We start from the raw sequence: 239,739 nt of genomic DNA, 5'->3' as shown, positions 1-239,739 counted from the left end.
GTCTTGCATAGACCTTTTAAAGAAAAACAAATGAAAATGTAAGAAATCAAGAAAATATGCAAGTGACAATATATATTACAACTGATAAAATACTATATTTATTTAGTGTACACAAATACAATTTAAAGATACTAAATCTTAGGCAAAGATAAAGACTAAGTAGTCTAAGAACATACTCTTAAAACAATAATTCTACAACTTAAACACAATTAGCCTACAGCTCCTAAACTGGTCCAAGCAACAACTCAAACAAAGTAGGATAACCATGTCGATAAACAACTAACGCTCCAACTCCGTCGACAATTGCTTTATCTTCATAGAACAAATTAACTCCATTCTTCAAAGCACTATCAGTGATAATATTATCCTCCTTTGTTAAATGCAGTTCAACATGCCATTGTTTCATTCTATGCCGAAGTAAAACTAAAGTGCAAGGTTCTATTTCATAAAGATGAGCCCTTGCAAAAAATAGAGGAATCACCTGTATAGAACATAAACTATTTCAATTTCTGACAGCAACAATTTATGATCATAATCAACTATAAACGAACAACTCACAATTTTTCCCTGGAAAATGGATCGACGATCAAACACATACTGAAATGACGGATCAGAGCATTGTTCTTGCATTTCAGTTAAATGCCTATCCATTTCCACAGCACTAAGAGGGAGCCTTCTTCGAACAGGGATAGTTTGATTAGTAGGAACATTTACATGTGTTTTTTCCTCCCCAAATGAATTATACATTTTGGTATGAATGATACCATTACCCATGAAATACAATATCAAAGTATCTCCTGCTTCTAGATCATTATCTGAGATAAATTCTTTCCAACCTGCATCAATATACATACCAGTAATAGACTTTCCAATGCAAGTCTTATAAACAACTATATCCCATGCAAGTCCATCTTCACCACGGTAAATTCGAAAAGCTCCACATTGATCTGCTAGAATGTGATAAAACATGGAAGGAATCTCCTAAACAATACCAACAATTACCCTAATCAAGGCCACATAAACTTATCAAGTTTAAAAATAAACTTTATTTTAAAAATAGCTAACTATACCACTGCTTGTAAATGCTCTTCATTCAATCTGTGAATCCACTTCATTGTGCAACTGCCATCGGCCTAAAATACCAAAAGGGGGAAAAAAAAAAAACAAAAACAAACATACATGAACATAGTTTATAATGCAGTAATATGTAATTATCATCAGTTTTTATGTTCAAATGTCTATACCATTATTACTAGGCTATGAATCCAACGCAAATGAAAAATTCTAATTCTCCAAATTATATAACTCTTTTATATACTCATTAACATTGCATAATTTTTTTTTAAAAAATGTATATTTAAGAAAAGAAATCAAAGGGAACTGTAGGCATGTGAACAACACTATAAATGAAATTGCTCAGTTCAGTTGATATATCAATGCAAAAAAGAAGGAAAAACAGAAGAAAACAAAAGGAAAAAAAACAAAAAAAAAAAGGTAAACATGTAAGGAAATCAGTCACTTTTATAGAAGGAGTACATCCATTACATATGTAAAGCTTCTCCATAAAGATTATTCAAATCTTTCCCATACAAATATTTGACATTATAGAAAGTATTACAGCTTAGAAAAAACTTGAATAAAAATCCATTACTCAATTATTATTAAATTTTAAGACAATATTAATCTTCAGAAGAACAAACTGCATCACTTGAACTAAATTTGTGTAAAGGTTCAATGAGACTGAATCTTTCCACCATAGACATTGAAAATATCCTCACATAAAAAGAGTTATTCCCGCCATAATATATCATAAGCACTTCGCCTTCACATATCTGGTTATCGTTTACGAACGCTTCCCAACCAATACCAAGAGTCATATACTCTCCGGTTTGGGCAGTGGCTTTCCCCAATTCAACATTCCAAATTCGGCTATTGATCCCGCGGAGGACTTCCACCGGGCTAGATACACAATATAACATAGATGTCCAACTTTCGGGTAGTTCCTGTAACAAATATTAATAACATAAAAAGCAGTTCTACAACATAGAAGAAAAACGTTAATTATAATTAGTAAAAATCTCTTCCATACCAGTTCTTTGCGACATTCATCTTTAAAAAGCACCACATGAGACGGCAAATTCTGATATAAGCTCATAGTTTTGAAATACCAACACATCTATTCAAAAAATATAAACAACTCCACTATTATAAAGAACCAAATAATTAATAGTCTATGCAAATAACTAAATAACTCCAACTCTAATAAAAGTTACATTTAGTATATATTGACCTACAATTGGCGGTTTCTATAAAATCAGTTTCAAATTTGACACCATAGCATAGAAGTCCAGCTTTTTGTCCTTAGTTTAATATGTACATACAGCAATGTAGGAAAATTAAGAAGTGAACTATCTCACAATTAAATCACTTATTAAGAGGTTACTATAAAGTCAATTTTCTTTAAGAATCAGTTTTCAGTTTTCTATGAAAATTAAAGACTAAACTATGTCAAAATTAAATAGATTTTCTATAAAATCAGTTTGATTACTTTGAACAATTTATTTAATTAAAGAATTCTGTGGAAATCAATGTACACAGTTACATATTAATTTAATTTTTGTGGAATTTATCTACAACCTTATTAATTTATTTAACATATAGTCTATTAATGTCATTTATAGTGCACTAAGCTTGTTTGGAGATTTCTATGTAAATCAGTTTCATTCGAATAATTCATTCATAATCGATTATTTATTGAATTCATAATATTACTAACCACACCTTATAATCACTTACTCATTCAAACAGAAGATGCCTCATACAAATGCTCAGCGGACTTCCTTCAGTAAATAAGTTCACCTGTAGTAGTAACCATAATCCATATGAATTAGATTAATTAGATTAGTGAACACTAAATAGACAACACAACAATAGAAAAAGAAGAACTGATTATATCATATCACACTGCATTCATAGAAACTGAATTAGTCACAGCTTTCAGTGAGTAGTAATTTTAGTGACAAATCAATAAGAGTTGTCATTCATACCCACTGAACAACAAAGCAATAAAGATAAGCATGCTGAGTAGAAATCTATTCATATCAATACAGCTATAATGAACAATGTCGACAGCAAGATAATTTTTCAGCTTATAATATCCAATAAAAGCAAATAGATAGAGATGAATTTCTGCACATATTGTCAGCCTTAACAATGCATCATACATTTATAGCCTGAAAAAAAAATAAAAACGAGAACATGGAAAAAAAAAAAAGGACAGTTCAGCATGTCTAGAATCAGTAATTATACAATTTATTTGTACATATAGACATAGGATTCCAATTTTACCAATAAGACAAAAAATAAAAAAATAAGCCTAGAAATATATTATAACACTACAAAAATATATACACCTTTTTTGTGGATATAAACTTCCTGAATATTTCATGGAACTACCTACGTGGAATGCATGCAATTGCAATTCACATTATTTTTTTTGAACAAAAAGAAAAAAAACAAAAAAAAAAAAAAAAAAAGATTGTGAGTATAAATATAGAGCTATTGCTTTGCAATTCACATAACAGAAACAAAAAAAACAGAAACAATCCTCTACAAAGTATAATACACCCATCTCACAAAATGCTTCAAAAAATAATGCAAAATCACACTAGCTTTCACCTTCCTCTCATTAGCCAAAAAAAAATACCGGCTTACCTCAAAATACCATTCTATATATCGAATTACTAAAAATCAACACCAAAGTTAATGGTAAATAAGGGAATCAACTCCAAAGTTAATGGTAATGTATTCCCTAATAATAAACTTTACTGCAGTTACGTTGTCTTCAGTTGAATTCACTGCGTAGGCTACGTAATTGTAATAGAGTTCATTAATAGCTATTTAGGTAATTTGTCAATAAAAAAACCTATGTAAATATTGGCAATTACATACCTAAATAGCACCCAAGTTTCGCGTTGAAGCCAATGATTTGGGTCTTACAAAGAAAAAAAAATACCGTGCATTCCGTTCGACTGAACAATTTCCTACAAATAACGTAAGAGAAGTGCGCCAATATGAAAGATTCACAAAGGCGAAAGATTATGGATGCCGGGCTAAAATAAAAAAAAAAACAATTCTACGATTTCAAGCATTAGTACTTTAGATGCTCTCACAAATTAGCCGACATTACTTTCTATGTATTCTAGGATTAGTGTAATTTAAATATTGTTACAATAAAGCAATAGAATTATTATTAACTTTGCAAATCCGTTTTTATCTTTAATGATGCAGTGCTATATTTCACTAACAGCTCATCTTTAAAATAACTCTAATTTCATAATAGTTGTGTTTATACATCCCAAAAAGAAAATTGTCACCTATTAATTCACGGCAAACAACGAACCAAATGCAAAATACCCGAAATATTCAGTTATTTTTAAAAACTGAATAAAAAACCCGAACCAAAATACCCGAACCAAATGCAATATACTACACTTAGTGTATTTTTCAAACTGAATAAAAAACCCGAAATATTCAGTTATTTTTTATATTAGTAGAATTTAATGCTTCTTTATTATTTTGAATTTTCTTTTCAAGTAAATTTTTTTTTTTTTTTTTTTTTTGCAATTTGTCGTATGCACATCTAATTAATTACAAATAGGAAGATTCGTAATATTATTGTGCACTTGTACTTGATAAAAACAAAAAAACAAAAAGGTTAGGCCCCATTCATCCATTTGGGAGCATCTTCATCCATTTCATTGCTTATACTGTTATTGTTTTACTCAACCAAATTTAACTCATCACATTTTTTTCATCTTTGCATTTGGGTACAACTACTGTAAACTAAAGATGCTATACTTAAAGATGGGCCCTTTTTTTTTTTCTCCATTTACTTTATCTCTTTTACATTTCTATAGTACTGTTTTTTTTTTCAGCTTATCAATTATTTGTCTCAACATGTCTCTTTCTTTCTCTACTATAGTGATGAGTCATAGATATTATTTGGCTATAAATATAGCACTTGAACTTCTCATTTACAACAACAATAACACAACAATATCATTCACCGTCTCTCATGTACAAAATGGCTGAAAAAACAACCCAAAAAAATACTACATCCCTCCCTCCTCTCATCAATCTAAAATCACTAACAGCTTTCCTAAGAATACCGCTACACGCAAAAGGTTAGACATGCTCGACCCCAAAGTTAATGGTAAAAAGGGAGTTATCGCCAGAGCTCGTGATAACGTATTCCCTTAAAATATTCTTTAGTACAATTATGTCGCCACCGGCTAAATCGACACCGTCGGCACCATACTTGTATTAAAGTTTATTAATAACGCCCAAGTTATGCGTTGAAGCAAATGGTATTGGTGTTTACAAGAAAGAAATGGAAAAATCTTTCACCGGATAAACCCAACACCTACTAACAAACTTGGGACAACGACGTCTACATGTAAAATCCTTTAATTTAGGGAAATTTGTATGTTAGGCGAAAATGAAATAGATTTCTTATGTAATATTTTTTAAAAAAACAAATGTACAATCACTATAAGTTTGTATGTCGCAATTAATGTAGTTTTCACATTACCAAAAAAAAAAAAAAAAAAAAAAAACAAATATTCTTCCTATCAATAATATTTAATAATTGTTTACTACTTTGCTGAAAAATTATATTTTATAGATTCATTAGCCAAATTAACTATAGGAAATGGTTAATTTGACTTGCCCATGCTTATACAAGTCCCTTGCCCATGAAACCATCTTTTGCCCGTTGATGAATGAAACCATCTTAATAAAACCATCTATCTATAGTTAATTAAGATTAATGAGCAAATGAAACCATCTTGGAATTAAATGATTAACGTTGATGAAGTCCTTTGCCATCTTGTATAATCATACACTTAATAATCTGATTTATTAAGCAATATTGGACTAATTAATATTTTATAAGTTGGACAAGTCAAACTAACCATCTTTGTTACCCTTAAAGATGGGCCCTTTTATTTTTTTTTCCCATTTACTTTATCTCTTTTACATTTCTATAGTACTGTTTTTTTTCAGCTTATCAATTATTTGTCTCAACATGTCTCTTTCTTTCTCTACTATAGTGATGAGTCATAGATATTATTTGGCTATAAATATAGCACATACACTTCTCATTTACAACAACAATAACACAACAATATCATTCACCGTCTCTCATTTTCAAAATGGCTGAAAAAACAACCCAAAAAAATAATACATCCCTCCCTCCTCTCATCAATCTAAAATCACTAATAGCTTTCCTAAGAATACCACTACACACAAATGTTTAAACATGCTCGACCCCAAAATTAATGGTAAAAAGGGAGTTATCGCCAGAGCTCGTGATAACGTATTCCCTTAAAATATTCTTTAATACAATTATGTTGCCACCGGCTAAATCGACACCGTCGGCACCATACTTGTATTAAAGTTTATTAATAGCGCCCAAGTTATGCGTTGAAGCAAATGGTAGCGGTGTTTACATCAAAGAGATGGAATTAACTTTCATCATAAAAACACAATGCCTACCAAAAAACTTGGGACAATGGCGCCTGTATTAAAACCCCGAAGCAACTTACTGTTGCACAAGTTTTGCTTAAAATTTTAACAACAAAAAATATTTATGCTATTTTATAATATATAAGCTTGTATGTTAGGCGAAAATGAAAAATGTTACTTTAATTTAAAAGAATTTGTATGTTAGGAGAAAATGAAAAAGGTTTCTTATGTAATTTTTTTTTTTTAGAAAAAAGGGACGGTCATTATAAATTTGTATTCTGCAATTACTGTACTTTTCAAATTACATGAAAAAAAAAAATATACATTCTTCCTATCAATAATATTTAATTATTTTTTATTATTTTGATTTTTTTTTCATTTTGCATTTTCTTGCCATTTTGCATTTGTGAATTAATTTTGGGTTACAATATTAAATCTCTTTCAATGGGATGCTAAAATGTCATGCTAAATTGCTGATGTGCATAGTTACCTACTAAACTAATTTCACTAACGCATTCGTGGGTTGATGAATGTGTTTTACAATCTGATAATGCTATAACTACACCATTAGCAATGAAACTATTACTATTCAAACATATTGTCATATTGGACTACATTAAATTGTTACATATTATCATAAAGTCCAGTATAGCCTTGGCTTTATCCAAATAGGCCCAATTGATAAGGCTCCATTATATTCAAGCACCAAAAGAGTCAAATGAAATCCTTCAACCATAAACCTAATATTAGAATATTAGTACATTTTCTTACTTATTACTAACGAAAACGAAAATTAGAATATATAATTGCACAATTATTATTAACTGTAGTTAAATTAATAAATAAACATAATTCTAAGTTATTAACGATACTTCCTAGCAATTCGACTTAACATAAATCGATCAAAATTAACACATACACATCAACTAATCACGCGCTAATTACAAATTAAAATAATGTTGGGGGACCGCGCGCATAGCGCGCGAGCCAACAACTAGTTTTAATAAGGGTTTATCTTAATTCAATTGATAACAAAATAAAAATGTAATAAGGTCTTATAAATTTTAACAAGCTTAAATTAGATTAGATAAGATAAGTTCAGATAATTATAAATCAGGCTGATATAACACACCACTAGTCTTGCTTAGTACTTTTGCATTTTGTCTTTAAAACTTATAAAACGATTTTCATTCTTGCAATAATCTTATATTCACTCTAACCCAAAATTATTTTATTTATAACACTCTTTTAAAAGATATTATCAAAAAATATATAATCTCATATCCTCCTCTCCTCGGAAATGGATGGTATAGACGTACAATTTTTTTTCTTTAAAAATAGATTTATGTTCCAACATAATTTATTTTTGTTCTGTAATTTAAAGTACAAAGTAGTTTAGTATGAGAATTAATAAATAGTACTCGTAGTGGTTATGTGTTATGTGACTTATGTCCTTTAATTGGATACTCCCATGAAGAGAATAATATGTATCTTCTAATACTCTAGCTCATAATGTCGCTAGATGGGAGACTAGAAGTTGTGATGAATTTGTATCTTTGGTCCTTTTCCTCAAAGTCTATTGACTTTGGCGGAAATTGATCTTCTTTAATATATTTTCCGATGCTTGCCCTCAAAAAAAAAAAAAAAAAAAAAAAAGAAAAAAAAAAGTAATATGTATCTTGTATTTATGTAAGACTATCTTTACTTTTTAAAAACATATCTTACGTCAATTAACATATTTAAATATCTACTAATGCTATTTAGAATCTCATGTAGACAACATGTACACTGAACTATTTACTATTGGCTCTTCTTTTATAAAGAAAACGACTACATCAAATCTTCATGAGTCATTATATCCTTCTAGAAAAGAAAAAAATGGCCCTAGGAATTATATTTCTAAACAAGCTAATACATCAACTTTATCTTAGTGCCACTACTCAATGCACTCATTACCTTTTATGAACCTTATTTTTAATGACAAAGCAGTTACGTTGTGTTATAAACCACCCGCATATGTTTAGAATAGCAGTAGAAAATCTTTTTTAAAGAAAGAGTAATATTTGAAAATTTATAAATCAATACTTTATCCATCTGCTTTTATTTGTTTAAGTTTTTTCTTTTGATGATTTGTCTATTTGAAATTGTCTCATATCATAAGTGATTGTACTGTAACTGTAAGGATTATTGCTTTTATACTCACGTCGGTCATTATATCTACTTTTGCCAATCTTCCATCTATTAACTCCACTTAACTAAAAAATAAAATAAAAAACTTCCTTCTCTCTTTATTAATGTTCACTTTCTCTATATTATATGAGTAATAAATGATAGAAAGTGGATATTAATAAAGAGACGAATTGAAAAGAGTAAATAACAAAGTCTTAATGCGTGGAGTGAATAAAACAAAACGGAAAAAGTATAAAATTTAGAGACGTAACACGCCCCATGTAATGTTTTCTCTTTTGAAATTTGACTAAGTAGTGTATTGCTGTCTGTGTAAATCAAATCATAATGACTAAAAATGTTCTAGAACACTTTTACCAGAAATTCCAATTTTAATGTAATATGTCAAGCAATGATAAGATTTTGTACCAACTACTGGTAGTCTCATCTGGTCTATAATATGGTCTGATTCATACTCCATAATTAGCATTTTTGTAAATAATTAACATCAAATAATCCTTCTTGAGTCCAAATTAGTACGTACTTCTCCTAAGCTACCATTGATTATTGGTCTCCCACTCTCCCGTCTCCTAGCTTGCTTGGCTCGCTCTTCCTTGTATGTAATCGGCTCATCATATGAAGTACCAACTACTTGTATAAAATGTACGTGAAACGTTCAATACCTATAAAATTGAACTAAACGAGTAATATTTTCAATGATTATAGAACCAATGTCATATAATTTTAACTATAAAGATATTTTTCTTTATAAATAAATACATCTAACCAAACAACCACTTAAATGATACCGATGATGTACATACATTTGACAATTAATCAAAATGTGAGTGATAAGAAGGAATCAATTAACAAAGGTATTATTGCTTGTCTCACGAACATACTTACAATCTTAGATGTTGAATTATCTAGCTTTTTAAAGGTTGAAAAAAAAATACTAAATAATTCTTTTCTTAATTCATTATTATTTATTACTAGCTACTCCATGAAACTAAAAACAATATTATACACATGAAACTAGTAAGCTGATTCCAAAATCTAGAGGATAACCCAATTTACTAGAAAATTCTTCAACAAATAATAACAAAGCAAAAACAATATTTCTCTTCTTAAATCTTTGTTGTTGATGAAGGTTAGGAATAACTTGATCCCTACAAACAGGGCACGTAGAATGAGACTTAAACCATGCATCTATGCACTCAACATGGTAGCAATGCTTACATTTAGGCAGTACCCGTATTCGATCGCCTCGGACCACCCCATCGAGGCACACCAAGCAAAATGGAGCATCCGTGCTCGGCTTGCCTCGATACGTGGTGGCGGGGAGGCGCCCCTCTTGCCAAAACAACCTCTTCAACAATGGGAAAATTACGACGATGGAGACGATGAAAATGACCGATTTGCCCATAAACTCAAGGAATGTATCCATGGGATGATGTTTAGCCGCCTTCAAGTTAAACTAGGCTTTAATTTGCTTTATTACAATTATTGGATGGGATGTGAGTAAACATATTTATATGGAGAAAGAGGGAGAAAAAAGATTGCGCATGTTTTGAAGGAAAGGTTATTGGTTATTTGATATGCCAAGTCAAAGATATAGGTAAACTGCTCCAATGTAAGACAGAAAATTAAAGTTTTGTAAATAGTACAACCAGAACAATTGTCTTCTTAGTGGAAAAACAATAATAATGTAGGCGCGATTTGATCTCAAGTTTTGACTATTATTACGAAGTAGCTAGCTTTTGGTATTTTAACCAACTAAGCTAGTTAATATAGACGTAAAAGTGGCTTTTGATATTTTAACCAACTAAGCTAGTTAATATAGACGTAAAAGTGGTTAAAAAGATGGATTTTTTAATGGGATTAGTTTTTATCACGCACAAGATTTTCTTGTAGTTCTGGCTGATAATTTTTTAAAATTGAGATGGCTTCTAGGTAAAACTAAATAAATAAAAATTAGAAGTAATGCATGTGTAGGTGAATGGATCGATATATAACGTGTATTAATAGGATCATGCAACTTTCAAAAATTAAATGAACACGTTAAGCTGATGGAAAGATAGAAGAAGAATATGGATGAGGTTTATTGCCATTTATATAATCTTGGTTGTTGTGATGTAGTTAATTATATACAAAAATACAAAATAATGCTAGTTGTTGATGATTTCGTAAATATGGTGTGAAGGATGAGCTTCAGGGAAAGTTATACATGGCTTACAAGTCTCTATCTAGAAACTTGTAATAGCTTTTACTTCAATTCTTGCATTGCTTATTCATTATGCATCATGAAAAAATAATAATCACCTATGAGGCAATGATGATATATAACATATGTATTTACACTTCATTCATTATGATGGTGATGGTTTTAAATTCATCTCATTTTCACACATTTTATATATAGCTGGCCACACTGTGTGGCCGAGATTATTCGAGTTACTCGCTCAGGGGTTACTCGAATTACTTGGTCGCGTTAGGGATTACTTGAAGGGTTCGGTCAGAGTTTACTCAGGGTCAAGGGTTACTTGAGGGGTTCGGTCAAGGATTACTTGAGGGGTTAGTTCGGTCTGGGTTACCTGAGAAGTTATTTGGTTAGGAGTAACGCAATTAACCCCAGACTGAGTAACCCCGACCACACAGAAAAATCCCCCTCTCATTTTTCCATATGGGAGATCGGATAATGGTCAATGATGTTGCGACAAAATACATTTTAAGGTCATGTAATATAAGAAATGTAAATTATTATGTTATCATGCATGCATGGAATTTTAACTTATTAGAGTAAGTATTGGTGTACAATGTACGTATTATTGTTTTGACTGGTTACCTAAAAAAGAGTTACATGATATTGACACAATACAATATAATGTTTCATGTGTTTTATATGGCCTTGACGAGTTATTGTTGCGACGTGTGAAAGTTTATGTCTACTGCTATCTTAGAAATCAAAAGAGATAGGACATAGGTATCTTCTAATTCACAATTGTTCATTTTCCTTTACTTGTGATGCTGTGCATTGTATATTTTTTTTACAAGTACTTTATATTTGAATATGAATGATTTATTGAACCTTTAAGTTGAGTTCAATTTATTAACTCTTGCATGTAATCATGACTTTAATTACCTTGACAAAGAAAATTGTCTCAATTAACAAAGAGATGGACGCGAGAATCAACATCATATTAACTTGAAATTCACCTACAATCCTAGCTATATACATTATTATATCTAACACAACCGATGCACATATATGTAACATAAAATTCAACTCTAAGGAAAATCAACAACTCTTCTTACATGGAAATCTCAAAGCTAAAAATTAAAACTTGATAAAAATTAGTTTAAGAAAAAAAATTTAAAGTCCAAACCTAAAACAAAAATTAAAGTAAACTCTACTTTGAATGACACATTTGACAACATTGACTTTTGACCGGCTAATAATCTTCTTTAATTATCACTAAGAATAAAGTACGAAGTATAAAAAAACAGGCATTATATAAATTGTACAAGTACCAACATACCTATTTACTACTCCCTCCGTCCCAAAAAGAACGACCTATTTGGCCAAAACTTTGTCCCAAAAAGAATGACCCATTTGCATTAAAACACCCACCAATTTGCTACAATATTTGTGCAAAATTAGCTTCCCATATAAAAAATTGATTTTCCATGTTATTTTACTCCCTCCGTCCCCAAATGATAGTCCCTTATGGGCAAAAATCACGGGAATTAAGAAACTTAAATAAAAGTAGTAAAATTACATTGAAAATATAAATTTACATTGGGTATGTAAAATAGTAGAGAGGGAAAGTAATAAAAGTACATTGAAAAACAAAATTTACATGGGAAAGTTAAATTTGCACAAATATTGTTGTAATTGGAGGAAATTTTGATAAAAAATTGATATTAATGGTACTTGAAAAAAGCAAATGGGACTATCAATTTGGGACTAAAAATAGGCCATAAGGGACTATCATTTGGGGACAGAGGGAGTATTACTTTCTCTCTCTATTTTGTTACAAACCCCATGTAAATTTATCTTTCCAATATACTTTACTTCTTTTTACTTAACTTCCTTAATACCCGCGTAATCAACCCAAATGGGTCGTTCTTTTTTAGACGGAGGGGGTACAATATAAGTAGTAGTTAATACTAAAACATCAATGTGGGATATTGTGTGTGTGTGAGACTGTGAGTAGTGCAAAAGTTAATGTGGGTAACTTGAAAAGAAACCGATGGAATATCATGACTCAAGTGGCTAAATGACTCAATCTCGAGTTTTCAAGTAGAGGTGTCAAAAACTGACTCGATTAATCCGATTCGAAATCATCCTAGAAAAAACCAAATTCAACTTTTGACTTATATGGACACAATAATTGTTAAACCAAGCACAAATTCATCAATAATATTTACTGTGTATTTTCTTAATCACCATGGCTTCAATACATGTATATATAATACTAGGATAATAATACCCTATATTCTATCATATCTTTTCAGAAGATATATTTTCCTAAAATATGCACAATAATATCATAACAATAATATCCTAGATATACTAGGATATCCCCAATACCCCCCCTCAAGTTGGAGCATACGGATCATAGATGCCCAACTTGCGGAGTAAGAAATCAAACTTGACTTTTCCTAAAGCCTTCGTGAAAATGTCAGCCAACTGAAGCGTCGTAGGCACATACGACGGCTTTATAAGACCTTCTTTAATTGCATCTCTGACAAAATGACAGTCAGCTTCAATATGTTTCGTTCGCTCATGAAACACCGGATTTTTCGCAATATACAATGCCGACTGACTATCACAATATAGGTGCATGCCACTATCATGTCGTACACCTAAATCTCTTAAAAGTCTCCTCAACCACTTCAATTCACGAGAGCAAGCAGACATAGACCTATACTCTGCTTCGGCAGAGCTCATAGCAACCGTAGGTTGTTTCTTGGTCTTCCATGACACAGGAGAGAGACCAAGAAACACGAACCAACCAGTCAACGAACGCCGAGACAACGGACAACTCGCCCAATCCGAATCACACCATCCTTCTAACTGTAGGGCACTATCAGACCTCAGGGCAGCATCCCAGTGCTCTACCCTCGGACGCTGCATAAACTGAGACAAAATATGCACAGAGTAGGCCAAGTCTGGCCTAGTGACAGCTAAATAGATTAAACGTCCTATAAGACGTCTATACTTCTCTACATCACCCAAAAAATCCCCATTTGCCAGAGCTAACCTGTGGTTCTGCTCCATGGGAAAATCTGCTGGTTTTGCGTCAAGCAACCCTGTCTCTGTAATAATGTCTAAGGCATATTTTCTCTGGCACATGAAAATACCCTGCTTGCTACGGGCTATCTCTATCCCCAAAAAATATTTCAAAACACCCAAGTCTTTCATCTTGAAGCAATTCCCTAAATATGTTTTGAATGATAACAAAGCAGATTTATCATTCCCTGCAACAATCAAATCGTCAACATAAATAAGTACGTTAAGTTGCATTTCCCCCATTGTCAGAGTAAAAAGGGAATAATCATAATATGACTGTTTAAAGCCATATTTCTTCAAAGCTGTTGTCAGTTTTGCAAACCAACACCGAGGAGCTTGCTTCAAGCCATACAACGACTTCTTCATTCTGAATACTTTCCCGGAATTATTTTTGTCAAAACCAGGTGGAATTCGCATGTACACCTCTTCCTCCAAGTCACCGTGTAAAAAGGCATTATGAACGTCCATTTGATGAACTTCCCAATTCTTCACTGCTGCAACCGCAAGAAATGTTCTAACAGTCACCATTTTTGCCACGGGAGCAAATGTCTCGTTGTAATCTAAACCTTCAACTTGATGATTGCCAAATATCACAAGTCTAGCCTTCAATCTTACAAGATTCCCATGCTCGTCGTACTTCTCTTTGTAGACCCATTTACTCCCAAGTGCCTTTTTACCACGAGGTAAATCTTCCAAAACCCAGGTGCCTTGCTCTTCAAGTGCTCGAATCTCATCGGCCATCGCCTTCCTCCAACCTTCATGCTTCATAGCTTCTTTAAAATTTTTCGGCTCATTGCCACCTGTAATTGCTGCAATGTATGTTCTATGTTTTACAGAAAACCGGTGAGAATCAACAAAATGTGTTATGGGATAAACAGTACCTGAGGAAGGTGTCGCAGGTGAGCGATGAGGTGGAGATGGACTTTTATTCCGAATGGTGTGTGTCACAAAATCACGGTATTTGCTCGACTTGAATTTTTGACGCTTGCCTTTACCCATATTTTCTGTATTTTCAGCATGGTCGAGAGTCTCAAGGTCACTCACACTCGTACCCTCCGGAGCTGCTGCCTGCTCACTGCCATGAGGATCACCCCCAGCTGCCGCTGGAATTCCAGCAGCCTGGGCAGTGCTGCTGTCCTCGCACCCAGCTGCCGCTGGAATTCCAGCAGCCTGTGCAGCCTCGGCAGGCCCTGCCACAGGCTGGCTGCGGTGCTGCTGCTGCTGCCGCAAGCCACCTGTGGCCTCCTCTGCCCGGGGCTGCTCATCAACCTCCTCACACACACTCCTCTCATCGCTCCCCCCTGCACCATCAATTCCCACAAACTCCGAAGCTCGCACATGGGTATAGCTAGGAGTATTGTGTAGAGCAAGGTTAGACCACGGAAATTCACCCTCAACAAATTGCACATCACGTGAGACAAAACTCTCCTTAGTTTCCAAATCATACACCTTCCAACCTTTCTTCCCAAACGGGTATCCCAAGAATACACATCTTCTACTCCTACTAGCGAACTTGTCACCCTTGCTTTGTTGATTGTGAGCATAACACAAACACCCAAATACTTTAATAGAATCATATAAAGGTTGTTTACCAAGCAAGATCTCAAACGGGGTTTTGTAATCAAGCAATCTAGAGGGAGTTCTATTTATCAAATAACATGCCGCTTGCACACATTCCCCCCAAAATTTTCGAGGTAAATTAGCTTGAAACCGCAAGGCACGAGCTACATTAAGAATATGTTGATGTTTCCGCTCAACACGCCCATTTTGTTGAGGTGTACCCACACAAGAAGTTTCAAATATGATCCCATTAGACAAAAAATAATTTTTCAAGGAATTAAACTCTGTTCCATTATCACTACGGACCACTTTAATTTCACAATCAAATTGACGCTTTACCAAAGCAACAAAATTGAGAAACATGTATTCAACCTCAGTTTTATTCCGTATTAGATACGTCCACACACCTCTTGAAAAATCATCAACTATAGTTAAAAAATAATGAGAGCCACAAGTCGATTGAGTCTTGTAAGGACCCCATAAATCAATATGAATAAGTTCAAAAACACGACTAGCTTTATTATTGCTAATGGGAAAACTACTCCTATGTTGTTTTGCTCTAGGGCATACATCACAGGATTTATTTTTAGAACTTCTAGTAGAACTACTCACAACCGGAAGATGTTGCAATACTTTTTCCGACGGATGTCCCATTCGTTGATGCCACAACTCTGTCGACTGAACACCATCTATCTTCAAAGCCTTCGCCTCGGGAACACCACGGAAATAATAAAGTCCATCCACGCGCTCACCCGCTCCAATCACCTTCCTCGTCATGAGGTCCTGTATAACACAAATTTTGTTAGTAAATTGCAAAGTGCAATTCAATTCATCACATAATTGAGTTGCAGAAATCAGATTGCAATTCAATTGGGGCACAAATAAAACATTATTAATTTTCAATCCCCCTTGTAAAATAACCGTGCCAATCTTAGATGCATTAGCACTCTTCCCATCCGGAAGCCCAACCGGACAATGGTGCACATTAACCACATTCGTCATCAAAGTCAAGTCACAAGTCACATGGTTGGATGCGCCGGTATCAACGATCCAACCTAATTCATCCTTACCCTGCAATTTTGGTTTCATACTGTTCAAATGGTCAATAAGTTGCTGAATTTGGGTAGAGGAAACACCCGCAATAGCAGCCCCATCGTGAGCCGTAGCATTTCCGCCTTGTGTGGAGTTGGAGGACGACTGCCCAACAGTCTTGTTGGCACGCACCTGCTGGCCAGCAGCAGCTCCTCGACCCCCTGCTCTGCCTCCACCTCTGCCAGAAACCGAGTCACCACGACCCCGACCCCTACCTCCACGAGGACGATCACCCCACCAAGGTGGGTAGCCATTGAGTTGATAGCAGTCCGTCTCATCGTGTCCTGCTCGACTGCAATGATTGCATAATTTATCGGAGCCACTCGTTGAGCGTTGCGGTTTAGTAGTAGTGTCATGTTGAAGTTTGAAAGCCACTGGACTCTCACGGACCTCACCTCCTCGTAAGCGCTCGGCTTGAATAACTTGTTGATACGCCTTATCAACCGACGGTAAAGGATCCTGAGCCAACAATTGACCCCTAATCGAGCCATAAGGATCATCTAACCCAATTAAAAACTGATGAAGGAAATCTTCCTGCCTCAATTTTTCAACTTGAGCCACAATATTACACTTACACGCACCACATGAGCAAGAAGGTACGGTAATATACGTGTGTAACTCATCCCAAAGCTTTGCAATTCTGCCGAAATAAGTAGCCACCGAATCAGTCTTGCCCTGCTTGCATTCACCCAGGGACATCTTCAATTGGCAAATTCGAGTGCCACTCACCACACAAAAACGACTTTTCAAGTTGTTCCACAATAGATGAGCATCATCATACTCCCCAATCGTTGCCCTTACCGAAGGGTCCAACGTATTTGTGATCCACGAGACCAACATCGAGTGAATAGCCTCCCAATCTTCCAGTTTATCACTGTCTTGAGGTTTCTTGATACTTCCATCAACAAAACCATATTTGCGCTTAGCCTTCAATGAGGTTCGAATAGCCCTCGCCCACTCATCATAATTCTCACCCCGGAGTTGAACCGGAGTAATAATGTTCCCGGGTCCATCACCTGAACCTAGGTGATAAGCCATGTCCATCTTAATTTTTCCACCACCATCACCACCAGAGCCGCCAGCACCGGAGTCACCCGACATCACTCACGACTCAATTAAAGTGGGAAGAAAAAAAAAAAAAAAATTGAACGAGAAGATATTCTCACAAACTCTCAAAAAACAATCGTGCGTTAATTATGAAAATTAAACGTACAGAAGAAAAAATTAGACCTTAACTAGGCTCTTGATACCATGTTAAACCAAGCACAAATTCATCAATAATATTTACTGTGTATTTTCTTAATCACCATGGCTTCAATACATGTATATATAATACTAGGATAATAATACCCTATATTCTATCATATCTTTTCAGAAGATATATTTTCCTAAAATATGCACAATAATATCATAACAATAATATCCTAGATATACTAGGATATCCCCAATAATAATAATCCAGTATGACTCATAAAATAGATCCGACCTTACTAAACCCAATCTAAGACACCCGAATTGATACCTCTACTCTCGACTCTAGTCATCCAGTAATTCGATGTTCCGATCACGTCTTTAACCGTTAACCTGATATAGCAGCTACGGTTGGCCGTTAGTTAATCACTCTCTCATTCCACTTTCATCCAACACATCTCAGATTCTCAGCTAATTTATTACACTTCTCTAATTCTCTTTAATACACACTTGTACGGTTGTACCATCTTACAAGTCAAACCTTGCAAGTCGGTCAACATCTCCTTCCCACAAAACCACCCAATCTCGCCGAAAACCGCCCGATTCAACTCACCATGACCCGATTCGCCGCCATAACCAGCACCTTCATCCACCTCTTCTTCCTCTTCACATCCACATTTTCCGGCGTAAATCCAACTTCCGTACTCCCTAACAACCGCCGTACACCTCTAGTGTTTCCTCTCACTCTCTCTCCTCAAATTCCCGACGCTAAAATCCGTCGAAATCTTCAATCTAAACGTGTTCCTCCTAATGCTCATATGAATCTCTTCGATGATCTTCTCTCTAATGGGTTTGTATTAATTGAACAATTGATTTTTTTTTTTTATTATTTTTCCCTAATTGTATGGTTTTTGATTGATTTTTGATTTTTGTGGAATTTTGATTTTGATTTTTTAGGTATTATACGACGAGGCTTTACATCGGAACTCCGCCGCAGGAGTTTGCGTTGATTGTTGACACAGGGAGTACTGTTACGTATGTGCCGTGTTCTAATTGCGATCATTGTGGCCATCATCAGGTATTTTTAGCTGTATTTTTTTTTTTAAAATTGAATGTTAATTATCTTGTTGCGATCGTATAATTTTGTTATTTTTTTGCGGTGAATTGTGATTGCTGATTATTGATCATAGTTGATTTATGAATGTGAGAGATTTAATTGGGTGAAACTCTGAAATGAATTAGGAATTCTGAATTCTGTGCACTCGTGGTTGAAATTTATTGTCATTTCAATCAAAGCCTTAATCCCATAAGTGGGGTCGGCTACATGAACCTAATTTGAAATTTCCTGTGATAGTGTAATTTAGACTAGTAATTCGACATGCTGACAAGTACGTTGTATATAAACAGCGAAGTAGGAAAGTGGCATGATCTTATGAATCTCTCACATGTGTAGTTAAATGTTTATGATGACTTTCTAAATGAATTGGTTTTTCTAATTGTACTTGCCAAAAGGTTGAAATTTGGATTGAAGTTAACCTAAAATTACTCCTTTCAATGATCATTTAGAAGTACGAAAAGCAGTAAGCTATGTCATAATATGGTTGCCAATTCGAATTTGAATGAATTTAAGGAAAAAGGATATTGGTGTATGCAATTACTTTGCTTAATGTTTTCAGAATGGGGACTTTGTTTAATGTTTTCAAGGTGGAGTCTTTTGTTCTGATTTTTGTAGGAAGTTAGGAGCACACTCGTATGTTTTTATTGTTTTCTTTCTTTTGTCCATTTGTTCATGTATGAAATACCTACGGGTTGTTACAATTCCCAAAGGTTTTTCCTTGTCATTCTTGTGCATGTTCTATTGCTTTCTGCATGATAACAAGATGATTTCTGGCTTTGAAAATAAAATATTATGGACGTGTTGGATACTGCGACTTCTTTTTCTGCTTACTTCAATTTCCTGAATACTATTGCTTCTTTTTCTTGCCGCATCCTAATTTTCAGGATCCGAAGTTCCAACCAGATCATTCAAACACTTATCATCCTTTAAAATGCAATCCTGATTGTACATGTGATGCTGAGAATGTTCTGTGTGCTTATGAGAGACGGTATGCTGAAATGAGTTCCAGCAGTGGCGTCCTTGGTGAAGATATTGTATCATTTGGCAATCAAAGCGAGCTTAAACCCCAGCGTGCTGTTTTTGGCTGTGAAACTTCAGAAACTGGTGACCTTTATAGTCAGCATGCTGATGGTATAATGGGTCTAGGTCGAGGTGAACTAAGCATTGTCGATCAACTTGTTGATAAAGGTGTAATCAGTGATTCCTTTTCACTTTGTTATGGCGGAATGGGTATAGGTGGTGGTGCTATGATTCTTGGTTCTATATCACCCCCCTCTGACATGGTCTTCAGCCATTCTGATCCCGACCGCAGGTATGAGTTGGAAGGATTATTTTTTCCATAACCTCTCCTTTTTTTTTTCCTTAACATCTGACACATTTACCCTAGTTCCTGGATGGCAACAGTCCTTATTACAATATTGAGCTGAAGGAATTACATGTTGCGGGGAAGAAGCTGCCTATCGATCCAAAGGTTTTTGATGGAAAACATGGAACCGTTCTGGATAGTGGTACAACATACGCCTATTTACCAGAAAAAGCATTTTTGGCTTTTATTCATGGTGTAAGACTTGGTTTCTAAAGGGCATCGCTGTTATTATCTTAGCATTTCTGATTCTAGATACTGCTAAATGGACATAAATGATGAGATTACAAAATACTGTTTTATTTTTTAAAGCACTATGGAGTCTGTTTGAACTATGAACAACTAATAAAAGAATGACATTAAGAGAGAAGTGTCCTTAATAGTTTTTTACTGTCGAAGTATCAATTGTGCAAAAAGTAGATTTAGAATTTCACTTGGAATTGAATACAGATGTTCTACATAGAAGTGATGCTTAACCCTTGGCATTAATTTGGCATCTCTATTCCAAAAAGAGTGATTATTCTTGTACCATATTATTCCTCTCCTTTCTGTTCCATGTCTAGCTCTAGTAATGTTATCTAGCCAAATTACATGTCAGATAACTATTATGCATTTTGTTGATGCAGTTAACCAATGAGCTCCATGGACTTAAGCAAATTCGTGGGCCTGACCCCAATTATAATGATGTCTGCTTTTCTGGTGCTGGAAGGTAGTGTTTACTATCAATGATGTAGACTGACTTCGCAGCTGTTATATACCCTACGTTTTAACTTTCTGGTGTATCTGTGTTCTCTCAGTGAGTCTTCAGAACTTTCAAAGTCGTTCCCTACAGTTGATATGGTCTTTGAAAATGGTCAAAAGTATTCAATGTCACCAGAAAACTATTTATTTAAGGTGATCTTTTCGCCTTTTTTTCTTCTTCGATTAAAGCTGATAATGAATTAACCTATTGCAATCAATTTCTTCAATACTAATCCATTGATTAGGTATGACATAGTTGGGACTTTGGACTACGTCTCTTTCTTACAATAACTTGATTCCTTTTTCAGCATTCAAAGGTGCGTGGTGCATATTGCCTTGGAGTTTTTCAGAATGGAAAAGATCCCACTACACTTTTAGGAGGTATAATGTGCTGTTGTAGACATTGTAGTAGCTTTTGTTTCTTTGTGTGTAAGCAATGTTGTCATTTATTTCCACTTAAATACAGGAATCATTGTCCGTAATACTCTTGTCACGTATGATCGCAATAGCTTTAAAGTTGGATTTTGGAAAACGAACTGTTCTGAATTATGGGAAAAACTTCGTGTAAATGACACTTCACTATCCCCTGCACCCACACCTTCAAGTGGAGAGGTTTCAGCTCCAGGAAGGTCTCCAGCATCAGCACCTGATGGAGTACCTAGTTATGTTATTCCAGGTACATTTGTTAAGTGTTACCTTCTTTTTTGTGGATTGTACTTAGTAATAGGAGAATTTTTATAGCATGAAAAATGCTTCTTCACATGTCAGTAGTTCATTTTCCTTTTGATTAAAGAAGCATGTTGGGGCAGTATGAAAAGTCATGCAAAGGTACATAAGGGATAAGGGTACTCCACATAATTAGTTTCTAGATGGTGTGTGCCTGGGTGGCTTTCCTTCACCAACCAGGTTTAAGCCCACCTGATGCAAATGGGGTTCCCTGGCTCCCTGCGTTTGCTCTAGGGTTCCAAGAATTTAGGGTTCACTAATCTGATAGAAATATATATACTACGTATATTTTTTTACACATATTATTGACTTTCATTGACTTTTTTAATTTCAGAAAATATAAAAGTGGGATTTATAACGTTTGCTATGTCGTTGAGCATCAAAGAGTCGGACTTGAAGCCTCATGTATCAGAGCTGTTTGGTTTCATTGCTCGAGATTTGGAAGTCAATATATCACAGGTAAGCTGAGTGTAAAGTTGATTTTATGATTACAATGCTTTTGAAGGAGCTAAGATATGTTCATATTTTTGACAATCACACTATCCCTCCTTACTCTAGAATGTATTAGACATTTTTTTGCATTATTGTGAATTCTTATTAGTACTCTAAAAAGATACTTCGTATTGTCTTGCTTTCCACCATGTAAGCACAGCTTTAATTCGTGCTCTCATAATGTGTGTACAAGAATACATTTTTAAAATTCAAATTACTTCTCCTTGATTTTTGTCAACTTTATCATTCAGTTAAATACAAGTAGCATCTTTGTTGGTTTCTTCAGGTTCATTTACTAAATTTGGCTTCTTCCACTAATGGTTCCCTGATAAAATGGGCCATCTATCCTGAAGGATCTGCCAAGTATATCTCAAACACAACTGCAATGGTAGGTTTTCCTTGATGAAATTGTTTAAAAGTGAAGGAAGCTGGAAATTAGATTTAATACTTAACGTGATTGTTATTTGTGCAGCATGTGATTGCTCATCTAGCGAAAAATGATGTCCAACTTCCAGAAACCTTTGGCAGTTATAACTTGGTTGATTGGAAGGTTGAGCCACCTATGAAACGGTAAAAATCGTTCTTTCAATTTCTAGAACGTCAATTGCTGGTTTATATATACTTATATAGCATGTCCAGCCCTCTATGTTCTTTGCTAATAAGTGGACCCAGTGGTATGCATTTCTGCTCAGACTATCCTGTTCTGAGTGACTTAACTGGTTCAAGTCGTCCTTCTGTGCATCTATTTGACAGTTTCTGGAGCCAGTGAACCTTTAAATATCTGCGCTTGAAAACAATTTTGTTTTTAACTTATTGTGGGTGATGATTATGATTGTCATGAAAATTCTCTGTTTTAAGTTTCTGTTGAATATTGAAGCATGCTCTTTCACCTTGTTGATTAGCTATTTAAGTGCAAATGCATCAGAAAATACTATCTTATCCTCTAGGCTTCAAATTGTTGGCTCCTGGGCTCTTTCAATCTCCAATTTGAGTAGTAATATAGTCAACGCATTTAGCTTTTGCAATTAGAGTAAAACTGTTGATGCATTTTTACCGGCTTCATTCTTTTTACTAAGTTGTATCTGAAAAAAATATTTCGGCTCGCCTTAATTTGATATTTCTGGAATGATGCAGGAATTGGTGGCAACAACATTACTTAATATTGGTTATGGCAGTTATTCTTACATTAATGTCGGGGTTATTTGTTTTTGGGATTTGGTTCATTTGGAAATGGAGGCAGCAAACAACAGCACAATATAAGTCTGTTGACAGTGATGCTACAATTCCTGAGCAAGAACTCCAGCCATTGAGATTGTGATCAACTAATGAGTTTCTCTTTTTTATACTTCCAAGATTTTGTTTGTATCATTTTTTTTTCATTTAGGAACAAGCTAAAAGAAATATACAAGTTCTCTTTTATGCCAATTTTCAAGAGAAATGCCCTTGATAAAGAAGTATAGCCTATAGAAGTATAGACTATGCTGATTTGTAGATAAAATTCTTAATTTCTGATTAATCAAATCTATAGATTGCAGAATTATTTTTCTGCCTCTTTTTGAATTTTTTTATTGCAATTTTTTGGTCTTCCAAGTAACTCCATGTCTGAATGTACCTGACTATCTTCCAAAAATGGTGAGCTGCATATTGGGTCAGCTTATTATTTTTATGTTGAAGTGCATTTGGTTTTAGTATTTGAAATTTGTTGGATTATACCATTTGAAGAGGGCTTAATTCTTATTATTTGGTACATATCTTTGTTACAATTAGACCAAATCGTAGCAAACTAGAAAATTTAAAATTATACTAAATATGACTTTATAAATTTATAGAGATTACTCTGTACAATTTAGGCTAGATGATTAATTTAAACCAAACCAAACCAAACTAGAAAGGTCTTGGCCAAATCAAGCCTGATAAAAGAAAGACTAAAAAACGTTAAGTCCTTACTAAGGTGAAGAAAATATAGCTTAAAGGTTACCATGATCCTTAATCTACAAAAGTAATAAAGTATCATATTTAGTTTGCATTTTGTCTAATCCTAATTTTTACCATTTACTTAACGAACTACAACCCTAAATATTGAACCTCACATTGATGCTACTCAAATTTATTCAACTTTTTTGAACCTTTAAAAATTATTTTTTTGAACTTGTCTAATGATGTAGACGAGATTTAATTTCATGTCATATATAGAGCATCAGAACTTTACAACCAAATAAGTTACAATAATTAGCATCTACACTGACAACTCTATATTGTGTAAGACTAACCATGAAGTCCGTAAACATGAGACATGTTTTTTGATGTTCAGGGTTAACTATAGAGTACATTAGCACCGAGACGTGTAACATGATTTTAATGTTTACGACATACTCTATAGTCTATCGGTAGGGACAAAATAGGTATTTTCTTACCCACGCTCTAGGTGGGTGCATCTCAGGGAGATCCAAAGGGTGAGGGATTAAACTCCATCTCCCCAAAATCCCAAATTCGAGTCAAGTAATTCCCAATTGAAACAAAACCCTTGTTCTTGTACATCTCAGTCCACCAGAGGAGAGAGAAAAAACCCAGAAAAATGGTGATGATTGGAGCTCTGAAAAACGCAATTCTAGGGCACATTCGAATCCCTGTTTCTCAAACTGCCATTTCTGTTGCTGGATCCAACAAATTGCAGAGCTTTCCTAACTTATTTAGCCGTGCATTTTCATCGCACGATGACCATCTCACCAAAGATGAAGTCACTCAAAGAGTTCTTGCCGTCATCAAGGACTTCCCCAAAGTCGATCCTTCTAAGGTCCCCTCTCTTTCACTTTCCTGGAATTAGGTCTTACTAATTTGGATTTGAACATTTTTTTTTTTTTGGTATTTGATTTATAATGTTATTGTTTTTCTTAATTTTGAATTTGGGATTGTTGGGTTTTCTGATATTTGGATGTTTAGATATGTATTTTGAAGATTTTTGTTGGCATTGGATTAATTTGTGATGAACAAACGAATGCTTGAGATGTTGGGGTTGTTAATTTTGATGTTTTAGCTTCTTTAGGGTTTGAAAGAATGAATCTTTTGGTGAATAACGGTGAAATGCCAAGTGAGGTGTAGTTGAATTAATTGTTTCTTGGCTTTTGGAGCTGTCTTGAAGAAAATCATGTTAAGTTAATGGGGGTAGTGTAAAGATTGCACATTCAGTCAAATAAGTTTTGGAGAGGTTAAATAAGATTGGAATAGATAAGCTAGGTCTAAAATGGTGTATGGAAACTTAGTTATTTTGTATGTGGTTGAGAATGGATATGTTGATAGACTAATAGTTGCTTTCTATGGAGTGAATTTAAATTTTGAATTAATTAATAGTGATGAATAGTCCTAGAGTATGGTTGTGAATCTTTGTTAAAGTTGAGTTATGATCGGTTTTTTCTTCTACAGTGTAGTTTATTTTTGATGTTGATAAACTCAATGGAGGCTATATAATTTTGAAAAGTATATTGGAAGGTTTATGTTGAATGTCATTCACTGGTCATGAGGCTTGTGTTTAACTGTTTAAAGGTTTCTGAGCATGATTGGGTTTATATTTTTTTTTTTTTTTTTTGAACGGGATTGGGTTTATACTTTGGGATAGTTCTTGTTAGGTTTCGTATGGGTTTGTGTAAATGATATCATAAGTTGATCCAAGTATCACAGCTTTATGATGGAATAGGAGGCAATACTAGTGTATGTTGTCTACACAAAAGGGCGTGTATACACTCTGTTATGTTTTGATCTCGAGAGGTAGAAAGATGCAACTCATCCATGTGGATGAGGAGCAAACAAGCAATTTAATGCTATATGATAAGATCAATTAGGATTCAGAGTAAGGACAACTACTGAGGTGAATATCTAACAGTTAACAAAAACCGCAACAGCACCACAGTAACATAGTATAAATCCTGTCTAAGCATCGGATGGTTCCTTATGACAATTAATGTTAGCCGACCCCAAATCATTTTGGGACTAAGGCTTCATTTCTGTTGTTGTTATATGGTGCTGAGTATGAAAGTGGTTATTTTACGAGATTGCTTGCCTCTATGGTGCTTTCCTTACCAGGAAACTAGTGAAGCAACTTTTGTTTAAGACTTTAAGTACCATCTACATCCCCACAACTGATGCTGATGGTCTTGATAGATTTCCCCACTATAAGATGCAATTATTCCCCCTGATGGACTAATAAAGCCTTCTCACCTTTCCAGAACATGTGATCCATGATGTTCCGAAATAAAAGTGTGCTGTTGGTCTTTATTTACTCATCCATTCTTCAAGTCCAGTGCATCTTCAGGCTTCACTTTGGCAACAGAACTTTTATTGGTCGTGTTAAAGTAAATGATGTTTTGTAGTCTTTTCAACCTTGATGAGCTCAACAGCCTCAACTATCAGTTTTCAACCTTGATGAGCTCAACAGCCTCAACTATCAGTTTTAACCAACCATGGGTTAGACCTCGTCTGAAAGGCTGCTGTAAATTTGTTCTTTGGTTAGAGTACTACTTGATTAAGAATTTCATTATTAGGCTATTCCTTTTGGTGAGAATATGAAAATGGAGCTCCGAAAAGAACTATGTTAAACTTAAGAAAGCAGCTGAAATGTTTTCCAGTAATAAATTGGAGTAGCAATTGAATAGTCCTTTATTATTTATCTTTTTATCTGCCAGCTGATTTTGATTGTCTTTGTTGCAATTGCTTTGCAGGTCACACCTGATGTACATTTCCAGAATGATTTAGGTTTAGATAGCTTGGACAATGTAGAGCTTGTGATGGCCCTAGAAGAGGAATTCAAGCTGGAGATTCCCGATTTGGAGGCGGATAAACTTGACTCAACTAAGCTTGCCATTGAATATATTCACAATCACCCGATGGCTAGCTGATCCAAGCAAGAAAATTTATCAATTTTGCTAAGTGGAAAACCATGCATTTGTCAAGGCTTTTGTTTTAATTTGTCAACTGATAATCACGAATTGATCCCCGTGGTTGGGCAATAAGTAAAAGATTGATAGGACTTAATTTTGACTTGCTCTTCCTGTTAAAACATTTCGATTACATGATGGGTGTATCCATGTTCAACATGGCATCCATGTCTATCACTCTTATCAGTCTTTGGATTAGGTGTTGCACAATGTTTACTTTCATATGCAATCTATAATACCAGATCAATTGTTTGATTTGGTTTATTACACTATTTTATCATTCACTGATGCACATGAGCTATTTTAGTGTTTGTATCGCATGCTAACAGCACAGCTATTCCTATAAAATTTGTGTAGATAATAGTACAGACTTCAGACTATAAAATTTGTGTATCACATGCTAACAGCACAGCTATTCCTATAAAATTTGTGTAAAAACTTTGTTACATAAAACACAATTTTACGTACTCGTGTACTAAAAATTATATACAAATACGTATTCAGGTAATTTACTGTATCTTGTGAAGAGGTAGACTCGTTACAATATGTTTTGACCTCAAACTGGTGGGAATGTGGGATGGACTCTATGGAAGAGTAATGGGTGTTAAGACTTTATGCCCACATGTATATTATTAACCTTTATATATAAATTAGTAATTGAAGGAAATTTGATTATGTCCCTTACTAGATGTTCTAACCTAATCTAAACCGAATCAAGCCCCGTCTGATTGCAAATTAATACATACTTCGTATTTCAATAAAGTCATACTCCTTAAAAACAGCTTGATCTCATAATAAGGATTTCACTTTGACCTAAAAACAAGTTGTTTTCAAAAGCCGCCTAAATTAGGCCGAGTTTGGCTTGCCAAAACGCCCTATGCTTCATAATTTATGAAAAAAAAAAAAAAAAAAAAAAAAAAAAAAAAAAAAAAACCCAAGTTTTTATGATAAACCCAAAACCACTCCCCTGAAAAGACTCAGCTTCAGGTAATGAGCTGAGTCATTGAAACGGCAAGAGCGCACACTCTGCACTCTGCTACTCACTCTCAAAACAGACAAAATTCACATAGATAAGGAAAACCCCATTGCTAGAGGAGAGAGAAAGTGAGAAAAACTCCATTAAAAATGGCGAATTTGAGAACAGCAATGGATGCATTGTTCTGGGACTTAGACATAGCTAGCACCCAGAACCTAGATGGGTGCGCCAAGGCTATTCCTGGTGACCCTTTTCCTCTTGACGGTACTCGAGCTGGTAAAGCCCTTCGTGTTCAGCAGCTTTCCTTTGTTGGCAATGGCTTCCCTCTTGGAATTATCCCTTCTATCTCTCCTACCCCTTTTCAGAAGGACCTTGGTTCTTTCTCTCTTCAATCCCTTCTTCTTCGTCCTTCTTTTGGTGACTGGTTCGTTTTTCTACCATTTTATTCTCATTTTAGTATTCTTGAAATTATGTGTTTAATTTGGGTGTAATTGATGTTTTATGAATTGGGTAGTTTAATTTTGGGTTTGTTTGTATGTTACAATCTTATTTTAATTTCGTGGTTTTGGGTTAGTTTGTAAATGGGTATTGAACTAATAGTGAGATTATTTGTGAATTGTTGATTCTGATGTAGGTTTCATTCATTTTAATGGAAATTCAATAAAATCTTGCCCTTTTCTTGGTAAATTTTGGTTCATTTTGATGGTTTTTGACAATTATATCAATTCATTAAGCTATGAGTTATTGATAAACCTGGACGAAATTGTTACTTTCAGAGAAATTTTTGCATGGAGTTTGTCAGTTTTGGTGGTTTTGATATTGTTAATTTCGTAGGCATGTGATGTTTCATAATTTAGCATATATAAATTCATGTTTTGGAGTTGTAGATATAGGTTTTTGTAACAGATTGATCAGAAATGTGGACATTTTTACATTAAATGTGTTGTTGCGCTCAGTAGAGCTTAGGAAGCCTAATTCTTGGAATCTTAGTTCTCTCTAGTCCATGTAGGGGAATCCTCTTGGGAAACTAATTTAGTTGATTGATGTCTTCTATAATTTGTTGTCACTCACAAATGCATAGAACATATTGTGCAACGGAGGCATGTCTGCATGTGTTACCTTGCCTATTGTCCTAGTCTTATCCTCATCATGCTCCCACTAGTGGTGAATTCCTGTGCATTTGAAGTTAATAACCTTGGTTTACTTTTCATGTCAGGAACAAGTATGTGAGTGAAAAATTTGAAGTATTAAAGATAATTTAATCATATCCGTGCGTTTTTGTGTTTTCTGAATAGTTACTACGCATTTTCTGATGCATAGATTTTGTGTAAAATTGGACATGACTGCTTGAATCTTGCATGCTGTGGCACAGAATGATAATTTCTTTTCATTATTGTACTCTGAACAATGCTCTAGGTGAAATGAGAAACAACCATAACGCAGAACTGACTTTTTCTTTGTGTCAAATTAAGCATCATCCTGTTTGCATTTAGGGATCATGATTTCATGCTAATTCCTCATTAAGAGTTCAAGAAGTGAACCAAATCAAATGTGTTGACGTCTCATGTTAGGCTTGCTAAACATCTATATCAAAGTTGTATAAGTGGGTGTACTTAGACTACCTTAGTGCTCAATTATGTAGCTCTGCTCGGTTCCTTCTTTCCTTTTGGAGCTGGGTTGTCCATTGGGATTAGTTTTTTCAACCTAAAATCTTTGCTGTCAATTTTTTCTATGACTATTAGCTGCGTTGATTGTTATAACCAACAAGGTACTATTTTCTGTTTATAGGTGGCTTGGATTAGCTGGCCAGATGCGTCCGAATAAGTTGTTGTCTAACATCAAAAGGGAGATCTTCAACGCATTCAGCGGTGATGAAGCAGAAATTCCATCCGTGAAGAATGTGACAAGACATGTCTTTGACATATCACTCTATGCCCTGGCTTTATGTACCCATATCCCCATCACATCCAATTCTTCCTTATATCTAAGTTCAGAAGGCCATGGTGAGAGGAAAGGACGCCGCAATAAACTCCTGCTATTTCACAAGGTAAGTCTTTGATTTACTTGTTTGCCTATCATAAGAATATGTATCCTGTCATGATTATGAACCTTGGAATACATTATGTATCTGTAGTTATTAGAATAATGACCTGACTACCTAAGTATATACCTTCAAGGCGTGTGGAAGGTGATCATAGTCATTATATTTTTTTTAGTATACAAAAACTTTTGTTCTCAGAACTATATATTATTGGTGTATATTATTAATCTAGAATACTACAGCCTTTCAAAGTTTCAATTCTATGCCCTATCTAAACACTTTCCCGGTTTCCCCACCTGTTGTTGCATTCTTTCTTACTTTCTCCGGTCAAATTCTATGATAGTACTTTATATATAAAAAAAATTTAAAAAAAAAATTATTATGTTCTTAGATATTCTTCTCTTCCAACGAGCATGATGGGCAGCAGTAGTGCAGTACTATTATTGTCACTCTGCAACTTTCCATCACTAGTCCCTTTATCTTTTGGGGAAACTCCTCAGATCACAAGGGAAACTTAAGTTCAAGATTCTCATCATCTGATTCTTAATCTACTCTTTCTTTAACAGTGCAGTGAGTGATCCTTAATCTACTCTTTCTTTGGCAATCATTCTGATTGAAAGATTATCATCATCTGTACTGGCTTACTCGGTAAAATAAGTAGCTTTTATGTCGAATATAATATCCCTCCAGGTTATCTCCAGTAAATTCTGCATTTGCTTCTTGTTAAATTATCATAAATCAAGATTCCTTATAATTGTGCCCCACGCTTTGTTAGAACTCTTCCTTTTTTCTTCCTTCATCGTGCGATACATCTCCATCACCTTTTGAGCTGCCTCCCTCAATCGCGACAATAAGGAGCAATGCTTGCTTGCAGCCTCAATTGATGGTTGGAGCTCTTCTTTCTGATGAGGTCTGATGACCTCTGTTTTGGTGTAACTTCACTCTTGCTATCCACTGTGACCTGTGAAGCACCATCTAAGGCCGTAAGCCTTCCTTTAGATTTTGTATCCCATAGTCAATGTATGGGCTATCCCAAGGTTTGTTGACAATGGATAATAGACTAGCTTTGTAGCAACAACAGGCAGTGTATTAAAGGACATGACAAGGCTCTTGGTGAGAGGTGCTTGACTGCTTGGTGAAACGTTTTCAAAGAGAGGCACAAATTTCTTTTATCTAAATTTTCTATATTATTAAGTGTGCCTCAATTCAATGAGACCCACCTAGGCATGCCTACGCACAGCAGGACCCTTATTGCCTTAGTAAGCCTTGAGCTTTTATATACATTGACCGCTGGGTTCATCAGCCGTGATTATGGTACACTCACGGGTGTGCTTCCTTCTGGCTACTTTTTGCTCCTTTGACGGTATTACATTTTTCAAAGATGACTTAGAGGACCATGATTTAAATGCATCAACCACATTACATTACAAATCAGATCTGTATTTCTTGAGTCAGAAAGCCACAGCACCCTTTGTTAATTTGTTTTCAGTTTACCCCGTTTTTCCTGTCAAAGTGATTTATTAGCTAGACTTATTTCGTACAAAACATTAAAACCAATATTTGTAATTTTGACTCTCTGTTTTCTTATAATTTAGCAATCTGATCCTGTAATTGTGTCCAGATGACACCTGGAGCTGTAGGCCTTGTAGCTGACTTTAAATTTATTGACTGTGTACAGCTTCCCTATCATGACATTACATTGAACGCAGCATGGCCAGAGCTGTTTATTGACAGTAAAGGGAGATATTGGAATGTTCCTGAGTCAATCTCTCTGGATTGTTCGTCTATCATATCTGACTCAGGATTACGCTATCGTTTTGGGGTACACAAGAATGGTGGCAAACCTCAAGCTGTTGTTAACTCAATAGATAGTGATGCACCTGCTGCTTTGCTGCCTGGGGTATGTGCAAAAGCTGCCTTTTCAGTTCAAAAGTGCAAGGATCTATGGAGGCAAGAGGAGACAGATAATGATCTTGTCATAAAAACCGAGAGGGGGAAATTCTGGAGGCCTGCATATGATGTGCGCCTCAAAGAACCTCATGCAACAATTTCAACTATTATAGGTAAAAGACCTTTCATCTGTTGTAATAATGGTTTTCATTGTCTTGGATTTGGCAAAGTAACTGGAAGCAAGCAAATTTGATGTGGCCATGTGGGTATGTCCTTCAGTGCAATTACTGGATTTGTTGGACATGATAACTTGCAGTCTTGCACTGCTTTGATTCAGATCACAAAAATCAAGCCAGACTTCACTTTCATTTAACCCTTAGATGTTGTGTTAATGTGTATCATTCACTTGTTACCTATCAGGTGGCACCTTTGGCGCTTGGCTTCATGGCGAAGACAAGATATCAAATCCTGCATCAGGAGATGGTGATAGCATCCATTCAAATTCCAAGAAAAGGAGTCCTGTCTTTGCGGATTTGTTTGGCTCATTGTGCTACACTTTCCAGCACGGAAAGTTCAGAAAGCCATATGGGGATATGACTAGGGTAGATGCTCGTTTGGATATCAGTTCAGCTTCTGCTTTTGCTAAAAACATCTCATGGGTATTTAGCCATAGCTCAATTGCTCACCAAGATAACTCGGCATCCCTTCCTAGACTCAGTCTGATCTTCCAGCAGCAGGTAAATTTCAGTGAACACAGTTTCTTCAATCGGAATTAAAGTTGAAACCTGTAGGATATGCTCCGTTTCCTGCTATCTTTGGTGATAAGCCTTGATTATCTTACTTCTGAGTTTTGAACTAAAGATAGTGTGAAATAAGGAACTGGTTAAAATTGAAAATATAAGTATCTGGCTGCTAGCTATATTCTTGACGAACCCACTCTTCTAAGTAGATCTGTTAAAGCAAATGAACTTAGTACATCATTAGATCAGTTAAAGGAAATGAACTTAGTACATCATTAGAATGATAAGAGATGATCAATCAAATACCTGGTTATTTATATTTTAATGTAGAACGTTCTTAATTTTAAGAATTGTGCAATTATGTGGCTACATTTAGATGTATTGGGACGGATATTGAGATATGCCCGGCCATGTGGTTTTGTTTTAATGTTCTAGGAAAGTGGGAATAGCCATTAAGGAAATACTGACCCGTTTAGCACTAAATCATTGTTAACTCTCTCATGGGCAACCTTTTTACATCCCTCATCTTTGTGCAGATTGCAGGACCAATTGTCTTCCGTGCTGATACAAAGTGTGTAGTCGACTCACCATGGAAAAATGGTTTGCAAATTGAGGATTTCATCTACAGCTTGAGCTATTCATTGCGGCTCTTGCGTTCAGGTAAAGTTGTGGCATGGTACTCGCCGAAGAGGAAAGAGGGAATGATTGAGCTGAGAGTGTATGAATTTTAATTCCACAAGGATCTTGTATTACCTTACCTTCAATTATCTGAGAGAATAGAGATTTCGGAATGTCCAAAAGCATTTTAGATGCTGTTAGGTTAGCCATGTACAAAATCTTGGTTGATCAAGTATTTTGTTAGTTTATGGCATTAATGCCAGGACGTTGTTGCTCTAAACTAGTTCTATTAGAGCCCCCTATTTTTGGTCTCACACTTTGCTAAACATTAAAGCTAATGTTGTTTTTCATATTGCTCATGAAAGAGGGAAAAAAAAGAGTAAATTTTGAACCAGAGAACCAGACACGAATTCATGGCTTATGCATTCAAATTACCAGAGGTTTATAGTAACAGAGTGGGTACTTATTATTGATGATCGGCTTGTATCCAATGTACTGGAGGTTTATAGCAACAGAGTAAGTCAATAATTACAGGTGCATGAAGAAGAAAAGGAAATGAAACATAGATCAGAAAGCAAGCTTCAAGAGCATAAAAGATCCGTCCTTCCATGGAAGTAGATCTTATTTAAGAATTTGTATCTTACATTGTATTTATTTATGTATTACTTTCCCCGTTCTATTAAAATCACAACATTGGTGAATAAACATAGTCAAGAATTTATAATATCTTTAATGTCAAATTATTAACATTAAAGATATTACTAAATAATAATCTAAAATATACATTGACAAGCGTAAAACTCCTAATGTTAAGAATCAATATGTATGAAGGAATTATTTTTATTTGGATAGTATCTCAAGATACATCTTAAAATTGCACGGAGTCGAGACCATGACAAGTAAGGCTGCTCTGAAATGGTAATTGATAAGTTCAAATGTGTTTATATCTGTCCATCTCTTGATCCCTTCATACTGTATATGATTTTGCATTGCAAATCGCAACCCATCAGCCAAATAATTGGATTTAAACATTGTGTACATGTCAAAGCACAATATAAAAAAGGGAGATCTTGATTAAAAGAGCATCATAATTCTCTTATATTGAAAATGAATACATCTGAAATTTCACCATTGATGAACAAAAGGATCTAAAACCTAAGGCCAAAATCAACAGAAGCCAGTCATACATATACTGCCGTCTGAACCATCTACTCAACTACAGCCAAGAGGTCTGTTTCTTTGCAAAAACAATGCCTGGAATCCGTTCCTAGATCCACCTCATAGGCACTTATATCTGAAAAAAGAACCTGCACGAGACAACAAATTAGAAATAACACAATCAAGGAACAGCCATGAAATAAAGTATTCTTTGCTAGAAAAGGATTCAAGAAATCTCAGTGATGTTCATCGTCTAGGTATTAGCCAAGACTATCTATTACGCAGCTAACAGGGGGTGAAATGTGGATGTAACCTTACTAACATGTAGATTGCTTATCAAGAATATTTTTAGACAGTTCGCCCCTATTAGCTGCCTAATTAGTAAGGCAAATTAACTATTTCTTTATTAACATACCTTCTTCCCAGCCTCTACTTCCCCAACATCAGAGCCAACGGAGAGAATCTGTAGGAGATAGAGTTTTGATCATAAATTATAATTTATACTCTGCATAAGTTAAGAAATGATGTCGAAAAAGTGAGAAAACTTCCATACCTCTCCCATAAGGTACCTCTCAAACTTCACAGCTGACTTGGGCAAAAGAACTCCACCGGCTGATTTCTAATGAGAACATTCCAAAAACAAATAGGTAAGCCATGATATCTCAAAAACATCAGACACTTCGGGTGAAATCAGATCTTTTAAAAGTCCACATGAGAATGCCTCACTATCATAGACCACGGAACCACAAGGACAAGAAGGAACCAGTATGCGAATTCCAAAGAATAACAGTTGATCCAACTTATAGTATTCTCTACTAAAAAAAAACAGCTGAGCCAACTTTAAAGACTCGCTCATTAAATATTTCCATACGTAGAGTGAAAATGCTTCTGGTCTAGCTTCCGTTCTTTTTAAAAATTGCAGAAAATACCAAGCTATAGACTGAAAAAGCTCAAAAACGAGTTGCAATATCAACCATGTCAAAAGGCCTACAGATTCAAATTCTTCACTTGTACAGTTCTAGAAGTAATACATATGACTATGCTACTTTGCTACATAGGGTGATCTTGATGCTTTAGCTAGGATCTACCGGGATGATGCGATGAGCTGAGCCCTTTGCTAGCTATTTCATTTACCGTGAAGTATACTTGAGCAATGTAGATGACTAATTAGTTTATCATCTTTGCATCATGACTAATTTCCAGAATAGAATTTGTAATGATTGATATGCTCCTAATTCCTAAATGGCACTTTCTACCTCTTTTGAGGGTAAATAAATGTTTAATCATGGTCTAGTTATGCTGGTATTAGGTTGAAACAGTTGCACTAATCTTGTATCTATTAATTAGCCCGAGTTCCTCAAAAGATGACACTGTGATACTCTAATTTGAGTAATGTAAGTCAGAAGAGCAATCGTTATTGAAAAATTGTTTATGTCATCATTTTGAGACTATCCATTATGTTTCTCGATTTAGTTATTGGTGCTTTGCGAGGCAAGATGAGTTTATATCTCTGCAATCCAACTAATCCGGACTCGAGTCATCCCTATTGGAGATAAAACTCTCCTAACAAATACAGCTATATTCCAAACAGCTCCCTTACAGCTAATACAAACACCTGTGAGGTAAATTAAAACAGTACTATCCTAATTTAACCTAAAAGTCGAATACTTTAGCCTGCAGATTTATCAAATTTTGATACAAGGAAACATTACATCATAAAATTTCAATTCTTTGAATTAATATAACCCATGTAATTATTCAGATTGAGAATTGTATCATCATATTCCTTTTTAATCAATTATCTTATCTAATCAGAAAAATTATCACATAACCAAAGCATCAAAATTTCCAAGTTTAAGGTTAAACAGAACAATACAATACAACACAACAAAAATAGCTAACATATACATTATACCTCAGGAAGCTCCTCAAGTCGAATCAAAACTCTATCAGCCTGTGGAACAACCTACCAAAAAAAAAAATGATTAATTTACACTAATAATTAAGAATTAATGCAATTAAATTCTATATTCAATCAATACCCAGGAAAAAGTATGAAAAAATACCTTAGTGGGTTCCCATTTTGTAGCAACTGCATTAATTTTAAGGGAATTTCTTCTTAACCCTGAAAAAAAAAAATCAGAAATACAGGTAAAAATTGCCTCAAAATATGAAAAAATTAGAGATTTAATCTGCAAAAAGAAATTAAAAAGAAAGGGTACCCAGTAATCTTTGGTTAGAGTTGCGAGAAAAATTGTTGGTGGGTAAAGATAAGGGCTTTGCCAATGTGACGAATGCAGCGGTAGAAGCCATGGATAAGCTAGGAAGAGAGAGAAAGATAGAGAGAGAAAGTGTGTGTGAGAGTTAAAAACAAAGAAAGTGAGTTAACGGCGTGTTGTGTTACTTGTGTACTTGTGTTTGATTATGCTTAATTTGAGTAACTGAGTGAGATGGGAAGCTTGATTTAGAGCCGTTGATGTTTTATGGATGTGATGTTTGATTGATTTGATGATCAATAATTGGCCGTTGATTTTGGGGACAGGTATTTCTTCTGGAAAGTTCCAGGATTGTGTCTTTGGTTTGGATTTCTAGAGAGTTGTTTGATGGTTTTTGGTTTGGTAACAAGCTTGTACTTGCACTACTCTGTATAAGCCACTGATCTCACTTTTTTAATGAAGTAAATCTTCGATCATGATTGGGGATTGTTTAAACCTATTAAGTGTTTAGATTTACGGAGTAGTTTACAAAGGAAGATAAGGAGTTGTTTTAGCTAAATTAAGATTTCGGCTTTAAAACTTGATAATATAACAACACTTGTTCGAAGACTTTTCCTCACAATTGAGGTGTGACTTGATTCAAATTCTAGTAAGTTTGAGTCTCTAAACTTTCAATTACCTAAATTTGCATGATGATGAAAGTTATCATGTAGGCATCTTAATATAGCACCCTTAAAACAATCCTAATGTAGATTGAGGCCACCACCAGCAAGTTACAAACTTTCGTTTTACCACTAGAATAAAACTCTACACGATTTATATTAAACTACGTTAACATTGTATCTCTTGTTTAAAAAGATGAACCATGTTACACATATGCACATGGATTTATTTGCAATAAAAGTGCTACTTTACAATATAAACCACTTTTTAGGCAAGATTTAAATATTGTAAATTAGCATTGAGCCAAACTTGCTTGATACATGGAAAAATCTAATATGAAAAAGCATGACATAATACGAACATAAGACAAGTCTAACAAGAAAAAGCATAATATGAAATGGGCATGAGACAGACAATACAAATATATTTTAGATGGAAAAGTTTAATGAGTCGACAAGGCACGGCACGACACAACACAACGTGTACATGAGTTCGGACCTTTTCTCGGTCGCTTGTACGAAAATTATAGCCCAAGTCCATCATTTAAATAAACCTACCGAAAGTTAATTAACACTCATAATATTCCTACTTTAGGGGAAGAACTTTGATTAGAGTACAGCCAGGCAAATTTTCTTGAATATCGCTCCATGATTTGTCTATGGTCTTGTTTGGTAAATGGTTTTTCATTAGCTTTTTGATTGGCTTTTGGCTTTTTTATTTGGTCAAACATCTAAAAATTGTATTTGGTAAATGGCTTTTTTAGCCAGTTGAAAAGCTAGCTTTTAAGCCAAAATGAAAAAGCTACTTGGAGTAGCTTTTGGCTTTTGGCTTTTAGCTTTTGGCTATCTAAGTTATAAATAACATCCAACAGACAATTTTACCAAACATGTTTTTAAATTAATAAAAAGTCAAACATCCAATAAAAAAGCCAATACAAACAGCCAGTCAAATCAGTCAATCAAACCAGCCGACAGCCGACAGCCGACAGCCGACAGCCAATTGCCAAACAAGGCCTATGTCTCTTCTCTTGCAATTGGCAATGGCAAAAAAACCACCAAAATATAAAAAAAGCAATGGAGAAACATGACAATAGGCTACATGGGGTCCACTTCAATCCCTCTTTTTCTCTCCTCAATCACCCAATGATGTCCTCCACTTGCACAGTTCAGAGTTCAAACAAAAATTTCCGCTAATTCTTCCAATTTCAGCTGCCAATATTTGTACCCTTTTCAATTTTAGGGTTCTTGTGAAATGAGGGAAAAGAACTGATTAGGGTTTTCATTTGAATTAACTTCCTTTTTTTGCAGAAAAATTGAAAACCCAGTTCAGCAAACTAGCACTATTAACTATGGCAAAAGGGTTTTTCCCTTTCCATTTAGCTTTGTTCTGTGGGTTACTGCTTGTTGCTGATGTTTGCTCCAAGAAAGCTCATGGTAAAAATTCTCATTTTTAGTTCTGAAATCTCTCAAATTTAGTCATTTTTGTATAATTATAGTTTATGGGTATTTTTTATTCTTGATTGTTGTTTAAATGCTGTTTTCATTCTAGTGTAATTAGATCAAAATATGATCTTGAGCTATTTTATTTGATGAATTCATTGTTTAGATATAGTGTTAAGCTATATTGGAGGTTTTGTGCATTATATTATAACTACCATAGTATATGCATAATCATAATCATATATTTATATTTCTAAGCTTTGTAATCTAGTATGTTGTTGCCTAAGTATTGACTATTTGCTAATAATGGTGATTTGACCATGTTCTACGTATTGTGAGAAATGTTGGATTACTAACTTACTACTTACTACTGTATATTCTAATATGAGAGGAGAAGAAGAATCTTTAGTATTCCCCATCTGTGTGAGTTTTAGTTAGTACATTGCATTTTTGCTGGCTTAACTTTGAGGATATCCTGTTAAGGTCAGTATCTGACTATCTATGCTCTACTATGATTGAGCTACGAGCAAGAACCCGAACTGCGGTCTTGCTAGTACAAGTGTACAAGTAGTTGGCTGCCTTACTTGTCTACAGTGGGAAAATGAGCTTAAGTTTGTTTTGACATAGATCTTGTTATTTGTTAAGGAAGCTCATGGAGCTAGAGCGGTTCATATTCCTTCACCCTGTTTGTTGCGGTCCTGCAGGATCCCCAAGATTTCTAATTTCTGTTGTGAGCTCTTGTGGAGCTGATCCCTACAATAGAATATGTAACCGAAGAGCCCTGTTAAGAACATTATTTGTAAATCTATTTTGAAGTTCCAATGTGGTTCCAAATTTGATGCATCGCAGTAACTTAAATGTCAACTTGAGAGTTGAGGCTTCACTTATGTTGTGATGTATGTTCTGCATAGGAACTTGAAACAGAGCAGAGAGATTAAAAAAGTCACCTTGGATAAGAAATGTGATGGAAAAGAATAGAGTCTAACTATTGATAAAAAAAAAAGTCACCTTTTGCAACGTGCCTTTTGTTCTAGACTAATGTAAATTTATCTCTACAAGGTACCATCAGTTATACACACTATCCAAGTATAAGATGCATTTATCTCAGCGCATGAATAAAATGCTGCATTTCTAGTCAATAGAGTAATATAAGAACTTCGTAGGATAACTCATTAGACTTATGGAAAAGAGTTGTGTAATTCTTTACATGTGATAATGTTACCCACAGGTAATTCAGCCAAAGAAATTGTTGACATCATCAACAAAAACCGTACTGCCATAAAACTGCCTCCGTTGTATGACAGTGCTGGGCTGGGGTGCATGGCCTTGCAATACGCAGAGGAGTGCAAGGGAAACTGTACGAGCAGCAATACTGTGAGCTGTCGACCCTTGGAAGATGATTTCACAGAAGTCTATGCTCCTGATTGTGGAGTGGAACTTCCTACTTTTGGTACCATATCCGGTAAACTTGTGGGGTGCTGGTCTAAGCACCTTGTGCCATCAGACGCCTTCTCACGGGTTCTTGTTCATGACAAAAAGTCTCTGTCTCTCCTTACAAACAAAACACACACTGAGGTAGGAGTTGGTGTGGCTTCAACCCATAAGGGCCATTTCTTCTGGTGTGTGCTGTTTAGTAGTGACCAGACTAATTCAAGTTTCATTCTCGAAGACCATGGTCAGGGTATCAAACAGAAGCAAGGGTGCTTTAGCGGAACCAATACAACTTGCAATGAAGGATCTAGTATACAAGGTGGCATATTTTTCCGCAGTTTGTCTGGTATTTTCACCTCAATTTTCTTGCTGTTGATCTGTAAAAATGTGGATATTTTGTTTTGTCTATGAAGAGTTTTGACCTTTCTATTAAATGAAGAGTTTCTTGGAGTTAGAAGTAACTTTCCGGTTATTATAAATTTATAAGTATAATTGAATCTGGTTTCGTTATCTCAGTTTCTTTTGGGTTAACTCTATGGCCAGAGAACCATTGACAGAGCTCCTCGTCTTTGTTCTTTGATCATGTAGTCTGAATATGTATAGAATGACATAGTAGATACATTAATATAGCAAAAATTAGAAAAATGTTAAGAAGATCCAAAGGATCTAGAGCAAGATGCATATGCTTTGTGTGTTCTTCTTGTTCTTACCCTTTTACTGAAGAGGATGGTAATGGTTGCATAAAGCTAAACAAGACATTGAAGAACACTAGGCTCCTTTATCTGGGTTTAACATAAGCAATAACATGCAATTAAATCATTCGTACGTAATGTACTTGATCTACCTTTCATAAGTAGAAGCAGGTCACCCTGCGTATGGCTGCTTTTGTGCTCTTCCCCCAACAATATGCAATCATATGTGTTATTGGTGGCATCCCTATTGTGGTACAGGATTGCAAAAGGAATGTATCCAAGGGCATGTATGGTTGCTTTTGTGTTCATTAATATGGCCTCCATAAATCATGTATGGTTCCTTTTTTCTTCTGGCAAAAATATGGTATCATCTGTACTGGTGACATTCCTTTTGTGGTACAAGATCTCAGAAGGAATGGCACCAAAAGCACATATGGTTGCATTTGTGCTCTTTGGCCTCCGTAAACCGGATTATCGAAACACACTCAATTGTATGTCAAGTTTGAGTTAGATTTATAGGACTGATTGATTAGTTAGATTATCCCTTCAAAACGCACATCCATTGAAATTCAAGATAATTGATCCAATGATCCATAATTGTATCTCCTCCACAATTCATTACTGAGTAATTTTATACCAAGTCAAGGTAATAATTTTCTGAAAAAAAAAAAAAAAAAAAAAAAAAAAAAAAAAAAAAAAAAAATTGAGGTAAGTCTATCCAGTTACAATGATGGGAGTCATAGGAGTGCCTACTACAGGCCTTGGGCCGGCCATGTAAGATGGGGGATCTTTAGCCCACTCTAATGATCACTTCAAAATCTCTTTGGATATAAACCATCACTTGCTTTGGGTGTTTGGAGTTGGGTTAGACAATAAGGGGGTTCTAAATTTATAAATTAATTTATTATTATTATTTTAAAGGTAAGAAGGATCTTGACCGTACCTCAATTCTCATGGTTTATTTAGTTCGGTATTTACGGGTCAGACACTTCGAGAGTGAGGGGGGGAGAGTAAAAGATCTATCACCCTCAAAGTATCTCTAGTGGGGATTGAAACCTTAATGTAGGAAGATGTTAGGACCTATTATGTGTATAGTGTATAGTTATCGGGCCTATCTCATGAGCCCTATTATATTTTGTATATATACCCTTGCTATACTATAATGAAAACTACGGAAAATCATTTCGTGACATGGTATCGGAGCCAATCAAACTCTAATCCCTAAATTTCTACATTCTAATCACTAAATTTCTGAAATTTTAATCTAAATTTCTGAAATTTTAATCTAAATTTCTGCTCTAAATTGCTACTCTAATTGCTGAATTTCTGTATTTTTCTGCCGGAATTTCAACTCTCAATTGCTGAATTTTTATTTTTAATTCTACTCTACAATTCGATCTATCAACGATGGTGAATGGTGGATTATCTTCTTCTTTCTTATCTGCTGAATTGAAGCGTCATGCTAAGTCACAACTATATTGTACCCACTGCCATCGATCGGGACATGATTTTGACGGTTGTTTTCTGGTTCACGGCCTCCCCGATTGGTGGCTAGATAAGTACGTACACAAGGGGCGTACCTCTCCGGCTGCCGCTAATGTTCCGGCGGGTGTTACTGTTCCGGCGGGTCCTGAACCATACTTTACTGCTGCCGTTCCATCTACCGCTTCTAATGTCGAAATCTTCACCAGGACGCGGGGATAGCCTGCGGTCCTGTCCCGCGGCTGCTGCCACAACCCAGCAGTTTCTGCCAGGCCGCGGGGGTATCCCGCGACTCTTCCCTGCGGCCGCTGCTGCCACTTCGACTCCTACTGCTATTTCTTCTTCTCATCAATCTGCCAGCACTACTCCTATTCTAAGTGGGGTATTTGACAAGTCTGTTGTCCCTACTTCTTCCTCTAATCAATTTGCCACCACTACCCCAATTGTGGGTGGGGTATTTGATGTTCCTACCGATCATACCAACGGTGATTCTTTTTCTCTATCTTGGATAATTGACACGGGTGCCTCACATCATGTAACGGGTGACGAGTCTTCATTATTTGATACTCAATCAATTTTACCTTGCCCCGTTGGTCTTCCCGATGGTGCTCAAGCCTTTGCAACAAAAGAGGGTCGTGTTTTCTTGGCGGATGGAATTACTCTTGAGCACGTTCTCTTTGTTCCTAAATTAACTTGCAATTTGATTTCGGTATCAAAGTTGATTGATGATTCTAATTGCTATGTCCGATTCCCTAATTCTCTTTGTGCTATACAGGATCAATCCTCGGGGAGCTTAATTGGAGGCGGTGAACGGATAGATGGACTATATTATTTCCGGCGTCTCCCAAAAGTATGTGCTCTCACGGGTCCGGACGTATCTCCATTTGAGTTGTGGCATCGTCGTTTGGGGCATCCGTCGGAGAAAATTGTCAAATTGCTTCCTGCTATTCGAGGTAGTTCTGTTCCTAAGTGTTTACATAAAGCATGTGAAATTTGTCCTCTAGCAAAACAAACCCGAGCCAGTTTTCCTGATAGTGATAGTCGTGCTAGTCGTATTCTTGAAATGATACATTGTGATTTGTGGGGACCATATAACACGGCTTCTACTTGTGGTGCTCATTATTTCTTGACGATTGTTGATGATTTTTCCCGTGGTGTTTGGGTTTATTTATTGAATGACAAAATCGAAGTTTATTCTTCTTTTTGCTCTTTCTTTGCTATGGTTAAGTGTCAATTTGATGTCAATGTTAAGTGTGTGCGGAGTGACAATGGCACAGAATTTAAACCCATGATCCCATATTTTACTGAAAATGGCATTCTTTTCCAAACCTCTTGTGTTGGCACACCTCAACAAAATGGTCGGGTAGAGCGTAAACACTAACATATATTGAATGTGAGTCGTGCTTTGATGTTTCAAGGTAATTTGCCGATTACTTTTTGGGGTGAGTGTGTCCTTGGGGCGGTTTATTTGATTAATCGTACTCCTTCTACTTTGCTAGCCAATAAAACCCCATATGAAATTCTCTTTAACAAAGAACCCGATTTTGATGTTTTGAGGGTGTTTGGTTGTCTTTGTTTTGCTCATAACCAAAAATCTAAGGGTGACAAATTTGCACCTAGGAGTAGGAAGTGTGTGTTTGTGGGTTATCCTCATGGCAAGAGGGGTTGGAAGTTGTATGATTTGGAAACTGGTGATATCTTTGTTTCTCGTGATGTTAAATTCCATGAAAATGAATTCCCGTTTGTGAAAGATGGTGATTCGGTTTCTTCTACTATGGGTGCCGAGAGTGTGCCTAATGACTATGTTGGTGTTGATCACGATTTTCTTGATGATTTGGAATATGTATTAGAGGTTGGTGAGAGTTCTCTTGTGCCTGAAAATTCTTCACAAACCCATGCTACTGCTTCTACCCCCCATGACCACGGCAGTCCTGTGGTGTCCCCTGCCCCCACTGCTGTCTCCTCGTCCACTTCTGCAGGTTCGGACAGCCTTGACATGGCTGCTCCGGACCCCTCTACTTCCTCTACACTTGTATTGGACCGTGCTCAACGTCCAAGGCAAGCCCCGGGGTGGCACCGGGATTATGTGGCACACACTATCTCTCTATCTAGTCCATCTATCTCTCATTGTTCATCGTCTACTCCATGCTCCTCAGGTACTCCCTATCCTTTAGCACATTTTGTGAATTGTGATAAATTTTCTGTGCAACACCGTGTGTTTATTGCAGCTGTTGATACGGTGGTTGAGCCTCGTAATTTCAAGGAGGCAATGCAACATGAGGGGTGGAAAGAGGCAATGCAAAAAGAAATTGATGCATTGGAAAATAATGGAACATGGGTAATGGAAAAATTACCTCCGGGCAAGAAAGCTCTTGGGTGCAGATGGGTTTACAAGGTCAAGCTTAATTCTGATGGCACAATCGAGAGATTCAAGGCAAGTCTTGTTATATTTGGTAATCATCAGGTTGAGGGTATTGATTACAACGAGACTTTTGCTCCCGTTGCTAAAATGGTCACTGTTCGGGCTTTTCTTGCTGTCGCTGCTGCAAAGAATTGGGAATTGCATCAGATGGATGTCCACAATGCATTTCTACATGGTGATCTTGATGAGGAAGTTTATATGAAGCTTCCCCCTCGGTTTTATGATTCTCAATCTGGTTTGGTGTGTCGTCTTCTGAAGTCGTTGTATGGTCTTCGAGAAGCACCTCGTTGTTGGTACTCTAAATTGGCCGCCTCTCTAAAAAGGTACAGATTTGTGCAATCGTACTCTGACTATTCTCTTTTTACTCTGCAATCTGGGTCTATTCAACTTAGTGTTCTAGTATATGTTGATGATTTGATAATTTCTGGTAATGATTCTTCTGCGATTTCAACATTCAAATCATACTTGAGTGATTGTTTTTATATGAAAGATTTGGGTGTTTTGAAGTATTTTCTTGGTGTTGAGGTTGCTCGTAGTCCGAAAGGCATATTCTTATGCCAACGGAAATATACGCTTGACATCATTGCAGAGTCTGGTTTGCTAGGTGCTCGTCCGACAGGTACTCCTATTGAGCAAAATCATACTCTGGCAAAATCAGAGTCCTCTTTCTTTTCTGATCCAGAGCAGTATCGACGGCTTGTGGGTCGTCTGATTTATTTGTCCTTTACTAGACCAGATTTGGCATACGCGGTGCATATTTTATCTCAATTTATGCAACACCCGCGGCAGGACCATTGGGAAGCGGCCCTTCGTACAGTGCGATACTTGAAGGGATGTCCGGGTCAGGGTATTCTTTTGCGTTCAGATTGTGATTTACATATTACCGGTTGGTGTGATTCAGATTGGGCAGGTTGTCCCTTGTCGCGTCGTTCTATCTCTGGTTGGTTGGTGTTTCTTGGTGCTTCTCCTATATCTTGGAAGACTAAGAAACAGGACATTGTGGCCAAGTCTTCTTCAGAGGCCGAAATCTGCTCAATGTCTAAGACTACTGATGAGTTGAAATGGTTGAAGGCCCTTCTTCTGAGTTTGGGTGTCTCGCATCCCCGTGCTATGAGTTTGTTTTGTGATAATCAATCTGCATTGTATATTGCGAAGAATCCGGTTTTCCATGAGCGTACAAAGCATATTGAGGTGGATTGCTATTATCTTCGTATGCGATTCAGGATGGTATAATTAGCCCGTCGTATGTGAAGACAACGGATCAATTAGCGGATATATTCACTAAGGCTTTGAGTAAAAGTCAATTCTTGTATTTACTTGGCAAGTTGGGCATTTGTGATTTGCATGCTCCAACTTGAGGGGGGGTGTTAGAACCTATTATGTGTATAGTGTATAGTTATCGGGCCTATCTCATGAGCCCTATTATATTTTGTATATATACCCTTGCTATACTCTAATGAAAATTACGGAAAATCATTTCGTGACAGAAGACTTCAGACTTTTTAATCATTTTTTGAGCTATCATCCTTGATTTGATGAATCTTGTTGACCTTATCAAGCCCAAGATTCTTTCATCACCCCAAGAATTTCATGTTGATCAAAGCTATTCTACTCTTATTTTCATAATGATGGTGAATTAATTAGGAGAGGAAATTTGTAGGGTGCAAAATTTGAGTGGATTGATAGAGAGTAGAGACTCCGCCCACCATAATGGGCCTCACTTATGGACTATAACACTCCTTTCAACTTCAGCATATATGACATGACTCTATAACAGCAAAATGATCTTGCTCCAATAATGTAGGAGGAGAATAAGACAAAATTATGGTAAATTGGTAAAAATCACTCTGTAACAGGTAATTTATCAGTGATAAACAAAAAAAAAAAAAAAAAGTACTCAGTAGCCATATGTAACAAAAATATGGTAAATTGGAAATTCTCAGTTTTAATTGATGAACATCAAGTTTAATTTTAGTAACCTATTATAAAAATGTTTTGATTTAATTGAATGTCAATGAATTAGTATGACCTGATTTAACTCAATCCAAGGTTGATCCTATCCAAATCAACTCCATAATCTAAAATTTAATACGGAATTTGATAAATATAATCTAAATCAACCTATAATCTAATCCAATCTAAACTAAATGACTCTTCACGACTTCACCTATATATAACTTGATCCGATAACATCCTCCGTACAGTTTTCTCATATCATACTCTAAAGTAAATTTATTCCTATATCGTGTTAAAAAAATAAAAATAAAAAACAGAAAGAAAGGATACAAATTGGCGAATGGCAGAGGGAAAAACATAGAAACAAAACACAAAGCAGACAAAGAGGATAGATAAAAATCCGTATCTTAGTGATACAAAAACAAAAAAACATCCACCACCTACATTGTAACGCTTCCCAAACAAATATACTTAATTAACTAACTAACAAACAAACTTTAAAGTACCCAACATTAACATAAACATTAATCCACTTACAAAGTTAGCACAACTACAGCCAGCTTCTGTGTCTCACATTACACTTGTTTTTTCAACTAACTTTTTTTGCCTTACTTTTAAAATTAATTAATTAATTAATTAATAAATATAATTATAAAATTAATCTAATGTACAAAAAATCACTAATCCCTATACTATCTCTTTCCAAAAGATAAAATCTCAGAAAGAAACTCAACTTCTGAAGAATAGAATGTTAGTTTCTTTTTTGATTGAGTGCTACTCAAGTCTCCTTTTTCTTACTCCGTACTATGTTTGTTTATTTTTTTTATTGATATTTTATTATTGTGGAGATTATTTTCTTGCTTTTTATCTGGGTATTTTTGGGGGTTGAAATAGGGAAAAGTGGAATAAAGTGAAAAAAGGGGCTATTTTTTCAGGTGATTAATGTGCTTTATTGTAATTTGTAAATGACGTGGTTCAATTCATCATATGATCTGATTTCCCTTTAATCCTGTGAGAAAGCATGAACATGTATTTTATCATTTTATGGTACTCATTGAACACAGTACTCCCTCCGTCCCTAAATTACATTCCTCCTTTCTATTTTTGGTATTCCAAAATTACATTCCTCTTTCCTATTTTTGGTAAGTTTTTTTTAGTAAATCAACTCTCTTTTTCTGTTTTATATTTAATGTTTTCTCACTCATCCTTATCTAATCTCAATCATAATTCTTGTGCCAAATTACAATGAATATGATTGGTTAAAAAATTTCAATTAGAAGCATGTGATTGGTTCTTTTTTTTTGCAAAGGATTGATGACATGTCATGAGTAATAACTAATCTATTTTTGTATTTCCCATTGCATTATCTAATTATTGTTATTTGTCTTATTCTTCCTTCCTTAATTCCCGTGTAAATTTCCAAAGAGGAATGTAATTTAGGGACGGAGGGAGTACCTTATTTACATTAATACGACTACTATACGAGTATATCAAAGATTCAAAGTAATGCTAACAATAATCAAGATATTTTCCTTTTAGTACTCCGTAATACAATCTGAATACGAAGTATAATGTTTTTCGGGTATTAACTAATTCCATATTACTCGTAATATAAAAAGTGCTACAATATATAACGGAAGTAGTATTTTATACACTTTACAATGCGTTCATGCTTGGTAAATGTAAGCGCCTTTTCCAAACATAGCATTATTCTATAATTGGTTATATGATCATGTTCTTCAAAACCATTACTTAAATGAAATATTGAAGTAATAATGATACTGCTCCAACTATTACAAATTGTTCTTAAAAGAGTTGAGACAAATAATATTGAAGGATGAATGTATGTAGGAAGTACTAGTTATAAACACAGGTAGGTAGCATTAATCTAACCCCATTGAGACATTGATCATAATAACTTCATAAGTTGCAAAACATGATCAATAATTCTGAAATGCAACATTTAGGGGCCGTTTGGTTTGCAGAGGGTAATCGGAATGGAATGAACAAAGGGAAAGAGAAGGAATGGAATGAAAATACCTAAAATTTGGGGTGTTGTTTGTTTTAAAAACAAAGGGAATGAGACCCACCAGTCCCACCACCACGCCACCACCACCAACCACCAGTAAAATCCATTCTCCATCGTTCCCACCACCGAACCACCACCAAACCAGTTGCCACACCTCCCTCACCCTTCGCCTCCCTTCTCCGGCCATCACAGCCCCGCAAAAAACCCGAATCGAAAAAACCCTAATCGAAAAAACCCTAGATCGACGAGGGGTTTAGGAAGTGGCGAAGGAATGCTTTTACGGGGAAGGGGACAGGCGGCGAGAGTCGGGGAAGGGTCGGCGAGGGTCGGAGAGGGTGGTGGGAGGGCTGGGCGGCGGTTTTACGGGGATAGGGACGGGTTTTGCGGGGGCTGAGGGATGTTTTGCTGGGGAGGGGAGGGCGGCGAGGGGCAGCGGTGGTCGGGGGAGGGGCGGCGGTGGTCGGGGTGGTGTCGGCGGTGGTAAGGTGGGCTGGTTTCCGGTGGTGTTCGTAGGTGTGAAGGTGGTGATGTGGTGGTGTGAAGGTGGGTAGGGAATGGAATGGAAATACCTAGGGGGGGTGGGGAATGAAGTTAGAGGGATTTAGGGGAATGAAGGGGGTAAAGGGAATGAAAGAAAGTGCTTAACAAACAACAACAAAGGGAATCGGGGTGATTGATTCACATTCCCTTTCCTGAATACCCCCAACCAAACGGCCCCTAAATACACAGACAGAACAACCATTTCATAATTCCTACCCAAAAATATAAACCACTAAACGAGCTAATTAACATAAATAAATAAATAAAATAATGTGGTGAAATCATAAAACGATTATTCATGGAAGGTTAAGTATTATTTGAGCAAGTAAAATCTTCTCCAAAAAAATCGACCAACCCAAATTCAACCCTCACAAAAAATTAAAAAAGGAAAAAATGACAATATTAGGAAGAAAATATTTCTACCTCTTATAAACTTCATTTCCGGAAGCAATTTTTTTGATTTTTTTTTTTTTTTTTTTTTTGTTTCCATATATCTATACACCAAAAAATTTGTAAAAATTACAGTAGCAAGACTACCGGATCTACAGAGCTGAAATTACGATTATACCCCTGACAACCATCTAAACAACTCACCGATTTCATCACCGAGTCGACTCGCTTCCAAGTCCAACTCATTAACTCGGTTGTCCACTACACCAAACTCAGTCGACGTAGTTGTCGTCTCTCTCCTACTACTCCCTGTGAAAAACCATCTCCCAGACCCACGAAACGACGAGGAGAGAGAATGTGAGAGGTAATCCTTCAACCATCCACCACCAATAATACTCCCGCCACGTGTCCCTACCTCGCCCGCTAACGCCGCGGACGGGTAGTGGTCATCGACTTTGAACTCTGTAGTTGATGAATTTCGTCGGAATGAGCCGGAGTGAATCTCCGAAACGACGTCGTCGTCGTTGACGATGTAGTCGAAGTTACCCCCGAGGGAGTAGGTTCTTCGGACGGGAGTTTCGGTGGAGTTTCGTTGACTGACGTTTCCGATTTCGACGCGGAAGCTTCGAGAGTTTTGTGAGGAGGAGGAGAGAGAGGGTGGATGATCATCGGAGTCTGGTAGGAAGACTGGTGACCGGCAGAGAGGGCATGATTGGTTGGAGTTTAGCCACGTGTCGATGCAATCAGCGTGGAACACGTGGCAGCAGATTGGGAGGAGACGGAGGAGGTCTTTCTCCTCGAATTTCGACAAACATACGGCGCAGTCTCCGGTTGATTTTAGATTGTCGGAAGTGAATAATGGGAGTGCGTCGAGGAGTGGGTTTGTCGGAGATACGCGGCGAGTAGAGACAGAATGAGGAAGGTTTATGTTTGTTGATGATGATCTTGTTGTGGTGGTGGAGTTACGATGACGGCGGAGGAAGCGGAGGAGGAGGTAGAGAGAAGCAGATAAAATGACGGCGATTGCGAGGATTAGTACTGTGATGAGGATGCTAGGGCTGACGTCACTTCCGCCGGAATGTGAACCTCCGCCGTCGCCGGTGTTGTAGTCTAGTAATTTCCGGCGTATCATTTTTGTTGTAGGAGAGAGGAGAGAGAAAGAGAGAGGGAGAAAGGGGTTTTGAGAGAAGGGGTTGGGGGAAGGTGAGGGATTTAAATGAGGGAGTTTAAAACTTAATTTGGAATTTTTGTTTTTGATTTTGATTTTGATTTAATTAATAATGAATATTTTATTTTGGGTAACAAGGGGTGGAGTGAGTGAGGAAGAAAGAGGAGGTATGTAATGGGGTGAGTGTATGAACGACTACTATCAAGTATCAGCTTACTTCATCCGTTTCTATTTAGTAGACGCGTTTGATTTAGGCACATATATTAAGGAGAGGAGAGAGAGTGATAGAAAATGAAAAAGTAAGTGGGGTTTTTGTAAATACAAGGTAAAAAATTTACCTAAAAAGAAACTTCCTAAAAAGGAATACGTGTCAACTAAAAAGAAACGGATGTAGTATTATGTTATGTTATTTTATGTTTTTGTAAGTTAATACTTCGTATAAGGTTAATTTTGTTTTTATGTTATTATATCATTCTTGTAAAGCTATAAAAGGTGGAATATTATGTATGATATTGATTTTATTCGGAATTGGGATGTTTTTTAATCATTATTATTTTTAGAAAATATGATTAGCTTCTATAATTAGATTTGGACAATAAAAAAAATTTCAATAAAATTAAGAAAAGCAAGTTTTGTTCAACAGCAATAGCCATTTTAAAGAATCAAATATACTTAAAGTGTTTACATGGCAATATTTGGAGTTCAGTATGCTATTTATGTGAATTAAAGTATGTAGTGGATAGTGGGGATTAGATCAAGTGGTTAGAGCTTCCTTCCCAGTCCCAAATGATCCTGAAATTGATTCTCACCCCCTGCCCGTATGGCTCTTAAAACACAAAAAAAGAAAAAAAAAAAAAAGTATGTAGCAGAGTAATTATTTGTCATGATGTAAAAAAGCCAAGCTAATAATAAAAATAATAAATTCTTATTACATGATGCATGGTGTATTAATTTTGTTGGATCAATTCAATTATGCATATTTGCATTTGCAAAACAAAGAAACACATAATTCATATTCTATGCTCAATTAATAATGATATTTCAATTAATAATGAAAATAAATTTCAATGTGTTAATATAAAAATAAAAAAAAATTAATAATGATATTTCAATGTGTTAATATAAACATAAATTTAGAATAACTACAATACATTTTTTGAAAAATATATTAATAAATTGAGATCTAGATTGTATAAGGAGCAATTGATATACTTGATGCCTATAAAATTTTAACTTAATAATTTTCCTAACTTTTTTTGTTGTTGTAGGAAGGAAAACTTATACTACTACGTATAATTTTTCTTTTAATTAAGTAGGGCATGTGTGCCAAAATTGTGTTCACGCATCAAATTTATAGAAAATAAGTCAATGTGAGTTACATCTGCCTATCAATGCTCCTCAGTTTAAGGGTAAGGAAATTGGACTAAGCTTAATTACTTTGTGAACACAATTTTTTGTTATAATCTTCTTCTTTACTAATCTGTTCGATTCTCAAATGATATGGCAATATTTATAAAATTATAAGTGGTATTGAGTATATGTGTGAATGTGTCGTATTTTAAATGTACAATGTTTTTTCTATGGTATGGAGAAGGTCATCTTAAGAGGGGATCCCTTATATACAATGAGTTTGATGAGATTCTATCCCTCACATCACGCCCCAAAAGTTGGAAAGATAGTTAATTGCTTTACCCTCCTATATATCTATTTTAAATATATATAATGTACTCTCTTCATCTCGGGATAATTGACATGTTAGATTTTTTTTTCACTATCTATATACTTAGCTTCGTACTAACTTGGAATATAGATATATTAATATAAGTACTATTATTTAATGATATTCTCTAATACATATTCAAGGTCAAAGTTGTACAATAACATGTGTGTTAAGTTCAATTATGTTAATTATTTTGAGACGAAGTAAATATCGCATATTTGAATAATTTACCCACTGGATAAATGTATGGAGGTAGGGTATGTACTATGTAGTAGTGGGGTGTGATTAATAAATGTAGAAAATTTGCTGTTTGTGCCTAGTGTATAATTTGTATGACTGCACAACAAATAGTGAGTCCCACTATCAATTTAATGACAATTCACTTACCTCTGAGCTTCATAGATATACTACATAAACTAATGTACATAATGTAGCTGGAAGATAGACTTTAAGTCCATTTAATTTGGCAATAAATGAGTAACTAACATAGTTACCTGAAGTTTATAATAACAATAACTAAAGTCACCACATTCCACATGAATTCATAATAATATAATTATTCAAATTATATACAAGTATAATCCTAATTAATCCCTAATAACGTGCACCTATAACCAGCTCCACAACTTTGCTACTAGCTAGTATAGTCGTATGAAAAGTATATACTATATGATTTTACTCTAATTATACATATAGCTAATTAGTTGTAATGTTGCATGCAAATATACATGGCATGCCCTAATTATCATTATAGAGTTGGTGGATAATTATTCTGAGACAGTATATATGTATATATGCTAGTAGGAGTATTATTTCAATTATACACAGCAATAATATGCTTAAATCGATTATTATATCATCAAGATAAGGCTATGCAACAACTACCGAACAAATTAGCATATTTTGATCCATTGGTTATATTAATAATGTATTTCATATGATTAATTACCATACAATTTTCACGTATATACATTACCGAGGTTTATTTATATATATAGGTGAAGGTTATTTGAGATTGATTATTATTTTGCACGATTGAGCCTTTGCTAGGGTATGTACACTTAGCTAACTTTGTATGAGAGTTAATGCTTGAACTGTCATTGTTCGATTAGGCGGGTACATTTGATTCAGATTAAATTGTGTAAATCTTAAGTTCGATCTTATCTTTTCAAGGAAAAAGCGTAAAAGTCAATTAATAAATCTTTTGGTTGGAAAATTATAGAGGGCTTGTTGTGTTCCATGTAAAGGCAGTTAATTTCTAGGTCTTTTTTAATTCTTTGATTTAGTAAGTACAACATACCCTTAGTCAAAACATCCATATCATCATGTCTCATACTCATCATAATTATAACCATATAAGTAAGCTAATCCATTATATATCATCACAAAAGTGTATAGATAAATCAGCTATCATTATCAATCAAATTAATTACCACCTTTAGAAAATTTAACAATTATTTAATCAGTCAATAAAGTCAAAAAGTTAATATCAACAACAATTGATCTTAATTTCATCAACAACAAAATCATCTTAATTATTAATTACAGAAATTCTGCTAAATTATATGGTTGATTAAAATCAAGAGAAGTTTATATTAAAAAGGCTTAAAGTTGTTGGATAACAAAAAGCCAATAGCTAAAGGTCAAAATCATTCAAGTTGTTAGCCGAATTTTTGTTGTTACTTCTCATAAATTTTGTAAGAAAATGAATGAGGATAAAAATTGTGTGGAATTCAAGGAATTTTGTAGTCAATTTTTTCTGGTTTTTGTTTTCCTCACAATTACATAACGTACCAAAATAGAAGGATTTATTTTGGACCACATTTTAAGTTATAGAGAAATATATTTAATCTTGGTCATAGGATTTAGAACGTTCATATTTCTAGGATTTATTATTTTATAAATATGTAGTACTTATATAGTTACATTAACTTTGACTTTTATTAATTAATACGATTTTTTCATTTTTTAGGGGATTTCTTTCAATTCTACATGTAGGTATTACTAGGTGGAAAACATGGTATAAGTATTTAGCTTATTTTGACGTAATGTATGTTTTATGTGCTTTTATATAAATTGGCTAATTTAATTGGTATATTTCATTTTACGGTTTCAAAAAATCTCAAAATTACCTGAGAGTATGTAATCTTTCTAATTCTCATCAACAAGGACAACAACTACTAGTATTAAGATACTTAAGTTTATCCAATATAATCAATGGTTGATAATTAAGTAAATTATATATGTAATAAATCATCTTTAACTTCCCCAGTTATTATCATGTAACAAATGTTCAATAAACCTAATTGCTTATTGAGGAAAACAAATAAAAATTAGTAACCTTTTTCCTATCTAATATGGACCCTAATATACATGTTCAACTTTCTCACTTCTTTCATTAAGAATAAGTTTAGTTAACACCGAATAAATTCAGTTAAGATAAGTATATCAAAATAAGCTAAGACTGGATTAATGACAACTTACCCAATTAAGTTCAGTTTAAACAAATTCAAATAAGGACTTTTATGTTTTGATAAATTCTATTATGCTCATTGTTCAAAATTCAATTTAAGTACGGATAAGTAAAATTCAAGTGATCGAATAGTAATTAAACAGTTGCTAAGTATATAAAACAATCTCGTTATCGCTTAATTAAGAACGAACGAATATGCATGCTGTGTAGCTAATCTAGAGAAGATATTTTTGTTATATATAAGTAAGGCAGACGACATGACAACAATGTAAAGACTAGATAGAGAGATCGAGGTAATAAGATCACATCGAGCTGTAGTCATTGAATGTTCACGCAGCTTTTCCATATGTTGCGGCGACGTATCAGTCTTATACCATGCATATGCATAACATCTCTATTTTATTCATGACTTCATTCCTTACTAGTCCTCTTGTATTTTACAGCGCACTTAAACTCCCCCAAATTAAACCAATTTCATCTTAATTAGATATAATATAGATAGGGTTAGCTTAACTGTATCATTATCCACTTTCATTATGCCATTACCATGTTGACTATTACTTTATTATATTATTTATATTATAATGTTTATATAATCATATTAAAATAAGAATATTATAGTTATAATATAATGTACCATATATTTCGCTTTCTTGACAATTATCTTGGCATGCACAATGAAGACTGAAAAGGAATATATTGTCCGTCCAACAAAGTAGCTACCATGCATTAACCATACTAATACTGTAATTAATTATACTAATAATACCGCTTCTGTTATTAATTTTTGAATTTGTGTCAAAGTTATGCGTAATTTCTTAATATTACATTGATTATTATATTGAACTAATTAAACAACCAACTAAATAGTAATGGAGATGGTACTATCGATTAAACTAATTAATGGTTACTTGGTTAGTTTAACTGTATCATTATCTCTCACAAGTCCCTTTCAACTAGCTTATGCACCATCACATGTACTTAATTACAATCATGCTCGAACTATCTCGGAATTAATTAAAATTGAGAAGTAATATAATTATATTATTTAAAATCACTATGCATATATTATCCTGCATATTAGGAGAATTAGTGAATTGTACAAATTAACAATGTCCACCAATAAAAACTTTATTAGAACACGACATGACATGATGATAAAATTAGATCAAAAAAGTTTGTCAAACTATGATATCTTTGATCATCTATTAAAAGTCAAATGTAACTAAGAAATCCGAACAAAAAATCAAATCAAATAAAACCTAATCTTAGCTAGGTTCTTATTCATGATCAACATACACATGTAACACGTGCCTTTCTAGATTACATACGTCCTTGTCATACACAATAAACTCTCGACCTTCATAATAGTTGAGTCATTCTTATAATCATATTTTCTTATATAAAGCAATGATGTGTCAAATAACCTACTAAATATGGAGTAATCATAAACCACTATGTACTATCGATCTATTTATGAATTGTACGACTACATATTCTAAAAGCCTCACCTAAAAAATTGCCCAACAAATATTACCACAACGTTAATTAGAACAACTGGCCTGGTCCAAGAGAAAGGAATCAGAAAGAATGTTGAGAAACTTTAATTTAATAGATTATAGAATATGGTTGGATATTAAAGAATATGAGTTGATGATTTATTTACAAGGTTGAAGACAAACACCCACGCATGCACATGTGTTCCAGTTAATGCTAACTTCTTAAAATACAACATAATCTTTTTCTTTTTTTTTTTTTTGAAAAATGAGTTATTGCATTTGTTGTATTTAGCACTTCAATAATTAAAAATAATTAAGGAAAAGGACACAACTGCATTGAAGAAAGAAATCTCACAATCTGACACGTAAGATTTTCTATGACAAGGGTCATTTATTAAAAAATTCTCAGGTGTGTAAATATAAAAATTAGCTCACCTAAAATAAATATAAATGTTATAATTGTTCATGGTTTATAACTTTTATAAGCTTAGTCATCAAAAACATACTCAAATTCTCTTTTACAATTGAAGAAGATTAAAATTTTAGGTTTGGCAAAAAAAAATGGGTAACAACTCAACTAATCAAAAATAATAATAACCCTATTTATTCTAAAAAGTAGGTCAATTTTATGTGAAAAGTTGGTGGATAATATCTTTTTAGACTTTTTAGTTAGGTGGATAAAACATGCAAATATAACAAGAAAAATGATGTAAGTGATTATGAAATGGAATTTAATAATTTATTACTTCTTCATTCATTCTAATTATAATTACCTTGGTAAGCAAGTTAGGAAATTATTGGACAGTTGTATAGTTTTATGATCTTATGAAAACCTTATATTATAAAATAAGGAATATATGTTTCAAGGTAGGGGTTGAGGAAATGACAACACATTTTCTTCTTGTGTATAGAATATGGCGTGGCTTAAACAAATTTCCATGAAATTACACGTTTTTTTTCCCTCTATTTCTTAGAAGATGCATGCTAACTGTTTTGGGGGTTTCTTGTATTATAGGGACTCTTATAGAAATGTGCCTTTTTTGTTATGTTTAGGGCCAGAGCAGGATTATAGTTGATAAGTTGTTATTAGATGAACTTAAATTGGACAAGTAGAGGGAAAAAAAACCCGAGATTTAGGTTACTTGCTAAAGTGTACATAAGTCATCCTAGTAGGAAATCGACACTGAGAACACTATCACTCGTACGAGTATATGTGAGCTATGTCCTTAATTAGGCAAATGCACGAAGTATAAACATACTTTTTTTTGGAAGGTAAGAAGGATAATCTTATTAGTTTGAAGCCTCTTATAATCTAACTAGGTCAGTTGATCCATGTTAGCTGATAGACACTTTTAGTGTTAAGAGTACCCCGTACCATAGAGGGGGAGAGTAAGAAAATACCAAATACCTGCTCTTCAAAGTGCTTCTAGAGAGGAAGTACTCCGTATATACATACACGTACACATACATTATTAATGTACATAAAGTGTCTACATCGATTTGTTTTGGGACATAGGAGCAATAATAAATAAGACCTTAGCTTCAATCTGACATGGTAGCAGCAACATTAAATTTGACTTTGAATACTTTTAGTAGAGGCAGATAATTGAATGAATGAATTATCAAGTTAAATAAATGCCCAAACTTTGGAGGGTTCAAAAGTGATGCCAATATATAACAAGTACTTTCCTAAAGTTTGAGTAAAAATGTGTTTACATTATATTTACTACCTTACGATTAAAGGGATGTTCCAAAACAATTATTTATTTACATTTTTTTTACAAAAAAAAAAAAAAAAAATAAATAAAATAAAATAAAATAAAAAAATAAAATAAAATGCTTTGCTTTGTTTATACTCCTACCATTGCGTGCTCATATATTATTATTATTTATAAGGACAATTGGAAGATTGAAGATAGTAAAAATATAAGGAAGGAAAAGGGATAAAAATCGGCATGTTTGACATTCTACACGATACAATGCTTGTAGCTCAAGTGTGGGGCTATCCCTTACCCCTCATGCTAAGGAAGTGTGATACCTTTACTATGTGTTTGATACTATAAGGTAATGCATCTATATAATGTCAATAATAAAGGTAGTGTATGTAGAAGTATGTAGAAGTATGTGACATGTGAATCACTATATCGGCTCAAATTAATTAAGATTGGTTCTTACATTGTCTCAATATCTCTTATGGCTATTTCAATTCATGGTTTTATGAAGATATTCTTAATTGATAATAGTTGTGTTAGAATTTGTAATTTCTCCATCACTTGATTTTGGTTATTATGATTTGATCATATTAATTATCTCTTAAAATTACATGATCAGTGATATATATCTAGCTATTAAAGTCTAATTACACCAAGAGATCAAATTGGAAAAAAATAAAATAAAAAATCAAACAATATCATATTATACCTTAAATTTAGATCAACTCGCCTTATATTAAGTGAAAAGAACATCCAGTCATTATATAATTTACACAATAAAAAGCTAATTTTTTTTAGAATATTTTGAAATAGTGGACATGTTTACTAATGGCGGAAGCTTGGAGTACTAAAATTGCAAGCATTTATTCTATCTAGTTCATTCAATTTCATTGACACTAGTGACCTTCATTCAATCCAACTTTATTGTATTGAATAGTAGTGAATGTTAGATATCGACTAATAATGCTCAAGAACGCTTAACCAAAAACATTTTACTGGACATTACAAAATTACAAGCTAAAAAACTACCTAGAAATACCAGAAACACTACAAATTTTAACCTTTAATTTAATTGCCACCAAAGCAAATGACCTCTTGCTAAACAATATTTTTGGGCTTATTATTGTAATGAAAGATGGTAGCTATAACATTACTAATTTCATATCCTTTTCTTCCCTTCTTTTTTTGGCCAAAATAAGCTTTGGTTAACAAAATTCACTTCACTTTTTTATCCATCTATACCCTTCCAATTATATATCCTTATTTGTTCAAAAAAAAAAAAAAAATTATATATCCTTATTCCTGAATTCATCTCTTCCAACAAAACTTATTTTACACATATAAGGGCAAATTCGTCTTTTCATATTATTTCTTATATTGGGCCTACAAAGCTACAATCTTGAAATTACACTACATTTTAGCCGAGAGAACCCTTTCTGGAAGATTCATTTGTGGCCAATAATCCAATACTACGTATAATGTAGTGAAAATCAATCTTTTTGGTTCAAGATATGTTTAACCAGCACCAAATTGGACTGCTTCTGTTTGTAATACATGCAAGTATAGAAGAGACAATGAGAAAAATTTCAAGCCGGAAAAACAAACTCGAGTTGCTCAACATATGACCTTGAAATTCAGACATGACTAGACTAGGAAACGAACTGAGAAGAAAGAATGAGACATCAAGAATAGAGAATTATCCATTTCAGCTGCCAAATCCAAGAGTACATGATCCCTAATGCACTATATACAGAAACTAACATTAAAGGTAGAAACGGAAGCTTGTTCCCAAGAATGTAAGGATGTAGAAATTGACCCCATATTTCAACCGCCACAAGACCTAGCAAGTAGCTCTTGTAGATCCATCCAATGCCAAGCCCTCCTTTCTCGGAAATGCCCTGGTTTTCCTCAGTTCTCAGTTCGTCATCCTTCTTCTGCAAATCTTTCTTTGAATTTGTAGGTGTTGCCTCAGAAAAAATGGAGAAACCAAACCACATAAGAATACAGTGCAGAAGCAGCAGTGTCACTTTTATCGGGTATTCTCTGGCTTCAAACAGAAGTGGGAAGAGAGAGTAGCACGAGACTGCATAGCAGATGTACCAAACTAATTAGTCATTCAATAAACCATAGTAAAGAAAGGAAGGCGTTTCCAAATTAATTTATTATTATGCAAGCGTAGTTTGTGCATGTGATTTAAGGTCACAATATGATTCGGCTCGGTTGAAATTCAAACAATAGTATGCATCCCAATTCCCAAACTCCCAAAGGCTATAAGTTACATGCAAAAGTAGTCAATTCTGACCAGTTTAGGACATATCCACCTTTACTTTAAAGTCTCTAAGGACTCAGATTTGAGAAGTTGTAGAGCATGTAAATGGCATTCCACACCAAAACAAGAAAATCTAAGCTGGTATGGTTCTATGCACAGCCCAAACAGATCATTGTGCAACCCCCACCACCCCCAACCCTGCAATACAACCAAGGTTCTAGTTATATAAACCAAAGAGCCCCGGTCTGACAGGAATTAGCAACCCAACAAAAAGCTACTTTTTAAGTGAGCAACTTCACTTTATGATAATTTAGATTTTCAAATGACTAACAAGAAAGCAATAACTGCAAGTAATTGTTGGCTTATATTTGTATTACGAAGTACATCAAGATTATATTCAACTTTTACATAGATTTCAATATTATAGATGCATCCTAAGACGAGATTGGTTTGGAATTTTGGATGGACTTAAAAAATTAGCACTGCAAGATACATAGCCTACCTCGTACTTCTGTCTCGGCTTTTAACTTCAGTTCCATGAATTTTTTTCTCTCCTTCTTAGGCATTTTATGAAGCTATCACTTACTAGAAATGTAGATTAAAATGTGCCACGCTATGTTGTGAGTTTTAATAGTAAAATGGAAAGGAGTTTTCTCAGTGACAACTTTTCCCAATGTTCTGTGTTTGTTGGCTTTAAAAACTTCGTAATATGTCTTATCATGGTATGATCAAAACTCAAGCTATCGTTCACAGACTAGCTCCATCGAAGAGACTATAGGAGAGAATACTCAAGAGGGAAACATTGTGACAGGTTGATTTTATGGAGATGGGCAAGCTAGCCATTAAGCTGACCACAATCGAAAACCAAGAACAGGGGGTAGTGCAAGAATTTTGAACCAAACTTTCAGAATTGAAGTTACCATACTACAAAACAAGTAATCACATAATGGAAGAATACAAATCATACTATGAATAACACATAGCTTATAGGTGAAATACAATGAGAAACAAACTAGCTCCACTAGCATTTAGCATGCATATAAGAAGGCAATCAACCCCTTTCAACAATTCTCATTATGTTGCCGAAAATCAACAAGAGTAGTGCATTACGTAGCTTAAAATGGCAGACACCAATTAATTTATTAAATAAACTTAGTCAATATCATGTAATGAATCAATGATCAAATATAGCCACTAGAAAGCAAAGTCATACCTATTGAGATAAAAAAGTAATGCCGTGCATCATTTATGCTGTCCACTGCATTAATTGCCAGAGGGATAAGAAAGTGAAGTGTTGCCTTCTCATGGACATGCCAACCAAATACAAAGCCACATGAGTAAGCATAAGCTATCCATCTAGCAATCTTCCTTGGCCGAGGATTCTTCCAGGCCTTGAAAAGACAAGGAGAGATGGCAAGCAAGACCATCATAAAGGTCATCAACGGAGTGACCTGTTGACAGAACAAAAAGGAATTATCACATCATTTTCTTAACAGATAATATGTACATATACAATAAGACTCATTTAATCAACTATTGCAGATATACAAAAGTAAAGCCCAGACAACATAATCATCACAAGGATTACTTAATAGTGAAAAGAAAAAAATTGACGAACATGTTCTAGGAAGAAGACAAGAGGGTTCAGTTCTAAAAATTGAATGCTAATTCATACTATGTTTCCAAGTCATTGAACTCCAATATTTTACTAACACATAGCTTCAGTACAAGCATTTTCTTGAAGAAGGTGCTACTATTTAACCATACAATAAGGACTTTCTTAGGACTCCTCCCACCCCCAACCCCCTTTCCCTCCCACCCTCCGAACATAAAGTTAAAAAAAGGATGGAAACATGCATCTTTGTCAACTAAGCCACTCAATTCATGGGTACTAAAATTACAGGTAAGTAGTATTAGAAAGCCGAACTTAGAGACAAGTTAGAGATAATAAGCCATCGTAAATTTACAAACTTGAAAATAAAAATGCAATGGAACTAAAATTCTACTATTCTACCTGAGGCAGTACTGCGAAAGGTGATGAGTCCCCCACTAGCCCAGAAGTGAAAGAACCTGTTGGTCTTTGGACATTAACCCACTCTTCTGAGAAAGAAAGCAAGTAGTTTATCTGCCATTATGTAGAACATCCAAAAGTTTGGAGCCCAAAATGCATGGCATAGACCCCTGCCAAAAGGAAACATTCGATGGATGACTTGAAGCATCTGCAAAGTAATAACTGAACAATTAAGTAACCCTGTAAGAAGAAACATGCAGTCAAAATGAGTTTTATGTAGTGTGCAGAATATAGCATAACAATCAGGGGAAGGCTCAATTAGCATCTCATATGCCTGGATGGCTGGATCAAATGAATTCCCAGACCTGAGTGCTTCATAAGAGCACTTTTTCATCATCTGATGAGTACCAATGAGCAACACATGCACACAAGTTACGACTTACACCAAACAATAAATAATACCATGCCACTCGATAGATCAATTGCTAGAACTTAAGAAGACAGGAACCTCTAAGCTTACACACTTCCACTGCTCAGACAGAATGTCATGCTTTTTATTTAAGCCCATATCATAAAGGATGTCATTTTACCTAGGATAGCAATGAATGGATTATTTTCCTTGACCTTTTCAAAACTTCCTATCATATGAAAATTTACACTCATAGAAACAAGTTCATTGTTTTTGGAAATTTTATGTACTTTAGTATTTTACTGTACTTTATCCCCTCAAATGGCTATTTGGGACCAATGTGTATAAATTAATGGGTTCCGACTCTCAAAAAGATTGGGGGGACACCAAAATCAGAATTTCAATTTCAATGGTAGCCTTTAAACGGACAATTTTCCCGTTTCCAATATCCGCCGATTTCATAAACTCAAGGCTACCACGGACATTTATGACAGTATATAATGATCATATATGGTTCCAAACGACATTATATGACCCCGAGATGTATCCCCTAGAATCTCAAGGTTTTTCGACACCGTGTCCCAAAACCTCCAAAATTGCCCAAAAAACGTGAATAGCCTTCAATTTTGGAACTTTTTGACTTTTTTTCACCGAAAATAAAAATTGCCGAGATGGTTACCGTGGACCCTAAAACCCTTCAAGAGTCCAATTGGGTAGGTGGAACCATCCAATTTGCCTTTAAGCATCCAATTTACCCGTTTTCTTACACGCCTCTTGTATTGGAAGCTTTCACAAGGCCTTTACGTAGCTGAGTAATAGTCGTATATTGGGTCGAAACAACATTATATAACCCTGGGATGCATCCCGTAGTATTCTATGAATTTTTGACACCAGGTCCTGACACCTCCTAAATTGCTCCGATTTCATGTATAGCCTTCAAATTTGGCTTCCGTACATTATTTTTTCACCGGGCAAAATTATGCATCCAATTACTTCCATGGGTTCCCGAAGGGCTTTAGGAGTCATAAATAGTACCCTGAACCACCTCATTTTTCCTTAATCATCATGTCTTAAGGCAAAGATGACATACCCTCCAATGACAGAAATATCTATTTATATGACTTTCAAAAAGATTGGGGGACACCACTAAAAACTCATGACTAGGGGTGCTAAACCTTCGAGCCGAGCCCGAACACTGGTAAGCTCGGCTCGAACTCGTTTGTCTCAAAAGAGGCTCGGCTCGAGCTCGAAGCTCGACGAGCTTTCGAAACCTAGGCTCGGCTCGAGCTCGAGAATCCTGATGCAAGTTCGAGCTCGGCTCGAAGCTCTGATTGAGCTTGTAATTTTGAGAACCTCGGAGTTAGCAATTCAGTGTAGAGCACTCTGTATTTAGTTGGAATTAGGGGTAAAACGATGCAATTACAGATTGAATAGTCAACATCTTCATAAATTGTAACAATTAACCATATTTTAATATATAAATAAATAAAAAAAATTTAACCTCTTGTCCTTGCCATTGATGAACTGTTGAAGGCTTGAAGTTTGTAAGGAGAAGACAAAATTCACCTTGATAGTAAGTAGCGTATTCTAATCGACACCGGTAAGCTAGTCGGCGACAATGATGGTGTTTCCGACGGCTAGTGGGGTGGTGGTGTATTGTTGTGAGGTGAAACTCATGAAAGACTGAAGTTGTTAGCTGATGAGAGTGACGGCTATGTTATGCGTGAGGAAACTGATAGTAGAACTAAAGCTAGGGTTAACAAAGACAATTGAAGGAGTAAATCCCAACAATCCAAAATTGGGTTTTTATTTTTTATTTTTTTAATAATAAAAATGAACATTTAACTTTTAGTTAAGTGGAATTTATTACTGTAATTCATAATTTCAATTTAAGAATAAAAATAAATTTTTTTTATATAAAATTTGTATTTTTTAAAAATATATATATAAATATATTTTAATCGAGCTGTTCACGAGCTTTTCGAGCCGAGCTTTGACTTGCTCAACTCGGCTCGTTAAGGTTTCGAGCCGAGTTCGAACTCGAGTCGAGCCTCATCGAACCGAGTTTTGACCGAGCTTTGACCGAATCGAGCTCGAACAGTTCACGAATAGCTCAGTCTCATTATCACCCCTACTCATGACATCCATTTTCTTTCTTTCTGAGTTCTTTGGCTTTTCCTCGGACTTTCATTTTAACAGTATGCAGCTATTCACTTTGCAAACACTGTGTATCTAAACAATACCTCACATCTACAAGCTTAGATCAGCTATGGTATGTAAAGCATGATTCTTTGGCTCTTTGCTAAGTAATTACCAACTTGGTTCTCACAGTGGCACATTTTTCTTGTATTCCTAACTCAGTAATTCCCCTATCTACTTCGTCCATGGCAAATCTTCACAACCTTTCAATAAAGTAGATCCACCCTCAAGGGGTATACAACCTAAAGCTGGCTTTCACAAATCAACAACAGTATTCATAACTCCACTATCTACTTCTTCATAAATAGAAAACCTTCACAAGCTTGCTTTGATTACCATGACGTAGCTCCCCTCTAAAGAAGTACTTCGTATAAGCTAATGACTTTCACAAGTTGACACCATTATCTATGAGTGCTACGTTGCACATCAGCATATGTCTGTCCTGTTAAAACAAGTTTTTTTTACCAATGCACAAGCATCGTGTATCAAAGAATCTAATTTACAGCTCCTCAATACTCCATTACCCACATTCAATAAAGATTTGCTAACATCACCAACTCATAGGTAAGATGTAACAGTGAATAAATTACAGTAGACATAAAAGAAATTTTTCTTCACCTATATATTTCTCTATCACCTGTAACACTTTAAAAACTCTACTTGAAGTGACTAACGAGTGTAACTAATCGTTCTTCCCTATGCATACTAACCACCCCTTACAACTTCCAGGTACACTAGCATTATTTCAGCTTCTCATTCAGTGAAAAGAGTAATCAAATATCTCCAAACCTCTAAAGTTTCGAACTTCTTTCATCCTTATCATAAATCTCCATTAATCATTCCTCAAGCATTTTCTAACTCTAAATTCCACTGTTCGATTCAGTACAACAAGGTCAAATCACTAAGATTATCATTTCAATTCAGCATTCACAATAGAATTAAAAATTGTTGCAAAAAGAAGCAAGGATTAATGCAATAATAACTAAACTCACACATTTTCAATAATAACTAAATTATTCTACCACCACAAAGAAGCAACATTTATACCTGATCATGGTACACAAACGGTCCAAAAGCCGCCGCGAAAACCACCACTACCGCCAACCCCATCATCAAAAGCCGCCCAAAACCCTTGATCAATCCACCTCTACAATAATGCCGCAACAAATACACAAAATAAACAGGAGCAGCAACAGCAAACAAATGCTTAAAACACAATAAAACAGCAAAAAAGAAACCCCCCATCAAATCTCTCCCCTCCATTAACGCTGAAATCGAAATCAAAAGCAATCCCAACAAAAACCCATTATACTGAAAATGCATATGATCAACAATCAACAATGCAGGCGACCAAATAACCAAAACCCAGATCAATCTCCGCTTTGTTGAATCCAATTTTCGAGTAATTCGATAAATTGCAAAGTGAAGAACAAAATCGGCAACAATCACAGTAATTCTCTGGAAATAAACGACGGAATCAGCCTTGTAATTGAGACCTTCATGAAGATCAACAATGGTGAGGTCAATTTTTGCGGCGAAAAGAGAGAGAAAGAGCTCGAAATAAGCGAAAAATGGAGGGTAATCGAGGGTCCATGGACTAGTGGTGTCGGAATACCAGTGAGAGAGAGGGAGAGAGTTGGTAATGGCGAGCCAATTGCGGTGAACTTCGAAATCTGTGCTGTGGTAAGATGGGAGTAAGAGAAGTTTGATTGAAGTGGAAATGAGGGAAAACCATATGAGTTCTTTGATGGGTTTTGGAGGTTGGTCTTCCATGGAGGAGAGAGAAATGGAGGTTGTGAAGAAGATTAACAATGGAGTTTAAGGGAAGTGGGGTTGAAAATTGAGGAATGTGAGAATAGTTTTTGGTAGTTGGATCCTGCATTAACCCATTCAATTTCATTCTATGTTAGTTTCATGTTTCTCATAGTTCTTGGTTATTTCATTTTGTGTGATTTGATTAAAGATTTGATTATGGAGGAAGTAAATTAAAATAAAATTCACTTGATCTGTTAAAAAGGATTGTACTTTATCTTGTGACGAGGTTGTGGGATTAATCGTCATTACTAGGGGAAACTTAGGGCGGGAATATCCTTACCTCTTTTCCTTACTCCTTAAAATCTTTACACTAAGGGTCTGTTCTGATTTAGGGCCTGTTCACATTTACTTAATTTCAGTTCAGTTCAGTTCAGCTCCAATCAGTTCAGTTCAGTTCAGTTCAGTTCCAATCAGTTCAGTTCAGTTCAGCTCTTAATTTCCCTCTCACATAAAATATTCATTTCAGCTCAATTCAGTTCAGTTCAGTTCAGTTCAGCTCCAATCAGTTCAGTTCAGTTCAGTTCAGCTCAATTTAGTAAATATGAACAGGCCCTTAGTGAACTAAACTGATTAGAGCTGATTGAACTGAGCTGAACAGAACTGAATAGAGCTGAATTGAATATTTTACGAGAGAAGGAAATTTGAACTGAACTCGGCTGAAATTAAGCTGAAGAGAACAGGCCCTAACTCGTTCCTAATTGATTTATGAGAACTTCCATTTCAATAGTGCTACTATAGCTACGTTAACCACAGGGCAGTGATTGGAGAACGAAGAGCAACGATAACGAAACGGAGACTGCGATGAGTTGATGATGACTTCAATTCTTCAAACGACTATAACAGTTTGAAAAGTGGAGTTTGATGTATCACAACTTCAACTAATTGCTAGGATATGTAAATCAACCCCCGCAACCAATAATATACAAGAGATCAAAGTTAGATAAAAATCTCAAAGTAAAAAGTCTAGAAAAATAATAGATTATAAATTGCACTATAAGAAATAAAGTATGAAAGTAGAGACAATAAGCAAATTTTAAAATTTATGGCTAATTGAAGTAACAACTAATTAACAAAGTCTTTGGAAAAAATTGTGATGGATTTGGACAAATTATAAGAGTCGTCACCCCAATTATTTAAAAAAATAAAAAAATAAAAAAAAATAATAAATAAAAAAAAAAATAAATAAAAAAAAAAAAAAAAAAAACCTTGAATGATCCAATAAATTGCCAATCACATTTAATTTCTTAAACAAAGAGTGGACATTAGCCATCACCTACAAAGATGACAATTGACAACTAAATAAATCATGCATAAGCTACATACTACCTAGATAATTAAGTTTGGCCAATTGCACTAGCAACTCCACTTCCCAACTCATAATGAGGAATTGAGGATTGTATCTTAGCTACAAAAAACTTTAGAACAAGGCTAAAATATGACAAGGCCAAAGGAAAATAAAAGAGTAGGAGAAAGTGGTAAAACACTTTAGGTATAAAAATCCAAAGATACCAACCTAGCTATGTTATAATTGGGCTTTCGAAGCTAAATGGAATATGACTCATGACTCAATCCACCCACTTTCACATTTTAACAACCCTATACTCATGACCACCTATACTAGTACTTTATATTTGCCTATACCAAAGAGGCAATCATGTTTGTGTGTGAGTGTGACCTTAAAGTACTTATATTCAAGTATTTTATCTCTAAAAGTTGATGATTTTGATTCCTATCTAAGAAAGATGCGCCACTACTTCCAATTTTGGAAGATCAATGGTATATACTTTGTACACAAAGTATTGTGTAGAACGGACTCACGTGAGTCCGGTCATACAAACACTCAGAAATTAGATACATAATGGTCAGATATTAATTTATAAATATCAGATTTTAGATTAAAAGTGTCAGAAATTAGATAATAATGGTCAGATATTAGATAATAATTATCAGTTTTTAAATTTTAAATGTCAGATATTAGGTTTTGATTGTCAGAAATTAAATTATAATAGTCAGATATTAGATTATAGTTATCAGATATTAGATTAAAAATGTCTAATATTGATCAGATTTTATACAATATTGATCAGATATTAGACAATCCCAACACTCAATCAGACATCCCCTGTTCTTCTTCGTGCTCCTCAAATAATCAGACCCCTCCCATCTCTTCTTCTTGCTCCATCCACCATCATCAACAATCATCGCCATCCTTGGTTCGTCATATCTCACCAACACACATAAAAATAAATAAATAAAAAAAAAAGAAGAAGAAGAGAGAGAAAATAAAAATCAGTAAAACTCAACTAAAGAACAACAAACATTAACAATGATTTCTGGGACGATTGAGCTTGAAATTGGCAGGATCATCGTCTTCTTGATGTTGTTAGGGGTTGGAGGGTCAACAAGGAATCTAAGCTTCGTGCGATTGCGATTCTTGATTTTGCATTTTTCATTCATGTGGGTGTTGTTGTCGTCTTGATGTTTGTGGTTTATGTTGTGGTTGTTTCTAGAAGATTTGGGGGGTCTTATAAGGTCTTACCTACTGCTCCGCTAGGGGAGGGTGGTCGCCGGCCACCAACATGTGGGTAGAAAGTGGCAGAGGCAGTGGCAGTGAGTGGCAGTGGGTGGGGGATGGGTGTGTATGACAAACCGGACTCACGTGAAACGGTCTCACGCAAAACCTTCTCTACTTTGTATCTATACTATATTTTTGAAACACTTGTTTATTTTTTGCAAGATTCCAATACTCACTCGTCAATTGCCATTAAATAAGGATATGGAGATAATGAGGCATATCACTCCTTACGTATCTACAAGCCTCAACTTCACTTTCTAAGAGGCAAGTGCAATTTTGTGCACAAGGGTGAACACACCTACCCTTTTCCTCCATAACCCATAACACCATATATGGAGTACAACTAACAATAATGACCTAAAATTTACATGTATAAGTTAGTGTCATTGGTGATCAACGTGGTAGTAATGGGGAAATGACACTAGCATGTATTGATAAGGTTATAAGGATTATTTTTTACAGTACATGATACTCCGAATAATTTATAACACATTTTAAATCAAATCTAAATACAACGTACAATATAAGCCTTAACATTATTGAATAGCTTTTTATCCTAAAATTTCTTCAAATTCAATGAAGTGAATCAAATAAATAAAGAAATTAAGAATTTATTAATTGAAATTGTATTGAATAAGAGCATGTTCTCATTTACTGAACTGAACTACTTATGAGAGAAGAAAATTAGGAAATGAGCTGAGCTGAATTAAACTGAACTGGATCGAACTGAACGGAACTAAAATGAAAATAAGATGAAGAAAACAGACACTAATTATAAACTTTGGTAATTATTCCGATAATTAAAATTGGGAAATAATTTCTCAAAGAACCCCACAATGTTTTTTTGGTCATTGGCTAGTCAAAATCACCTTCCACAACCCAACAAAAACCCATCTCCCTTCTCCCAAAACCAAACAAATTCCTCCAAAAAAATAAACATAAAACACAATCCCAATTGAAAGCTTCACTTCATACTTCATCACACTTCACTCCTCACTTCTCTCTCTACTTTCTCTCTCTTCTCTCCGACTTGCGAGCCGAGCGATTCATGCTAGCAAGAGCTTCACGACTCGCCGGCGCCGCCGCATCACGGTGGTTCTCCACCGTTCACACGGCGGCGCCGGCGGAAGCAGAGGAAATGTTCAATGAAGCATGGATGAAAATTGTGCCCAACTCTGACCCACCAAAAACTCCTCTTTCATTTATCCAACCTTCTCCTTCAATACCCACTTCAATTCCTTCAAAACTCACCCTTAATTTTCACCTTCCTTACTCTTCCCACCTTTCCAACAAACAGGTAACATTATAACATTAATTTTCTTTTGTTTATAGTATAAAAGGTTTAATCTTGGAATATGGATTGCTTAATTATGTTCTTCTATTTTTAATTTCTTGTATGAATTTATCAAAATGTTGAATTTTTGGGTTTAATGTTGGTAAATCAATTGTTTAATTGGGTTTACAAAAGGTTTAATCTTGGAATATGGATTGCTTAATTATGATCATCTGTTTAAGTGTCTTATATGAATTTATCAAAATGTTGAATTTATGGGTTTAATGTTGGTAAATCAATTGTTTAATTGGATTTGGTGTAGATTTTGATGGGTTTTACTGTATAACAAAAGAGTTTAAACTGGTTAATTATATTATTATTATTTTTAATTATTGGGAATGAAAGTTGTTGTTTTACTAGTAGTTTTTAAATTTTATTTAATAATGCTGTAAATAGTAATACATGGTAATTATAGAGGTGTAAATTTCTGTTGGTACATGATTTGACTATGTTTGAAATACTGCTTCATATTTGTTTGCTCAACTTTTATTTAATTTTGTGGTTGTATGCTTGTCTCATCTTTATTGTCAGATCTCTTGACTTTGTTCTGTTGTAAGCTGGTACATGGTTGGTGATGCCTAGCACAATATTTGGGTGTCACAATCAATATCAAATTTGACATAGAAATAAAAATTCTAATCCAAATACAGTATGAAAAAATTATGCAAATTCTTGTCAAAAAAAAAAAAAAAAAAAAAAAAATATGCAATTTGTGATTTAAGTGGAAAATAGAAATTAGAAACTTAAACAAATGTACCTTTATTTATATGGCTATTCGAGTCTTCTGGATCACGATATTGTTTTCGATTGTAATGTGGGGAGTTTAGGCTAGAAAATCATGTCTTTGTTACAATATTGAGGTTTAATTGAAGTGCTGAACTTTCTTTGTTCTTGCTCTAAACTCGTCCTACTTTCGCAAAACAACCTGTTTTGTGTTCATCATTGTATGGGACGTGAAAAGATCGAAAGACATTTTGTTCTTATAGGTAGGAGTGAAGCTCTAGGCTGGATCATGAGGTTGTTGCATGTGGTACTGAGCTAAAATAACCATACTGAGTTAAAGCTTGATTAGTTAATATTAGATGTGAAGGTTCAGTTCAACTCAGGAAGTAGTCATAAGTGATTTCAGTACCTGTTGAAATGTTGATAATTCAGAAATTTTACTAGTACTACATATATTTATCTGTTCTCCAGAACTACTGGATTGTCTTAAGTCTTAACCCCTAACACTAACTTATCGATTTTCTGTGGGATGCCATGGAACTTGGAGTATCTGTGTATGTCTTCTCGGTAGGCTCTTAGCTGATCATTGATGACTCCTTATGCCGTTTTGATTAGATATTTTGGTAGATGTGACGGATGTTTCAAGTTGGTTGCTTTTATGCAGTCTCTTTTCTAGGTATTTTACCGTATATTACTTGTATCACGGTATCACCTAAACATGTCAGCTCTAATTTAGACTTGAAAAGGCCGACAAAATTTAGATCTCCTGCTCTCCACATCCGGAAGTCTGAACCAAATTGAACTTTCTTATGAAGATGTGCAATGCATGATTAATCAACCATTCCATCATTTTTGCAGTTAATTGTAAACCATAGCTGGTCTTGCTGATATTAGTTTTGAGCATGAATTTGTATGGAGTAAAAAGTTGTATCAACAAAAATCTCATGTCCCAAAACCTAATATGCAGGTTGATATGGTCATAGTGCCAGCAATAACTGGGCAGATGGGTGTTCTTCCAGGACACTTAGCAACTATGACAGAGCTGAAGCACGGCATTCTCTCTCTTCAGGAAGGCAACGAAATAACAAAGTATTTTGTCTGTGGTGGCTTTGCCTTTATCCATCCAAATTCAGTTGCAGACATTATCACAGTTGAGGCTGTTCCTTTAGATAATATTGATCCAAACATGGTCCAAAAGGGGCTTGCCGAGTTCTCACAGAAGTTAAATTCAGCCACTACTGATTATGAGAAAATTGAAGCACAAATTGGAGTAGATGTCCACAACGCGCTACAGTCTGCTCTCTCGGGGTAAAACTGCAGCTATATTAGTAATTGAGTATGATATTTTCCTGGAAAGTTTGCCTGTTAGTCTTCCTCGACGTAGTGTAGTGGATATCCAACTCTTTCTCTCTTTGGCCAAAAGCTAGAATGATCGTGTAATTTTCTTGTAATTTTATCATGTACTATGTGGCAATGAAATGGTCAAAGAAGGTAGATTTTATTTGTACTTTCTCCTTGTCTACTTAACTCTCCTATCAATGTGTACTTGGTTATGCCTGTGGGGCTGTGACACTAGACCAGTAGAGCTCATTAAACGCGGGAAAAATGTGGTCTACGAAAAATTCAATTCCTGAAACTTGAACGGCTGCCATTGCCAAAGAAGCTTGCGAATAGGAAGATACTGGAGATTTATCCAATCTTGATCCCCTTCGCGGTAATATGTGAACAATACGAATAGGGTCCATTCTAGCACAAATTTGAACTGAAGGATTACCTTCTTGCTTAACAGTTGTTAATTTTTGGATTATTGTGGTTAGGTCGTTGTTATAGTAAGTTATTTGGAAGAATGACAAAATCAACTGAACCAGTTCAAAGCTTCAAATTAGGTATGAATTGCCCACAGCCTCACTTCTCAGGCTGAATTATTGATAACAATACACTGAAATGAAAACACTTCATCTTTAAAGTATTCAGAAACATGCAGTAACTATCTTGACAGCAGTGAATTTACGATAGCAGAGTTTCTATCCGAGTAGAGAAGCATGATAGCAAAGGTATTTACTAGTTCCAAATCAACCCAAAACAGCTACGAGTAGTTATGAGTAGTCATAATTCAAGAAATGGCTAAACCACAAGAGTTTGCATCTGAAAGACACTGGAATTAATAATATCCTACATACAAATGCAAATCAAAAAGAGAAAAAAAGGTGCAGCTCTACAACCAACTGCCAACGCTACTAACATGAACATCAAGCATGGCCTTAGTGGCACAGAACATATCAAATAAATTAAATTTAAAGGGTGCTTCGCCCCAATCAGTCAACCACAAGCTTTCTTCGCTTGTATCTAACCATCACCTTCCCCTTCACGCCCACCACCATGGCATTCCAGTCAATCTCTGGGAATGGAGAAATTAGCTCAAACTCAAAATTCCTCAGAAGATGGCTCCAAATTGCCTTAATTTGCAAATAAGCAAATGGCTCTCCAAGGCAACCATGCCTGCCCCCTCCAAAAGAGATGTACGAGAATGGCCCTGCTAACTTATCCTCATCCCTACCAGGGGCAAAACGATTAGGATCATAGCTGTCTGGATCTTTGTAGATATGTGGGAGACGGTTGGCGAATGCTGGTGAGGTAGCAACAATATGACCCTTAGGGACATCATATTCTTTACCATCTTGAGTAGTCACACTGAAATCACCATGTGATTGGCGCAACAACATGATCAGCGGAGGATGGAGTCTAAGTGCTTCCTTGATGCAGCGATGCAAGACATCCATCTCCGATAAAACATCATGGTCTACATTCTCCCCATGCTTCTTCATGACAGTTTTCTGTTCTTCAACCACAGCAGAAAAGAATTCTTTATAACGAAGAAGATACGCACCAGTCCATGTAGATGTAATGGAGCTGGTATGTTGACCAGCAAACAGTGCAGCAATCAGAAGACCTGTGACCTCTCCCTCCGTTGTTGGCCGACCATCTTTGTACTTGGAGTCGATAAAGCACTGCAACATGTCATTCTCACACTTGCCAGAGGATTTACGGGAACCTATAATCCTTGCAAAAATCTCTGCAAGCTTCTTACGAGCTCTATCACGGCGGCGATGACAAGGGATTGGAAGATACGGGAACATAACACTAATGGGTTGCATCCCATTATCAAGATCATGAAATAAGGCAGAAACATCATCAAAGAGCTGGTCACGGACTTCCTGACCCAGGAGACATCTACTGGCTGTCAAGATAATAAGATGCTCCAACTCGTATTTCAAATCAACCTCCCCAGACTCTCCCCATTTGGAGAAGTAATCCTACATACACAAAAAATAATAATAATTTGTTTTGGTATTAGCATCAGAGAAAAGACAGCAAAATAAAAAGACTATCATTTTCAGCTTCAAAATACACCAAGTGTATTGGATAATTGGTACTGCAAGTGTTCAGTATTGCAAATGAATTCACATCACAATATCAAACACTTTTGGTAGAGGAATATGACATTCATTGCTAAAGGATGACATCAAAATTCAAATAAACTATAAAGGCAGAGAATATACAACGAATGTTCACGTCATAGATTTTGGACATATCTCCGAATAAATATCATTCTGGTCATGGTGTTTTACACAACTTAACAAGAACCATTGAATTGTGCAAAGCTGTATCAAATCAGACAAATCACATTCCCCTAAAGATGATACAAGCTACACAAAGTGAAACTAAAGGGAAAGGAGAATGAAGTGAAGAGAAAGACCTGAGCTTCCACAACCATCTGATCAACATAACTCTTGAGTTTACTGGCACGCAGAGCCTCAGTGAAGAAGCGGAACTGCTCCTGGCGGACAGAGTAGTCTACGTCAAAGACTACACCAGGTCCAAAAGTAGGGACATTGAAGCGATAGACCTCTTGCTGACTTAGATCAGTCTCAGGTGCCTTGAAAAAATGAGCAGACACCTCAGGACCAATCAAGAAGGTAATATTCTTATTGACAAGATTCAAGGTGAATACACTTCCAAGCTTTGGGTATTCTTCCTTCAACATGATAATGGGGCCCTTGAGAAAGCGAAGAAGGCCACCAATGACAGGAGGAAAGGCCTTTATCACCGGAGGAAGCCGTTTTCCAGATTTTGGCATAATTAGTGCTGAAATCAATTTAGCAGCTATAAGGGTTGCTACAATGAGTAGCCCCACATTTAAGAACTTACTGTCCATGATCTCTATCTCCATGTCTGTACTAGCTCTATCCGCTACTAACTGAAGAATCAAGGAGAATAATCAACCAAGGAACAAATATTAAAGTATGTATTCTCAAAAGAAAGGTTTGCAGACAATTTTCTAGAATTTCATAGAATAAGAAATAAAAATGTCCACAAAGTTCTGAAACTCCTCAACTAAATATCTCAAACTTTCAGAAGCCATTCTCAAAACCATATGCCTTCTCCAAAATATAAACACAAGACAGAATTGTAGGTCTTGTATACAACAAGTGTATTGTATTTCTTAGTTACAAAAATTACATAAAACTATAAAAGCCACCCCTTTGCAAAGTTCAATTTTAGGTGAATGGTGCCATGGTGGTATACAAGTAACTCAAATTCTCAAAACACACCAATCCGATGATATTAATTGTCGGAAGTCATTCATACAACAAACGTGGATGTCAACTAACTTAGTTAAACTCTATGTTTGGCAATCGGATCGAATGTCGTCTACGACTTTACCCTTTATGGCTCAATCTATACCAAAATAAACATACACAAATATAACCAATACCACTCACCCTTCTCCAAACTAACAATTTCAAAAACTTAAGATAAGAAACCATTAAAATACAAGAAACAGAGAAAAGAAATTCGCAATTGAACCCGATTTAATCAAAGCAAAACAACAGCAATCAACAAATAATGCTCCACCAATCAAGCAGATTAGCAAATACAACAATATAATCATATTAATCTCTAGTTAATCAAACGTCAAACCAATGTATAAACTTATAAATCTAACAAAACCCAGAAAACTCAGATTAAAGAGTGGCATCACACGTATAAAAAAATTAACACTTTAGTCTAAGATTCTCATCAAAAGGGTATCATAAAATCTAAGAAAAAATCATAAATACATGCAAAATAATAAGATAGAAAAATTACCAGATCATGAAAAACGCAGGAAAATTGCAAAGATGTTGAGAAAGGAGAGAGAAAAGGAGAATGTAAAGAGGGGTTGAAACGTGAGATATTTGCACAGCACTAAGACATACTGTCACTATTTGACCCACTTGTTTGTTTTTGTTATTTTTTGATTTGGAAGAACAAGAACAGTGTGCGTGAAGCTGTGGTTCAGGCGGATAATCCCATGTATTATACGCTTAATTTTTGTTTTTATGCTTTATAATATTCTTGATTTTGTGAGATTTGAGTTTAACTTTTTTGTTGATTTTTATTAATTATATTAGATCAGTGGTTCAGATTTGATTTAGATTATTCTAATTTTTTAAAGATGGGATCTGGATGGATTGGAGAATGGAGTGGACTAGTCATGGGCCATGAGGGATGAAGTTGATATTAGAGAGATTAGAGTGTATTAGTTTGAAGCATAACACATCTGGTCCCGAGTTAGCGTGGCACAAAATGGTGTGCGTGTTAGGCCGTGGGTTGTCCTTGGGTCGCATTCTTTGTTACTCGTACAAAATAATGATAAAGATCGATAAAATGGATTGACAAAGAATGGTAAATGAACTTGATGGCTTAACCTAACATGACTCGCAAGTCTTTCATGGCTAAGAGCTTGAGAATGAATAGGAATAAGATTTCAATCTGATTATGAGGAATGATTGAGAATTAACTACTTCTTGAGTTTTGAGTCTCGGACTAAATTTATTTTATGCTCTTTTAAGTTTTAACTCATAGCCCGGTTTAGGATTCCCAAAATACTCCAATCCTAAACTAAAAGTTGAATTGTTACTTTCACGCTATTAAAGAGAAATTAATTTCGGAGTACTCAGCTACTCATTAACAATGTGGAGAATGCACTACAAATTTCCTTACGTGTTGTATATCACTCATTGAACAAGAAATGATCAATAAATGCAGAGTATACTAGTTTACAATAATCTCTTTCTAATTTAATACAATTACAAATTTTAGATTTAACAATTTCAACTATGTATTTAAGAACATTAAAGACATTTTAATCATAGATCATAATGATGATTATTATATTTTAGTATGTGTAAAGAACATTAAAAATCAATCTGCTCACAGCTATGTCAGCTTGCCTCTAATAACAAGCTACAATTAAGCAAAATACTGTATGGATTGCAAGTTAACTGAAATTGAAAAGTGGTAGACAGAAATGGTATTTGGTTCATCAAATTCGACCGAGCTCACAGCTTTCACCCTGCAGCTGCTGGGCTCTCGATGAGTAAAGAAGGTCTCTCTTTGGCTCTATCTTTAACATCACTGATCACTCGCCTTAACTTTAGACTTTGAGCGAGGCTTTAAAGATGATGCTTAGAAGAGCACAGGATTGCCTGAAGTACCTGAACCAAGTACTTGCTGCGAGGCCTGCAACATCATTGCTGATTTGCTGATGTTTCCAAACTCTTGAAATTGGATTGGTCTGTCACCCTTCTTTACACTGAGGGATACCAGTCTTGAGGAGGCTTACTGGTCAGGCCGTCAGACCACATTTTTGCTTGAAGATCTGCTTTCAACTAAATTAGGAATGACTCAATGTTGCTTTGTTGCTTTGTTCAGTTTGTTGCAGTGCTAAGATGTTTCTTTTGGATGCCCATGCTGGAGCCTGTTGTAGTTGTCCAACTCTTTTCTGATTTCATGTGCCTAATTTTTTTGCCCTGCTTTAAAGAAACATTGTTAGAATTCCACCTTCTCAGAGCATGAAAACCCATACTTTAAGGCTTTGGAGCCTTAAGGGAAGGTCTCCTAGATATTAACTTTGCAATATTTGTGAACCAAGCATTGCATATAGCCAATAAGGTAAAGAAGATTGAAAACCCATACTAACCCCAAAACACACCTTCAACCAAACCGGCTTTGAAGGAATCAAAAGTTTCAAAAGAAACTAACCACAAAATTCATCAAATTATAAACTGGAACTCTGGAAGCATATATAATGTACAGCCTTTTATAAAGGATATCATATCAAAATCAACATGTTGCCACATCGTATCCTGGATGAATTCTCTGAATGTGGATTTTAGTTATTTACGCAGTTTTCCAGACAATCAACAAGCATAATTAAATCCGCATCTATGCAACGGAGAAGGAAAGAACACTCACATTACTTCCTTGATCAATGGTTAGGGTCCTAACTGGGTTCAGCTGTGACGAGGTATCAATGTTTTACTTTTTTTTTTTCTTTTTGGCTGAGAGGAGTATCAATAATTGACATCTCTTTTTTTAAGTTGATGGGGTAAATTGAGCTGTGTTTATTTCAACCTATAAGCTCCAATGACTGACCTTTGTGCATTTCCAGAACGCTTGGATTTTGAATCCCATGTAAGCTGTTAAATGACAGAATTAGCTATTGATTTTGCACGTCATTGACATACATGAACCAGGACCTATGATAATGAAGCCATGTAAGACTAGCCTATGACGGAGTATCTATTAGAATTTTACATGAAGTGTTTGTTGGTTGCAGTTGGAGAGATCCTAGAGATGTCAACAACAGATATGCTATTGATTCAATTACACTAAGCCTATTACTCTATTAGCTCTTTTTTTTTAAAACATACTCTATTAGCTCTATTTGATGGTGTAATAGCTCTAATATGGTGCATGTCTTGCTGTGTGTTATCAGAGTTAAGGATTTCTTTGACGGGAATAATAAAAAATAAATTAATAAAAAGTCAGAAGAAATGAAACAGAAGTTAGATAGAGCTAATCTGGCAGGTGTTTTGCATCCATTACTGAAACAGAAGAAGAAATGAGGAGATAATAAGGATAATAAACAGAAAAAGGAAGGGGTGTAAGAAGAGAAGTCAGGCTACTGTACTTGCTATTTCTTTTACATGTTTAGTGTTTAAAGTGATTATAAGGTATCTTGTAATTTCGTTTGTTCATTGATGAACGACATGTAAAGCTTTGAGCAAACCCACATCAGTGTACATAACTTTTGGCCAGAACAATAAACTGAATAAGGTAACACAAAGAACTCAATACAATAAATGTTTCAGCTCATTTTATCATGTTACAACCATGAACCAGCAAAAGAAATTCAGACTAACATACGCCACATTCAATCTGTAACAAAAATAAGCTAGTTGAACATAGTTCTTCCCCTCGAACTTAATTATGAGCATGAACCACAGACAGCAGAACAACAACAATTAAACAGCATCAAGAGAGTAGAAACTAATAGATTAAACAATCAGGTAGAAAGGACATCAAAATCACTAGACTACTCTTTTTTTATTCTTTTTTGTCAGATACATGTATGAGCCTCCAATCTCAAGATATAGCCCGTCATTACAACCACCCAAGTCACCTTGAGGGCACGGGAGGGTATGGAGCTCCAACACCAAACTGTCCCTTGTGGGATTAACCTCAAGGTCATGAGATGCAACTCATGCAAGTTATCACTACACCGAGCTAAGCTTAGTAAAACTTGTTTATTCTCTAATTTCTCTATGTTTTTTTTTCTGAAATTAATCAGTTTGCATAAGATTGGCAGTTGAAAACTCTTAACACATGCTTTTTTTCCGAATATTTTGGACTAACTTCATTTGTCCTACATGGTGATCAATACTGGGCAATGAAGTTAGTCATCTAATAACATAATTCTAAATCACGGAAACTAGCATTCACAAGAATCACAACCTATATAGGAATTGAACCTGCACTCTCCGCGCAATTGCAGAGTGCCCTGCCTATAAAGCTCATAGGCTTTTTTAAAATACTCAATCTGTTCGGAATTAACAGTGACGTATATAGCGTAATTTAAATAGTAACATGACAACTAAATCCGAACGAATGTTAGTTAATTCAAAATAAGTAACAGCCCAACAACTCACAATGTAAGTTTAGCTTAGCTGCTTGGCTACTATCAAACATCCTCAAGAAAATATCATAACAATTGAAGCAATCCTAAAATTGAAATGTACATTTGATTTCTAACTAGGAACTAAGGAGCGAATTGATTTCAATTGGAAACCCTAGCTTCAAAATTGCTAACAAAAATGGGAAATCTAACAAAATGATTGGGAAAGATAGGGACTTACCTAATTGTAGAGGCAATTTTAAAATTGAATTGAAGAGACCAACATCCAATGCAACGAAGAAGGGATTGTTGCATGATAGGATTTTAATATTTCAAAATTGAAGAACATTCATCTTCGTCTGCAGTTTGCTCATGTCCTGCTGGTTGATTTCCGTAATTCCGTATCAACCTAACTTACGATTCATAAGTCGACCTGGTTAGTGGGTTATTGACCGGGTTGAGTTAGTATTCGGTGCGGGTTGATAACGGATTGGGTCAAATTTCTATTGGGCTAATAGGGGTCAGGTGCAGGACAAATAAATTATCGTTATCATTAGTCAAAATGGATTAGATAATTAATGTAAAAAGTCAAAACGTTACACTTAAAAAAACAAAAGTGTACTAAGTTTGAGTTTAAGTCAGATCATATTTGAAGGGATGTCAATGGGGCGAGGCGGGGCGGATGTTGGTCTTTCCATCCCCATCCCCACCTAACATTTTCATCCCCATCCCCGCGGCGGGTCTAATATTCATCTCCATCTCCGCCCCGGCGACTCGGCGAGTACAACTCCAAAACCATCTCACCCCACCCCCACTTGGATATCCTCCCTACCTAATCCCCACCAAATACCCGCCTAATCCCCACCCAAGACCCACCTAATCTTCGCCTCTCAAATATACAATCCTACATAATTAATACGGATTATAATATTAAAAATAAAAATAAAACATTCTTAGTATTACACACATTTTGTTTATAATATAAGTGTAGTACAAAGTATTATAATTAATATTTTATTTCACGTAATTATTTTATAAATAGTATAAAAGTATATAGATGTGGGTATGAGGTCTGAATGGGGCGGGGCGGGGATGGGGGGTACAACTTAAAATCCACCCCCGCCCCATCACCCATGGCGGGTATGGTTTTTACCCCCATCCCCGCCCCACCACCCGCCAAACCGAGACTCATCCCCACCCCAGTGGCGGGTCTCCTACTTGACCCGCCCCACTGACATCCCTACATATTTGGTAATGATTCGTCAAATTGGACTGGATTTTTTTTTATTTTTTTTTAACGGGTAATTATTGTGACATTTCGTTTATTGCTTAATACTCCATTCATTTCGAAATAATTGTCACAATAGGTATTGTTTTGTTAACATCTTAATTTATGGGAATTGGGAAGTACAAAACTACATATTTTATGGAGTAAAAGTTTGATTAGTTTTTTGTAATTTTTAACGTAGAAAGTGAAACGTCCATGTAAATTCTATCTTTCTATGGCCAACTTAACCAAACAACAACTGAGCAGAGGTAATTGATGGATCAAGTCGGATCAAATTTAAGCCTTTTGAGTCAAGTGGTCGAACTAGGTATTTTCGAGCTTTGGGGAAAATCCATGCTAGACTTTAGGCCATATGCCATTTTAAAAGAATTAGATATTTAGAGTCAGGTCAATCTAGAACACATATTAGGTCATGTTCTTTGGAGCTTTTGGGCAAGTAGAGCAAAATAGAGCAAAGCAAGGGTTAGCAAAGTACGGAGTAGAACATAACAAATTGAGTCAGCAAGACAGTACAGAACAAAATAGAGCAAAGCAAGTGTTAGCAAAGTACGGAGTAAAATATAACAAATTGAGTCAGCAAGACAGTACAGAACAAAGCAGAACAACTTAAAAAAACAGGGCCTTAATTTGACTTTAAAACCATTTTTTATTACTCATATCATCTCAACAGACACTACGAGTATACTAGAAGGTGAAATTACATGGGATATCAAATTCAATGGCAGTATAACTTCATACGTGCAACATTAATATTCTACTCCATAAATTTACCATTTGATCATTCAATTAAGAACGTATAACAAGTAAAAAATGAAAAAACATGGACTGACTGAATATTGGTTACGTTGGTAACCCAATTGGAAGCAAGATTTAGAGCATCTCTAATGGGAGTACTCTACTTCCATACTTTTTCCCTCTCTCTCCCATTCTCCTTTTGACACATCATCTACTTTTTCCTATACCCCACTTTCCACTATCATAATACTCTTCATCTTCCTCCTCCTCCATAATTTCCCACAACAAGAGGATCCTCTTGTCATACTCTTTTATTCTCTATCTCTTTAATATATATATATATATATATATATATATATATATTTGTCACTACATTATTGTACCTATTATTATATATATCACTACATTATTGTACCTATTATTATTTAGTATTAAATTAATTTTGTTTAAATTTTAATTATAGTAAAAATATTTGTTAGTAAAACGTAAACATATAGTTAACTTTCTAAGATAATAAAATAGTAAATATTTGTAAAATAGTATAATCAAATAGTACGCTTAATTTGCATTAATAATAACATTCATTAATAGCTGAAATAATAACAAACCAACATGAAACTAAAAACAACAATAACTAGAAAATAACGACATTAAATTAAAATTAACATAAAAATAAAAATAATGATAACAATACCAATCTCCTTTTCTTACACACATTGTTTAAGTTTAATTTGGTCCTTGAAACTTTCTCCAAACATGTTCAACCAAATCGTTTTTCAACGACACATGTATTTGTTTGTTGTGAAGCTCTTCCCTTTTGCCCATAAATCTGCTTAAATCTCGATCCATGTACTCGTATCTTCCGCGACTAACAAGGATGGGCCCGCGATTAGCGTTTTCACTTGATGAACTAGCTAGTGTCTCGGGTTGTTCTTCCGCAAAATCAATACACGGATCTTGATAATTTCGATACATATGACGTTCATCTTCTACAATCATGTTGTGCATTATAATACATGCCATCATAATTTTCCATAATAATTCAGGGTGCCATGCCAAAGCAGGATATCTTATTATTGCAAATCGAGCTTGAAGTACTCCAAATGCCCGCTCCACATCCTTTCTAGCACTTTCTTGTTTCATAGTAAAAAGTTTATGTTTAGCAGTCTGGGGAGCAGTTATGGCATCAATGAAACCAGCCCATTTCGGATAGATACCATCCGTTAGATAGTAACCCATATTCTACGTTTTTCCATTTACGTTGTATTGAACTTCTGGAGCTCGTCCAGTTAGTAAGTCATCAAATACCGGTGATCGCTGCAAGACATTGATATCATTATTTGACCCAGGTGTCCCGAAAAATGCATGCCAAATCCATGTATCCCAAGAAGCAACGGCTTCTAAGATTACAATTGCCTCTCGAGATCTTCCTTGATACATGCCTCTCCACCCTGCTGGACAATTTTTCCATTGCCAATGCATACAATCAATGCTCCCAAGCATGCCAGGAAAACCACGACTTTCTCCTTCACAAAGGAGACGATACACATCATCAGAATTTGGCTTCCTCAAGTAAACTGCAGAAAAGCTAGTAATAATTCCGTCAACAAAATGAGTAAGACACTCTCTTGCCGTACTTGCACCCAACTTGAGGTACTCATCAACATGATCAGCCGAGGTGCCATATGCTAACATTCTTATTGCCGCGGTGCACTTCTGCAAGTTTGAAGCACCAAGTTTCCCAGTGGCATCTGCATTTTGCTTAAAGAAATCGTCAACTTCGGTTAAAGTATTCACAATGCGCATAAAAACTGGCTTTCGCATGCGAAATCTTTGTCGAAATTTTACATCATTATAGAGTGGCGTGGTACTAAAGTAATCATCTACCAAACGTTTGTGAGCCCCTTCACGATCTCTTGGCACATAGTCCCTCGATCTTGGTCGTGAACTCTCAGTTGTGGGTTGTTGAACAGCAGAGGTAACCACTTCTCTTATTACATCCTCCACCTCTTGTATACGTTCACTCTCCTGAATGAAATCCATCAACATCCAATCATATATTTCATCACTAGAACTTGATGAACCTGAACCAAAGTCAAAGTTCATTTTTTTTTTGTGAAACTTTGAGTGTTTTTACAATTTGTGCAAAAAACAATGATATTTTCACAGAAGGAGAGTAAATATATATATGGAGTATAATGTGAAGTGAACTTATATTGTGAAGTAAACTTATAATTTATCAAGTGAACATAAAATCACGGATAAGATATTGTTGGATATAGAAGATAAGAAAGTAAAAGTTAATGGTTGAGAATTACTAGATATCTTCTGAAGATAAGAGTGAAGATATCTTATCCAAATATGTTGGATTTCAATTATATGAAACAATAAGACTAGTACAAGTAACGTTAGGTACATCATCATGATATGTCAGCAATTATATGATAGGACATGACATATTGTAATGGTAAAGCTTACAAGATTTTTTTTTATTTTGTTTTTAATTAATATAAAAATTAATATATTTCACATAAATGATTTAGAGCAATATATTACAAAGAATCTTAATTTGAACTAAACAACATTATATAAATTAACTAAATATATATTACAATAACAACAATGGAATATATTACAATACAATATCATTTAAACAATAAAATTGTAACAATTAGGATATAATTATTCAACTTTTTATAACTAACACTAAATAAATCTACCCCTAAACTCATTTTTCAACTTCCGATACAATTCTTCATCATCGCTATCACGATTAGGATTTGTCGCTAGTATGCTGAAAATTCTAATTTTTGCCTCCTCCTCCTTTTGTCGTTTTCTATCTTCACTTCGCTCTTTGATTAAAGAATACATCCTTTCTCCTTGTTCATGTCTCTTAAGGTTAGACTCATCAAGAGTAGAGGTCAAACTATCAATGTTGACAAAAGAAGAAGTAGCCTTCTCCTTACCTTTATTTTTCATCTTCTTAACCCCATAAGGTCGATTTTCTTCACTATCACCTATTAAATACTCGGACTCTGATCTTTTACTTCCTCGACTATCAGAAGGTAGTAGCATAGTTCCGGCACCCCATTTCTTTTTTTTCCTCATAATTTGCCAACAATGTGTCAACACAAAATGTTTACCATATTGTTTGTGAAAACTCTCGTGAGCATGCATTTCAATATCTTCCTCCGATTCTCCACTTTGTGGTGGGTTACGTCGGATTAATGAGTAACATCCAACCCATTTTCCAACCAATTCATTAATATGATTCCACCTAACTTGCAAAGCTTTCTTGGTCCTTTTACTAATTTTCCAATCGGGATTTTCTTCTCTTGATTTGTTGTAGAGAGCTTCAATGTTATCCCACAAATTAACTTTTGTTTGATAAGTACTCTCTCCGACATCTCCTCCGGCATTAATATACCCGGATACTAGCGCTTCATCGTCCTTTATGGACCACCCCTTTGATCATACAATAATATTCAAACTAATTAAAACAATACAATACATAAAGTAATAATAAAACTAGTTAGCCATAATAATATTAATTGATTATATGCACTATATAATGTAATAATATATCTCTTAAAATAAATCTTAGATCATCTAATCTTTACAAGAATGCTACACTACTGTAAGTTTTGCTAAAGATTCTTTTTATTATTATCATTTACAAAAATTCTTTTTATTATTATCATTTACAAAAATTTATGTGTACAAGTGAGAATAGTATATTGTTTGATGGGTTGTAATTAAATTATCTATAATAATGTTCGTTATTGCTAATAATAATTTTAAAAAAACAATCATACCTTAGGTTATTGCTAATAATAATTTTTAAAAAACAATCATACCTTAGGTTATTGCTAATAATAATTTTTAAAAAACAATCATACCTTAGGTTATTGCTAATAATAATTTTTAAAAAACTATCACACCTTAGGTTATTGCTAATAATATTTTTAAAAACTATCATACCTTAGGTTGTTGCAACTCATTCGTTTGTTGCGACACTTTTGCTTGTGACGTCTTCTTTGCTTGCTTTTGCGTTTTTTTATTGTTAACGATGACATTTGGTTCTTCGGGAAACAATTCGACGGCAACATCTTCAATTTCTTCAAGGTGGCGTGCCGTCCTAATTTCGGAAGTTGGAGTTGCATTGCTACTAGCATCTCCTCCCGGAGAACATTCCATTTGTTGAAAATGTTGAGACATTGGAAAAACAAAATTTGGATTTTGTGAAGTGTTATTTGGATTATTAAGGTTAGATTGAGTAGTAAATAATTGTACCATAGCTTGAAATTGAGGATTATTAAGAAGATTAGGATCAAATTGGAAATTATTTGGTGTATTTTGTGAGTTTGCACTATTATTATCCATATGGGATTTTCTTAGTTGAGAATAATTAAAGGAAAAAAGTTAATTAGTTGTGAGAAATATGGAATATGTAGGAATAGATGAATGAAAGTTAATTAGTTGTGACAAATATATAATGTAAAATTTTTTTACCGTTACAAACTTACAACATATAAAAATTACTACAAATTCTTCTTGTTTGAAATCCCCTAGAAACTAGCCGTTTCAAATTTTTTTTTTTTTTTTATTTTAAAATATATATATGTATATTTTGATAAAGTTCCGTTTGCATTGTTGACTGGGTAGAGTATTGCAATGTTGTTTATTTTTTTTAAAGTATTGCATTATTGTTGTTGTACTACAAATTAGAAAAAAAAAGAAGAAAAGAAGTGGGCCAACAATGTACAAGTGTCAAACATTAATAGGATAGTTGGGGGGTCCACTATACAAGAGTACCATGGGAGTACTACTCCATATTTGGAGTATGCTTCCAAATACTCCTATATGGAGTACTTTGGGTAAATTTACCACAATGGGAGTATCCTCCCAAATTGGAGAAATATGGGGGTAGAGTACTCCCATTGTAAGTGCTCTAACACCAAACTCTGGAGATTCCTCTGACCTCGTGACTTGCAAATTTTTATTACCCCATTTTTCCATTTCCAAACTACGCAATTATTTTCTCCTTCATTTAATTTCTTAATCAAAATTACGGAGTAATCAATTAATTAATTACCATTATTATTAAGCAATTCCCCCACGTATGGTTTGTCACGTTCTAAGTGGCTCTACTTGTTGGGTAACCAAGGTCGCACGTGTCACGGGCAAATAAAGTAACGCATCTGGACTCTGCCCGGGAATCATGGGCAGTTGAGAGTGGGTCCCACTTTTTGGGACTTTTTTTCTTTTTGGTTGGGGCAGGTGTTAAAAGAGTAATTAAGGGTGTCCTATTTATTAATCACAAATCATTGACTTGTAAGATACTCTCCCTATCAACCCTGACTTAGTCCTGACTCATCTATTTCCAATCAAACCCTAATATAAGATTTTTGGTCTTTTATTTCTTTTGATTCATATGAATTTTTAAATATAATTATTTAAATAGATATACATACAAAAGCTTAGTAATAACAAATAAAATTCACGGTTTTTTGACATATACTAGTATTAATTGATGTTAGGACTGACACAGTTATACAGACTACGTGAAAACATGGATGTCATAATATACATGAATAGCGTAAATATTGTAATAATTCATTATTCATGTGTTATAGAAAATTTTACTCCGTAGTCTTTCTTTCATGTGTTTTAATTTATTGACGTGGGACGGAAGTGTTTGAAACATGGAGTGATTATGCAAAGATATTATAGGTTGATTGAAAATACGGGAAGGGAATGCTACTTGCATGCCTACTTGGAATGGGTAGTATTCATATTTGGCGTGTGATTGTTTTTGTAGTGTTGGTGCATCAAGTTTTGACAAACAAGACTTGTATAAATGTTTGACATTGAGTGTAGTTTTATACTTGTATTATATTGTTAGGTCATATGTGTAGTAATTTAGGTATAATTAGTTATTTTTTTGTAATAATATCGCGATATAGAGTATATACGATACGATTTTACTTAATTATTCTATAGTCATTATTCTATAGTCATAAGTTGTCTTATAAGTGGTGAAAATAGAGACTTCATTAATTAATTCATATCAATTAAGAACGGTTTTGTTATTAGTTGCAGGTATTCAACCCCATCATTTCTATGTAGTATGTACTATGTAGCTTCAATTCCTACCCTCTCCTATATGGTTTGAGCCACTCTAAGCGACATCATTTGTAGCATTTATATTAACTAGTGCATTATCAAATGTATAAATATCTTTAGAAAAACTTAAACACTCAAGTATAGTATCAACAAACTATGTCTTAATAATATGATGGAACAAATAATTAACATTGAACATTATATTAGAACATAAGAAAATAATGGACAATATAAGGTCCAATAATTATTAAGCATATTAGACATAGTACATATTAGTTGGGAACAAACATGTTATAAAATTCCGACCTATTCCTCCTATAAGTTGACATTATCAGCTGTATTATGAAATAATCCTTAATTAATGTGGGGTTGATCAATGGACTTGGTTTTGCCCTTTGTGATAGTGATAGTTTCATAGTCCCACAGTTTTATACTTTTATATCTATGTTTTGCTTTTTTTTTTTTTTCTTCTTCTCCTTTTGTATCACTTTCAGATGGATCGATTAGATTTTTCAACAAAGATATGAGGAATCTAATCAATCTATCTAATTTTAAACAATTTATAATGTAATAATAACTTTTGTACAAAGCGTGTATGTTGAGCGTTTAACCGGATTAATTAGTATATGCACTCTTAATTACATTAAGGTGTTAAGGTAATAAGCTAGATGTGCATCACATACGATGCCAAATGGCAAGTATATACGAATTTCTCACTAGTTCGTATGATATAAAGACTAACCTTTGAAATTAAATAAATTTAACTATGATAACGAATACTCCCTAATTCAACATGCATTTAGACCAACAACTAAAATAATAAAGTCATTTGATTGAATTTTCCCATCTATTGAATCAAGCTAACAAGCACTTAGCACTCATCATCTTGCTTGTTTAATTGGATAATGGATTTAAGACATTGTTGGAAGTTCTTGATATAAAACAAGAGTGTTGGGAAAAATAAGAGAGAGAGAGAGAGAAAAATAAATGAAAGGGGAAAAGTCCCACATTGATTGGGGAGGAAGGTTTTTCCTTGTTTTTATAATGTAGTGCTTTAGCACTACTCAGTTGAGTGAGTTGGAGGTGTGTGTTACTCCACACACACACACACGCGCGCGCCGAGCCGAGCCGAGCCGAGCCGGGTCGGGTCGGGCTCGGGCCTCGGGACTTGGGGTCTTGGGGAATGCGATGCGCGGGCGTGGGTCTTTGTTATCTTTTTGGAGAAATTTTATTTCCTTTTTCTTGTTAACAGAATATTCCCAAGTATCCGTTTTTTGACTGTTGGGATTTTCTGACTGTTGTGGGAATTAATCAGCCATTAATCCCTTGATTTTAGCTGATTAATTCACTCCCTTGTTTCTTGCCTCGTTTGTTGACTGACTAGATTAATCTGGTCATTTTCTTGGCCAGATTCTTCCCACCTTTCATGCTTTCCGTTTTTCCTCTTCACCCTATAAATATTCGGTGGTTTTCTTAGCCAAAATACATAACACAATCAGTCTTCTCTCTTCTCTAAACTTATCTAAACACATGTTCTTTCTGTTCTGTTTTCTGGGCAAGTATTCTGAGTTCCAGTCGGGTTTGTGAGTGCACATAAACTCCGGCGCCGTGCTTATCCTGGAGGGCGACCGCAATTGTCTACTGCACCGGGAGGTAGCGCGGAATCGTCTTTTAGGTCAGTGGTTCTCCACGACGCGGCTATTGTCAGTTTGGTTCACGCATCAAGAGATAAGTTATTTCTGTTTTATTGCTTATTAGTGTAACAATCTAAAAGACGATTATGGCTTCCAAATTCCTTGTTCCTGATATGTCTAAACTAGAACCTCTTGATGGAAAGAATTATAAACGTTGGGCTGTTAGGATGCATTTTTATTTGGAGCAGATTGATGTTGCATATGTTCTTGATGATATTGTTCAACCTGTTGATAAAGATGATTTGTCTGAATCTGAGATTAAGTTTTCTAAGGATGATAGAACTTGTAAGGGCATGTTGTTGCATTATATGTCGAATAGTCTGTTGGATATTTATATGGGTTTTTATCATGCTAAGGATATTTGGGATGCTTTAGAGAAAAAATATGGAGCTGATGATGCTGGTACTAAACGTTATTGTGTTAGTAAGTGGTTAAGTTTTCAAGTTGTTGATGATAAGCCTATTATTGATCAGATTCATGCTTATGAGAGTATTTGTATTAATATGGCTGCTGAAGGTCTGTCTATTTGTGATACTACCCTTGCTATTGTTCTTATTGAGAAACTCCCTCCCTCTTGGAAGGATTTTCGTAACCAACTCATGCACAAAAAGAAAGACCTAACCTTAGAGGAACTTGCTGCCCACCTCAAAATTGAGGAGGAAAACCGTATCAAAGACAAAACCCCTTCTGTTTTTCCTTCCTCTTCTTCTGCCAAAGCCAACCTTGTTGAACCCAAATCAAACAACCAGTCCAAAGCCAAAAACAGTAACCTTAAGCCTAATGGGAAAATTCAGAAGTACAAGTTTAAGGGAATCTGTTATGAGTGTGGTTTGACTGGTCACAGGGCTAGAGATTGCAGGGTCAAGAAGAAGAATGGGCAAAGTCAAGCAAACCTTATTGAGGATTCTGACGTTATTGTTGCTGTTGTTTTAGAAGCTAACTTTACAGGTAATGCTGCTGAGTGGATTGTTGACACTGGAGCTACCAGGCACATCTGCGCCAACAAGGACATGTTCACTACCTATGACAAGGTTGAAGGTGAAAATGTCTTCATGGGCAACTCAGCTTCTGCTTCTATCCAAGGCAAAGGGAAGATCGTTCTCGCTCTCACTTCTGGAAAATTGCTTACTCTCACTAATGTTTTGCATGTTCCAGAAATGCGCAGGAATTTAATTTCTGGCAGTTTGCTCATGAAAGCTGGACTGAAGCTCTCCTTTGATTCTGATAGATTAGTTCTTACTCGCAATGGGGAATTTGTGGGGAAGGGCTTTTGTAATGGGGGGCTTTTTACTCTTGATGTTAAAATTGACACTATGAATAAGAATGCTAGTACTTCTTCTGCTTATATTGCTGAGTCTATTGATTTATGGCATGCTAGATTAGGTCACGTTAATTTTGATTCTGTTAAAAGGCTTAAACACTTAAATTTGATTCCAAGTTTTTCTAAAACTGATTTTTCGAAATGTCAAGTTTGTGTTGAAGCCAAATTTACTAAGAAGCCATTTAAATCAGTAGATAGACAGACTGAAGTACTAGAACTTGTTCATAGTGACTTAGGTGATTTTAATAATCACGAAAGTAGAGGGGGTAAAAAGTATTATATTACTTTTGTTGATGATTGTTCACGTTTTTGCATGGTTTATCTTCTCAGGTCTAAGGACGAAGCTGAGGAAATGTTCCTCAAATATAAAGCTGAGGTAGAAAACCAGTTAGACAAAAAGATCAAGAGGGTTAGGAGTGACAGGGGTGGTGAGTACAACCCTGACACTCTTAAGGCATTTTGTGAGCAACTTGGCATTGTTCATGAGACGACGGCTCCCTATTCACCCGAACAAAACGGTATAGCTGAAAGGAAAAATAGAACTTTAAAGAATATGATGAATTCTATGCTTATTAGTTCTGGGCTTCCTAATAACATGTGGGGGGAAGCTATTCTTTCTGCTTGTCATGTTTTGAACAGGGTTCCTCACAAGAAGCTTGACAAGACTCCATACGAAATATGGAAAGGTCGAGCGCCAAACCTAAAATACTTGAAAGTGTGGGGGTGCCTAGCAAAAGTAGGCATACCTAGCTTCAAGAGGGATAAGATTGGTCCCAAAACTGTTGATGCTATTTTTATTGGCTATGCTTATCAAAGTGCAGCTTATCGTTTCTTTGTTAAAGGTGCTAACAATTCTTATGCAGGTGGTCATATCATTGAAGCAAGAGATGCTGAGTTCTTTGAGAACATTTTCCCTTTGAAAATGTCTCCTTCTAATGATAGTGAATTGCATGCTAGTAGTTCTGTTAGTTTACCTATTGCTAATGCTCCTATTACTAACGATGATTCTGTTTTGGAGCCAAGGAGAAGCAAAAGGGCAAGAAAGGAAAATAGTTTTGGTCCTGATTTTATTACTTCTTATTTATCTGAATCTTCCTTAATTGATGATGATTTTGTGCATATTTTTGTTTTGGAAGATGATCCAAGAACCTATGATGAGGCAATGGGGTCAGTTGATGCTGTTTTTTGGAAAGAAGCAATTGATAGTGAATTACAATCAATTCTCAATAATAACACTTGGGAATTGGTTGAACTTCCTAGAGGTTGTAAGCCCATTACTTGTAAATGGATCTTTCGGAAAAAATTAAAGGCCGATGGATCCATAGACAAGTATAAGGCAAGGATAGTGGTAAGGGGTTTTACTCAAAAGTTTGGCATTGATTATTTTGATACTTACTCCCCCGTTACTAAAATTGCAACCATTAGGACTTTAATTGCTCTTGCTTGCATTTTTGGTCTTGTTGTTCATCAAATGGATGTCAAAACTGCTTTTTTGAATGGTGACTTGGATGAGGAGATTTACATGGTCCAACCTGAAGGGTTCGTTGTTCCAGGACAAGAGGAGAAGGTTTGTAAGTTAGTCAAGTCATTGTATGGGCTTAAACAAGCTCCAAAGCAATGGCATGACAAATTCGATAAGACTATGACTGGTAATGGTTTTCATGTTAATGAAGGTGACTCTTGTGTTTATTTTAAGCATGATAGTCATGGTTGTGTAATTATTTGTCTTTATGTGGATGATATGTTGATTTTTGGGACTAACTTGGATCGTGTAAATGAGACAAAACAGTTTTTGAGTTCGAATTTTGAAATGAAAGACATGGGTGAGGCAGATGTGATTTTGGGAGTAAAAATCAAGAGGACTCCAAATGGCATCTGTCTTAATCAGTCACACTATGTTGAAAAACTTCTTAAAAAGTTTGAATCATTTAATGTCGATCCAGTTAAGACTCCCTATGACCCAAGTTTCCACTTAAAGAAAAATAATGGTAATCCAGTTAATCAGTCTGAATATGCTAGAATTATTGGTAGTGTTATGTTTCTTATGAACTACACTAGACCTGACATTGCTTATTCTGTTAGTAGGTTGAGCAGGTACACTCATAATCCAAGCAGTGATCATTGGATTGCTCTAAGGAGGTTGCTTAGGTACCTTAAGGGTACTATGGATTGGGGTTTGCATTACTCCAAATTTCCTGGAGTTTTGGAGGGTTTTTGTGATGCCAACTGGGTATCCGATAATGATGAAGTTAACTCCACTAGTGGCTATGTCTTCACCCTTGGGGGTGGAGCCGTATCCTGGAAATCTTGTAAGCAATCTTGTACTGCTATGTCTACTATGGAATCTGAGTTTATTGCTCTTGAATTGGCAGGTCATGAGGCAGAATGGTTGAGGAACATGCTTGCAGATATTCCACTGTGGGGGAAGCCAGCTCCTTCAGTTGCACTTCATTGTGATTCGCAAGCTGCTATTGCTGTTGCACACAACCATGCCTATAATGGGAAGAAGAGACACATCCGTCTGAGGCATAAAGCCGTCAGAAATTTGTTGTCTGAAGGGGTGATATCACTGGACTATGTTAAGTCCGAAAAGAACATTGCGGATCCGTTAACTAAAGGCCTATGTAAAAAACTAGTTTTGGAAACATCGGAAGAGATGGGGCTAAAGCCCGTTGTATGAATTGTGAAATAATGAACTCCTACTCACTATGAGTTCAAAGGGGAACGTTATGTAATAATTCGGAAGCACATTTTTATTTTTGTCCATCTCTAGATGTTTGTTTTGTGCTTAGCTACATATGAGAAGGAGGTTGAGCATACGGCTCTTAATGAACCCATATCCATATTTTTGGAGGTGTGTTGTAGCTCACACTTGATGGAGTTCACCTACTTAGGTGTGGAAGTGTGGCCGCTTCCTATGAGTATTTCGTGGGCTTATACTCTAGAGCACCTATGAGCATCCAGGCTGGACGTATGGCCAGTATAATGCGTCACCTTTATTCGCGGAATTTCAGAATATTATACATGTTCAATTGTGTGGCTCAAAGTGACGGGTCCCTAACTCCCTATTGCGTTCAAGACGAAGGTCACTTGGTAGGTGAGGGATCATAGCTTGATGTCCACTATGTGTTAATTCAAGTCGCGAGACATTGACACTTATGCAATTGTTTTGTTTTGCCCAGAATTCATTTTTTCATTCTTTTTCATATCTTCGAACCTGTGGGGGATTGTTGGAAGTTCTTGATATAAAACAAGAGTGTTGGGAAAAATAAGAGAGAGAGAGAGAAAAATAAATGAAAGGGGAAAAGTCCCACATTGATTGGGGAGGAAGGTTTTTCCTTGTTTTTATAATGTAGTGCTTTAGCACTACTCAGTTGAGTGAGTTGGAGGTGTGTGTTACTCCACACACACACACACGCGCGCGCGCGCGCCGAGCCGAGCCGGGTCGGGTCGGGCTCGGGCCTCGGGACTTGGGACTTGGGGTCTTGGGGAATGCGATGCGCGGGCGTGGGTCTTTGTTATCTTTTTGGAGAAATTTTATTTCCTTTTTCTTGTTAACAGAATATTCCCAAGTATCCGTTTTTTGACTGTTGGGATTTTCTGACTGTTGTGGGAATTAATCAGCCATTAATCCCTTGATTTTAGCTGATTAATTCACTCCCTTGTTTCTTGCCTCGTTTGTTGACTGACTAGATTAATCTGGTCATTTTCTTGGCCAGATTCTTCCCACCTTTCATGCTTTCCGTTTTTCCTCTTCACCCTATAAATATTCGGTGGTTTTCTTAGCCAAAATACATAACACAATCAGTCTTCTCTCTTCTCTAAACTTATCTAAACACATGTTCTTTCTGTTCTGTTTTCTGGGCAAGTATTCTGAGTTCCAGTCGGGTTTGTGAGTGCACATAAACTCCGGCGCCGTGCTTATCCTGGAGGGCGACCGCAATTGTCTACTGCACCGGGAGGTAGCGCGGAATCGTCTTTTAGGTCAGTGGTTCTCCACGACGCGGCTATTGTCAGTTTGGTTCACGCATCAAGAGATAAGTTATTTCTGTTTTATTGCTTATTAGTGTAACAGACATATGGTATAATATTAATTTTACGATCAAGCTCCTACAAGCTCTTTTGAGATACCAGAATGATATACGACTTTCTCACTCGTATATGTGTGCAGTGATAGGAAAACTAAATATGAAATTGGATAGGTTCCCCCTCTCCCCCATCTCATACAATTAAACAAGTTTTGTTTGGTGGACCGTTGAATCATGAATGTAAAGCATATGATATGTATCATAAGTACAAATTTCATGTGTAAGTCGATTAAGCTATACAACTCTATTGTTTGATTATAAGTTTCTTGTAATTTAACGAATTGCCTTAGCTTGTATATATATATGATGTAGAACATGTATAGCCATTGTTATTTTTCTAAAGAGCAAATTGCATTACTTAAGTAATTCATATAGACGATATAGTAGTTTGTAACATTACTTTGGAAATTGACATGAATAATTCCTTAAGAATAGCACATGTAGATTTAAGTTCATATATTATGATTAACACAATTAATTACCGTTCACAAATCGGACAAAGCAAGAAAAAGACATGTGACACCCATACACAAACCACATAAACATCAAAGAGTTTATACTGCCAAATGACAAGTGAGCAAATATACTGCAAGAGAGGAGGCAAAAGATCACTGTACAGAAAAACTGTCTGGTAAAGCACAAGAAACCAGTATATATTCATCATTCATTTCATCATCAACTTCTTAAATAAATTAATATATAACTCCATCATATAATTATAATATGCTACTGTTGTAACTCTTTATGGTCCTACCAACCCCCACCAAAAATTATAAAACTACCCTATAAAAAAAACAAAAATTCTCGCTAACAAGCGCCTACGGACGTTGGATACGGAGCAGACTCTGTTCTTTTGAGCTGTTGTGGTCTGTTCTGCTGAAATCTAATATGCTTAGTATGGTATTAATAGTCAGCTCTATTGGCACCTACTCTGCGAGACTTGCTTTGTTATGTTCAGAAGCTCAAAAGAACAAGGATAGTTAATAACGGAATGCATTTAAAATCATGCATCGATTGGTAAAGATGTTTATTTGTAATATTTTAATACTCTGTTTTTTTTTTTTTACTTCTAGCTTTCTTATCTAACGTCTCTAGAGTGTTCGGGCCTGTTCTCTTTAACTTATTTTCAGTTCAGTTCAATTCAATTTAGCTCCAATAAGTTCAGTTCTTATCTTAATTTCCTTTTCTCATATAATATTTAAATCAGTTCAATTCAATTCAGTTCAGTTCAATTCAGTTCAGTTCAGTTCAATTCAATTCAGCTCCGATCAGTTCAGTTCAGCTCAATCAATAAGAACAACCCCTTTATTGGCTTTTGTCAAATAAAATAAAAATAAAATAGAATAAACTTAAAACTCCTAAATTTGAAGTGAAAACAAACAAACTAGATGCATGTACCAAACAGCAATAGCTAAAAAAAGCTGCTTTTCCCAATACCCATAGATTCCACCTCCCATTGATTTTAATAATTAACTCCATTCTTTTTATGTACCCAAATCATTCAATTCTCCAATTTTTTATTTTAATTTTATTTTAGTACACAACAACTAGTTTAACCAATTATTTTTTCCCAATTATTCACTTTTGGTCCCACCCCCTTTTTTAATTTTAATTTTATATTATTTGAGGTCAGTCCACCATATTATTATTTTCTTTATATATAACATAACATTAGTGCCCATTTTTTCTTACTTCTCTTTTTTCTCTTCTTAAATCACTTTCTTAAGCTACCTGCTTTAATTTTCATTGAAAAAAATGGCTTCTTTTGGTAAAGCAAGATCTTCAAATTCAAGAGTTGCATTTTATGCAGGAAGTGAAGATTTCTTCAATCATCAACAACCTCATTTCCTTGATTCTTGCTTTTTCTGCAACAAACAACTTAAACCCAATCATGACATCTTTATGTACAGGTAATAACCCATATTGTATCTTTTTAAAGTCGTGTCGTGTTTGTGTTTATGTTCTTGTTTGGTTGTTGATTGATTTCTGATGTGGGGATTTTGTGTTATACAGGGGAAATACACCATTTTGCAGTGATGAATGCAGACAAGAACAAATAGAGATAGATGAAGCAAAAGAAAGACCTTGGAATAGAAGAACCCTAAGAAAAGCAGATACACCTACAAAATCTGGGTCTAAAAAAGCTGTTAGAACTGGAGTTGCTGTGGCCTGAATCTAATCAGAATTATCAGATCATAGTATATACATAAAATCTCCTCAAATCTTGCTATCTTTTTTAATTTTTTTCCCTTGATTTTTTGCCCAATAATTTGGGAAAAATTTCATGCAGTGACTAAAAGTTTTAGGAAATTAGATTTTAGAAATAATTACCAAAAACAAAAAAATTCCCAGATTTTTGGTGTGATCTGCTAGAAATATGTGAAGGGAATTACATCACTACCCCCACAAAGTGGGGAAAAAAGTGTATGTATGACATAAGCTAGGGAAAATGATCGAAAAGCAAGTTATGATGGAGGACAATTTTGTCTTTTAATTTTTTTTTTCTTTTTGATTTTGGGTGTGGGAGTTGTGAATGATGTTTTTGATCACTTTGATGGAATTGCTCGACTATTATGATCTTCTTTTTTTTACTTTCCATCGTATATTTTTATCTTTTTAATTACGTATAGATACAAAATAATTATGCAAAATTATTGGATCTGTATACCCGTATTTGTATCCCCATAACGTGTGTTTTGTATAGAACACAGTTGATTGTCGAAAGTTAACAATTTTACGAAACAATAGTAAGATTGAACATGTTGTATACGAATACGACGAAATAATACACGAGTACATGAGCTATATACATACAAGAGCCAGAAGTCTACAATTATTATTATTTCATGTATTATGGCATAAGCCGCCAACAAAATGAGCATGGACAACTCACAACTCTCTTATTGAGGAAAGTGATTTGAGAGGAATAATAAAAGTTTGATGATGCAAGGACAAAAGTTGTTGTTACTTGATCCAAGAACTGAAATAAAGTGAAAAAATTAGGGCACAAAATAAAACATGAATAAGTTAAAGAGCAGGGTATATGTATTATGTAGTAGCGATTGTGGGATGTGACAATAGACAAATTTTGAGCCACACATATCAATGATCCACTAACTCATGTATCATACTCGTATCATAATTTGGGATTTGTTTCAAATTTATCACTAATTAAGGCAAATTAGTGTAACAATATATTCTAATATTCTCACAAGTTTAGATCTTTAGTTCACTTTAGTAAGGTTTAGCATCACTATATTGGCCTTTCATCATGTTCTTGGGTAATTAAGTGTTATTCAACCTTTTTATCTCTTTGTAATAATCACCTTGAAAATATGAACACCAGTAATGATGACGTTCATTAACATAGATTATGAAAGAAATTATTAAACAATTTAAAGGGATTAAAGGGTGTTCTAGATCATTATATTGGAAATGAACTTTTTTTCATTCAAGGGTTATTGAAAATGGACTAGATCGACGATAAACTAATTTATTAAATTAGTTTATATTAGGGAGGTTATATTAAATTGGGTATGTCTAATCAATGAAAAAAACATCCATACAAACATATTTAAGATTAGATTATCGATCTTCCGTATCTATAAAGTAATATAGTAGTTCATATATGGCGAATTTTGATAATAATATTACTAATAACATGAGAATTGATAGTTATTGATGTTTATGTATGTAATTATATTATTGAAGATAAGAAAATGAAATCTCTTGTTACTAATTTAACGATTCTATATATATGATCAATCTAGATTCTAGACAAATTATAAATGAGGTACACGTCAAATATCCATCTTCTTAAGGTCCCTTTGTCACACTTTTTTGTATTTCAACCATAAAATCATTTAAAGTTTGCTCTTTAGCATCGCATGAAGGGGAAAAGCGAACTCTTAGCACATTTAAGGAAAAAGTACTTTTATGTCCAACATGAAAAACTATACAAGTAACAAGTGTAGTGATTTTAAAAAAAAACTAAGGATAATATCATTTTGTTTGTAAAGATAAGTTCTTAAATTGAATTCATTAAATAGAAGAAAAAAAAAGTTCTCATAGACATATTCTGAAATTAAATAAACTTAGCAGTAGTTCAATCAATTCTCTAACATTTCATAATTGCAAGATCGACTTGCAAAATGTACTGTAAGTACTTAGATTGGTGGAACTATGAAATTAAAGCAACTAAAAGTACATTTTTAATTGATTGTGATTATTGGTTTGGTGATGACTATGGTTGCGTACCATCAAATGTCAACATAAAATCCATTAGTTGGGTTCTATAATTTGCGTAAAACCATAAACTTGGACACGAAGCCTAAACCAAACAATAAGATCAACTCAACAAACACACCACTTACTATACAATATTTAATTTAGCTACTCCATTAGTACCTTTCAACGTAGAATGATTTGGAAAAATCACCATCCTTTAATTTGAAGATTTTTCCCTATATATGAATTCTTTGCAGCGATTTACATTAGATGTTTTAGGTCCTAAGAATTTGTGTGCTTTGTGGCTCTAAAACACTAGTCAAAGATGGTTGTGGGTTGTGTCTCGTACTAAGCCCACATGCGTTGGAGTTAGCTATGCCTAATCTATAAGCTACATGCCATGACAAAAATTTCAAAAGATCAACCCATGCATAACCTAAGCCCAAGCTCACGTGCCACCATGCTGTGTGCCCAAGTCAAATTTTATTGCTTTTACCATACTTTGTCATGCCCTCTACACGTGCCGTGTTGTGTCGTGCTTTTCTTGTTTCGAGCCGATCTAGCTCGACACCTTTTGTAACGCTATGTGAACAAATCAACAGTACGATCCACGGAGTCCACTAGTCCATAGGCCCATATCTCAATCCTTCTCCACATTTCTAGAAAAAATAAATCAATTTCACCTTTGATTGACATTTCCCATCTTTCGATTTCTCAACCTTCAACAATCTCTCTCCTCCGCAAACTAGGGTTTTCAGATCATCGTCTTCAACAAAAATGGGGAAAATTCCGGTGAAGATGAGGGCAGTTCAATACGCTTTGTCGCCGTACCAGCAGAAGGTGATGCCCGGATTATGGAAAGATCTGCCCGGAAAATTGACCCACAAGGTGACGGAGAATTGGATTAGCACCACTCTTTTGCTCGGACCTCTCGTCGGAGTTTACTCCTATGTTAATTGGTATCTGGAGAAGGAGAAATTGGAGCATCGCTATTAGGTTTTGTTTCCAGATCCTTCTTATTTTCTGAGTTGAATGTTGATAAGCTCAGATCTTTGATTTTTGTTTTGGGGAAAATTTGTAGAAGTTTTTCTACTCTTGGATTTATGATGGTTTTGATGTGGATTTTGAGAAATTTTCACTGATATTGAACAAAGTTGCAATAAATTTGATGAATTTGTTATTATTATTGGATTAATTTAGCTTTGATTTGTTGGTTTATTTGTTATGTTATATTTTGGAATGGATGTATTTTATTGTTGAGTTTGTGTTTTGATTGTTGTTATTGGTACTTTGTTGAATTTTGAGATTTTGTGAGAAGAGTTGTTTGGTTGTCTGATAGTCTTATATTGTATGCTGTAAAGTGCTACATATGTGATTTCGTCCAAAGGTCTTTCATGTTTAGTGTAGCGGTGATCTTATGGAAACTCTAAAGCTGCGAAATTCCCTTGGTAAACTCTACTGGATTTGAGTAATTTGTGCTGGATTGGATGCTAATGTTAATGTTTCATCCATACTTAGATGTTTAAGGCTAATATAGCTGAGGGAATTGTCGAGGCGGAGTTAGTTAGTTTTTGCCACTGCAATGATACCAAAATCTGATGATTGTGAGGCAGAATTTGCCTATAGCTTAGATAAAGCATAGTTTCATAGATTTTGCTACTTTACTCCATTTTCAGGGATCCACCATTGATAATTCTTTAAGACTGTAACTTGGATTTGGAGAGTTGGTAAACAAAAGGTTTCCACACTTCCAGGTTCCAAGAAGTGGAGCTAGGAGAGAGTAATAATTTATTTACAGTGCAAAAATACAATTTGGCAGTATAATTTCTTCACAGTCACCAGGAGTTATAATGATTTTTGTATATTTAAATGGAAAAGCTTTCTATTTTTGCATTTTTGTGAGTTTCTTGAGAGCTTGGTATAATTCTGAAGGCAAGATCTTATTTTAGGTGTCCAGTGATACTGTTACAAATATAGAAAGCCAAGAAGATGGTGTTGATTAAAAGAAAATCTCTCCTTTCCTGCTATTATGTGCCAATTGCTTGTTAAATGAGTTGTTAGTGCCTTATCACAGATGTTGAAAATGGCTTGATGAAGGCATGAAGCATATGTACCAACATGTTATCCCAATTTATTCTTCTACAGTTCTACTTAGGAAATGTCAATCCTCCTTACATCTTATTGTTAGAAGCTTTTCTTCTACACAAATGACTTAGTGCTTCTTATGGTAGTCAGGTGGGTGATTGTCCTATGTCAAGGATAAACCAAAAAGAATCATTAGGAGCCTAGTCTAGAATTTGATTGAACATCAGAGTGGTTACAAATTTGGAGTAAATAGATAGATTTAGCCTATATACACAAGTTTACCACAAGTTGAATGGGAGTTCCATACTTTTATTGTTTGAAGACACCCAATCGTGAAATCACCAATATAGCGGAACACGTTACAGGCTAATGCTCACTCTTGTGTCAAAAGTCTACTTTTATGTATGCAGTAAAGGAGTTGTGTTATTTACTTATGTCTAGGAAATCAATATTCCTGATGGCTTCTATTTAAGTTAGATTTCTCTAAATTGTTTATAAACCATCAGTTGGAGCAATAAAATGTGTGGTGTAACATCAAATTTTAACTTGCTTCCCTTGATCCTTTCCCTCTTGATTGCTTTTCCCCTGTTTAAGTCTACAAATATTGTAGCATTTGAACTTAACTCTTCTGAATTTTGGATCTTTCACGTGATCTTATTATGAGATGATTAGTGAACTTAGATGCTGGAGTTTGAGAATTTCTTGTATTACTCTTTGTAATACTTCCTAGTCCATAATTTGTGTAGCCCTTTTATTGTTTTCTGGGTATGTCCAGGTCCTACTCTGCAAGTTATCCCAAGGTTACTAGTTCACTACCATAGTCGGCGTCACTGACTGTCTTCATGGTAATTATTATAGAGTTATATGATTGTTTGCTTGATTTTGTTGGTCTGCAATTTGGCCTTTTTTTTTTTGGGTGATGGGCGGGGGGGGGGGGGGGGGGGGGGGGGGGGTGGTGGTGTTGGTGGTAGGGTTGAAGTGGGTGTGAGGATTCATCTCCTCTTTTCTGCTTGGTCCTAGTTACAGGTTGTATTTAGTTCCCAATGGTCCAATCTATTTTTCGTCTCAACTCTCGTTTCAGAGACATTGGGTGTCCATACATTACTCATGCAGTCGTTTTTTGCTATATCTTTTTGGACTCGTATTGTGAACTCCTACATTAGCAGTGGATAGTGCACCCTTGACATCAAACGCCCTACTTTGCTCTTGTGACAGTAATACATTAATTATCAGGTTTATAGTGAAAACACATTTTGGATATTTTCTTCTGAATGACAATTCATTCATCCATGTAGAGAATTCGATTGCAGCAAGTGAGAGTTGGGCGAAGCGGAAAGCTCTCCACAATATGACTTGGAGGTTATATGTTTTCATCTATATCATTTGACTCAGTCCTCCATATAAATGGGTTCCTCTTTGACCTCGTATGGTTTAAGACTGACCATTAATTTGTATCCAAAGTCCTTGTATTAAATCAGATGGTGTTTTTCTTGCCCGCCCCTGAAGAAAGTCAGAACTAAAGTCTATTAATCATAACTGATACGAGTATTAGCTCTTTTTGTCAACCCATTCAATTGGGTCAAATAGTCCTAATTTGACAGAGCAACATGACATACAGGACCTTTGTCAACAAAGTCAATCTAGATGTATACGCTTCGTTTAACATCCACCTTACACGGCTTAGGAAGTCAGATGCTAAAGTTTATCTCCCTTGTTTCTAATCCAATTGAATGAAACAAATTTTGACATACGAAATCGTTTACTTGTATTATTTTGGTCATGGCTTCGCTTCCTTGATGTTATGGTCATTCGGCTATTTCAAAAGCAAGGTATCAGCTTGGTGAGGTTAAGCAAGATGACAATCAACTCCTGTAGTGTTAATATTACAATCTTCATCATCCAAGTTGGCTTCTGAAATTGCATGCTTAAATTAGCAGGCATAACAGCATTAAAAAATTATACTAATAACATTGCCGCAAGTTTTTGATTTCTATTATCAACCCTACTTGTCAACTGATAGCACTAATTCTATGATTAAGGTTGCTGATCTATTTCAAACATTTCAATATTGAATTTTCGTCAATAATTCTCTGTTTAAGGTTACTGATTTTATTTATAAATTTGAAATAAAAATCCCATGAGACGCTAAGTGGCACCCGCACCACGGTTCCTAGTATAATTTGTCCCACAACACTTCTATTTTAACAGGCCATTCTAATTTTGTCATACAACTATCTCACACAAGAATTACTCTACGCAAAAACAATTCAAAATTCAAGATTTTCATTTATGCTTATGTTATTCATCTTTCCATAATACAAAGCTTAAGAACCTTAAGCTTTAATCGATTTACGAGTCTTTCCTTTAACAGCAGGATTTACATAAATAGGTCTCAGGATAATGCTCCTCTAAATTTATAGCAGTTTCTGAAACTTTATGCTTCTCACATTAGCTCCTGGTCTCCTCTTGATTCCAATAGTTAGTTTCTTCCTAGGAGATGCATTGAATCATGAGACCTTAGCTCTCTGCATGATCATAAATCTTCTCTTACCAACACCTTCAACTTGCTCACCAAGCTTCGCGAGGTGAGCAAACCGTCTTCTAGCAGATTCCGAAACCCCTACTTGTTTCCCCTTCTCCGGCTCACCTGCTTCATTCTCAATAGGACTGCTACCCTTCTTGCCAGGGCTACCATCATCTGTTGCTGTCTTCATTATTTCCTTCAACTTCTCAACCACCACACTCATATCTGGCCTTTCCTTATAGCTCTTCACTAAACAACTTTCTGCTACTTTTGCAATTTTCCGAGCTGCACTTAAAGAATACTGGCCCTCCAAACGCGGGTCTATTATTGAGCTGAACTTTTTACCTTCAATAGGAAACTGTTTCACCCAGTTCAACAGTTGTTGCTCAGGCTTTGGAAGGCTTCTTTCTAATGATCGTCTTCCAGTTAGAATCTCATACAATACAATACCAAAACTCCATACATCGCTCTTTGATGAGAGATGCCCTGTTTCAATGTAGTCAGGAGCAGCATAGCCATGTGTGCCAACCACCTAAACATAATTAACAAATCAGCAAGGTAACCAGAAAGCAAAATAGCAGATCAATTGTTAAAACTGATTACTCCAACTTAGCTGCTGATTACTTTCGGCTTTGAACTTAAAGATTTATCAAGAAACTACTAAATGTCAAATGATTGATCCTTTGCTAAATAATCTACAGTGAATTTGACTTGAAGATATTAATATTATTCCAGAAAAAAATATTATACCATGGTACAAATAAAGATTCATGTTAAGATATGCAAAGTAGCCATTGAAGGTCATACAATTATAGTTCAGATTTTTTTAGGAAAGCAAGGAAATTAATACTGATATTTTTGGTATTCTGTTCCCATTGTGCAATTGGTTTGCCATCTTATTCTCTAGCTAGCAACCTTCTATATTAAATGTTCATAGCAATCTGATCTTCTAGACTAAGCTTGAGTTACTTAAACAATTGTGAAAGGGGGGTTTTGACCACAAATTAATTATTTTGAAGATAGCTGCATTTAGTCTTCCATACTTACAGCTGTTGAAACATGACTACTTCCTGGAGTTGGACCTTCTCTAGCTAGCCCAAAGTCAGACAACTTTGCCTGGAAATTCTCATCCAACAGTACATTTGAAGTCTTGAAATCACGGAATATCACCTTCATCACAAACATCAAAAGTCAAATGTAAATCATACAGTAAATATTTCAGGGGTCTAAATCTTTCACTTTACTAATCAGTAATACAGACATACAGTAGTATCGCGATTCAAATAGAATAATAGACAGGACATAAGCAAATTAATCAGACTTCATCCAAGATTAATGGGCTTACTATGTGGTGGTCCCACTTTAATATGTATTGTGAAATCTTTCTTGTTCCTTGATAATAGCAAGATTAACCTTATAATAAGTCTGTCAGCTCTCAAAAAGTAGAGCAGCATAACCTAGAAACTGATTCACCCCCCAGCTCTCAGACTTAACACAAAAAAAAGATCATGACCAAATTAAGTAGGCTAGATCAGTACACAGAGCACAAAATTTTAGAAATATGGTCATAGCAACTAACATCTTCTGGCCACGTCTAGGAATGAGCACTACTTATTTAGTTCCCTCTCCCGCCATAAAAACACATAAAAAAATATATCGCAGACTAAGTCTTGACTCTTGATATCCGCCTACAGATCCATTGAACATTCACAAATACAAAAAAAAAAAGGTACCCCCCCCCCCAAAAAAAAAAAAAAAAAAAAAAAAGGCCCAAAGTAAAACATAAGCTTTGAAGACAAATGCATTTCGTTTCTAGGACTTCTTAATGCATGATAACACAAAATTAATGGTATACTAGCATATTGGGAAAAACATGAATAATTCACAGGAGTTTAAGAAGTCAGATTATGAACTATTTATTCCAAATGCAACTAATGTCACACCTGTACTTCTAGTTCTTCATGTAAATAAGCCAATCCTTGAGCAGCCCCAATAATAATCTGCATTCTTTTTTCCCAAGGAAGATGGGGGTTTGTCTTCTTAAAAAGGTGATCTTCCAAACTTTTGTTAGGCATGTACTCATATACGAGCAATCTCTGTATCCCTCTCTCTCCATCCAGAGCGCAGTATCCTATGAGCTTGACAAGATTAGGGTGTTCCACAACACCAAGAAACTGAACCTCTGCCAGCCATTGTTTATGACCCTACAGAAAAAAAATGAGTTTGTATAACCCGTATAGAAAAAACATAAACAAGTACGAAATAACTTTCAACATTTGGAATATGTAGACAATTAGAAATGGCATGTGTTAACAAAGTTATGATCAAAATCAAATTTAGATATAGTTCTTATTTAAGTTCATTATATTAACCATCTCTTTATTCTCTTACCTAGATAGAAGACAAAGTAATTGCTCCTCAACAACATTGAATTATTGAATTGGAGAAGATAAATTTACCTTTTTTTTAAAAAACATACTCAATTAAAAGCAACTGCAGAGCTTACAATAAAGCAGCTCAGAGCTTCCAGCTTCCCAGGGATCATAGACTATGTTCTATTCACCTGAAAACACCTGAATACTCCTAAAAACTCCTGAACTTATTTGATCTGAAAATAATCACCCTTGTTTTTTTAATCCACTAATTGATCTTACTAGCCCCATCTGAAATTAATTATTGGCAGCTTAGGATTATAATTTTGCGGTAGAGGTCATCAAGCACGAATCATCAGAAAAAGACTGTCTTAGGCATTCTACCACGTTTCATAATTATCGACCTTCATTTATAACAGCTATAAGAATATCATCAACTAGCAATATATCAAAGAAAAGAGCAATAAAATAGGTAGACAAATGGACTGTCACTGAAGCAACACAGACTACACAGTTGCTGATCAAGTGATCACTAATTCGAATGCTTCCTATCACTCGCAGCAAACATAAGGCTCGAAGCATAACGATTCTATATTTGGTACAGTTCATAAAAACACAATAATAATGCACAAACATAAGACAAGTTCATAAATAACACAATAATAATGCACAAACATAAACAAGTACAGTTCTAAAATTTGGACCACTTCAATACTTAATAAAATTCATAAAATTTACACATATATACCTGAAAACCATCTGTATTAAGTCTCTTTACAGCAACCAATATAGGATCACCTTGCCCATTAACAGGCTTAATCTTCCCTTGATAAACACAACCAAACCCACCTTCACCAATTTTCAGCTTCCTGTTAAAATCATTAGTAGCAACTTTAAGCTCTGACAATGAAAAAACCCTTAAATTGGGAGATTTCTCTTCATACAAATCAGAAATCCCACGTCGAAAAATCTCCGACCCAGTTGATTTCATCACTCCACCACCAGAATCAGTGCCAGAATTATCGGATTTGCTACCTGGGTTTCGCAATTCAGGGGCTGATTTATGTCCCCTGGTACGAGCCTTCTCTTTAAAGTAATAAAAACACTTCATTTCTTCTCTGGGGAATTCCTTCAAACACCTTATATGCTTCTTAGCAAAACCAATTATTCTATTCACCTGCTTTTTTCCATTGAAGAACTTTCAAAACATACATTAACTTTTCACAAATGGGTTTAAAAGTAAAACTTCAAAATTAGTAATCACTAAACTGGGTTATAAAAAAGCCGACTTTTTTCGTCAAATTATTCTAGAATTTATCCATTTTTTTAAAAAAAATCAAATTAAAAAAACCCTGTTGAAGATTAATTGATTTTTGGGTATGACATAAATATACAACAGAAAATAATGACGTTATACATTGAAAAAAGAAAGATTTTAATAAGGAGTTGAGAAAAAGAGTGATAAAATCTGGGGAAAGATTAAGAAAGAGGTGATAATTGGGTGAAAGAAGTTGAATATTGCGGGAAAACGAGTGGGAGTTGACGAGAGAGAGAAGTTGGTAAGGTTGAATTAGCCGTTGGTGGCACGTAAATGAAATATAATGGACATGAATGAGATTTGTAGTAAAGAAGGTTGTCAATTTTAACGGTACTTTCTTTATTGTTGTAGTCAAAGGGTTATTAATTTATTTATTTACTCCTTCCGTCCCCAAATGATAGTCCCTTATGGGCAAAAATCACGGGAATTAAGAAACTTAAATAAAAGTAGTAAAATTACATTGAAAAGATAAATTTATATTGGGTATGTAAAATAGTAGAAAGAGAAAGTAATAAAAGTACATTGAAAAACAAAATTTACATGGGAAAGTTAAATTTGCACAAATATTGTTGTAATTGGAGGAAATTTTGATAAAAAATTGATATTAATGGTACTTGAAAAAAATAAATGGGACTATCAATTTGGGACTAAAAATAGGTCATAAGGGACTATCATTTGGGGACGGAGGGAGTATTGATTATCAAAGGCTTCATTTGACTTGTTAAGGTTGAACATGAATTATTAGGGTGGGTTTATGCCTAATAGGACATTAATTTTGGTATGTGGAGGCGTGAGCGTTAGCTTACTTGTAAAGTTAAAGTGTTGGGGTGGTATGTGAAATTGTTAGATGAGTGATTAGGACTAAAGGTGATAGTCGGATAGTTTGGATTTGAGTGTATTTTTGGTTGAGTTTTGGTTACTTTTCATTTAGGTCGTTTTAAGTGTACAAGTTGCCTAATTCAAGCAAAGTTATTTGGGCTGGTTTAGTTTTGTATTTGTAATTTATGATTAGGAGAGGATTATAGATGTAAACTTCTTATTTTAGTAATTTTATGAAGTTCAAATATAAATAACTTTTACTTTTTTAAAAAATATTATTTGATCTTTTTAATTTATAATTCTTCTAAAATCACTTAAAGACTTTTCTCAAGTACGTGCAAATTAATGTTGATAGTAAATAAGCTATTAAACAACTACATCATGAATGTGTAAAAATAAACATTATGGTTGTGATATGCACGTATTGACTCCCAACTTACTCTTTTTATCCTGATGTGTTTTCTCCATGATAATTTTGTGAGTCAAAATTCAAAAACTTTAACTACAAAGTATAACTATTCTATAATATTGTAGATAATATAGTTATGTTAGATCTTGTTAGATTCATTTCAATGTCTACTTTTAGAATATACCCGTTTTTGTAAACTTTTTGCATAAATGAAATTGAACATATTTACATTTTAAAACGTGTATTGAAAACCATGAAAAGTCAAATAGAATAAACAAATAGAGACATATCAAGTAGATACTTTTAGATCGGAAGAGATAATTAAGTAGGGACTCTCACCTTCAACTTAATACTAGCTCGTAGTTATTCATAAATGAATCACAAGCTCATAACTACTCCATAAGTATAGGATTTGCGGCTAGTATTTATTAATTATATCAATTAATTGATAGAATCTTCAATGGCCTATATTATAATGAAAGATTTGATTAAGCACCACTACTAGCTGGCAAACATTGATAAGAGAAGTAATTTTGTACATACTTGGCAAATACAAGTAGCAAATAGATCCCAAGAATATTGTACGTGTTGTGTCCACATGATGAAAACACATATTTCCTCGTACCATCTTGTATGTGTTAATGTGCAACCTCTTCATAGTATATGCCTTGGACTTGCACAAATATTTGGGTTGGCATATTATTATTCTGTTGTTCCTAAGTACTGTATTTGAAATCAAGTATTGATTTATTGTTTTATATTGCTCATAAATCACGTTATTAGCTTTCTTTGAATACAAATTATGCTTATTTTTGGACGATAATGAAACTAGTGTTTTCTTTGCGTTCTTTTCATCTTTGAAATCAAGCTATATATATATACTCCCTTAACCACATGTCTTCTCCAATTATTCACGCGCCAGCTAGTTCATTTTGATAATACTAGTATACTTCTTTACTTCTCGATCTTTTTATTTCAAATCATATACCCTATGAAAATATTACTCACTATTTGATACTCGTATATGCATTGATTCTTACTTGTGTTATTATTACTATCTAAAGTTGGCCGGATAACATATGATAATAATTTTAAAATAATTGATAAATATTATAGAGTGCATATATTTAAATTTTATTATAATTTTAAAGTGAGTTTCCAAAGAAGGTAAGACTTAAGGGTTAATCTTAATCTACAATTCTTTCTACTTTGACGAGTGAGAAAACTTGCCAAATTAGGAAAAATATTTGTAAAAAGCAGGGGTTAAATCAACGAGGAATTATCATTGGAGATTCATCCCATCTTTATATGCATATAGTACCTTCCAAAGTTTTGGGGCATGAAAAACTGCTGATTGGTGGGATGTTGATGGCTGGATACAAGTATGCATTGAGCACAAGAGATACACCCAGCTTTTCTTGTAAACTTTTAGGAAATAAATATCATTTATTTCAGTTTTTTTGCTACTATGTTAGCTGATTTTCCTTATAATCAATCAACTTTGATAAGAAGATTCAAGGATTTCATATATAGATTGCCAAGCTTAATGAAAGATTATTACTTGCTAGATATATATTCATCGTCTCAATACAATAACTCATAAAATTATTTTTGGTGTTAGGAGAAAGTTGTCTCATTCTTAAAATAACATCCTTTTTGTCCTATATCACTTATCGTTTATCAATTGTCCCTTTGCTCCCGCATTTGTTTTCTATTTTTCTTAATCTTCAAGGCAAAGTCATGTGCGCAAAAAAAGAGAATGATGAGACTAATAACTTGTGATCACTGTAATGAGAGTAATATAGTTTCATATCCTTAGCCTACGTTATTCAGGCTCTGCATGAAGTGTCAGACATGAATATGTGTCCAAGTGTCAAACATGGTTATTTTATAATGTTTATAACTAATTTAAACCCAAATTTAAGTGTTTATAATACCAAATACCAATGTCCAAAATATGAGTATTCAACACGTATACATATACTTGATGTGAAATGAATAGTCAAAGTAACATAGTCCTTAGCTGATTATCATACTACGTAATATTTTTAGCCCATAATAAGCATAAAGCGGCATGATTTAACATACATACCATGAAGGAAAGACTTTCAAACCTGAAATCCAACTAATCTAATATCTTAATCTTAAGATTCTTAACCACTACATCAGAATCTCACTGTCCTGATATAGTATCTAAACCAAAATTAAATACTAGTAATTAAAAATATGGAAGTCTTCTCATGCCACACAAAATTTCAGTAAATATTAATATGAACTGATCATTCGAAACACTAGGTACTATGTAGTTCAACTGAGATCTGGAAACTGAGAAATACTATGTAGTATAAACAAACTATAAGATTAATTAATATTAACTGCCAAATCTTTGCAGGAAATTAGGAAAAACATGAGAAACCTAACTAATTTAGCTCCTGCTGCATCAGATTCTCAGAGTTACAACTCACTAATTAAAGGGATTAATGATCTTGCAAGTTACTATAATTTCTATAAATAAATCTGTCTGAAAACCTGTCTATAATTAGTTAGCTGCAGAAAATAATCATTTCATTTCATTTCATTTGCTAGCTATTAATGTCAGAGAAATTTAAGCTTACAAAGTCACACTGAATGAATCATTAGTTTCATCATCAATTCATCATCCCTTATATAGTTACATAATAAACATATTTAGTTTCTTGGATTTGAGGGGATCAGGGGGTCGGAAATCCTCGAACTTAAGACCGGAGCTAGTTCGAATCTCATTTAATGTTGATTCTCCTTTTTCAGACTTTATCATATCTAGGATGCTCCCAAGGACATCCCCTGCCAAGCCATTTTCTAGAAGACGGCCTGGTTCTTCCCCACCTTGGTGTATCAATTTACCGACCTCATTTAAGGACAGGACATTCTCTAGGATGACTTTACCGAAAATCTGGCCAAGAAACTCTGGTGCTTTTGGTGCATCAGTGATAGTATCCTCCAAGTTTGTCAATACAAAATCGAAACTGGCAAACAGATCAACATTGGGATTAAAAGAAACACAAACAACCAAAAAGAGGCTAGCAGATAGTTTCAAGTTTCACACTAGACCTGTCATGTGGACCGAGCCAGACCTCATGACACCCCTCAGTTTTCTGTGCTTATTGAAGAGTAGAATGGCACAGAACAAGGCACGAGGGACTGCCTTGTAGACAGGTTCGGTCAATTAATAACAGAAAAATTGAAGAAAATGCTAAAGAAGGCGTGTAGGTAGGCACAACTGGCATGTGAGATGTGCCACCCAAAGCGAATTACTCCCATCCCAACCCCATCCCCCTCCCCCCAAAAACACAAGCAAATTAAATCACAAGGCAAATATATGATTCCACAAGTAACTCTTACCCTTCAATGAGCTGTTGTGGGCTAAACATGCTATCTCGAGGCTTTGTAAGACTAATAAGCAGTTTTGCCAACATATCCCTCTCCAAGGCTTTCCTCTCAAAAGCATCCGTAACCCAAAGAGATATAACAGTAGAGTAGAATTTTGGAGCATTCAAGTCTTTGATGCACAATGCAACTTCCTTCTCATCATTTGCACTGGAAATAAAAAACCATTGTTTATCATCATTGAGAATGTCAATAATCAAAAGTTATCTTCAAGGAATCAATATTACTAGATGATAATTGTCTCAAGTACATAAAACATAAAGGTGCTTCAATCCGATCCAGTGAATGCATAATGCAAGTCCACCAAATTGGACTACGTGTGTAGCAAACAAATTCCTTATTATCCTAGATTATAATCACACTTATAAAATCCAAGTTAAATAAATGAAAGCTAGTTCAGCAAAAGTTATAAACACAGATTATTTATGCAGTGTGCAGTTTGACAAAGAATATGTTGCCAATCAGTTAAAATATGTTTGGATTTTTCTATAGTTCAGTACACAGGTGATACCAGATTGTTCACTACAGACCAATGTTTTTTTTTTTTTTTTTTTTTTTTTTTTTTTTTTTTTTTTTTTTTTTTTTTTTTTTTTTTTTTTTGAAAAAGGACAGATAGAAAGGAGGAAAGGGGGTACAAAAGCAGAAGGAAATTATTAAGCAAAAGATGCAACACAATAAACTATAAAGGGAACAAGATGTAGATAGCACCATAACCCATATTCACCCCTTTTCTTCTGAGACATGAAAAAAATTGTAAAGTTATTTTCATGAACCAAATTAAGAAGACCTTTCAGTGCAGAGCAAGAACTATTATAACAACATAGAGCAATAGGTAAATATTTCAGTAATGTGTAAGTTAAAAGAGTGACACAAGGCAGTTCTTACCTATAATACTCCTTTATGGTAGCCATAGACATGTCTCTTAAGCGTTCAATGTTTTCAGCTGGAGCTGGAGCTGCAACTGCTTGTGTCACAAGTGATGAAGTCAGTATAGGCTTGTCCATAAATATATCAGGGTTTTTAACGTCTCTATTTGTGTAAGTTGAATTGTGCTCTAGACCACCAGAATGGTCATAAGAAACTGTTGCTCCAAAACTTTCGGAGGCCTGCCTTGAAAAGTGATCTTCCCTTGAGCTATAAGCTCCACGATCTGATGCATTAGTATAACCATTCAAACCACTCACTACTCTTCTAGAATCCCCATGAAATGTAGTATCAGTTGAAGGGGTGATGGAGGTAGATGGTTGTCCTCTACATGACATGCCCCTGGCAAGACCACCTTGAGGTCCAAGTGTAATAGGCTCATCACCAGAAGAGCGTTGGGGTAAAGGCACTGAAAGAGTCCTACTCTCAAAGGTATTCCTTTCATCCTTTCGTACATCATGCCCCTCATATCCACGTACTTGAGTACTATAACCTCTAAAGCCATACGCCTGGCCAACAGGAGAAGGTAACAGGGAGCCCCTTGGAGTATATTCAGATTGGCCCCTCCTCATTGAAGGGTTCATGCTGGGCCCACGACTTGGCCGACCAGCTTGTCCAAGCCTTTCTTGAGCAGCATCCCTGTGCACTTCCTCGATCTTTTTAGGACCTTCAACTTTCCTTCTTTGTTGCCATTTGTTCTTTCTAAGATCAATGGCATCCTTCAACATGAACCTCACTCTTGACGATAGGTTCATGTTGTTAGATAACTGCCACATAATGTCAAAATACGCATCCATATGATCCTTAGCTCTGGAATGATCAATCATTTCACCAATTGTGCTCATCAACTTGCACAATGCTTCAATATTTTCTTCATCAGCATTTTGATATTGACCCAACAACTTTTTAATACACTCATGCATTATTCTCTCAGTCAACATCCTCTTCTTGTACAACTCTCCAATCAATCTTATGTTACCCAGCATACGCCTTCGAGCTTTTAATCTTTTCCCTTCTCGCTCTGCCTCAGTTTGTTTGATCTCACCCTCACCATCATCCTTATTAGCTTCTTCTTCCTCTCGTTCTCCCCTCTCAAATTCTTCCTGGCACTTGTTAAGAAGGAGTCTCTTAAAGGTGATCTTCTCATCATCTACACTGAGGTCTGGCAATTCTGAAGCAAGATGAGAGCAGAAATTGGCATACATTTCACAGAATGTTGGTTCAGTTAGAGCCTTGTCAAAAATCTGAGATATGACACCAGTTAGAGTCACTGCATTGTCGATATTAACTTCTTTAACTTGATCAAACAATTTCTCAAAATTTTGTGGGGTAAGCTTATTTAAAATAGCCTTCAACCTCCTTTGTTTTGCCTGTTCTTCATCACTAACTTTACCCACTTCATACTTATTGTCAGCTCTGTGCATCACCTGTGAAGGATACTGAGAAGTCAGCATCATACCTTTGTCGAAACTTGTAGCTCGTTGCCAACGTTCTGCATCAGGGTTATATCGCTGAACTCCCTGAAAACTCATTGAGTGCATTGGTCCAGAAAGGATCCCACCAGCATGCTGAATGGGACCATGTCCACTTGGATTTCTGAGAACGCCATAATTAAGCCCTGGACCAGACTGATATCCCATCATATAGCCACCATAGGCAAGATCTAGCCCTGGATCCTGACCTGAAAATTGAGGAACTTGTTTATTCCACCTACCAGCATCCATCATGCCATTAACATGACGATTATTTCGGGAAGCTCCAGAAGCCCTATCAATATTTCTTCCTGAAGTTGCATGATGATGATCACTACGAGAAGAATTGGCACTGAAACACGATAATATATCAGCGATCTCAGGCGTGATTTGACAGTGCTTTGGAAGGTCAGTACACTGCTTTGATAATGTGAGGAGAAAATCCCTGGAATACTTTTTCACTAAAGCTCTTTCTTCATCATGACGTGATCCTCTACGTTCTCCTTTAACTGAGGCATCCAATTTCGGTGCAGACACATCAGCAGCATCTTCCCAATCTTCAAACTCCAATTTACCTTTCTCACCCTTATTCTTTCTTGCACTATTTTCACCGTTAGAAGGAATCTTCAAAGTACTAGAAACATCTTCTTCAGAAGCAACATTTTCTTTCTTCTCTTCAGCACCTTTGTAGGCCATGTACAAATCAGCATTCGTCCCAAGAGAATCTGCCTTCTGAAGCATTTCTTTCCACTTCTTCTTCCCCTTATTATTTTTTGTCTTACCTGAAGAAGAAGTTGGCCTTGATTTCTCTGTGATTTCTTTTTCATGCCTTAAATTTGCTTCAGAAAAATTTGTTGCAGCAGGAGAATCTGACGTAAGTTTGGACACATTTTTAGGAGAAAACATTTGCAAGGATGTCTTGGAACACACAGAAGGTATCTTGTACTTGAGTACTGGAGAATTTAAAATTAAATCAACAAAATGAACCCATTTGTCACAATTAAGGTTTCTTCCTTAAGTTGTCTACTTGGTTTAATAAATATTAGAAATTTAGACTTAAGTTTAATACTTAAACATATGGGGATGATCAACTTGTACCATGAAAAAAATTACTAGAAACCAAATATCATTAATATGATGAACAAATTCAAATCATCACGCTAAGTGTATTTAACTTTGAACCTAACCTTCATTGTTAAACTCTAAGGACTATTATTGTTTCTTAGTGGAAAATGACACAAATAGAGATATTGATATGATTTGTGTGATTAAACATACATATTCAATACCTTGATTGAAAACACTTACTTTAAACTTTAGATTTGGCATTACCTGCATGGTCTTCAATTCCAAGATCAACAGAAGGATCACCAGTTGATCCTGAATCCGTACTCACAAGTGGTTCCTTCAATGTAGAAACATCATTTCCATGCATAAACGAAGTATTAGACTTAACGTCTGGAGCAGCAATTTTCAATGAATCAACATGGTCCTGGCGTACACTTAAGTCAGCCTCCAAATACAAAGAACAATCATTGTCCATAGACTAACCCACCCTAAGTTACTTCCAAAATAAAATTAAAAAAAAAAAAAAAAAAAAAGTTGATAAAAAAAGAAAAGAAAATTGACCTGTGGTGATGAATGGACGTTTTCCTTCTTCTCTGGATGCTTTTGCACATCCCTTATAGAGTCCAACTTGATTACAGTTTCCTTCTTAATGACATCTGTATTTGTTGGAGAATATGCAACAGATTTTTTCAGCCACACTGAATCAGATTTTAGCTGCGAAGATGATTCATTTGCATTTTCTTCCATATCCTTTTTAACAGCGTTAGGTTCCATGGGAAGCCTATCTAGTTTTTGTGACTCAACCTTTTCAACGTCACTAGAACATGTACCCTTCTCTGCTCCAAAGTCAACAGATGCTTTAACATTTACTACAGGTGAAGTTGATTGTACAGAAGGAATGGGATAGTTGAATCTAGGACCCTGAGGTATAGCTTGTGTGTTTGGAAGAGGAAGACAATTTGGTGCTGGAAAAACGGGAGGACCTGGACTGTATGAATTAGGATAGTATCCACCAGAGCGCATTGCTGCATAAGAAGGCATAGGTCGAGATGGTGAAAGCCTCACATGATGAGATCTTGATCTAGGTGACCCACCATCCCTATTATCTAGTCTAAGTTCCTCATGTGTTTCAGGGTGAGTAATCCTCACTACTTTACGAGTGCTTCCAACATTTTCATGCTGATGCGGATGGAAAGGAGGTGACAAAGGCATTCCTAAACTTCCCGACTGATGAGCAGGTTGGGGTCCCAATTGAGGGTTGAACCCAATGCTCTGGCCTTGACTAACGATTCCTTGATTCTGCATAAGATTGCGTTGAAAACCAGGCACAAAGACTTGCTGCTGAGGCGGATTTCCTATATGAAATGGCATCTGCATTGGCATTGGATGTGAATTATTTAATGTGCCTCGAGTCTGAATTTGTGGGTTGGGGATACCAAACTGCATGCCAGCTGGAGGTTGGTGTTGCTGATAAGGCAAAGGCATTGAAATCCCTGCCATAGGACGAACAGTAGGCTTCTGAGGTTGCATTGGTTGAATTGGAGAAGGCACAGATGTCACTTCAACTCTTGTGACTTTTGAGACAGTATTAGTTTCTTGAGCAATTGGTTTTTCCTCAGATGAAACATGCTTTTCAGGCACCTGCTGCTTAGGAGCATATGATACTGGAATAGCAGGTGCAGTTCTTGCAGCAGCAGCATGCCGAGCCTGAATGGTAAAAATTACATAGAGTCATGAGAACGGATGAATAGATGAATGAAATCACAAAATTAGTGATCTTTCTAAGCTGTGAATTTTGTCTTTAGACTAGCATCAACATCACAATATATAAATTCAAGCCACCAAACCATACAACTTGGAAAAATATCTAATCTCTTTCCCGACAACACAGCCTATACTAAAGCCTCTTGAAAGGCATCATACCAAAGAAAGGAAGTCAATGTAGCAACCTTATCATTACAATTAAGAATCAACAAAAGATAGTTTCACATATCCCCTTCATTACTAGAAACTTGGTAGATCAATTTCACAAAAGATAGTTTCACATGCCTGATAAAGTCAAGTGTGACCCAAACTAGACATATAAGTTCAGCTATGTTTATGCATTATTCATTATGCAACTTTTGTCCCAATTTGGCTTTCTGAATTAAACCTTAATAGAAAATATTTTATTTTTTTAGATTGGTAGTATACTATGCCAACCAAGAAAAAAAAAAATCCAGAGCGAGATGCTAGATCAATTGTGAGCAAATATAAAGATAAAAAACCTGATTACGCTCTTGCTCATCCATATTTGGTGGAGCCGAGGTGGTTCGTGCTGGCACCTACAGGAAACATAGAGAGAGAGACTGACATTGGATGTATTGGTTTTAACTCTCTAAGTTCTGAAAGAAGCATAATCTATATAGATTCTGTTACAGTTCCGAATGAAAGAAGTAAAAAAAAAATGAATATTCACTGTGAATTCTTAAACATATTATTGGTGGTACTGTCAAAACAATGAGATACCTGCATGCCATTCATAACACCAGGACTTATGGATCCAAACTGAAGAGAAAATTCCTTACCTCCTTCTCCTGAAATAAGAGAGTATAAAAATTGAAACCTTTCTGCTAATAAGTTTAGGTTGTCTAATGTCTACCCTCTTGACATAATGAAACCATCATTGTCAATTGGCACAAATGGAAGAATAAGGAAATACCTTTCGAAGGAGTTGAAGGCAAGGTGGAATCTGAAGTCATGGAGGACGGTTGAGAAGATGGAGCTTTTGGAATGGGTCGAATGCTCTTCTGACTCGATGTATCTGATGGCTTGGGAACAGAATCTGCAGCTGGTGGAGAGGATACTCCTAAAACAAACAAGTGTAATTCCGATTTATTTAAAAGTTTGTCTTGTAACATATAATTGACTACAAAATACTAGTTGACAACAAATGAAAAAACAAAGAAAAGGAAACAAATATAAGGAAAAGACTACCATGTAATGTAGACTGGACATGGTTGCCATTCTCGACACAACGAACACCACCAGCAGTGGAATTAGAGCCTGAAGATGTTGTACTCACAGGTACAAAATTTCCCCTTGATTGCCCACCTTGTCCATCATTTGATTTCTTAAAACTAACCGATCAAAAAGCAACCCAAACAAAATAAAGAATCGATCAAAATGAAATCTTCCAAGCACTCAACTAATTGAAAGTATATACAAGGTAACAACCACCTTCTAGTGTGGATCCTACCACTAGCAGGAAGGATTCAAATGTACACAAATTACAACAAGCAACAAACCAGAGTAGAAAAAAACAATAAAATAGTAAAAAAAAAATCAACAGAAATGGATTCAAAACACTTTTCATTGGTTGAAATATAATCTCTTTATCCATATTAAATGTTGCATTGTTGCATATAATTCGAAATAAACTATCAACACGAATATTATTTCTAGATGAAGCAATTAATTATTTGGACTAAATCAACTAATTAAAATGACAAAAAAAAAAAAAAAAAAAAAAAAAAAAAAAAAATCCAAATAATCAACTAATTGCATATCCACCCTACCCCCACCCTTTAATTTACAATGTAGTCAAGTAATCAAAGAACAAACCCTATCATAAAAAATATAAAACCTTACAATAATTCAAATAATAATTAATTATCACTTATACAAACACCAAAATATAATCACTTGTCTTCCAAAAATAATATAATCACTTGTGTAGTTGTGGTCATGTTTGATTCGTCTCAATGAGTAGATATACGTAACTAAATATATAAATGATCAAAGTTATAACGCCGAAAGACAAGTGTAACCATTATTTTGAAACGGACCGAGTAATTAAAAAAAAAGTAATTAATGGTAAAGGGGTAAAACCTGTGATTGTTAGAAGATAAAGGAGGGGCGGAGGAGGCGCCTCTGCCGGTGCCGGTGGCGGAATAAAGGCGGTGATTTTGATCAGACAAGGTATTGCTTAATCTTCCACCACCCCCTGTTTTTCTATACTGCTTCTCCTTCTTTTCAACCCTTATTTGATTTTGGGACATATATATTTTCTGATTTTCTGACCCTCCTTTTGTTTTCCCAATTAAATTCACAACATCAAAAAATTCAATCAATAAAAAAAATACAAAACCCCAGATAAAAATTTAAGCTTTTTCTTCAATTACACCATAAAAATCAAAACTTTGACCTTCTAATTGATAAAATTTAACATTATGAGTGAATTTTAAATACAGTTTTGTTGTAATTGCTAAGTGAAAAACCGAAAAATACCTTAGAGAGTGAAGAAAGTGAGGAGAGAGAGAAAGTATTGTGAGCAAGAGCAGAGAGAATGGCGGGAAGAATAGAGAGAGATGGTTGGGTTTGTTAGTTTGTTGGGGAGTGATGTTGTGAAGGCTGTTTTTGTTGGAAAGAGAAAAAACAAGGAAAGAGAGGGTCAACTGCCAAATCTCAAGGAGATCTATAAGGAGAAGCAACACTTTCAGGACTTGGCTTTTGAGTTTTGGCCTTGCATTATTTGTCTTTCTTTTTTGGTTCCGAGAAAATGTCGGGTGTATTATATACAATCAGTTTAATCATTTAAGTTATATTGATTACTACTTTGTGATTGGAAAAACACGAATGTAAATGTGTTTGTCGTATGATTGGTTTTTTTATAACACAAGTTATACCACAAATTCATTTGTCATTTCGCAACTAAAGCGGAAAAAGGGTCATAACTAACGAAATAAACAATTAAGTTGAACAATTAGTTTACGCTATGAAATACTAGTATTATATTAGATTTTAACTGAACCCCTTCAATTTCGCTTATATCCTGTACTATTAAAAGACAAGAAGTTTTCATTACATTTTAATAAGGTATAATCAAGAAGTTTTCACAAGATTTCATTAATATAATCAAGTTCCTTTCTTGTCACATTTGTCACCTTCATTTCTTTTGATAATTTCAAATTACAAAAACTTCATTTCCTTAATGTCGAAGATTGTTATGCTTTATTCACCCCTCTACAGCTGCATCAACATCAGCAAATAAGCTACAGGGAGAGAGTCAAAAGTGCAGACTGTACTTTTAGCATTAGAAATCATGCATAACAATTGCTTAATCATGTCTCAATAAAACTGTATATACAACCGAGTTGCGTGGTAGGCAGATGTCATGTGTCGACACATGCACTCCACACGTCTTTTTTAGGTACACCCTGGTATATATATAGATTGTTAGTTTATTACGGAGTAGTAGTACTTCATATGTATTTCAATCCAATCAAGTCTACAAATTCCCGAATTGACAGGTCCATTTATAATAGAGTATTTACACTGCATTACTCCAAAAGGGAGCAAGTTTAAAAGGAATAATAATAGAAAAGCAAATACTAATCCGCCTGTAGTTTATTACTCTACACACCAAAACATCTCCAATTCTGCACCAATAATTAATCATTTACAGCAAAATCAGGAAGTGCTGGACACAAACTAGCTCATCAAACCCTGCATCTTTGAGAATGAGAAAGAGCAAGAGAGATGTAATTCCACCAAACATTCTGATGGATATAATCCATCTAGATTTAAAAATCATATCCAAAAGGGTTTCGTGTACACATCAAATGGCTCGCAAGCTGTAAGTTGTGGCTCCTGTGCAGCATACAGGGAGAAGAAAAGTTAATGTCTAAAAAATACGGAGTAAGATCTAGGATGAATGAGCAATTCCAGACATTACATACAAAAAATGAACTCCAAAAGCATTCAGTTAAATTATAAAAACGAAAATAAATTAGTAAAATTACTCAGTCTGACCAACTTGAAATGTCTGATGCGTTCTGCTTCATTTGTTCACTTTCCTTACAAAACAACCACTTATGCTACCCACAAGAATCTTTCTTGTGTATGATCACTCATACATTTCCAGATGAAATGCAGCGTACATCTATAATTTGAGTTCCCATTTTTGTTTGGTTCATCTAAAACTATAAATCTTGAAATATCATTAAATTGTGGATGAAATGAGTAAGGCTACTCGTATTAGATTGAAGTATTCTGTAATGCAAATTTGCACATGATTCTGGACCTAATAATTTATTTACTTATAATTGGTCAAGTTCAGTATTCCGTAAAAAGAAGGTATAAATCCACTTTTTAAGGACATCACTGAAAGTTGAGGATTATATGCTAAATTGCTAACCATCCATTACAATTTCAGGCTCCTTACGCTATTTAGCTAGCTATGATAACCAATTGATAAAAGATTCAATTTCCATAGAATAGTTTTTCACACTAGCTTGTTTGACTACTTGAAGATTCCCTATGATCCATCAGGTATTGTCGAAATTTACTTAAGGGTTACGGTTGTTTTAAGCCCACTCTGCCGCTTGCATTGACAGCTTACTTGTTTCTTGCTAAGTCTCTCATGAAACATCTACCCTCCAATTGATGCTATTTTGAGGAAGCAAATATCTTAGGACTGCATGCCACTGAACAAATGCCTTTATGGCGACAGAAAACTCCAGGAAAACATGATTTATCATCCATTGGAAGAAACAACAAACAAGATCATGACATAAATCCTAGCAAAGCTAAAAAAAATTGGATAATTGAGCATGCATCGTCAACAAAATTACAAGATACGGCATTAAGTTTCAACAAAAAGCAATAAAAACAATCAAGGATTATCAAGCTCTACAGCTAATTACTGAATTCTTCATTATTGCATTTAGTATACCACAAGAAATCTGAGAAAGAACAATACCAAGTTTCATGTTCATTATGTACTCCTTATATAGGTGGGAATAGACAGGGTATTTTTTAATAAAAAAAGAAGAGGAAAAATAACAATACATTACCAAAGAAAAAAAAAATCACCTGTGTCAGCCCCCCAGAGACACTTCCTCCAGAGACTAGCATGGTCAGAAGAGATGTAACAACACCACCTCCGAGAGCTCCTCCAGAGCCTCCCCCAGAGCTATTACCAACATTACGTATGGTTGACCGCATAGAATTTAACATGCTCCCATATGTGCTAGCTTGTCCATTCTCAATGGCTTTGATAAAACAGTAAGTCATAGCTCCAGTAGAAGTGACCTGTGATAAAGCCTGACCATATGCAGCCCTTTACAAAATCAATTCCTTGTTTGTCGACCAATCAATACAGCAATATACGACTGCAAAGAACAATGCAAAATGCAAGAGGCAGGAACTTACAGCTGTATCGGCTGAGGTTTGGTCATCATCGCAACCACTAATTGATATAACTTCTCCACCATTGGATCCTTTCCATACGCCTGATCGAGGACGATGATCCTCCCAAACATACTGCCCACTCCTACATCATATACTTAAAGATGTTATATTAGACATTTGCAGTATACGGGTGAGGGTGTGTAGAGAACAATGCACGAGAACAAAGTATACATAGTAGGACCTATCCTTGAACTAGTGGACATTAGTTTGGTAGCAAAAAAAAATAACTTTCACAAATATCTGCTAAAGTCGACCCAAAAAAATCTTGTCCCTAAAAAATAACTTTTTATCAACTAAACCCAACTATCTTCTTTTGTTTATTCATTTAATCAACCAAACTCTAGTGTCTTGCTTTCTATATTCACCTTCAATCAACCAAACCAACTTCAATTCATCTTTAATCAATCAAGCCCCATTATCTTCTTTTTTACTCACCTTCCTAAAAAGGTGTGCAAAAGGCAAACAAGACTTTTATTTGGGAACGGAAAGAGCCATAAACATGTTACAGAGTAAATAGTTAACCATGATTAAGTTTAATTGTTTTGCCCCTCCCTTCCTCCCTCCAATGTCCCCACCTGACATAGCCACCACCCTTCTAGCCACTTAGAACTACCAAAAAACACCTCCAATAGACACTCACAGACGCTGCAGCACCTCCAGACCGCTTCTTCACGCTTGCCATCCCCTCCTGCTCATCTCTTGATATTAATTTAATGAACTATTTAGATTTACAAGATCAGTGATACTCAGGAATTCAAGTTAATATAATATGTCTTCTGATTTTTGGCTTTTTTAGTTAATTGAAAGTGCTATCACTGACAAAACAGTGCTGTGAGTCTGTAAGAATGAAAAAACTTAATAATTCACCAATGCATAAATAAGTGGGGTGAGCAAAGGTCCTTCAATCTCTATAGTTGCTTCTAGTCAAGAATTTTCTTGTGTTTCCATCAGAGAGCTCCCTGGAATAAAAATAAGACTTGCAAAGCATAATTGCACGATTCCTTAAGAAATGGAACCTTTTATCCGCTTCTAGTAGAAGCAATATGAACAGAAAATGGCTTTGCTGATTTATTTTGGGATTGGTTGACAGAGAAGGGGGCTTGGACGCTTGGTGGAGATGGCTGCTTTGGGGAGGACAGAGAAAGGGTTGGTTGGACGATGGAGAGGGTGGCGGTTTTTAAAGCATGGTTAAATTATTTGGGTTAACTTTTAACCAGACATTTAAGAAATAAGTATAACAATTGCCATGCAACACGATAGCTAATAAAAGGCTATTTCATGATTTTGCACTTTTTTTGGCAAACTAAAATACAAAGACAAATGGTAATCAAAGAGGAGGAAGAAAACTAGCATACTGAAGAACATGCAAGTAGCATGACCAAGAATTAAAACTTCCAACAAACTAACCTGCTCATTCTACAAAGAAATGGTAAATCCAGTACAGTGCCACTATGACATGCATCTATAATTGCATGAAGCTTCACTCCACGAGGAAGAGGTCTGACGATAGCTGCATTTATTTCATCATCAACAATCATTCCCTGTGTTTCAAAGTCTAAGGGGCATAGAGTTTCATCATATCCATCTACTTCATCCCCATTATAATTCCTCTGTCGTGAACCGTGGCCAGAATAGTGAAAAACCAGAGAGTCCCCAGGCTGACAGCCGTTTACAAGCCAAAACAATGCCATCCTAATATTTTGTTTGGTAGGAGTTTTGTATGGATCAGTTTCTTCTTCTGCATTCCATTGTTCACAAAATAAAATCAATATTCACAAGGACAATCCAAGTAACAATTAAACTCATTAACAAATTAGAACTTACTGTCAACGAAACTTATCTTCACACATAACCGCCAATTTCTTTTTTAGTTTACTTAACTTCCACAATACTACTGTAAAAGACATTTTGCATTTAAGAGAGCATTGAAACTGACTCTCATTCGCACTGTTACTGAAAGCCATACAACCACAAGAAATAATATCGGAATCTGTAATCATGGAACAATATTTTGACTACAGTCACAGTTGTGGTAAATTGGTAATGGTTGCCAAGTTGCAGAAACATATCTCAGATGGTACATGAGAGATCTCATTTACACAGTCACATCCATATCAGCTTGAATATTATCTCAATCCAGCTAATTTTCCCACTTAACCAGGTGAATATATTCAGCTTAAATACTTTAAAATTAAGGGGATTCCAATTATTAATTGTCTTCAATATCTGGTATTAAGCAAGAAGCAAATTTCTAGAAATATGTGAAGCCAAGCTTGACGTGAGAATTTTTTTTATATTGGCACCCAAAACATGGTCATGTAATGTAACAAAGATACACGAGAAAAAAGTAACACATCATAAGGCGACAAACTAGGAGAAGGCAACCTCAGGACAGCTACTCCAAAAAAAATGCAGATATATATAAGATGCCTTTAATCTATTAGCATTCACTGAAATATTAATGATGAACAATCAGTCGCAGAATATAAGTTTAGGAGATCCTCATTGCTAGGTCTTTACTTTTGTACTTTCATATCATATACAGACACAAATATTGGTTACTAGTCTTACTACTTGACAGACAAAAAGGATGTAAAATAAAGAGGGAACCTTTCAAAAAGTAGGATGCGGAACGTCAATACAAACATAGAGTTAAGTATCACTGGCTTCAAAGAAACACCGAGATTCGTTGAACTCCCTAACAGACATCATGAGTCATAAATGGACCAGGTCTCAATCAGCATTTTATTCTATTTGGCCATTTTCGATCTTCTAAGTCATTTCAGGAGACCACACAAAGCATAATGGCAAATATATTGGGGAATCAATGATCAATGAACACAATCACACAAAGTAAACAACGTCTTAACACGACTTATACTAGAGTCTACAAACAAACCCATAATTCTACTACAATACTGAGTAAAAACCATTTCCAAGATCAGTCATTCTATAATTGACATGGCAAATTGTTTAGCTCTAATACGTACAATACCGCAAAATACGACCACTAGGTTGATTTTGTTGTGGTCACCTTGTTAGGGTTCCTCTTCCCTTTTCCAAACTCATAGTATATACCATGATAATCATTCCAACCTAGACTAATTAAGTCTAAATACAACCCTCACGTAGTTTGATCATTCACAAAATCCGAAATCCGAGCAAAAATCTCAACAACAAGCAAGATATAATCTTTCATCACTTAAACATTATATCATAAGAAACTATAAAAAAACACATGCAACCAAATTTGAACCATCTGTCCAAAAAATTGGTACCCTAGGTCATAATGCAGCAAAATTCCCTCTTTTGCATAATTTACAATCAATTTACCACCTTGAAAATCAAATTGATCAAACAAATCATCAAATCCCAAATAAATAATTAAAAATTGAATAAAAATCAAAAGGTGAGATTGAAAAATACCAGTAAGCATGATGATGGATTCAGAGGGAAACTGAAACTTATTAATGAGCAAATACCGCATACACTTAGCATCATTAATACACCCTTTAAGCTCATGCCTGGAGAATTTATAAGAAATCCCACAAATAACAGCCTTTTTCCGACCGTGCGGCGATGGAGGAGGGCCTGGAGGCGCGTGAGAGTACGGTGAGGGAGGAGGAGGCGCGTGAGAGTGTGGGGAAGGAGCAGGTGGCCCAGCGTGATGAGATGGAGGTGCGGCAACGGCGCGTGGATCAGCGATTTGGGTTATGGCTTGGCAAACGGCGCAGCGAATGGATCGGGCGCCGAGCGGTAGCTGTAGTGGAGTCCGGCAACCGGAGCAGTTGACTAGCATCATCATTGTGCGTAAAGGGGTAGTCTTGAAATTAAAGTTTTTTTAATTTTTGATGATTAAATTTACTTGTAATTTTGATTATTTTTGGGTTTTGTGAGATTTGGGTGTAATTATTCTGGGAGGAAAAGGTAGTTGACTGAATTTGGGAAAATTGATTATCTGGATGAAATTGAACTAACTTTTGATTTTTGATGCAATTTTGCCGCGTCTAATTAGAGTTTTCTTTTTTTACAAAAAAAAAAATTAAAATAAATATTGGTTTTAGTCATAGCTAAAATAGAACTAATCTAGCTTATCCATTTATTACGTTGATGAATAAGATGATGATTATAAAATTGCTAACATAAATCTTTACAGTATTTTGGTTTTGTTTGATAGAATGTAAAACCTTGTGTTTTAAGGTTTGAGACTAATCAATGTTCAAACAAAATTGTCCATTAAGACAAAAAGACCGTCTAGTTTTTCACAGGGGTTTGATTGATCAACCATACAACTAATTGGTGAAATGAAAATAAAAAAATTTGTTTAAGCAATAACACATATTCAACCAATCACAACAGATGACATCGCTCGGCTTAGCTAAATTTGTTTTAAAGGTTTGATACAGATTATATGTACTAATTAACTCTATATTCACACACAATTTTAGTACTAGTAATATTATTACTCACTAACAACTAGTTTTTATATTACGAGGCAAAATATTAACATTACATGACACGATAAAGGATAACTAGTGGCATGCTAGTATCACACTGTTAAATTCGAGGTTGTACACAAGTTAACTAACTTAATGGTTGTGTAATTTGTAGATTATATGCATGCAATACTTTTGTTCTTTTTTATGTTGTGTTTTGTAAGTTTATAGTTGGATGAGAGCTTTTAAAGCGTGATTCAAGAACATAAATCAAATTTAAATTGAAAACTTCAATAATCCTTATTCATTTAGTAGTTAGTGGCCATTTAACCAATTAAGGGTCTGTTCATATTTACTTAATTTCAGTTCAGTTCAGCTCCAATCAGTTCAGTTGAGTTCAGTTCAGCTCCTAGTTTCCCTCTCTCATAAAATATTCATTTCAGCTCAGTTCAGTTCAATTCAGCTCCAATCAGTTCAGTTCTAGTCAGTTCAGTTCAGTTCAGCTTAGTTCGGTAAATATGAACAGGCCCTAAACTTATTAAGTTTCTAAAATAGATTTTGAGAGAAGTAAAGCCACCGAGACTTTAATTAGATGATTATGACCACCTAATTTATAAAATAGATTTTGAGAGAAGCAAAGCCACCAAGACTTTAATTAGACGATTATGACCACCTAATAACCATTACAAGGTCCGTTGGAAATTAAGTATGTAGAGCACCTTGATATCTACTCGTGTCGAATCTAAAAATGTTATCCCATTGCTACATAAATTGAACAGGCAAGCAAATGCAATTGTCAATGTTTTTGCAACAGTCTAGGCTTTCATACACAACTTCGTACCATTTTTGACAATTTCAAGATTCAACACAAGGTCATATACATGTTGTTTCACTATTTGGTTTTGCCATGGCCTATACTCAACGACAAGAGGCCAGTTTGTAATACACTTAATGTCAAGAGTTGTAGTAATTAGTAAATAATTCCAACCATCTAAGTGATATCGCGGGGTTTATGGGAATCACCTTGATCTCAATTTTTTGAAGATCAAGAAAGTTGAAGATTACTTAAATTTGTAGGGTATATACACGTTTTCAGATCATTTTCAATGTTTTTTTTTCAACCTAGAGTGGATGTAGGAGGCCTCTGCCAATGTGATAAAAATTGGTGAAACTATACTAGGCATACCAGTAGGTCATTAAAGTTTTACAGAACAATCCGTTCAATACGACATTTTCGAAAATATTGAGGTTCCATTAAATATTTCAAAAAATCTTCCTTTGGTTTATCACACATTGTCCATTTTGGTTGTTTGTGTAGGTGTAAGTTGTAACACCTTTGTTCATATTGGTTGTTTATAGCGAAAGAAGCTAGAGCTGATAAAAAAAATTGGGTCGAGTCAGGTTTATGCATAAAATCTTGTGCCCAAATCTGTAAAATAGTGCCCATCCTCACACAATTTATAGGTTGGGTCGGATCAGAAGAGCGGGTCGGGTCGTTGATGTACAACATGAACTACAAAATTTCCTTCGTGATTGATAGGAATGACAATGGATCAGATGAGGCAAAATCCTCGAATTTGAATCTCCTTGATCCGAGGTCCAAGTCCAATACGACCTATATTTTCAACATACGAACTTGGTTCATTTATTTGGACATACGATAAAATATGTTGCATTTGTGAGATACACTAATAAATGCTTGTAATTTCTTTAATAAATTTCATTTTTTACATCATATTAATCGGATTCGATCCATAGTTGAACTTTACTCTTTGTCCGATCCGCTTCCTATTCGGATTCGGATCTATTTAGTTGAATTAGTAATTGGGCAACCAAATTAAGAAAACAAAATAATAAATAAAAAAAAAAAAAAAAACAATGGGCCGTTAATTAAGGCCATTACAATACAAAGAAAAAAGCCCAGGAAGTGGTGTAAACCCTAGAAGTCCAATTACACTGGTAAATAAAGAATCAGAAGTATAAAACCCTAACTCAACCCTATTCTTATTTTCTCGTCATTTCGGCTGTTGCTTCTTCATTTCCCCTCTCTTCCGCCGTCGACATTCATCGCAATGGTACTCCTCTCACTCTCTCTCTCTTTTCAATCATCGATCATAATCCTAGCTTTAATCTTTAATGTAATTTGTATGAATCCAATTTAATCGACATATATTTGGTTCAATTAGTTTGATTTTTTATTGCTTGAAATGATAAGTACTTGTTAGCAATTTTTAGTTTACTGTGAAATTTGCAATTTAATCACTCCAAATCAGTACTATTTTTTGTGCCTTTTGTAATTTTGATCTGATGAGAAGTTGATTTGTCCAATTTAATGCTGATTGTTTGCTTAATTTGTTGGCTTTTGAGGTTGTTTTCAATAGTTATCAGTGTTAATTTGTAAGGTGTGTTTGCTGCGTTGATTATTGTGAATGAGGAGAGAGAAAACTTACCAATTGAATATCTAGTTGTTGCTTTTGTGTTGATGTTGATTTATAGCATGTTAAAACAATTGAATTTGTTTTGAGGTTGTTTTCAAAATTCTATATATCGTGATTGTAATGTTGTTTGTCAATTGAATTTAATTAGTGATTTTTTTTTGTGAATTGTTGTTGAAGCTATTGTTTGAGTTTACGATTCCCTAACACATTCTACTGTTTGTTCGTTTGGCAGGCCCCGAAAAAAGGTGGTGCCGTAAAGACTCTTGGAAAGAAGAAGCCTGTAAGTTTGATCTTTATCTAACACTATATCGATTATGTGAACATTACAATATATCGGGTGATGCTTGTTTTATGTTCAGAATAGTGTTATTAAATAATTTGTTCAGAATGTTGTTATAGGCTATTGTCGCATAGATGTCTGAATTTGATCCTTTTTTCTCACCTTGGTCATATAAATATCCACATAAATGTGTAGTTTTGTTTTGGATTCAATGCCTCGATAACACATTGTTTGTTCAGCGTAAAGTAGTAGAGCATGTGTGCTTAATGGTCAAATCATGTAGTTTTGTTATTCATATTTATCTAGAGGAAATATTGATGACATAAATTAGAACCATAGAGCTAATGAGATAAATGTACAATCTTTTTGATAATCTAGTTTACTAAGTTGAATATGTATTGCAGGAGAAGACTACAAACCCTTTGTTTGAGAAGCGACCCAAGCAATTCGGAATTGGTGGTGCTCTTCCACCAAAGAAGGATCTCACCAGGTTTATCAAATGGCCCAAGGTTGTTCAACTCCAGAGAAAGCGAAGGATCTTGAAGCAACGTTTGAAGGTTCCCCCAGCTATCAACCAATTCACCAAGGCTCTTGACAAGAACCTTGGTAATCATTTTACTTTAGCTATTATCATTCAAGCTAAAGTTCTTTGCTAGCATTGTTATAGTGCTACAACATAAAATCTGACTGAGTCTTTGATGATAATATGTATGAAGTTTAAAAGATTTTATAGTAAAACTGGTGCTTGACTGATTATTCTCTCTCTTACAGCATCAAACCTTTTCAAGTTGCTCCTCAAGTACAGACCTGAGGACAGAGCCGCTAAGAAGGAAAGACTTTTGAAAGCTGCACAAGCAGAAGCTGAGGGAAAGAAGCCCGAGAGCAAGAAACCTGTTGTTGTGAAGTATGGTCTTAACCACATCACATACCTTATTGAGCAGGTGATGTATCTGGTTATTAATGCCATTGTTGTGATTGTTTCTGTAGTTGTTTCACTTATCAATGAAGGAAATGCTGTAGTGTGTCACTGACCTGTATTTCCAACTTCTAAAATGATGTTGCAGGGTAAGGCTCAGCTCGTTGTCATTGCCCATGACGTTGACCCTATTGAGCTCGTTGTATGGCTTCCTGCCTTGTGCCGTAAGATGGAGGTTCCATACTGCATTGTGAAGGGAAAGGCTCGTCTCGGAACGGTATCTATCTGTTATGCTGGCTTAATTTGCTTTTGTTGAATATAATTAACCTGGTGCTTATCCTTCTCCTGAACTTGTATCTTGTGCAGGTTGTTCACAAGAAGACCGCAGCTGCTCTTTGTCTGACTTCTGTGAAGAATGAGGACAAGATGGAGTTCAGCAGGATTGTTGAGGCTGTCAAGGTGATAATTTTGTTCTTTTTCTCTATCAAGTTTGGTCACACCATTATGACACACTGAATCATCCATATTATTAGCAACTGCTAAATGTGTTGAATGGATTGAGCTTGATTGCATCTCAATTCTTGTATATCTGTTCTTTTTAATTGATGAAAGAGCCTCACAATGTGAATTCTCTTGCCCTTGACAGGCCAATTTCAATGACAAGTACGAGGAGCACAGGAAGAAGTGGGGAGGTGGTATCATGGGTTCCAAATCTCAGGCCAAGATGAAGGCAAGGGAGAGAGTCCTTGCCAAGGAAGCTGCCCAGAGGTTGAATTAGATTCAAGAAGTATTTGTGTTGCAGAGGTCTTTTCCCTAGTGTTTTTTCTATTTTATATTTGGTTACATTTACGGCACTTCAGAAATTCAGCTTTAGTCTTTTCGGTTAAAGTACTTGTACTGAGTTTTGGTAGTAGTGGATTTTGAAATTGTCACCTTCAAATATGAACCATTTGTATGGAGTGTGCAATCTTTATTATTTTACCTTCTGAAGTAGATATGGACTTAATGTGACCCTAAGTAGTGTAGTGCCCATGCTTTGCAATTTCTTTTTTTTTGGAAGTCCACTAAAATAGTTCAGTTAACGAGAATTGTTATGAGTCGTCGGCCGTTATGCATGTAGTATCCTTAAGCCCCATGCCCAGGTTTTGCAAAGGACAATATACATTATACATGATCAGGCAATATAATCCCTTGTTATTGTGCTAGTCTTTTTTGCAATTTTGTTATGATTCGGCCTTAGAATCCTTTGTAATCATGCTAAGAGTATTTTTCAATTTGTTCTCAAAAGTAAATCTTGCTAAAGGCTTGATATAAATTACTCTGTATGTGTAAACTACTCCCAATTGAATTTCCAACTGCCCTACATAGGCAAAAAAAAGACCATCCAAATTTACAAAGGTTCGGATGATCAAGCGTATACAATGCACTATTAAATATTTTCACTACGCCAGAAAAACAATTTCAAACACAAGTGACATTAGCTAAAATTGTATCGTGTCAATGTGTAATGATGTATTTAGTGAACTCTATATTACACCATCACAATTCAGAGCACCTTTTAAAAAACTACAATGGATTAAATGGACCCACGTTCCATTAACTTGGTGTCAATGGTTGAATGTATTCAGAAGATAGTAGGTGAGTATCAGGAAAGTTATGAGCTTGGGGTGGGTTTTACCCACCTGTTCTGCTGTTTTAAAAGTCCGAGTGCTTTCGTGAACGTGATATGACCCTCGTACAAGCTTGAACACCTTTTCAACTCTATATATTACATACAATGTAGACATAGTATCGTATATAATACAAAAGTTTTAGCATTGTATGTCAAGAAACAGTAGAATATAAAGATAAACAAGTTTATTGCACTCGTCCAATAAGCTTTTGAATTAGTAAGAAGTTTGAATTTACATTTTTTGAAGGGAGCCGTCAGGGACAATGAATTAGATGGTTTTGATCACATAAGAGGCATTGGCTGGTCCATGGGAAGCATAGGAAAATGCCTTGATGTCAGCCAAGTCTGGAAATGGAAGGATATGATACGATTTTGGACTATTTTGGGACATTGTCAAAAGTCGACATGGAAAATACAAGTGTGGTGGGATGCACCTGAAGGTTATGTTGTTTGGAATCATATATGGCCATGACTAGGTTTTAGGACAATATTGAGTCATATACTAATTGATGAATAATAGGTAAAGTAAGTGGTTTCAACCATCTAAATGATCTCCTAGAATCTCTTAAGAAATTTGCCTCAACATTCAATATTTTCGTGTTCAAAAAAACGGATATTCTCTAAATTTGAAGGTTATAACACAAGATTTTAGATTAATTTTAAATTTTTTAAAACTTAGATTTAGTAATGGAATTACTTTGTTCGCTCTTTTTATATTGCTCAATTTGATTGTTTGTATTAGTGTAACACCTTTGTTTATTTTGGTTATTTAAAGTGAAACCTATGCAATACTTTAAGATGTGCATCCAAAACAGGTATCTATGAAAGGCTGTGTTTATTTGGTGGAATTTTTTCCAACTTCCACCATACTTATATATTTTCCTCATTTTTCCTCTATTACTGACATATGATGAATATGAATAATTTTCCTAATAAAAAATAGAAAATTTTGTCAGGAAAAACCTTATAGAATTTTTTTTGGACGGAGAAACCACATTATAAAATTTTTTTTGTTAAAGATAGCGAAGGGTCGCAATCCGGCACTGACCAAGTGTTTTCCGGCATTGACTGGACATGTGCATGTCACATGACCTATTATTTACTAATCCCACCCATTTTCTTCTAATTACCCGCACTAATTTCCCTCTTCTAATTACCCCCACTAATTTCCCTCTAACTCTCTTAATTTAATTTTCCCCCTTTTTCTTCTAAAAAAAATATTACTCGTATAATGAAACACAAGTTTACCAACACCCCTCACCAATTCACCATCATCACATAGTGCAACAGTTGCACATAATTGGGCTGCAAATACAAGAAACATGGTGAATAATAAAATGGGCCATTAATTAAGCCCAAATTACAAAATAAATAAAAAAGGCCCAAAGAATGAAGTGATGTAAACCCTAGAAGTCCAACACCCGTAAATAAAGAAGCAGAAGTATAAAACCCTAACTTAACCCTATTCTTATTTTCTCGTCACTTCGGCAGTTGCTCCTTCAGGATTTCATTTTCTCTTTCTTCCGCCGTCGACATTCATCGCAATGGTACTCCTCTCAATCTCTCTCTTTTCAATCATCGATAATCATCCTAATTTAAATCAATTTGCTGTTTATGAATCCGATTTAGTCGATAAGTTTTCGGTTTAATTGCTTGATTGTTTGTTTTAGTTTATTGTGAAATTTGCAGTTTAATCACTCCAAATCAGTAATAATTTTTGTGCTTTTTGTTTTTTTTGATCTGATGAGAAGTCGATTTTTCCATTTTAATGCTGATTATTAGCTTAATTTGCTGGTTTTTGAGGTTGTGAGCAATTGTTGTCTAGGGTTTATGAAACATCTGTTTGTAATCTGTAATTTTTGTTGGCTTTGAGGTTGAATTTATGAAATATCTGTTTGTAATCTGTAATCTTTGACTCTGATTTAATAAAATTGTACATTACATATTAATTTTTAGCATATTTAAACAATATTGTATGCATCATTATATTTATTAAAAAAGGTTGGGAATTTGCTTCATATACTGGTATTAACCATGAGTGAGTTGAATGCTTGAGATGGTGTATGATGTCAAAACTTGAGGGTGTGAAAGTTACATTTTTTGGTTTGTTTGTTTGTTTTAATTGTGGTATTTATATATTCGTGTAGAATGTGCGATGATTATGCTCAGCTTTTGCTTAGCAAATTTTTGACTTATGCTGGTGTATATGTAAACAGGCCAAGAGAACCAAGAAGGTTGGTATTGTCGGGAAATACGGTGAGTACATGTAATCTTATTGTATGTCAATTATGTTATATTGCATCAAGTAATACTCAAATTATGATCATAATAAGGGAATTTAGTGCTGATTGTGTAGTATTAGAAAGCATTTGTGATGATAGCATGTTGTAGTTTTCATTTACAACAGCTTCGTATTTGATTGAGATTGGTAATTTGAAGTTCAATACATGTGATTTAGTGGTTCTGTTGATTATTTGGTATCAGCCATTATAAGTTTTGTTTATTGTTCATCATTATGTCTTGATCTTTGTTCATTTTTGGGTTAGTAGATTGAAAGTATATGTATGTGGTGTATCTCAATTGATGCTTATTGTTGCATTATTCATTTTTCAGGTACCCGTTATGGTGCTAGTCTGCGTAAGCAGATTAAGAAGATGGAAGTAAGTCAGCACAGCAAGTACTTCTGCGAGTTCTGCGGAAAGGTAGAGCTACATTTTTATTTTTAATGCTTTCTTCTCTTTCAAACCAATGCCTATGGGTTGTGAATTGTCTTTGATGACTCATCTTAAAACGAAATTTGCAGTACGCCGTGAAGAGGAAGGCTGTTGGCATCTGGGGATGCAAGGACTGTGGCAAGGTCAAGGCTGGTGGTGCTTACACTTTGAAGTAAGGATCTGTTTTAAATTCTTTATACAATGATTTTGTTATCCATTACTTTATTTTTTTACTGATATATTTGTTTTCTTACTTGAACAGCACCGCCAGTGCAGTGACCGTGAGAAGTACAATCAGGAGGTTGAGGGAGCAGACCGAGAGTTAAATTATTTCTAGTGCCTATATTTGGAAGACTTAGAAATTTTGTATTCGACTGATCATAAGTTTATCTTGAATCACTGTTTTTGAATGTTTTGACAAAGTTTGCAATTAGTCCTAAACCATTTCTTGAGTTTCTTGTTAATTCCTTGTGCCTGTTTTACATTGTGTCGTTTTTATCTGCAAGCTAAACTTTATCATCACATTATCTTCTCTGTGGCTTAACACATTATCTTTTAATTTTAGCTTGTGGTGGCCTGGTGTGCTTCCAAAACAAGGATAATACTAGGCCATTGGTTTTTGGTAAGCTAATTAAATTGCAAATAAATTGCTGTTAAAGATTAAGTTTAAGATGTGTACTGATGAACATTATGACTAATGTTAAGCAAAAATAATATTTAGGGGTTAATTATTCAAATTAACAGACTGCAACAAGGGTTTAAGTAAGGTGAACTGGCTGCTACAAGGATAAAGACAGGTTAACCGGCTGTGGATTTCTAATTGATGTTAATCTAATAGAGTACATTTTCATTTCTGAATACTGTTCTCATTTTGCTGGTATAGCAGATAGAGAATGAAAAGAAAAGAGAAAAAAAAAAGGTTAACAAGGCATTCAGTATGAGAGCAAGAACAAGAAATCTTGGAGACTCGGAGATTGATGCTTGATATTTTTAGGTGGGATATACAGATACTGAGTCTGAGATGATTTGTTTTGGTGGATATACAAATACTGAGTCTGAGATACATGATTATTTCTTAAAGATGAATTTCACGTAGCTCGCTTAAGACAGTCTTAAGGGGAGATTAATGTGCTCATAATAGGGGAGAAAAATCCAACTACACCAGAATGCGTAAAAAATATAAGCACGGGCTTACATAATCCCGGATTGCAAAAAACTATGAATAACATTATTCACTTAATGATCTGAAATATTGACCAAGAACAAAACAAGAGGCAAGGTTGTTACATGAACTTTCTCTAGATTTTTCATTTCAAAGGGAAATTCACATTTGATACAACACTGGCCGGATTAAGGTTTCACCTAAGCACCAGCTCCTATTACACCTGACTACGCATATTTTTCTTTTATACAAATTGAAGCCAGAAAGGGCAAAACTTAACACCCATATCTTCCTCCTATAAACTGATGAAAAGAGGAAGCTATTGGGAAATAACATCAGAGAAATAAGACGACTTTTGTTTCAACTAGAATGTATTTCTATTTAAGCAATACTCGTTAAAACCCTCTTGAAGTTAAAAAAAACCCAACGATGCTAAAGCCGATCACAAAAGTGGAGGATATCGATAGGATAATCACTCACTTACTCAGCTGCTATATCTTCATAATAGATGAGTTGAAAATTGATGATAATTTGGCAAATCAATGGTCACACAATTGGAGCAGGGGCTCGGTGGTCATGCTTGGTATCATGATGCATTTGCTTCTGAACAGCTTTAACTGCTGCAACTCTGGCCGCATTGGCTGCCCGGTTAGCAGCAGCGACGGACCTATTTACCCTCTCATCAACCTTGGCAACGTCATATGCTTTCTCTGCTGCTCGTCTTGCTTCCTGAACACATAAAAGAGATGTTACCTTGACTGCAAAGGTTATGGAAAAGAACCAACAAGCGAAACTAAACACTTAAACCAATTGCTCACATAGGTGAAGAGATACATGCACATGAAAAGTTGGAGCTGTATCTAAACAAGCAGTCCAAAAGCAATATGATGATAAGGACTTAATTTATATTCTGTATATGGCAAGCTTGTGACATAAAATGTTCGGTTTGTTAAGCAGATCCTCTACACTTGTCAAAATCAGTGAAGTAGGGCTATGCGAACTCAGCTCGGTAGAGCATAAAATATATTGCCTATAAGAAACAATCCCCACCCCCCTCGAATTTTTCAAAAAGAGAGAATATACAAATGCAGAAATGCTATTTAAATTTCATTTGGGGGCCAAATTCAAGTCATAAAAAACACACACACACACAACCAGTGCAATTACAAAGTGATGTATAGCCATGAGTAAACTAACTACTAGTATTAAACAAGGACAATGTGAGCAAGATCAGAAAGTTGTTCAGACATCCACAAACATTTACCACACCATACCATCACTCCTCCAGTATATAGAACAAAAGCATTCACCTCAAGTCAAGCAAATATAAAATGTGATCACAAACAAAAATATAAAGGAAACTAACAAGTTCCATATATGAAGGCATGTAGTTTTACCTGAACGGCATTAAGTACTTTGGAATGGTTGACAGCAACGGGAGATACAGGATAGGTTGCATTTTGTGTGCTTGGGACATCAAGTATTCCATTATGCCAGTGGCCCGCTTGTGTTTCTCCATTTCTAAATGTATACATTCCAAGACCCTGCCTTCTACCTTCATGCCAGGCTCCTTCATACCGATGGCCATTCGCAAATTTATATACTCCAAATCCATGCATTTTGTCTGCGAAGTACTCTCCAGCATACGTGTCCCCATTCCTAAAAATAACCAGAGAATGGTCATATCAAAGTAGAATAAATAAGAAAGATACGTATTTATCTACTTACCACATCTTAATTCATCAATTATCACAAAAATAGTCACTTAGTCACTTAGTAAGTACATAATTACATCCAGACATAATAATAATAAAAAAAAAAAAAAACAAAAACAAAAAAGGGGAACAGAACAGAGTGATCTTTCATAATTCAAAAACCACAATAGGAAATAAAAGAAACTGGTAGAGAAATTGGGAGGGGGGGGGGGGGGGGGTTGAATCACTATTCAACTTCCTTTCATCTACAACCAAAAATGCACCTTTTCTTGTGAAGGGCTCTTGGCCAGATTTCCATACAAGTCGATAAATGCAACCACCACGAGAAAATTTGAGTTATACAACAATATCTTGTGCATCACTTGCAGATTCATCGTAATCAATCATGTTCAACTATATAGGGGTGAGGTGTGTGGGGCTGATAGGTTGCTGTAAAAAGTAGAGAAGAGAGACGATATCTTGCAGGTATCTATAGCATTTACAGTACACTCTAAGACCCAGTATCACCACAAAATTACAATACAGACACGATTAACAGGTTGCAGAATTATTGATCAGCAGAAAATGGATACATTGAACACTGAGCTCTCCTGTGCCTCCAAGCCCAAATGAAACATAAAGATAGCCAATTACAATGCAACATCATACTAGTGATAGTGTGATACTACACTACTACATAGATAATCATCTATCAATATAACAGTCTATCAGAGATTATGAGACAAAGAAAGAAGTGAGCCAGCAGATAATGTAACAACAAAAAAACAACACTTTCACATATAACCTCACTAAAGAGGGCTTGTTGTTGCTTTGACCATGTAGCTAACCACTAGAGAAGAATATAGTAAAAGTAAAATTTGATCAGAAAGCCTAATTATCTAAGAGGTTAGAAGTTCCATCAGATAGAATCTAATTGTTGTTTCTTTTCTTACATCATAATTCCCAAAATTGTGCACTCAAGTGATGTATAGAAATAGAACTTTCCTATTTTACTCGGCCAAAAGAGTAAAGCAGAGCCAACATAAGGAGGGGAAAAAAAAACCCGGGCCAATCATCAAGGAATAAACATTTCATTTTAATATACTTCTATTTTTATAGTTTCTAGAAACTACATCAGGGAACTAACTTCTCAGATTTTCCCACCTTCAAAGGCGGAAAAAGTGCTTCAATTTAATGTTGGACTTAATTTTTCCGAACACCTAAGATACTGTATCCTTCAAATCAAGTCTTAAGTATCCAAAAATTTTACAATACCAAGTATTGAGTAATACATCGTTAAGCCCTACCCTTGTTGGATCCATACTCGAGTAAGAGTTATAGTTAAATACAATTACAGAATGTAAATGGAAAGTTGAAGTAAACAGAAATGTATGAACAAAGCAACAAGCGACTCTGCAATAAAGTTTAACCCCTGCCAAGCATCAACAGTGATAGCTGCTTAAAAATACTACGGTGGTACCTATAAAATTCGTTGCACCCAGGGCTTAATCAGATAACAACATAGGATAATGCTGCACCAAATATAAAACAGCTAACAACAGAGCTACTGTCACTCATACTGGGCCCCATTAAACCCCCTCAAACCAACTCCATTATGTCACATAAATAAATCAGACAAAAAAGGCCGATTAGGTTTTGAGAAACTCTAAAGCTTTGGTCAGCAGCGGCCCCACCAAATCCTTACACCAACTCCATCATATGATATTAAGTTCTTAACCCCCAATACAATTATACGAACTACTTAAATTCCATCTAATGGCAACATTAGCGCTAACCTACGCTTTAATACTCATTCTTTGTTCTTCTCAAAGGTATTAGCGATTTATTGCAATATAAATGCTTAAAGAACCACGACAATTGTCAAGAACCTCAGTTTGGCAACACAACCCTCTATACACCTCTAACACTAAGCTACACCTTGATTCCTCAATTTTCATTCTTCTCAGAGGAATTGTCAAATTATTGCACTATGAATTCACTAACCACAACAATTGTCGAGAGCCTCAGTACTCAAAATATAAGTATAAACAACTACTTAGTTACAACAATGTACTAAAAAAAGGACAATCATCAATTAACATAGCTAATTCTCATGTGAAAAATTCTCCTATACTGCAAATGAATCACTTTAACGCAATCAAGCAGAAAGTTATACTCCACTTAAAAAAATCCTATTCTTATCTCATACTAGTATATCACAAGCATTACTGCTCAGTTTAACTATAAAGATATCTACTATCTAGTGAAAGGATCAGTGAGAATTGGCTAAGAACTCTATCACCATGCTTCTGGTGCAATAGGAGCAAAGTGGATAGAAAATGCACATTATATATCCAATGCAACTAAACTGGTAAATAGTTAAGTAAGCATTTAATTTCCAGACAAGCAAGATGAATACCTTCAAATTGTATCAATATAGCTTTAAGGAAATAATTATTGTGTTCTAAATGTATGCATGTCAAGATTGTCAACACAAAGCAAAGTTATCCACATCATTAAGGATCATCATAAATGTTGGAACATGCCAAAGAAGTATATTATCACCTAAAATTCCAAATATGGGATCATGAGCAACAAATGTCTTTATAATAATGTACCAAACAAGCATGAAATTACCTAATATGAAGCGACAACAAAATAGCAATCCCACAATAAATCATATAGCCAAAAAACCATTCATTAATTAGCAAAACTTCTACAAGGATGTCATGAAATTACCTAAAATGGTAGTGCCCGAGGCCATGCTTGACGCCCCACTTAAATTCACCAACATACCGGCTACCATCCTCGCAAGTATGTATCCCACAACCATGGCTCTGCCCATTAGACCACTCACCTGCATACACATCTCCTGTATAAAATCTATACACACCAAAACCATGTCTAAGACCCTGCCTATACTGTCCTCTATACCGACTCCCTCGAGCCCACGTTTCGACCCCATATCCATCATACTTCCCATCAATCCAATCCCCCTCATACCTCCCACTCATGTAGTAATAATACACCCCACTACCAGAACACTTCCCCTTATGGAATTCACCCTCATATACATCTCCATTGCTATAAACTTGAACCCAACATCCAGAATTAACCTTCTTCTCAGCTTTTGACCTAGACCCTATTGACCAAAACACCGGCAAAGGCCGGGAAGCCGCCGAGGCCGAGGCAGATGAAAGCTTAATAGGGAAAGGGAATGAACGATTAAGGAACACCCTAATTGAGGGGAGTCTAGGTAGGGCAAGATTAAGGGAGAACAAAAGAGCAGCAGAAAAAGCAAATGCAGAAAGAAAATCAAGAATAAAAGAGTGACTAGGATGTGATACCAAGAAGTAAAAAAATGGCAAAGCAAGCAAAAGTAGGAGACGTAGATGAACCCTAAGCCGGCGAAGGTGGCGAAAGCGGCGGATTAACCGAAAAGCAGCCGATTTTGCGGTCGAAACAACCAAAAACAAAGATGGGCACCTTGAATTTACAGAAAATGGTTTGAAATTGGAAGTGGGTGTTGCAGAAAAAGGGTAATTACTAAGAGAAGAAGGTAAAGTAGGGGATTTAACAAGGGAAGGAGTAGGGTTCATCAAAGGGCGTTTATGGGGAGTTGACAAAAGGGGGTTTTTAGGTGTTGTTGCTGAAGATGAAGGAGATGGAATTGACCCAAAATTGGGCTCATTCTTCACTAAAATTGGATCCAAAACACCAGAATTTGGAACAATTGAACAAGTTAAAGGTGGGTTTGATTGAAATTCGATGAATTGATGATTATAATTGCTGAAATTTGGGTGTTTTTGTGTGATTAAAGATGGGAAAAAAGATGGTGGACTTGGGTTGAAATCGGAAGAGATGCCACTGCTTTCTTTTCCGATCTGAACTTCAGATTTCTTCTGATGCATTTACATATGGAATCAAACCCAGAAATTTACACAACCCCAGAAAAAAAATTATTCAAAAAAAACCAAAAAAAAAAAAAAAAACCTTTCCAAAAATTCTTACTACTACTTACAAAATTCTCTCACTTTTCTTTCTTTTCTTGTAAAATTTACTGTATTATTTATGTTCTTTCTATTTTTTCTTTGATTTTTTTTCTTTTTTTTTGGGGATGAAATTTGAAGCTCAGTGATAAGGAGGGTAAAGGGATATGATGCCGTTTTTTTGGGAGAAGAAATACGAGTAATTTTTGCGTTTTCTTCGTTCAGTTCTTGCTAATTTTAGAGAGAGAAAATTAGTGCAATTTTTTTTGGTTTTGAAATCAGAGGTCATGCTCATGTTGGGAAATGATGAATATTTTCTAGTTTTGTCCTTGGTCTTTATATCTATTTACTATTTTGCCATCCATCTATTTGCTTGAATGACACGTGTCATCATCTTATAATTTTTTTAAAACAAAAAATTGTTGAAGTTGAATTTGTTGATCAAGTATGCCTGCATTGGTTATGTAGATTGATCATAGTGTTTAGTCAAAATATGCACAAGTTATTGCTACATTTTTCTATTGTATTTCTTGAATTATACTACGTATATAGAATAGGTCAATTTGAGGTAGAGTGAATATTCGATATGGTATATTAGGATTGAAAGACGAGTACTTAAAATAAATAAGTCTATATTCGCAAATTTTATACCGTGCACTCGAAAAACGTGGTGAGTAGATATTTGTGGTTTGTGAATACTCTGTCATCTGACTCGTATTAGAGTAAATTGCTATAAGTAACTTACAATAATAGTAAGGTGTTTTGAGATTTAAAAGGCTATATGAAAGGAGTGCATGAATTTTATTTTATTTTATTTATTATTTTTTTTTTCTCATTTATTTTGTAGTTAACATCATTAATAGGTTGCCTTGTTTTTTCAAAATATACATATACTAGAAGTAAGTTGATATTTATGGTTTTTGAAACCTCTGTCATCTAGCTCATGTATGAGCAAAAATAAAATGTTACAAATACCTAATAAAGTAATAATAGTTTAATACTTCTATATTGAGTTAAAAGTTTATATCTCTACTCTCTATTACTTGTATATAAGTGAATGAAGATTAAGGAAGATCTCTCGAATATTCCATATATTTTTCAAGATAATTGGTAAGATTCTAAAATCACTTTATAAACGAAAACAATAACAACTTTTCCGTATCATTTTAATGGTATGTTCAACAAAAAAAAATCCAAAAAAAAAAAAAAACACAACCATTAAAATGACCAAGACACATCATCACAACTTCACAAGTAAGAAAAGATAAAACTAGTATACTCGTATATACTTATTTAAAATCAAAAAGAGTTATTTCTACGAGTTCTACAAAGACATTAAAATAGTGATGCCAATTCATTCAAGTTGAGCTCACAAATATCTACCCTGATTAATATTACGGCTAAGCACAAAAAAAGTAGTGGTATTTGATAATAAATTTCAAATAAAATAGATTCAAAATAATTCTAAATGGTATGAAAAGTGTAACTGTTGGCCAATTAAGTGAACCCAAGACTAAAAGTTAGCAGCCAGGATATTTCTTCGAATGTACCACAATATTAAGGAGTATTAGAATAAATGATATTAATAAAATATTAAGTACTCCGTATAATTTCAATATTTATTTCCTTTCCTAATTGGCTAATTGCTTGAAAAAAACTTGGCTAATTGCGTGGGTAAGTGATAAACATTGAATGACCTGGAGAGCTAATCTTGTCTAATGTATAATTACTTTTTTTTGGAAGAGAATGTATAATTACTTTATTAGACAACTTTTACGGTATAATTTACGTACTTCATATGTTTATTTCAATTGCATTGTTGTTCTCGGATTATTATTAAATGAAGGAAGAAAAACTAGGTTATAAATAATGTTAAAAAAAAAATATCGTCAAACACTAGATATGAAGATTAAGGACGCTTATATGCATCTGTTAGAAGATCAACCAAAAGCATAATTGATGAAATCCACGAAGGCCACAAATAAGTTTAGATAAGTTAAAAAAATAGAGTGAATCTAGCGCACATTACAGCTTGATCACCAGAACAAGATATTAAGGATTTGGATATCTGATATAATATGACTTCCTCTCTTTCAACTTCATAACTGAAAAGACGTCTGAATTAGGATAATTAACATACATTGAAGGGACGGTAAGGTTAAGTGTTCTTCACATGTAAGTACTGAAGTCATGGCCTCCAAGTGAGACTTAACAAGCACTAATTATTATATCATTTGAACAAAAAAGAAAAAATTAGTCAGGAGCATTCAATTAAACTGTCTGTACGACTCGTTCTCGAGGATGATTATGATTTAAGAAACACTCTTTCTGAATTTATGACTTGATCATTGGGAACGATTGCTAAATTTTAGACCACAACTGTATAATAAAGAGATACCTAATGGTCAGAAATCAGGACTTGGCCAATGCAAGATGTGTAGATGACGCTGCGAGCATACGTTGTCTTGCTCTGCAAGGCTAAACACATTCCATAACAAGCATTCTTCCTTTGACCAACATTCATGGCACTGCAACTTTTTTAAGTTTCATTTTCGATTCTGAGGTGGTCATTCTTGCAATATGAACATATGCATCTGAAGCCCAGTGTAAGGTTCATATCAGTTGCATAATGCTGTCACTTGACCGCTGTTACCTCAGATATAAAGTAAACTTCTAGACTCCAAGAACACATTTGGAAACATGAATTAGAGCAACAAGACTGCTACTCCATTTTTATAGAAACAGATGAACAATTTTCCCTACCTCGGTAAATTTGGCAATTTACACTGTAGAAATCCATGGTCCCAGTTTCAAAATAAGAACGGATGATGTTAAAAAAGGGTAATAACAAGAAGACAGTTCAGAGACAACCAATGTGAAACTAAGTAATTATCAATAGAACTTAGGAATAAAATTACACGCATACTGTCACTAACAACTTTTGAGGTGGCTTTAGCCATTGTACATGGATCTTCTTCCCTAAAAGTTTGTTTGTGAATTTGTAAAAACCACTGCAGTTTTTACCTGGAAAATTTGAGGCATATGTACTCAAAAAAGAACAAAAGAGGAACACTGCTAAGCAATGGTTTTTTCGGCATTGTGAGAAGCAGCAGGAAATGCTGACATCAAGGTTTGTGCACTTTGAAACCGAAAATCCTTGGTACATAACTCTTAGTTGCTTGTGTTGGCTTGAGGTTACCGTACGTCATCAGAAAAAGGTGAGGGAATGTAGTCCCAAAGTAAGCACCATCTATATCTTCTTAATGTCAAGGAAAATAGCACATGGAGAAATGAAGATCAAACAAGACAAAATGCACATGAAATAATACCAGATTACAAGCCATGAAACCAAAATGGAGCAAATGAATGTCAATTATCTCCTTGCCAGTAACAAAAAACTTCTTTTTTCCACGCCAGTTTATATTGTACATTGACTTAATTACTAATAATGAAGGGCTAATAGATGTATAGACAAACAGAGGAAAATGATATTTTACTCAAGACAAGGCAAGAAAAAGCTCTAGCCATATTCTGGAGTTTGCCTTCACAATATCCAAATTCAAAAATATCAATGCAATTAACTTCAGCCATAAATTTGAAAACACAAACATGTACACATACACACATATAATTCAAATCAAAGTCTGTAACTGATAAATTGAAATTAACTTCCAGAAATAAGTTGCAATCCATAGAGAGCTAGTAAAGAATAGGATTCAAGTTGTTGATCAGTCTTCAGTCCAAATTACAATCCTGTCATGTCTGCCAATAAAATGTGAAACACTTATATTGAAGCATTGAAGCAAGGTACATTCAGATTAGCAGGCATATGATTGTCATATTCTCTGTAACAGAAATACGCTAATTAACAAAATAATATACAAATCCAAGTACACTCGACATGCGAACTATGAAGTATAATTTAAGGTTATGAATTTTGGAAAGAGGAAAAAGAAAGATGATTCACATATGTCTAAAAGACAATATTAATAGGTTATGCACTGCAGTCTGAGTTACAAAGCAATAATTGGACCCCCCCCCCCCCCCCCCTCTTCTCTCAAAAAAGGATATTGGCCATATTTCACAGAATTAGTCGGACAGAAAGGTCAAGGCAAGTATTGCACACTAACACATTTTCAAGTCAAATATGACACAGAGAAGACGTATCTAGATTGCACTCTATTAAGGATACTGCCTTGGTATTTGGATCGCGGATAATAGATGTCTGCACATTTTGGACAATAGATCTTCACAGTGCTTGATCGTGGAATGTCAGATTGGCCAACAGGAAGGCAAGGCTGTCCAGAGCAATAAACCCTAGGACAACGCCCAAAATCATAGTTTTTGTATTTCTCTAGCTGTATAAGATTGCACGATAATTCACATAAAAAGATTACAAAAATATAATGGTAGTTGAACAACCTAACAGAGAAGATACAACTTACCATAGCAGCCATTCCTTTAGTAGTCAAGATGTATCGGACATGAATAAGGCCATAAAGCATTTCTGCTGCAGATTCTATCAACTCATTCTGTTCCTCCGTAAACATATCACCTAGAAGATGTCATAGGGATACTGATCAAGATGATCAGGAGCAAATCACAGAGGAGCCAAATTGAGCTTAATATAGCATCCTTCAGACTAGACACATAAAGTCAAGGACAGAACCCATGTAGTATATTTGACTCTAAAAAGTGGCAGAGCTAAGACATAGAGTTGTCTCTAAATGATGGCTTGACACATTTTATATTGTGCTGCTTGACACATAGTGGTCACTAGACCCAGGTGAATATATTTTTAAAATAATGGGGGAGAGTAGCAATTTATAGAGACAAACCACTGAAATAAATCACCTCTTCAAAAAAAAAGAAGAGAACAAAAAAAGGGGTTTTGAAGAACATCAATGTGTCTTGGGTCACTGCTCGCACTTCAAACAAATGAAAGAAGAGAACAACGTGTCTTGTGCTTAATTTTGCTATTACTCAAATTCTCATGCTCACACAAATGGCTTTTATAGGCATGCATATAAGCCAAGATTTACATCAATAGAATTATAGAACAGTGTTCCTTATTTCTAAGGCAAGAGCTATTCTTTTAGTCAAGTGAGTAGAGACCAAGTTGTTTGGAGATATCATAAAAGATATGTAGCAAGCATTGAAATGGATTAATATCTAGAAAACACCCAAAATAAGAGGGGAAAAAAAAAGGGGGCGACACATACCATGAGAAGATTCAACATCCAAAATGAGGTCAAGAGCATAATCATAATAAGGAACTTGGCTGCTTAATCCACAAAGATTGAAGTCATCTTGGATGTAATCGTCATCAACCTCACAGAAAAATTCATTCCCTCGCAAATTGCAAAACCATGAAATCCATGATGTATCCTCACCATCAGAACCACTAACATCTGACTCTTCACTGTCAGTTTCAGACTCCTCTACAATGAAGAAAAATGTGAATTTTAATAAAACTTTATTCATGTGAAAAACAAGCTAGAGCTAGAATCGGAACATCAGGAAAATAAAGAAAGAAAAGGATCGCTTTAGAAATTCAAGGAAAACTAGACCAAGTAGTAAATATGATGATCTATAAACTCAAAATAACTCAAATTCAGGGCTTAATCGCTTATCAAGAAGCTAAAAGTTCAAGTTAGCTAATACACACATGTACAGTGTGCAGGGGACTGCAGATGGCTCACCGTATAATACCCTTGTGGGGTGGGGAGACACTTCCAACAAAAGTAGGAAATATAACTTGTATGGCAAACCAGTATTTTCCATAATCATATTGCTAAGAGATATAAAAAAATATATAAAATAAAATAATAAAATAAAATAAATTAATATTACAAATTTGGACAGCAGCCAGTAATAATCTGTGGGGTTTCAAAGCTCAATAGGTTTATTTGCACTTTGCTCATATGAGATGCAATCCTGTTATACATGGACTGCAGCAAGACCTGATGCACCGAGGTTTGCACTCAAGTAAACAGAGTAAAATTAATTGAAGAATCTTTAACCTTGTCCTGAAGCGTATTTAGAAGCAAAACAAAACACAGCTTCAGGGCCAGATTCTGAATAAGCAGTCTTACCTGCAGTTATCCCAAAGTTAACTGACTGTGCATTACTGCATTGTGTATACTGATTAATTTAAATAAATACCGAAGAGATTAAATAGATTGTCAATAGCATATTTAATCATCAACATGCTACGGATGTTGAGCATTTGACTATACAAGTAACTGACAGTAGTCAGGTTGAAAGGATCAACCTTCATTAAATGGCCGATTTGATTGGCATAGAGAATAAGAAATAGGTTGAAGGAATAATTCTTTTCTTTGAACTTAAATTCTATCAATTATAATGAGAGAACAGACGTCACATTGCTAAAGTACAGAACGTCCACCATGCACAGAGCCCTAGATGGTCTGTGCCCCAATTCTCCCAACTCTATTATGGTGTTCAATGAGGCTTATCTTAGCTCATTTGGAGCTATTCAAACCCAAAAGAGTCACACATTCCTCAAAACTGTTAAGGGAATACCTTCCTAATTCTCGACAATCAGATACAACTATTCACGACGTACAAAGCAGAAAAGGAAAGAAATCTCATCTCTTTAATTCGTAACATCCTTACATGATTACATAGTGGAACAATTCGGATTTTCCACTATTCCAATTACAAACTAATGTACACAACCTTTTTCCATCCAAAAAGAAAAAAACTTCTGGCACCAAAATACAAGCTACCAAAAACTTCGTACCTGATTACTCGTAATCATGAAAAACCTAATTGTAAGGTTTACATAACTTTAATGCATATACTCCACCACCTCATGTCAGCCCAATTAAGCAAATTACTAAACTTGCCTAATTCCCATTACTCAATCTTCATCATATATACTAACACCAATTATTATCAATCAAATTCGAAAACCTTACACACCAAATTGCAGCTCCAAATCAACTAAGCTCAAGTGCATAAAATGCTCAGTATGAGCTCAAATTCACAGAAATAAACAACAAAATTTAACCACAAGAACCCTAATTCCCAAAATGAGCCAAAATCCACAACCAAAAACACACATGCAACAAAACAAATTCACCCCAAATCCAATTTCTGAGCTAAAATTAGAAAGTGTTACCAACCATCAGAGCGATTCTTGGAATTATTCAACCCAGAGTAATCAGACGGCGTTTTTCCGGTAGAAGTTGAAGGCGCAGAAACCCTAAATTCTTTATCCTTAGGGTTAGTGCTCAATCCCCTCGAAGTTGAAGCTGAGCTTCGATCGAGATGCTTATCCAACACATCATTGATACGTTTCCGATCAATTGTTCCGATTTCCGACGACTTCGACGACCCACCTCCGACGTTACCTCTTTCTCTATGCATAATTTTAGCCCCCAAAATTCGAATTTGAAATTGGAGTTTAGGAGAGAGAAAGAGGGATTTGAGCTTAAGAATTGAAAATGGTGGACATGATTTTGATTTTTTTGGAGAGTTTTGGGAAATTAGGGCAATGTTGAAGAAATTGGGGGTGAAAAAAACTGGGAAAATTTGAAGGGTTGATGATTATTATTATGATGATGAAGAAGGTGACGATGATGATGAGAGAACAAGCCAAACTCCTCTTTTGTTGTCTTTGCTCTTTTACTCTCTTTCTTTAATTTTCCATTCTTTTCAAATCTAATGGACTAATCTCAATTTCTTTTCAATGCATTTACACAAATTTTTTATAAGTAGTATGTGTTGCATCACATCATTAATTGATGGTTCGACATAGGTTAATTTATGGAAAATGTCGTAATGCACATGGATGTTGATTACGGTTGTTGGTTGGTTAATAATTGAAATGGCACTTACAAATTTGAAATTGAATCTTGTCTATATTATTTGTGTTTGAGTTTGTGTTGCATCGCATATAAGGTCAATCATTCGTGTTAAGTGGAGAGTTGGATGTGAGTTATGTTCATGCGTGTAGGGTATAAATTGAGATAATTTTTGTAAGTAAAAAGTTTGCTAATATATTAGTTGCTAAAATCATGCAAAAAAATAAAAATATTATTGGAGTAATTGTGTATGTAATGTTGTTTTCCTTACATTTTCGTTAAAAGAAAGGTTATGTATGTGTGATAATTGTCATATACAAAGTACGAGATATTAATTTTAGTTTGAAGCATAGCTTGAGTTATATTTTTTGAAATGTTTAATGGAATGGAGATTATAAAAAGACATACATATACTACTTATTACTCCGTATGATATTATTGTACTGAAATCCATTAATACGAAATGGGTTTTAAAACACATAAAACGCACGACCTAAAAGATTTAACAATTAGCAGCAACCACACGATAAGTATCATCTGTATAGATTATTTTCTTACCATTTTTCATTACTCAAAATATTAGGTGAAACACCCAACCATTAGTGAGAAATCCAACCATTGGTAAAACGACCTTGATCTTTACATATTTCTTCATTCAACCAATCGCTTACCTCGAAAGTTGAAACACTCCCGCCGCACTTTCTTATCTCCACTCGAAATCTCCAATCCACTCCACCCAACACACGGATTAGTGTTCATTTAGGAGAGAGAAAATCAAGCTAAAAATGGTAGGACTATCGTACCGTATGACTACCTCGTTAATTACTAATATCATCATGAAATTGTCGATCAAATTCCTCACATTCAACATCAATTTGTTGATTGAGGCAACAAATTTGTGTTAAATTAATGTTTAAGTCAGGAATCCTAGGGTTTCGTTGGTAGCAAATCTAGTTATCTTATCTGAATTGAGGAAATAAACCCTACCGATTATCGAAGAAGATGACTTCGCTAAAGGCAATTTAACTCTATTTTCTTTTGTAATCCAGGATTTTTCGAGGGTTTTGTTTTTTCAAATGAAAAATGGTTATTTTATTAAGGTTTCTTATTTATTTGATTATTTTACCGGTATCATATTTAATTGTTTGAATGATATCAATAATTACTTGGACGGTATCTTTAACTATCTAGGATAGATGACAGGATCAATTGTTAAAATGACATTAAGTGTCTAGATAATATGCCATATGTTTATGCTTTAAAAAAATAAATAAATAAATGCCATATGTTTATTTATTTTTTGGTTAACAAATAAAATATGTAGTTGATTTGAATAAAATCTTGCTAGCTTCATAGTTAACAAATAAAATACTTGATAAACATGCATGTGCTTTTGTTGACACTCATTACAAGGTGCTAGATGAAGAGATAATTATTATTTTTTTTTTTTTTTTAAATCAAGAGATAATTAATTAATTAGTCCTTTAGTCATTAGAAGTGATTTCTATTCTTTTGATTTTTTTGTAAGCTGAATTTATATAAACTTATACGTAATATAAACTAATACGAAGTATGAACTTATTACGAGTAATAGAATTTATTTTAATCCAAGAAGACATTTTATGCAGCAATGATATACAAATGTAGGCTTTGGGCCATTGGATAGTTTCTATCAAGTGATAATGCATCATATTCTCTTTCATTCTATAAATTATTTTTTATAATTTCTAGGGTTCTTTTTTCCAATCCTATGCTCTAATTTAATTGGTTATACTTATTTATTTATTGAAATAAACAAATATTATTAGACTCATAACAGGTGTCCAACAGCTTCATAAAAGAAATATAAAAGATTACACTTTTACATCAACAATTAATTTTGAACAAAAGGATAGATGTCCAATTATTTCAATTATCAAATCGTATCAATGCTATGATAAAGTCTGGATAAAAAATGGTAATAAACCCTCCATGATTTGCACAGATTGATTTATTACCAAACATTTTTCATCATAAAGATAGCATTGAATGATTATTACTCTAAATACTGATTATTGCAAAGGTATTTAAAGATTATACATTTATACTGTATATAAGCTAAGGTGAGGCTGTGCTGTCCTCCTTATATAAGCTAAGATTATATAAATATAAATAACTCAGCAAATTAAACCCTTCGTATATTTGTGAAAAAATACCAACTTGAATAATTGACACAGTTAGACTTGGCACGCGGCATACTGCCAATGCACTATTCTGATCTTATTAAAAAAAAGTTGATATGACTATAGGAGTATTATACAACTTCATATTACTACGGAGTGACAACTAATAAAATATTTCATGATAAAATGTATTTTTAAAATAAACTACGTACTCCGTAAAAAAAATATCAAAATTATTATGGAATAGAAAAAGTATATTTAATCAATTTTAGAAAGAACATAAATCAAAATTAATGGAGCACATGTAAGGCTAAGATTCTCCCACACAACAACAAAAACCCTTGTAAAGAAAACTATATTTAAAACTGCATTTGGCTCTTATTATGTAATCAGTTTATAAAGAGAAAACCAAAGTAATAGACTAATAGCTAGTTTTAGTTTTCTGGGTAAAAAAAAAAAAATAAACACACACACAAAAAAAAAAAAAAAAAAAAATGGAAGCTTTTATGTCAGCAATAATTGGGTTAATTATAGAGTTAATTGGTTACATCTATGTTAAGCTAGTTTTGCAACCTAAGTTATTAAGGTTGAAGTTGCAAAATCATGGAATTAGAGGTCCACCACCTTCTTCTATTTTGTTGGGTAATATCCCAGAAATTATCCAAATTAAATCTCAAATTAATTTACCATCTTATGCTAATTCATGTGATAATGAAGTTAATCATGATTGGCCTTTGAAGTTATTTCCTCACCTTTATAAATGGCAATCATTATACGGTAATACCCTTATTTTCTATCTCTTTAATTTATTTGTATTTTATGTTTAATTTGCACTATTATATGATGTTATTAATTGGTGATTTTGGTTGGTTTTACTCTATAAATGTATACTAGTAACTAGTAATGTATGCATGAATTTGTTTTATTGTATTCAAAAACCCTGGAAAATAAAGTGTCAAAGTTGAACCATCTTGTTTTGGCCTAACCGAACCAAGAATCATCGTATTAATAGCAATAGAATGAGATTGTTAGGACTATTTTGGACAAAATACCTTTGAATGTTATGATTAATGGGTTTAACATTGATTTGGTTGGACTTTATGGTGGATTTACTACAAATAAATATGTTTTTGTTGTACGAGTACATACGTGATGTACAGGTACCTTTTTCGTTATTTTTAAGTTGACACGTTTTGATTTTAATATTATTCTCAAACTATATTTTGACTAAATAGTGTAATTTAGGGAGGAAAAAAATGGGAGTATAACACAATCACGTGGATCTTGTTAAAGCTGTCTAAATACATATTCTTTCTATGAATTTATTAATTGATAATAAGAGATACGTGAAAACTGAAAAGGAGTACAAATGAAGTACGGAGTACACATATTTGAGATACATTATTTTTTATTTTGTTTTAAACGGTAAAGAGAAAGACTCTGACCGAATCTCATTGGGCTGACCCTAACCCGAAATACCGTGTTCATAAATTTGTAATCCACATGATTGATTACTATATGTACAGAATACTACAGTATGTTAATTACAAATTTACAATGCAAACAACTGATAACTTTTGATTTGTGCCTATCGTTGGAACAATGAATTTGGTGGAGCAGGACCAGTGTTCACATATACAACTGGAAGGATGCAGATGGTGTGCGTAACAGACCCTAATGTTGTGAAGGATATAGTCCAATGCAGCTCTGTGGATTTAGGAAAGCCTTCGTATTTGTCAAAGGATCGCGGTCCTTTGCTTGGCCAAGGTGTTATCTCCTCTAGTGGCTCCTTTTGGTCTTATCAAAGGAAACTCATTTCTCCTGAGTTTTTCCCGGATAAAGTTAAGGTAAGCTAGAGGGTTTAGCAGTTTAGCTTATGTTCTTTGGCGCGACAAGGGCTCTAAACAATCAAGCAGTATCATAACTGCTTGAGTTGTGCTCATTACAAACTCGTTGTACATGATTGACATTGGTGTCATATGGCTTACCTTAACTGACATGAAATGTGTGCAGGGAATGTTTGGTTTGATGTTGGAAGCGACAACCTCGATGTTGAGTTCCTGGGAAGATAGAGTAAGCAAAAGTGGTGGAACAGCAGAGATTGCGATTGATGAGGACATGAAAAGTTTGTCAGCTGATATAATTTCAAAAACTGCATTTGGGAGCAGCTACTCTAAGGGGAAAGACATATTCTCAAAGCTCAGGGAGCTTCAAAAGCTAATGAGTAAAAATCTGTATGTTGGGATTCCCTGTTCAAGGTAAATTCTGATCTTATCACAGTAGAAGCTCGATAAGTAGATGAAACTTGATCGTTGTATTCTATATATGTATATGCAGGTATATGCCAACCAAGACCAATTGGGAGATAAAGAAATTAGAGAAAGAAATCGATTCAATGATATTAAGGGTTGTCAAAGAACGAATGGGAGCTGAACGTGAGACGGACTTCTTACAAAAGATACTTGAAGGTGCTAGAAAATGTGGTGAACAGGATGATGTTCCCTTTAAAATGGATGATAAGAGCCATGAGAAGCTCATCGTAGACAATTGCAAGAATATATATTTTGCTGGTCAGGAAACAACTGCTGCTACAGCAGCATGGAGCTTAATGTTACTGGCTGTGTACCCTGATTGGCAGGCTCGGGCTCGAGCTGAGGTACTTGAAGCTTGTGGAGATGGAATTATAACTGCAGACAGTCTGAGACACATGAAAGTGGTATGTATACATTTCTTTATCAATACTTAAGGAGTAAGCATAAGAAACATTGGCTATGATAAAGAAGTCCCAATTTTTAAATGATATTTGTAAAGTTATAGAACAACTATACAAGATTTTGTGAGCACTGCATGTAATTTTTTTTCTCTGTAATACTCTTTTCTGTAACCCTGTACTTTCTTTTGGCAGTTGACAATGATAATCCAAGAGACGCTTCGTCTCTACCCACCAGCAGTATTTTCTGTAAGAACAGCACTACAAGATGCCAGGCTGAAAGACATTCAAGTTCCAAAAGGACTAGACTTTCAAGTTCCAATAGCTATGTTGCAACAGGATCCAGATCTATGGGGGGCAGACGCGAAAGAATTTCACCCTGAAAGATTTGCAAATGGAATTGCAGCAGCATGCAAAGTCCCGCAAGCTTACATACCTTTTGGGTACGGAGGTCGTGTATGTCTTGGCCAAAATTTCGCCATGATGGAGCTCAAACTGATCTTATCTCTCATTTTGTCCAAGTTCAGCTTTTCGGTTTCACCAGGTTATCAGCACAGCCCTGCATTTAGGCTAGTAATAGATCCTGAGCATGGAATTAAGCTCCTCTTAAGCAGGGCTTGAATGGTTCAGGTTTTATAAACTCGGTATTTACTTAGCTTCTTTGATGCTAGATCTTAGCCATGGTGTAGGCGAAAGCCATAGTTTGCTAATTGCTATTAGCTACTAATTTTTCATAATAATTAGTGAGAAAAAAACCTTAGCAATTGACAAAGTCTACCCCGAACGTTCCTTAAAGCACAGAGTTCATATCATGAATTTGTGTACTATGACAATAGTCTAGCTTTGATACACCCTTTGTTGCAAAAAGATTGTTTTTTTTTTATTATTTTTTAAATTTTTTAAATTTTTTTATTTTTTTTATGTTGATGTGTTTCAATTTGGTTGTTTTGAGTTTCTGACTTCTTTTTTTTCCCCTCTCTATGAATAGATCGCACTAATCAACCAAAACTCAATTATTGGCCTGTTACAATTTTTTGATCTGTGAAAATTCAAATTTTTTTTTTTTTTGATGAAGACTCTGAATTAGTAGTATAGTAGGGGAAAAAAAATGAAATGAACAATCTTGTTTTCTCAACTCTGAATATAATGAATAAACGGTGTATTTGGAAAAAAAAAAAAAAAAGGTGATTCTACAGCACCATGTCCCCAAAGAAAGTTGAAGTTATACAAACAAAAATTGTTCATCTTTCCCAAATTCTTTGTCAAAAGTAATCAAATATCATATCATGGTAAGACTATGAAATGCATTGTGGATATGTGGTTTGAAATGAACATATAGTTCAGAGATTATGAATTTACTCTATGGTTACGTGTTGCTAAAAAAACTTAAAAAGAACAAGGATGATACTTGAGAGTTGAGATGGCTTTTTTACAAGAAAAGGCAATAAGATCAGAAGCAGCAATAAGGAAGACCTTGCCCTGAACTTCGATCAAGAAAACTTGTAGATGAGTACCATAGATTTTGCCCGGTCAATCGGTCATGAAACATCTGCTAACACAGCAGCATATACGCATAGTGCTTAATGTTTATGGCAGGCTTGAGCTTGAGATTGAGCTGAGGTGCTTGAAGTTTGGGGAGAGAGGACTTGAAATCCTGTTGATCATAAGAATGTAAAAGTGGTTTGTTTTACATCCTTTACTGACATTACCACTTAGAAAAATTTGAGTGATCTTGTCTCTCATTATGCTTTTCGCCAGAATATCCGCAAAGTACTGTAACTAAAGCATGTTCTTGAGCCTGAAGGAGTTAAACTCAACTCGAACGTGAAATTAAACTCCAGCAAAGAGGTTATGTTCGTAGAAACAGGGGAGCTATCTACTATGAGTATGTATATCACAATAAATAAGAGATGAAGACAGATAAATGAGTCATTTGATTAGGGAATCTGTATATTGCTATGAGGTTAGCCAAGTTCTTCCCAGTTAAAGTCACAGCAACAAGTTGTCCATGTTTCAGCAAACCATTGACCACCACATTGAGTGAAATATTCAAAATTTGCAATATATTGGTATATGTATTATGAAAGGAAGATTCTTCCTCAACACTACAAAAATCGCATCATAAAATCCATGTGGTCCTAATATTATCAAGGCTAATCAAAATAAAGAGCAAATGCCCAAGTTTAAGTAAGTAAGCTGTAAGAGTGCATACATATACAAGTAAACACAGCATATGACTAAGCTTTTCAGCTTTTCCAAGCTAATGAAATACTCGTATTATTTCGGAACCAAAGTGCACTTCAAAGCAACAAATCTACCTCAATTTTTCTTTATCAAAGCAGAACCTTTTTCAAAGCAGCCTGTCCTGGGGAACTATGAAAAGAGAGAGCGATGTCTGTTGCGTTCCAGTCGTGCTTCTCTCTGCAAAGGAAAAGGCAAATTATAAGCTTAGAAGCTTGAACAATGTGAGACCATTGAATACAATGCGATCACCCAATACAATACAGTGACTAAAGAAATCTATTTTGATACCTCTTATATTCATCAATTTCTCTATCCTCTTTGAAATAAACTTATTCTAAATTGATGCAGCTACTGGGATAAGTTTATTCAGTGAATTGGACACGGCCAAAGACAATGGCAAGTCGTGTTAGCTAGGATAATGCACCATTGATCTTATCTACTTTTTGGAGAACGGAATACAAACAAATTCCCCAATTCTACCAAAGAAACTTAAAACACATAAAAGGTTCACCAAAATTTATCCGTTTCTGCCACTACCGCCTTCTAAGTCACAATTTCGAAGGCAGATTCACCAAAATTCTCCAATTTAAGACAAGTGCAACAACATAATCTCAAGAAGAAAACAGATTTAGCAACAAATTAATGTGCATTACATGTAATATGCATTTTTCACCAATCTACTCTAAAAGGATTACTATCAGTTGTTTCAACTGATTACCTTTCTTTTTGTGTAAGTTAATAAAATATACATAATTAGTAAACATAAAAATAAATATGAAAGTATTAATATTGCTTACCTCCTTCTTCTTGCATTCCTTGTAATCATCAAAGAATTCTTGACATTTGCTCTTTTCTGAGTTATTTTGCTCTAAACCTATTCATTAAGAAGACAAATTTAACAACTTTATTCATCAAATCCAAAATCTTAAACTATAATCACAAGCCAAATCCCACAAATTTCGTCAATTTCATCATTAAAACTACATAAATGGAAAATAAAATCTATTCCCAATATCATGAACATTAATTTTCAAGGGTTTTTAATATAAAACAGGGAAATCATCAAATGATCAATTTTCTATCGAACTTGTACTCAATAAAACCCATAAGCTAAATACACATAAATCAATAATTTCATAATGTTAGTTAGAAAAAATTAATACCCAGAAAGTGGATAAAATACCCAATATTGCCATGAACTAGGGATTTAAAATTCTGACAAAAAAACGGAATTACAAAATAGAAATTAGGGGAAAAAAAAGGTAAAAGCTTACACTTAAGAGAAGCAGTGTATTGAGGGAAGCATGAAGAATCGGAGATTTTAGCAGCACTTGGATATGGCGGTGATTCTACTTTCGACGCCATTGCTTCGCCTTCCTTTTTCTCTCTCCTCCCTATGCAATTGTGCAAAGCGTCTCAATTTTTCTTCTGTTTAGTAATTTTTACCTTTTTACCCTTTATTATTATTATTTTTTTTATTTCACATGGTTCACCCCTAATCTAATACTCGTGTATATAATGGTTACATTAATTAAATACAAAATATTATTTTTTGAGATTAGAAATATTATCTAATATTTTAAAACAAATACGAAAAAAATGATATACTACGTACAACTAATAATAAGTATGAAATCTTTTCAAAAACCCTAAAATTTTCTCTGTTCTCTCTCTTCAAACCTAGCCACCATATTAAAACTTATGGCCTGCCATCGATTTTATCGATGGTAAGCCCCAAATTCTTCTTTAATTTAATGTTTTTTTGCTAATAAAGATCACCATCAATATGGTGATTATAGTCAGTTCCTCAATGTAGGGTTTTGTCAGTCCCTCCATGTAGGGTTTAGTATTATTTGTTTGTTTGGTTTTAGTGTGTGCAGGGATACAAATTTAGAAGATTCGTCTTGTAAATTTGTGGAATTGCGCGTCTGTTGGTATAGGGGTGCAAATTTAGAAGATTCGTCTGACAAATTTGCAGATCTTGATGATCAATCAAGTTATATATCTTTTGTGACTATACATCAATGGAGCTCCATCAAAAACGATGCAAAGACATCTAAAATTATCCAGGAGCATTTCAGAAGCGATGCCATTAATTTAGGGGTATTTAATTCTTGTATTGAGAATTTAGATCTCTTAAGGGATTATTGTAAGTACCGAATGACTATTATTATTTAATGAAATAACCCCTCCCTATTCCATTCAATAATAATAATAATAATAATAATAATAAGTATGAAAAATATTTTTTTTAAAAAAATACAAACGACCCGTGCATCGCACGGGCTTCATCTAGTTTTTTTCCATTTATGAATACACAATAAATTTTGAATGCACAACAATAAAACAAATTTGAAGAATGGTGTTTTTTTTATTGCTATTTTTTTTGTTTATAATATAACTAGTTGTATCTTGTCACTGTCATTTATATTCCGCGTTTGAAAAGTGGTTATCGTGTCAACTTAATAAAGGACAGAAAGGAACATTGTACTTCGTAATTATAATAAGTTGTCAATAAAACTTAACAAAAAAACTTTTCTTTTCTCCTCGAATCAATTGTAACAAAAGTTTTAGTTCCACAATTTTTTTTTTGATTCAAATCATTATAAATCGCAATATATTTCTAAGAAAAAAAATAGATAAAAATAAAGATACTTGTAAATGGTTTAATCATCAATTGCACAAAGGATCTAGATTTCAATTCCTATCGAGATACCCGTCAAAAAAAAAAAAAAAAAAAAAATTCCTATCGAGATTATAAAGGATGGAATCGTTGATGTTTATGGAAGATAGTGTTGTTTGACATTAAATTAGTTGATTAAAAAGTTTTGCAAATGTGTTTTCAGTCTTTTCACCATTACGAAGTAAATTAAAAAGCAATGACAATATGAAGTAAGAAAGGGTTCTTTAAGAAAGGAAGTGTAGTTGTAATTTATTTAAAATATTTCCTCTATATTTAACCTCATTATTCAAGAAGAGAAATAATTGTATTTTTATCTCTCTTTTCATAAGTTTCAAATTCTTATTTCCTTGTTAATTTCTCTTTTTTCATCTATTTTGTGTAGATATAAACTTGTGTTAGGCAATTATTGAGAAAATCAGCTTGTCGATGCAGAGTTATATCTTATGTGGTTAGTTGAAGTGCAATTAATTAAGTTAAATCACTATATTTTCTCTATATTTGGTTTGGAATTTATGTAATTGAGATTGTTTTTGAGGTGGGAGGGGGTGTTAATTGTCATTTAATTATTGGTTTTATGTAAGTGGTTGCTTAGCTTGTTCATCATAAAGTGAAGTTAAGGGGGAAGAATTAGATATAAGGGTCTGTTCACTTCAGCTTAATTTCAGTCCAATTTAGCTTCAATCAGTTCAGTTCAGGTTAGCTTCTAATTTCCTTCTCTCATAGAATATTCATTTCAGCTTTATTCAGTTCAGTTCAGCTCCAATCAGTTTAGTTCAGTTCCAATCAGTTCAATTGAGTAAATGTGAACAGGCCCTAACTCTTTGAATCATGAATAGCGTAAATACATTGGGATATTGAAATTTGACTATCATGTTTTTGGTTGGTTGTACATACCTTCTACAAAAGGTTGTCGTAAATAATTTTATTTCTAATTATTAAACTAGATTTCAAAGGTTTGACCTTTTTTTTTTAATCTTTTTTGGTGATTGGCACGTGATTTACTTTTCACACTCATTTTTCAATATATGATGTTTTGTACAGAGTATCATTTACTCCCTCCGTTTTTAAATACTTGCTCCATTTCTCCATGCGCGGAGTTTAAGGAGAAATTGGAGAAAGTATTAAAATATGGAGATAGTGGGGTTGGTGGAAGGTAAATTGAAGGAGAGAGAATCTAAAAGTAATAAAATTGGGTCCACTAGTTGAGAAAATTGAATTAAATATTATAAAAGCTTTCCAAATAAAGAAATGGAGCAAGTATTTAAAAACGGCCGCAAAAGCAAAGTGGAGCAAGTATTTAAAAACGGAGGGAGTATAAGCTTAAATATGGACATTAAAAACTCATAGATCCCCGATTTGAACCCATAAGATTATACCTTGATTATAAATTAAGATTTGGTAGACTATGTTTTCCTAAATTACAATTTTTTAATAAGTAAAAATAAGATTAACAAAACACAAAATTTGCTATATTGTTAATTCTACATAAATAAAAAGGTCAGGAATTACATGGGGGTTTGTACGTATTTGAGACGTCCTCTCCTTATGTTGATTGGTGGCCAAAGAATCTTGCAAATCCGCAATTCCACATGAAATAGTGGGAGCTTCTAGAAAGATTGAGTGCTAAAATGGAGGAAAAGAAGAGCACGAGGACTTCGAGGTGAACATCATGAAAAAAATCAATTGGAAAAAAGGAGGAGATGATGGATTGATGGTGAGGAAAATGGCCAAAAAAAACCAAAACAAAGTGTTGGTCACATGCAAATAATGCAAAAACAAAGTCACAAACTTCCGGAATGTGTTAAGCGGTACTCGCTTACACCAAAAGTAATGTCCTATTTAGTTTTCCATAACTTGTTTAGGGATGTTTCTTTAAAAAATAAAAAAAAAATAAAAAAAAAATTGTACTAATATTTCACTATTTAGGGTATGTTCATATTTACTAAACAAAGCTGATTGAAGTTGAACTGATCTAAAATGAATATTTTATAAGAGAAGGAAATTAGGAGCTAGACTGCCTGAGCTAAAGTGAACAGACCCTAAGTATCATATTCATTTTCACTAAAACAAAAAAATTAGCATTGGTGAAAATAACGGCTTGAGATATTAATTCTTTAGTCTCTAGAAGCTACATCACATTAAATTTGGTTATAGTCATTAGTTATATACTTTCTGCCAAGGGTTTTCAAAACTTCTCTAGCAAATGATTATTCCAATAGTTTTTAACTAGTTATACAAACTTTGCACCATAAAACTAGTTATACAAACTAATACAACCAGCTAATAGCTATTCACTAATTCCTTGTATTTTTATCATAAAAAAAAAAGAAATTAAATAAGTACTACGGAGTAAGGGCCTGTTCTTTTCAACTTAATTTCAGTTCAGTTCAGCTCTAATAAGTTCAGTTCCTAATTTCCTTCTTTCATAAACAATGCATTTCAGCTCTATTCAGTTCATTTCAGTTCACTTCAGCTCCAATTAGTTCATTTCAGTTCAGTAAATTAGAACAGGCACTAAGAGCTTATTACCCTTTTCTTAAATAGCATTGCAATGATTACTGCCTTCTATATATAAGATCTTAAGTTTATTAAGTTTATCATAAGATTGAAAGACCCACTCATATAATTGTATTTGTTTAATTTTGTAAGACAACTTATTAAGTAATTTTTGTGATTTATTACTCTTAAATGGTCATCTGAAACGTTGTGTGCCATTAATTATTTACGTCACTCTCAAATCTCAAATAAAAGAAATATTTTATGCATAGAAAAAAATTAGAATAAAAAAAAAATTAGCAATGTGTGCCGACCCTTTCTATTAAAAAGTCAAAAGTACGGACCCAAAATTTGGTTCCTAGTACTCCTAATTGGTAAACTTATACTCCGTAATCTTTTGACATTAATCTCAAGTTAGTCTAATATCGCTCTGTTCAAGTGTAAATTTGCCAAGTGGCCAAGATTATTTAAGCTTAATTAAATAATATTACCAACCTTTCATGACCATTTAAAAAATGTAGCAGTTCAAGAGATATATACTTCGTCGTACAATGTATTTCTCCATCCAAGAGTACTAAGAAATTTAATATTGTTGATTTGTTCTTGGGAAAATTGCAATTTGCTCTAACATAGAATTTCAAAAAGACCTTCTGTCAAAAATATTTTTTTAATTCAATTATTTGATAGGATCTCACATAAGGTAACTTGAAGAGGGAAATAGGGAAGAATATGATAATAAATAGAAATAATGTGAAATATGAGGTTCATATATCAAAATAATCAATGTTCATGTCTTTTTCAATTATTTGTGATTTCTTTCCATAATTGATTGCTATACAAACGACACCTTTTTGCCTTTATAATGACTTGTTTGATATTGTATTCGATTGCGAGTATTGTGAGTATTCAGTTTTCCAAAAACAAATTTCTAGGATCCACGCAAACAAAAAGCTCAACTTCTTTGTCGATTGTTCTCAAATTTAACACAAATCTTTCATATGATAACCTGTACCAGTAGTATATTAGAATCTCAAAACAAAATATAAAAAATAACATTAAAGCTAAACAAAGCCTTACATTCGGCCATAACTTTATGTATGTTTTTTTTTTTGACACCTAATTCATGTTTTTCAAACCTCCAAAATAGAACACAAATCTTTCATATGATAACCTGTACCAGTAGTATATTAGAATCTCAAAACAAAATATAAAAAATAACATTAAAGCTAAACAAAGCCTTACATTCGGCCATAACTTTATGTATGTTTTTTTTTTTGACACCTAATTCATGTTTTTCAAACCTCCAAAATAGAACACAACCATATTAATTTGTTATATACCACTCTTAAGAATCTCAAAACTGATGAAACATAAAAAAAATAACATCAATAAATGCAAATAAAAACCTTATATTCGGTCATGACTTTATGTATGATTTTCTACACGCCTAAAACCTTGTTCATGTTTTCCATCCTCATTTAATCCCCATTTCAAACTTAAGTTACGATTAATACATAACGCAGTCGTGCTGATCGGAAAAAAAAAAAAAAAAATAACCCCATCTTGTCCCACCCAAAAACAAAATCCCATGTCCAAATCAATCTCCTTAAGTCATTAACCCATTTCTTCCCCCAATTATAATAAAACTAATATAAAAACAAGAAAGATTAATTAGATGATTGAATATTACCATTTATGATCTCCAATAACGACTCATGTTTCCTGCATGACTTCTCCACCCGAACATCACTCCGTCCTTCTCTCTCCTCAGCTCCCTTCAATTCTTCTTTCATTTTTCTTAAACTCTAACTTCAATGGAAAAACCCTCTAATAATTTTTCAATTATCATGGATTCAAACAAAAACCCTTTTTTTTATTCAATTAAAAACATTTCCATTATTCTTCTTCTCATTTTAGGAGTTTTTTCCCTTTCTTTCCTCTCTTCTTTCTCCTCTAAATCCCTCCTCTCTTCCAAATTCCTCCAATGCCCTTCTCTCCCCCGTCCGAACGAGGTAATCTCCATCATTAATTTTAATTTTTCGTGTCGTGTCAAATTCGTGTTCTTTTAATTACTAACCGTGTTTTATTTTTTTTTAAAACAGACGGCAGCATTACAGCCTTTTCAGAAAGACGAGCTAGACGAGGCGCTAGAGAAGGCCTCGATGAAGGATAATAAAACAGTAATAATAGCAGTCGTAAATAAGGCGTACGTGGAAGGTGAAGTTGTGCCAAATATGCTTGATTTGTTCTTAGAAGGGTTTTGGGCAGGGGAAAATACAAGAGAGCTTGTGAACCATCTGATGATTGTGGCTGTTGATCAGACGGCTTACGATCGTTGTCGATATCGTAGGCTCCATTGTTATCGACTAGTAACGGACGGTGTAGATTTCATGGGGGAGAAAATTTTCATGTCTAAAGATTTCATCAACATGATGTGGAGTCGAACTCTGTTTCTCACTACTATCCTTAAAAAAGGGTACAACTTCATTTTTACGGTACGTGTGCGTTTTTTAATTTTTATTTCGAACGTTCTTAATGTTTTGACTGTCGACACTACTTTATATAGTTATATGAAATTTTGGAAATTTATAAAATTTAGGATTTAAAATGTTATTTTTGTTATTGATTTTGATGAAGAAGATTTTACTTTTGATTTTTATAAAGAATGATAATTAAGTTGTTTTCCGTAACTTTTGAAAAGATTAAAAATGTCAACGAAAACGAAAGTTACGAAACACAAGTTCAAGGGGAGGCTTAACAATCCCTTTGTCAATTAAAATTGCAAAGTTTTCAAATGTAATTACTTATTTACTTGCCATAAAAATGTTGGTGCAATGGTGCATAGTCTTTATATCGGAACTTACCTAAATGTATTACGGAGTAGAACTTTACATAGTTACGAAATATAATTTGAAAAGATTAAATGTCAACTAAAACGAAACACAAGTTCAACAGGGGGGATGAACTGGTTGTTTGTAAATTGATACTCCCTTTTGTCTATTACTTACCATAAAAATGTTGGTGCATAATCTTTTTACCAAAACTTACCTAAATGTATTACGGACGTAGTTTTAAACGAAAACAGTTTAATTACATCAAAACTTATTTTTTCTTTTCTTTTTTTTTTTTTTTAATATTAGAATCTCCAAAAAAAAAAAAAAAAAAAAACTTATTTTTTCTTGATCTTATTCAAGTAAAACTTATCTAAACTTAAGTCACATTCTAATATTCGGATATCAAACGTGTCGAGTAGTACGTGTTTGGTTGGTGTAACTTTAAACGGGTTTGGAAACTCACAATATCATGAGTTATAAACTTATAACTATGAGTCTTATAACTTACACCATAATAAATCAGTCATATAAATTATAAAGAAGTCAAAACATTGAAACCATAAAGGTGTAACGTAGGAATTAAGGACTTAAGGTTAAAGTATTTTTTTTTTTAATTAATCACATTTTGGGCCTGACAACAGAAATAGGTGAGGTACATGTAAACACAACATTTAATTATTAATTATGGTTACTTGTGAGATCCAAAGTGATTGCCATAGTATTCAAGAAGCATTAAATGTTAGTCTTAAACAAAAATCAAAGCTGTTACTCTAATTGGTGAATCTTTTAGCGTAATAAAAGTTGACGGTATTAGCAATTCCGTATAATTAGGCATTAATGCCTATGAAAAGATTGAAAACTATTTACATGTGGAAAAATTTCTGCTCAACAGAAAATTTCAATAATTCCTAAATTGGCTAGAAGTATGTATCATCTTATTTTTGGAATTAACCATTATTTTGTTAATTACTCCAACATTTGATTTCTAAAAGTAGTTTTATGTTTTGTTAATTGGTTTTGTTTGAGTTGGAATGGAAATTAATCATATCATCCTCGTTTGCCTCGCCTAAAAACCATTAAATCAATGAGGTTTTGGTCTAGAGTTTAGACTAGATCCTGCTTTCATTGGGTCGCAGGTTCAAATCTTCCACGCACTCTTGTCTGTAATTTGTATTGCCGTAATCCATCTCTATTCGACAAATTAAAAAACACTAAAATCACATTGTGTTAAATAGTTTTATTGAATAAAGTACAGTATAATTTAGAACAAAGTATTTGGGGATAACTCTTACAAGCATATTGAAACTTAAGCCTCATTAACTAGCTTAATTTTTATTTTTATTTTTTTATTTATTTTTGTGTGTGTGAATAAATCACAATGGCAACACAAATTACAAATGAGGGTGGATGATATGGAACTGCAACCTATGTCGTACAAAGATCTTCATGAGTATGAACATTGAACTAAGAAAAACAATAATCAATCTTTGTCTCCAAAAAAAAAAAAAAAAAAAGAAGAAGAAGAACAATAATCTTTGATCATCTAAATTATATAGTCAAATTATACTTGTTCTATACTCTGAACAAAAATCTAAGGGAAAAAAATGACTGAACCATATCAGTGATATCACAATAAAGTTAAAGCTTACTTAACGGAAGTGTAAATACCCTTTAAGAGTACATGTTATAGTACTTCACAATTACATTCTCGGTAGTATTTATTTCAATTGAGTAATTCAATTTACCCATATATGTTCTTAGCATTTTTTTTTGTTAGTTACAATTTGATCATTTTTACCATTAAATATGAATTAATCTTTTGTTAGTGAATCAAATTAGACCCTATATATAACTATGTTTGTTTTTATATAACAATAATGTAAAACAAAAGCAATCTAATCTTGTGACTAACTTTTCTTAAAATTGATAAAACTTATTCCCTTTAAATTACTAGTGGATGTAGCTAACATATTGTTACTATCGTGAAACAATTGACTATGTGTGTGTGATTGTTTGTTGTTTTTCATTTAATCTATTCACATTTATAACAACGAAACCCATTAAAGCATAAACATGCACTCTTGAAACCTAACATAATCCTACCATTTCTTGAAACCTAACATAATCTCTCCCTCCCAATGGTACAAAATTTGTACTCGAAATTACGTTTGATTTGATGACTATAGACTAATGAAATGAAGTGATGTCCAATATTTTGTTACAGGACACAGACGTGGTATGGCTAAGGAATCCCTTCAATGTCCTAACCACAAATAGGACTCGACATTTTGATATACAATTAAGCACAGACAATTTCAATGGTAACTCGTCTTCTACTTCCAACCCAATCAACACCGGATTTTATTTTGTACAATCCAACACCAAAACCATCTCTTTGTTTGAAAAATGGTACGGGTTGAAGGACAACTCAACCGGTTTTAAGGAGCAAGACGTCCTACAACATATGATATGGAAAGGTGAACTTAAAAAAATGGGTATTAGGGCGCGATTCCTTGATACCCGTTATTTTAGTGGTTTTTGTCAAGATAGTCGGGATTTCCGTTCCGTTGTGACGGTCCATTCGAATTGTTGCCGGTATATTAGTGCCAAAGTGGCTGACTTGAGGAGGGTCCTTTATGATTGGGGTCGGTTCAAAGTTGCTCCGGCTAATGTAACCAGGTCTCTTCGATGGTCCCCACATTTGGAATGCATAAAGTCATGGCGTAGGAACAATGTTGAAAATGGTACCAAGACTTGATTTGGAATTGAAGAATTTTAATTTGGGTTTACAATTCAAATTCATAAAATGCTTAATAGTTGATCATACATAATTGTGTTTTTTGTATACTTTTTTTACCCTTCAAATAGTGTATACAAAAATAAGATAAAAGTTAAGAGTCCAATGATCTATATATTACTTTTATGTTTAAGTAATTGTAATCAATTCGGTTGAAAAAATGAGATAACCTTTGAGAAAAGAGCGTTTGATTTAAAATGTAATGTGAGCCCATGGGCAGCCTTGGATAGCCTCTCTCTATGAAGATGTAATGAACCCTCGCATGGTGATATCGTAATGATTAGTCGCGGTTCAAGGCTTTAATGGGTTACATTAGCCTTGATGCTTGAAATTTGGTGGGCAATATCCTTGACCGTGACTGAGTCGCAACTCGCATGGGTGATGGGAGTGAGTAACCCCTAGATGGCTCCTTGTAGAAGGTTTTAGGAGATTCGTTCTTAATTTTAGAGCCTTCTACAAAACGTACTTTTGTAAATACTAAGGCTGTAAAATTATTTGGAGCATTTTGAAAATTTATGCAATAGCTTGTAAAGATTTTTGTGAAACTTGCTTGAACGTACAAGGTTCTAGATCAAAGCTAGGCCTATAAATAGGCATCAACTCATCAAGGCATATTTATACCTAGCACTAGCTTCCAAATACTTGAAGAGTATTATTTTTATTTTTTATTTTATTATTATTTTTTATTTTTTTTTTAAAGAACATCAAAAAAAAGTACCATGTTTTTCTTTTAATAAAAGAAAGTACAATGAAAAGCTTCCGAGTTATATACGCTCAGACTCTTCATTTAAGACATGGTTGAATTATATTTATGCATAATATCAAATTTTAATTTTGTTAAGATTAAATGATTTTTTTTAGAAGAATGTATGATAATTAATTTAGTCCATCAACAATTGAATTTTATCAAAATCAAAATTTCGTCTTTTATTCAATAAAAAATGAACATAAGATTGTGAATATTAAGATATAAATTTTCTATCTTATCTTTTATCTGATAAAACTAACTTCTAAAATAAATTCAACCTTTTCTTTTAAATTAAAAAAAAAATAGGAGCTTCGTCGGGATGATGACACAAATATATAGGAATACTTTTTGGAATATTTTTGTATAGTATATATAGATGTATTTTAAAATAGGAATCTTAAATTAAAATTCAATATTTTAATTTTAATAAAACAATTTGCTATTTTACTAAAATAATATAAAATGAAGTACTATTTACCAACTTATATAGAAAATTATCAATGTTTGCTGAATAATTGATCTGAAATTATGGGCTCGTACAAATTAGTATAAGTTTTTTTTTTATTTTTTATTTTAAGAAGAAGTAATGTGATCGTTTAATTGTCCCTCGTTAATATACTCGAATATTTTTGTAGCCATCACAAAATTGTCTCTCATTAATATAATTGAATTTCCAATTAAAAACTTTCCCAAATATTTATATTTTTGCTGATCTGAATCAATTTTCATCCTTGTGGTTCTCTAAATACCAAAAAAAAAAAAAAATATTTATCATTTTTTATGTTAATATTTAAGTAATACACGAAATAGGAGCAATTTAGGAGGTGTCGGGAGCTGGTGTTGGAATTTCACGGAACACTACAATGAATCCTGGGATCATATAATATTGTGTGGACCCATATGTGACCATTATCCGGCAACGTAAAAGCCTCGTGAGAGCTTATAGCCAATACAAGAGGCATGTACGAAAACGGGTAAAATGACTATTTAAAAGCAAATTGGATGGTTCCACCCACCCAATTAAACTCTCGGAGGGTATTAGGGAACATAATAGACATCTCGCCAATTTTTTATATCCGGACAAAAAAAGGTCAAAAAATTACAAAATTGAAGGCTATATAATCCACAGTTTTGAGAAAAATTTGAGGTTTCAAGGCCCGGTGGCTAGGGCTGGCAATCGGATCAGGTCGGGTCGGGTTCGTGTTCGGGTCAGGTAATTTCGGGTCAGATACCCCCTGACCTGAACCTGATCCATTTAACATTTCGGGTTGAAAACCTCAACCTGAACCTGATTTTTTCGGGTTCGGGTTAACCTGAAAATGACCTTATTTGACCTGATTTTTTGTTAAGATTTAAGTAAGGTTATTTTAACCTAAAATTAACCTGAATATGACCTGAAATTAACCTGAATGTGACCTGAAATTAACCTGAAACTGACCTAAACAACTAAGTTTCAAACCACAAAGGCACAAACATTCAATGCTTCAAACAATCAAATCTAACAAAAAGTCCAAATAAAACCAAAAGTAGTCTAAGTAAGGCACCTAATTATCAATTACAAACCAGAAATTACAATCCAAACAAGTTCAAATATCTAAGTTCTCAAATAACATTAGAGGATTCAAAAGGGCTTTCAAGTTTTTCAAAGTCGGGTGATGTAGGTTGCGTATCATTCTTGTTCTCTATGTCAAGCTTCATAATTGATCCACAAAGCATTTCCAATTGAGGATCCATAGAGTCTACAAAACACACAAAAAAAAAAAAACAAAACAAGTAAGTTACCATCAATAATACATGCCAACATAAGAAATAAAATCAGATTACATTATATATAAGTTACCTTGCCCAAAGGCCCAATCCCTTAAGCAAATTATAGCCTCCACTGTATCTGGCTTCAATGAACTTCTATAACAATCAAGTACCCGACTCCCGGTACTAAAGGCTGATTCAGAAGCCACAGTTGATACGGGGACAGCAAGAACATCTTTAGCCAATTGAGATAAAACAGGGTAACGAACTGAACAAGTTCTCCAATAAGCTAAAATATCAATGTTGCTGGATCGAGGCATAAGTGGCTCTTCATAATACATTTCCATCTCTGATTTCATAGCCACAGATGTTTGCTCAACAGAAAAATCATCAAAATCCTATAAAAACCAAATCATAAATATCAGATTATATTATTATATAATCAGATTAATATCAAATTATATAATCAGATTATAATCAGATTATAATCAGATTATATAATCAGATTATAATTAGATTATTTAAAATCAGATTATAATCTGATTATATAAATCAGATTATAATCAGATTATAATCAGATTATATAATCAGATTATAATTAGATTATTTAAAATCAGATTATAATCTGATTATATAAATCAGATAATAATCAGATTATAATCTGAATATATAAAATCAGGTTATAATCAGATTATACAAATCTGAAATCAGGTTATAAACTTATAATAAGATTATATAAATCAGATTATATAAATCAGATTTCATAATGCAACAAAACATTAAATCATATTTCATAATACAACAAAACATAAAATCAGATTTCATAATATGATAATACAACAAAACATTAGAAAAGTAAAGATTGGAAGTAGGATATTTGGTTCCGGAAAAGGCTAGTGTGACATCATGAAACACTTTCAAAAACTTGCATATTTTCTCCACTCTACCCCATTCTTCCGTGGAAGGACAATGAGCATAGTTGGCATCAACTTTTTGAAAGTGAATTAACGCTTTTTTGAAATACAAAGCACTATCAAGCATCATGTAAGTAGAGTTCCATCTAGTGGGAACATCTTGTTGTAAAGATCGAGTTGATTGAAGTTCAACATGTGCTACACAACTTATAAATCTTTGTTTTCTAGATTGAGAACTCTTACAATATTTAACACTCTCCCTAATCTTACACACAGCCCCATCAATCTCTTTTAAACCATCTTGAACAACTAGATTAAGAATGTGAGCACAACACCTTACATGAAAAAATTCCCCACCACAAATCAAATCAAGTTCCCCTTTAAGATTTTCAGCAAAAACATCATTTGAAGAAGCATTATCTAATGTAATTGAAAAAATGTTTTTTTGAATACCCCATTCCTTTAACAACCCATACACATGATCACATAAATGAATACCGGTATGAGGGGGAGCAATGTAAGAGAAGTTCAGAATCTTTTTTTGCAAACACCAATATTTATCAACATAATGAGCAGTTAATGAAATGTATCCATCAGTGGTTATGGAAGTCCAACAATCAGAGGTCAATGAAATTCTACCAGAAGAAGAGGCCAACACATTTTTCAATTGCTCCTTTTCTTTTTTTTGCATCTTAAGCACATCAGATTTTATGGTGTTTCTTGTGACAGGTTTGAAACTAGGATTCAGATAAGAAAATAACCTCCTAACACCCTTATATTCCACAAATTGAAAAGGCAGATCATGCTCAACAATAGCAAGACACAACAATTCACGAAAATAGGAAGCATCAAATTCAGGCAATCTATTCCCTAAACCAGAAGATGTTTTCTCTAAAATCATTTGACGAACATCCCTAAATGACCTTTGTTTACAATTTTTAAGATGACGATGAAGATTTCCTGTTCCATTCGTACTATTACCATTAAAACTTACACCACACTTTTTACATTTGCAAATCAAATTACCATTTGCATCAGGCTCATCCAGAAACTCAAAGTGCACCCAAACATCAGAAGTAAGGCGACGTTGGCGTTTCTTACCAGTAACAAGCACACGAGGTTTACCAGGGGAAGCTTTCTGGCTTTTGCTCTTCCTCTTAACATCCATTGTTGAATTAATTTCTTCCTCCTCTCCGGAAGAAAGTTCTTGAACATTGTTGGACATAATTACTTCCTGCCAAATTACATTAACTAGAATTACTTCCTTTATCGTCCAAAAAATTCATATAATCCATAACAAAATCAATAAATCAATTTGTATAATTAGCATAATGCTTATATCATTTTGTATAATTACATAAAATCAATAGATAGCATGAAAATAACAAAGTTAATTCGAATAATCAATAAATAACTTCGTATAATTACATAAACTAGAATAAATACGCATAAATCCAGAAATCAATTCATATAAGTACATAAACAAGCATAAATTTGCATAAATCAGTTCGTGTAATTATATAAACTCGCATGCATTCGCATAAATCCATAAATCAATTCATATAATTACATAAACAAGCATAAATTTGCATAAATTCGTATAAATCAGTCGTGTAAATGTGTAATTACATAATCTAGCATAAATTCGCATAAATCAATTCATATAGTTACATAAACTAGCATGAATTCGCATAAATCCGTAAATTAATTCGTATAATTACATAACCCAGCATAAATTCGCATAAATTAATTTGTATATACTTGTAAAATAACAAAATCGATTCGTATAAACTCACAAATTAAGAACAATAAGCAAGAAACGTACCTTATAAGAGTGAGAAGATAAGAATTGTAGTCGAATTCAACAATGGTGAAGTGATTTTAGGGTTTTTGAAATTTTGAGCGTGCCGTTTTTGAGGAGAGAGAAAATTAAAGAGAGAGAACAGAGAAGTGGGTAAGGAGTAAGGACGGCTGATCTAAAATGTGGTAGAAAATGAAAAATTAGGGTTTTCATTTTATATGTAGAAGTAGAACCCTCTTAAGAAATTGGGCTGGGCTGCCTAATTTACAATGTTTACGATTTTTTTTTTTTTTTACTTAAAATTGTTCGGGTTCTCAGGTCGGGTTCGGGTTGACCCGACCTGATTTTGACCTGAAATTTATTTCGGGTTAAGTGGGTCGTTTTCGGGTTGAGATTTTCAACCTTAACCTAACCCATTTAATTTCGGGTTCGGGTTCGTGTCAACCCATTTAAGTTTTCGGGTCGAAAATCTCAACCCTAACCCGCTTTTTTCGGGTCGGGTTCGGGTCGGGTTTTCGGGTCGGGTCAGTTTTTGCCAGCCCTACCGGTGGCGAAAAGTATTGAGACACTAAGGCTGTAATAAACTGACCCGACCTTAACCGATAATGATCTGAACGTAGCTTGTACTCGAACAATGGGGTGGATTATAGCCTTCAATTTTGCCGCTTTTCACGATCAGGCCCAAAAACCTCAAAATTTCCTAAAAAAACGTGGATTATATAGCCTTCAAATTTGTAATTTTTTGACCTTTTTTCGCTCGAAAATAAAAATTGTTGAAATGTTTACCATAGTCCCTATTACCCTCCAAGAGTCCAATTGGGTCGGTGGAACTATCCAATAAACCCTTAAACGATCATTTTACCCAATCACAACTTGAAGTGATTTAATAAAATCAAGCCTACCATGGACGTTTATGACAACATTTAATGATCATATGTGGTTTCAAACGGAAATATATGACCCCGAGATGTATCCCTTAGGGTCACAAGGCGTTTCACCACCGGGCCCCGAAACCTCAAAGTTTTCTCAAAAAGCGTGGATAGCCTTCAATTTTGTAATTTTTTGACCTTCTTTCGCTCGGAACTAAAAATTGCCAAGATATTTACCATGGTCCTTAATACCCTCCGGGAGTACAATTGGTGCGGTGGAACCATCCAATATGCCCTTAAACGGTTATTTTACCCGTTCACAACTTGCAGTGATTTCGTAAACTCAAGCCTACCACGGGCGTTTATGACATCATATAATGATCATATACGGTTTCAAACGGAATTATGTGACCACGAGATGTATCCCTTACGGTTTCAAGGCTTTTCGCCACCGTGCCCCAAAACCTCAAAAAGCGTGGATTGTAGCTTTCAATTTTGTAATTTTTTGACCTATTTTTACCTATAAATAATAAAAATGCCGAGATGTTAATCATGGTCCCTAATACCCTCCAAGAGTCTAATTGGGTCGGTGGAACCATCCAATATGCCCTTAAACGGTCATTTTACCCGTTCACAACTTGAAGTGATTTCGTAAACTCAAGCCTACCACGGACGTTTATGACAACATATAATGATCATATGTGGTTTCAAACGGAATTATATGAACCTGAGATGTATCCCTTAGGGTCTCAAGGCTTTTCGCCACCGGGCCTCGAAACCTCAAAATTTCTGAAAAAGCGTGGATTATAGCCTTCAATTTTGTAATATTTTGACCTTTTTTCGCCTGGAAATAAAAATTGCTGAGATGTTTACCACGGTCTCTAATATCCTCCGGGAGTCAAATTGGGTCGGTAGAACCGTCCAATATGCTCTTATGCGGTCATTTTACCCGATCACAACTTGAAGTAATTTCGTAAACTCAAGTGTATCACGTACGTTTATGACAACATATAATGATCATATATGGTTTCAAACGGCATTATATGACACCGAGATATATTCCCTAAGGATTCAACACTTTTCGCCACCGGACCCCAAAAACTCAAAATATCTTAAAAAAGCTTGGATTATAGCCTTCAATATTGTAATTTTTTGACCTTTTTTTGCCCGGAAATAAAAATTGCTGAGATGTTTACCATGGTCTTTAATACCCTCCAAGAGTCCAATTGGGTGGTGGAACCAAACAATATGCCCTTAAACGATCATTTTACGCATTCATAACTTGCACTGGTTTTGTAAACTCAAGCATACCACGGACGTTTATGACAACATATAATGATCATATATGGTTTCAAACGGCATGATATGACCCCGAGATTATCCCTTAGGGTCTCAAGGCTTTTCGTTGCAGGCCCCTAAACCTCAAAATTTCCTAAAAAAGCGCGAATTATAGCCTTTAATTTTATACTTTTTTAACCTTCTTTCGCCTGGTAATAAAAATTGTCAGGCCAAGATGTTTACCATTGTTCCCAATACCCTCCGGGAGTACAATTGGGTCAGTGGAACCATCCAATATAATATGCCCTTAAATGGCCATTTACCTATTCACAGCTTGAAGTGATTTCGTAAACTCTAGCCTACCTTGGAAGTTTATGACAACATATAATGATCATATGTGGTTTCAAACGGCATTATATGACCCCGAGATGTATCCCTTAGGGTTTTCAGGCTTTTCGCCACCAGGCCCCGAAACCTCAAAAAGCGTGGATTATAGCCTTCAATTGTTTTTTTTTTGACCTTTTTTCGCCTAGAAATAAATATTGCAGAGATGTTTACCATGGTACCTAATATCCTCAGGAAGTCAAATTTGGTCGGTGCGTGGAACCGTCCAATATGCCCTTAAACGATCATTTTACCCGCTCATAACTTGTAGTGATTTCGTAAACTCAAGCCTATCACGGACGTTTATGACAACATATGATGATCATATATGGTTTCAAACGACATTATATGACCCTGAAATGTACCCTTATGGGTCTCAAGGCTTTTCGCCACCGGGTCTCGAAACCTCATAATTTCATCAAAAAGCGTGGATTATTGCCTTCAATTTTGTAATTTCTTGACCTTTTTTCGCCCGGAAATAAAAATTTCCGAGATGTTTATTATGGTCCCTAATACCCACCGGGAGTCCAATTGGGTCGGTGGAACCATTCAATATGCCGTTAAACGGTCATTTTACCCTTTCACAACTTGTAGTGATTTCGTAAACTCAAGCCTAGCACGGACGTTTATGACAACATATAATGATCATGTATGGTTTCAAACGGCATTATATGACACCGAGATATATCCCCTAGGATGTCAACACTTTTCGCCACCAGGCTCTGAAACCTCAAAATTTCCTCAAAAAGCGTGGATTATAGCCTTCGATTTTGTAATTTTTTGACCTTTTTTCGCCCGAAAATAAAAATTGTTGAGATGTTTACCATGGTCCCTAATACCCTCCCGGAGTCCAATTGGGTTGTTGGAACCATTCAATATGTCCTGAAACGGTCATTTCCCCCGTTCACTACTTGCATCGATTTCGTAAACTCAAGCCTACCACGGACGTTTATGACAACATATAATGGCCATATATGGTTTCAAACGACATTATATGACCCCGAGATATATATCTTTTAGGGTCTCAAGGCTTTTCGCTACTGGGCCCCTAAACCTCAAAATATTATGGTTTGCGGTTTTAATGTATAAAATCGCTATCACCGATTCACCGTTAGCAATTTTTTAATTAAAGTGGAAAAAAAAAATTAAAGTGTGATTTTATTTTAGAATTAAAAGCGGTTCCTTTAATTAAACTAGATTAAAATTAAAGTGTGATATTATTTAATTAAAAGAACTGTTAACGGTGTTTGCGGTTTTAATGTATAGTTTTGATATCATTGTTAGCGTGCCTTTGCTAAACTTTTTTTTTTTTTTTTGACAAGAAAAATAATAAAAATTTAACAAACCTTCCACCGACCTTACGTGGATATATGGTGGACTAATTTTTAGTGAAATAATAAGTTAATATTTTAATTTTTAAAATAACCCTTTTTTCTTAAAATTAAAATAAAACTAGATGAAAGCCCTTGCGATGCACGGTTTTTCATATATAAATCTCAAGAAAAGATATTTTTGTATTTGATTGTTTTACTATATAATAATTTCATACAAAAAAAAACACAAAATAATTTAATTAAAGTGTTATTGCCTATTACAAAAGTATAATTTTTTTTGTACATGTAATTTATAATGCGACTTTATTTATTGTTGTTTTGTATTTTATTTGTGTTTGTTAGTTATATGTCAATTGAATTTAAAAATATGAATAAATTGTAAATATGATATCTTAAAAAAAAATGTAAATATGATATCTTAAAAAAAAATGTAAATATGATAATTTATTAGTTACATATTAGGATAAAATTTTTAATGTGAAAAGACATTTTTTTTTGTTTACATATTTTAATCCTAAATCATTATTGGTTGGTTTATAAAATAGAAATATTAAAAAGTAATAAAAATATGTATACAATTTATTTCTATTTCTTCATTCACTCATATCTTTTCCATCTAATAAAACTGGATAAATAAAACATATGTTAATAAAATAAAATTTATATAAAATTAAATTTATAGTCTTATAAAATAAATCAATATATTTATCATGAGTGATTTTTTTTTGTGAAATTGATCTAAAAATTGTAATTGTACAAAATCAAAGCTATGAATCGAAATTTTTTATTAGTTCTCAATCGCCGCTAAAAATTAAGTTAATTTGATGACTTGATTAAGCTACCTAAATCACAAAAAAATGTTTTAACCATAAAATTAATTAATAAAGACTAAAAAGGTATATAAAAAAAATTAACAAATGTAAACGATTTATACAGATATAATACTTCCTCGTACTTGAATTTTTCAATCATTTTTGCCCAAATTTAATTCTCTGATTAAATTAGATCTGCATGTAAAAACAAAATTCAGTAAATAAAACATAAACATATAATCATTAAGTATTCCAAATAAACACAATGTAAGCAATAATCAAAAATAAAAATAAGAATTAAACTAAGAATTACGCAGCCATAGATGACCTAAAACTGACACAAAACTCTCTTTGATTTGGTTTTGTATTGATATGAAATTTTATTGGTGTTGTAGGATGTGTCAATTTATAGTGGTCGGCATAAAAAAAATATTAATTTAATTATTATTAAGGAAGATTTTTTTTATTTCTTATCATAAACACTGCTGTCAAGGTTATCTTAGTTATATAAATTCTATATCTATAGATGATTTTTTTTTTTAAAAAAATAGATAATTTTTAATTTTTTAAATAAATTAAATCCTTATAAATCGCTCTTCGTAAAAAGATAATTTTAGTTTTTTTTTAAATAATTTTGTGGGAAAATTCTTTAATCTCATTCGTCAGTTTTACCTAGGTGGCAAGTGAATTTTTTAATTTTAAAATAAAATAGATATCTAAATTTTAATTGGTCAAAAATATACCTTTGCTTATGTGACACGCCGAATGCTCTCCAAAAATGCCTACTTTATTTATATATATTAGATTGTTTCCTAGTTTACCGCCAATCTCTCTTAACAAAAGCAACAAACATTAAGCTATTGGGGAAATAACAAAATCTCAAGGAAAAAAATGGGGACACCATTTGTACGAATTAAAGTGCTTGTTGATGTGAATAAACCGTTAAGAAGAGGCTTGTTCTTAGCTGTTGGTGAGTCTCGATCGAAGTGGATTGATATCAAATATGAGAGACTAGCAGATTTTTGCTTTTATTGTGGCTTTCTTGATCATACCGATAAGATGTGTGCAAAAAAGGAGAATGATGGTGAAGAGAACAATGAACTAGTCTACCAGTATGGCCCGTGGATGAGAGCATCACCCATGAAAAATTCGCAAACTGTGATTGATGCACGTGAGAAGGAGAAACAACTTCTATGTCGAATGAGCTCTGGCAAGGGTAGCCGTTCTATCTCGTACAATGACCCAGCAGCCATCAAACTAGGTCCTATTGGGGCAGCTAGAAAACTCCTGTTTAGTACTCCATCTTCATCCCCTATGAAGTCGAATCCGAAAGTGAGGGAAGCTAGTCTAATGATAGTGAATGATGAACACACAAATAAGCTTGTATTGAGGCCGAAGAGTATAAATAGTAGCATTAATTTAGATGATAAGGGGGGAATGGTGGGGGAGGATAATGTTGTTGGGATGGACGCTAATGATGATTGTGGAGATATTAGTGAAAGGGAGGGTGTTCAGAATGGTAATGGTAGCATTTTGGCTAGTGTGGGGGCAATAGGGATGTAACACCCCAATAATTCTCTCTTAAGAACCTGTGAGAAACCTGTAAATAACCTGAGCAAATCCAAGAGAATTACTGGAGTGCTACCGCCACGTGTTCAAACGTTAAGGCTATTACAGAAGTTAGCAGCGGAAAACCAAAACAGTTTGAATAAACCTCAAAGCAAAGTATTACAAGTTGGAACCTTTAAGGCCCTTATTCAAAACCCAAAAGCATAAGTAAGTAATTAAAATTCAGTGTTAAAACAAACTTAGACCAAGAGAAATAGTGTCAAATAAAATCGAGTTAAATAAAATCAAACTTGCAAGAAATGCGAAAACAAGCAACCAACTCTCTACTCAAGATCCCACAACCCTGATGAATGCTGCATGTGAGAGAACCTGTGGTTATTCTGCTCCCCAATATTACAAGTGTAAAAATTGGATCGTCACAGGGCCATTTGAAGGCGAAGGCCATGACCAAAGAAGGACACACACACAAAAGCACGCAATCAGCAAAGCTGAGTACATACAAGCTGCAAAATAAAATAAGGAAGTACTTAACATGCTACTAATAAACAATCATACGCATCATTAAATAACAAACTCAACACACGACTCGATTATTTAATTTATTAAGACTCCACCGGTTATTAGTAGCTAACTCATTTCAATTTATTCATTGGATTTAGCAATAGACAAGGTTGTCCAACCCATGTCCCATTTGGAACATCAATAAAGAAAAACCCCATGCCTCCTTTCGGAAACATCAATAAACATCCAACGACCACGGGCGCGACTCCGTGACCGTAGTTAGTATGAGATCTCACCTAACTCCTAGTTTTATAAAAAAAAGTATTTGAAATAAGAGACTCGTAGATCAGACGGCCTCGAGAAAAGTACACGGCTAATACCCCATGTACCCCAACCCCTGATTGTCATTACTCCAGAAGTGCACCAATCCAGAGTTTTATTGCTCATCCATCTTGCACTTTACGTGATTTACAGGTTTAGACTTGGTGATGACTCACATGCATAACAATTCAATCAATCCAATATCAATTCAATCAAGTAAAACAACTTTTCAATTTCAATTCTTGATTTATTAGTGGCAAGCAACATTTATTATTCATTCCTTTACTACCTCGGTGTATAAACACCTTGAGTGCATAAGGCACCCCAAACTCTTAACCTTGTCTTATAAGACATGAACCATTCCTTTACTCATCCTATTTCATTAAATCATGAATGAGTAATAATTGAATCATTTCACTAATCACATCCCTTTGCCTCTAAGCATACCTTGCATAATTAGTACATAACCAATAATTGCAATAATAAATAATGCACATCAAATGAAATTCACAATGTATAACCATACAATTTAACCCAGTCATCCCTAGACATGGTACTAAGTTCTCGATCCATCCTTGAACATGCATCTAAAAGCAAGGTTTTGTAACTTGTACGTACCTTGAGTAAACAATTCGATTGGCCACTTTAAAGACTAGAAATCGCCTTCTACAAAGTCCTCTCCTAAACCAATTAATAAGGAATAAATCAATACCAAAGCAATTAAAATTACAGCAATACCAAAGTATTTAAAAACCTCTCAAACCATTAAGATAAAGTCCTTAAATTAATCCAATTAGCCAAAACTAATAGTACAACATCCCAACTACAAGTTTAGGTGTTAAAATCATGAAAATATAGTGTTTAATAATAAATTACAGCAACTTTAAAGTGGTAAAATAAATCTGAAAATTTGGTTTAAGCATATAAAATAATCCCATAAGCATAATTATTTGAAATAGTCATTATATAGCAAATTAGTGTATTAAAAACCCAAGAATATATCAATTCAATGCAATTAGAGGCTTCAAAATAAAAAAAGTATGAAATCTGAAAATTTATACTTGAGGTTGTAATTTAAAGTTCAAAGCTTTTTAATCATAAAATACCCACAATAATTATTTTATAGAATTAGAAGCATTAAAACATGAAATTAACATACTTTGCTCACAAAATTAAAACTTTAATAATCTGAAAATTTATATATAAACAAAATAATGATACTTTGATGCAATTTAAACATAGAATAATTTGGTAACTTGATTAGTACGTTATCAAGCCCTAAAACATGAAAAAAAATAAGTTTTAAACCCTAAATTATACAACATATATAATCTGAAATTTTATATAATAAATTAGACATGCTAAAACTTATAAATTTATAATCTTTTATACTTCATATGTATAATCAAACCATAATAATAACAATTTAAGAACAAAGATTAAAACTTGAATTGAATTAACAAAAGGAGGAGGAAAAACCAAAAAGGAAAAAGAAGAGAGAAGGGGCGGCTGCAGGTGGCTCGGTGGTGGCAGCGGCGGCAGCGGCGGCTCGGTGGTGGCAGCGGCGGCAGGGAGGTGGTGCTGCTGGCGGCAGCACTGTAGCAGCAGGTTTGTTGTTGTTGTTTTTTTTTTTTTTTTTTTGATCGTGAAAGCAGTAGGAGGAGAGGAGGCTTTTCTTTTGTTTTTTTTTTTTTTTTATGTGAGAATTGAGGGAGGAGAAGGAGTATAAGGGTTTTTATTTGGGCTTTAGTTTCCTAATTAGATTAGGAGTAGTATTTGGGTTTTGGGTTATGTTAGAACTACTAGTAAATTAATAAAAATACACTAGTTTATTTAAATCCTTCCATAAAAATAATTTAATTTATGAAATTACCATAAATATAATTACAAGAATAACATATAATTAAATTATAATTAAATTAAAATGTGGGGGATTACAATCTACCCCTCTTAAAAGAAGTTTCGCCCTCGAAACTTAACCCAAAAACCATAATTTTTCAAAATCGTTCAAACTTTTTGTGTTTTGTATTGCTGTAAATTGCTTGCTTCTTAACAAACATACTTAACAAATCGGACTTTGTACTCAATGAACTCATATTTGGCTTAAGTGTACATACTTTTATTGTATGTAAACGCAATAATAATGCATAATGATAACCAAAAACATGCAAAAACGTGCAAAATCAAGCAATAAATGGTATAATTAAGGTAAAAGCGCGAAATTACATCGCATTCTTCCCCCCTCAAAAGAAAAGAGTTACGTCCTCGTAACTCACCTCGTCAAATAACTCGGGATACTTGTTCCTCATTTCTTCCTCGGCCTCCCAAGTGGCTTCTTCATATTCCTGATTAGACCAAAGGACCTTCACTATCTTCACATCTTTGTTTCTAGTACTGCGCACTTTGTGATCTAGTATCTTTACTGGTCTTTCTTCATAAGTTAGAGACTCATCTAATTGAATAGTCTCCGGTTGCAAAACATGGGTTTCACTAGGCACGTACTTCTTTAGCTGGGAAATGTGAAACACATCATGCATTTTCTCAAACTCCATTGGCAAAGCCAATCTGTAAGCCACCTTTCCCACACGTTGGAGGATTTCATATGGCCCTACATACTTAGCACTAAGTTTCCCTTTCTTGCCAAATCGCATCACACCTTTTGTTGGAGAAACTTTCAGAAAGACCTTGTCCCCAACATTAAACTCATCATCTCTCCTCTTCAAGTCAGCATAACTTTTTTGTCTATCTTGTGCTGCCTTGATACGCGACTGGATTAGTCTCACCTTGCCCACCATATCCTCAATGAAATCTGTACCCAAAGTAACCCGTTCACTGTAGTCATTCCAGCAAACTGGACTTCTGCACTTCCTTCCATACAATGCTGCAAAAGGTGCCATCTTGATGCTTGCATGGTAACTGTTATTGTAGGAGAATTCTATCAAAGGTAGGTGATCCTCCCAACTTCCTTGGAAATCTAAAGCACAAGCTCGCAACATATCCTCCATAGTTTGGTTTGTTCTCTCAGTCTGACCATCTGTTGCAGGGTGAAAAGCAGTACTCATCTTCAATGTTGTCCCAAGGTTCTCCTGCACTTTTTGCCAAAACTTTGATAGAAACCTCGAATCTCTATCTGACACTATGTCCTTAGGAACTCCATGCAACCGAACTACATTCTTCACATAGACACTTGCTAACTGCTTCTTTTTCCAGGTCTCTTTGATAGGAATGAACATCGCTGACTTAGTAAGTCTATCCACAATCACCCAAACCGTGTCATTCCCAGAACGAGTCTTGGGTAGGCCTGTCACAAAGTCCATGGATATAGAATCCCACTTCCATTCCGGTATCTCCAAGGGTTGTACTTTTCCCATGGGTCTCTTGTGATCTATCTTCACCTTCTGGCACGTCAGACACTTGGATACAAACTCAGCTACCTCTCTCTTCATATTCGGCCACCAATAGAACTCTTTCAAGTCCTTATACAACTTATCTCCCCCGGGGTGAACTGAATAAGGTGTATTATGGCACTCCTCCATGATTTTTCTTTTAATCTCCTCGCACTTCTGTGGTATACACCATCTCTCTTTATATCTCAGACTCCCATCCTCATGAATCTTGAATTCAGTCTCCGCACCACTAGTCACCCGATCCCTAATCTTCTGAAACGACTCATCCTCCAGTTGCTTTTCCCTAATCTCCTCAAATATGGTAGGTTGGATGGTTAAGGCACTCAGTAATCCCTCTAACTCTCCTTGATTGATAACCTCAAGGTTCAGTCTCCTCATATCTTCACACAACTCATTAGCCACAATTAAAGCATTGACATTATGACTCGACTTTCTGCTAAGGGCATCAGCAACTACATTTGCCTTTCCCTCATGATACTGAATGTGGACATGGTAGTCTGTGAGGTACTCTAGCCATCTACGTTGCCGCATATTCAAGTGATCTTGGGTGAAGATGTACTTTAGGCTCTTATGGTCTGTGAAGATCTTGCAAGAAACACCATAAAGGTAGTGCCTCCAAATCTTCAAGGCAAACACAACAGCTGCAAGCTCCAAGTCATGGGTAGGGTAATTGACCTCATGTGTCTTCAGTTGTCTCGATGCATATGCGATCACCTTTCCATTCTGCTGTAATACACATCCCAAACCATGCTTTGAAGCATCACTATACACTTCGAATCCTTCTCTCCCATCAGGTAATACTAGCACTGGTGCAGTAGTCAATCGCTCTTTGAGGGTTTGAAAAGCTGACTCACAACTCTCATTCCACTCAAACTTACTTTGCTTCTTCATAAGGGTAGTCATGGGTCTAGCTATCTTCGAAAAATCCTTAACAAACCTTCTATAATACCCAGCTAATCCCAAGAAACTACGAACATCAGTCACATTCTTAGGTGTTGGCCACTCACTTACTGCCTTAATCTTCGCAGGATCCACAGATACACCCTCTTTCGAAATGTAATGCCCCAAAAATGCAACCTTCTCCAACCAAAAATCACACTTAGAAAACTTAGCATACAACTTGTTCTTTCTAAGGGTTTCAAGGGTAGTTCTCAAGTGCTCAGCATGTTCTTCCTCATTCTTCGAATACACCAAAATGTCATCAATGAATACAACCACAAACTTATCCAAATACTCATGAAACACTCGGTTCATCAAGTCCATGAATATGGCTGGTGCATTGGTTAACCCAAAAGGCATGACAGTAAACTCATAATGCCCATATCGAGTTCTAAAGGCTGTTTTGGGAATGTCTTTATCTGCAACCTTCAATTGATGATACCCCGACCTCAAATCAATCTTCGAAAACACACTTGCCCCCTTTAGCTGGTCAAACAAGTCATCTATCCTAGGTAAAGGGTACTTATTCTTCACAGTCACATTATTCAGCTCTCTGTAATCAATACATAGCCTCAAGCTTCCATCCTTCTTTTTCACAAATAACACAGGTGCTCCCCAAGGTGATGCACTAGGCCTAATGAACCCCTTGTCTAACAACTCCTGTAATTGAGCCTTTAGCTCACTCATCTCAGCTGGTGCCATCCTATAAGGTGCTTTTGAGATAGGTGCAGCTCCTGGGACTAAATCAATGGTAAACTCAAGTTCCCTCTTAGGTGGCATTCCTGAAATCTCTTCTGGAAAAACATCTAAAAACTCATTCACAATGGATACATCCTCCATCCGCCTACTCTCACTCATACTCAAATCTTGGACACAGCAAAAGTACAATGGACATCCCTTACTCACTAGCTTCTTGACCTTCAAAGCAGAAATAATCCCAAAACCCTTAGGCTTCCCTAAACGTCTATATGACACCGTCTTACCCAAAGGATCTCTCAACTGCACCCTCTGCATCTCACAGTCTATCTTGGCCTTGTATGAACTCAGCCAATCCATCCCCAAAATTACATCCAAATCCCCTAGATTAAACTCAATAAGGTTCGAAGGGAAGATAACTTCTCCTATTTTCAAAGGCAAGCCTTTGAATATTCTATTACAATGGACAAGTTTGCCAGTAGGCAGACTAACCGACACATCAGCATGACTGGACTCAGTTAAGTTTAATTTGCGCACAACAGAAGTAGAAATGAAAGAGTAAGCTGCTCCAGAGTCAAACAAGGTGTTGACAGAGGCAGAATGAATAGAAAAAGTACCAGTAACTACATCTGAGGACCTCTCAGCTTCTCCCTTGCTCATCACAGTCAAGCGTCCGGGAGTGTTGTTTCTTGTCTGGTAACCATTGTTGTTGTTGCCTGAGTTGTTGCCGTTGTTACCAGATCTTTTGTTATTGTTGCTTCCATTGCCGAACTTCCCATTCTGACCATTTCCAAACTTCCCATTCTGACCGCTTCCCCTGTTACCCTGGTTGTTGAAGTTGTTAGGCCTCTGTTGAGTGTTCCCACCATTCCCACCATTTCCCTGTTGTTTCTGTTTGGTGTAACACTCATATTCCCTATGCCCCTTCTTGTTACAGAACCGACAAGTCACTAAATTCCCATCACAATCTCTCCCAGGGTGGTTTCTCCTACACCTCTTACAATGGTAGGTTCTCTCTCCATTGCTAACAGTAGAAGAGTTGCTAGCAGTTTGGTCACCTCTATCAAATGAGTTCCCATTCCTAGGCCTCTTATAGCTACTTAGGTGCTCTGGTCTCCCAAAATCCTTTCTCTTCTCCCCGGCCTTGGCAGTCTCTCCCACACTCTTAGAATTTAGGTGGTACATGTGGGCAGCTCTCTCATATACCTTATCAAGTGTTTTAAATACTTTTCCAGCTAGGTCTTTTTGTAGTTGGTCAGTTAACCCTTGCTCAAATCTCTGAGCCTTCAGTTCCTCAGTGGGTACTACCTCAGGGGCAAACCTAGCAAGTGCCATAAACTTATTGTAATACTCAGAGATTGTCATCTGCCCCATTTCCAGGTTTATGAACTCCTGGGCTTTTTGTTTCTTTAGGAAAGGAGGGTAAAATTTGTCTCTCAAAGCAGTTTTGAATACCTCCCACCCAAAGTTAGGTTTGGCTTTTACTAGCTCACAGTTATCTCTCCACCAAATGTCAGCTTCATCCTTAAGATACATGGCTGCTTGATCCACCTTCAAATTATCAGGGCAGTTCAGTGCCACAAACAATTTGTCAAACTCACGTATCCAGTTCTCTAAGAAGGTGGGGTCAGCACCTCCCTTGAACACTGGGGGTCTCACTTGTGCTAGCTTCTTGAACATTTCTGCCTGGGGGTCAAGTTGATCCCCTCGGTTTTGGTTCAGATTCTCTGCCAACATTCGGATGGCTTCAGCAAGGGCGGCGTTATTGGCCATTGTAGTTTTACGCCTGAAAATATAGGGACATCATACTCTAGTTCAAATACCATACGCATATACTCACAGAATCCTCATAATAAATATCACATATATTGGTTCAAAAGGGCACCTTGCTTTGCACCCCTTTGTCCCAAGTAGAATCATACAAATATAAACACAATTCACACCCAAATTCAAGTAAAGTTAAGAAAAATAATCCCCATACCACGTCACTCTTACTAGCTTGATAATAACCAAAGGAAATATCTTAAAATCTTTATTTCACTAACTTTAACTTTCTTTGGCTCACAAATATTAGTAAAATGAAACTTCTAATATAAAATAATGACTTTATTATAACTTAAATAAAAGTATGAATCCCAAAGAACAATAACTCTATAGCTTTAGCTACTTATTCAAATTAATCATCTAAAGCATACTATAATGAAGTTCTAATAACTATTATTGATGGCAAGTTGCCTTATTCATGCTAACTATACTCTTAAAAAAAATATCTCAAGGTATCACATTGTTGTTCCTATCTTTCTTTTCGTCATAGTTATTGACATCAAAATCGGGATCCTTTTCATCATCTGAATCTTCAATAGTTATATACTTGTGAAGCGGATTAGGATTCCTAGTAGCTCTCTTTCCCGCATTTGGATCTTCCAGTGGTGGTTGTAGCCATTCAAGGTCATCCTCATCTGGAAAGTCAATAAGGGTATAGTCCTTGAACATTCTGTTATAAGTGTTAATCTTATGCTTCTTATTCTTCGCAGTTTTAAACTCATGTATATATTGGTAGTCTTCCTCATCAGGATTATCTGGCGTCATAATCCTTTCGTACCTCTCTAAGGTATCTTCACTTCGCGCATCATTCTCATCCTCAGACACAACAATAGGGTTGTTCCTAGTAGCATTATTCGTGCTTCCAGACGTGCTTACTGAATCCCTCATCTCCTTTCTACGTCATCCCAACGCAACCAACATACAAAAGCATAACACAAGCACATCACAAAAACATCAATTAAGACATTAATTACTAAATGTTAGATAAATAAGAAAAATGACACTCCAAATGACAATAAAATGTAAAGATATGTATGGAATATGCATGCATTCCCTTCTTAAGTCTACCCAAAGCTCACCAAGTAGACAAAATAAACTTCAAAATCATTTTAGATAAAACATTTCAAACATACCAAGTTTCGAAAAATCACTTTAGCCTTTGAACTTAAATCCTCAATGTTAATTAGTTAGGCGCCTAAGACATGTTAAGCTAATTGGCTTTTAGTGGTAATTAAATCTAAACCTAAGCTCCCAGATACCACTTTGTAACACCCCAATAATTCTCTCTTAAGAACCTGTGAGAAACCTGTAAATAACCTGAGCAAATCCAAGAGAATTACTGGAGTGCTACCGCCACGTGTTCAAACGTTAAGGCTATTACAGAAGTTAGCAGCGGAAAACCAAAACAGTTTGAATAAACCTCAAAGCAAAGTATTACAAGTTGGAACCTTTAAGGCCCTTATTCAAAACCCAAAAGCATAAGTAAGTAATTAAAATTCAGTGTTAAAACAAACTTAGACCAAGAGAAATAGTGTCAAATAAAATCGAGTTAAATAAAATCAAACTTGCAAGAAATGCGAAAACAAGCAACCAACTCTCTACTCAAGATCCCACAACCCTGATGAATGCTGCATGTGAGAGAACCTGTGGTTATTCTGCTCCCCAATATTACAAGTGTAAAAATTGGATCGTCACAGGGCCATTTGAAGGCGAAGGCCATGACCAAAGAAGGACACACACACAAAAGCACGCAATCAGCAAAGCTGAGTACATACAAGCTGCAAAATAAAATAAGGAAGTACTTAACATGCTACTAATAAACAATCATACGCATCATTAAATAACAAACTCAACACACGACTCGATTATTTAATTTATTAAGACTCCACCGGTTATTAGTAGCTAACTCATTTCAATTTATTCATTGGATTTAGCAATAGACAAGGTTGTCCAACCCATGTCCCATTTGGAACATCAATAAAGAAAAACCCCATGCCTCCTTTCGGAAACATCAATAAACATCCAACGACCACGGGCGCGACTCCGTGACCGTAGTTAGTATGAGATCTCACCTAACTCCTAGTTTTATAAAAAAAAGTATTTGAAATAAGAGACTCGTAGATCAGACGGCCTCGAGAAAAGTACACGGCTAATACCCCATGTACCCCAACCCCTGATTGTCATTACTCCAGAAGTGCACCAATCCAGAGTTTTATTGCTCATCCATCTTGCACTTTACGTGATTTACAGGTTTAGACTTGGTGATGACTCACATGCATAACAATTCAATCAATCCAATATCAATTCAATCAAGTAAAACAACTTTTCAATTTCAATTCTTGATTTATTAGTGGCAAGCAACATTTATTATTCATTCCTTTACTACCTCGGTGTATAAACACCTTGAGTGCATAAGGCACCCCAAACTCTTAACCTTGTCTTATAAGACATGAACCATTCCTTTACTCATCCTATTTCATTAAATCATGAATGAGTAATAATTGAATCATTTCACTAATCACATCCCTTTGCCTCTAAGCATACCTTGCATAATTAGTACATAACCAATAATTGCAATAATAAATAATGCACATCAAATGAAATTCACAATGTATAACCATACAATTTAACCCAGTCATCCCTAGACATGGTACTAAGTTCTCGATCCATCCTTGAACATGCATCTAAAAGCAAGGTTTTGTAACTTGTACGTACCTTGAGTAAACAATTCGATTGGCCACTTTAAAGACTAGAAATCGCCTTCTACAAAGTCCTCTCCTAAACCAATTAATAAGGAATAAATCAATACCAAAGCAATTAAAATTACAGCAATACCAAAGTATTTAAAAACCTCTCAAACCATTAAGATAAAGTCCTTAAATTAATCCAATTAGCCAAAACTAATAGTACAACATCCCAACTACAAGTTTAGGTGTTAAAATCATGAAAATATAGTGTTTAATAATAAATTACAGCAACTTTAAAGTGGTAAAATAAATCTGAAAATTTGGTTTAAGCATATAAAATAATCCCATAAGCATAATTATTTGAAATAGTCATTATATAGCAAATTAGTGTATTAAAAACCCAAGAATATATCAATTCAATGCAATTAGAGGCTTCAAAATAAAAAAAGTATGAAATCTGAAAATTTATACTTGAGGTTGTAATTTAAAGTTCAAAGCTTTTTAATCATAAAATACCCACAATAATTATTTTATAGAATTAGAAGCATTAAAACATGAAATTAACATACTTTGCTCACAAAATTAAAACTTTAATAATCTGAAAATTTATATATAAACAAAATAATGATACTTTGATGCAATTTAAACATAGAATAATTTGGTAACTTGATTAGTACGTTATCAAGCCCTAAAACATGAAAAAAAATAAGTTTTAAACCCTAAATTATACAACATATATAATCTGAAATTTTATATAATAAATTAGACATGCTAAAACTTATAAATTTATAATCTTTTATACTTCATATGTATAATCAAACCATAATAATAACAATTTAAGAACAAAGATTAAAACTTGAATTGAATTAACAAAAGGAGGAGGAAAAACCAAAAAGGAAAAAGAAGAGAGAAGGGGCGGCTGCAGGTGGCTCGGTGGTGGCAGCGGCGGCAGCGGCGGCTCGGTGGTGGCAGCGGCGGCAGGGAGGTGGTGCTGCTGGCGGCAGCACTGTAGCAGCAGGTTTGTTGTTGTTGTTTTTTTTTTTTTTTTTTTGATCGTGAAAGCAGTAGGAGGAGAGGAGGCTTTTCTTTTGTTTTTTTTTTTTTTTATGTGAGAATTGAGGGAGGAGAAGGAGTATAAGGGTTTTTATTTGGGCTTTAGTTTCCTAATTAGATTAGGAGTAGTATTTGGGTTTTGGGTTATGTTAGAACTACTAGTAAATTAATAAAAATACACTAGTTTATTTAAATCCTTCCATAAAAATAATTTAATTTATGAAATTACCATAAATATAATTACAAGAATAACATATAATTAAATTATAATTAAATTAAAATGTGGGGGATTACAAGGGACCACAAGCAATAGTTACAACACCAATAATAAAAGTGGAAAGTGGAAAAGGAAAAGCAGGAAGGAGGGTGCTGATATTTCCTTTACTGACAATGAGGAAACCGTGCAACTGGACAATGGGAATGTGAAGAGAATTCTTTCGAAGATAGGGGATGAAACAGATAATGCTGATGATATGTCTTCTCTTAAAAAAAGGAAGGTTGTGATTAATAATGCCGGAGATGGAATAAATCAAGTAGAGGGGTGTGGTGTGATCCAACCCCTCGAAGAGCAATGAAAATCTTGAGTTGGAACTGTCGAGGGTTGGCCAATCCTCAATCAGTTAAAGCTCTCCGGGATTGGTGCTTGAGGGAGCGGCCAAATACTGTCTTTCTCATGGAGACAATGATTGATGAGGTTAGTTTGTCCAGAATTAAAAATAGATGTGGTTTTGTTGATGGTATTTGTGTTAGCAGTAGAGGTAACTCGGGTGGTATGGGTTTTTGGTGGAAGGATTTAAATGCTGTTGTTCGTACATATTCTATTCATCATTTTATTGTAGATGTTTGTGATCATAATAATGTTCCGAAATGGAGGGCGGTTGGTGTGTATGGATGGCCGGAACAAGAAAACAAACATTTAACTTGGGCTATGTTGAGAAGAATAAAAGCTAGTAGTGACTTACCATGTGTGTTCTTTGGTGATTTTAATGAAATTGTAAGCCATGAAGAGGAAGAGGGGGGAGTTCCGCGGAGTGAGAATTTTATGGATGCTTTTCGGGATGCTATTGATGATTGTGGGTTGAAAGATTTGGGTTATAGAGGAAGTACTTTTACATGGAAAAGGGGTACCTCACCATCAACTTTCAAGAGAGAGCGTCTTGATCGCTTTCTTGCGGATGGGGAATGGTGTAACATGTTCCCTTCGTTTGCTGTCCGTCACTTCCCTATATACCGATCGGATCATGCTCCAATATTGTTGTGTACTAGTAATTACTATGAAAGAGGAGGTCGCAAGAAGGTGTCCAAGTTTGAAGCGGGGTGGCTTTCTAGTGAGGAATGTAGCAAGGTAGTAGATGAGGCATGGACAAGTAGTGCGGATAAGGATGCTGCTAGTAAAATTGCTTTGTGTGGAGAAATGTTATCCTCATGGGCTGCAAAAAAATTCGGTGATATCAAGAAAAAAATCAAGGCAACCGAAGAGGCTCTTAAAGAGGTACAGGACAGATTGCCCGATGCTACTATGTTCGAACAATGTGTGGTGTTATCGAGTAAATTAGATGAGCTCCACCGAATTGAAGAGTCTTATTGGCATGCTCGTGCTAGGGCGAATGAGATCAAAGATGGAGACAAAAATACGGCCTATTTTCATCAAAAAGCGAGTGATAGGCGCCGTATTAATAGCATCATGGGTCTTTTTGATAGCAATGATGTGTGGAGATCGTCCAAAATAGAGCTTGAGGATACAGTTGCTAATTATTTTGAGGCTCTTTTTAGCACTTGCTCCCCAACTGACTTTGAACCTGCACTAGAAGGAGTTGAGACCGTGGTGACTTTGGATATGAATGGGCGGCTTTGTGAAGATCCAACACCGGAGGAGATTAAAGCTGCACTTTTCCAGATGCATCCTAACAAAGCTCCGGGGCCCGATGGTATGCATGCTCTTTTTTATCAGAAATTTTGGCATATTGTTGGTTGTGGCATTGTTGATCTTGTGTTAAGTTGGTGGAGAGGTGAGGTGACCCTTAATTCTGTTAATAAAACATGTGTCTGAAAACTTGATTCATGGTGCTAAGATTTGCAGGGGTGCCCCCAGAGTATCACATCTATTTTTTGCCGACGATAGCTTACTTTTTGCTAGAGCTACTGTTAGTGAATGCTCAGTTATAGCTGACATTATCAGCAAGTATGAGAGAGCATCCGGACAAAGTGTCAACCTCACAAAAACAGATGTTGTGTTTAGCAAAGGAGTGAGTGATGATCGAAGGAGTGTGATTGTTGATATTTTGGGGGTACGAGAAGTTGAAAAACATGAAAAATATTTGGGGCTACCGACTATCATCGGAAAATCAAAGAAGGCCATTTTTGCAAGCATTAAAGAGAGGATTTGGTGGAAAATCCAAGGTTGGAAGGAGAAGCTCTTATCTAGGCCCGGGAAAGAGATTTTGATTAAGGCGGTTGCTCAAGCGATTCCGACTTATATGATGAGTATTTTTAGAATCCCGGATGGCCTAATTGATGAAATTCATGCTCTTTTGGCTCGATTTTGGTGGGGTTCGACGGACACAACAAGGAAGATGCATTGGCATAGTTGGGACTCCTTATGCAAACCGAAATCCATGGGGGGCATGGGTTTTAGGGATTTACGAGTGTTTAATCAAGCTCTTCTTGCTAAACAAATGTGGAGATTATATAGCAATCCCAATCCTCTACTCCACGCTATATTGAAAGCTAGATACTTCAAGAATAAGTCTCTTTTGGAGGCTTATCGAGGGTATGATCCGAGCTACTCGTGGAGAAGTTTTTGGGGTTCGAAATCGCTGCTGCTTGAGGGTCTTCGATGGAGGATAGGTAATGGGGCTGATATCAAGGTTTGGTTGGACTCTTGGATTCCTGGGAATATAATTCCCGAGCATGATAGCTCCTTTGATCCCGAGTTGCGCGTCTCTGAGCTCATTGACCTACAATCTGGCGAGTGGGATGCTAATATATTGCACCAGTATTTCTCAGATGAGGTATGCTCACACATTCTCCAAATTCCTTTGTCAAATAATTTACCCAATGATAGACTATATTGGTGGCCATCTGCTGATGGTAATTTTTGTGTTAAATCGGCTTATTGGTTGGGTAAATTAGGGGCTGCAAATGTGAATAATGATAATGATAAAGATGTGTGGAAAATTGTGTGGGGTTTAGGTGGACCACCAAAGCTAAGACATTTTGTATGGAATGCTTGTAAGGGGAGTATGGCTGTTAAGAAAGAGCTTCATAGGCGCCACATTGCACCTAATGATCGTTGTGGGGGGTGTGGGATTGAGGCAGAATCTATTGGCCATGCTTTGTTCGATTGTAATGGTGTTCGACAGGTATGGAGTAGGCATGAATTGGATGACTTAATTGCGGATTCTCCGTGTCATAACCCCTTCTCTGAGTGGCTTGTTTGGATGAGCAATAGAGTGGATCGAAATGTTCTGCGAAGAACCTTGACAATTGCTTGGGCTGTTTGGTTTTGTCGTAACAAACGTGTATATGCTAATGAGCAGCTTGACTTGTGTTATGTGGCTGAGGGCTTCCTTCGTATGGTCCATGAACACAGCGTGTATGCTGGGAAGGTGTTCCACTCCCCTCCGCGTGCTAGCACTCCTATTGTGTCGAGTTGGATGCGCCCACAATCTGAGGTTGTTAAAATAAACGTTGATGCACATGTTGGTATAGGGTCTGCTGGTGGCTTGGGTGCTGTGGCTAGGGACAGTAATGGGATAATCTTGTGGGCTGCCACGAAAAGATTTGCGGTGGGCTGGAATGTCGAGGCTGCAGAGGCAGCAGCAGTGCGGTTTGGTTGCAGCGTTGCTAGGAGGATGGGCCATTTGAAGGTCTGGATTGAAGGCGATTCACAAGTTGTTACGAACAAAGTAAGCAAAGGTGCTCTTGGTTTTTCCCCACTATGGCTGATTTACGATGATATTAGAAGGCTAGCTAGTTCCTTTCATGTTTTTAATATTTCTCATGTACGTAGAGCAGGTAACACTGTTGTTCACCTTGTTGCAAGGTGGGACACTCGTAGCTCTTCGGAGCTTATTTGTATTGACTCTATTCCACAAGGCACTTTAGCCTTGGCGGAACTTGATTTGGAATAATAAGTCCTGCTAACGTTTTCCCTCAAAAAAAAAAAAATAGGGGCACCATTGCCAATGTCAAAAGAAACATTAGAAGAAAGGGTGAAATTTATGAAAGAATCTCTTTCAAAAAGCCAAACAATTACAGATAACATGGTTTCTATTTTGGGTTCTTTTGATCATCGCTTATCTTCCCTCGAAACTGCTATGCGCCCTACTCAGATTCGAACCCATTCCATTCGAAGGGCGCATGAAAATATTGACAAGACTTTGAATGCTACTGAATTAGTCGTCGCTCAATTTGATCTCGCTCGCAAGGTACCCTTCTTTCCTATCCGAATAGTTTATAAGTAATTCGTTGATGATCTGACACGGGTACTTGAGGTAAAATGAACGAAATTTGAGAACGAGTTTGAGAAACAATATATTTGATATCTACGAGATTGAATTGCATAGCCATTATAATTTAATATTATGATCAATTGTTGTGACTCTAGCCATAAGTTTAAGCTTTTGATTAATTTGTTCTCTGACATAATATCAAGAGCCATATATGAGTTGCGTGATAATATACAATAACATGTACAATAATTAAAGGTGTAAGTTGTGTAACAAAGAGGTTTAATGTTGTCTTTACATCTAGAAAGCTTATATAGAGATGTACTTGTAGCTCTTTATAATCACTTAATTTTTCCTGGAAAATGCAGGCTGAGGCGAAAATATTAAGAGGACCTCATGAAGATTTAGAAAGTTACCTTGAAGCAATTGATCAGTTGGAAACAGTCCTCATTTTTTTCAGTAGCAACAAAAGTTTCAAGAGTAATGATGATGCTCTTAATCGCGTTAACAACTTACTTTCCAAGGCCATTTCTAAACTTGAAGACGAGTTTAAGCAAATTCTAATGTCTAACAGGTTTGTCATCATCCAAAAATTTCGACGTTGATGCAAATTTTTGGTGTTTGGGGCCTTTTTTGAGAACTTGTAATTTTCGATTAGTGATCAATGGTTATGTTTACATGTTTCATGCAGCAAGCCTGTTGAACCAGATTGTCTTTTCGACTGCCTGCCAAACTCATTACGGCCCAACTCAACATCAGCTTCAGGTGAGCAGAGTAATAAAAGCACGGAAAATGCAGGTTATAAGTCTCTAGATCTTATTCCACCTCGAGTTTTACCATTACTCCATGAGTTGGCCAATCAAATGATTCAAGCAGGCTACCAACAACAAATTCTCAGCATTTATCGGTATTTACAATACATTCTACTTCAAAGCAGTTTGCTACATACTTAGAGCTATCCGTCCAACATGATGATTTAGTGTAATGAGACGACTGTAGAGTTACCTCAGCTCGATGTTTAGAGTTTCAAAGATGATACGTGTCATTATTTCTATTCTTTTTGCCTATACAATATGTCACTTAGGAAACTTGATAGATTAGCTTCTAATAATTTTAGGATACTGTAGGTTCTGTAAGATTTGTGGTCATAAGTACTAATTAATGTCTTTAAACTTATATGAATATCTAGGGAAACACGTTCATCTGTAATGGAAATAACATTTAGAAAACTCGGGGTGGAGAGACTTACCAAAGAAGATGTACAAAAGATGCAGTGGGAGGCTTTGGAGGCAAAGATTGGAAATTGGATACACTTTATGCGAATAGCTGTAAGAAATCAATCTTGTATATGAAGTAGTCTTAACACAATCCTAATGTTTTGTAATGGGATTTTTTATTGTCATTATGAATCAATAATGCAGGTTAAACTGCTCTTTTCTGGCGAGAAGAAAGTTTGTGATGAGATATTTAAAGCTATTGAATCTATCAGAATATTATGTTTTGCTGAAGTGACTTCAGGATGTGTGTCCTCGCTCCTTAGTTTTGGGGATGCAATTGCTAGAAGTAAGAGATCACCGGAAAAATTGTTTGTTTTGTTGGACATGTATGAGATAATGAGAGAACTTCAGCCTGAGGTAACAAGAATCAAACTAGATTTTGTAATCTTGATTTTGTTCACAAGAAGTTGTGTTATTTTTCTTATAAATTCACTTGATTTCCTCTGCTTTTGCCATTTGAATTATCTGTTATTGTTGGTTCTGTTGCTGTATGTACAGATAGAAACTATTTTTGAGGGTAAGCCTTGTATGGAAATGAGGGAATCCGCTACAAGCTTGACAAAGCGTCTGGCACAGACAGCCCATGAGACATTTGGTGATTTTGAAGATGCAGTCGAGAAGGATGCCACTAAAACAACTGTTATGGACGGAACAGTGCATCCATTGACTAGCTATGTGATTAACTATGTCAAGTTTTTGTTCGAGTAAGCCAAGTGCTGCTATGTGATTAATTTGAATATGATCTTGTAATTTCTCCTATGAATAGGTTACATATTCATGTTGTGATCATTTCCTGTCTCACAGTTATCGGTCCACTCTGAAGCAACTTTTCCAGGAAGTCAGTGGGGATAATATAGGAGCGCAGTTAGCTGCAATCACAACTCGTATTATGCAAGCACTGCAGACTAACCTGGATGGCAAATCCAAGCAGTATAAAGATACTGCTTTGACTCAACTATTTCTTATGAACAACATTCATTACATTGTTCGATCAGTTAGGAGGTTTGTTACACATCTTTATCCTAACAGCTTTTTCTTATCACTTGTACTCATTTCTTCTTTCCTTTTGCTGCAGGTCTGAAGCAAAAGACCTACTAGGAGATGATTGGGTTCAACGACATCGTAGGATTGTCCAACAACATGCTAATCAATACAAGAGGATTTCCTGGTCTAAAGTATTTGCTCAACTTACATACTATTGTTTTTGTTATGATCAAATACTCTTTTACAGAAATTACAGGGCGAAGTACAGTAGCCTTATACAGAAATTTACATTTTTCGTTGTTTTTGTAGATCCTTCAATTTCTATCAGTCCAACCAGCAGGTTCCACTAGTGGTGGTGGTAACACGCCTGATGCCACACCATCACTTTCAAGGTCAATGGTAAAGGAGAGATTCAAGAACTTCAACATTCAATTCGAGGAGCTTCACCAAAGACAATCTCAATGGACAGTTCCTGACAGTGAGTTGCGCGAGTCTCTGAGGTTGGCTATAGCAGAGGTCTTATTGCCTGCTTATCGAAATTTTTTCAAACGCTATGGGTTAGTGATCATAACAAACCCCTTCAATTCTATACATATAAGCTAGATTCTTATATTATCATATACTTGTATAAACTTAGTTATCTGAACATATATAAGAATTTTGTGGTTGTAGGCCTATGATAGAAAGTGGAAAAAACCCTCAAAAGTATATCAGATTCAGTGCAGAAGATCTTGATCGTATGCTAAACGAGTTTTTCGAGGGCAAGAACTGGGGTGAACAAAAGCGATAGGTGCTTATTACAACTGAAATGACTAGCTTTGTATATTGTATTCTCGAATAACATATATCGAAAATCATTGTGAGACTTTTTTTTTTTTTTTTTTTTTGGGTGTTTAGAGAGCCACAAGGGCAGGGGTGAGAATCATACCAAGATCTCTTGGAATTGGAGGGGAAGCTCTAACCATTTGAGCTATCTCTCACTCTCATTGTGAGACTTATTGCATGCACATATTTCTTGATTTAACATGATTGTTAAACTTTCTCATACAACTCTGGGAAACTATATATTGTCATGTGTAATTGAGACATATGAAGGTTGGCACATTTGGAAAAAGGTGTGATTGATGTCTGAATGTTGTGTTCATTTTAAACTTTGACTTTTGTTTATCCAAGAATGCCGATAAATTATCTATAAAATTCAAGAATTTATAATAATTAATTAATATAGACATCAAATTAAGAAAAATCATATCATATATTGAAATTAATGTTAAGGATCGATGTAACAATTAATGTTTCTTAACCATTAATTGTTACATTGATCCTTAACATTCAATTTCAATATGTTACATTAATTGTAACATCCATCCTTAACATTCAATCCTTATTGTAACAATATTTAATGTAACAATTCTCTCTTATTCCCCTCACCTCAATCTTTGTCTCCATTCCAAATTTCCATATTTTCTCTTCCTCTAACTACGTACTCTCAATGGTGAAAAACATTTTCCTTTCAAAAGAAGGGAAGTCACCTTTTTTCCTTCCACACACCATTCCCTTTTCTACTTTTCTCTCAACCATCCTCACATTTCGACTCTTATTTTCAATGTCTCTAGAAAATTTCTTAGCTTGTAATGAACCAAACAAAGGAAAACTAATTTGCAATTGTGGTTGACTATACGTTTTCAATGAAATATCATTTTTCGTTATAATTATTTTAGTCAAAACAAATGAAACCTGAACTTAAAAGTTTCTTAATAATTAACATTATTTCTATCGAGCTTGTGAGTTTGTGAACCCCAAATTCCCTACAGCCCACCAATATAACCTGTTGTAAAATAAAAATTGCCTATGAGATCATAAGTAGTTAAGCACATAGTGAGATCATATATTCTCATAGAGTCAAAGGATTCCACACACAAAAATTGCATAAATTAAAAAGAAAAAAAAAAGGGAAAGACTTGGTAAGAGTATTTATTAAGTACTTGTATACATGTCCACGTCATGCGGTGGAAAATCCTAATAAAAGTAAACGAACCCAAAATTAGGGTTCTTCTTTCCTAATTTTAAACCCCTCTTTTTCTCTCTCTATTTATCTCGATTTCTTGCTTTTTCTCTCTCTTAATTTTCATTCAATTTCCTGATTTTCCCCGAAAATCTGAAAAAATAAAGATAATCGAAGGTTGAAGAAGAAGATGCCCCCGAGAACGAAGAAAGCGGCGGTTACTCCGGGGAAGAAGACGACAAGAACTTCACGAACTCCGGTGAAGTCCGATGATGTTAAAAACGAGGTTGTTAGGGCTGAAATTAACGACAATAACGTTAAAGTTTCCGAACAAAATTATAGTCTTGATAGCTTAACGGATCTGAATGTTGAGCCTTTATCTGAGTCTAATGGATCCTTTCTTTTGACAAGTAAGTATCTTTTTTTTTAATTGTTATTTCTGTAATTGATTTGATGATTAATTACTTGTATTTTTTTAGCCTAATGTTGATTTTATTGGAAGAATTATCGATTTGGGTTAGATTTTTGTCAGGGAAGAGAAATTGGAATTGTGGGTGATTATTTGTTTGTGAATTAATTTCATATTAATGATGTATTAGTGCTATTAGGTGAAGTTAATTGCTGGTATGTTTGTGGGTTTTATGAGAAAAAGATAAAAGGAGATATCTTTGTTGATTGAATTTAATCTGAAGGGAAGAAAAGATTCATTATTTTTCTTTGCATGTTATGGTTTTTGATTTGTTGGGTATACAGTTTAGGCTAATTTGTCAATCAGATGCTTAATTAGCTTGGTTGGTTTAGTCATGGGGTGAAATTTGGGTATTAATGAATGAATTGTTGTAAGATTATGTAAGTCTCTCTATCCTTGAAGTTGGTCCATCCTTATCGAAGTTATGAGCAAGAAAGAATTAATTTCTTAGGTGACATTCATGTGACTCCACCTTATCCTCTACGGAGATAGGGAGGACTATAAATATTGGAATTTGGGTAATTTCGTAGCGAGTTTTCACATGAATTGTATAAGAAAGGCTTGTTAAAAGAGTGATTTTTGTACATTGTGTTCTTTCTCTCATAAACCTGGCATGAAAAAACTCTTGGTCAGAGGACAATCTATATTTCCGGTAATGAAAGATTTTAAACCATTGGAATTCTTGTATACGCATGACCAAGGGAAGTCTTGTGAGTGCTGTTTCAGCTGTTCTTCATGGTTCAAGCCCTTTTTCAGTGTTCAGAAATAGTCATTTATGTGGAGTGCCCATCTTAGACTTCTATATTGGATATAAGAACTTTTGAAGAGACAAGTGTTCTTCATAACATTATATATATCTTGCTATGTTTTATCTCCTGTTTGTTTATATGCACAAGTTTCAAACTCCACTCTATCTCTAAGCACTTTTATAGAGCATGCTTACACCAAGGTCTGTTATAAATTGTCAATGGTACGCGAAGGTTAACATTATTGAGAAATGGATTACGAATCTGTTTCCTTTGTATGAAGATTAATGCATTTGGTCCAATTAAGAATTGCCCAAAATCTATTATGAGGATACAATAAAGTAATGGAAGTGGCTTTATTTTTTTTCCGGATATGACAGACAATCTATGCTCCAATGCTCTTTTGGACATGCTATTTTTTAACCTGAGTTGACTTTATTGAATAATCATATCAATTTGTTTTTGATTTTGGAGGCTTAGTGGGTATTTTATCTGTGCATCCAACACTTTAGAACTCTTATTACTCCCAATGGTGAATTCACCATGTTAACTGGCTGGATTTCTGTCAACCTCTCTTTCTATGGCAGAAGAAGATGAGGTTAAAGAGGATGAATATGAAAAAGATGAACGGTTGGACCTTGAGGATAACGAACCAGAATATGAGCCAGAAGAGTATGGTGATGGATATGATGAGAAAGAAGTTGACGAGGAAGATTTCCAGGAGGAAGAGGATGAAGTTGTGGAGGAAGTTGAGGAAGGTGACCTAGTTGAAGAGGAGGGAGACATGGCTGAGGAGGACATGGAAGAAGTTCCAGAGGAACTGGAGGTTGAAGAAGATGATGAGCATACTGATGCTGGTGAGGGCCATGGCCATGGCCATGAGCTTGAGCATAAGCATGAGATTGACCATGGCCATGAGCATGCTGAACTGTTTGATGCTGCAGAAGAACGTGAACACCATGAACTTGTCAAAGAGAGGCGCAAACGTAAAGAATTCGAAGTGTTTGTTGGTGGTTTAGACAAAGATGCTACTGAGGAGGATTTGAAGGAAGTTTTTAGTGTTGTTGGCGAGGTTACTGAAGTCAGGCTCATGATGAACCCTCAGACCAAAAAGAACAAGGGCTTTGCATTCTTACGCTTTGCTACAGTTGAGCAAGCTAAGCGAGCTGTGTTGGAGCTCAAAAATCCTGTGGTACTTGTTTTGATCTTGTCATAGATTGAGTGACTGCAAAGCACAGATTATGTTGAGTTTATTCTAACACCAAAAATTCCAGGTGAATGGGAAGCAATGTGGTGTCACACCAAGTCAGGACAGCGATACCCTTTTTTTGGGTAACATATGCAAAACATGGACAAAGGAAAAAGTAAGTAGACTGTGGTGTTGCTGTCTTCATCAGGCTTCGCGTTTATTTTGTTATTGGTTATGTGGAGTTGCATTATTCTCTTCTGATTGGCCTATATTAATTTGTTCTTCCAGTTAAAAGAGAAATTGAAACTTTATGGAATAGAAAATATCGAGGACTTGACGTTAGTGGAAGATAGTAACAATGAAGGAAAAAATAGAGGTTTTGCCTTTTTGGAGTTCTCCTCCCGTTCAGAGGCCATGGATGCTTTTAAACGTCTTCAGAAAAGGGATGTTTTACTTGGAGTTGAGAGGCCTGCAAAAGTTTCTTTTGCAGATTCTTTCATTGATCCTGGAGATGAAATTATGGCCCAGGTAATTAGATCAAGCATCTTTCCCATTCCTTGGATGATAATGGAGTAATATTCATCTTGCAAGTTGTCAAACACCTATAAGGAAGGGTAGTTTGTGAGTACTCGGCCAATTATAGCAGAATACAATCTCTCTTTAATCCTTATTTTTTTTCTCTAATTTATTGAATTATTGGCTATGCTTATACCAGCCTCTATTTTAAAAATCAATTATTCTTTATTATATTTCATTGTGCTTTATTCATATTTATATCTGTAGATCTAATCTTCTAAACTGTTTTTTAAACTTAATTTATAACACGTGGTCTTTACGTACGGCTTTGGATATTATATCTGTTTCTTTGATTTCTTGTAATTATTTTATTTATTTATTTATTATTTATTTATGCTTATCCACACCTTTGTAAGAATGTGGCAATGGTTGGGGTTGCTGGCTGAGGTATATTTTTAATGTGGGATTATCTTTGAGGTTCCAGGCTTCACATCTGCATTGCTCAATTTCTTGGAATATAGGTTTCTTTTAACTGTGGATGATATTTGGTTGAAACTGTTTTAGGTCAAAACTGTGTTTATTGACGGTCTTCCTGCCTCATGGGATGAGGATCGGGTTCGTATCCTACTCAAGAGTTTTGGGGAAATTGAAAAGGTTGAACTTGCTCGTAATATGCCATCTGCGAGAAGAAAGGATTTTGGCTTTGTTTCGTTTGACTCTCATGATGCAGCAGTAACATGTGCTAAAAGCATTAATAATGTAGAATTGGGTGAAGGAGATCACAAGGTTATTATTGGTTTATAAGCTTAATTATGTGTTTTTTACCTAGGCATGTGAGATTATGCATATGGCTTTACCTGATTTTATTCTTCTACAGGCTAAAGTAAGAGCCAGATTGTCCAGGCCATTGCAGCGGGGTAAAGGTAAAAACCATCCCCGCTCTGATCATAAGGGTGGCCGTGTAGCTGGGCGGCGTCCCAGAGCTCCTTGGAACCGTCCATTACCACGTCCCCTTCCTCCTCGTGTAAGGGGACTTGCTAGCCGGGCTCCCATTGCTGTTGGTCGTGGCTTGAAGAAGCCTGTTGGAGTACGGGATAGGCGTCCCCCACCACCTATGCCAGCTAGAGCCAGGCCTTTGCCACCTCCACCTAGGCCATATGATAGAAGAGCTCCTGGTATTCATTCTGATCTTTGCTGGTCACTTTTGATGGCAGTAAACTGTATAAGTGTCATCTGACCCACTGTTGTGTGCAGCTCCTCCACCACCCAAGAGTAGCTTGAAGAGAGATTATATCCGGAGGGAAGAGCTGCCTCCAAGGAGCAGGGCTGTGGCAGAATATGGGTCTAGGTTGCCACCAGAAAGGCGTCCAACTTATAGGGACGAGTATGCTGCCCGTTCACCTGTCTATGCTGATGTGCATAGGAGCAGTGCATCACGCTCTGCAACTAGGAGACCTTATCCAGAGGATAGCTACGCCCCAAGATATGAAAGACCACCTCCAAGTTACCGTGAAGGGCGTCCTCGTGATTATGACTCTGTTTCTGGTTCTAAACGCCCTTATAGTGCTATGGTCAGTTGCTGAGGTTCCTTTGTTTCAATTTGTACGTAAAAATTTTAACATAATGGTTTTACTAAATTCTGATGTTGATTTCCTAGGATGATGTTCCTTCACGATACACTGATCCTGGTCATAGTATTCGCCATTCAAGGGCACGTGTGGACTATGACATTCCTTCAGGAAGCTCTCAGTATGCGGATACATATGGTGACAGGTCAGTGTTAATCTCAGGACTAAAATGTATTTGGCCATGTATTTTTTTTTTCTGCTACTAAAATTATCTCATGCTTCTAGAATGGGGAGATCCACTGCGGGATATAGTGGCAGCAGCAGAAGTTCAATCTCTGCTCAGGATTCTCATGGCATTTATAGTAGTCGCCAAGGCATGAGCTATAATGGTACACCCTTGGAACTAAAAATATCTAGTAACTTGAACGTTTTATGTCACTCTACATCTCTTTTTGATAGTTTCTTGTACTCTAGGTTCATATGGTGGCAATGATGGTGGTATGTATTCATCAAGCTATGGTAGTGAATATCCTTCTCGTGGATCCGATGTATGTATCTAAGTTCCTGCTTTGTTTAAAATTTAGTTCAGTTTCTTAAATTGGGTAGGCATTTACTCAATTTTGTTGATCTTTCAGGTTGGTGGCAGTTCTTACTCATCGCTGTATTCTGGCCGTGGTGTGAGTGGTAGTGGTTACATGGGAGGTGGAAGTTCTGGATCATATTACTGAGTTGATAGGTTTTAGTACTGTGGGGCAGCAAAGACATCTTGAAATTCTCATCTTTGCTGAAGCAACATGCAGTTTGCTTCAACAGTTACTTTAGCAATTTTCTTTTTTACCTCTATGTTCATATGAAGGGGCCAGTAAGTGATGTGGGGTTATGCTCTACTAGTGTATTTCATTTGCAATAGTTACACTTGTCCTATTTAAGGCTGAGTGAAGATAAGATCTTGTATTGTTAGTTTAGCATAGCACTTTAGGTAGGTTTAGAAGCAAGAAATTCTGTTTCAAAATTTTTCCTGCAAGGAAGCTTGTGTTTTGATGTAGTTACAAGGCAAGAAATGATTTATACATTGGCATTAATGTTATCGTCTTTCCTATACATTCTGTTGTAAAGAGTCGTTCTCAGGCTTATACCCAAACCCTTAGGGAGGAGATGGATGTAGCTACCAGCTGACATGGCAAGATCAATTTCAAATTTTTTTGATTGCAAAATGGTTGACAAGTAATTATGGGGAGACATTAAATGATCTAATCACCAATTTAAAAGGTTAGCCATAGTATTGTCAAAACCATACATGACCAGATCTTAAACCGACTCGAAAATTTCTGATTCAGATTTAGACTCATGTGTACACAATAATTTAACATGACTCAACTTTAAAAATTGACCCAACTCGACCACATCAGACTCAATTCGATCATCCGAATTGATACCTCTAGAAAGTTTTTGACTAATCTTCAAATGAGTGTTAAACTAAGTTTTTATAACAATAATAACTATGGCATGAATATCTTAAACATTGGATAAGGTTGATTAGAAGTTTTAACCTAGTCGCAATCCTATTGTATTTGGATAATTAGGCTGCCAAAAAGTCCTTCCTATGTCCCTTGTGTTGCAGTTATTTCTACAAGACAACGCTTGTCCAACCTGAACTCAACCATACAGATAAATGCAGATGGAAAGATAACTTGCACGACTCAAACTCAAAATCTGATTCAGTCTCAGTTTTATAGCCTGCCTTGTTTAACAGTTGATTAAATGTCTTGATTTTGGGCTGTTGGAACCATAGATTGAAGGACAACAACAATGTTCAGGGGAGGGGAATATCGTAAGACTTCATAGAAGAGAATGCTTTTAGATAAAAGTTCTGAATACATGTGTATACAATAAAATAAAGAACTAAACTATAGCTGGCACTCTCAAGTGAAAAATCGAATTCTACAAAATTGACTCTAAATGTCTACAACTTCTCAACTTTCTGAAAGGGGAATTCCTCAAATAAATATGTGCCCCAACAACATACGTCAATCAAGGAAATTTTCCTCCAGTGTACCGTGCTAGTCAGCTTTCACTTTGGCTAAGTTGGAAAGAGTCCTGTGGCCGACAAATAACAAGAAGACTCCCAAGAAGCTCAGGTACTTGAGTGTTGTAAACAGGTTCAACTGCAGGTATTGAACAAAAGGTTGAATACAGAAGAAGCACTTGCAGATGTGCAAACACAAGAAAATAAAATTAAAATAAAGATTTCCAAAGATGGAAAATGAATCAAGTCCAGACCAAGAGAAGAATTTGGGGGGGAAAAAAAAGATACAGTTCTGTACAATGGATTTAATTCACAAATTCATGTGGAAAGGGAGTTATATTATACACAAACCTTCAGCCAGAAAAGGACATAGAGGCAAAGTACAGCTGCAATGCCAACATGGAAGAGTGCAGCAAATGCAGCAGATACTGTTGCTGTAGGGAACTTCTTAAAGTTCACCCCAAGGCGAAGGAGCTGCAAGAAGGCATTGAAGATCAGAGTAAGAGAAAAAGTGACACCTCAAAGGCTAACAGTGAAGTAAATTGAACAGAAATTAAAAGTACAAAACTACAAACATTACAAAATTGAATGGTCAGTGGTTCACAAAGGCCAAAGCATGTGTGTTACGATAGTTAGAACAAACAAAAGGGCAACTTTTTGACAGCAAGGAATTCTACTTCAATGCATACAAATCATCAAAATGGCTGAACAATTTCAAATCTTGTACTGCAATTTGACATCTTAGAGCTTATTTCATATAATTATTTCTATCAACAAGGAAATAATTGTCTTTTGGCCAGTTGGGGCACAACGGAAGCAAAATGGCCTGAAAAGATTAACTTACCCCAATAAAAAATCCTACAAGTGGAACAAGGGTAAGGCCCAAGAAAGCAAGAGATAGTTCCTTAGGTGGACGCGTTTCTGGGGCTCTGAATATGTGAGCTATTTCTTCTTTGGGTCCAAACCTCGAAAGAGGGTCAATTGGCTGAAGAGGTGGCCGAGTTGCCTTCTCAGGTGCTTCAGGAAGATCTAAGTCGATATGACCCAGGTATCGAAAGAAAGAGTTCTCCTGAAAAGGTCAATTTAGAGAAACCATACCAATGCAAGTACTATAACATTGAAAATATACATAATCATAATTACCATGACAGCATCTCCAACGGTTAATTGCAGATCATACTTGCCAGAAAGGTAGTAGAGCTTGTCCACTAGTCCAAGGAAATCCTACAGAACAAAATCATGAGATGATGCTTGCAGATACGTAATTTCGGAAAGATGATAAAACTATAAACTGTACACAATATTTCATCCAGGCGTTATACGTGATGTACAGAGCAAAGAATTTAGGAGTTTCAAAGCCAAGCAACAATGCTATAATTAGATTGAAAGACCCCTCATGGAGGGCTGTACTACACAGCAATGTGAAACATCCCCAACGATTGTGGTTTTTCCCATTAGAATTTTTTTTTTTATAATCCAATTCAGTTTCTATTTGCTAGTTTTGATTTCTCTTGTAGATATCATATGCCTCTTCTGTTAACGAGTTAACTTTACTTTCAAAATTAAAAAAAGGAATTCATATAATTCCATGCAGATATAGAAAGATTCATTGGTGACATGAATATACCGAAAGCAGTAAAGGAAACTTACCAGTGTCAATTCAAACTTTTTTCCCGAACTCCCAACAACAAATACATGTTCAACATTTGTCTCGTGTCTCAGCTTCAACAATGCCTGCCGCCATCTTGATTAGCAAACTATTTAAAGATCTTGAAGCATTCTCTAAATATATAAAATAAAAACCTGATGGGGCTTGAATGCATTTCCTAGAGGTGAGGACAGCTGGAAGGAGAGACGCAGCTTCTGAAGATGGTTTGCTGACAGAGAAATGGCACTGTCTGTGGACAAATCTAACCTGCAATACCATCCTCTAACATTAAAAACTTGATTATTGCAAGACAACTCTCTAATAAAGAATTTTTCTTTTCATTTCTTGAACAAGCATGTCAAACCCAGATTCTAGAACAAGAAATGAGTGTGCCTAATTGACTTATGGTACACAAAGTGTTCAAAATAAACTATAACGTCTCCATTTTCTAATTTAGCTCAGATGAGACCATAAGTTCTCCAACAGCCAAATCATGGAATTTCTGGTTCATTTTGCACAAATGCGACTTTGGAATGTATGATTCAAAAAATTGTGCCGATATCTGACATATAATGCTTAGAATCAAAGATGGTGGATGAATAAATATTCAGAAACTTATTGAAAATATACTTACTTTTTCTGAGATTCCACATTGCCAAGATCATTATCAAGGACTGATATCTCTGCATTTTCAACTTTAACTTCTCCTGTGAAATAAATTTTAACCCAAGTTCGGCCTCCTGTAGCATATACATCACTCTGACTTGGATCATTGAGAGCAATCTAATCCATGATCCAAGAAAAGGGGAAAAAAAAGGTCAATTTCTGGCCTTTTTTCTGCATGAGATCACAACATTAGCAGTGAAAAGTGAGGAACAGAATATCACCTTGAAAACAAATTCATATTTCCCAACATCAATGTCCTTTGGCAAAGAATCCAAAACATGGAATCCACCATCTGCGGCATACTTAAGATCCTGATACAACAGATTTGGCTTTATTAGTTGGCAAGTCATTAAAAAGCTTGTAGGAAATCAGAATTGTAAATATAAGAAACAAATCAAGCAACATATGCAAAGTTTTTCAAAACCTGGTTCTCAATCACGGGAGCACTTTTTGAATTAACACTGGCAGCTTGCACGATTTTCACAGTCAGGGCAGGTGCCTCAGATCCAAGTACAGTGTTCACCTTAACCTGCTCACATATATTACAATTAAAACAAACTTAACACTAGAAAATACTCCATACTTGTCAATTTGTGATACTTAACAGCCTTAAAAAAAAGAGGTAAGCTATGCACTCCCTCCACCCCAAAAAAAAAAAAAATGGTATCCTATAAGCTGCCTCCAGTTCACAGATTAGACAGCAATGCCACCAGTCAGCCTGGATATATAGCCTACATAGTACACATGTGGACACTAATGATAGAATGATCTACTCTACATTTTCCTTCGCCCTCAAAACTACATCTATGGGAAGCGAGCCCTCGCACTGAAGTGATTAAGAAAGGCACATAAACAGCAACTTCTCACATATGAAAGATAAAAATGGTGGGTACCTTGAGCTGGTCATTTCTGGAATAGGATAGCACAGAAGATGGGAGTGACAAGATCAATGGAATCGACACCCTACACAAGGGAAAAAAAAAAACTGTTACATATTCATGAAGCTCAAGTCACCATACTCTGTTATTCATGCATATTAGAGGGAACAAAACAGCAAAATGAAAATCAACAGGGAAGTTAACTGTAATGAGAGAAATATAGATCACAGTTATTGAAATCATATATAATATTATATGTAAATAAAATGACGGGCAATTATTTGCAATTTTTATTATGCAGGGACATAAACTCAGTGCTTATGGGGTCAATCTTCAAATTTACTAAAACAAGCCATTTGAAACCAGATAAGTACATATTACATAAATAATTTAGAATTTTCGTTGCTCGTGTTAAAGAAATTGAATTTAATTCAAAACCCAACAACTTCGAGTTATTTGTTAGTTTGATCCAAAATTAACTAATCTGAACTACCAGACGTCCAGACCTGAAAACTCCTTTCATACACAAAAAGGTATTTTCCCCTTTCTTTGGGATTAATCACGATCGTTTCTCCAAGTTCCATGACAGAGATATCAATTATGCATACTTTTTTATTATATCGAATACTTCCCAAAATATTTTTGCTATTTGTAGTTTCTCAAAGTTCAATTCAATTCTTAGTGTTTCATATCGGCTAAAAGGTCTATAAATTGAACAATAAACCTGACCATTCCAATGCCTACATTACCAAGGAAGAATCGGGATAATTTAGTAAATCCAGAATGAAGAATTAAAAGAATAAGTTACCAATTGCAAAAAGAAGAGATGAAATATATGCATGCTATTCAACCATTACCTGTTGTTTTCCAACAAAGCTAATGCATCAATCTGTTCAAAGAAATCATGGGAATTTCCAGGCACTCCAATGCCAAGAAAATATTTTGCCAAACCCAAAATTTTGTCTCCAGAAACCTGCATATTGCATTTCCAATTAGGAAAATATCTTCACAATTTATCTACTTACAATCATTCACCCTCTTGCAGTAATCTTTACACATATATCTACTTACAGTAATCTTCCCAGAAGTTACATCAGCAAATGCCACAAGTCCTCGAACAACTGATGATGTAGTTGAAAGTGGACCTTGATATTCAAGAGCATCAACAACTTTCTCATCAAAGAACATGGCACCGTCATCTGCAGGCAGGTAATAAATTAAAAATAAAAAAATAAAAAAATAAAAAAGCTAAAAACAACAACAATAAGCTAGTCTCCTTGCTTAACACATAGACATGAATTTGATACTTCAGCAAATCTGAAAGGCAATTCCAACATTTTGAAGCATTACTAGAGTTTACAAACTATCTTTTCGTTCTCTTTTCTTGGCCATTTTTATCACGTCCCTTTTTTTGAAAAAAATGTTTGAGGGGATAGGGATAGGAAAATGAGTTTTTGTTCGACTTATAAATCATGAACCCATGATATGCAAGTATCACTTTTAACAGATAATTACAAGGAGCAAAAGCGATAAAAGACAACCTACGATGCTTATTAATGAAATAATTGGGGATGTAAGACGAAAACACATCCTTCTTAGGAAGATTTAGCAAAGACTAGCGATTGGAAGTTAGGTGCTTAATTTAATGAATAGAACAAACTATCATCTGTTTTGGAGTGAGAAAAGGGCTCATATGGCCACATCTCTCATTGTTTTTGAGGCGTGAACGTTTCCAACTATCATCGGTTTTGGAGTGAGAAAAGGGCTCATATGGTCACATCTCTCATTGTTACTGAGGCGTGAATGAGTTTCCAGGTCTATAAACTTGTTCCATTTCGTACTAAAACTAGATTCTAGATATTCAATGTTTGACACAAGATTTCTGACAAAATGCTATCCATGTTACAAATTCAAGAGCTATATCACAACATAAACACATTATTGACATACTTCAATTATCAACAGGATATCATGCAAGCTCACAAAAATATTCTGACAAAAAACCACACGATCCATTTTGAAATTCATTTGACATTTCTTTGTTGAACACTTTAGCAGTGAGGCAGTGATGGGAGTACACAAGGTGAGATCTCCACATACCGTATTTCTCAACGCTGTCAAACAGTTTCACTATATCATTCTTCAGAGTACCAATCTGTCCAATGTCCAATCAACAAAATTATTAGATATATCCCCAAAATTATTGCTACAGCAGAATCATGGCATTACAATAGCAAGACTATATGGCCAGCTACAGATCAATTTGCAGGTCAAGGGTGTGTTACAGCCATTACAAGAAGATAATGACCAAATGTTGGATGGAACACAGATGATCTAAACTGTGGGAAAAAATTCAAAGAGTGGAAGCAACATACTTCACTCTAAAATAGTTATAGCCTCCCTAATCTGAAGGGAAGGGGGAAAATGTATTAATCCTTCACTTATATGGATAAACTAAGATGATATCAATAAATACAGCTAATTTTCCAACTTAACAAAGGATAACTTGTGGCAATATAAATTTAAAACCATCCGAATATCCAAACAAAGATGCCTGGATATTAACATAGAGTCACACAGTCATTTTGATATTAACAGTTAAATTAATTACCAAAAACCAACATAGCTACAAGAAGAGAATCAATCTAATAAACAGCACACTCATCTGTATCACATGAATAAACCAGAATTGCCATGTTCAGAAGATGAGTGGGGATAGCACAATATGCAAATACCAGTGATTGATCGATGTCAGCTGAGGCTAATGATACAACACCAGCAAGAGTTTCAAGAGCTATTCCTGCAACAAACAGACAGTTAGCATTAGACAAATGGTCAACAGTTTATGGATAGAAATTTTTTATCAATAGGATTGAAAAGAAAAGTCATAACAGCAGCAAAACAGTCACCACACCTCTCAAAAGTATGCATTTTATACAACAATAACACATGCTAGAAACAGATGGACGTAAAACTAATACGAAAAATGGAGATCAAATTTATAAGGGGAGATACTACCAGCAGCACAAGTACTGGACTCAGGTTTGTTGGAACTATAACGCCACCGTCCATCACTTTGACCAAGAGCCTAACAAAAATGTATCAACATAAGCTATGGCATCCAATTGAATTAAAAAGCCAAAGGAGCAAAACCATAAAGCATACAACCTAGAGCCAACTATGGGAGAAGCAGATTAACAATGCAAAATCCAAAAAAACAAACCTTGACTGAGCGGAAGACTTGATCAGCATTTTCAAGCTGAATTTCGAGATCAGCAGCCTGATCCTGCACATATGTTTATGAAATGATTACCAAAAACAATATCAAGAATGCCAAGCAATAAATTAAATCTAAAAAATGATAGAAAACTAACATAATTCAGCTTTGATATTCAGCAACGTCAACGTATCATATGGTGCAAACTTTTAAAATAATTGATCTACACAACATAAATTTGACAAAAAGTGCTTTGATCCATCATTGCCAATGTAGATGAGTATTTACTTCCTTGGCTTTGAAATACGGAGTAGATTAAAACATAAATGACTTGTTTATTGTGTGTGCATAATTCTTATTTTGTAGTAGGCTGATAGCACGTGGTCATTTCCTTTCAATAATCAATAGGAAACAGTCACTTTGTTATTATTGAGGAGAGGTTGCAAATATCTGCCCCTTCTCTCCCCTCCCCTACCGTTGGAGGAAGCCTCTTCAAAGCCAATTGATCAATGTTGATGTTAAAAAAAATAAAAAATAAAAGTAAAAAAAAAAAAATGGCAAATTGCATAGAATTTTTACCTTAAGAAGTACCAAGCTTCCAACTGAATAGTAGAAGTCAAGCAATGAGTTTGCTTTAGTGATTGCCGCTTGCAGTTTCGAGCTGACAGCCTTAAGAGGATGGGAGAGAGAGAGGAAAAATAAATAAATAAAATAAAATAAAATAAAATAAAAAAAGGCTAAAAACTCCTCAGACCTATTAACTGATTCGTATTCGTGATCCTTATAAAGAATACTTAAATCCTTCTTAGATTAATTTGACAATTTTGGGACCTTTTGAAGAATGGTTACCTTAAAATTCTCTCCATCAATCTTGCACTTAAGGACTCGGTTCGATTTCAATGCAACACTGAGATCTTTCAAACTAGCAGATGAAGACTTAAGGGTCTCCGTAATCAATGCACATGTTGAAGTACTTATATCAAGATCTTTTCCAATTCCAAGGATCTCAAAAGTTCTTAAAGCCTCATAAGCGTCTTCAAGACTATCCAAAGACAAGTGGAAGTCAACAAATGTTCAACAAAGAACAGCCTCAAAGAACTATTTAATTGTGATAAGAAGAAAATAGGCACACAAGGCTTAAGACAGGAATAACACTGCTTTACATAATGCATGTAAGTATGTCACTTGCCTGATGAATAGAGCGCTAATGCAAAACGAAAATTATTTTTTACAGTCATCATCAAACAAGCACAAAGTTACACAGTAAACATAAACTGCTAGTTTTCCACGTATAATTCAAATTAGTGGCAGTACAATATTGCCACTTCTAGAAATAGCCGATCATCAAATTCCAGGGACATAAAAAAATAACCCCAAACGAACCATTTCCGTAATCCCAATTTCTGCAAACAAATTCCAGGGAATTTGTAGTAGTGAGCCCTCAATCATCATTCAGGAGATATAACCAACCATTACACATGCCATTTGATTTACGAATTTGGTTTGTGCTAACAATTTGGCCAGCTGAAATTCTTTATAACTCATCAAACAAGCTCCTGACAGTAGTCCCCTACTCCTAAAAAACAGCACCTAATGTATGCAATTCAAGTTCTAAAACTCATTTCTTCACCTACTTCCGAGAATATCAAATGGCAGGTTAAGCAACACCGAAATCGGCCACCGAGTTCTACCTTTTTCCAATTTGATTAACCTAAACATCCTCAAGGTATCTAGATTTCAAACTTTTAAATAAATTAACAGCACACTGAATCAAATTGAGCAATAACAACCTGTATAATATCGCCATTCTAATTCATTGTTGCACATTCAAACAAAATTACTAAGAAAATAGATAATCAAATCAAGGGTTTAAGTAGGGGTTTTGAAAACCTTTTAAAGGATCCATCGATTGGCTTGAAAATCTCAAGAGCCGCAGATCGGTGAGAATCCGAAATTGGGCGAAAGATCGCAGCTTCACAGATCGACGCAATTAGAAAAAGGGCCAAAAACCCTAGGTTTCGAGCCATTCCTGCAAAAATCACACAAATTTGGGGAAAAATCGAAATTTAGAGTGAGATTAAACAAATTTGCTGAGATTTAACAAACAATGGAAAAAATTGATTTGATTTGTTCGAAAAGTTTGATTGAATTTGAAGAATGAGAGATCTTACTGGGTTTCATTGTATCAAAATTACGACGAACTGTTACTTAGGAGAGAGAAAGTGAGAGTGGGAGAGGAAGAACAGAGTGAATGAATGAAACGATGGAAGAGAAAATACAAGAGTGAAGACTTGTGAGTTGACGATATGGTTCGGGTTAGTTGTTGGACCCCGGGTTTGGGTTTTGGTGGATCATACTTACTTCACGAGTGTGTTCGTGTTAACCCCGTTAGGAAACATGACATAATAAACATAACATTTATAATGTACGTTTTACATTTTAAGGCCCTGTTCTTTTAAGCTTCTGGGCAGAGCAGAGCAGATTAGGGCAGAGCAGAGCAGATTGAAGCAGCTATTTTTAAGTACTATTTTTAAGCAGAGCAGAGCAGATTGAAGCAAAGCAGAGCAGAGTAGAGCAGATTTTAGCAGAGCAGAGCAGATTTCAGCAGAGCAGAGCAGAGCAGAGCAAAGTAGCTCTAAAGAACGGGGCCTAAGTATCCTAAATGTACCGAGTATAAAAATTTGGCAAATGGGTCGGTTTGTGTTAGGTCTGGTGATATCTGATATATAGAGGTTGGATTCGCCTTATTTGAATTAATAAACGAACTAGATTTATTACCTAAACTTGGTTTGTGTACGACCTTGATATTTACGTGGGACGAATGAGTTATCTAATTTTATTTTGATGAACTTGTAAGCGCAATAGATTGTAAATGCGTGCGACACAGGTTATCTCTAGTCCAACATGGTCCGCTTACAAGGATGAAATCAATATTTTGTGGTTTTCTCCACTTATTCTAATCTTTCGTTCAATTTTTGACCTTTAATACTCGTAAGTAAATTCACCAACAAACTCTTCTTACTGTGTGGATACAATGATGGACAATGGGACAACAGTTTATGCTCATCTCCTATTAGCTTGGCTCCATGCCTCCATAAAGATTGCTAATTGGGTGTAGGGTAGGCTGTGCATCAATATTAAAGGGTTTAAAGATTATTTTGTTGAAAAATCTAATACTGAGATACTCCTAGTCTCCTACTAGGGTAAAAACTGGATAAAATTGATAAATTTATATATTAAAGAATGCAATTTTTTTTTATACCTGAAACAACTTATATTATCATAAAGTATAAAAATACTAGATGAAACCCGTGCGATGCACAGTTTATTTGAATTTTTTAAAACATTTTTTTTAATTTTTTTGCTAAAATTTGTTACATATTTAGATAAAATTTCTAATATCAAAAGATAATATTTTATATTTAATTAGTTTAAACTTAAAAATTTTATTCGCCAATTTTGCTTACATGGCATTTGTATTATTTAATTCTAAAATAAATTAATAATCTCTTATTTGATTGGCTACAACTAAAATTTATAATCCTACGTGGCGCGCTAAGAAAATTAAATCCCACGTGGCTCTCTAAAAACTCGGGAAAAAACTCCCCTTTATATATATATATTAGATTACAAACGCCTTACAATATGAAACAAAGGAAGCAAAAAGCAACCACTTGAGTCCATATATTGTCATAACTCAAGACTAGTTCTCAAATTCATATCATGTCAAAATTCAAGTTAGTTTAACATCATAATACTATCACCTTTCTTTGGATTTTACAGGGACACCTTTGTACATGTTAACACGCTCCCTCAGTGACTCAACTCGAGGGCGTGCCACCTTGTTGTTGGGATCAAAAAGCAACACTTCTTCAAATGCCTTTAGAGCAGTCTTGAGATCTTTTTTCTGTTCATATGCATCACCAAGGTTGTTCCAAGCAGTGACATACCCTGGTTGGAGCTTAACAGCTTTCTCAAACTGCGCGATACCCTTGTCAATCTTTCCATCACGCACATAGCTAACACCCAATGCATTATAAACCTGTAGGTGCAGATTTTTAAGTTTAGTTATACATACATAATACCTAAATAATCACATTAACCAAATATTAGACCTGTTATTTACAGTATAGTGCAGAAAGTCCTAGGATAGTTACTTGTGTAATGGAACATCATGATTCATGACTAGCTATGTTAGATGGACTCTTCATTTCAACATAACCCATATCAGAACTTCAACACTCTGGCGTCAATATGGATACTTTGACATTTCATTTTGGACCAAAAATATGAGTATTCATAATATAGCTGACTCTGACAAATACCCATCTCTGGCAAGATTACGGGTCCAAGTGACAGATCATGGATTAAGCCAGCATATGATCAAATTAAGCATAACAAACAACCCCATCCATTTGAGGTCTTGGGTTTTACAGAGTAGCTTTTACTAATTTCAATCAGTACAAGGATTTTTCAATACAGAGACTTTCATATAAGGCCATTTTTAAATATGTAGTGAAGGAGAAGGCGTGAATACTGAATGACATGCTGTGAATGGTTTCCTTTACACATGGACAAGAAACGATGAAAGATAAATATGACAACTGTGCAAAATTTAAGAAGCCTGTAAATTATCATTGCTTGTCAAACCTGGGCAAGGTCCTGGTCATCTCCATCCCATTTCTCAATTGCTTGAAGCAAGAATTTAGTCGCAGCGGGGTAAAACTTCCGTCTCAGCATCACTGCTCCAAGTTCAAAGAGTTCAGTTGCATTTGCGTCACCACTCCTTACTTGCTCCTATAATTGCACGAAGTTGATTTTTCAAGAACATCTCACAAAGACCACAGATCATATACAGCGTTTATGAAGGATATTTCTAGAATCACACAGATAATTTGGAATAAAAGGTTTTTTTTAGAGAAACTACTAATTTCTAGAGGGTTTGTTTTCCTCAAAGGAAATAAAGGGTTTTGCAAAGGACACCTATCTCTATCTCACATAGAAATGAAAATAGAGCAAGTTTAACATCCCTTCATATAAAGATCCTTGAATTTAGTAATACCTTTTCTATTTCTACCTGATCAAGAATCTTAAGCAAAAGACATGGTAAAAGTCTTAATTTTCTGCTATAGATGTTAGATATACATGCATCAAAATGGAAAAGCTGACCTGCAATTCTTTAGCAGAAAGATCAAGTTCACGACGAACAAGGACCTGACGGATAACAAAAAAAGTCCCAACTCCAAGCAAAGCCAGCAGCAAAAGCACATATGACAATTGAATTCCCAATTCAAATAACTCTCCAACTTCATAAACTGGATTTATTTTTATGTCAGTGCTGGAGTATGCCACTTGCGAGGAAGTCAGCCAGGCAGTTGTAGCAGATGAAAGGGCACTAGCACCTCTTAACAAGCCCTTCATGTTTTCTTCATCTTTCACGGAGCAAAGTTTCTTAGATAGATCTGCAACAGTTGAAATTAAGACCTTAGCATCAATTGTGTAAGCAAGAGTAGCCAAAGCAAAAATACACTATACCCAATTGAAGATGCATTAATATCTCAGTAACCCATAAAAAAATGGCTCCACGGGTTCTAATATACAAGGGGGTTATACCTTTTTAAAACAAGCAACGAAATCATATTGATAATGACTGTCATGGACAGTGTTAGCTAGTATATACTTCCACTACAAAGAACAATAGTTAGAATATATAATTCCTTTTGCCTTGATTAATATTTTCACTTTTGACCAGCAAGATTATTAAAAACCTTTTTTTTTTTTTTTTGGAATGAGGAAGAGATAGGATATTAAAACAAGTATACAGCCTAAAATAAGTTAAATGCAATAAAGTGGTTTGTGAGTTCCTTTGTTAAACATTTCATGGAAGTAAAAGAACAAATACTTTTCTCATAATCAAAGTGCTGTGGTAATGATGTATTCTAAAGAAGGTGAGCAGATGCCTTTCTTTAGCTGTTGGAATACACAGAATTGTGCTCCAGACTATTGTAAGAAACAAGTATTCAGAAAATCAAAATACTTGAAAATATTGATGTCTACAATATCATACTACAAAGTTAAAACTAAGATAAGAGGATTTACCACGCTGATCTATTGATAAGATTGGTCGCAATGTTAATGTCATTCCAAGTTTCTGCCTTCATACACGACAAAGGAGAAAAATTAAAGACTGTGTGCAGACCAGTAAAGCATAAAGATAATTATCACTAAGGAATCACAGACATTAAGAATTATTATAGGTCATTCACTGATTTGTGGAATCAAGTCAAATGAGAAAATCATAATAGCAGCCACATATCACAAACTTTAAGACATGTAGACACTTAGCCAATACAGTGTTGTTAAATGCCTTTAACCCATAGTCCTATGATCGCTATAAATAGGAGTACGTAATAGGTAAACATTCAACACACCATTATAATTTTCAACATATCACGTTACTGACTATTAACCTAGCACTAAACATGCTATAGAAAATTGCACAGTATTAGGCTGCACTGAGTGAAACTTTGAGTTTCTCTTACATGCAAACAAATATCATACATGCATCCTCCTACAAATAGAAAGAAAAAAGGAATATCTATGTAACACGTACATATAGGTAACAGCTTCACTGCAAGTAGAGCAGATAGATATCATTTTATTGACACGGCTGATCATAGGAATAAGTTACTCCAGTTAAAGCAATATTTGTTAAGCCTTTCAAAGTCACCCATAGGGAAGCTACACCAATGAGAGTAAAACAAGTTCTTGGGTACTTAATACAAAATTGCATCCTAAATGAAGTATGTGACATGAGCATTATTGAAAGATGCTACTCACTCATGGATCATAGTTACCAGAAACCTCATTAACAAGCAACATTCATTTCACGTGATTACACTCTTCCTTAACCGATGTTGAACTCGCTTTCCTTTATTCTGCATGTTCCTTGGGGAATTCTGGCTTGCTTTTGGTTTTCCCCAAAAATTCCTCAATGAGGTAAGTCCTTTCCACAGTAGCAGATACTTATGTTTATACAAAACTAGTGTTTGGGCATCACCATCTTAAAACTATTAATATCCTTTTTATCCACTTCATAATTTGGTCATCAGACTCATCACTTTACAAAAATCAAGTTTTGAACCAGAATCCAAGCATATAAAAGACACAAATCAACCTTTATTTTGCTCAAATAAAGGCATATAGCTTTAGAGCTCTCAAACCATAACTGTACAAGGGAAGGATTGAAGAAGTGCTAGCATGATAATGGTTCATACAAAACCTTAAAGGCATATAGCTCTAGAGCTTCCAGACAGAAACCTTACAAGGGATTGAAGAAGTGCAAGCATGATAATGTTTTGTACAAAAGCCTACATTAGAGGAGAGTATGACCACATACAATACTAGTAGGTTTTAATCCTTAAACCACTGGTGATAGGTGGAGTAGCCCACTAAACTTATAAGTTCGTCAAAGTTCCTATTCTTCTTCAATATGAAACAACTTGTCCCATCTCACAAGCGGGTTATTATCTTAACAAAGCCAAAGTCGACTAGTGAATATTCAACATACTGTTCATTAAATTTCTAGCTAGCTCAGTAGCTCATACATTCCTCGATGATGAGCAACGTGTCCATTCCTTGATGATGAGCAACGTGTCCGTGAGGGCATCTTATCTTCCTGATTAGTGGATTAACTCTAAAGGCCCTAATACTTCTATGCCTCAAAACTATGTGACCCATCACATGCTGGACAAAGTACAGAAACCTCAAGGCTCTGGCAAGAGTTGCAACAAAGCTATACTGACGCCCTCATAGGAGTTTTGGAGCATATCCTCAATATCTTGCCTCGTTAACAAAAAGCAAACACTTCTTATGATATGAACTACTAAATGAATTAAGTTTCACTTTAATTAATGAATAAGAATGTTAGTGATGAGTATTTTCCCTGCCTCTTGATCCATTCTCCCCCTATAAACTTCCAAACAAGCATTTAGCAAGAAATCCCCCCCCCCCCCGTTTTAGGACCTTACCGAGCTCGAATTCAAATTAGTCGGAGTCTAGTAGGCTATGGATAACTGGATAAGGTCCCATCAAACAGAGTTATCAGCCATATTATAAAGCAAGTCAAGCAAAGTACAGCAAACACTCTCACAAGTCAAAACAACAATAATATCCAAACAATACATCATAATAACCAAAGCTACATAATAAAGGACAAATTAAAGAAAATTAGCAAAGAACAAGAGCACTTACATGGCGTTGAAGCTTGATTAAACCATCACAAGAGCTCAAATTTCTGGGATCATTTGATGAACAAGACAATAACTTTAATTTGGAAGGAGATAATGAAGCTACCAATACAGAAGAAGAAAAGGAAGATTGAGATAAAAACATAGAAGAAGATTTGCCAGTAGAGGGAGAAAGATAGGGAGATTTCACCAAAATTGGAACGACATGGAAAATTTTATCAGAAATTGAGGTTGAAATCATGGTTTATTGTACTGGGTATTTGTTTAATTTTTGTGGGTGTTTGAAATTTTGCAGAAAAATTGGGGAAATTTGGGAGGTTCAAGGAAGAGATTGAGATGGTAGTGGTTAGAGTGGATAGTGTGTTAGTGTTATAATGAGGTTTGGTTTTCCATGGATAAAAATGTGGATAGCGGAGTAGTATCTTCCCTTTTCTTTTTTTTTTTTTTTTTTTTTTTTTTTTTTTTTTACAAATTCCCTTTTCTTTTTACCTTACACAAGAAAACGAACTTTTTGTTGTGACTTTGTTCGCTAATCCATAGCCTACTAGATTTCGAGTAGTAATTAGAATTAGAGTCGAGTTAACATAGGGCGGTCTATTAGCAACGATTAACTGAAAATGTGATGAAAAGCTCTCACAACAAATATTGATGTATTCTCAAAACTTCTAATTAAGCTGGAACAACTCCCTTATAAGCTGATCAAAACATTTGTTGAAACAATTATGATAGATTAGATCGACTTAAAGAGATTTGCTCTAACTTTATCATCAAATATATAGGGTTCAATTAATGACTTTTGTTACTAGAAAAGTTACCCAGCATCGCTTTCTTTACAATAGAGTTTCATCTTGAATTAAATGAATGTAATATGCTGAAAAAATTGTACATAATCATCTCAAACTTAAATTTTATAATGGAATTAAGATGATAAATAATCAACAAAGCGATACCTTAACATGTACAAATGCTCCAATGTTTTTCTCTAGACGTCCTCATACTCAAAGCATCTTAACTCCTATCTCACCATGAGTTTCAATGGAAACTAGTACTCATATTGAGTCATATTGATTCATATCCCTTATGTATAATGTATCGATTAATAGTTAAGATTAATAGTCATCACTAAAAGAAAGCATTTACGAAGAATTACATCAACGTTAAACCATACTATATCAACGCAGTTAAACTGAGCTAAACATAAAAGTTAACTTATGAAGTATGTTAAAATAGCTAGTGTAAAAATTAAAAAAGTCACAAGTTCATAACTTATCGTGTCTTAATGGGCCTTATCTCATACTGGTCTACTAGGACTCTAGTATTTACTTCAATATATGGACTACGGTCCATTGAGCTCTGGGCGTCAATGGGCTCGAAGCTACAGCAGTACCGCTTATAATTCAATCTACGGGATTACTACTACAGTCGTACACTCCTACCTATTAGATGTCAATTCGGATATTCAAATTGGACTCGTGAAATTAGATTAGATTGGATCTATTTGATTATAAGTCATGCTAAATTATTATGTTTAAATAATTCAAAATTTAAATTTGGTTTTCCTCAGATTGGATCGATTTTTAACACCTCTAATATTGGACATGTAAATATGACTTGCGGAATTAATCCTCTTCTCAAGGGGAATTTATAATGTAAGAGTGCGAAGTTATTATACATTATGTAGATATCTTCAAAATAAACAAGTTAATTATCATTATAGATGTGGTATGATTTATATATTATTAAACAATCTTATGTCTCGTAAAAAAAATGAAGTACTCACTACTCAATAAGGGCCTGTTCTTATAGTTGAAATTCAGTTCAGTTCAGCTCCTAATTTCCTTCTCTTATAAAATATTCATTTTAGTTCAGTTCAGTTTAATTTAGCTGAGTTCAGTCAATGAGAACAGGCCCTAAGTCTCGAGCATGAGAACATGCTATGCTCATCCCTATATGTAAAATTGAATGTCGTTTATAGAAGAGAATAGCCCCAAATGTTTGGTAGAGGACGAGGTCATTTCCTTATCTGTCACCTAGTTGGTTGATAAGTTGATATCCACTTAGCACGCAACCACACTAATTGGAAAACACTACACGATGTAATCTCATCTTCATATTAGTGTTTATCTTCATAAATATCCATTTTCATCCAACACCACCCTCGAATTATGGTAAAAGATGGTAGTGAACTAACAATCTAACATCGCCATGAGAATATTCTAACAAATTCATACACAAAAATCTTATTCTTATTACGACCTTTTATTATCATATAACTAAGGGCCGCCGTACAGAGATTGACCATATATGATCCCATAAACAAACATCAAAGTCTTGAGAAGCTTCCTTATGAGGAAAATTTGCAAAAAAAACAAATTGCACACAATTTGTTCACCATCTTGTGAAGAAATCCAATGCAACTTATCTCACCAAAAGTGTACGTCATTTTTACTTCATAAAAACATATCAATAACTATATACTAAAAGACACACCAGCAATGACACGTGTCATTTTCTGGTGTATCCTTTAGTTTTTTTTTTTTAAAAAAAAAATTAATACTGGTAATCTTTAGTAAACAAATCTTATACATAAATAAAAAGATAGCAAAATAATACATAAATAAAAGATTTGATAAATCTTATACATAAATAAAAAGATAGCAAAATAATACATAAATAAAAGATTTGATATGTTTTTCAATAACATATACGGACTACATTGGCAAATATATAAACTAAAATAAAAATTAAAAAATCAGATTCTTAACATAAATGTGCCATAATGTTATGTACAACTTATTACAACAATAATTTTATTTAGATTTATTTGACTATATGTTAAAAAGCTCCAAGAAAGTAATTTGAATTTCAAATATTAAAAATAGATAAAATAAAAAATTTGATGTATCCTTCTACAAATAAATATTAACAACTATAAATTTAAGAGAAAAAAAAATTCAGATTTTAACATAATTTGTGACATACATAGTGACTACCGAGTGTAATGTACAACGTTGTAAGAAATCTATTTGGTTAACAACGAGAAAATTGTACCAATTTTTTATGAAATTAAATATTTAATAATATACATATTGTCAAATGCGTTTTAAAAATAACTATCTGGCTAATAGGCTCATTAAAATTATTAAATATAGGGTCTTTTAAAATAAATTCATTACATCATATAATATTTTAGAAAAATTCATTGTTAATTTAATAATAGTTATCAAAAATTACCGTGCATAGCACGGGACCTAACCTAGTTACCAATTAATTCAGACACTTAATAACTAATCAAAAGCACACCATACCTTATCTTAACTTTTAACTTCATCATAAAGCCTTCATTAATAAATCTTGGTCCGAAAATTCAATTTCTAAACAAAGTACACCTACTTATAAGAGAATCTCATAGTGCAAGAAAAGGCCAATTATTGAAGTTTCAATTAATACGTTAAGTAATTAATTAACACCATGCAGCTACACAATCTACATCTATCAATGCTATTTTTAACAAGTTAATCGAAAAGACATACCATATTGCTTGTAAACTTGGTCAATCTTATGTTGATATGATATGATGATATCCAATTCATTTGTTAAGCTAATAAAAACCCGTTGATCTTTTCTATCAATGCATATAATTAACATGACAATTAACATGACGACACACCCCTAATAAATTACTATGGCAAACTATCGTGCCGTATGAACTATCCATTTATCCAAACATGTCACCTTTGTTATGCTATACAACTAACCGGCTATATATACAACCGTCTAACACGAGAAAATACTATATGTCACCTTCGTTATGCTATACAACCGGCTATACATGCAACTGTCTAACACGAGAAATTACATATATTATCGAGGAAGTTGTGAATCATTTATATGGGCCATGACATATAATAGTATACTATGGTTAGTTACAGTCATTATCGAAAACTACCTATTGTAGGTTTTGAAAGGCCATAAAAGCACATGCAAGAGCTGGTAGTCGATGTACAAGCACATGCAAAATGTCCCTTACTCCCTTGTCAATAATAAACCTTCACAACCTGTCCATTATCAAACCTACATTGTCTTCCCTTCCCTACCCCAAATTTACCTTTCAACCCCACTTATTATTATTCTTCTTCCTTGTATTATTCTTCCTTTTGTTTATATCCTTTACATCTTATAATCAAATGGATCACCCAAAGAGTTATATCTTATGATAATCGTGTTGGCTTATATATATATGGCGCTGTAAAGTCTCTCAAAATTAATGTATACACAGAGTAGCTCTGATATTCAGACTTTAACACTTGCTAGATGAAAAGAAAATTTGTCGAACTTTTATACGAGAAAGTAACTAGTGACGACTAATGACCAATTTCTATATCAATGTAACAAAATTGAAATATTCTAGCCAATACCGCACCCTTTGGTTTGAAACTAATTGTAACATTGATAGTGTGATCTATTGATCTGTGATGTGAGCCAGTAATACGACAACTAAAAAAGACGAGGAAATTATATGAACTTTAACATATATGTTGGTTGCTTGTGAAAAGTGATATATAGGTGAATACTTTGCTTAAGAGCTAGGTGCAAAGAGGAGCAAAGGTGGTGGGTACATATGGATAAGTTTCCCTTAAAACACAAGCAGCAAATAAAGTGTGGACCAAAATAAAAAGGTTTAGAATCTGAGCTTGGTTGAGAAATGAAGACAAAGTATCTTCATACAATTTGGTAAGAAAGTGAGACCACATTAAAACCTTTTAAGCTTTAATATCTGTAAAGAAAAAAAAAAAAAAATACTTATATACTAAATTTCTAAGGAAAGTAACCTAAAAATTGAGGGAAAGAATTAAACTTAGAGACAAATAGACTGTTGCAAAATTCTCATGTTGCTCATCATTTCCACCAATAACCATTTTAAGTCAAGATAAAAAAGAGACAGAGATTATCTCTACAAGCTAAGTACAATTTAAGTTCTAATTAGTAAAAACCCGGATTAATTAGCTAAACAGCTAATTGTCGTTGTGGTTGTTGTTGTTGTTGTTGATGAGATGTAGGCTCATCGTCGTTGAAACACGAGTGCATTATCATAGATGATTTACCCATGATTAACGACGAATTAGAATCGGATACAACAACATTAAGAGGGGGTTGTAGCAGCAACATTTCTCTTTGAAGGTAAGAACAGTAGGTATTAAATGTGTTGGGTGTCACATTTAAATGAAATCCCAAACCAAACAAGAAATCAACCTCTAGGAAGTTCATTTCTGTGATTGTTATACCACCAATTTTGGCATAATATGCATTGTTATAATACCTGTAAATTAAACATAAAATAAAGTTAGATTAAAGTCAACAAAGAATAATTAAATGGATTAATACTAATTCATTTCAAATCTATATCTATACTTTATATATTAAAAAGCGTTCCTAAAATCGTTTACGTGCCACGTCATTCCCCTCTCACAGCATTGTGCCACATCATCATTTAATGACACGTCATTACAAATCATTCCAACTATTATTAAAAAAGTTTTTAATGGGTTTCGAACACTAGACCTCAAGGAAACATACTTCCTTACCATCTTAGCCAATAACAATTGATGTCATCTATGCATATAAATATAACTATAAATGACATGTATCAATTGAAAAGGAAATACGAAATAAGCAATTTGAAAAAAAAATAAGAGGAATAAAATCAACATTTCATAAACAATAGTGTTAAAAATTATCTTTCTATACTCTTTATCAATTAGTAACATTATTTTTAACATTTATGCATAACATACATAATCGATGATAATATATTTCATTTTGTCAAAAAAGATGATATATATTTCATTAAAAAAAAACAATTTAATCAAAGTGGTAACCCGGTGCAACGCACGGGCCGCACACTAGTTTGATATTATTACAATCCAAAATTTATGCTTAATAGTGGGCCTCATTATTAAGTGACTCCCATGTGAAAGGATCATATAAAAGATTTTCTTCTAATTTAAAAAATTTAACTCATTTGAGAAAAAGACAGATTAATTTTAGCTGGAATTAGCTGGTCCAGCATTTCCCAATTTCTTACCAAAAAAAATTATGATTTTACTACTAATTTCTAATTATAATTTCACCAAAAATCAGGTAATATTCAAAAAATTACATGAAATGATAAATTTGGCGTGTTATAATTAATCTTAATTATTTATTCCTGAAAAATATTGAAAACTAAATTGCAAAATCCTGATTTAAAAAACAAATTCAATTTGAAAACAGAGAACCAATTCTCTATAAAAATTTGAAACCCACAAAACCATAATTCAATTTTGTATCAAAAACCCAGAAATTTGAGCACATAATCAACCATTTTAACATAGGTTTCTGAAAAATTAAGAAATCAAAAGAAAAAAAAAAACAGAGGAAAACAGAGTAAGCCAAATTTGAAATTTATACTAAGAAAGTAAGAAATTGAGAAACTTACATGTCATCCATGAATTTGGCAGAAATCATGACACTAGTGATCAACAAACGATGAACATTGTAAGAATTGATAGGCAACAATGGCTGTCGTTGCGTAAATCGATCGAGGTAAACATAAGCAACAACAAAGCAAGAAGGGCTACAATTTGCATACTTAAAAATCCTCTCTAAGTAACTTTGAATAGAGATTGTAGGGCGAGTAAGGCCATGGAAAACAGACACCTTCTGAGGCTCTAATTGTCGGGTGATATCGTTCGATTCGGCGACTCGTTGAAGGAGAGAAGAGAGGAAGGTGATCATGTTTGGTACTGAGTTTATGTTCTCTAACTCAGACATGGTGAAATGTGGTGTTGGTGTTTTTTGAGTTCTCTGTTTTTGTTTACTCTGTTTGAAATATTAAGCAAAGACCCTTCTTCTTAGGGTTTTATATATGTCCACATAATATTTAATAATAAAAAGTAACTAACCGGTAAGTTGGTTAAAAAGAGGAGTGTTCATTTCTTTTAAATTTTATTTTTTTAATAAAGGGTTTAGGGCCTGTTCATATTTACTTAATTTCAGTTCAGTTCAGTTCAGTTCAGCTCCAAACAGTTCAGTTCAGTTCACTTCAGTTCCAATCAGTTCAGTTCAGTTCAGCTCTTAATTTCCCTCTCACATAAAATATTCATTTCAGCTCAATTCAGTTCAGTTCAGTTCCAATCAGTTCAGTTCAGTTCAGCTCCAATCAGTTCAGTTCAGTTCAGTAAATATGAACAAGCCCTTAGGTGATTTTTGTTTCATTTTTTTAAAAAAAAAATAGTCTAATAGGAAGGAGTGTCTCATACTCTAACAATAGATTATGCTTTTAATTTTCTTTCCAAAAAAAGTACTTTCATTATTTAAATGACATACTCTCTCCGCCCCCAAATATAATTTTCTCACAAAGTTTAAGAAGAATTATATTATGCGGAGTATCATTATATGTAGCGTTTTTTTTCTTTTGAATTTAATTTAGGATGTATGATGTGAAAAAGAGAATATATTTGAAAATAGTAAAAATATTTTATAATAGGAAAGTGTATCACTCAATTAAACACGAAGGTTTTAAAATATTATATCACTTCAAAAAATCAAGAGGGTAAAAACGCAAGTGGAAAGTTTTTACGGAATCATAAAAAATTGAAAAGTTTTCAATTTGTTGAGATTAGTTAGTTTGGTTGTACTATATCACACTTTGTAATGGATGTGATTTTGATTTTTAAGTGTGTAATGATTTGCTTAATTCAAAAATTAACTTGTGAGAGAGGGAAAGAGAAAAGGTGGTAAGTGGATATGTGGATAGGATGATTAGCTAGAAAGTGGGTGATCACTTTAATTTGTTGTATGAATAAAGTGGTTATTACAGTATTTTTAGAGCATTTTTATTATTGACGGTGTGATTCTATTTATTCATACAATATAACATGACTACATTTATTTATGCTACATTAGTCATTACTATGTATGTCCTATGTTGCATGTGATCTGAAATTGAAAACATTTTACAGAGTAATTCAAAAAGAAAAGAATCATTTTTACATTCTATGACAGGAAGAAAATTATGTGTTTCAATCATGGAGGAAGAAGCATAATAATAACTATTAGGAAATTTCCTCAAAAAAAAAAAAAAAAAACTATTAGGAAATAAAGAGTAAGGACCCTCCAAAGAAAATAATTAACTAAGTAAAATAATGATATTACTAGCAGAATAATCCTCTTATCAGGGAAACTTTATTCCATTTGAAAAAAAGGGGTTGTAATAAGGTGTCCAAGATTATAGTTTTCAAGATTTTGGTTGGATCAACTCTAATCTAATTCTGCAATTTTATTAAAATTTGACCGTATTTTAAGTTTTTTTTTACAAACATATTCTTAGATTTGTCTTAGATTAATTATCTTTTTTTTTTCTTCATAATTTTAGAAGTCTTGTTTTGGTGTATGCTGTATGAACTTTTTTAAAATGATATGATATCATCTTATCTTAGTAAGATCGGATAGTTTAGTTGATAATTCTCGAAGTAACTTGATTATGACATAACGTAAATAATAAACGTGTAAGCCACAAAACACCACTCGACTAAGCAAGTTAAAAACTAAAAACCATTCCATTCTCTCCTTTACATACAAATTACAAGATTTAGCAAACCTCATCATATAACACACTAAAAATGGTAAAAATGAAGTGTAAAATTTGAAGTAAAATGCATGTGATTACATGTGGGAGTAATTGTGACAACAAAATACAAGGGGTACGTACCTACACTTGTAAAGATACCAATTGCATGTGAAAGTACAGAATCTAACACGCTATTACATCAATTAGACCTCTATCATATAAACTTTGGACTAACCTTTAATTTTGTTATAAATATTTTCCCTTTATAACATTGATTAGCAAATGTTCTTGTATTATTATGCCTAATAATCTTAATCACATATAATTAATTAATTAAAGTGATCCAAAATATAATCACGTGACAAAGTATCTTTATAACTTAACACATGCATCTATGTTAATTAATTTAATTAAACTTAATTTAGGCTGATTTAGGAGCAGATTTAAAGTAGGCTGTCATGTTGGAAGATTAGGGAGGAAATATAAAGTGGTAATAATTGTAGAGTAATAACAGTAATTAATTTAATTAATGGAAAAAAGTTAAATTAAAATTACAATTTAAATAAAAAGGGTTGTGTTATGTTTATAATTTCTGAAAAGTTTGTCCTCTTACAGAAGTACAATTTGATGCCAATCCCAATTCAACAAGCATCGTCTGACAGTTACAGCTTATTTGTTGGGGATTGCTAACTGTACTGATGTACTCCCAAGTTTTTGTAATATACTCATATTTAATGTTGGATTAATTATTTGTTATAGCACAAATGCATAATACGAATCACCGTCACTTTTAAGATTACAATCCAATAATCCATTCGATATACAATATGGACTATACATTTTCTTGGTTATAAAGGGTAGTAAGAATGAATCTATGTGTAATTTTGAAGAAATTTAAATTCCTACAAATTTATTTCATGAAGATTAATGTTCTGAACGGCTTTTACCCTTCAACTTTTATGATTTAATAGTACACATTAAGCTAACTAAAGTTATATCAACGCGTTTACATACTAGATTACTGGTATATCACTTGATGTCATGAACAATCACATACTAATTGCTACTGGTATTTAGTTGAGTGTGAAACTTTATTCACGATTCACATTATATCATGCACATAGTTATCTAAAGCACTATTTGCGCGTTTATCATGACATGCCAATAGATCATTTGGTGGCATGAACAAACCTGCACTAAATGCTACTCATATTCATTTGGTTATATGTGTGTGAATCTATCTATTCACAATTTACATTACACAGTTTCCACAAAAAGCATGCACATAGTTATTTACAGTACCTTAGTATCCACGCGTTTATCATATCTTGCCAGTAGGTCATTTGGTGGCATGCTTGGCTTGTTACTCTTAAAGGCGGAGCTCATCCAGACAACTACGCACTAAATGCTGCTCGTATTCATCAGTTATTTATGAAACTCTGTTCATGATTTACATTACATTGCACCCAAAATAAACATGCAAGTTTAGTTAAACTTATTCCCACCGACCACCTTATTATACCAATTTGTTGTGAATTAATCCGTTACAACAACTAATAAGTTATGTTACAACTTACAATACAAATACATCCTTTAGTAGCATCAACATAAAATCACTTTTCTATTTAACTTATGGTAATAATTTTGCTCTTAAGTTGTGGACAAATGGACAATCATCCATCATATATCATATCAAAAATAAATGAGTGAATAAATGGACGTAAAAGAATTCTTAAACATTTTCAATAATTAATTAAAATTTGGAAGTCTGCAAACATTATGGTGGATATTTAGAGCAAAAATAACGTTACTATCACAATAATAGTAATAGGGCCGAAAGCGGGCCCATTCAGGCTTAGCTAATTTGTACGTTGTCTTGAGCTTCTTTTTATCCCTTTTTCATGAAGGCTACACTAACAGCTACTCTATTTTAGGATCTTGACTCTTGTCTCTTCAACAATTATTTTGCACTGAAATAAATGATGTTGAAGTGATTGTTTAATTACAATGTAGAAAAATTAATTAATAAATTATCTCAATATTGTTAAAACGAACATTTTCTTGAAAAGGAATTATATAATCTTGTCATCTTCTACATCTTTAATTTTTTTTATTTTTATTTTTTTTTCCTTACAAGTACATTTTATTTAAGATGTGACTTGAAAGCAAATGAAATTGATTTGAGGAATGTATAAACATTAGGGGAATGTATCAAGTATGGCCGTATGGGTTATGTATCTAACACGATTTGTATATAAAAAGTGCTATATAATAATTTGTTCCATATTTCAAAATTACTTCGTACAAGTATATAATTTGTAATAATATGCAATATTAATGAATCGTAATGTTCAATTATATTATTACAATTTAAAATATATAAATTGTATTATTTTATGGTCCGTGATTAGTTATGAAATTAAAAGCAAATTAATATCATAGGGCTACCTTTTTTTATGATATGTAGTAGGGACGCCAATAATAAGATTAATGAATGAATTTGTTATATATAGTGTTACTAAAAATTGAATAACATCCACCAAAAATACTACGAGTAATAATTGATTAGAAAATTACACGTTTTAAATAATAACAATTATTATGAAAGACACACAGTGACAACAAATTTCAGGAGGAAAGAGTACACCAGGCCATATACAATGAAAATAATATATTAATTTTAAAATCTATTTCAAAAGTATTGTCAGGTCATTTCAACTTCTAGAATTTATTAATTGGAAACTTATTTTTCTTTCTATCAATTATTGTTAGTACATCACTATCACATATTCATAATAGTAGAGAACTAGAGACTCATAAGGAATAATTACACGAGGGATAATGTAATAATACATACATGATAAAATTGAATTAGGGTTGTTACAAATTAAAACGTGATCGACTTGGATTTGGAAATACCACGAGAAATGAGTAACTAGCTAGCTTAGTTTATAATCTCACTAAATTTAATTTTAATTATGAGTAACTAGATAACAAAATATACTATTAGAGAAAGAAAGAAGAATTTATATTCTTAGAAAGAGTCGCACCATAATAATATGGAGGTTGACACCTAATGGCATGGGTCGCAAATCTCAACTATGTAGTTTGGCAACCCACCATGTAATACGTGTGATCGTGAATTTTGTAATTACTAGCTACCATTATGAATTTATGATAGGTATCAAATTAAGAACCTTAAAGATAATACTATTTTTTTAGGTGTTTTTTTTATAATTTTAGTGACATGCATGAGTATACATAAATAATGCCCCGATGATGACAGTTTGAATTACCGATATATTTGTGTGATCCCTATCTTGAAGGAATTGAAGAGAAATAAAAGGGCCACATTATGATGGACTCAAGAGTTGATTATATCAATATGAACTCGACGATTATTAGGATTTTCCTTATGTAGTTTATAATTATACCAGAATAGTAGTTATCAATAAGTGCAGCAAGACATGTTATTGCTCATAATACGTACACAAAAACTATACATTATAGGAGTAGAGAATCACACCAACACATCAAATTAGGTATATCTTCATATCGTCTGCAATGCAAAGATGAAGTTAATTAATTTCCAATGCTTTAATTGGAAAGAAATTTTTGACATAACCCCAATGGTAGGCAAAGGGAAAACAACTCATTCATATTGAACTTGAGGACTATACGTCTATACTAATTCCAATTATTGTTCTAATTCATTTTCCTTATTTGGAACAAAATTCTTTTCGAAACACTAAACACAAACAACAATGAGAAAATTGACTTCAAATTCTCATTCAATACTAATAAGAAATTCATATTAGCAAAATATATTAAAAAAAAACCAACAACAACTTTCAAATATTTGAATTATTTATTTATTTGTAAGGGTCACAAATGAGTGTATTAGTTTGGAGAATTGTAGCAAAATGGAAAGTAAAAGAGGTCAAAAGCAAAGACCAAGTTGGCGGCACGTATATGTACATACATTGGTGGGAACATCCAAAACATTTGAGGATGACATGTCTAGCAATGGTGCCTTTTTTTTTGGTAGAAAATATCTCTTTCGGCAAGGAAATCAATTGATATTTGTTACACTATCATAAACCTCATAATTAATTTTTTAATTATTTTTGAAGATGAGAAATGAAATCTATATACTCCGACACTCCGTAATATGAAATACTCGGAAAATCATATCAACAACAAAAGTCGTATTGTAAGTATCTATGACAATTTAAGTTAGATTAATATTGTTAAGTGATAATTTTTGTCTGTATATATAAGATACTCTTGATGAGAACTGTTTCGAGTAAAAACAATGGGACTTTGCTGAAGGTCCTATGAAGTGGTGAAGACTGGGCTCGGTCCAAGTGATGCTGGGCCGAGGGTTTCCTGCACAGCAAACACACGTAAACTAGCCTCGGGGGTGTTGCCGAGGAAGGCCCCTCTGATGCTAAAGTCAGTACAATGTGTAGAGAGAGAAAGCTATGCGAGAGAATTAATTGCTTGAGGTTTTGTGTGTGTGTTTGTACAAATGTAATATTGATGGCTTTTATACCTTGACATATGTGGGAGAAGTGGGCCTTGGCCCAATTGACTTGCCTTGTTGACTGATCTTGACTTTAACACAATTGGAGAGTTGAACCTTGACCTTGGGCTTTTAATTGGATCATTTAATGACTAGGCCCAATTGGACTAAATTGGACCCAAACAACTTGCCCCCCAGACCCGATTTGGAAGGATGACGGGTCGGGTTTAATTAACCAGAAAAAGGAGGGAAGTAAATGATTTAATTAATCCAAAAATTTGAATTTAAACCGCAATTAATGAAATAACGGCGGCTGGATGGATAATTTGTGAAAGTTGGACGGATAATGGGCGGTTAATCATAGGGACGTGTGTTTAACGGTTACTTAGTGAGGCATTTAAGAGAAATTAAGGCGCGGACTCCTGGAATTCCCATTTCTGGAAATAAAATCAAAGAAGCGCACTATCTCTCCTCACTTCTTCACAAACACGAACCCAAAGCTCTCGAGAAAACCCAAGAACCCGCATCAAAACTTCGCAAATTCCCCGAGCATTAAGCTTAGAAACTGAAATTCGTCACTACCAACTTGTAGATCGGCAAATTCCGCTTCAGATTAAGGTAATTTCCTTTGATTTTAGTTTATTTTTCTTCGAATTCGAACTCTTTCCCCTTTTTTCGACTTTTTCTTCGAAACTCAACAATGGTGAGAGGAGTTAGAGGTAGGGCCCGTGCTCCGAGAAGGGCAAGGCAATTTCCCGATCCTAGGAATAGGACTGGTACTTGGAATGGACAAAGAGTGGGGTCGGACCCTGCTGAGGGAATTAGGGCGACCCCAATTTCATCGGCGCCTCCTGAAGGAATGGAGGGGCCGAGCGTTTCTGGGCGGGACGAAGAAGTCCCCGCCGACCTTTGGGATGTCCTCCCTGGATTTGATGAGTGGGAGGACGCTGAGGTTGCCTCAGCCATGATAAAGAACTGCCCCTACTCTTGGTGGGTAGAGCATGCCGATGTGTACCGGTTTGCACAACAAGAAAAGGGCCGTTTTGCGACGGAAATAATTCGTCGCAAACTGGCAAAATTCCGTCGCAAAGTGACTTTGCGACGGATTTCCGTCACAGGCATGGCGTCGCTCAAACTTTCGTAGCAAACAGTCCTTTTGTGACGGAATATCCGTCGCAAAACGAATTGCGACGGATTTTGCGACGGAAAGGTAGTTGTAGCTGAAAACAACATTTGCGACGAAAATTCCGTAGCAAGAGGAATCATTTTGCGACGGAATATTCCGTCACAAATTTTGCGACGGAATGTATTTCCGTCGCAAAATGGATTCTTTTGCGACGGAATAGTCCGTCACAAATTTTGCGACGGAATGTAATTCCGTCGCAAAATGAAGTTTTTCCGTCGCAAAATACTCCATTTTGCGACGGAATTACATTCCGTCGCAAAGTTATTGTAATTTTAATTTTTTTTTTTTTTGTATTTTGTTTTTTTTTCCTGGAACCTGTATTCCTGCAATCCTGTTTAATTTTTTTGTATTTTGTTTTGTTTTCCTAGAACCTGTATTCATGCAATCCTGTTTAATAAAATACGTGCATTTAAAATAATTTCAGTCAAAAAGTCCACGCCCTAACATAATTCAAATATATACAACACGTAGCCGTAACTACCAAGTACGGTACATGATATAATTTTTTAAACTACAATGTCATCCATATACAAAAATCGAAAAATGACACCTAACTAAACACAAGCTGGCTGTCCTTGGCCTGCACCACCACCACCACCACCACCCGGGTCGTTCCTGGGGTCTCGAATCTGAGGCTGAATCGTAGAACAAGTGAAAGGAGTGGTCAATCCTGTAAATCTACTGGCTAACTCCTCTAAGAACTCCTTGTTCTTCCTCTCGATTTCAGCCATCCGTTCTGCCACTCGAGCCTCCACTCGAGCATCGAGCTGTTCCGCCACACGGCTATCGATCTGGCTCTCAATTGCTTCCACCCTCTCATTCAACTCCTTGTGGAAGTTTTCCTGCATTTGAGTTATGACCGACGGTACGTATTGGCTGGAAGAACCCGATCCTCGTCCCCTAGATGTGCCGTAGTACAAGTCAGCACCAACACCAAGACCTCTAACACGACCCTTCTTATTACGACCACCAGCCGCCTCAAAGAAAATTTCATTTTCAGACAGTTGGGAACCCTGGGTTCTTGATTCCTCCTGTCTGTGTTGGTACGCCTCCTGTAACAAACAAAGGATATACAATGCAGAAATAAAAATAAAGAATGAGAACCAATAGTTTGAGGCTTGATATAGTTCATAAGTGGCAATATAGGTTCACTAGGTCCTAAAACTAGGAAAATTGGGTGAAAATGGGGCGTTTTTGGTTCTAACTTGTCTATTTCTCACATTTGTTATCTAATGAACCTATTTTTGACCTTAATACACCTAACTAACATAGTTACTTGAGTTTGAGGCTTGAAATTGTTTATAAGTGGCAATATAGGTTCACTAGGTCCTAAAACTAGAAAAAATGGGCGAAAATGGGGCGTTTTTGGTTCTAACTTGCCTATTTCTCACATTTGTTATCAAATGAGCTTATTTTTGACCATAATACACCTAAATAACATAGTTACTTGAGTTCGAGGCTTGAAATAGTTCATAAGTGGCAATATAGGTTCACTAGGTCCTAAAACTAGGAAAATTGGGTGAAAATGGGGCGTTTTTGGTTCTAACTTGCCTATTTCTCACATTTCTAACGTCAAAGGACAGTCCCAACCGGGGACTATTCAAGACATACTCCTAATGTGTATGTCTTGAACGGGTATCTAGGAATAAGAAGATGCAAATGCTTTCAAATCTTAGTGAACATATATAATTAACATACATACCATAATTGTTTAATTTAAACAAGTTTAAAGCAAGTGATGAAACACATATAATTAACACACAATTACCCACATTCAAATAAACATACATACACTAACATGTATTTTTAAATTAACATATATTTTAAACTAATCTAACATATATTTTAAACTAATCTAACATATATTTTAAACTAAACTAACATACATTATAAACTAACTAACATATATTTTAAATTAAAATAACATACATTATAAACTAATCTAACATATATTTTAAACTAAACTAACATACATTAAACTAATTCTAACATTGCAATATATCTTAAAAATTAAACTAATTCTAACATTGCAATATAAATTAAACTACACTACACTAAACACAAGTAATTAAATAATAAAATTTAGTTACAAATTAAATTAAAAAACATAATTAGAAAAAGTTAGGGTTTACATTAAAATTAAATTGAAAACAAAAACAAAGGGGGATAGTGGAATACTCACCGGGATTTGAGGGTGTTGTGGCGGAAATCCGGCTGCCGGAAGGAGGGTGGTGTGGTGGCTGCACACCGCCGGCGAACGGAGGGGCGTGAGTGGGCTTGAACGGAGGGGGTGGCGTGGGTGGGCGTGAGTGCGCGTGAGTGGGAGTGAACGGAGGGGGTGGGCGTTAGTAGGTGTGAGTGGCCGGATTCCGGTCGTTCCGGTGGCGACAGCGGCGGTGAAGTGGCCGGATTTTCTTTCTCTCTCTACGCTTTCCTCTATCTCTCTCTACGCTTTCCTCTTTCTGTTCTTCGTTTTCTTTTTCTCTCTCCTTCAGCGAAACTTCAGTTTTTTTTAAAAAAATTTAAAAACTTTTTGCGACGGAATTTCCGTCGCAGAATCCGTCGCAAAATGTTTTTTTTTATTTTTTTTTAATATTGTTTTGCGACGATTATTTCCGTCGCAAACAAACTTTTGCGAGGGAATAAATTCCGTCGCAAACTTTGCGACGGAATTTCCGTCGCAAAAGTTTGTTTCCGTCGCAAAGTTGCGACGGAATTTATTCCCTCGCAAATTAACCCTTTTTGCGACGGAATTGTAGTCCGTTGCAAGGTTTCCGTCGCAAAATGACCTATTTCTTGTAGTGTATTGCTGAGCAGATAGAGCTGCACTATGGCATAATGGAAGCCGATGGGTATTGGTGTAGAATGCCCGTTGCATCTGATAGAATCCATCGTCCACCCCCGGGGTACGTGGGGGTGTACACAAGACAGCTTCAGTATGGGCTGAGGTTTCCTCTGGACATATTCGTCCGAGACTTGCTGATCCACTATAGGGTCTCCCTGTGCCAGCTAACTCCTGTCAGCATCCGAAGGGTGATGACGTATTTGTGGGTCTGCAAGTTTTTCAGATATGTGCCGAACCTCCATTGCTTCAAAAAGCTTCATCGGCTAGTGCCAAACACTCAAAGTGGGCACGGAGATCACGGTCCTAGGTGGTACCGAATTGAGTCTCGGCCCCAGTATTTAACAGTGTGGCCGAATGACTCCTCAGACAAGGAATGGAGGGGTCAATGGATCTGGGTTAGGGCGCCCACAGATCCTAACCACCCTTACGTCTTCAGCGCTCCCAGGTATCTATCTGAGCCTGACCCTGAAATGGGAAGCCTGGGCCCTCCCGAAGATAGAGGCCCAGATCTGCACCTTAACCAGCAAAATATTTTCGGCCGAAAGCTGAACCCTGGGGGCGCTGGAGGCCGAATGAAGTATATCCCGGAGACTTGGCTCCCAGATAACCACTATATTTTCCAAGAGCACATGTTAGCAGCTGTCGGCCTCAGCCGAAAGTTTAGGGATGGTAAGTTTCTTCGGCTGGGGCCGAGGCCTTTTTTTATTTATTTTTAGCAAATATTTTTGCTTTGCACTTTCCTGCTGAGCCAATCCAGCATTTTTTATTTTACTGAACTGATCTTTGCTCCTCTTTTCTTATACTCAGAGCGAAACG

The 239,739-nt window shown here is 34.8% G+C and overlaps 25 protein-coding genes and 2 pseudogenes across 28 annotated transcripts; 12 read left to right on the top strand and 15 right to left on the bottom strand.

Moving 5' to 3' along the window:
- The first annotated feature begins 18,269 nt into the window (after nucleotides 1-18,269).
- LOC145614277 (aspartic proteinase 36-like) lies at nucleotides 18,270-23,812 on the top strand. Its single transcript, XM_081669303.1, has 12 exons — nucleotides 18,270-18,683; nucleotides 18,791-18,911; nucleotides 19,835-20,262; nucleotides 20,355-20,511; nucleotides 20,940-21,022; nucleotides 21,111-21,207; nucleotides 21,363-21,435; nucleotides 21,521-21,730; nucleotides 22,115-22,239; nucleotides 22,559-22,660; nucleotides 22,745-22,842; nucleotides 23,407-23,812. Exons 1-12 carry the CDS (start codon nucleotides 18,448-18,450, stop codon nucleotides 23,588-23,590), a joined length of 1,914 nt encoding a protein of 637 aa, XP_081525429.1. The 5' UTR covers nucleotides 18,270-18,447; the 3' UTR covers nucleotides 23,591-23,812.
- Nucleotides 23,813-24,752: 940 nt separating this feature from the next.
- On the top strand, nucleotides 24,753-27,472 carry LOC145614334 (acyl carrier protein 1, mitochondrial-like). Its single transcript, XM_081669373.1, has 2 exons — nucleotides 24,753-25,066; nucleotides 26,985-27,472. The coding sequence occupies exons 1-2, from the start codon at nucleotides 24,848-24,850 to the stop codon at nucleotides 27,159-27,161; spliced, it is 396 nt and encodes a 131-aa protein (XP_081525499.1). The 5' UTR covers nucleotides 24,753-24,847; the 3' UTR covers nucleotides 27,162-27,472.
- A 699-nt stretch (nucleotides 27,473-28,171) lies between these two features.
- LOC145614091 (protein TRIGALACTOSYLDIACYLGLYCEROL 4, chloroplastic-like) lies at nucleotides 28,172-34,181 on the top strand. The gene is made up of 5 exons (XM_081669089.1): nucleotides 28,172-28,600; nucleotides 29,965-30,223; nucleotides 31,896-32,280; nucleotides 32,528-32,844; nucleotides 33,384-34,181. Exons 1-5 carry the CDS (start codon nucleotides 28,326-28,328, stop codon nucleotides 33,576-33,578), a joined length of 1,431 nt encoding a protein of 476 aa, XP_081525215.1. The 5' UTR covers nucleotides 28,172-28,325; the 3' UTR covers nucleotides 33,579-34,181.
- Nucleotides 34,182-34,539: 358 nt separating this feature from the next.
- On the bottom strand, nucleotides 34,540-37,025 carry LOC145614092 (10 kDa chaperonin 1, chloroplastic-like). The gene is made up of 6 exons (XM_081669090.1): nucleotides 36,846-37,025; nucleotides 36,690-36,748; nucleotides 36,539-36,589; nucleotides 35,177-35,242; nucleotides 35,039-35,086; nucleotides 34,540-34,772 (listed from the first exon to the last, which is right to left on the bottom strand). Exons 1-6 carry the CDS (start codon nucleotides 36,934-36,936, stop codon nucleotides 34,674-34,676), a joined length of 414 nt encoding a protein of 137 aa, XP_081525216.1. The 5' UTR covers nucleotides 36,937-37,025; the 3' UTR covers nucleotides 34,540-34,673.
- Nucleotides 37,026-38,533: 1,508 nt separating this feature from the next.
- Nucleotides 38,534-40,833, top strand: LOC145615051 (uncharacterized). The gene is made up of 2 exons (XM_081670129.1): nucleotides 38,534-38,935; nucleotides 40,170-40,833. The coding sequence occupies exons 1-2, from the start codon at nucleotides 38,851-38,853 to the stop codon at nucleotides 40,781-40,783; spliced, it is 699 nt and encodes a 232-aa protein (XP_081526255.1). The 5' UTR covers nucleotides 38,534-38,850; the 3' UTR covers nucleotides 40,784-40,833.
- An 8,952-nt stretch (nucleotides 40,834-49,785) lies between these two features.
- Nucleotides 49,786-51,283, bottom strand: LOC145614947 (E3 ubiquitin-protein ligase ATL4-like). Its single transcript, XM_081670023.1, has one exon. The coding sequence runs from the start codon at nucleotides 51,013-51,015 to the stop codon at nucleotides 50,056-50,058; it is 960 nt and encodes a 319-aa protein (XP_081526149.1). The 5' UTR covers nucleotides 51,016-51,283; the 3' UTR covers nucleotides 49,786-50,055.
- Nucleotides 51,284-59,959: 8,676 nt separating this feature from the next.
- LOC145615163 (dolichyl pyrophosphate Glc1Man9GlcNAc2 alpha-1,3-glucosyltransferase-like) lies at nucleotides 59,960-67,275 on the bottom strand (annotated as a pseudogene). Its single transcript, XR_014107241.1, has 4 exons — nucleotides 66,391-67,275; nucleotides 62,739-62,943; nucleotides 61,938-62,175; nucleotides 59,960-60,538 (listed from the first exon to the last, which is right to left on the bottom strand). The product of XR_014107241.1 is annotated as a dolichyl pyrophosphate Glc1Man9GlcNAc2 alpha-1,3-glucosyltransferase-like (transcript).
- Nucleotides 67,276-70,623: 3,348 nt separating this feature from the next.
- LOC145615143 (ATP synthase subunit delta', mitochondrial-like) lies at nucleotides 70,624-73,296 on the top strand. Its single transcript, XM_081670215.1, has 2 exons — nucleotides 70,624-71,030; nucleotides 72,757-73,296. The coding sequence occupies exons 1-2, from the start codon at nucleotides 70,782-70,784 to the stop codon at nucleotides 73,099-73,101; spliced, it is 594 nt and encodes a 197-aa protein (XP_081526341.1). The 5' UTR covers nucleotides 70,624-70,781; the 3' UTR covers nucleotides 73,102-73,296.
- A 565-nt stretch (nucleotides 73,297-73,861) lies between these two features.
- Nucleotides 73,862-77,161, bottom strand: LOC145613280 (sterol 14-demethylase-like). The gene is made up of 3 exons (XM_081668357.1): nucleotides 76,941-77,161; nucleotides 75,547-76,047; nucleotides 73,862-75,103 (listed from the first exon to the last, which is right to left on the bottom strand). The coding sequence occupies exons 2-3, from the start codon at nucleotides 76,018-76,020 to the stop codon at nucleotides 74,105-74,107; spliced, it is 1,473 nt and encodes a 490-aa protein (XP_081524483.1). The 5' UTR covers nucleotides 76,021-76,047; nucleotides 76,941-77,161; the 3' UTR covers nucleotides 73,862-74,104.
- A 6,381-nt stretch (nucleotides 77,162-83,542) lies between these two features.
- LOC145613555 (uncharacterized) lies at nucleotides 83,543-84,055 on the bottom strand. Its single transcript, XM_081668668.1, has one exon. It carries the CDS (start codon nucleotides 84,053-84,055, stop codon nucleotides 83,543-83,545), a length of 513 nt encoding a protein of 170 aa, XP_081524794.1.
- Nucleotides 84,056-84,058: 3 nt separating this feature from the next.
- LOC145613554 (uncharacterized) lies at nucleotides 84,059-84,922 on the bottom strand. Its single transcript, XM_081668667.1, has one exon. The coding sequence runs from the start codon at nucleotides 84,920-84,922 to the stop codon at nucleotides 84,059-84,061; it is 864 nt and encodes a 287-aa protein (XP_081524793.1).
- A 563-nt stretch (nucleotides 84,923-85,485) lies between these two features.
- On the bottom strand, nucleotides 85,486-87,181 carry LOC145614742 (glutathione S-transferase T3-like). The gene is made up of 2 exons (XM_081669811.1): nucleotides 86,798-87,181; nucleotides 85,486-86,281 (listed from the first exon to the last, which is right to left on the bottom strand). Exons 1-2 carry the CDS (start codon nucleotides 87,110-87,112, stop codon nucleotides 85,523-85,525), a joined length of 1,074 nt encoding a protein of 357 aa, XP_081525937.1. The 5' UTR covers nucleotides 87,113-87,181; the 3' UTR covers nucleotides 85,486-85,522.
- Nucleotides 87,182-97,744: 10,563 nt separating this feature from the next.
- On the top strand, nucleotides 97,745-98,542 carry LOC145614940 (FCS-Like Zinc finger 3-like). Its single transcript, XM_081670017.1, has 2 exons — nucleotides 97,745-97,955; nucleotides 98,059-98,542. The coding sequence occupies exons 1-2, from the start codon at nucleotides 97,801-97,803 to the stop codon at nucleotides 98,216-98,218; spliced, it is 315 nt and encodes a 104-aa protein (XP_081526143.1). The 5' UTR covers nucleotides 97,745-97,800; the 3' UTR covers nucleotides 98,219-98,542.
- A 6,124-nt stretch (nucleotides 98,543-104,666) lies between these two features.
- On the bottom strand, nucleotides 104,667-108,821 carry LOC145614591 (putative serine/threonine-protein kinase PBL19). The gene is made up of 4 exons (XM_081669650.1): nucleotides 108,002-108,821; nucleotides 106,825-107,085; nucleotides 105,929-106,051; nucleotides 104,667-105,413 (listed from the first exon to the last, which is right to left on the bottom strand). The coding sequence occupies exons 1-4, from the start codon at nucleotides 108,362-108,364 to the stop codon at nucleotides 104,865-104,867; spliced, it is 1,296 nt and encodes a 431-aa protein (XP_081525776.1). The 5' UTR covers nucleotides 108,365-108,821; the 3' UTR covers nucleotides 104,667-104,864.
- A 3,562-nt stretch (nucleotides 108,822-112,383) lies between these two features.
- Nucleotides 112,384-121,153, bottom strand: LOC145613386 (eukaryotic translation initiation factor 4G-like). The gene is made up of 11 exons (XM_081668484.1): nucleotides 120,959-121,153; nucleotides 120,560-120,755; nucleotides 119,666-119,808; nucleotides 119,391-119,534; nucleotides 119,198-119,265; nucleotides 118,957-119,013; nucleotides 117,251-118,396; nucleotides 116,954-117,113; nucleotides 114,111-116,490; nucleotides 113,181-113,375; nucleotides 112,384-112,804 (listed from the first exon to the last, which is right to left on the bottom strand). The coding sequence occupies exons 2-11, from the start codon at nucleotides 120,727-120,729 to the stop codon at nucleotides 112,471-112,473; spliced, it is 4,797 nt and encodes a 1,598-aa protein (XP_081524610.1). The 5' UTR covers nucleotides 120,730-120,755; nucleotides 120,959-121,153; the 3' UTR covers nucleotides 112,384-112,470.
- Nucleotides 121,154-121,954: 801 nt separating this feature from the next.
- LOC145613388 (metacaspase-1-like) lies at nucleotides 121,955-128,000 on the bottom strand. The gene is made up of 5 exons (XM_081668487.1): nucleotides 127,349-128,000; nucleotides 125,330-125,660; nucleotides 123,884-124,004; nucleotides 123,545-123,775; nucleotides 121,955-122,320 (listed from the first exon to the last, which is right to left on the bottom strand). The coding sequence occupies exons 1-5, from the start codon at nucleotides 127,725-127,727 to the stop codon at nucleotides 122,261-122,263; spliced, it is 1,122 nt and encodes a 373-aa protein (XP_081524613.1). The 5' UTR covers nucleotides 127,728-128,000; the 3' UTR covers nucleotides 121,955-122,260.
- A 2,329-nt stretch (nucleotides 128,001-130,329) lies between these two features.
- Nucleotides 130,330-132,982, top strand: LOC145615009 (large ribosomal subunit protein eL8y-like). Its single transcript, XM_081670092.1, has 7 exons — nucleotides 130,330-130,433; nucleotides 131,029-131,076; nucleotides 131,481-131,682; nucleotides 131,848-132,017; nucleotides 132,141-132,269; nucleotides 132,359-132,451; nucleotides 132,639-132,982. The coding sequence occupies exons 1-7, from the start codon at nucleotides 130,431-130,433 to the stop codon at nucleotides 132,768-132,770; spliced, it is 777 nt and encodes a 258-aa protein (XP_081526218.1). The 5' UTR covers nucleotides 130,330-130,430; the 3' UTR covers nucleotides 132,771-132,982.
- A 2,117-nt stretch (nucleotides 132,983-135,099) lies between these two features.
- LOC145615010 (large ribosomal subunit protein eL43) lies at nucleotides 135,100-136,842 on the top strand. Its single transcript, XM_081670093.1, has 5 exons — nucleotides 135,100-135,211; nucleotides 135,881-135,920; nucleotides 136,278-136,366; nucleotides 136,468-136,550; nucleotides 136,641-136,842. Exons 1-5 carry the CDS (start codon nucleotides 135,209-135,211, stop codon nucleotides 136,702-136,704), a joined length of 279 nt encoding a protein of 92 aa, XP_081526219.1. The 5' UTR covers nucleotides 135,100-135,208; the 3' UTR covers nucleotides 136,705-136,842.
- Nucleotides 136,843-137,658: 816 nt separating this feature from the next.
- Nucleotides 137,659-143,511, bottom strand: LOC145613462 (uncharacterized). Its single transcript, XM_081668570.1, has 3 exons — nucleotides 141,974-143,511; nucleotides 138,938-139,199; nucleotides 137,659-138,269 (listed from the first exon to the last, which is right to left on the bottom strand). Exons 1-3 carry the CDS (start codon nucleotides 143,143-143,145, stop codon nucleotides 138,087-138,089), a joined length of 1,617 nt encoding a protein of 538 aa, XP_081524696.1. The 5' UTR covers nucleotides 143,146-143,511; the 3' UTR covers nucleotides 137,659-138,086.
- Nucleotides 143,512-146,099: 2,588 nt separating this feature from the next.
- On the bottom strand, nucleotides 146,100-150,895 carry LOC145613268 (putative casein kinase II subunit beta-4). 2 transcript variants are annotated; one of them, XM_081668341.1, is made up of 5 exons: nucleotides 150,375-150,895; nucleotides 148,446-148,664; nucleotides 147,669-147,778; nucleotides 147,416-147,581; nucleotides 146,100-146,473 (listed from the first exon to the last, which is right to left on the bottom strand). In XM_081668341.1, exons 1-5 carry the CDS (start codon nucleotides 150,616-150,618, stop codon nucleotides 146,349-146,351), a joined length of 864 nt encoding a protein of 287 aa, XP_081524467.1. In that variant the 5' UTR covers nucleotides 150,619-150,895; the 3' UTR covers nucleotides 146,100-146,348. The 2 variants fall into 2 exon arrangements, with proteins under 2 accessions (XP_081524467.1, XP_081524466.1); XM_081668340.1 differs by having other exon boundaries at nucleotides 146,100-146,479; nucleotides 150,375-150,894.
- A 2,816-nt stretch (nucleotides 150,896-153,711) lies between these two features.
- LOC145613553 (cytochrome P450 714C2-like) lies at nucleotides 153,712-156,548 on the top strand. The gene is made up of 5 exons (XM_081668666.1): nucleotides 153,712-153,994; nucleotides 154,838-155,064; nucleotides 155,231-155,475; nucleotides 155,555-155,933; nucleotides 156,123-156,548. The coding sequence occupies exons 1-5, from the start codon at nucleotides 153,712-153,714 to the stop codon at nucleotides 156,546-156,548; spliced, it is 1,560 nt and encodes a 519-aa protein (XP_081524792.1).
- An 8,616-nt stretch (nucleotides 156,549-165,164) lies between these two features.
- Nucleotides 165,165-168,942, top strand: LOC145613551 (uncharacterized protein At1g28695 pseudogene; annotated as a pseudogene).
- A 27,109-nt stretch (nucleotides 168,943-196,051) lies between these two features.
- LOC145613160 (exocyst complex component EXO70A1-like) lies at nucleotides 196,052-199,675 on the top strand. Its single transcript, XM_081668221.1, has 10 exons — nucleotides 196,052-196,297; nucleotides 196,687-196,892; nucleotides 197,010-197,225; nucleotides 197,508-197,646; nucleotides 197,740-197,952; nucleotides 198,094-198,299; nucleotides 198,400-198,597; nucleotides 198,671-198,770; nucleotides 198,889-199,136; nucleotides 199,252-199,675. The coding sequence occupies exons 1-10, from the start codon at nucleotides 196,055-196,057 to the stop codon at nucleotides 199,367-199,369; spliced, it is 1,887 nt and encodes a 628-aa protein (XP_081524347.1). The 5' UTR covers nucleotides 196,052-196,054; the 3' UTR covers nucleotides 199,370-199,675.
- A 970-nt stretch (nucleotides 199,676-200,645) lies between these two features.
- LOC145613159 (uncharacterized) lies at nucleotides 200,646-206,159 on the top strand. The gene is made up of 11 exons (XM_081668220.1): nucleotides 200,646-200,994; nucleotides 202,387-202,991; nucleotides 203,074-203,163; nucleotides 203,277-203,516; nucleotides 204,069-204,290; nucleotides 204,382-204,679; nucleotides 204,759-205,075; nucleotides 205,162-205,277; nucleotides 205,358-205,461; nucleotides 205,547-205,620; nucleotides 205,708-206,159. The coding sequence occupies exons 1-11, from the start codon at nucleotides 200,775-200,777 to the stop codon at nucleotides 205,798-205,800; spliced, it is 2,379 nt and encodes a 792-aa protein (XP_081524346.1). The 5' UTR covers nucleotides 200,646-200,774; the 3' UTR covers nucleotides 205,801-206,159.
- Nucleotides 206,160-206,916: 757 nt separating this feature from the next.
- Nucleotides 206,917-215,814, bottom strand: LOC145613276 (dolichyl-diphosphooligosaccharide--protein glycosyltransferase subunit 2-like). The gene is made up of 20 exons (XM_081668350.1): nucleotides 215,679-215,814; nucleotides 215,398-215,536; nucleotides 214,357-214,549; nucleotides 214,087-214,176; nucleotides 213,514-213,576; nucleotides 213,309-213,378; nucleotides 213,026-213,090; nucleotides 212,391-212,445; nucleotides 211,362-211,489; nucleotides 211,148-211,263; nucleotides 210,306-210,375; nucleotides 209,837-209,941; nucleotides 209,634-209,723; nucleotides 209,381-209,529; nucleotides 208,902-209,013; nucleotides 208,749-208,832; nucleotides 208,242-208,322; nucleotides 207,943-208,167; nucleotides 207,450-207,572; nucleotides 206,917-207,237 (listed from the first exon to the last, which is right to left on the bottom strand). The coding sequence occupies exons 1-20, from the start codon at nucleotides 215,686-215,688 to the stop codon at nucleotides 207,133-207,135; spliced, it is 2,073 nt and encodes a 690-aa protein (XP_081524476.1). The 5' UTR covers nucleotides 215,689-215,814; the 3' UTR covers nucleotides 206,917-207,132.
- Nucleotides 215,815-217,087: 1,273 nt separating this feature from the next.
- On the bottom strand, nucleotides 217,088-222,137 carry LOC145615429 (tetratricopeptide repeat domain-containing protein PYG7, chloroplastic-like). Of its 2 annotated transcripts, none has more exons than XM_081670502.1 (5): nucleotides 221,761-222,137; nucleotides 219,607-219,658; nucleotides 218,677-218,969; nucleotides 218,158-218,304; nucleotides 217,088-217,549 (listed from the first exon to the last, which is right to left on the bottom strand). In XM_081670502.1, exons 1-5 carry the CDS (start codon nucleotides 221,995-221,997, stop codon nucleotides 217,268-217,270), a joined length of 1,011 nt encoding a protein of 336 aa, XP_081526628.1. In that variant the 5' UTR covers nucleotides 221,998-222,137; the 3' UTR covers nucleotides 217,088-217,267. The 2 variants fall into 2 exon arrangements, with proteins under 2 accessions (XP_081526628.1, XP_081526629.1); XM_081670503.1 differs by having other exon boundaries at nucleotides 219,607-219,662; nucleotides 221,761-221,899.
- A 4,477-nt stretch (nucleotides 222,138-226,614) lies between these two features.
- On the bottom strand, nucleotides 226,615-228,635 carry LOC145615430 (cyclin-U4-1-like). The gene is made up of 2 exons (XM_081670504.1): nucleotides 228,235-228,635; nucleotides 226,615-227,076 (listed from the first exon to the last, which is right to left on the bottom strand). Exons 1-2 carry the CDS (start codon nucleotides 228,567-228,569, stop codon nucleotides 226,764-226,766), a joined length of 648 nt encoding a protein of 215 aa, XP_081526630.1. The 5' UTR covers nucleotides 228,570-228,635; the 3' UTR covers nucleotides 226,615-226,763.
- Nucleotides 228,636-239,739: the final 11,104 nt, after the last annotated feature.

The sequence above is a fragment of the Chenopodium album genome, chromosome 25, assembly GCF_948465745.1.
Source record: "Chenopodium album chromosome 25, dcCheAlbu1.1, whole genome shotgun sequence".
Taxonomy (NCBI): Eukaryota; Viridiplantae; Streptophyta; class Magnoliopsida; order Caryophyllales; family Amaranthaceae; genus Chenopodium; species Chenopodium album.
This window is presented reverse-complemented; position numbering and strand designations above follow the sequence as displayed.

What these genes read in the sequence shown, in the direction of transcription:
- LOC145615010 (XM_081670093.1), top strand. An exon ending in TGGTATTGTCGGGAAATACG is followed by an intron (nt 135,921 to 136,277) that starts GTGAGTACATGT and finishes TTCATTTTTCAG; the next exon opens with GTACCCGTTATGGTGCTAGT. An exon ending in TCTGCGAGTTCTGCGGAAAG is followed by an intron (nt 136,367 to 136,467) that starts GTAGAGCTACAT and finishes CGAAATTTGCAG; the next exon opens with TACGCCGTGAAGAGGAAGGC.
- LOC145613276 (XM_081668350.1), bottom strand. An exon ending in CCAGAAATGACCAGCTCAAG is followed by an intron (nt 209,942 to 210,305) that starts GTACCCACCATT and finishes ATATGTGAGCAG; the next exon opens with GTTAAGGTGAACACTGTACT. An exon ending in CCGTTGGAGATGCTGTCATG is followed by an intron (nt 208,168 to 208,241) that starts GTAATTATGATT and finishes TGACCTTTTCAG; the next exon opens with GAGAACTCTTTCTTTCGATA.
- LOC145613159 (XM_081668220.1), top strand. Translation starts at nt 200,775, where the DNA reads ATGCCCCCGAGAACGAAGAAAGCGGCGGTTACTCCGGGGAAGAAGACG. An exon ending in AAACATGGACAAAGGAAAAA is followed by an intron (nt 203,164 to 203,276) that starts GTAAGTAGACTG and finishes TTGTTCTTCCAG; the next exon opens with TTAAAAGAGAAATTGAAACT. An exon ending in GAGATGAAATTATGGCCCAG is followed by an intron (nt 203,517 to 204,068) that starts GTAATTAGATCA and finishes AAACTGTTTTAG; the next exon opens with GTCAAAACTGTGTTTATTGA.
- LOC145614940 (XM_081670017.1), top strand. Translation starts at nt 97,801, where the DNA reads ATGGCTTCTTTTGGTAAAGCAAGATCTTCAAATTCAAGAGTTGCATTT. An exon ending in CATGACATCTTTATGTACAG is followed by an intron (nt 97,956 to 98,058) that starts GTAATAACCCAT and finishes TGTGTTATACAG; the next exon opens with GGGAAATACACCATTTTGCA.
- LOC145613280 (XM_081668357.1), bottom strand. Translation starts at nt 76,020, where the DNA reads ATGGAGATAGAGATCATGGACAGTAAGTTCTTAAATGTGGGGCTACTC. An exon ending in AGATGGTTGTGGAAGCTCAG is followed by an intron (nt 75,104 to 75,546) that starts GTCTTTCTCTTC and finishes TTGTGTATGTAG; the next exon opens with GATTACTTCTCCAAATGGGG.
- LOC145613462 (XM_081668570.1), bottom strand. Translation starts at nt 143,145, where the DNA reads ATGCATCAGAAGAAATCTGAAGTTCAGATCGGAAAAGAAAGCAGTGGC. An exon ending in CTCGGGCACTACCATTTTAG is followed by an intron (nt 139,200 to 141,973) that starts GTAATTTCATGA and finishes GGTTATTTTTAG; the next exon opens with GAATGGGGACACGTATGCTG. An exon ending in AAGTACTTAATGCCGTTCAG is followed by an intron (nt 138,270 to 138,937) that starts GTAAAACTACAT and finishes TTATGTGTTCAG; the next exon opens with GAAGCAAGACGAGCAGCAGA.
- LOC145613388 (XM_081668487.1), bottom strand. Translation starts at nt 127,727, where the DNA reads ATGATGATGCTAGTCAACTGCTCCGGTTGCCGGACTCCACTACAGCTA. An exon ending in TTTCTTTGTAGAATGAGCAG is followed by an intron (nt 124,005 to 125,329) that starts GTTAGTTTGTTG and finishes TATATGATGTAG; the next exon opens with GAGTGGGCAGTATGTTTGGG. An exon ending in TCTCTGGGGGGCTGACACAG is followed by an intron (nt 122,321 to 123,544) that starts GTGATTTTTTTT and finishes TATGCTGCACAG; the next exon opens with GAGCCACAACTTACAGCTTG.
- LOC145615143 (XM_081670215.1), top strand. Translation starts at nt 70,782, where the DNA reads ATGCTAGCAAGAGCTTCACGACTCGCCGGCGCCGCCGCATCACGGTGG. An exon ending in CCCACCTTTCCAACAAACAG is followed by an intron (nt 71,031 to 72,756) that starts GTAACATTATAA and finishes CCTAATATGCAG; the next exon opens with GTTGATATGGTCATAGTGCC.
- LOC145613553 (XM_081668666.1), top strand. Translation starts at nt 153,712, where the DNA reads ATGGAAGCTTTTATGTCAGCAATAATTGGGTTAATTATAGAGTTAATT. An exon ending in TAAATGGCAATCATTATACG is followed by an intron (nt 153,995 to 154,837) that starts GTAATACCCTTA and finishes TTGGTGGAGCAG; the next exon opens with GACCAGTGTTCACATATACA. An exon ending in GTTGGGATTCCCTGTTCAAG is followed by an intron (nt 155,476 to 155,554) that starts GTAAATTCTGAT and finishes ATGTATATGCAG; the next exon opens with GTATATGCCAACCAAGACCA.
- LOC145614334 (XM_081669373.1), top strand. Translation starts at nt 24,848, where the DNA reads ATGGTGATGATTGGAGCTCTGAAAAACGCAATTCTAGGGCACATTCGA. An exon ending in CCAAAGTCGATCCTTCTAAG is followed by an intron (nt 25,067 to 26,984) that starts GTCCCCTCTCTT and finishes ATTGCTTTGCAG; the next exon opens with GTCACACCTGATGTACATTT.
- LOC145613160 (XM_081668221.1), top strand. Translation starts at nt 196,055, where the DNA reads ATGTCAAAAGAAACATTAGAAGAAAGGGTGAAATTTATGAAAGAATCT. An exon ending in CAAATTCTCAGCATTTATCG is followed by an intron (nt 197,226 to 197,507) that starts GTATTTACAATA and finishes ATGAATATCTAG; the next exon opens with GGAAACACGTTCATCTGTAA. An exon ending in AGAGGATTTCCTGGTCTAAA is followed by an intron (nt 198,771 to 198,888) that starts GTATTTGCTCAA and finishes TTGTTTTTGTAG; the next exon opens with ATCCTTCAATTTCTATCAGT.
- LOC145613386 (XM_081668484.1), bottom strand. Translation starts at nt 120,729, where the DNA reads ATGTCCCAAAATCAAATAAGGGTTGAAAAGAAGGAGAAGCAGTATAGA. An exon ending in GTGTTATGAATGGCATGCAG is followed by an intron (nt 119,014 to 119,197) that starts GTATCTCATTGT and finishes TGTTTCCTGTAG; the next exon opens with GTGCCAGCACGAACCACCTC. An exon ending in ACCATAAAGGAGTATTATAG is followed by an intron (nt 113,376 to 114,110) that starts GTAAGAACTGCC and finishes TTTTATTTCCAG; the next exon opens with TGCAAATGATGAGAAGGAAG.
- LOC145614591 (XM_081669650.1), bottom strand. Translation starts at nt 108,364, where the DNA reads ATGAAGTGTTTTTATTACTTTAAAGAGAAGGCTCGTACCAGGGGACAT. An exon ending in TTAATACAGATGGTTTTCAG is followed by an intron (nt 107,086 to 108,001) that starts GTATATATGTGT and finishes TTTTTTCTGTAG; the next exon opens with GGTCATAAACAATGGCTGGC. An exon ending in GTAGTCATGTTTCAACAGCT is followed by an intron (nt 105,414 to 105,928) that starts GTAAGTATGGAA and finishes AATTATGTTTAG; the next exon opens with GTGGTTGGCACACATGGCTA.
- LOC145614091 (XM_081669089.1), top strand. Translation starts at nt 28,326, where the DNA reads ATGGCGAATTTGAGAACAGCAATGGATGCATTGTTCTGGGACTTAGAC. An exon ending in CGTCCTTCTTTTGGTGACTG is followed by an intron (nt 28,601 to 29,964) that starts GTTCGTTTTTCT and finishes TTCTGTTTATAG; the next exon opens with GTGGCTTGGATTAGCTGGCC. An exon ending in AACTCCTGCTATTTCACAAG is followed by an intron (nt 30,224 to 31,895) that starts GTAAGTCTTTGA and finishes GACTGTGTACAG; the next exon opens with CTTCCCTATCATGACATTAC.
- LOC145613555 (XM_081668668.1), bottom strand. Translation starts at nt 84,055, where the DNA reads ATGGGTTACTATCTAACGGATGGTATCTATCCGAAATGGGCTGGTTTC.
- LOC145615051 (XM_081670129.1), top strand. Translation starts at nt 38,851, where the DNA reads ATGGCAAAAGGGTTTTTCCCTTTCCATTTAGCTTTGTTCTGTGGGTTA. An exon ending in TTGCTCCAAGAAAGCTCATG is followed by an intron (nt 38,936 to 40,169) that starts GTAAAAATTCTC and finishes TGTTACCCACAG; the next exon opens with GTAATTCAGCCAAAGAAATT.
- LOC145615429 (XM_081670502.1), bottom strand. Translation starts at nt 221,997, where the DNA reads ATGATTTCAACCTCAATTTCTGATAAAATTTTCCATGTCGTTCCAATT. An exon ending in CTTATCAATAGATCAGCGTG is followed by an intron (nt 218,970 to 219,606) that starts GTAAATCCTCTT and finishes CAACTGTTGCAG; the next exon opens with ATCTATCTAAGAAACTTTGC. An exon ending in ATGACCAGGACCTTGCCCAG is followed by an intron (nt 217,550 to 218,157) that starts GTTTGACAAGCA and finishes CTGCACCTACAG; the next exon opens with GTTTATAATGCATTGGGTGT.
- LOC145613554 (XM_081668667.1), bottom strand. Translation starts at nt 84,922, where the DNA reads ATGAACTTTGACTTTGGTTCAGGTTCATCAAGTTCTAGTGATGAAATA.
- LOC145614742 (XM_081669811.1), bottom strand. Translation starts at nt 87,112, where the DNA reads ATGGTACAATTATTTACTACTCAATCTAACCTTAATAATCCAAATAAC. An exon ending in ATGAGTTGCAACAACCTAAG is followed by an intron (nt 86,282 to 86,797) that starts GTATGATAGTTT and finishes GTATGATCAAAG; the next exon opens with GGGTGGTCCATAAAGGACGA.
- LOC145615430 (XM_081670504.1), bottom strand. Translation starts at nt 228,569, where the DNA reads ATGTCTGAGTTAGAGAACATAAACTCAGTACCAAACATGATCACCTTC. An exon ending in GCCAAATTCATGGATGACAT is followed by an intron (nt 227,077 to 228,234) that starts GTAAGTTTCTCA and finishes TTTAATTTACAG; the next exon opens with GTATTATAACAATGCATATT.
- LOC145614277 (XM_081669303.1), top strand. Translation starts at nt 18,448, where the DNA reads ATGACCCGATTCGCCGCCATAACCAGCACCTTCATCCACCTCTTCTTC. An exon ending in TGCTTTTCTGGTGCTGGAAG is followed by an intron (nt 21,023 to 21,110) that starts GTAGTGTTTACT and finishes GTGTTCTCTCAG; the next exon opens with TGAGTCTTCAGAACTTTCAA. An exon ending in TCCCACTACACTTTTAGGAG is followed by an intron (nt 21,436 to 21,520) that starts GTATAATGTGCT and finishes ACTTAAATACAG; the next exon opens with GAATCATTGTCCGTAATACT.
- LOC145614947 (XM_081670023.1), bottom strand. Translation starts at nt 51,015, where the DNA reads ATGATACGCCGGAAATTACTAGACTACAACACCGGCGACGGCGGAGGT.
- LOC145613268 (XM_081668340.1), bottom strand. Translation starts at nt 150,618, where the DNA reads ATGCATAGAGAAAGAGGTAACGTCGGAGGTGGGTCGTCGAAGTCGTCG. An exon ending in TTCCAAGAATCGCTCTGATG is followed by an intron (nt 148,665 to 150,374) that starts GTTGGTAACACT and finishes TCTTCATTGTAG; the next exon opens with AGGAGTCTGAAACTGACAGT. An exon ending in CTAAAGGAATGGCTGCTATG is followed by an intron (nt 147,582 to 147,668) that starts GTAAGTTGTATC and finishes AATCTTATACAG; the next exon opens with CTAGAGAAATACAAAAACTA.
- LOC145615009 (XM_081670092.1), top strand. An exon ending in CTCTTGGAAAGAAGAAGCCT is followed by an intron (nt 131,077 to 131,480) that starts GTAAGTTTGATC and finishes TATGTATTGCAG; the next exon opens with GAGAAGACTACAAACCCTTT. An exon ending in GGATTGTTGAGGCTGTCAAG is followed by an intron (nt 132,452 to 132,638) that starts GTGATAATTTTG and finishes TGCCCTTGACAG; the next exon opens with GCCAATTTCAATGACAAGTA.
- LOC145614092 (XM_081669090.1), bottom strand. Translation starts at nt 36,936, where the DNA reads ATGGCTTCTACCGCTGCATTCGTCACATTGGCAAAGCCCTTATCTTTA. An exon ending in AGAGGTACCTTATGGGAGAG is followed by an intron (nt 35,087 to 35,176) that starts GTATGGAAGTTT and finishes TATCTCCTACAG; the next exon opens with ATTCTCTCCGTTGGCTCTGA. An exon ending in AAGTAGAGGCTGGGAAGAAG is followed by an intron (nt 34,773 to 35,038) that starts GTATGTTAATAA and finishes TGTCTCGTGCAG; the next exon opens with GTTCTTTTTTCAGATATAAG.